The sequence below is a fragment of the Labrus mixtus genome, chromosome 6 (assembly GCF_963584025.1).
Source record: "Labrus mixtus chromosome 6, fLabMix1.1, whole genome shotgun sequence".
Lineage (NCBI taxonomy): Eukaryota > Metazoa > Chordata > Actinopteri > Labriformes > Labridae > Labrus > Labrus mixtus.
Genome location: NC_083617.1, coordinates 18,099,328 through 18,387,685, shown reverse-complemented (window position 1 = coordinate 18,387,685; position 288,358 = coordinate 18,099,328). Strand labels below are relative to the sequence as shown.

At 38.9% G+C, this 288,358-nt stretch overlaps 13 protein-coding genes and 1 long non-coding RNA gene across 28 annotated transcripts in view; 10 read left to right on the top strand and 4 right to left on the bottom strand.

Annotated features, from left to right (window-relative positions):
• The window catches only part of LOC132975648 (pro-neuregulin-3, membrane-bound isoform), a 355,425-nt gene extending 333,496 nt beyond the window's left edge, over positions 1 to 21,929 (top strand). Inside the window, exons 6-9 of the mRNA XM_061040354.1 lie at positions 1,377 to 1,503; positions 10,705 to 10,817; positions 13,962 to 14,147; positions 19,974 to 21,929. Of these exons, the coding sequence (XP_060896337.1) occupies positions 1,377 to 1,503; positions 10,705 to 10,817; positions 13,962 to 14,147; positions 19,974 to 20,637 (1,090 nt within the window). The 3' untranslated portion in view covers positions 20,638 to 21,929. The remainder of the gene's footprint in view (positions 1 to 1,376; positions 1,504 to 10,704; positions 10,818 to 13,961; positions 14,148 to 19,973) is intronic.
• Positions 21,930 to 36,060: 14,131 nt separating this feature from the next.
• On the top strand, positions 36,061 to 36,467 carry LOC132976039 (uncharacterized). The gene is made up of 2 exons (XR_009673362.1): positions 36,061 to 36,186; positions 36,217 to 36,467. It is a non-coding gene; the product is annotated as an uncharacterized LOC132976039 (long non-coding RNA).
• A 46,814-nt stretch (positions 36,468 to 83,281) lies between these two features.
• Positions 83,282 to 87,569, bottom strand: LOC132975647 (carbonyl reductase [NADPH] 1-like). The gene is made up of 7 exons (XM_061040353.1): positions 87,557 to 87,569; positions 86,598 to 86,721; positions 85,814 to 85,983; positions 84,818 to 84,925; positions 83,929 to 84,137; positions 83,643 to 83,696; positions 83,282 to 83,541 (listed from the first exon to the last, which is right to left on the bottom strand). The coding sequence occupies exons 2-7, from the start codon at positions 86,708 to 86,710 to the stop codon at positions 83,368 to 83,370; spliced, it is 828 nt and encodes a 275-aa protein (XP_060896336.1). The 5' UTR covers positions 86,711 to 86,721; positions 87,557 to 87,569; the 3' UTR covers positions 83,282 to 83,367.
• A 1,313-nt stretch (positions 87,570 to 88,882) lies between these two features.
• On the bottom strand, positions 88,883 to 94,671 carry LOC132975646 (carbonyl reductase [NADPH] 1-like). Its single transcript, XM_061040352.1, has 7 exons — positions 94,566 to 94,671; positions 93,664 to 93,778; positions 92,811 to 92,980; positions 90,449 to 90,556; positions 89,907 to 90,115; positions 89,674 to 89,727; positions 88,883 to 89,558 (listed from the first exon to the last, which is right to left on the bottom strand). Exons 2-7 carry the CDS (start codon positions 93,774 to 93,776, stop codon positions 89,385 to 89,387), a joined length of 828 nt encoding a protein of 275 aa, XP_060896335.1. The 5' UTR covers positions 93,777 to 93,778; positions 94,566 to 94,671; the 3' UTR covers positions 88,883 to 89,384.
• An 821-nt stretch (positions 94,672 to 95,492) lies between these two features.
• On the top strand, positions 95,493 to 99,873 carry setd4 (SET domain containing 4). Of its 3 annotated transcripts, XM_061040348.1 has the most exons (12): positions 95,493 to 95,582; positions 95,685 to 95,780; positions 96,068 to 96,105; positions 96,526 to 96,614; positions 96,884 to 97,120; positions 97,319 to 97,378; positions 97,618 to 97,747; positions 97,891 to 98,065; positions 98,401 to 98,479; positions 98,718 to 98,798; positions 98,897 to 99,020; positions 99,125 to 99,873. In XM_061040348.1, exons 1-12 carry the CDS (start codon positions 95,507 to 95,509, stop codon positions 99,293 to 99,295), a joined length of 1,356 nt encoding a protein of 451 aa, XP_060896331.1. In that variant the 5' UTR covers positions 95,493 to 95,506; the 3' UTR covers positions 99,296 to 99,873. The 3 variants fall into 3 exon arrangements, with proteins under 3 accessions (XP_060896331.1, XP_060896330.1, XP_060896329.1); XM_061040347.1 differs by having other exon boundaries at positions 95,495 to 95,780; positions 99,143 to 99,873; XM_061040346.1 differs by having other exon boundaries at positions 95,495 to 95,780.
• A 1,108-nt stretch (positions 99,874 to 100,981) lies between these two features.
• cryzl1 (crystallin, zeta (quinone reductase)-like 1) lies at positions 100,982 to 106,548 on the bottom strand. Of its 2 annotated transcripts, XM_061040350.1 has the most exons (13): positions 106,323 to 106,548; positions 105,690 to 105,767; positions 105,177 to 105,249; positions 105,029 to 105,073; positions 104,420 to 104,488; positions 103,428 to 103,561; positions 103,191 to 103,302; positions 102,901 to 102,921; positions 102,288 to 102,386; positions 102,018 to 102,130; positions 101,776 to 101,881; positions 101,639 to 101,684; positions 100,982 to 101,356 (listed from the first exon to the last, which is right to left on the bottom strand). In XM_061040350.1, the coding sequence occupies exons 1-13, from the start codon at positions 106,386 to 106,388 to the stop codon at positions 101,260 to 101,262; spliced, it is 1,059 nt and encodes a 352-aa protein (XP_060896333.1). In that variant the 5' UTR covers positions 106,389 to 106,548; the 3' UTR covers positions 100,982 to 101,259. The 2 variants fall into 2 exon arrangements, with proteins under 2 accessions (XP_060896333.1, XP_060896334.1); XM_061040351.1 differs by lacking the exon at positions 102,901 to 102,921.
• Positions 106,549 to 108,085: 1,537 nt separating this feature from the next.
• itsn1 (intersectin 1 (SH3 domain protein)) lies at positions 108,086 to 162,302 on the top strand. Of its 2 annotated transcripts, XM_061040344.1 has the most exons (46): positions 108,086 to 108,250; positions 119,389 to 119,447; positions 121,946 to 122,038; positions 122,641 to 122,704; positions 122,839 to 122,999; positions 123,498 to 123,683; positions 123,994 to 124,072; positions 124,735 to 124,835; positions 124,957 to 125,020; positions 125,126 to 125,263; positions 126,278 to 126,372; positions 126,551 to 126,690; positions 126,932 to 127,054; positions 127,330 to 127,479; positions 127,722 to 127,862; positions 128,022 to 128,109; positions 128,635 to 128,774; positions 134,618 to 134,754; positions 134,900 to 135,177; positions 136,641 to 136,798; positions 137,176 to 137,190; positions 138,469 to 138,713; positions 139,003 to 139,177; positions 139,366 to 139,452; positions 139,578 to 139,726; positions 140,125 to 140,204; positions 140,292 to 140,464; positions 140,556 to 140,601; positions 140,728 to 140,849; positions 141,089 to 141,212; positions 141,726 to 141,920; positions 150,790 to 150,911; positions 151,980 to 152,086; positions 153,555 to 153,656; positions 153,749 to 153,830; positions 154,002 to 154,100; positions 154,234 to 154,317; positions 154,399 to 154,482; positions 155,417 to 155,548; positions 155,928 to 156,008; positions 156,236 to 156,357; positions 157,344 to 157,426; positions 157,527 to 157,610; positions 158,001 to 158,065; positions 158,617 to 158,725; positions 158,837 to 162,302. In XM_061040344.1, the coding sequence occupies exons 2-46, from the start codon at positions 119,420 to 119,422 to the stop codon at positions 158,983 to 158,985; spliced, it is 5,280 nt and encodes a 1,759-aa protein (XP_060896327.1). In that variant the 5' UTR covers positions 108,086 to 108,250; positions 119,389 to 119,419; the 3' UTR covers positions 158,986 to 162,302. The 2 variants fall into 2 exon arrangements, with proteins under 2 accessions (XP_060896327.1, XP_060896328.1); XM_061040345.1 differs by lacking the exon at positions 137,176 to 137,190.
• A 3,415-nt stretch (positions 162,303 to 165,717) lies between these two features.
• Positions 165,718 to 173,378, top strand: LOC132975641 (uncharacterized). Its single transcript, XM_061040343.1, has 8 exons — positions 165,718 to 166,149; positions 167,047 to 167,146; positions 167,386 to 167,481; positions 167,837 to 170,128; positions 170,637 to 170,804; positions 172,244 to 172,304; positions 172,491 to 172,615; positions 173,115 to 173,378. The coding sequence occupies exons 1-8, from the start codon at positions 166,105 to 166,107 to the stop codon at positions 173,138 to 173,140; spliced, it is 2,913 nt and encodes a 970-aa protein (XP_060896326.1). The 5' UTR covers positions 165,718 to 166,104; the 3' UTR covers positions 173,141 to 173,378.
• A 1,000-nt stretch (positions 173,379 to 174,378) lies between these two features.
• On the top strand, positions 174,379 to 197,372 carry pdxkb (pyridoxal (pyridoxine, vitamin B6) kinase b). The gene is made up of 11 exons (XM_061040342.1): positions 174,379 to 174,534; positions 181,646 to 181,700; positions 186,518 to 186,622; positions 186,809 to 186,892; positions 189,991 to 190,025; positions 190,463 to 190,548; positions 191,450 to 191,495; positions 191,888 to 191,999; positions 192,103 to 192,239; positions 192,822 to 192,888; positions 193,500 to 197,372. Exons 1-11 carry the CDS (start codon positions 174,454 to 174,456, stop codon positions 193,613 to 193,615), a joined length of 924 nt encoding a protein of 307 aa, XP_060896325.1. The 5' UTR covers positions 174,379 to 174,453; the 3' UTR covers positions 193,616 to 197,372.
• A 2,488-nt stretch (positions 197,373 to 199,860) lies between these two features.
• On the top strand, positions 199,861 to 211,967 carry plekha3 (pleckstrin homology domain containing, family A (phosphoinositide binding specific) member 3). Its single transcript, XM_061040341.1, has 8 exons — positions 199,861 to 200,192; positions 201,582 to 201,698; positions 201,785 to 201,934; positions 202,860 to 202,981; positions 203,288 to 203,392; positions 205,204 to 205,247; positions 206,075 to 206,169; positions 207,274 to 211,967. The coding sequence occupies exons 1-8, from the start codon at positions 200,153 to 200,155 to the stop codon at positions 207,387 to 207,389; spliced, it is 789 nt and encodes a 262-aa protein (XP_060896324.1). The 5' UTR covers positions 199,861 to 200,152; the 3' UTR covers positions 207,390 to 211,967.
• Positions 211,968 to 213,179: 1,212 nt separating this feature from the next.
• Positions 213,180 to 216,057, top strand: LOC132975638 (myb-like protein Q). The gene is made up of 2 exons (XM_061040340.1): positions 213,180 to 213,307; positions 214,545 to 216,057. Exons 1-2 carry the CDS (start codon positions 213,233 to 213,235, stop codon positions 215,430 to 215,432), a joined length of 963 nt encoding a protein of 320 aa, XP_060896323.1. The 5' UTR covers positions 213,180 to 213,232; the 3' UTR covers positions 215,433 to 216,057.
• A 5,350-nt stretch (positions 216,058 to 221,407) lies between these two features.
• Positions 221,408 to 232,054, top strand: ppp1r1c (protein phosphatase 1, regulatory (inhibitor) subunit 1C). Its single transcript, XM_061040335.1, has 6 exons — positions 221,408 to 221,570; positions 223,280 to 223,337; positions 225,421 to 225,458; positions 225,873 to 225,927; positions 229,744 to 229,944; positions 231,728 to 232,054. Exons 1-6 carry the CDS (start codon positions 221,490 to 221,492, stop codon positions 231,781 to 231,783), a joined length of 489 nt encoding a protein of 162 aa, XP_060896318.1. The 5' UTR covers positions 221,408 to 221,489; the 3' UTR covers positions 231,784 to 232,054.
• Positions 232,055 to 236,063: 4,009 nt separating this feature from the next.
• On the bottom strand, positions 236,064 to 267,779 carry nckap1 (NCK-associated protein 1). 9 transcript variants are annotated; one of them, XM_061040327.1, is made up of 32 exons: positions 267,509 to 267,779; positions 261,296 to 261,313; positions 254,851 to 254,961; positions 252,011 to 252,103; positions 251,845 to 251,901; positions 251,590 to 251,732; positions 250,746 to 250,836; positions 250,074 to 250,211; positions 249,845 to 249,893; positions 249,584 to 249,740; positions 248,748 to 248,804; positions 248,207 to 248,303; positions 247,315 to 247,421; positions 247,072 to 247,204; positions 246,514 to 246,595; positions 246,232 to 246,287; positions 245,965 to 246,110; positions 245,494 to 245,626; positions 245,236 to 245,379; positions 244,956 to 245,095; positions 244,331 to 244,462; positions 243,429 to 243,647; positions 243,027 to 243,157; positions 242,764 to 242,861; positions 242,132 to 242,225; positions 241,873 to 241,955; positions 241,205 to 241,285; positions 241,011 to 241,104; positions 240,388 to 240,504; positions 239,297 to 239,406; positions 238,634 to 238,723; positions 236,064 to 238,367 (listed from the first exon to the last, which is right to left on the bottom strand). In XM_061040327.1, exons 1-32 carry the CDS (start codon positions 267,614 to 267,616, stop codon positions 238,251 to 238,253), a joined length of 3,426 nt encoding a protein of 1,141 aa, XP_060896310.1. In that variant the 5' UTR covers positions 267,617 to 267,779; the 3' UTR covers positions 236,064 to 238,250. The 9 variants fall into 9 exon arrangements, with proteins under 9 accessions (XP_060896310.1, XP_060896309.1, XP_060896311.1 ...); XM_061040326.1 differs by having other exon boundaries at positions 246,232 to 246,290; positions 267,509 to 267,778; XM_061040328.1 differs by having other exon boundaries at positions 246,232 to 246,290; positions 252,011 to 252,097; positions 267,509 to 267,776.
• On the top strand, positions 266,941 to 282,805 carry LOC132975637 (dual specificity protein phosphatase 19-like). 3 transcript variants are annotated; one of them, XM_061040338.1, is made up of 5 exons: positions 266,941 to 267,068; positions 269,880 to 270,129; positions 274,774 to 274,820; positions 278,186 to 278,338; positions 282,547 to 282,805. In XM_061040338.1, the coding sequence occupies exons 2-5, from the start codon at positions 269,904 to 269,906 to the stop codon at positions 282,727 to 282,729; spliced, it is 609 nt and encodes a 202-aa protein (XP_060896321.1). In that variant the 5' UTR covers positions 266,941 to 267,068; positions 269,880 to 269,903; the 3' UTR covers positions 282,730 to 282,805. The 3 variants fall into 3 exon arrangements, with proteins under 3 accessions (XP_060896321.1, XP_060896322.1, XP_060896320.1); XM_061040339.1 differs by lacking the exon at positions 266,941 to 267,068 and adding an exon at positions 269,286 to 269,362; XM_061040337.1 differs by lacking the exon at positions 266,941 to 267,068 and adding an exon at positions 269,301 to 269,483.
• Positions 282,806 to 288,358: the final 5,553 nt, after the last annotated feature.

Below are 288,358 nucleotides of genomic sequence, written 5' to 3'. Positions count from 1 at the left end.
TTTTTTACTCTACTAGCTGTTACTTCCTGAGTTTATGGGAACTGTCTGGATCAATAAGAGGATCAATAAGAGAGCCAACTAGTCAAGAGACTTGTGACCTTAAGAAGTATTTAGGTCTAGACGTGTATATTTTAAGTCCAAGGGCGGCTCCATACCATCATGTTTGTATATATTTAAAGTTCAAGTTTGTAGATAAAGAGAATAGGACTTCTTCAAACAAACACATTACCAAATTGTTGTACAGGCCATTTTGGTCAGTGGGCCTACAACTAAAAGTATAATGATCCAGGTTTCAATTAAGACTACTTCCTGAGTGCTTTCCTTAAGATATAGCTCTAGCTGTGTTTAGATGTACTGTCAAGGTTAGATGATAAAGTATAAAAAGTGCCAACGTCTGCCTGTTACAATAGTCTAGGCTAGACTTATGATTATGACCAGACTGGGGTTCCTTTGAAGCCAACAGCTTCTGATGATTCATTCAAACCTATAACATGGTCTTTTACTTACCTAATACTAAAGGTGCCATTAAATAACCAAGCAGGTTTTGTCCTTTACATAACCAAACTGCAACTGTGACATAACATGGACCCTATGTTTTATATAACTACATGTATAAAACTCATGAATCATTAATGTTTCTCAGAAAACGTAACTTGTAGTCTAACTAGAGATTGCTGATTTATTATTGATGACCTGATGGCTTTATTACGAGTCTAACCTGGCAGTGTGTAATGATATTTGTCAACTTTATGAAAGAGAGTCCATGGCTATTGACGCAAGAGTGGTATACCAACATTTTCAAGTTCTAAAGGATAGGGCCCTAGCCAAGATTCTGTGTGTGGTGATGTATAACTTTGTACATTGGACTTTCTTTAATCCTTTAGTTTTAGGTTGAGACCACACTAAGAAGTAAAACTTTGATATTGCATATTCCCTCTCTGTCACAAAGTCACAGCAACTGTCCCACGACTCCTTTCTTTTAAATTAAATTCAGCATATTTATAGATTGGTTGCAGCTGGGACTTAGTGGGAGTGTTGATTGCAGCGAAAATTGAAACACTGAGGACAAAAAAACATTTTTAATTACATGTAATACAATAGATCAAGATTTGAGGCTAACTACAGATAGCTGTGGCCTTTTAAGTTAAAGCAATATAGGAGCGTAAAAGACTTTTGGTGTACTTTTGCCAACAAATGCTTATCCCACATATTTGTGTGCAGTTTAAAAATCAAACGCCAGTGGCTCATTAATGATAGACGATTAAAAATGTTTTTTTGGGATGAAAACATGCAGAACTACACAGCATTCACAGTAATTTTGCTGTCATGTCAAAGTTATCTTGCATTACTCTTTTTCTTTCTCTCTTTCTCTATAGGAGGCGCAGAGAAAAGCTCCAGGCCCACTTGAAGGAGAGTCGCACTTTGAAAAATTACTCCGCTAATTCCCATAATGCCTTGGATGGCAAGATGAGGGCCCCTAACAGCAACCTGCAAATGCATGAGGTAATTACAGTTTTTCTTTCCTTTGCCCATCTCGACCTTCTTTACAAGTGCTGCTGTCTGCTTTTGAATGACAACTATCCATGTGCACTCCATTCAGATGGAAAACTGTACTCTTCTCTGTACTTCAGAGTGCTTCCATTTCATTCCTTTAAGACTGATTTAATTATTCTGACTCTCCTTAAATAAGACTTTTACTACAGAAAATGGGCGGAACATTTTTGCAGTGTCTGTACAAAATGTTTTGGTTTTATGCTTTTTGGCCAGGAAAAAAAAATTATAACTCATAGAAGACTTAGATGAGTGAAAGTTGAGTGACACAAAACTTGAGCTGTTTTAGAAGAAAATCTAATAAAAAGAGGGCAAATTGTTAACATATTATAACATTCAATACATGTCTCTTTTACTGCCAGTTGCAGTGATTTAAAGTATTTTGTTTAATGTGTTAAATGTTCAACCATTGAGAATTGGTTAGCAATAGTGTGAAGATAATGACACATCAGCTCTGCAGTACAGAACGAATAGCCCAAAGTGTTAGCATGTCTCATAGAATTCATCACTCTCCTGCAGTTTTTAGCTGCATATGAATCAGTGTGTATCCCCACCTCCACCTGGCCACTTGCATCACACTCACAGGTCTTTGAGCGAGCAATCGTTCAGTGGTTTGGGAGCACAGTGCAGGCTAGCAATGTCATTCATCATCCTCTCTGCACTCTGTGTCATCGCATCTCTCCCAGATGTGCGTCTTGGACTTGCTGGCATGGAAAAACATTACCGTAATTTGAATGTCAGTCAAAATCACATCTTCCATCGCCTTAGGGGAGTGTCTATGTGTGTAATCTGTGCATTGCTGGGAACAAATTGGCTTTAACCATTTTACATGTTTATTATGTAAGTTACCTATCTAATCTGCACAGGTTTGACACAAAGCTTTATTGGATGATTTGTGTGTTTCCTCTAAGGACATGATTTGAATGTACAATGAGGCCAAGCACATGTGCTGTTCTACTGTGGGGAGTTCACTCCATATAAACCCATTTTTAAACACAAGATGGATAAATCACTGAGTGGGAGAAGTAAAGAAATCCATATGTAGGATTCAGATTGCATGAAGGATAGACAGATCAATGCCAAGCTAACTATAGATAGACTGACATCACATACAGACATACAAGTGGTTTTCATCCTGTCATCTTGCTCCTAACAGCAGGGTAAATAACAACATTTTTTTTCATTGAGGTGACAAATAATTTGTAAGCTCTATAACCACTTTAAATATTCTACAATCCTTTGGATGGTATCCAAGCTTAAGAGTTTTATGTTAAAACTTTCTGAACACCTCTTTGAAGTTATTTCTCTCCGAGTATAGAATTATGAGCCAGGCTTGTCACTTCATGCTTAAGTATGAGCAGCAAGGTGACAATTTATTGTATACAATTATTCCATGCCCTTTTTGAAACAACAGGTTAAAGAAATAAAATGTCTTAACAGAGCAGATTCTGTCATCTCAAGTCTTGGGTTAATAAGAGAAAACTCTCCTGTGGTTCTACAGATTCAGTTTCCAAAGGGTTAAGGTCTAGCTTTGAGATAAAGTTAACTAGGTTTGCTCATTCAAATTACCCAAAAACTGATGCTTTGCAAAAGCCATGATAAACCTGCTACAGCCCTCCAACCACCAACCACAAGTCGATTGCCAATGCATGCTGTAGCAGATGGGACTTATTAAAGATTAAACCTAACTGTGACCATAAATAGATATTTACAAGTCAAAACTATTTAGGTCAGGAAGAATAACAATTTTATTTTACTCAAAAATTTGAGGTATTTGCACGATTTTAAGCAATCAGAAGAAAATGTATGAATTACATTTGTAGATACAGACAGTTAACCAATAAACAATTAGTAAATTGTGCGCCCATTCAAATAAATCAATTCTATTTTTAAGCCTGACAATTGACTCTTAATAGAACTTCAATTTACTAAATACACTAAATCAAAGATGCACTCAGATGTGTCACATCTAGACACATCTACATTTTGCACTCAAATCTTCACATTTCAGCTCTTCAGCTAGGTACATCATTGTTTCTTTTTCTTTCACATTTTTTTAAATCATTTTTTTACTTTCCTTATTTGGAGGTCAATCAAAAGGAAATGTTCAAACTCACTGCTCTGTAAACTCCATTTTCTGGAGTCAGCCAGGAACTTCGTTCAAACTTTAAATGGGTCACTGCACTTTATCATTTCACTTCAGCCTTCATATATCTCTTCTTTGATATGTTCTGAGGTTAGGCTCCAACCAGAGGTTTTGAGACATATGGTGGGTAAAGTTAAACATTCTGAACAAATAATCTAGGAAATGTTCATGCAGCTCTTTATTAAATCCAAACATTAAATATAATCTATAGCCCTCTGATGTATGACCTTTAAATTGATTTTAAAATTTACATTTATAGATTAAAGCTAAACAGCTTTTTCCCTATTGCTCTCCTCTTATTTAAACATGAGTTCACAAAACTCCAGATCATTTATGGTTTCCCATTTCTAACTTTAATGTTTTCTACCAAACAGTTGAAGAAGTGTTTAAACTAAAGGAATAACTAACTTCACATATGTCTCATTAAATGTCTCTTCAGGTCTAGCTCTGTTAGCATCACAGCAGAGTAGCTGGGTGGTTAGCACTGCTGGGGGTTAGCACTGCTGGTTCACAAGTAAGAAGGCTTAACCACCATTACAGCATACTGACAGACTTCTGACTCTTAACAGCGTGTTGAGCAAATACTCATCTGTTTGATGAGTCATTGTTTGTAGAATTTCCGAAGAGAGGCAAACAGATCTTTCTCATCCAGGAGTTCAGGCTAATACGAATTAGCGCTGTGCCATGTTAACACTACAAAAAGGAAAACGTTAGATAAAAATAAAACAACAGCTTTTTTGGTGTAGAATCTGCTTGTGTGGCAAGTTGTTTGACTAATATGTTAGGCAAATGGCTAACAAGCTAGCAAATAATTCACACATTTAACAAGACTTTTGGTTGCAATTAGGCCTACTATCACAATAGCAGTAAGAGCTAGCTTACTCTCAGCCTCCTAGCTTGTAAGCTTTGACTTCACACAACTCTGTGTCATAGACATATTTTTTTAACAGACATATTTGTATTTGACTGCCATTTGATTCTTCAAAACAAGATTTTGCATATGTGGCTCAATACCAAAAAGATTTAGCTAATCCGCATTAGCATTCTTCATTCACAAATTTAGAAAAATTTAAACATGTCACCACTTATCTAAGGGAAGTAACTGAGCAAAAGCTGTGTTTTTAATGCACAGTTTCAATTTAAATTTTAAATGCTGTGCCTTTTTGTATTGTATTAAGATTTAACTTTCCTTGTTGTATAGGTAAAGGTGCACTATGGAGTTGTGGTAGAGAAATGTGAAAGTTGGAGAAATGTACAGATTCTGTGGTAAATGTTCATGACTCTATACACAAACTGTCCTCAGAGGAAAATTTGGTCCCTGAATCACTGATAAAATGCTGCACGAGATGTTTTGGTTGGAGGCCCGCAACAGTGCAACCATAACTCTCATGGTAGCTTTTTAGCTCCAAACATTGTTCCTGGGACCTATTTTTTTCCTTTGAATCAAGTTTGTGTTTTCAGTTCAGAAAATATAGCAGAGAATTGTTTCACTTCTCCAACTTTCAAATTTCATTACCAAATCTACTTAGTGCACCTTTAATGATGTTTATGACAGTTGTGTGGAAGTCATATAGCACATTTGATAATCTCTTCTGCCAAGTACAGGAAAATGAATAGAATGTGATAATGTACAATTTTATGAACTACAATAAAATCACATTATACTGAAACAAAATCAAAAGCAGTCCTTGGCTCTATTTTGCTAAATCTTCAATAAGCTCTGGCCTGCGACCTCATGATTATTGTTACAGAATGTATTGTTGAGAAATAGGCTGACCTTCAGTGTATAAAGCTTGCTTTTTAATGTTGTTATATTTATTTAATTTTAAGAAGAGCCTTTGAGGAACATGGCATGCAAATGAGCTGTACTTGTTTATTTTTCGCCTCCACACTCTACATTGATTTCTGTCTTGAGGCAATCGATTATCAAAATATCTGAACACAGAGTGACAAACACAGGGTTAGTGGTTCTGAGCATGTACTCACACTACAGATTTTATTCTAAATTATTTTCAGTATTAAGTATATTTCTGTTGACTTTGCCATAACTGAGTCCCAATTTTCCTTTTTATATAACTTTGAAGGTGACTCTAGGAAGCATTTAAGCAAATGTAGAAGTCCAAAAGTACCTCAAATAATCAGGCAGGACAGAAGCACCCAGCAGGTTGTTCAAATTAGCACTTCTGATTAGTACCACAGGGTCCTTTGTTGGAAGTGTTTGATTAAACAGAGAATAAAAGAGCAGTTCTGACTGAGCCGACCTTTCTCAATCAATCAGCTTCACCACCCTGTCATGTATTCCTCAGGTTTTTACACAGAGTCTGTCTATCATTGGCACATCGTTTTTCACAGCTCTGTCTCTGTCACAGAGGATCCTGAGCCTGCTCTACCAGGCTTAGAGGCCTGAGACTATCGTGTGTGTGTGTGTGTTCGTGTAGCTGATTGTGTGTGTTTATAATGCTGTAAAGCTGTTATTTATGTCAGTATCTCTGCACAAATCATAAAAAGAATTTCCTGGTTCCCTCCGGTTAGTCTGTCAGGGTTAAAAATGCTCAACACCAGAGGTCTTTGGTATAAGCTAGTCCCCTCTCTCAGAGATTAAAACACCCATTACAGCACACACACACACACATACCCATTAATTCACGCCATTACATGATCCCTTTGTACCCCGATTGTCCAAACTCGGTGTGAACTCCCTGTCAAAGCAATGATTACTTTTGCCTTTTATATCTGTGTGCATCCATGGATCTAGAGAGCAGAGTTTCTTTGCCTGCAGCTGTGCGAGAAAACATTACATCTGTATTGATGACCTCCATAAACAGTAGATATTGCTGTGTGACACATGCACACAGTTTCAGTTTTTGTCCTTGAGCACTCTCTCTAAAGCCTAATTCTATTTTCGCTGAACAACACAGCGGCAGCACAAACAGATTAAAGGCGCTTCTCCCACTTTTTAATGGTTCATAACAGATAAATTAGTTAGTCTTTGAAAGCAAAGCCATTGCACTTTGAGAATCTGTCAGTTTAGGTTAAGAGGGGCAATTACTCTGTCATCCATTTTTACTTAGGTTAATTAACAGCATATGCAAACATTAACAGATTCCTCTCTTTTTGAATAGCTGTCCATTGTTCCACTGTTAAAAACTTCACTTTTAGCTTCATCACGGGCTTTGAAAGGAACAAGTCTTCACTTGAAGCATCTCTTATCAATTAGCCGCTTGTATAAGTGCAGCAGAGGGGAATGCAGACTGAGACGTTCTTTTTTTATTTGCACTCATATCCACGCTCTTCTTTTTGTCTTTTTACTGCAGCAACACTTGAATTTCCCCACTGGGGATCATAAAGGATTATCTTATCTTATTTTATTTAGTGGTAGTAAGGGAAAATTTTGCCTAGTAATGTGTTTAAAATGTGAAACTACCTCAGCATTTTGGAAGTGTTACAACTAATAAAGCTCTAAATAATTGCCTAATTAATGTCTAATCAGTGCTTAAAAGACCCCAATAGCAAAACAATAACCACAGAAATCATGAAATAAATCTTAAAATTTTTTTTTAAATAATATTATAACCACAGCGATTTAAGGAAATGCTCTTTGAAAGAAAAAATGTGTAACAAACATTCCGGCGCCTCAATAGGTGCACACTGTATTGTCATAAAAGTACCTTCAGTGATAATCTGTATTATTCCTCATAGTCTTGATGATGATTTAGCAATCTGCTCCATTTAAATATCTTGTATCTCACCAAGGTTAAAAGTTCAATCAAACTGTAAAAGATTAAACATCCATCCGTTATCCATGCCGCTTTTCCCGTTCGGGGTTGTGGGGTCTGGAGCCAATCCCAGCTGTCATTTGGCGGAGGCAGGGAACACACATGCTTGTCAATCACAGGGCTGTCTTTGTACTGTGCGAGGAAGCCGGTAGACCCAGAGAGAACCCAGGCATGCACAGGGAGAAGATGCAAACTATACACAGGAAGGCTTCTGTCCGACAGGAACTCGATGCAGGGTTAGGGTTAGGGTTAACCAACCCGATGGGGATTTGAACCAGGAATGTTCTTGCTGTGAGGCAACGGCTCTAACAACCGTGCAGCCCAATTTTAAACATGTCAAAGACTTTAAGTTTAAAGTGAAGCAGAGGAGCTCATAACAAAACTGTTTTCGTATCATCTATGTTCTTATTTCAGTGGGGATGGTCGTCCACATACATTTCAAGTTATAACAGAGAATATGTCGGGGTTTTATAAGCTCAAATCAGCCTTCAAACGTCTGAATGGTCACATAACTGTGGCAGCATGTGTGACTCTAATGAGGCTGGTGTCCTGCAGAGGGCCCTCAAAAAGGGATTGCGTCAGTGACAGCCTTGTTAGTCAGAGATCTAACTCAGAATTTCAAATCAAGAAAAACACCACAAAAAAAGTTATTTCTTCGAAAAAAGACATTTTAGAGAAACAGGTCCCTCTTACCTTGTGTTTCAAAAGTGTCTAGACGATAGCGAGACAATGCTGAGGAGAGAAAACTGTAACAGTCTGGTAGACGTTAACTACAGACAGGTTTGCGTAACAGATAAAAAAAAAAATCAAACCAGCATCAGCCGCTTTACATCTTTGCAGCTTTCAGAGTTTAAAGCCTGCAAGTCTTTGTTGTGTTGTCCTGTGTTCTTCTGCAGATCTTTGCTGCTGTGTAAGTGAGTGAGTCTGCCTCGTCATCTGTATTGTGAAGTGCCGAACAAAGAAATGTTTAGTTTTGTTGTGCATTAGTCTCTGTGGAGATGTTGACGTACATGAAGATAGTTAAAAAGGGTGGTGGGGGAGGGGGTGGACCTGGGACATACACTGACACTGATAGTGCTGATGTAGATCTCCTTTTTATGATTACATGAGGAGGAGAGGGGGAAGAAGAAAGAAAATCAAAAGAGACTGATATCAAAAGAGAGAAATGTAAAAAGTGTCATTAGAAAAAGAACATGTTTAAGACTAAATAAGGGAGGATAAGGACTTTGTTTCTAGAGGGAGTGACTTTGTTTCAAAGTACAGCAGTGGGACAAAATACCATAAACGCCATCCAAAGTGAAAAAAATAATATCACAAGTTAAAAGGAAGCATTAAATTCTTCCTCTCTGAATGTTTAAATTCTCACTTTAATCTGAATATTTCTTAATGTTCCACAATAAAAAGAAACACTGAGAGCTAAATTACACCGATTTACATATTAACCAGCCAGCTGTGTTGAATCCAGGCATTCAGATGCCTAATTAATGATTCATTTCATGGTGTGTTTGCATTACTTCATGTATATGGGACGCAGACAATAGGAAATGGAACAAGAAGCTAGTTTGATGTGCAAATGATGTGATTGTGACTTTGCATGGCAACAAAGGTTGCAATCAGAGAGTCAATTTATAAATGTTGTCAATAATTTAAGACCTTGAAATATGTATTTTCCTCGGTTTTTGTAGGCAACTGTTTGTGTTAACCAATGATTTTCCATTTTAAAAAATCACGATGATGTTCGTCTCTGATCTACATTTGGTTCGGGACTCAACTTTCACCAATGAAAACCAGCCTTTATGGGATTTGCACTTGGACTAATGCAGCCATTATCTTTGTTCTGCAAGGGCAAGCAAAATGCACTCAAGACAAAGAAACAGATCCAAACCATTGGGTTGTGTTTCATTCATAAGAAGCAACGTATGTATCCATACAATCCCAATAATAGTGGATGCTTTGCTAAATTGAGTAGATAATCAGATGGCTCATACATATGAAAAAGTGCAATTTGTTGAAGCAGTCTTTTACAAAGAGTTACCATCACTCCAAGGGGAAGTATATATAGTACTTTAAAACCAGAGCCCTATTTGTTTGAGGCCATTCTCATTATCTGTAAGAGTTAGAAGGCTTTATTTTAATTTTTTTTCCAGGAATTGCTTCTGCCAGGTGCTCGAAAGCAGCTGTAACCTACTCCTCTTGGGAAGTGTTTCCCCTCAGAGTATCTATGTTTGATTTTAAAAAGGCTTCGTTTTGCTACTGAAATATTGATTTGAAGATTTTTAAGTGTCAGGCATAATTATACCAATTCAACTCTCCAGCTCCAGGTTATTACCATTTTCTTCCTGCAACAAGTTACTTCACCTCATTTGATTTCAGAGGTATACTTTAAAAACATTGATTTTGTTCTCCAACGAGATCTCTGCTAGAATCTATTCCACAATGATATCAGACACTTGTAGTACCTCAGAGCCTCGTCAGTGGAAGAATGTTTTTTGAGCAGGTGGAGCGGAGAATGTTGCTGCCATTGGTTCTCTATGTGGCTGCAGGCTAAAGCAGTCTTATGAAACAATTCTGAAACCATTTTAAATACATTTTGAAACCAATTCAAAACTTTTGTGTTCCTTTTCGTCGATAAGGTCACAAAATGTGTAAAAAATAAAATAAAAAATCCAGTACAAAAAAAAAGTGAATTTCCCTTTTTAAGACGTTTGTCTCATACCTCTTCAACATCATAAACCCAGGCATGGTGCATTAATCCTCTCAGGTCTCTATCTTTTGCCCAGCTATAGCTATTCAGCCATTGTTAACATGTCTGGACTTCAGTGAAGCTGCATGCCTTCGTTGTTGTGAGATGTTTAGTCTGAAATTGTAATGTGCTTTATTTGATCAAACTGTCAGCAGCCTCCTTTTGTTCTTCTGACAGTGCATTAAAACTCAATCCCAGAAAAGGAGATCTTTTAAGGAGGGAACAATAAATGTAAGCTTACTCCACTTAGAGTGTAGAGCCAGTTCCAGTATTCAAGGAAGCAGGAACCCTTCATTTCCCATGAATAGGAGTGTGAGAAAGAGCTGGAGGAGGTTTATGGACTAGATCTAAGAAAACTCAATATGTCTTTAGTTTAAGAAGGAAACAAACTTTGATTCTTCTTCTGTAGAAATCTCTCTGAAGGGACTCCTCTTTACATGTGAGGTGCGACTAAACTTGTGATGGTTTTGTTTTTCTTGTTTCTGCAGTACTCCAAACGGCCGCCCCAGTCTCGCCCGGGGAATGTTTGTGAGTCCAGCTTTCCACACTGCAACATCTCCACTACGCTGTCCAACAGCTCCCGCATAGCAAAACATCACAGGTATGATAGTTATTTGCGCGCGCGCACACACACACACACATATCAGTGTATAATGTAAGTTTGTCAGTAGAGACGCAGCTGTCCCCTCAGTCGCTGCAGGAAATAGCATTAATGCAAATTACAGCAACAATAGGAAACTTCAGTGTCCTTTCCTCTAATCAGCAAGGACGCAGTGAAGAGAGTAATTAAATTATCCCCATTACAGTGCATCCAAAGCTAATTGCTGATTCACGGAAGAATGATAGTAATTATAATTAAAGCTATAACATGTTAATAAGTATATCTATAACAGTCATGAACACAGAAGATGCGACACAGATAAAAAAATGGGGGGCAATGTGCAGAGATTTATGAGCCAGGGCAAAAGTGAAAATCCCAGAAAGCTTTCTCTCACACTGCTCAGCGGTGTGTGCGTTGGCATGTTCATCATCAAGAATACACTCCAACACACTCTTGAGTGCCGACTTCTGACAGAATTCACGTCTTTGTCAGAGCTGGATTTTCTTTTACAAGACACACAAATACATTTGAAGAGAATGGAGCTCCTACAGATCAAGTTTTTAGCATTTTCTATACATATTGAAAGTCAAAAACATTAAATTCTGCCCCTGTTTTTCTGTTTAAGGTATGTGTAATGTATTATGAGAAGAAATACATTATTTTAGAGAAAATAACATTATTCCAAGTTTCATGGCTGGAGGGGAACATAAATAAAAGGCACACAAAACCTCCTTTTTTGACTGTGCTCTTTGTCACCATTCTTCAGTTGCAGGTATTCACCCCTGAGGGCTCAGTGTACCCATGGTTTCCTACCTCTAAACCACTAAGAAACTCCACCAGGGCAGCTGGGGGTTAATCACCTTTTTTCAAGGGGATCCAGGCTCTAGTTGAGAGAGAGATTTTCCCCGACAAGCCAGAAATTCAATCAGACAACCATCAAACCACAAAGTCTCCTTCTCTTTTTGCAGAACTCTTGCAATACTTTCTTCATTTCTATCCAGTTCCTACTCCATCGGCTAAGATGATCACAAGGATACTTATCCAGCAGTCTGTTGAACTTACCACAAATGACATTCTTAGGGGGCGATCAGAGTTTATGCGGTTGCAATCACCTTAGCTTAGGCAGCGACTTGGACTCTATATTCAGGGTAGTGTGTTGGGATTCCACAGTCAAGAATGTCCCGGGAGAAATCTCCAAAGGCTATGTCTGTATTTGCAGAATTTTCTGATTTAAATGCCCTTATTATAAAACACAATTAAGTGCTTGACTGACTGCCATTCTATTCATTTTGTTTTGAGTTATTTTATGAACAGTTATGCATTCCAACCACAGTAATACAGCCGAGCTGACGCAAAAGAACTACATCTGAGCCTTTTTACTGTTGCATGGGGAACTTCCATTTACTTTAATTTTGACTATCCAGCCTTTTCTAAGCTCCATTAGGAAAACGAAACATACTCACAAGGGAGGGGTGTAGAGAACCAGTGCTACATTTGGCCCAGTTCCTGAATAGTCCGTACCAAAATATTTTCCAAACACTTAATTTTTATGTTCCTAAATAATATAATTGACAAGATCCGTCAAGCAGTGGTACTCCAAAATTCACGTTAATTTTTTGGGCTATTTGCACGTTGGAGACCCTTATCAATAACCATCATCAATAAGACTATCGATTGGTAACAAGCAGTACAAGTATCAATATTGGTATCAATAAAATCCTAATAGAACTTATCCCTGATGAAAGGGCTGTAGGTTAACGATTGCCTTCTTAAGACTTGTAACTGTCCTCCATAGATTCTGGGATTATTGGCTTGCATTGGCTTTAATTTAATCTGCTGATAAAGTCAAGTTAAGTCAAATTTATTTAAAGAGCACTTCAGCATTTCAGCAACAAGGCAATTCAAAGTGTTTCACATTCAAAGTGTTTCACACAAGACATCAATAGCATCAAAACAAAGAGAAAAAGAAACATAAAAAAACATTTTTTTAAAATCACTAAAGAAACCATTGACAACCACAGAATAGATTAATTATGAAAATGTTATATACAATTAAAATAGAAAAATACACAAGAAATACAAAAGTATGACATTCAGCCAAAAAAGACACATAAATACAAAATATATAAATAACTTCAAATGTGCAATGGTGATGTTATCTGCTCTCAGTGCCTTTCAATGTTATATTGCTCTGAAGTGCCCGATAAATGCATTGGGTCCAAATTTCCAATCCAAAATAGAGCGATAAAAATCTGTCCAAACCATATGTGTATAAATAAGTTCTAAAAGAGGGAGACCAATCCAGAAATGGCTGGAGAACAAAAAGACCTGTGAGTGATTAGAACTGATCCAAGTTTAGGTGACCTGGACAAACAACAATAAACAGTGTTGACTGCAAAATTCACAACTTATAAACAAGCACAGTAAAATATTAATAACACATCTACTCTGTACTCGCATCCCAAAAACACATCTTATGAGATGATGACGGAGAACTCTGTAAATTCTTCAATAGTGTAGACAGTAAATGATAACTTCATTAAATACTAACACTTTTTAATGACAGTATGAACCTGAATACAACTGAAATTGAGATGTTAAGACACAAGAGTTGATAAGCCTCATTCATATGGATTTTAATGAGACATTTGTATGTTTTATAACTTTTGGGCAAATAATGGCAGACTTCACAAAAACAACTAATTAAGCCACAAAATATAAATAGGGACTCAGAATAATGTATGCCCAGACAATTTCCTACAAATGATTTCAGAGAAGGATTTAAATGCTTTGACTCCACGTTTCAACAATGTGCCATGGTGTGCATGGAAAAGCCATCATACAGGGTTTAAGAAAATTGCATGCAAAAAAAGCCAATAATATGCAACACAAAAGAAGAAAAACTTTTTCAAAATGAACTGCAACTTTTCCTCAAGTTCTAATAACATGTTTATGATTCCACTTGACTTGGCATGAGAACCTTACTAACACGCTTAATTAAAAATCTGGCCCTCGCCTAACTCAAGTCTTGTTTTGAATAAAGGTCTAAAACCAGCCAAATATGTAATAGTCCAATGTTGAAAACTATATCAGAAAAATATGTTTTACAATAACCCTTGAATCTTGTTTTCTTTTTTTTCTCAGAAGCGGTTCCTTGTCTCACATCTCAGATCAGAGAACCAGGACAAGCCATTGGTCTGCTCCAAGGAGGACCCCACCCATTCCCAGGGGAAGGCTAAATGCAATTGGAGGATCCAAGTATTTGGGCCCTGCCTACCAACATCTTCAGGAAGTAGATGCAACTGAAAGGGAGGCTGAGGCACAGAGAGGGTGAGTAGACAAGACTGTATGCTTCGATAGATATACCTAGTGAAGCAGACCATAGGAACTCAGTGTTACAGACTCTTGCTATGCAGAAAGGCTGTTGTCGGTGAAATCCCTGCACTAAGATAAGACTATTTTTAAGGTTCTATCCTTACTTTCTCCTTCCTCTCTGTCTCTGCTTTGCTTCTATGCTGTTTCCTCCATATGCTGACACATTTCAATGAAAGCCACTAACTGAAAAGTACAGGCCTGCCACGGACAAAGCAATGGATTTCATTTCAAGGGTGGATATTTCAAAGCCAACTCTGGGATTTTCTTCTTTTTTTTTTTAAAGACTGCATTCATTTTTAAAATCTTTTTTACTCCCCCCATCCCTTTGTTTTTCCAATCTGCTGAGCAAAGATAAAAACAAGGTCACGTTATGTTGTGGTCTGCAGTACAATGGCATGAGTTCAAAGAAAATGCTTTGCCTGGTGCTTGTGCTTTTAAGGACATGATGCAGGATGCACATCCAGATTCTTTAAACCCATCTCCCCCCTCTCTGACGTCTTGTCATGCCTGACTAAATTCTCAGGGCTTTTTTTTTTTTTTTTTAAAGTGATGGCTTAGCAGGTAGAATAACAATTAAATCCTGCCATTCAAATGTAACACAGTAGGGCATATTTTTATAGGAGTTAGGGGACATGCAAATGATCCGTTCAAATGATTAGCAAGAAATGCATTAAGTGTGAAAGGTGCTGTGCTTTGACCTATTTTTGGCCGGTCATGAGTCAGTGCTTTACCCACCTGGACTTGTATGCCTGTCTTTGGGCATTCATTTCCCAGCAGTCCCAGCTCAGGATAAAGCTCTACATGACCTAAATGCATACTAATAGAAAGCAGAACAGGAGATAGACATAGCTGGGCAAGAACAGACTCCCACATACTGTTAGCAAACGCCAACAATAAATATAATGTAAACTGTAATTCATGGATTTATACTGTGATGTTTAAGCACAATATCACTATTGAAAAACACTTGGGCCGCTTAAGAATACCTTTTGTCAGCAAAAATGCTCTTTCCATCTACCCTAGTGTCACTCAAGTAACCAGTTGGTAAACCCAGGTCTCCTTGGGTCTGACCAAGTTTCCTTGTTTTCACTTAAATGTTTTCTGGCCAGCTCAAGTGCCCTCCGAAAGCAATATTACCTGCTGGTTAGCCCAAGTGGCCTTTTGATTGGTGTGTTTTTTGTTGACCCACTCATCTTCTGATCTCCCATGATCAACCATAGTGGCCTTCTCGTGCTTCCCCAAGTGCCAGCTGCTCTGCTCGAGTATATTTGGTCTGCCCAAAGGCCCTTGGTTTCACCAAACTGTTTTCCTGGTCACCAGATCTTCTGCTTCGTTCAAATCCTCTTTAGTTGGGCTGAATATCCGCCGGCTGGGACAACTGTCTCCTGCTAAGCACAGGCATCCTCTTGTTGGTCAAATTTGTTGTTGGCCAATCATTCTCTGGTGTCCTATCATTAACCACCTATGATGGTGCTGTTGCTCTAAAACCCTTTTCACACATACGGAAATCTCCTGAAAAACTCAGGAGATTTGGCTACCCGGAGGTTCTTTAGGCTATGTGTGAACGCAAACAGCCGCATTTTTCGCGCAGACTTTACCCGGAGTTTATCCGGCCAGACCCCTAGTATTTTATCCGCAGAATATCAGAGTGAGCTGATGTCTGAACGCAGCCGAATACACTCCGGAGATTTCAATCCCCCGCCCCCCCTCGCCCTCTGACAGGGAAAGTCCCCCGCTGTGAGGAGCATATGTGAACGGCTAGTTCAGGAGAATCTCCGGAGAAGTCCTCCTGTAAATATCTAGATATTATCCGGAGTGCATATGTGAAAACGGCTTAAGTGTACTCTAGTCAGCTGGAGCTACCTGTGGTTGACCCAAATAAGACACTGGTTCCACCGGTGAGACCATATGTGATATGGTCACTACAAGCAAAACATCAGTGCATACTACTGTGCAGAATGAAAAGTAATTAACACACACACCTCTACACAGATGCTGCATTAAAACCAGACAAGGTTTACAAGAGAATTACAGAGGAGCAGGCTGTGCTTCAAGGCAAGAGGTCATGCTCACATGCTTTTCAGACATTGTCACTCAACCAATCGATTACACATAAACATTCATAAGTCAAACACTCACTCACGTTCTTTCCCTGTGTAAGACGACTTCCTACCTTTCCCATAGTATGGTAATCTTTACCATGGAGAAATTTGACCAAGACTGCATAGAGACTGAGGAAGAGATGCTGGGACGGAGTCAAAAGTACAGAGACAACCAGTATGAATCCATTCTGACACAGACAGAAGGAATAAACATATAGGAGAAAAAAAGCAGCAGCAAGGGAGTAACAGGATGAGACGGAGGAGTGTGCAGATAGCATATGACAGTTAGAAAATGCAAGAAAGGTTGCCCATTCTACTCCATGCCTGTTAGTGAAGCCTAGCGTTATCTCAACAAAATGGCTGACAGGGAGACAGAATGTCTTGTGTTGTTACTACTACTTTAAGATAAAGCTGTCTCCAAAATGGCTGACTGAGACGCTGCTTGCAATTTTTGGTTTTTCATCCACTGTTGCAAGTTCTTCCCTCTCTCCCTCCCAAGGTTTTCTCGGGATAAAGTACAAACAAAGCCTTCAGTTGTATGCTCAGCCTTAAAATAGACTCACAGCTTCAGTATATTTCTGCGTGTAGGTGTATAAACCTGCAGGTATGACCATATGTTGCTCTTCTCCAAGTATTACTCTTCCAGTGTTACAAGGTCACTGCATCACATGACAAGGAGTTTTTATCGCACATATCGTATACATTAAGAAATTATCTGTGGGGAATTAATGAAAATGGCTGTTAATACTTGTACATGTAATGAGCTCCCATAAAGTTGAAAGCCCAGTCACTTATCTTACCTCGCTTGCACACAATCTCTCCGTAATACCCCTCTAGCTGCTCCCCTGCTCCAGGGTCCATATTTGAACTCTGCTTCATAGATTTTTGCAATGTGATTGTGTTTCACCACATCAAAAGAGAGATTTGTGTGTGAATGTTATCTTGGGAATTAGCACCCTCGCATCATCCTCTCTTATCGCCGGCGGGATCCTCTCTGCAGGGCCCGCTAAATCTCTACTGTGGTTTTTTCACTGAGGGTTTTCATGTCGCGAAGAAATACTGCAGCAATAAAAGGACGTTGTGATTTCCTTTGAGTCTGAAAGAAAGCACCCTCTCCTCCCAACACTATTTTTTTGCCAAACTTGATGGAGAGTGTAAATGTGTGTGATGAGGTATTACAAGGGTGGGAGTCCATGTTGCATTTCAACAGGGCAAAAAAAGCTTGCCTCTGCAGAGGCTTACAACCTAAATGAGGCTCCTCTCTAGATTGCAACTAGATTTAGACACTGATAACACTGAAGAGCATGGTGAGTCTTGGAAAGAGAGAGAGAGATTATGTCTGGGCTCTGAGCAGTTAGGTCAAGGCCCAGACACAGAACAGAAAATGTGTTTCAAGTTGCTAAGCTAGACCAAAAAGTGGAGGACAGAACCAACATTTCGTTGTGCCATAAATACTTGCCACTGGTGCAAATGTCAGGAATTACAGTAAAAATCCACAATCCAGACCCTGAACAATAGTTGTGATCCAAGAAGAGTTGATTTTTCGAGACATAAATAGTCTAAAAGAGGCATTAAGTACATTCAGAGGAGCTGAAGTAAACAGGTTTATGTCGTCTTACGAATTAAGCATTTTATTAAATTACATTGTAACTAGAATCTAGTTACAATGAGCTTTAAGAACTTTTTGGGAAACCAGATGTCCATCATGTATATCTAAGCCCAGTAGCGTATGAGTTTTAACTATTAAAGACAATTCTGGGTGTGACAGTCAAATATAAGGATATTGAGAAATCACTGGATGATTATCCTTGCAAAGGCCAGCTACTGATCCTGCAATAACAAATAATTAAAAATATATTTTCTAAAATGTATATATGTATATGTATATATATATGTACTGTCTGTTTGTGACTGTTTTAGTAATGTTTAAGTTTAATTTAAAAAATAATAATAATAATAATTGCTATTTCAACATACATACCATTTATTTATTGTATTTAATCATTTTTAAAGCGGTCTTAAATCAGAGGCTCGCTTAATTATAAACAGAATTTACTTCTGGGGATGATGGAATTAGCCAGTGGACATTTTGCTTCATGGTCCACATGCCCCTAAAATCAGTTGGCGACTGGTGTCTAGCCTCAGCATTATATTTATCAGCCTTGGAATTTTTTAACCAGCCAAGCCTGTGACCCCTCAAGGCTGTTGGCTGAGATGAACGAGTTTACCAACTTGGTCAAATGAATAAAAGTCATCTTCTCATTTCCAACAAGCAGCAGTACTGTGCCTTCCTATCACTGGCCTGATATAAGTGGCTGGCTTCAGATCGGACATACCCTTCTTCAACTTCCCTGGCTTAAATTATGTTCTTCCACTTTCCCTGCAATGTACAGCTTTCTCAAACCTTACCGTTACATACCAGGCGTATTGTAAATAGAAACAGCAGTTATTTGAAAATCTTTGGCATTGGACAGGATTTTGCAAATTCAAGCGGTTGCTATTATTTTCTTTGGGTTGTATGCATGTAACAAGTTTCTTAATGAGGTTTTTAAAATATGTGTATAACAATGATTTCAGACAGGGAGTGTACAGCTGGGAGAACAGTACAGCAGGGTGCAGAAGAACACGATCAGTCACAGCGGTGCATCTTTGCATGCAGAATAATTAAATCCAAAGTCCAACTAAACTGAAAGTGACTTATACAATAAAGAATTTTACCCTCAGAAATTCTTAATATGTCAGTTCCAGCTGCTTAAAACTGATATTGAGGTATGCTCACACCATGGGTTTCACTAATGATCTGTGTAAGGCTACAAATCTGATTTGTCTGATTTATCTGATTACTGTCCTGCTGCAGGGAAAGCCCTTGACAATCTGATTTCTCACTGTAACTATGTAACAGGTTGACAGGTTATTTAAGAGGCAACCAAAAAAAGTGAGCATACTAATGACATCTGCTGCTAAGGTAGACTAACACAAAAAGACATCTTAACTTTGGACTATAGAGGAAGAACTGAAGAAAAAGATAAAGACAAAGATAAAAAAAATATGGTGAAAATTTAAGAAAAAATATAGCAGATATAACTTGAATCTGTGTGGTTATACAATCTCTGAGCAACAGTGACTCAAAGGGGATTTTCAAACTCAGCAAATGGTCTTGACCTGAAAGTGGAAGTACTAAAAAGGAAGGAATCAATAGAAATTACTGCATGTGATTATCTCAACTGTCCTTGACCGGAGCTGAATGCCTTTAAGTTTAAAGCAAAACTTCCTATTTTCAACATTCTTTAAGTCATTAAATCAATAATAAAACATGAACTTTCTGTTACCTTGGTGCTTGTATAAAGCAGCTACGGTTTTTGGAGTTTTTTTTTTTTGTGTGTGCATGCAGACTTAGATATACAGGGATTAAAGAAAATGTCAGAACCTTCTTCCTCTCTCAGCATCCAGTTAGCCTGTGAGATGGCAAAGGGCGGAGAGCCGTCCCTCTGTGGATTCTGCCGGAGTTTCAGTGTGGGAGATAGAAAAGGCGATTGAGTTGAATTCACTCTCAAAGTGACTCAGGGACTTTTTTTCCATAGGCGAAGGAAGTTTCTCTCCACTTGAATAAACTTTGCTTCCTTTTTTCCCTTTTTCTTCATCTCTCCTCGCCTCAACCCCTGTTTCCCATCTCCACTAGGTTGCAAATACAGGGAGAGATCCAACGTGACGACCCTAGACGAGATTCGTTCCTCTGTATGCAAGCTCCAGTTTCTTTAGAGACAACTTCGCCATCGACCTGGAGCGGCCGCCTCGAGTGCGCTCCATCCAAACACAGCGATTTGAATACCACAATGCGCAGCCTGCGCAGACCTGGGCGCCGTCACAGTAACTCCCCACCTCCTCCGTTTCGTTCATGCTCTATCCCCATCATCCCCTCGGTCCAGTGTCACCATGACAACGAGGTTTCTTGTATGCAAACCACCACAGACACAACAATGATGTCAGTCAACCACGGAGCCATGCCCTCCAAGGATGAGCGAAGAGAAAAGGTAGCACATGCTACATTGTCTTCATCTTCCTGCTCGTCTGCCATTGGCCAGCAGCATGATGAAGTTGCCCTGCTGCTAGAGGAGGCGCAGGAGCAGCTCAGGGCATTGGCATTGGCTCACAGGAAGCAGGAAGAAGGCGGGGTTGTCAATGGCGGTACGTCGACAACCGCACTGGTGGAGGCCAGAGAAACTGTTTGCTTCCTGAATGTTAACGGAGGAAGTGCCGGGGCGCTGAGCTGTAACGGACTTACGCAGACCCAGTTACTCTGCCCCAGCCTATCACACAGAGACCTCGGCCAAAGCAGCCAATGAGAGGACGCGATTAAGGACGTTCACTTGCGGTTTGATGGTGTTTGACAGACTCTGGTGTTCTGGATCTGTGGGGCAGAAATGGAAGTGCCGAATTCAAAAAAATAATGTAACATCAAGGAATTTCTGAATATGTGCTGATATTATGCATACTGTGTGGATACAAACAAAAAAACTCTTCTTGAGTGGTCGCCTTTACACCAACTGACAGTATGGAAAAAGAAAAAAGTATTTACATGCATTTATTTACAAAGCAAGACGAACACTTCTACTTAGGCAAAAAGAAACCAAATAGTCTGTCAAATCCATGGTGTTTTTAATTGTAAAAAGTATATATAAATATATATAAATATATATGGATATAAATATATGGAATTCAAAAAGTGACCAAGTACAAAGTTGAAGAACACAGGAATGATGTTACTGTTTTTCTTTCTCTCTTTTTTTCCTCCCTGTTTTTTTATTAACTCACATTTTTTTAAGTTCTTGCTCAATTCTAATACAAAGTTGTTTTTTTTCCATGAAAGTCCTTCCGCACGTCCACAAGGCGGGACTTGGTCTTCTGTGAACCTGCACAGAATCCAAAATGGCCAACCAGGAAGGAGCCACTCTTGTTTCTCCCCTCACGCCTTTTGAAGAACTGTCGACGCAGCCAAGAATTACAGCACACCCTTCTGGATGAGGTTTTACAACACAAAAACAAACAAAAAAACATTCTCCGGCTCTGTGTGGGCTTGTTTTTGTGTGTGTGTGTGTGTGCTGAAGTTTTGCAAAAGAGACAGAAGAGAGGGAGAAGAAAACAGGAAATGACTTCTTCTTCTTCAGTAGGTCAAATCTGGGAGAGCTGGTTGTAAAAGACAGCCCAGATGTGGACTCCCCTTTGGCCAGTGATTGAAATCTAGATTATTTTTGTTTTTGTTACAAATGATATTTTTCACACACATATGCACACACACACTCACTTGTGCATTATTCTTTCTTTGCTCGTACAGTGGGATGAATGGACAGAAGGACACATAAGGAAGGAAAGAGGGCTAAGGGTTACCACGGGAGCTAATCGGATATTTTTTTAGTTTCTTTTGTTATTTCCATATTTTGGTTATTATGAACAATGCTGCTTTCTGGGGCTGATGGGAGGGACATGGTCTGGGTGTTGATACAAGAAATAAATGTCTCTGTGTTGTATCCTATGAATTGGAAGCTTTTGAATCTCTGTATGAAGTTACAGCCAAATGTTTCTGGTGACAAGTAAAAAAAAAATGGTTACAATTCTGGTAAAGATCTTTTCTAAATAACACTTGTTTTGGTTTACTTCTTAAAAGCACTCCTTGCAAACATCAGTCTGGTGTTCACAGAAAGCTCGTTTGAACCTTTTCCAACATGAGCTGGTCTAAAGTGGTCCCACTTTTGGCCATTCTGCCACCAAAAGAGAAAGTCATTATGGATGACTTTTAATCAGAAAGCTCACACTCACTACCTTATCTAATACCCCAGCTTGGTCCAAGGCCCTCCACAACAAAATATGACAATCTACTCGAGCATCAGTTTTGCATGTTTGGTCTGAAACTTTTTGACATTTAAGATCTTTTCATTTAATTTCTTCCAAACCAAAGTGGACTTTATCACTTCTTATATTGCATCACTGGACTTAAACAACACATAAAAACAAAATAATAAGTTCAAGGAATGACACTATAAGCAAATGTAAACGGCATTATATTTTGAAGCATAGGGCCAATGACCAAGCTTCTGACAGGTAAGAGGGGGTTTACATAAATGGTTTAATTTCAGTGCCACATATCTATTAATAGATCGTTATACACTGCAAATTAAATTTTATAAAACCACATGATTCCATTCATGTGTCTTTGGTTTTCAGCAGAAGAATCTTACTTCTAGACAAGCAGTTTTATGAGAAGAGCGAGTGTCTCTACAGAGGTTTGTTAAATGTCTCACTTAAGAATGAAAATGACAAGCATGAAGCTTACTTTGCTAAAGGCAATTTGGTTTATGTTGGCTCTTTTAAAGATGGGCGCCAATGGGAAGAAAGAATGACAGAGACAATTTTTCAGGCAGATGCGTGCATTATGTGAACGTGTATGCGTTGGTATCCTGGCAACTAAATTGGAACTTCACAAAAATATTTCATGAAAGAACATTTTATCTGGAAAAGAAGCTTACTTAATAGAGAAACTTTGAACTTTCTAAAACAAGCTGAAGAGGCAGCAATTCTCCGTAAGAGAACGTTTTGATCTCTATCAGAATCATTAAAAGGGGTTAGGAGCTTGGTTTCAAATGATTACTCTTTGAAAACACAAAAAGAATATTTCATGTTTTTGAGATTAAGTAACATTAACGCTCAAAGCAGCCTTCTTTACTGCTTAAAAACTGCTGTCAGCCAAAGTGTAACTCTCTTTTCTTCCAAATGTGGTCCTCTCTTGTGTGATCAACTCTTTTGGATCGAGAAAGGGTCTGATTCAGTCCTGACATTCTGGATAAGTTCACTCATAAGAATTCAAACCCTGTCACCAAGTCTCACACAAAGGCAGAACCTTGGGAACAGTCATGCATTCAGCTTGGCCATCTTTTTTTTATATATATAACAATGCCTGAATGGCAAGGCCAAATCTTACAAGCACAAATAAAACATCCCAGAGCTTTCATTTCATTCTTTTCAATCTTTGTTCAATTGATCAAAAACATAATATTCCACACTCACGTTAATGAAAGCCTCAAAAGGCTCCTTTTATATCAAATTTTTGAAGCTCAAATGTGAGTTTTTCTGATGACCCTGAAATCCGTGATGTCCTCAGTAGAACAAACACTGGGGGCTTATGCAGGTTGATGTGTTTCTTTGCACAAATACAGTGCAAAAAAATGTGAATCTGTTTGTTTGACCAACTGTAATCAGTGTATGAGCTTTTTAACAGATAAAAGTGTGCAAGCGTTGTCTGGATCTGTTCATTATCTAATACAAGCCACGCAACGAGAACGGTCATCGACTGCATGTTTTCACAACATTTACAAATCGCTCTCGAGCCTCACGCAGCAGGAAGAAAAACACATGTCATGGCCAGACGCTAAACAGGCGTTTTCCTTTTTTTAATTGGCAGTCCTGTGAGAGTTATTACTGCACCTTGACAAAACTGCAATTACATTTTGACATGCAGGTACTCCAGCACAATGTACGCCTGAGCTTCGTCAATTATACAACAGAGGGGAGAAAAAAAACTCATTTAATGCGGCATCTCTGCTTTCCACTCTGAACATCTTTACATGTGCCAGTAATTGAACATCCCTCACTGCATAACTCCTCATCCTGCTGCTTTAACATTATCAGAAGGAGCACAGGAGAGGAAATGAGGGTGTGCTTTCGATTAGGGAAACCTCATTGCTTCTCTTTTTATTAGTCATGGATTTAGAGGGCATATCGGCTTTTCTTCGTTATTGTCCAAATTTTATTTAAACTTGAGTGCAAGTCAGTTAATAATTTCATCATTCTGACATGAATTGAGAATTTATCAGTGCCTATTTTAAAGCATTAATACACACTTGAATTTCAGAATGAATCTTACATTCTAATTCAGGTGACACTGTTTCACCTGAATGTCTTAAGAAGAGCAGGAAACTTTTTATTTTGTGCTTTCATTGTAATCTAGTGATGCATAATCCACAGCTAAATTGTATAATAATAATTTTTTTTTCCAGTAAAACAATTTTGCAAGTGTGTGTTTCATTATTTGGAAAAGAAAAGCTCTAAGTAAAAAATGAAAGTTTAGATTTTAATATTTAAACAAAATTAAGTATTTGTATTTTCAATTTTCCCCTTTGTCCATAGGTCATAATTACAGCAAAATGTGGTAGTGATTCTTTTCTTTCAGCAGGTGGAGTAAATTAAAACAAAAGGTAGGTATGTGGGACAAAATCTGGGATAAAATCCTGCTTATCTATTTAAAAAAATGGGAATCCTGTTCATTATCAGTGCGAAAATTCACAGCAATGAGATGTTATTTTCTAAAGTTACCAAGTTTCATTTTTGCACATGTATATTTTGTGTGTGTGTGTGTGTGTGTGTGTGTGTGTGTGTGTGTGTGTGTGTGTGTGTGTGTGTGTGTGTGTGTGTGTGTGTGTGTGTGTGTGTGTGCAGTGAACTGAGTGTTTGTGCATGTGTGTGTGTGTAGGAACCGATGTCCGACTTCCTACTCTCACTCCCGCTCTTCTCCAAACCAACGCACAGATTTAAGTCCTGCACTGCACTTTACCGCTCCAGCTGCAGTCAGTCAGATGGCAAACAGTGTCTCAGTGAAGACCATCACTTCAGTGACTGCATGTCAGTGTGTGTGTGTGTGTGTGTGTGTGTGTGTGTGTGTGTGTGTGTGTGTGTGTGTGTGTGTGTGTGTGTGTGTGCATGTGAGAGAGAGAGAGAAACTGATGGCAGGGAATAGAGGTGAGCCCGTTCCGGCCAGAGAGATAAGAGCTACAGCTTGATCCTCCAAAAGCTCTGAACTGCCAGGCTGGACTTCCCAATCAGACCTCATCTGAACTCTACGCCAGTTCAGTGTGTCCTTTACACTGTCATGCACACATGCGAGTGTGTCGACATTTCTTTTTGTGGCGCGGACACCCCTGCGGCTCAATCAGCCGGCCATCTAGATAACAAATACACAAATAAAAAAGTGATGATGCTTTGCATTGAAAAGGTGAAATGAACTGGATCTGCTCTGAGAAAGAGAGGGAGGCAGAGGCAGAAAGATGGCAGCACTGCAGACATTTCAGACTCCTTTTTTAAAAGCAGGAGTGAGAAAGAACAGCTAATCCTTGGTAGAGAAATCAGGCTTTGGGATGTGCTATTCTTGCACCAAATTGTGTTCCCCTGATTTTGTCTTCCAGAGAAAAAGATAGTCTAATAATAGTTTTCCTTCCTGAAATAAATTCCAATACCTATGTGGATACTGGGTAACCCTCTCAATATTGTGATTTTAAAATATTCATAATATACCAAACTGTTTTTATTTGTGAATCACACGCTGATTTAACTTGAAAATACTTGACATGTCCATTGCCTTTTGCATCTGATCCGTGCATTTAATGGTAAATTGGCCCATACTTGATACCTCATTATAGGCAATATTAAAGTCTTGTACGGATACCAATACTGTTAGTACCTGTAGGTATCAGTAGCTACAGTTCATGTTCTTTTATACATTTTTCATCAGGCCAAACTGGCAATGCAAACTTTTCTTTTGTGTGCAATTTTCCATAGTAAATTAAATGAACATTTCTCAAAAGGTAAGGAGTGATTGCAGTGGACATGTTGTTGCAGTGCATTAATACAACAACATCAAAACAATGTCAGGAAAAAAGGAAAACAAGAATTCAAATTCCAGGTCCAACACACAGGCACAGACTGTCTAGATTAACCTGTCAGTCAAGGTGGACTAGCCTCTATTTTCCTTTAATTTGCCAGCTAAAGTTGCTGGTTTCAGGCTCAGCCAGGAGCAATTTCGTGTGCATCTGCACAGTTACTAATCTTCACACGGTTTCAGGAATACAGCGGCCCATAATGAGTGGTTGCAGGGCAGAGGAAACACACTCGCATAATGCTTCAATGAGAGCACGTCTGTGGCGCTGTAATTATAATATCTAAGTGCAGAGTGAGGCAACATGTGTCAAGTGGGTTAGTGTATTCAGTTACAGTATGCAAGAGCTTATTTCCCCTTCAGGCAGCCAATGGATTATCATCATGTCCATTCCTTTTTTTCTGCATGACCCAAATGCATTTATTTTTTTCTGACATCTAAAAAAATGTTGTTAAACACTCAAAATTCTGAAACATTTTTGAATAGTGATAATTCACACTAAAAAATAAGATTGCATCCCCTCTGGCAGTGATTCTGTTTATCGTAGTGAGGAGGGAAAGTTTCTCAGGCTGACGCTGGAGCTGCAAAATCCCTTTAAGATCCACTTTCATGTTAATCAGAAACCCAGTGTGTTGGTGAAATTGCTGGAAGCTCATATCAAAAGAAAAACACCTATGAAGTTGTTCCTGAACAGCAGCAGAAAGTGTGATAGTCAAAAATTAAGCACAGCGAAAATCATTATTACTACCTATGCTCAGGGGCGTGTCTGGACTTTTTTGATTGGGCGAGTGGTCAGCCGACTAAAACCTGCAGGAGTTAGAAAATCATTCCCGATTTGGGATTCAGGTAGCATCACACATACAGTATAAGAAGAATCTTAAGAGATATTCTTCTCCACAATCTCAAGTATGCACACACTAAACAATGTGAAAATCATGGCACATTGCATACTACAGGATTTTTCTAAGTTTATCGACCTCACATGACCTCATGTAAACAATGGAGCTGGCAGTTCAACTTGTGATTATAAGGCTTTGTGTAAACAGGAAAAACCTTTTTTTTTTTTTAAGGTTTTGATGAAGAAATTTCTGGAGAGACGTGAACAACATGGGTTGTCTATTCTTCAGCAATAGCTGGCGGTAAGATTGTAACGCATGCATACATTTGTCCGGCGCACCTGCGTGGGTTGACTCCTGCCGCCGCAGTTGGCGCTACTGTCCACTTATTACTGCCCTCCCTTGTCTCTTGTGGTTATTGTAGTCACACACGACTTCCGCAAGACCCTTTCATGACGTCATCATCAAGATTTTAAATTCTAAATATCAAACATGTTTGTTGTTTGAATTAAATCTGTGGCGTCCCCGACGATCTCTGAGCAGATCGGGGCGATAGGATTGGATGGTTATACCACTCTCACTACAAAATAATCTGGAAAGATAATCGGTTCCGAGCAGCCTCTAGTCGGGAACGACCCGACGATTGTCAGGAAGGTCAGAGCCAGGCTTAATGCAGGGCTGACATTTATTTATACTATTTGATCCAACTAATCATAATTAACTACTAATATAAAGGTGTCATGCAGATCTTTTATTGCTTTAAATAAAATGCTTTAATTTGTAACACAACAGAGTGTCAAGATTTGAAGTTGCTTCACTCTTAAATGATTCAGACAGAAGATGTGACGATTTAACGTGCTAACAAAAGGAAACATGCTTCATTGAAGTTCATAGAAATCTATTAGCGGCATATTGCAACATCACCCAAAATAGTTGACTGGAACATAAATCATGCCTCTGACATTGCAAATAGCCTTTCTTAGTTTAGGTTTTCATGTTGGTACAAGGGGTGGCAAATCAGATCTTGCAGACTCGCCCTTGTGTATGCTATATTCTTCATTCAGTTTCGGCCATCTTTCAGTCAGTTTATTTTTTTAGACTTGTCGCTGGGAAAAAAGATCTTCTGTCTCTATTTTGTCATAAACCTTTTTTTTTTCAAAACTGTATCCCCATATATATATTTAACTTATCAACACTAACTGATAACCTTTTCTATTCTCACTCTCATAGCATCACATAGAGCAACTCAGTGATAGGCCTCACACTTATAAAACATTTTGTCTTTGCCATCAAAGCTAGGTGACCTCATTCAAAGGACAACAAAAGTCTGGGTATGAAGAGGATCGTAAAGGTGGTCGGATCGGCCCTCTCTTTGAGCTCAAGATTTTGGAAAAAGTGTGTCACTTTGTGAGCCAAGCTCTAATATAGAAAAGCTACTGTACTGTGTGGAGTCAGAAACAAGTACGGATAAAAAAAGGAATGATTTGATGTGTAATTCAACCTTCACCCCTGCCTTTCAGGTGTTTCTTTGAAACTGATGGAAAACGGTTTTGACTTCACAGGAATCAATTAAAAGTTTCCCTTGTTTATGCAAAACTAAATAAAAGCAGGATAATGTTCCTGAGGTCAGCACACTCTAAAACACTGCGTTTCTTTAACAGTATTTATTGACTGAATTAATCAGGTCTATTTACATATAAAGTGAGATTCAGATCGCATTTTCTTAGAAGGCAGAGGGTTTCAAAGTGCTTACCAAGGTTGTGCTGAACCAAGATAAACGTGTTTCTTCAGTTAAATAAGAAAAAGTTAGAATTTGCTACTTTCAGTTTAATCTTTCTTATTTTCATAACTTGAAGGCATCAATTAAAACAGGATCAGATGCCTGTGCTGGTGTTCTAATGATGCTGTGTTTTTGCATCAAAAATAATAAATGGAGGTAAGCTAAATGTTTTATCAGGAGAATTACTTTATTAATGTACCTCAATTTCTTCATTCATATTTCCCTGGATGACACAACCCCTCAGCTATATGGTCGATTCATTTATTCTCCTGCTTCCCTCAATTATCCTTTAAATGTATTATCTAAGAGGCAACTGTCTTTTGGGCCACAACATCCAAATAGCCCTAAAGGTTCCTTTGTCTTAAGCAAATGAGAGCAAATTACTGCAATCACAACCCTTTTTCACTGTAGCTGCAGCAGTGGCCTGCCTACACCTACAGACATGTGATGACATCCATGTGCAAACCTCACAGCGGCTTAAAGACTTTAAACTGGTGTTAACATACTGTAGACAGTGAGGTGACTCCTGGTTGGCTTGGAATCCTTAAAATTGTCCCACTGTTACGGTAAAACTAGTGTTGTAGTACTCGAGACAGGTCTTGGTCTAAAGACCGGTCTCAAGACCACTTTTTGAAGGTCCTGGTCTCGTCTCGGAATCAAAAGCATTTTTACTCAGTCTTGTCTCGGTCTCAGACTGGGTGGACTCTGGATTTTAAATCACGACCCGTCAAGACCAACACCGATAGGCTGTTTCTCATGTCATTACTGAGATTAGAAGGACAACCCCTCTTTATTAAGATTAAGATTTACTTTATTGATTTCAGTTTTTACACTCTGTTAGTCATGAACACACACATAGGCTGAAATATACACACACACATGCAGAAACAGGATCCTATGGACATGCACTAATGGAGAGATGTCAGAGTGACGGAACGGCCCACAGCGGGCGCTCCTGAGCTGATGGTGGGGAGGGGGTTCAGTGCCTTGCTCAGGAGCACCTCGGCAGTGCTCAGGAGGTGATCTGGTACCTCTCCAGCTACCAGACCAACTTCCACATTTGGTCTGCACCGGGGCTTGAGCCGGCGACCCTCCGGTTCCCAACCCAAGTCCCTACAGATTGAGCTACTGCCGCCCTTTGAATAAAGGGCGTTTGTTTAAATAAAACAACACATAACTCCAATTCATTTCATTCAAGTGCCACCTTTCCAGTGTTGGTCACTTGGTCTTGTCTCGGTCTCTGAGCACTCTTGTCTTGGGTATGTCTTGGTCTCCGTCAGTGTGGTCTTGACTACAACACTAGGTAAAACACACACAGGGAGAGCCACTTAACCGGCTAGCAACAAGCTAACTAGCTAACAAGGGAGCTCGTGATGCCACTGTGACTTCTCAGCTGTCCTGAATTAGTCTCTTTCAACTCTATACAAGAGCCCATATCGTGCTGACTGTTGTTTGGACTACTCAGTATCTTTATGGAAAGACTGGACAAAGCCCACAACTCCAAATAAAACTGTTGTAATCAGCAATGTACTGTGAATGTACAGTAACAGCTGCAAGTAACCATTGGACATTGTTTTCCTGCTAGGTATCATTTTTAAAACAGCTTCGCTTGCCATAATATAATATTCAACAACAAAAGAGACAGATCTTCATGTTGTGGGTTAATTCCATCATTTGTCTTGTTGTAGGACTTATTAAGTGTTGTAACTTATATTGGATAATCTGATGTTCATCAACAATACTTTTCTTACATTTGCAGATAAATCCTGACTGAAATGCTATCCAACTGATATATGTGTAATGTAATAAGCTCAAATGCCAGAAACAGCTTAAAATATGCAACGAAAGTTTTAAAAAATGCATAATTCTGGTAACACACTTTACTTGAGCAAACAGAACAGACTAGATGACAACTGAAAATTTCCTGCAGCACTTCAAACACGTTTCACTTGAAGGAACAGACTTCAAGAATGAATCAAACTCAAAAAGTCATGAAAAAGTCCAAAACTGATGCAACTAACAGCAAATGAAAAAAACTATGCGTTTCACAAAGCCGAAGCAAATGCATTTTACATCAAACGTGCTGCAAATGCATAAATGCATAGATAGACACATAAGATAATCGCTGCAAATTCAGTCGTGAGTGAAGTGTTCCATGCCTTTAGGCCTGTTAAGTGCAACAGGTTGGGGGGGAAAGCAGCAGTGTATTTAGAAATGATTAGATCATGTAACAATAGACACGGCCTGAGCAGAATGTCACTGACAGACAATGCCCACTGATGATTGTGAAAATTCACAACCTTATAACATGCAAAAAGCTCACACAACTCCTGTTGAGAAATGGTCTCTGGTGGACAGATTGATGGCTAATATAATCGCTGTGTAGCTTCCATTAGCTACAGATGCTAACCCATTTGCAGAATGTATGATGTTAATACTTGTGTTTGGGCTTTTAGCATCATTGTTCTTGATTTGAGCATATTTCTGTCATTGTATCTGCTTAGGACTTTTGCATTGTCTGCATCGAGTATGCAGCTTATTTATTCTAATAGAAATTGTTTAAAGCTACATTTATACTTGAATACTGAATATATTTCCAGAGTTATTTAAATTGTGAATGACAATGGACAAGTTTATGGCACACAAAACATTGTGGTACAATGCTATGCTAATTTACTTCCAAGGAGTACTTAACAGTAGCAAACAAGAAAACTTTGTTCAGTTTTGTTTACAACACTATGAGTGTGGTCCGCCAAGGGACACCCAAAAAAAAGTACAGTTCACAGCATGATGGAGTTCCTAAAGTAGCAGAAAGTGACCTCACAGAAAGGTGTGATGTGAACCTTTTGGGAACGCTGTCTTTGGTAACAAATCACTGTTCAGGACATTAAGTTTAAACCCTGCTCTATGGTGTAAAATGGCGCCTTGAGACTAAAAAGTATTAAAGGCAAGGAGGAGAAAAATGTCTCCGCTTTAAGGAGGGCAGCCCCTGTGCACTGCAGTGCTCCAGAACCAGACTTAAATGTTGTGCTTATTAATAATAAAACATAAACCACTGACAGGAAACAACTTGTGAAAAATAAGAACTTTTAAGATTCTGTAGGTCTGCAATTGCTGTGGGGCAAATTCCAATCCTTTTCATATTCTTGTTTTAGAGAGAATTCAGAACAACATGTTCAAAAATAAGACAAACCCGACGCCGTGTGACAATTAAAGATTGATGACATATTTTGACCATCTGTTCTGGCTGATCTGTTTTGGGGAGTTTAATTGGAAAAACATCCAGAGGGCATGACAAGGTTTTCATTGGAGATACAGTTTTTCTTTCAGAGGAGAAGAAACTTCCACACAGCGCAACTAAAGTTTTTCTCACTTAGCTTTTTTCTCATGATTTTAAATTCAAAGGGTTTTTTTTATGTTTGTAGACATGCAGAAAAATGTAGAAAGTGACAGAATTTAGATTTATACACTGATAAGAGCTGAAGAGCTGCAGTAATGCTTAGACTAGTCAATCTAACAAAAGCATTGAAACACCTGATTGAAGCCAATTAAAGCCAAGTCTGCTTTAAATGTTTAAAGTTCAGTATACTAACTCAATCATTACAGACATGACATGTCATTGCACAATAAAGACCTGAAACTTGTTGACAAATTGAAACTTCTTCATGACACATTTGTATTTGAATGTTGTTCTTTAAATTCACAATACGCTGCTGTTCAGTTTCTGCAACTCACTTTCTTTTTTCAAATACCACTAGAAAAACGTATCTTAGTTAATGTCTCCTCTCCCTGCCCTGATATTTTTTTATTACGATTACTCATACACCTTGGAAAAATGAGGGGGGAAAGTGCAGATGGGAAATTCCATTTCTTCTTAACCAGCTTTGTACTGAGGACAGTTAAACCCTTGAATTGTACTGTTCTATTCTGTTCCCAGTTGTGAGCTTTTGTTGAGGTTTTATCCCAAATTCTTGAAAAATTACAACTTTCAATGGATGCGCAAAACTGAAAATTCAAGCAGGGATACACAATTACTTTTTAAAAGCATGTTTTTGTTATAGTTGTTGAAATTTGCCCTACATCCCAACAGCAATAAATAAATGAAGGGCTTTTTTGAAAACAGCACAAATGAAAGAAATCCTGTATATTTGGCAGGTCTATAATTATTTCACTGATTTTTCCAGAACTGGATATACTTTTTGGGTGACCTAACTACATACCTTCCTGTGTGTTCTTCAACAAGCTGAAGCAAGCTGGCTGCACAAATATGCCACACACACACAAAAACAGTTTACCCAGAAGTCAAATTAGTCAGATTTGGGTTTATTTATTTCAATCAGGAGAGACTTAATTGAGAATGAACAATTATTTATTTAACAATAAATGTGCAACAATTTAGATTTGAATGTGCAAAGTCTTTGGGGGATTAGACTCCATCGTGACAACTTCATGTACTCGGAAGGGTAATGAGGCCGACAGCAGGATAGGATACCCCCCTATGGAGTCTAGACACTGGTGGTGGTGAAGAGGAATGGAGGCTATGATGAGCCTGGATCTGGACTCTGCTGAGCTGGAATGGAGGTGACTGGGCGGTGGTGGGTTGCAGCGGTTGCCCTGAAATGACAGAATGACTGTGGAAGAGAGAGAACTGTTTTAGCACTTTGCCGCAGCAGGATGATTGGTTGAGAGGTTGTACCCGAATCTGGTTGGTTAATTATTAAAGAATAAACGCCCATTATGAGCTGATCACCAGAGCAGGTAGACAGAGGAAGTAGTTTAGGTTGAAGTGAAAGGAAGGAAGAAGGATTTGTGAAAGAATACCAGTCTTCCTGTCTGAACTTACACTGCGCTCCATGTCTGGGTAGCATTTACATTAGGCCTATATCCTATCAGTACACTGCCTTTAAATGGGGGTGGGGTTTGTTAATTTACAGTAGATCTTATAAACTTCCAGTTGGGACTCTGTCATGCTTCACTCCTGACTTGTTTGTTTGTTTTTTCTGGCCTGTTTTTTCTTGTCCTCGGTGTTTCATTTCTTGTTTTACTTCCTCCCTTTGTCCACTTTGATTTCCCCCATTCATTTCACCTGTGTCTTTGATTAGCTCCTGTGTATGTAGTTTGTTTGTACCTTCCCTTTTGTTGTCAGTTCATACATCTGCCTACCCTATAGGTGGTTGGACTTTGTACCTTTGAAAAAATAAGCCTTTGGTTTTTAACTTTTACCTTGGTTTCAGTCATTATGCCTGAAAGACTCAGAAATTATCCAATGTGGTTATTGAACTCAAACTCTTACAATTATTATATGCCTAATAATGGTATTATCCTGATACCCTAGTAACGTTTGTCTATATTAATCTGAGCCAAGCATACTATATTCATATAGAAATATGAATATAATTTTTCTCTATATTTATACTTTATTAACACCATAAGAGACTTGACTTGGATTTGCCACCAGAGACTTGAGACTTAACTTGGACATGCATTAAGTGCTAAAAATCTGTTCATGTCTGTAGACATTTCCTCTTACTCACCTGTTTATAAGCTATCTTTGTGTGTCTTTAGAGTCAAAATATATATATCTTTAAAAATGCTTCTTAAATTAATTGCCTACCCTTCAACTGCACCCATAGAAGCCTCAGGCTCTGGAGGCAGAGACCATGTTAGTAGTATGGGATTAGGAATGCAGATTTCATGGCTCCAAGTCCACATTCGAGAATCTGAAAAGGTCTTGTCTGTACTATGGATTCATGCCTGCAGTATGAAATTTGTTTAGCAGTTGTAGTGACGCACTGATGACCTCCCCGCTGACATAATTGTGCTGTCAATTTCTCAATGAAGGTCTATTTAAAGGCTGATGACATTTAATGACATTTACAGTGTATTATTGAGATCATTCCCATGCAGTCAAATCACAACTGAGTTAAAGCATAATAGAAATGAAGAATAAAAGATGAGGTTATCTTGTGCTTTAGAGATCACTTTTTTTTCTATTTGGAATTAAAGGCTTAATATGTCATTTTTCACACTTAAATGTAATAAATCAAGTATATCCTCTCCTATATCCTTTCCTAGTCGAAGCTTCACTTTGTTAACATCGCCGAGACGGTCGGCCGGCTCATCCCCTCGCAAATAAAAGTTGTTTAATTGATGGACTAGAGAAAAGAAGAATAACATACTGTACTCACTGCTTCATTTAATGTCACGGAAGCATTTCTAGATCACGGTCATTTCGGGTAAAATGTACATGCAGTGTGAAGATATGAGCATAATAAAGATCGCTAGCATTAGCATGCTAACACAACAATGCAGCGCAATGGTTTTGGTTTCATGCTGGTGCTCAAGGGCGACATCATATTAAGCCTTTAATCAAAGTAGTTAAACCATGTAGAAGAGATGTTTTACGAACTTTTAAGAAATGTAGATATAAGGAGGATTTTTGGAATGTAAATCTAAAGTGTATTTATATTGCATTGTATTTGCAAACGTGTACAACAACAAGTAACAGGGAGGGGCCTGAAAATACACATTTGGGGCGGCTCATCTCTCTCAACCGGAAGGTCGGGGGTTTGATCCCCAGCTCCTGCAACAACATGTCCGATGTGTCCTTGACACTTAACCCCGAATTGCTCCCACTGCTTCATTGGCAGCATATGCCTGTGTATGAATGGGATTAGCTAATTATGATGGACACTATCCATAGTAGCCTCTGCCATCAGTGTGTGAATGGGCGTGAGGGGGTAGGTGGGACCTACGGTGTAAAAGCGCTTTGAGTAGTCAGAACAGAAAAGCACTCAAACAAGCTCAAGGTTTGACTGCAAAACCTGCACTTTGTAATAAGGCTGCTATTGTCATTAATATATGCACACACAAAAATAGATTGATGTGTGTTGGCATCAATCTTAACACTCCACCTGCATGGTGCTAATTGGTGTCTATTGACTCACAGGCTCTGTTAGATCAAATGATCCACAGATATAATGCTGTGTGTGGAGAGGTAAATGAACAACCTGCAAACAAGTACATTTTTTATTGTGCATGTAGCTGACGTACAGTGGGTTGGTGTGGACTAGGGGGTGCACTCCTCCACTCATAGGTGTAGATTTCGGGGGGGACGCAGGGGATGTGTCCTCCCCAATATTTAGAAAAGGTAGATTTGTCCCCCTCAAAAAAAAAAAAAAAATGTTTTAAAGGTCGAAAAAAGAGGTAATGAAAAACAATTCGGGGGGCTCAAAACATTTATATATCCTTCTGACCTGTAAATACATTTCCCAATCATTTCAGACACCCCTATAGTCGACCATACCATCTTAACCTTGCCGCACAGTCACATGCGCGTGCACAGGCACGTTGCTATCGCTCACGCTTGGTCAATGGATCAGGTCCGGTCAGCTTAGGAGTCGTGGTCTTTATACAGTCTATGGTCGCGGGTGCAGACAGTGACAAGACAAAGCAAGAGCAACAGGTTGGTGTTTGCATTAGTGTCCCATTAACTGTATAGAGGTGACACCACAAAGTATACGAGTTAATGCCCGACGAGGTGTCCAATTATCAGTAATGAATGGACGACGTGGAGGTAAGAACTGTCCGACGCGCAGTCGGACAGAGAGCTTCTGAACACAGAGAGCTTCTGAACCAGCATAACTAAATAACATCGTTTAAGTTATCACTCATTTAACTTTTAACCATGATTTAGGCTGTTGATTAAGAGTTAAGTGTTAAACAACACAGAACAGAAGTCCCTAAAGTCCGCTGTCATTGTGATGTTTGGCAGTGTTACGTTATTGCTTTATTCATTGTGTAATTGTTCTGTCCTCTGCCTGCCAACATTTTAATAAAAACAGCAGACTATAAATCAACATGCCTTGATGATATTATTCTTTATATAGCCTGCCTATCAATTGATTTTAAGTGCAATAAACACGGGCAATATCCGACCGCATTTTTTCCAAATAGTGAGTGAAGGATTAGTCAGCCATAACAACGGCTTTAATGTAGTTTTACATTTTGGATACTAAGGCTACAAGGTGTCATTCTCTAATAGATTTGATTTGAGATGTACATGATTTCTAAAAAAACATCCCAAAACACCTGTAATGTTTTGAATGTGCGGAAAGTTATGAACACAATACAGTTGAATAATTAATAGTAATTCAAAAATAATTATAATTTCCTATACATAGTAAAGAAATTTCCGCCATAAATTAATTCAGAATAAGCACAAATTGTTGCATAAAAAAATCACCAGAATGCCGGAAATGAAGTGTTTGACGCTCAAAATTCTCTGGGGGGGGGGGAAATAAAATAACACATTCATGTTCAATGAATGTATCAATAAAAAAAGCTTTGTGTTCATACATGCAGGACACAGAAGTCCTACGCTCCAGCTGTAATCAGCTGACAGCCAGCTGATTGAATAATTTCTTCTAATCACACACGCACACACACACACACCAATCACAGCTCGTTCTCACATCAAGGCTGTCCATTTAAACACATCTCTGCTACACACACACTGCTGCTTCTGGCAAAGCTTTGCCTCCACCACCCAAGCCGCCTCCTTTCTGCCTCAAGCCTTTGGTTCCCCCTCGGGGGGTTTAACACTGAACTCCCTGGAAAGCTGTGGCATGCTGCTCAGCTCACCCAGGGAGCATCTATCGAGCAGAGCTTTCAACCCCAAGCTAAACTGTATTTCCATTTTTGCAATAAAATGGTTAAGAGTGTTCCTGACTGAACTTCACAATATACAGAGCATAAAGCATGTACCCCTGAACTTCTCTTAACATAACCCTAACCCTTATATGGATTGTAAATCAAAAACTAAAAGTAAAATGTTTCAGAACTTTGATCTTTATTTGCTCCTAAAACCAACATAAAAATGGTTATTTCCTTGAGGGACTGACTTTCTCCCACCGAGTTCATCATATTGTGCTGAGAAGAGTGCTCGTTTTCATTTTACAGACATACAGCTGGAAAAATACAATCCCTCCAGACCTATCACTGCAATGTACTGTTGTTTTCAGTTTCAAATTATAATTTAGATTTCCAACCTTTTACAACAAACCTGACAGTCCAATAACATCAGTGATTCACTACATGCTCAATAGATCTCTAACATAAATACAGGCAAAAAAAATACCAATTCCCAAGTGCTAAGAACTTTAAAACTGCCCTACTAAGATGTCATTGTGAGTGCGTTTTCTTTTACACTAGAAATTAACATGTTTACAGTTAAAAAATTATGTTATGAAGGATAAGCATTACTCACAAAATGGTGTGTCGCTGACCTGACTGACTTGCAGGTACAGTGTGGCAGTTTGTCAGCAGGCTTAAAACCTGCCTCAGCTCCTGCTCTTAGCCTGTCGTTAGGCTGACTGAAAGTTAGGGTTAGACAACAGTTTGAACATAGCGTCTGCCATCAACAGGCTTCTAAAGCCCCCTGCAGTAACAGATGGGTGATGTCACTAAGGCTTCGCCCATTAATATTTACAGTCTATGTCTGTACCCTTCAGTCGTGTGCTTTTATATTCTCTATTTTCTTCACACAGTGTTCAAACGAATTTGAAGCTGCCATGAATATTTTTTGCAACCTTTTATTCTAATTGTTCTAAAATTATGACAATTGTTTTTTTTTATATGGTACTAGAAAAAAGACACAAGACGGGTTAAACTCTATTTTTTATTTTCATTTTAGATGGTTATAATATAAATGGTTCGTAAAGCACTTTATAGGAAATTGGTAATGTTTATATTCATGTAAAAACATGCACAAGCACCTAAATAATACAAGCTCATACATTAAATGATTGGATAAAGATTATACAGGATCCCTGTGCTTGGGGTTATTATGGTTTAAACTCTGGAGTTCACTGCTGCACAGCCACCACAGAGCAAACCAGCTGGAGTGACTCATTTATTAGCAGTTTTCCTCTCATGGGGCGGACTAACTGCAAGCCCGATGCAGAGCTGTGGTCCATCACTTCTGCCTGTCTGAGCTAACTGCAGCCTCTTGGCTCACTTAAAATAAATGCCACTAATGTGGCAGCAATGCACCACGGAGGAAAGAGTTGTAAGAACATGGGAGCGCTGATTGAAATTAGCTTCAGGCTCTGCTGCAGGAACAAACACTATCTGCATAAAAGCTTGAGCTTTGTTTTATTGCCAAGCTCTTGTGGTTTAAAAACAGTTTGTAATGTGTGCATGAACTGCATTTCAACCCATCAGCTGACCTCAATCACCAATAAAAGAGATGGTCCATACTAAATGAACGATGGTTGATGCAATTAGCATTAAAAAACAGTCATTAACCTTTAACAGTGTGATTGTTTCGATATTAGATTATAGATGTGTGTAACAGAATGAGTTTATGATGGTACAGTGAAGGGGTAGATTACATTTATTCTTCCATTCTTAATGAATTCTATTTACCTCATGATTGTATTTTAATGTTCTGCATTGCCCACTTGAAGATACTTCTTTAATTGAAATGCTGCCTAAGATAAATTTAGCAATGCCATGAAGGAATGCTTTCCAATCTGTCATAAAAACCTGTCAATACATGGACAAGATTTGACCTCAAGCTGACCTCCTTCATTCAATACCAGGTGTCAGTATCTGTTGTCTAACCATCGCACGTCTGTGCAGCAAAGTCTCCCCCTAAGGCTGGGGATTTTGTGTTCCAAAGATGCAAATCATCACCAGTGTGTTCTTGTGAAGTGTGTGTGATCACAGAAGCATCCTTTTAGCACCATAAAAGAACGACCAGTGATGGAGGTAGACTTTGTCTGGGTTAGGAAGGTGCACTGGAATACAACACAAAGACTACAGGGGGAGATAAAGTTATACTACCTGTAAAACTTTAAACTACCTCAAATCAATAATATGATTGATAAAAAAAAATTGCAAATGGCGATGTCTGCTTGGGGCGGTTGTGACTGGTGTGTGTATTGCCAAAAAAAAAAGATTAAAAAAGGAACGGAAGACTCCAGCACTGTTTCTAGTTTGTAACTGGGTGGGAAACCTTAAAGCTCCAAATCAGCCCACTGGATCCTCCTTCACACAAGGAAGGGTCTGCGCCTTCGTTCTTTTCATGTGTCAGCAGCTATTTGCCTTTGACAACACATTATACATCAACCTCACTGAGTTAAAGGGGCAGAGTTTGGTAGGGAGTCCCTAGCCGAGTCCAACTGGATGGATCGTCCAACGCATTTGTTTGATTCCATCTTAGTTGCCCATTACACAAGCCCACTCTGATATAAAATGTTAAACCTAGACTTGTTTTTAGCTTGATGGTGTTTTTCTTGTGGCAGGAGACAGTAAATTACATTTGCTAGCTTTTCTGACTCTGTTTCTATATTATCATGAACTGATTCCCTTAGCTAGTCAGAGTGATTTCTCTCACCAAGAAATTATGTAAATATTCCAAAAGGGCCAAAATATAAAAGGCCGTTTTTTCAGTCCAGCTAAAAGACAAATGCTTGATATGTGACACGCCTAAATTAGTTGAATGTTGTTACATCATAATTAAAATATATGGTATATATGTTTTATACTCTAAAATATACACTCATACTCACACTCTCAAGTTAGAAACTTAGTAAGTATTATAAGTTATAAAGATAATGTAAAAACTGCATCAAAGTGGCCACAACAAGCTAGGAGAAACATATTTAATATCTCATAGACGTGCACTCTAAATTGTACAATAAACAACATACATGACTCATGAATATTAGCTCTTATGTGTAAGTGGCATTCATTTTTCCACACAAAACAGAGCATAAAGAAGCCATTACTGTCAATAAGACAGAAAGTATAACTCTACTTAGCTATTTTAATCTTTCTACTGTTTGGAATTTCAAATGCTTTACTCCCCCCACCGTTCTTCCCCCGCGCCCAAAAAACCTATTTGAAGTTGCAAGTTGCAAAGAAGCGATTCATTTTAGTCATTAAATCAAATGCGCATTATCTCGCGGCGCCCAAACAGCCATTAATCATCCGACATAATCTGGACAGGTAATCTCCTCTCCCCCATCGAACTTGCCTGTGAAAGAGATAAATAAATATATTTACAGCGCCCGTTCGGGACAAAGAAGGCATCCTTGCAAAATGATGTCATTAGCACTGAACGATAGCTCCCACTACTGCTGTTTGCTGTTGAAAAAACAAGTCTGCGCATTCAATAAGCCGTACCTCAAGATCAAAATCAATAATAATATTCTTGGGCAAGTGAGTCTAATGGTTGGAGAATACCATCACCTATCAAACGCCTTCAGGCAGACGCTGCTCCTGTGTGCGACCGCTGAGAAAATCTCTTCATCACCCTTCCTTTGGGTTTTCTCTGCCACATACTTCCTGAAGCAAACACACAGCAGAGGCAAGCAAGTTCAACAATTCAGTCCAAATACCACTTGTAAAAGGAGATAGAATTCATGGTTAGGAATGAATCCATGTGACTGACTCTTTGTAGTTTCCGAGGCGATTGAAATAATCCTTGATGAAGACGCGTTAGACTCAAGCTCAATGAGAGTTATGTCGAGAAGGAAGACTTTCACGTGGATTTTTAGCTTTCTCTGTATCTTTCTCTCTCTTGGCGCCGGCTAATGAATGCTGTGAAGACCAGACGTTTCAGCACAGTATTTTAGAAAAGTGACACAAAGAAGATACCACTGCTTATTTAAAGCTGCACAAGAACACTTTGCAGCTTGGCAGCTTGGCATCGTCTCGAAAACATGAACTTTAGAACCCGGGAAGAAGTTTAACATGATGTCTGCAAACTGAATGCAGCCTGATGCATGTTTAAATCAGCCACCATCGTGTTCGTTTCACCTTTGTTTACATGTCAGTGTGGTAATCTTTATATGGAACAACATGTAATTAGAGTGTAAGAAGTACTCCGCTGTTTATCTACACTTTGAAACTGAGGTGTTCCAATGACTTCTTAGAAAACACGGATCTATCATTAGCATCCATTTATTAGCTGTTTGATAGCTGTTTCATGTTATCTGTTAACGTTGTATTTCTTACTTTTCTTACCATCAAAAGAAACCAGAAAATGGAAAAGTTGAGTCAGTCATGTGAAATAAAAGCAGCTAGGGTACACCGCCTGACATAAGACAGTATTTCCATCATGACTCCTCACTCTTGGCTTGGATTTACGTTCACTTTATTATACTCTTATTCATTGAACCTAAAATAAACCAATACAGAGGCTACAGTCCTCGTCGCACTGATTGCAGGTTTGGCTCCCTATCCTGATGCTGTTTGTTGCGTCCCCCGTTCTCTTCCTCAACATTTCCTTTCCACCTATAGCTGTCTTTTCCAATAAAAGACAAAAAGCGAAAAAAAAAAAACCTGCTGACAATTTCAATATTGCAGACACAGACTCAGCGACAAAGAAATATAATCATAGTGAGGCTAAAGGCCGGGCAGATAAAGTTCCAAAATGAGGGCGGACGTTAGCTTAGCTTTCATCTATGGACGGGGAGTTGGCCTGCTTTCTGTTGGAAAGGCAGGTGCCAAACACTGGCAGTTAGCTTGTGAAGATCTGCTTTTCCATTACAACAAATGTAATATTCTCAAGTAGCTTGCAGTGTTGTAAACGTACACACTAACCCTGCAGTGGGCGTGTTCTTCTGGTAGCCCTGGAGGAGGGGCCCAGTTTGAATGTAATGTTTATAAGCTGCAACGAGCAGTGCTACGGACTCCACCTTTAAAGACCTCTTACTGCTAAGAGAAGCTTATGGATAGTTTTTTTTAATGAAGGTCTCAATCTCAAAAATATTTTTTAACGTAGCATGGCAATATAGGCTGAGAGAAAATAATTTAATGTTAAAGTATTTGAAGCTATAGTGAAAACACTGAACAGTCAGGGTTCTTAAAAGTGAAAAGACTTTAGTACAGTAGAGTCAAGTTGAAATTGAACTAGTCCCCAGATATACATGAACCATAACTAACTGCATGCTTTCACACACACAGTTCAAACACCCACTAAGTTTATTCTATCTCACTATCAGAGCTGCAGCTTCTCTCGGAGCCCTACTTTTCCATTTTAACACCCAGAGGAGACTCATGCTACCCTCAAATCATGGAGGCTAGAGGCAAGCGTCTGCTGGGCTTAAAGCCTGGAGCTGAACATTCCCCCTTCTCCTACTTCTTTTTCTCCTCTTTGTCACTGCCTTCACGCTCAGCGTGACGTCCTATGCCAGAGAAATCTGCTCTCTACCTTTACCACAATATGTACTGTCTTGTCAGATCCTTGCTCCACCAAGGAGAACAAAAAAGAAGTAGGAGTGATCCAGATTCAATTTTTGCGCCACATCTGCTAAGGTTCTTCAAGAAAACAACCCAATTTAAAACATAACCTTCTATGTTTGTATGGTTTCATGTTTGCCTGAGAAGTGCTTGTACAAAATAACACAATGAATACCATTTTTCTTTTCTTTCTTTTGTGCCTTTAATGGAGAGACTGGATAGTGGACAGAGTTGGAAATCAGGGAGAGAGATTGGGGAATGACTTGCAGGAATGGAGCCGGGTGGGATTTGAACCTGGGCCGCCCACTTGGAGGACTACATGGAGCGTGTGCACTAACCACTGCACCACCAGCGCCCCTGAATGCCATTTTCTAATACCGTTTTTTTCGATTTGTTGATGCCATTTTAAAGTACCAATCCAATACCAGTTCAAAACTTGAAAAAAAAATAATACAGAAACTCATTTATGTACTTCTATTATGTCGCCACAGTACAGTCTGCTGTGTGGGCCTCTATTTTGGAGCAGCCAAAATGAAATGATTGTGATAACTCCTTTTTCCTTAATCTAATCTTGGTTGTAATCTTCCTCATCATCTCTCCCATCTTCCCCCTTTCCTTGGCAATTCTTGTGTCAGTTTAACACACTTTTCTAAATGTCAGAGTGGATTCTCTGCATAAATTGGAGTAAAAATGCATTTTAAAAAAAACTGCAGGCCAGATGGATTTATTGTTGAGCAGCATGAAATGAAGTTAATCCTTGTGCTTTTTCTTTAATAAATCACAGCACTGGGAATAAGGAAAGAGGGTGTTGTACAGATTATTAAATCCCTTGAGGCATTTTTTAATTATTATTATTATTATTATTATTTGTAAAATAGCTGTAATGAAATTGAATGAATAACTTATTCAGAATATTAATAGAGTCTGTGTTACCTTATCATCTGGGTGACACTGATTCACCTAAATACTGACAGAAAATGAAAAAATTTAATTTAACTAATTTCAAAAACCCATCTGCTTGATTTTAAAGCCCTAAAAGTTATTCTTATTTTTGCATAAAAGGGTGGCTAGGATGACTAACAGTTGGATGAGCTGTAACTGTTGACCATGACCTTGTCTGTCAATGGATTGACCAAAAGTCAGTTAAAACCATCATTTCCAATATGAGGACCTCCATCATCTCGCTTCATAGCACCTCTTCAGATCTCAAAGGGTGAAGTCACTCACTCACTTTGATAAAATTAGAAAATGTACAAGAAATGAGCCAGAGCATGCTAGCAGAAGCCCCGTTAGTGTTCCCCCCACATAGATGATACTCGGGGATATATTTGCCCTGGTATATTGACAAAGTTTTGCCGGCCATTACTTCTTCTTGTTTTCAATTCATATATAAATGCCATGCCAGAGAGAGAGACTTCACTCCACATTGTGCATGATGCGTCACCTGTTGTGATTACGGAATATGAGTGAAACATTTTTAAAACGTGGGTAATGTTATTTGAGCGTCTTGACGCACACTAAATAAGTTAGAGAATAATGCAGAATTTACATAAAAACCTTACCTTATTAATAGGGTTCCTTTTGGCTTTTGTAAGGTTATTTAATATGCTGCCATGAGCATTAGTTATGTTCACAAGTTGCAAACTGTTTCGCCCTTGAGGACCCTCTACACTAACAAGGACTTTGTGTTTTTAAAGAGGAATCCAATTAAAAGAAGCATGATGATGATAAAAGAACAAAAGTTTGAACTGAAAGGTCCGACGAAAAAGAAAGTTGAGAAATAAGAGGATAAGAATGTGCACCCAAGTAAAACCTGAAGTTAAACGGAGCTCGAATCGCTTTTAACAGCAGTCTGTCTGACTTGTTTACCGATCTGTCGGCAGGAACTTGTCAGGATTGATGGATTTTTACAATTACCAAATCCATCAGAGTGGAGTTCCAACTAAGAATCTCCCTTTAACTCAGTTTGTTTCTATTTGATACAAGCTTTATAATAAACCAATGCATCAAAAGTAGCTTTAGAGCTCAGATGGTCCGACTGTCACAGACTCCTCATTCATTCCTAATGCTTTTAGCCCTCACAAAGCTGCATCCTGATTTATTGTGATTTGTTTGTTTTTTGGTTTTGGGCGAGTTAGTGAGAGAGTGATTTAGGAAGGCTTTATTTTTTTCTCTGCAGCCTCATAAATTAAATCTGTGCTCCATTTTATCCCTTTTGTTTTGTTTGGAATATTAAATTCAAGGTTCAAGATTTTAAGTCTTTCTATCTGTTTCTGACTTTTATGGCTGTAGCTTTGACATCGCCTTTGTTGTGTATTCTCTTTCGCGGCTCCACACGAAGCCGCCGCTCTCCCAAAGCGCCCTGACAGTGACATTGTCAGGGATCTCCAGGGATATCAGCGGATTAGCATCATGACCTCTCGTGTGTCTTTGATTCCTCCTTTTCCTCTACTTGCCTTTCCTTCCTCCTCAAAGCCCCATCGCTCTCTTTTCCTGTGTTCTCCCTTCCCCTCTCATCGACCTCTCCTCATCTCCACAGCCTCCATTTCCCTTCCCCTGTGTTCCTCTCATTCCCTCGCATCCTTTCTTCACTTCTCTGGTAAAAATTCCCTCTCAAGCCTCATATAAAAGCTTATAAAATCACATACAGCTTTATTTCTCAGAAAATCCAAAACATGGTTTCCAATCCTGAAACTGCAACAGGGAGGGTTTGAAAATGAAAATAAAAGCTCAGGTTAATAGCAGAGAGGAGTGTTGGGAAATCCTAAATCACTGCAAGAAACTTGAGGTTGATGGGGCAAAGGGGGGAACAAAAATCAATGTTATTACAAGACTATTTGAAGAGATGCAATTTGCACCAAGAGGCAAAACATGACATTTTGATAAAAAACCCTCAATGTTCAGCCAAGCCGTGTACTGTAGTTAGATTCTGTTCAAAAATAAAAAATGAGAAACTTAGCCACAGGCCGAGTTCTGAAAGTTTAAATGAAATAAACTATTAAACCAAGTCAATATCACTTCCAGACCTGTTTCTTTAATAATCATTGAATTATTCTTCCTTTGCCATATTAATCAGAATCTGTTGTTTTTTTACTGTTATACTTTTTCTCTCTCTTTTATTCACATGCAACAAAACACTGACTTTTCTCATGTGGAAACGTGGGTTTGTTTGTTCATATCCATTAACCACAGGCATGGCCAGTGTAAGCCTGGCGTAGTGATAAATAAAACATGCCTATTGAAGAAAACCCTGCAAAATCCTGTAGTGACCAATATGGTGGCACAATGCAAGTGGTGAAGTACAGTGACAGTCATAATCGGTCTCTCAAAGACCTTATATCGTGAAAATGTACAAAAGTAATAATAATGAAATAAAATGTTTTAAGCTCACTGTAATTTTGTAGGCTCCCGGTAAGGGGAAGGATTTCCCACTATATTTTTATGAACATCATCGAAGTGAAGTTCTAGTGAGGACTTTGCCTTATATGTGTTGTTAGTGTTGGATAAGAGTCCCAAGAGCCCAGAACTTACAATTTATCTTAATATCTTCGGGGTTTTTTTGCCTGTTTTTGCTGTCAGGTGATGTAAACATCATTTTGAAGAGATGAAAAATTAAACAGCCTGTGCTGCAGCTCCACAGAGTGTTCAATGGTGGCTGCTGCTTTCCTAAGCTCTTTTTGCCCTGCAGGCCTCTGGGCTACTCAGTCACACTACTTGTGACTGAAAATGATGTATTTTTGGATTAAATTCAAAAAAACGCTAAAAATTAAAGGTGACAAAAAAATCATGATTGTTTGAAACTGTGTGAATCATTAAGATCACAAGATAACTTACAGTTAAAAACCTTTTTTTCAAGGGATTATCATATTGTACCTGAAATCTTTCGGCCCATCAAGATACATTTATTTTTTGGTGTTCACATTACCAAATCCTTTTCTAGAGGCAATATTAACTGATTTCTATTATCATTTTTAGCCTAAAATAGTCGGGAAGTTCAGTGTTCCTTATTTACCTGACTATTTTCCAAGCAGTCCTATAGCTCTCAACATTTAGACAAACTGGCAGTGATCTCACACATAGTCCTTTGGATCAGCTCAGAGGAAGTGTAGTGTGCTTGCGTGATGGCTCTGCGCTGGCAGGATTTTGTTTTTCTATCCGCCTTTGCATATTTTTCCTCTTGCCGAATCATTTAGAAGCCCAAACAGAGGCAGGAGGCAGTGGAAGAGGCAGAGACGTCAGTGACAGCTCTGCGACGTGAAAAAAAAGCTCCTGTGGCGTAAACATGCTGGAGAGCCGCTCTGTCAACATGCTGGACGGGTGACAGGAAACTTCTACTCTAAAGAAGATGACTCTTACTAGCCAGGGGGCCTCAGCAGACAGGGTAGTAAAGACTAGTGAGACCCTCTGAGTCAGCAGTGTGACATCACGACGACATCACAGCGTGATGACAGGGCTCATGAAACGACTCCTCATGAGACACACACCAACAGCTGAACTATCAACAGGATTAATGGACCAGATTTTTTACTTTCAAGCAATTTTAATATGGACATATTCAACTGATTAGATTAAAAAAGTCGACATGCCTGGAAATTGGTCTTGTAGCTGGAGAGGTGCCAGTTCACTTCCTGAGCACTGCCGAGGTGCCCTTGAGCAAGGTACCGGACCCCATCCCCTCCACACACACATACTCCCCCACCAGCTCAGGAGCGCTCGCTATGGGCAGCCCCCTCCCTTTGACATCTCTCCATTTCCACTCTGACATCATTCCATATTCATAGGATCCTGTTTGTGCATGTGTGTGTGTGTGTGTATTTCAGCCTGTGTGTGTGTAGCATGTCTCAATAACTGAGTGTAAAATTGAATTCATATAAGAAGTATACCTTCTTATTCATCTTCTTCTTCTTCTACCTGTGCAGTACAGGGTGAACACCCGCCTCTCCCCGCGATCCCAAATGGGAAAAAGCGGTATAGATAATGGATGGAACCAAACATCCTTGAACCAAACTACAACAACCATTTCTACTTTAATTCGGGGACATATATTTTCTCCACACCACAAAGTCAAACAGAGTTCCTGGTTCTTTCACTTTCTTCTTCTTTCAGATTCACCAGCCAGTCAAATACTGAATACAAAACTATAAAACTATAACTATAAACTATAAAACGGTATATACATTTTTTGATGAGTGTGAAATTGTGCCTTAAGATACATATTGAGCTTACTTCAAGTATGAAATAAGATCTCGTGCTTTCTGGCACAACTGCTTCAACAAGTAAAGTAAAAGGCTTGAAGAGGTCAAAGTGCTCCAGCAACACTCGTAGTTTGTAGATCAACTTAATTTACATTATGAACTTTATTAGAATGAAGTTACTAAAGTTGATCTGCAAAACTGCAAGTGTTGCTGGAGCTTTTTGACCTCTTCAAGCATCTGGTTTGAAGAAGCATGCTGTCAATTTGCGTCACAATTTCACAGTTAGAACGGGCTTTAAATACAAAAGGTAACATGTGCAGAAACAAATGTTTTCATTTAAAAATCTGCAAAAAGTACATAAAGTCCAAGCTGGACATAAAAAGAAATGTGTTTTTTTCATTCTGCTGTAAAGACTTGACACAGTATAGCTTGTTTTTGACCAAAGCCTGTTGGCGTTTAACCTTTAATGAAATGATGTAAGACAGAACCAACGTGTTTGAAGATGCCATGCCATTTCTCCTTTAAATTCAGTCGAGGTATTTGCGTCATCTCTCAACCTGCCAATCAGCAAATCGATGCTCGCATGCCTTTATTCACTGGACTACATTTATTGCATTGATCCCTCAAATTCAGTTTTCACACACTTGGGAAAAAGACTAATAATTAAGACAAAAACATTTTTAGAGTGGAACAAAGCTCTGATCCGAAAACTAGGAAGGTCTTGTCAGCTAGGCGGGTGAATCGAAACTTGCTTTGAGTAGATATTGATAGTGGGTCGTTGTCAGGCGTTGTTTGGACTGAGGACTTAAGTTTCATTCTCTGAGCATCAACAGAAGAGGCAGTTGACGCGTGTCACACCCTCTGTTGATTGCAAGCTGAAAATCTGGAGCGGGATTGGAACTGTCAATCTGCTGTGAATAATACTGAATTCATCCAAGCACGTGCAAAAATGTCAGACATTCAGGCACTTGCCCTTACTGAAACCTGGATCCGCCCAGAAAATACAGTCACACCAGCTGCTCTTTCTGTTGACACAGTGTTCTCACACACACCCCGCTCTGTTGGACGTGGAGGTGGTACAGGTATCCTCATTTCTAATACCTGGAAATTCAATAAACTCTTCCCACTGAGCAACAACTCCTCATTTGAATATCACACAATCTTGGTTACTGCTCTTATTAAAATGTACATTGCTATCATTTACCGCCCACCAGGGTGTAATCTCAATGATTTGATGCACCCCCCTGCATCTATCAGACCACTTCTTTATTCAATTCACAATCTCCTTGCTGGAACTCCCTCAGGCACAGCCACAAATGGTGTCATACCACCAAAACATGCGATCGCTCAAGCCAGCTCAGCTGTCTAATGAGGTAATGGCTGCCATGCCTGTCCAAAAGGTCTTTACCGCACTCTCTACAGACGAGGCTACAGACACACTCTGCTCCACACTAGCCTCATCTCTGAACAAGCTCTGCCCTCTGGTGTCCAAACCCGCTCGCAAAACCCATCCTAGCCCATGGCTCACGGAAGTCATAAGAGAGCAAAGAGCAGGGCTGAGATCAGCAGAGAGAAAATGGCAAAAATCCAAACAGTCCGCTGACCTCAATAAGCAAAGACTTGTCCCATTCTCCTCCAGCCTGAAAACGGCCAAGACAACATATTATCAAAACAAGATATGCAATGCCACAGATACAAGAAAAATGTTTTCTGCTTTTAACTCACTGCTTCAACCACCTCCTCCGCCACCCTCCGATCTGTTCACACCAGACATGTTTGCCTCGTATTTTACTGAAAAAGTTGCAGCCATCAGTAACCAGTTTTCTGAGCCTGACCAACTCAGTCCAAAGGCACCAACCAAAAGTGCCTCACTCGACTCATTCTCCTCTCTGACTGAGGATGAAGTCGCTAAGCTTGTGCTAAACTCTCGGCCCACCACCTGTCCTCTGGACCCAATACCATCAAGCCTCCTACAGACCATTTCCTCTCTGCTTAATGCTGCACTTAAGCATATCATCAACTCCTCTCTGTCAACGGGTGTGTTCCCCACCGCATTCAAGCAAGCTCGGGTCACCCCTCTGCTCAAAAAACCCACACTAAACCCAGCCCAGGTTGAAAACTACAGACCGGTTTCTCTTCTGCCCTTTCTGTCAAAAATACTTGAGCGCACAGTCTTTAAGCAAGTCTCTGAGTTCCTGTCCAGAAACAATCTGTTTGACCCAAATCAGTCAGGCTTTAAGCGGGGCCACTCTACTGAAACTGCACTACTATTAGTAGCGGGTCAGTCCTCAGTTCTATTACTGCTAGACCTGTCTGCTGCCTTTGACACAGTCAACCATCAAATCCTCCTATCCACGCTCTCTGAACTTGGCATCTCAGGATCTGCCCTCTGCTGGTTCGTGTCCTACCTCTCTGGGCGATCCTTTAGAGTGTCTTGGAAGGGAGAAGTGTCCAAAGTGCACAACTTATCCACAGGGGTACCTCAAGGGTCAGTGCATGGTCCCCTTCTCTTCTCCATATGCACAAACTCACTTGGTTCAATAATCCGCTCTCATGGCTTCTCATACCACTGCTATGCTGACAATACCCAGCTCTTCCTGTCATTCCCACCAGACGATGTTACAGTCTCTGCAAGAATCTCATCATGCCTTGCTGATATCTCTAAATGGATGAATGAACGACACCTTCAACTCAACCTTTCAAAGATTGAGCTCCTTGTCATCCCAGCCAGTCCCTCTATGCAACCACAGATCAATATCCAGCTTGGAACAACCAAACTCATGCCCACAAAGTCTGCCCGGAACCTGGGTGTCATGATTGATGACCAGCTAACTTTTAAGGTTCAAGTAGCCTTGATTGCCCGGTCATGTCGATTTGCCCTATACAACATCAGGAAGATCAGACCTTACCTGTCAGAACATGCTACACAGCTCCTGGTACAGGCTCTTGTGATATCACGCATCGACTATTGCAACTCTCTACTGGCAGGTCTTCCTACATGCACTAGCAAACCTCTGCAAATGATACAAAATGCAGCAACACGACTCACCTTAAACCTACCTATAAGAGCACATGTCACTCCGCTGTTCATCTCCTTACACTGGCTCCCAGTTACTGCTCGCATCAAATTTAAAACTCTCCTGCTCGCTTACAAAACAGCGACTAAAACGGCTCCTCCTTACTTTAACTCTCTCATCCAGGTCTACACTCCCTCCCGCCCGCTACGCTCTGCCAATGAAAGGCGGCTGATCCAACCTTCACAGCAGGTTCTCTGACTAGACTCTTCTCCTCTGTTGCCCCCCGGTGGTGGAATGAACTTCCAAACTCCATTCGATCTGCAGAGTCCCTCTGCATCTTTAAGAAAAAGCTAAAGACCCAGCTCTTTCATGAATACCTACTAACTTAATGATGATGGTCTCGATATTATTGATGATGATGATGGTTGTGACGATTGTTTTTGTTTGATAACGATGACTTATAAGATGGTTTCTATACTGATTAGAGCTCTCAAGAACTGCCGTCAATGTTGTGCTTTGCCTCTGTGCAATGCCTGTCAGCACCTGTGTGTCCAATCGGACTCAAAGCTGATCGTTTGCTCTTACTGACATTGTTCCCTTTTTTCTAGATCCTTGCTTGTGTTGTACTTACTCTCTGATGTACGTCGCTTTGGATAAAAGCGTCTGCTAAGTGAATTGTAGAATTGTAGTAGAATTGTAGAATTGTAGAACAAAGGCCTTTATTGGCCTGAATAACAACAGTGCACTGAAAAGCTTATTTAGAAATTAACAATTGTAAATATAAAATTATGCAAAAATAGACATGAGCTCAAATTGAATAAACCTAGATATATCTGCACATATCGGAGAGAAAATTAGCCAATGCCGATAGTCACTGCTAATATCAGCCGATATTATCAGCCAGCCGATTAATCGGTCAGTCTCTAGAAATCTGTAGATTACATATGATGCATACGTCTGTAATATGTCTGCAACATAATATTCTTTTGATTTTGCAACAGTCCCTGTAAATACAAAACACTTTACAATAAATAAACATATATTTGATCCTCAATACAATACACATTTTAAGTTGTTAATGTCTGTATGACGATATTAAATATCTATCTTAGTTGGAGCAGTGTTTGTAGGCACTTGCACGGAACTCACAGGTTGCTTCATCCATGACAACCGGACACAATAGGCGTTGCACGTGATCCGAAAGTCGGCATCGGTGCAGACTCGCTGGTGGAGGGTTTTATAACCCACTACCACTCCCCACTAATTGGTTTGGGATGGACTTAATATGGCGGACCCTCCGCGAGGACGCGCATAGGGAAAGTGTGTAGTGGCTGGTTTGAAAAAGACCCTGACTGAGCATGGTCACACCCATATAGTCAACTCAATGTATCCCACAATGCATTTTGAAAAGTAGTGTACGAGCGATGGTCACTGTCCGAACAATATATACCATCATGCATTGCGGTTCAAAAGTTTTTTACGAGTGGAGAATATGCGTTTGACTCAGCTGCTCTTAGACGGACATAAGGAGCGACCAACATGAACACAGAAACACAATAAAGTTCATATTTAGAGAGTTTTTACTGAAATTTTTGTTCAGTTTTAATAAATAGTAAAAAATCGTCAACGTTAGTAACGATAGTTTTTTCTAATAATTATGACAGATGAGAGACCAGAGTCGTGAGCATAAATAAATTAGTTTTGGTCCGAACATATGTTTCATTATCTTTCAAATTCTATATTTTAAATGTATTTATTCTTTGTAAATATTTCATGAAAATACACTCAGTATAATACAAGTTGTCACTGAAATTATGCCGTTATTTACTGTTATTATTGACCCCCGGCCGTTAGTAAGCTGCACGTTTCAGTTGCACAACAAGAATGACGTCACTGTCAGCGGCCGGCGAGTGAGCGAGTAGTGTCCGAAATGTTTTTTAATTTTGCTGAATGAGTGCATTATATAGTCCACTGCATTAAACTCACTATATAGTGAGTAGGGAACGAGTGATTTCGGACACAGCCATAGTTTTATGACATCCAGAAGCAGCATGGGATCATGAAAGTTCTCTGAATTGATGTATTCAATACATCATACATACATACATTTGTATCCTGTCTTTACGTCTGTTGTCTGTAAATACTCCCCTTCACTCCAGCAAATTGCAGTCAAAGTGCTTTACTGTGATGGCATTACAGAAAGTATAGAAAATAAGAAACAGCTGAGTGCAATAGAGATGTTTTTTTCTGTCCCCCAAGGTACAGCAGTTAGCTCCAGCAGACAGCACATTTAACATTACAGTTCATAAGAGCGCACACAAAGGTCTTGGAAATGATGGAGCGTCAAGCAATCAATATTTTAAAGCAATAAACATTTTCACTTTTCAGAAAAGCTCCTCCATAGAAGTTCAGCAGCCGTAAATCTTCCACTCAAGCTGCCTTGGGGATCAACTGTCAGAGCCGGCTCTTTTCTGCAGTTTTCTATATTGATGGTTGTCAACAGGTGAAATTGCATTTTGAGAATTATTATGGTTACACAACACATAAGAGAGGAGGAGGCTTTTACAGCATTTCAGGCCATGATTACCTTGACACCCAGCTTTGAATAAAGCCATAGCTAAAGGAGGAAACATTCATTCTTGTGGACTGAACTACAGCAAAAGATGCCAAATCTTTCTTTACACACATGACTTTTAATCCCTGGAGAGTCAGGGAGCAAAATAACATTTGAACCGCATTGCTCATGCCGTCTCATCCCAGAAGTCTCCTTTCTGCACTTTGTGTCATCTTCAAGTTCTCATCATGAACAGAGAACACTACAGATAACATTTTGTCTATTCAATATGCAATATGATGCTGAAAACCACATGCTCCAAATGGTGCTTCTATGCTTAAATAACACCCTTTTAAAGATTAGCAGTAAGGACATGAATGATTTGAGTGAACACAGTATGATGTAGGAGTAATCATGAATTAACAATATCCATGTAAAACCTATAGAGATCATTTTATCTGAAGTTAAGAGGAAGGACATTCCTTTCTTTTTTCAGCTGTTTGTTTTTCATTTTTGTTCCTCAGGATTAAAATAACTCCCTTCTTTTTTTTTGGACTTGACCAATCTCCTCTCATTTCAGTAGCTTCCTGCTGTCTCTTTTATCAACGGCTCAAGGTTTCCATCTGCTTTTCATCTCTCACCTCAGCAATTTCCTGACGTTTCCATCAGCAACAATGACGGCAGGTTACTTATTCTGTTATTCTGAGCTCTCTTCAGTAACCACGCACGGTTGCCGTTCCCAGCATCGGGATTCAAATTTTTCAAGTTAGTCAACCGTTCTCTCTAGAAGTTTTTGGACCTCTTGGGTTCTGGAGAACTATGGTGACCGCGGCTGATTTGTTCTCCAGAAAAAAGTATCAAATCATTTCTTGACACTCCAAAGAAGTGGATAATCTTGTCACATCTCAACCAACTCCAACAGCAGCTCTTAGACATCAGAGAAAATGTTTTGTGTGTGATCCAGCAGGAATTGGTAAAAGACATAATTAAATTAGAACTATATGTGCACAATAGCCATTAGAAAGAGATGGAGCTAATTACTCTCCCTAAACAAGAGACAAGTGAGAGTAGGATAGAAGAAGGGTAGGAGCTGTTTAACCCCCAATTTCCACATAGTCCGTGCGCGCCGCAGTCCGCCAAGGTTCTGCTCTGTCAGCCATTAGTACACACATCACAGGAGAACTAAGATCACACGAGAATAAAGAGAACAACGTGAGAAAAGCATATTACTTTGTCTTTCTGAGAATAGTTTGTTGTTCATTCAGTGCCTGTTTTGACATGGCACTGACATGACTAAAGTGATGGAAAATACGATATTGAGTCTGTATACTGTGTTTTATTTTGAAATTGACCGTTCACTCTGTGTCTTTCCTTGCCTGACTTCCTGTCTGGGTTGTCATATTCTGTCCAGCTTGGCGGATGCCTGCGGCGTCGTCGAAGATAGACTTGCAGTGTATTTGAAACAGAGCAGATCGTAGTGGCGCTGGTGGCACACTCCAGAGATGGAGCGCGGCACTCGCTGTGGAAACATAATATTGACTAGAGTGGCAGGGAACGGTAGCGTAGTGGCAGGGAACGGTAGCGTAGTGGCAGGGAACGGTAGCGTAGTGTCCGGCGCTGATGGGATATGTGGAAATTTGGGGTTAGTTTTGATATATGTAGACATTAGTATGAAATTGGTTCTAAAAGTAAGAAAACTAAAAAAAAGTAGAAAGGAGGAAACTCAAACTACACCTTTGTTTTCATTTTTCTAAAATGAATCTTTTTTATTTTAACAAGCCTTTTTTAAAACTTTACATTATGTATTTAAATGTAAATCTCCTTTGACTTAAAAAAGAATGGATAATTTATTCAATTATTATATCATTCTTTCTTTATCATCGTCATTTTATTATCAGAGAATCCTCTAGTTCAGACAATAAACATTGTTGTTTTATTTTTGAATTGATTTAAACTTTATTTAACTTTAAAGTTAGTTGTTGAAAGCTTACAGACATTTATACATCTACTTGGCTCCTTCAAAATAAAAATCTATGGTTCTAAATCATATCATGCTTGAGACATATTCTACCGACGTAGACATTTCTGATTTCTGAGTCCGGTTCCAAAGACATTTTATACAACGCTTAAGCATCTCTGACACAGCCAAATCTATTAATGTCTTTCTAATCTATTTTGAAAAATGTATTTATCACACCCCCATGTAGGAAGAAATAGTAAAAACTGAGCAGGTGCTCTTCTTGTAATTTACAGTACAAGCACAAAGGGAAACAGCACACTCTCAGTCACAACAGTGACATTTCCTCTGCTGAGTTGGACTGCTTTATGTCAGAGGCGGAAGAGTTAAAACAGCACGAGAGAGTGAATGAGCTGGAGAAATTGAAGTTTGTGTTGTCCCCAAAAGGCCCAAAAGCTCATAAGTCGGTCCAGCGTGTCAGGAGGTTTCTCTGCTTCTACTGCCGGCACAACTGTTGATGTTGACAAATGGTTTTGATATCTCAGCCCCCTAAAATCTATTATGGGGACAGAAAAAATCCTCAGTTAGAGTCTCCAAAAGTGAGTTTACAACATCCCTACAGCTACAGGGACTCCAGCATACTAGAGAGGTTATCGGCAACTCCACTTTCTTTGTGACAACATTGAGTATTTTTTATGTAATACTGAAAAATACTTCAATGAAAACACATTTTAACCTCAACCCTGAATAATGGTCCTGTCATTACTTTTTTTCCCCCCTTTATTAACAATAGGTAACATTCACAATGTATAGTATCTATATAAAAAAAGACAATGTTATAGAAATAATGTACATGAAATAATGTAGAGCTGAAAAATATATATAAAGTCCATTGGATTTAAGAAAGGAAAAAGTGTAGGAAAAAAAAGTTTAGGCTAGGTCAGGGGGTTCAAAGTCTATGTAAAAAGCATTAGCATTCAAACTCTACCAAGCTAACATTTCTTAGAAATGTCTAGAAATGTCTGCCTCTCCGTTTGATACAGAAAACACTTTAAAAAAAGAAGGACATGTTAGCATCTGGCCACATTCTAGCTTACTGTGATTAGCCATTGAGTAGCTGAATGCTACCACTAGCTTTGGCCCAAAATATGATGTCATAACTTGAAATATGGCCAGATGTACCTCCAGATTTTAACACTATTCTGTCTTTTAAGTTGTGAGAGTATCTGAAAATTAAAAAATGAGAACGGTTTTTCCATCACCTCAGTTTATACAACCTACTAAAGCTGAAGGTACACAACGTTATTTCAGCCACTCTGAATTACACAGGTTGTGAAAATGTTCCTCCATACCTTTTCACCTGCCCCCACCTTCCCCACACTTACTGCAGCCAGCAGAGTGATTAGGCTGAGTGAGGCCAGAGTCTGAGGTAAAAATTGCTGTTTATGGCAGCTTGCTGTGAGGCTGTGTTTTCTGTCAGTTTATTAAGTCTGGTTGCTGTATTAATTTACCCGGGACTGTTGTTTTTGCTCTTCTGTGCATTTTTGGTTAATAAATCCACCACTTTATTTTTACAATTTCCACCACCTGAGTAATTCTTCTACAAGAACATCTTTTCACTGAACACCAGTGCCGAACGGCCACACTTTAATCCCATTTTTAATGTAGACTTACAACCAGTAATGCTACACAGGTGTATAAAGTGTCAAGAAACTTGTATTTTTTAAAATACAAATGAAGGGGAAGACAAAACCAACATCCTCATCTCTTATCTTTCCATGGATATTTCCTTAAATGCAGTTGTCTGACCCCTCACTGGCAGGATTTTAGCTTATCCTACTTCGATTTTGCTCTCCATTTCAATTTACTTTACATAAAAACTGCACTTAGTTTGAATTCTTTATGCTTTATAGACTCCCCCTTATCAATCTATGTGCTGCATACAATTTTCATGTTTTATTTGTGTTGAGTTTGTTTGTTCCTTGTTATTTTGTCATTTGTATCCACACGTTTCTGTTTCCTTATGTTTGATTGCCCTCTGTATTTAGTCTCTGTGTTTCTTCCTTTCTGTATCAGTTTATGCATCTTACCTCCCTGTGATTTGATATCCTCGTGGCTCTTGTTTTACCCCCGTTGGATTTAAGTTTAACTTTTGATGGACTAACTTGAACCAAGAAAAAGTAAGAATTAGTTTTTTGCCTTTACCTTTATTGTTTAAGATTATTTTGTTTAGTCTGTGCTTGTGTCCAGTACGATGTTAATCCTAAATTGTGACAATAATAATAATAATTGTCTTACTATGGACCCTAACCAGTCTTGCATGTTCTTGCTCCACTTTTTGCATTTTGCATCCACTTTTCGCCGGATCTATATTTTCCTTTAGTTTTGAAAAGTTTTAAATGTCTGTGCGCTTTCATATGCTGTCGTTAATGCTTACTTTCTGATCATGTGTGCTGCATGTTAGGGGATTCATATGAAAAAGACAATATTTTCCATATTAGGTCAGTTTGGGTCCCTGTATTTGCACGCCTCCGCTCTGTGGGTCTATCTGTCCAATACCTGAGTAGATCTGAGCAGAGTACCTGAACAGCTCGAAACACACGAGGTGTCAAAGGCATCACTCCAGAAAAAGTTGTTCTTTGAAGCAGACACAGAGGGTCAGCTGTGGAGTAAAAAATAAATGACAGGACAGCCTTTGGCACGGGTGTTAAACGACACATGTCTGCCTAATAATTGGTGGAGCATCCTGCTGCTGCCCGACTGCTGTTGGAGAGCCCTCTCTCTCTCTCTCTCCTTCTCTCTCTCTCAATCTGGTCAGATCCACCACATAATTTGTTCAAATTAGTTCAAATTTTAAATTGAATTGACTCATTGGGTCTGGGTATGACTTCCACAGGTACATTCTTTCTTGACTTTGTAGAAGAAGAAAATCTTTACATGAAAGCAATAATGACTTCTGAGAATTGTCCTGTTTTTGTTCTGCTGCTAACCTAACCTAAACAACCAATAGAAACCATTAGTCGTTATTACGGCAAATGACCTGAGAGGTTTTGCTCATCAATTGCCGAGAAAGGCCCATTCCCTCTTAAAACCTGTCCCGTAATAAGGTGTGTTTTAATTTTTTAAAGTGAAACCATAAAAAAGAGGAGATTACTTTGTGTATGCATTGGTCCAATCACTGTAAAATTACTGAAACAAAGATTGATTACACCAGCCAATGCTTCTAATTGAAAGGGGTTTACATTTTTAAGTTTTTGTTGGACCACAGATATTGACCACAGGATCAAAGGTGTACTTTTTTTTTTGTGGCCTCTTCACTGAAACAATTTTGACTTTAATTCTATGTAGTGTTGCTTTATTCTCACACATGCATTACAATGTACTATGTTTGCTATTTTTGTTTTAAACTATACAACTATATTTGAAGAGCAAACACAGAGGATACATCACAATACTCCAGACGAAATATTGAGTTAAGAGACAGAAGGAAAAGTATCAGAGAAAGTGGTAGAGTAGGAAAGAGAGGAACAAAAGTGAAAGAACCCTGACTAAAGCCGTTTTCACAGATACAATTTTTGGAAATATCTAGAGGACGACTGCTCCTGCTATTCTCCTGACCTGGCTGTTCACATATGCTTCTCACAGCGGGAGACTATCCATGTCAGACGGGAGGGGTGGCAGAGGGTCCCCCAAGGTAAGCCTTCGATGCTACGGGCTGTTCGGTGGAAACACAATGTCAACAAAAGAGCGAATAACATCATACTGACTAACAGATGACGTAACGCAGCCGTATAATTCCATGCACAGAGTTGGTAGCGGTTGAAGGCAGCTAGTCATTCCACTGACTTCAGTCATGGTATATAAACGTCACTCCACCCTCCCATTGGCTCTTGGTGAATTCTCTGGAGAATATCCTGCTGCGTTCTCACATCGGCTTACTCTGACTTGCTGTGGAAAAAATACTAGCGGTCTGGCAGGAGAAACTCTAGGTGAAGTCAGAGTGAAAAATGTGGCTGTTTGCATTCACATAACAACTCCCTCTGGAAATATCAGAAGTTCTTCAGGACTTTTCTGCAAGTGTGAAAGCCCTAAAAGTTTCTCATAAAGATGTTAAACTGGTGTCACTTTTGTGCATTGCCCCGCTTGCTCAAACAGGCAACGCTGATCAGAAATATGGAAAAAAATGTGAACCTCTTTATGTACATGGTTTGTCGCACATAAAATACACTGAAGTGCCTTTGTGGCTCAGTGGCAGAGTTAGTTGTCGCTCAATCGTTCGATCCCCAGTTTCTGCAGCCACATGTTGACATGTCCTCTGGTGAGACACTGAACCCTGAATTGCTCCAGAATGGCAGAGCCAGCAATGTTTGCGTGCCTATATATGAGTTTAGTTAATACTGATGGGCATTTTCGTAGCAGCCCCCACTTCATATTATTGTTTAAAGTATAAGATTTTCACCAGAAGAATGAATAAATTCCTTCTCTATTTATCCTTACAAGCCGAACAGATTAGCATTTATTGTTTCTATAATGTACTGAAAACTTGTAAGCCTACTGGTGTTATGTTTCCTGTTTCTACAGCTTGCGCACACACACAGACACATGACCTTTTCTTCTCTAACAAGTTGAACAGCATAGAGTAACAAATCAAAGGGAGTCTTTCAAAGTTTAGCATATTGACAGCTTCCCAGCAGGTAGAAAATTCCACTCAATAAACCATCTCAGTCCAGAACAGAAATCCATTTGGCTCAGGCTTCAACAACCTTTCAATCCATCAGCCAAAGGCAGCAACAAAAACACAGGCTGAAGGAATCATGCCAAGGAGGCATGAAAATACAACTTACATCCGACAGAACTTAAAGGCAATAATAAAAAAAAATGTTTTTGGGTATGTAGAGAATTTACTGGAGGTTACCACAGCAAAATGTTCGTTTCAGACTGTGCTGTAAGCAGCTGAGAACCACATTAAAGTTGAAGAATTGAAGTTGAGGAAGGAGGAAGTTAGGGGACTTAAGAACAGGGTCCAGTTCAGTCAGGACAGGTTTGTGTGAAACCATGTGTGTTCAAGATTTAATCAAATTAGGAACGGGACACAATATCATGACATCAACTGTTGAATGAATAAACATGTACCATTAAATGCCCAACGGAGACTTTAAAATAAAAAATTGCAATGCATTTACCAAGTCTGGTCTGGAGGTCTGACCATCAGATCTGATATAAAAAATGTTTTTTAAAAAACAAGCCAGAAAAAACTGACTTTTTCATCTGTATATTTTTTGGAACTGTGGCAATTCCAATGCTAAATATGTTGGTGCTGGACTAAATTAATGAATTGTGGTCAGCTAGTTTAAAGACGCCCCTATCCTTGTAGTCTGTTGGTTTCCCGAAGACCCTGGAACCAAGTTAAATAAGGTTAAATATTTAAACAACATGTCTTATTTGTGACAAATTCATAATTTGAATAACATAATTAGCATTCTGTTTTCAATACAAATCATTTGTATTTGTGTGTTTCTAAACCTAACCAAACTGCATCCATTTCAAACTCTAGCAACATCTTCCTCGTGTTTTTAAGGCACACTTAATTATGGTCCTCTCCAGGGATTGTATTTCTATTTTGTTGTTAAGGTATAAAATTACATTATATGGTAAATCTGCATTCATGTTTTAATAGAAAATAAGGACTATGAGTCATACATATACAAACATATAAAAGCATACAATTTATAAATTAAAGGTCACATGATAAACGTGTAATAATAATACGTCCTTATTGCCACCTACAGCCTTTGATGAAACAAACACAAATTCTTCACCGATATAAAAATATCCCATGAAAGTGCTGAAATAGACAAAACAAAACACCTTTCCACATATGAACAGTCCTTAAAATAAACACTTCCTCTGCTGGGTGTGTGTCCCGAAAGGAGAGCACTCCGGTTTCCAGGATCGTAGGGGGGTCATGGGGGTACAAAGGTGACAGAGAGGAGGACACCTGCTCCAGGACCATATGGGACGGCCGATTGTGATGAGATGGGATGTGACAGTCCGTATGCGCTCCCTGGAGATCCACCTGAGCTCAGGTCAAGCTATAGCTGCGGAGACATCTGTGGGTAGGAGGAAAGACCTCAGAGTCACATTACGCAACACAGTCGTATTTTCACATATTCAGGTGTGGACCGAAACCAATGCATTCTGAGCCGAGATTAAAGACAATTCACTGATATTTCTGAAGGATACATGAATGGTCCCTTAACTATGAAAGTCAAACTTTAAGTGGGACAAGAACATTATATTTTTATTTTTAAAAAACAATCTTATTATTTCACACAACCAACAAAAAAATATTTCCTGTCCTTCAAAATGACCCAAAACAAGCTTTTATCAAATTAAAAGCTGATCTTCAAACACACAGCTTTGAAATAAAAAAAAAGGAATGTATAAATCCCAAGGCCAAAGCAAAGGCAGACAAATAAGAGAAGAGGACCACACAGCATCCATTACACAGTGGATAAAATCAAGCCTTTTGCATTTCAGAACTGCTAAAATGTTTTTTATGAGCTCTATTTGACTTTAACCCAGGCATGAACTGTTCCTTACTTCTCTATTTCACAGTTTGAAGGTTAAATCTAGGGTAGGCATTATGTTTAGAATATTTTAGATTTTTGTTATACATCCCAACAGTATTCAGTAAACAAAATGTTGTGACAAAAAGTATTCATAGCTGCTGCAGGCCTTTAATAAGCCAGTTCAAATATTTAATTTGTGCTAAATGAAATAACCAGAGGTCAACCTGCCTGTCTTAGCCATGCACACTCATTGTGCATCAGCATCTTCTAAGCTAGTTAGCTTGCTAAAGGTAGGTCAAACAAAAGAGTAAAACAAAAGTAGTTTGGTGTGGTTAGCGATGACAGTGATGGGCTGCTCTCATCTTCCCAATACAGTCTCTTTAATTCAACTACACAGTGGTGAAGAGGAAGCGCATGTTCTTTCTTTTTGGTAAGAGGCTTTACCGGTTGGCACATTGGAAAAGTTAGCCTACTCATGATGGTTTCTCTAGAAATCTCAGCTTGTTTTTCTATAGCTACCCCTGCTACCAGGATGTTTCCTGGAGTGAAATTATAGTCATTGGTGGGTGGTGATAACTGGCAGTCAGGTAAAGAGGGTTGTTGTTTCTGTTGGTGCCCTACACTCAAGCCATACAAGACCATACAGAAGAAACTCATCTTTACTTTCAAATGTAAACATGTACAGACATTTGCTTTCTCACAACTATTTCCTTTGAACAGGCATGTTCTCCTCACCTTTTTAGTTCTCATTTCCTCTCCAGGCAAATATGCCACAGATGTGAAAATACAGTTGCATGACTATCACTGTAGCATTTTATGTATTTTTAGGATCAACTCTGTTGCTTCGCCGTCCTTGACTGTCTTTACCAATCATTTAATATTAGTAAATGAATATAGAACTGCAAACACACAATTACATCACAGGGGGCCACTTAAAGGCTCCTATTGTCTTAAGTTCCATCTCAGCTGCAACTGAGAAAATGATTGAAATATATAATGATTCCCAGCATGTTAACTCAGCTTATGTCTCTGAGCAGCACACATTTCACATCCACGCAGTTCAAACTGCATGGATGTTAAGAGATGACTGACCCTGCTGTCTAGTAGAATTGCACTTAACCTCACTTGTCCTCAAGCTCAGGATGACTCTCATGCCACTGAAAGATACACACATGAACCTCCAGACGTGCAGCTGTAAGTGCTTGTTCATGTGGCATTACAAGAGCGAGGATGTTAGACTATGAAGGTAGATATGTTGCAAAATGTGAGAGTTTGTAGAATGAGATGTGAGAGCTTGAAGGAAAAAAAGTGAACTTTGTAAAAATCATAATTTACTCAGATTTTTTTTTATTACTGATGCCTATTATCCTTTACAACAACTCTGTGGTTACAACTTCTCGAATCTGCCGCTACAACTGCACAAACTACTTTTCTCGCGTGAATCTGCGCTGCTTGAGTTTTGCAACACATTTTGCGAGACGTCTGTAGCAAAACAAATTTGTACTTGTAGAAATGCCTCCCTCACCCCCCCGCTCTCCTGTGTGTGTGTGTGGGGAGGGGGGATTGACCAATCAGAAGGGAGGAATTGCAGGTACCGGGGTGAAGATGGTTTCATATTTGACAGTCGCCTGTGTTTGCTTCGATTACCTTCACTAGGTCCGAGTCAAAGCCTCGATTTCTCACAGTTTGGGGATATGTTGGAGAGCAGATTAAGGCAGACGTTTCACAGTTTTGATAAACTTCAAATAACCAAAAATGACGATGCAGCTGGGAGCGCAAAGAACTGAATGTCTGTCGAACGCGCCGGTGACTATAGGCGGAGTTAGGGACCGTCGTAAAAGTGCAATACGGCTCATTTCAATATTCAATAACTTCTTTGTTTTTCAACATAGACATCTCAATCCACTGCTATTATAGAAGGTGACAGCCCTTAACATTTCAGACCAATGAATACAAAATAAAAATAAATAAAAATAAAAATAACTCTGCAAAGCATCATTATCAATGACATATTGCCTTAAATAAGCACATTTCAAGGTTATAATCTCAATAGATTTCAAATTTTTGATTTTATTGACATCAAATCACCTCTCATGTGTCCTGGACATCCTCTCACAACTTTCACAGCTCTTAGTTAGTATAGGAGGCCTTTAAAAAAAAGCCTTAATACCATTATCAAGGGCCTGTCGCTTTAAATATGCAATTTTCAAGGTTGGAATGGAAAATTAAAATGCACCATCAATGTTAAATTAATGTGTACTGGTTCCTTTTGTTCTACAAGTACAAATTTGTTTTGCTACAGACGTCTCGCAAAATGTGTTGCAAAACTCAAGCAGCGCAGATTCACGCGAGAAAAGTAGTTTGTGCAGTTGTAGCGGCAGATTCGAGAAGTTGTAACCACAGAGTTGTGGTTGTAAAGGATAATAGGCACCAGTAATAAAAAAAAAAATCTGAGTAAATTATGATTTTTACATACAAGTTCACTTTTTTTTCCTTCAAGTTCTCACATCACATTCTACAAGCTCTCACATCACATTCTACAAGCTCTCACGTCACATTCTACAAGCTCTCACATCACATTCTACAACCTCTCACATTTTGCAACATATCTACCTTCATATTAGACAGGTCCGTGCTTCATATGAGACAAAGAGAACCGTTACCCCACACACTGCATCTCAGATCATTAGTCGTCACTTTTGTCTGTTTCATATTCACTTAGAGTCTGTGGAAGTGAAGCATGAAGACCGTGGGAAGACTATCAGCGCCCAGGGATTTTTCCTGTTTTTTTAAGTTCAGTGTTTGTGTGGGCCTGTGGGTGTGTGATGGCAGAACTGAAAAGGATCAGACTGATCGTGACTTTCAATAACCGAGCCCTGAATTGCTGCGTGATGCCTGTATCTCCCTGCGCTTATGTAACTGATTAAATAATTGCAGGGTTGTGTTTTTTTTTTGTTCATTTGTTATCAAATGCGTGGGTGAAGGAAAATGCTTGTCATTTAGACCTACATGCTCTCCCAAAGCACCTTTAGAATAAATAAACCGACAGCTTTTTACAAGCTCAAGCTGCTATAACACAGATGTTTTTAAAAATAGAGACGTTAACTGTTATCAACAACAAAATGGTATCGTAGTGATCCTTTCAAAAGGGACAATCTGACAATATGTGGCTCTTCAGTTGCTACATTTTCCATTATGTTCCTGGAAACAATGCTACTGCGAGCTTAAAGCATTACATAGAGCTGGGGGGGGGCTGCAGTGGTGGTGATTTTCATCACTATTTCCCTTCACATTTATGTTTGGAAATGTGTGATAATTATAGTCTAAATTTTTATATCAATAACACTTACTGTTCACTTAAAAAAATTCATGGCAAAATCAGATAACATCCAAACATAGGGGTGAATTCATGCAGGACAAAAGGAACAAAATGAAATTAGACTCTGAATTATTACAACTCAAAAAGTCTCTGGATCGAAGTAAACAGTGCTTAACTTGCAATCATGTATTTAACAAGATCAGGAAGAAGAATCTAAAAGGGAGCAGAAAGTATTGAAAACCACAAAACAGCAGAGATCAAAAAACCTAAAGACGACTCAAATGGGAATAATGCTGGAACACTTGACACAAGAAACAAAGAAGAAAAGAAGAAAGGGAAGACAGACTAAATAGCGGAGGGGCAGACGAAATGAGACCCAGCTGAAAACAATCAGGGTGGGCATGAGGACAGGAAGTGAGTATCTGACACAAGAGGAGGGGTAAGTAAATAAAAAAGGAAATGAAACACTGAAGATGAAACCATAACCTGAAACGTAGAGTTGGTTCTGACTTATTTTGAATAGTTTGCTCTTGAATTGCTCCCATGATGTAGTACATGAGGAACCATTTCCTCATCACCAACCAAAATTGGAAGGAATTGCACATATCAACTACTACCTTTTTCTTTTCTGTGTTTTTTTTTTTTGGCACTTCCTGAGGACAAAGTATGTTGTATGAAATCAAATTCAGAGCATCATGATCAGGATCAAGTTGTTTCTCTGAAAAAATATGACAGAGGTTATCAGATTGCCTGTTCCAGGGTAGCAAATTCAAATCCTGATCATTCTTTTTCAAATCAAACCTTTTGAACAACTGGGCCCTGGTTGCTGGTGGCTGGTGCACTTTGTGCCATAAAGCAGATTAGATTTGGGCATAAAATACCATAGTTGAATGAAATTTTAACACAGAAGATGACATTTTTCTTTGACAAATATATGTTTTATTAAATATTTACTTCATTATAAAAAGTTTAAGCAAAAAACTGACATATTGAACCTTTTTGTGTGTTTATAACCAGTAAAACCAGAATAAAATAATACTGGGGGGTTTATTACTCAAACATCAGACTGCTTATAGACTACTTTAAAATTGACCAAAAATGTCCAGGTTTGGTTTAAAGTGCTTTTACTTGTGTTTAGAAAATTGTTTGGACATTCACACACACACTGCAGTGAGCTACCCCAAGGGATGCTGGTCTGATCATTTGGAGCAATGTGGAGTTCAGTGTCTTGTCCAAAGACACTTCAACAAGTGAACATTTACATGCCAACCCACTGATTAGACAAATAATTGCCAACCCACTGATCAGAAGACAACTCCCTCTTCACCCCTGAGCCCTCTTGACCCCAAATGAAATGAAATGTAGGAGCCAAAACACACTCCGTTGATATCTCCTTGCTTTCTTTTTTTGGTTTAATAAATGTTTGTCCAAAACTCTATAAATGTAGATTGAACTAAGATAATTTTGTCACTTTTATATGCTTTATACACGTATCTATGCTTGGTCAAAATCAACTTTGGTGCTTATGTTGGATGTATGTTAATGGGACATGCCGCAGTATTTACTCTGTTCATTGATTTCATCCTGCACCTGCATGAATTGACACAATGGCACTTCACTAACTTAAGCCTTTTGCTCCTCTTGGGTGCATAGGCCGCTGACGAATATCCTCCATTTCACTCTGTTTGTGGCTTTTCGCTCAAGCTCTCCCCAGTTGAGTCCACTCTCTGACATTTCTGCCTCTAAACTTCTTCTCCAGCTGTTCCTGGGGCGACCTCTTTTCCTTTTCCCCTGGGGGTTCCATTTCAGGGCTTGTCGGGTGATGTTTGTGGCAGGTTTTCTGAGGGTGTGGCCAATCCAACTCCACTTTCTCTTTCGGATTTGTAAGTCTATGGGGTCTTGGCTTGTTCTTTTCCACAGGTCCACATTGTTGACTTTGTCTTTCCACCAGATGTTTAATATCCTTCTGAGGCAGGTGTTGATGAATGTTTGCAGCCTGTGTGTTGTGTGTTTTGTTGTTCTCCATGTTTCGGATCCATACAGCATCACTTGTTTAACGTTGGAGTTGAAGATGCGTATCTTAGTGTTTGTGGAGATGTTTTTTGAGCTCCAGATCTTTCTGAGCATGTGAAACACCACTCTAGCCTTGTTGATTCTGCTTCTAATGTCGGCCTCTGTCCCTCCAGTGGTGTCCACAACACTGCCTAGGTAGGTGAAAGCTTCTACCTCCTCTAGGGCAGTGCTGTTCAAGAAGATGGGGTTTCTGGTTTTGGAGTGGATCTTCATCACTTGAGTTTTTGTTATATTGGGAGTGAGACCAAGTTTTATTGCAGTTTCTGAAAGTCTGTCTGTGTTCTCTTGCATTTGTGTCTGTGTGTGGGAAAGGAGAACTATATCATCTGCAAATTCAAGATCATCCAGCTGCTCCCACATTGTCCACTGAATTCCATTTCTCTTCCCCTCAGTTGTTTCCCTCATGACCCAGTCAATAGCAAGAAGGAAGAGGAATGGTGACAGAAGACATCCCTGTTTAACGCCTGTCTTGACTTCAAAGCTCCGGGAAAGCTGGCCTGCATGCATGACTTTACCCAAGGTGACCTCATAAGATTTCTTGAGGAGGTTTATGATCTTTGTGGGGATTCCATAGTGTTCCATTAATTGCCACAGTGTTGTCCGGTCTAAGCTGTTAAAAGCTTTTTCAAAATCAATGAAGTTCATGTGCAGGGATGTGTTCCATTCAATAGACTGTTCAATGATGATGCGTAGTGTTGCTATGTGGTCTGTCCATGAACGATCTTTCCTGAATCCTGCTTGCTGGTCCCGGAGCCTCTTCCACAGCTTCCTGGAGACGGTTGAGAATGACCCGATTAAAGACCTTACTGGGCACTGAAAGTAGGGTAATCCCTCGGTAGTTGTTACACTTCCTTAGGTCACCCTTCCACAATGGCAGCCTGGGATCAATTTGCAGCATTGTGAAGTATGTTTGATTTATTGTTAATGTTTTTTTTTAAACAAAAGTTTAAAGCTGCGACCAAAAACAGCCAAGTAATTAAAAAATGTAATTCTCAATTGTGTTTTTTTGTTTTTCTTTTTGCGACGGCCGACAATCTTCAGTCTGTTTGGGTGTCTGTTTCGCCGTTTCTAAACGTTGATCAGGATTACATTTAGATATGGCTGGCATTAAACTGAGACATTTTGTAATGAGGGTGAACTGGGTCAGCAGCCGAGGGGATTCATGTAATCAGTGAGGGCCCAAACATGTACAGGAAGACGGACATTCGAGTGAATACAGGTATGAATACAGATAAGTGGTTATTGATCCTGGTCATCAGGATTCAGAGCCCTGCTGGTTTTCATCCAGTGATCTTGGGATCTCGGGATTCATTAGCATGGCACGTCTGGAAGCGGAAAAAGGGCTAGAATGATAACGTGAGCAGGAATGACCAGATTTTCAATATGTGAGGGGGATTCTAATAATTAATGAGCAAACACTTTTGTGCCTCATGGGTAAACGTCAGTGTCTCCCTGCATTTGGAAAGGCACTGAAGGTTTCTGATGTTGTGGGAATGCTTCAGCGACTAAAACACTCTATCCACCATCGATGTATTTACTGTTGAGTGTTGGGTTTGTGTTCTGTGCGCTCAGGGGCACAAGGACAGAAAATAAGTTATATAATCCGGTCAAAGCCTGGTCTATTCAACAATAAAGACTGAAATGTTCCATGTAGATAGCAATGCACCAGCCTGCAGCTGCATCTGGCTCTTGAAGGGAGTGAGAGCTGACACGGTTGATGGTTTGATTCATGTTACACCCAAAACTCACCTATGCATGATCAAGGGACGAATGGTGTATTCATGTGGTGTCGGACACATCGGGCGTTTGGTGGGGTTTGTTTCTGCTGTATAAGTCCAATAATTAAATCGCGAAACAGACTGGGGATTATTTTATTCAGCCGAGGTCAGACAACAACAAGAGAAGACAAATTGTTGACATATTGCTGACAAAGTATTCATCTTCATAGTGTTGCTTATATTCTGCTAGAAAGTACAGCCTACGAATTCCTTTCCTTTTGGGTACATCTCTAGAAAGATAACATTACCTTCACTTGGAAATGTCAGACATATACATTTCTTCAGCAAACGTTTGTTTCTTCTCAGGTTCACAACATACACTTGGCTCCCATCCAAATATAGATCAGCTTCTATGAGATGTCTTACACATATATGGTTACAGCTTCACAGACCTAAAAGAAGAATTACTCTTAGATGGTAGACAGATTGAAATGGTACTTTCACAAAGTTACCAAGATGAATGAATTCATGAAACTTCGTACGAACATCGGGGAAACTGGGGAAAAAATTAGGTGCCCAAATTGCAGACTTGACATCATATTCGTCATCAGATGGAGGGCAAAAGATGTTTTGTAAATTATACTTTTTATGAATTCACGTATTGCATTTCAACTCTTTGCTCAAATATAACTCATAACAGAGTCATTCACACATCTTCGTTGCATCCACTTTGTGTCACATGCTTCAGACGATGCATTTTTCATCATCAAAAATAGGTAAGATTTCCTCACATTTCGATAAGAGATCCAAAATAAAAAAGACTGCGTATGTTATTTATTTATTTATTCATATCTTATATATCGTACATTTTCTACCATGTAGAACTTTCAGAAAGTTTTCCGACAGCTTGTACAGTACATATATATGAATAAATCCTTTTTGAAAGCCTGAACTCGCTCACCGAGCTTCAGGCCTCCAGGTGAGACGATGTCTGTGTGCTGGCTAATGGGAGCATCACATAAAAAGCAGCTCTACACATCTCATCTTTCTGCATGACAGACACTCACTCATCTTCTCCATCTATTACTTGGCTCTTCAGAGTGGAAATAACAGCCAAAATATATAGTAGACGTGTGTGAAACGAGCCATTTTCTTCATCATGCTGAAAATGTAACACTGTGTGTCTAATATAATTCAGCTGTATTTAGCTCTCAAGTCTCCAAAGTGCTGCATTAGATACAAAGAGCAGAAATCTATAAGTAACAACAACTGAGGAAACAGCATTCAGATATTGTTGATGTCAATGATATAGATATGATTTATTTTTTGGGATGGGGGGGTCTTTTTCTGCCTATATTGAACAGTATAGGACAATCGTAGAGTCAGACATTAGGGACAGTGATAATGGGGAACAACAGCTCTTCTAGTTGGAGTGCGCCATATCGAGCCAAACTAATGCAGATGGGCTCTTTTTCCTTTATTTAAATGAATAGTGTTTTTGCTCTCTGGGCAACAACATGCTGGAATGGAGCCACAGGTTGGACTTGAACCCGGGCCACCCTCTTCATGGACTACAGTCTCTGCACATGGGGGCATGCGCCCAGTAGATTTTATTTTGTGTTTCTTATTTACAGCCTCCATGTTTAGTAAGTGATGGGCTTGTTTTTTTTTATTATTCAAATGGGAAAATGTTTTGCTCAGTACAATTTGCAGACATTAAGGGTTTTAGTTATTTTTTCTTTAAAAAGAAAAACACTGCAGCCAAAATCTTGTAATTTCCCATCTACACCTCATGGCTTTACTAACTGATGAACACACATGTTATTTAAGACTTATACCTGTTCTCAATTATCAGCTCAATAAGCAGTAAGAGTTTAGATGCTGGGGAGATTCACTTTATGGTCTTATCATTAAGAGTTCTACACAGAAGGAGATCTTTACACTTCATGCCACATTCAACCTTTCACACATTATTGGAGTACCATGCAAGGCCATTTAGCTGACAATTCATTCATTGCAGGCTATAGCTTTAGGAACAATGTGGGTTATCTTGCCCAAGAATTCATTAGAATGAAGACAGGAGAGTCTGGGATCACACAACATACCTTCTAATTGGAGGGCACCATACCTTACCTCTGTGCCAAACTAATACAGATAGACTCTTTCCCCTTTATTTAAATGAACAGGGTTTTTGCTCTTGCAGTCCTTTTGATTCTCTAGGATTTAAAAGGTGTTGGTGGAGCAAGGCTAGCTTCCAGTGTTTAGACCACAGAGAACTCTTCATATGAATTATTATTGTCAGTCTGCTCTACTGTCCCTTTCTCTAAAGCTCTCTTAAGTTCTTTCTTGTATTTTTACTTGCAAACAAAAAAAGTTTCGCTAAACTTTCTAATATTTCAAATGTGCCTCCACACACACACACACACACACACACACACACACACACACACACACACACACACATACAGAGGGTCAATGCAGGACAAATCACAGCGGGCGCACTGAGCTTAGATATCTTCAGCTAAAACATCTGAAACATAATATCATGCAACACACGCTGATGCTATTTGAGTATGCATCCTGACAGAATGAGATGTCAGCTACATGTAGCGTTGCAGAGACACGCTCCACCGTCAGCAGCTCAGCACAGTCCCTCTCAAACCGTAGGATATTCCCCGGGACGACTGTCTGAGCTCTGCCACAGCGATTCTTCTAACAAAGCCAAATGATCAGTGTCCAGTGAAGCGTAAAAGGTCCCCCACTATGTCAGAGTTAATTTAGCCACATCAGAGGAATACCAGCTCTTTAAGGGGACAAACAACTGTCTAATCCGCAGTTGTCAACAGCAAATATTCTTTCATGAAACAATCCAAACTAATCACTGTGTTGTTGACATGATGACCTCAGCAAGCCACCATTCCTTATCGCTTGAGAAATGTCTTCAAACGTCTAATTACATTCTGGTCATATTTTTTTTAACTGAAAGCACATGTATTTTTTCATGCAACCACAGCAGCAAACATCAGGGGTGGGAACAAAAAGTCTGTACATTACAGTGCATGTGCTCAAAATGTTGCATTAGAGATTGTTTAATCCGTAATCACCCTTTTATCTCACATTAATATTTTACCCTCACATTCTCAAGATCCCCCCTCAAATGTTGCCACAGGCAGAAGACGAGGCCAAGGGCTTATTTCCCTAACAGATCGTTTTAATTTAGACATTTTTAATACGTGGCGATCATGCATGCATAGTCATGCATGCAAAAAATCTCTTCCAATATTTATTCAGTCAGGTCCATTGTTGTTTTCATTGAGTGAAAGGTTTGCTCTGGCTTATTTATCACACCCTGTATTTTGATGTAATCTATAAAATGACTATTACTGTAAGTAACTACTTATATTTTAAAATGTTATGTTTATAAAAATGCTTCAGGATAAAGTTCTTATATAAAACATATATTTTTAAGAGCCAAATAAGTATCACTAAGTAAAAAAGCATAAAGTAATAAAAACTGTATGTATTCATGGTTATTTAGATCTTGGCATCAGTACATTTAACCAGCTGTCTGTGAGATATCTGGAGGCGTTCCCTCTCATCATCATTATCATCTTCTCACAACACTCTTTTTCTAAGTCTGATTTTTTTTTTCCCAGCCTTCCGACTGTGAACATATGGATATAGACATGAACACAACACAGTCACACCAGATCATCATCATCGTATCATTTGGACAAACACAAGCACACCTACACATAAACATCATTATCGGATGACAGCAGTAAACCCACACAGAGTCAAACGCGCGCATCATCACCTGTCAGATAATTAGACACACACACACACACACACATACACACACACACACACACACACACAACACACACACTCAAACAGTTTCTGTTAAATAACTAGCTGCGTGTGAGGTCGTTTTTTCCACTAATTAGTGTTTTTATACCTGCATTTTTTTGTCATTTTTAGTCCTATCATTTCACATCTTCTTCCTCGTCTCTCCCTGTTCTTCTTCTCTGCTTTTATCAAAGTCCCCTTCCTGGATGAAGGAGCAAACCAAAAAAGGAAACAAATCTTTGTTTCTGTTACTGCTGATCATTTGTTATTTATTTTGACACATTATTAATCTTCTGTCAAACTCATCCTTGAATATATTTTTTATTTATTTTATCTCTGTTAGATTTTGCTTCCAAGTGTCTCATCACTTTTTAAACATAAGCTCCTTTTTGAAAGAATATCTCCCAAAAGTGTTGTGTGATAATCTCTTAAAGTCACAGTCAAGACAGGGTTCGGATGTAAACCCTCACAATCATGGGTTACAGCCCTCCTCTCACAGTTCGATAGGAATCGTGACATTACCTTTAGTGCCCTGATGATTAGTCAATTTCTTGTCAAGTCAACTAAAAAAAGTTGTTTTAGTGACTCATTATTTGGTTGTATGTTCTCAGCAGGAGTCTCCCTTCAAAATCTATCAGAGGAACCAGAAATAGGCTCAACATCACCAGATGAGTATCTATTGCCCTGAAGTAGGTGTAAAAAAACAGAAGAAAATCTGTCAGGGTGATAATGATTGAATTATGTGTGCAATTGTATGTGTAAAAATAACATTTGCATATGTATAAAATAAAAATGTGCTACATCAAACAATAGCTTCTGAACCTGTGAACTCTCATATGTTCTGAAATGGTTGGTTACATTGATTGTATATGAATATGGACGTCAGGCCTCTATTGGATACTCATGTAAGTACAAATTGAAGCCAAAATACCCCCAGTTACATGTGCTGACGCCTTAAATGATCCCTCAGGTCGATGGGGTGAGCAGAACAGAGCCGAACAGATTATCCGAACAGATGATTGTATCAGTTTGAAGCTTACACACCAATGTTTCCCTTTGCAGCTTCTCATCTACGGCTGCTAATCCAGCGAAGTGGCCAAAACGTTATTACATAACAAAGAAGGTTTGAAAAAGATGATCACATGGTCATAAATCAGCCTGTACTAACGAACCATCAAGTAAGAATCCAGGTGTGGGAGAAATCAACACCCATTGTGATTTTACATTTTGTCTAATGTCCCATCTGTTAACACAGAGGATGTAGGGTTTATGACGTGTACTGCATCCAGTCAGTAAAACATTTTGGGTTCACTTCACAAAGCCCTGTAATTGACTGGCACACAGTCCAGGGTGTACCCCGCCTCTCGCCCAATGACCGCTGGGATCGGCTTCAGCCCCCCGCGACCCCGAACAGGAAGAGTGGTAAAGAAAATGGATGGATGAACCAAAACACACCCAGTCATATAAACACAGTTCATTCTTTATTTATTTTTTTGATATACTTTATTAACCAATTCAGCACTCATTTTGCAAAAATGAATTAAAACAATGTAAATTAAGTATTACTATTGAAGTTCTATACTTTGTCACAGGAAGATTTTCTTTAAATGATGTTACCTTTATTGCTATGTTGTATGTAGAGTCAGAGTGTTCAGATATGTAAGATGTGTAACTCCTTCCTTTGCCACTGTGTGGTGCTATTCTCGTATAACCTCCATCATGTTCAAACGACGTGTGTTCTACAAACCTCCTGCTGTGTGTTTTACACTGCAGTGTGTCCCCTGCTGATGTTGTAATTTTTTTTTCTCTACATTCCTGGACTCAAAAGATGCTTAGCTCTGTCTGAACTCAGCACCGTGTCCTTTTCATTACAAAGCAGGAGAAGACGGAGCCGGGCCTGTAAGGACAGGTCTCTGGAGTGGACACACAGCCTTCCTGTAGAGCTGACAGATCGTTTTGGCTCAACCATCCCACTGTGTTGCAGCTACTCACTTTGATGTTATGTTTATGTCCCTGCAAGAGAGCAGAAAAAAGGGGAAAAAAACTCAGTGTGTGTGCACATTTGTCAGAAAGGAGTGGGAACTAAAGTGGCACAAAGGAAAGATTTTAACTTTGTTGTCCTGCATTTTATGGGCAACAATTTCTTATCTGACATATAAGCATGACATTTAATCAGTAACCCTTAGCCTCAGCCTAACATGAGCTAAATTCAAACAGGAGGCAGCAACCTGGAGAGCTAAGAATGGGTACCGACCCGAAATAACTCCTAATTTTCTGTAGACATTGCATTCCCATAAAGTTATTCAAGAACACACATCAGCAGTTTCTTCTTGTGCGCACAGTCACTCGCAGCATAATGTGTTTCCATTTTATTCATCAAAATTTGACTTCGACTGGCGGAGTGGAGGAGGCAGGATGATCATGCGGAGACTCCAGATGCAACAGGGAGATGCATCCAAACACTGTGAGCGGGAGTCTCTCATTTACTGCCATGCACTGCTTTACTGACATCTAGTGGTGACCAGTAGAAACTGCATGCATAAAATCAGTGACTTAACATCCATATGCTCTAAGTCAGAGCTTCCCAAAGTGGAGCCCGTGGTGGTGGGGGGGGCAAAGTTATTACAGGGGGGACCCAGCGAGGCTAAATGAAAACAATGCAAACAGTATTGCACAATCAGCAAAGCATGGTATGTTTTGTGAGAGGACTTCCAGGTATACAAGGCTGAATTCCACGAAATGTCACAACAGCTAAAACAAAGACAAGAACATATGACGAGTCATGTCTTGTCCTCACCTGTACAACAGGGAGTAATGAAGAGAGCCACACTCCTTTTCTGCAGTTGCCTCAGTCAACACAAAATACAGATCAAAGCTGGACATTGAAAATGATGTAAGAGAGTCAGTTTCACAGCTGCACCATGAGAAGATCTGTAGCACCAAACAAGCCCTCATTGTCACTGAAATGATTGCAGGACGGGAAGTTAAAATCTTTAAGAAGATTTGTATCAATTTATTTATATTATGAGGGAGTTGTTAATCTCCGGGTAGTCAGGTTTAAAATAAATATATGACTGTTGTTACATCTTAAAAATGTGTGCTGTTTCATGCAGTATTACAGTATTAAGTCGCTTGTTAGTTTGTTGTCACACTGCAGTTTTCTGTACTTTTTGCAGACAATGTTTGAGATATATTCTATATATATTCAAATTGTGTGACTGACAGTGTGATTAGTGTATAACATGTTACCAAAAGGGAGGCCAAGCAGAAAACGTTTTGGAACCAAGACAAACAAGTATCATAAGTTAAAGTGAGGATATCGTTGTGGAAACAGTGCAGCATTGCGCAAATTCATTCAGCAACACAGTAATGTTGCCACCAGAACTATAGACTAAGCTACAGTAATTCCAGCTAACTCACAGTTTCTTTTTTGTATAATCACATTTTATATGGGATATTCTTACAGAATAGGACAGAGTTTGAATTAACCCAAGAAAAAACAAAAACCTTTTGTTGTATCTTAAATGGAACAGTGTCTCTGTAGTTGCTGTATGCATAGAGTGTTTCCTGTGGTTGTCTGTGTTTTTGTGGTGTTGTGTGTATTTATGGGTTTTTTTCTGCACATTAACTGCCATCCAGTGGCAATAAAGTTTAATTGGATATTAAAAAGTACCCTTTATATTGCATCTTTAAAATGATATATTTTGTAGCTCTATTTGATGTGATGTCTGTAAGCCAATCACAGTGTCCCACATCATCTAAAATGGACTAGACTAGAGCCATGCACCATTTCACAGCAAGCATGTCTGGCTGTGAGGCAGGAAGAAGAATAAAGCCCGTTTCAATCTACTGATCACAAGGACATGTGTTTTGTCGACAGTGTTTTTATAGTTTAACAGAGGTTGTTTCTACATATGCCAACATATCATGTGAACGATTGTTCAGGTTGATCTAATTTGATTTTCTATCATGCAATTGTCTATAATGCAACTTTTTGATAACATACTCAAATGTTTATCTTATCAACATGTTACTTTTTCATCTTAAAAAGTAGTCTCAAAGTGGATCTAATAGTGCAGTGACTTCCAGCAGGAAGAGCAGCATCAATCCTTTTTCCATATAGCGTCAGGGTCGCCTGTTTTCAGCACTATGTAACTCTGGCAGTGGGCTGCAGTTCTCTCGTGGGAATTGCGTACGGCTTTACAGCACCTGTTCACACACGCCTTCAGCTAAAAAGAAGCCAGTTAGCCCGTCTCAGTACTGCTGATACAACGGCTGGTGCTAAGAGACGGCAGAGGATTTTGAAAAGGCGTCCGCTTTTTAAAAAGGCGTCATCCTTTTTCCATAGGTGTGAACACGGCCTAATGTTGCTTTATGACTCTACGCACATACAGTTTACTGGAGATACTTCTCATTTTTTCAATCAACATGTTGGTTTAACTACCTCAAAAAGCTATGCAGTATGATTTAAAAGCACCACTGTATTCATTCATAGGAAAGAAGTGATAATATGTAAGTTGTAATAAGTACAGTCTATAGAATGAACTTAAAGTTTTTGTTGTTGTCGAAAGATCTCGTCATTTTACTTGAAGCTGATTTCTTGTGCTCACATTCTTCATCCATATGTGTGGACAGAGCATTTAGAGGAGATACAAACAGTTGGAAAAAACTTCTGAAATGGTCTGGCCAAAACAAAACTGATCCAGTCCCTGTTTCAATTTACTCTCTTCAGCTGCACATGGATGATCAATTCAACTATTTACAAGTGAGAAAGCCCTCTTTGAGCCCTCTGATGATGTAGTGGGCTTGTTAATGTAAAACTGTAGGAAAAAGTTAATTTTTCTGTCAATTATGAGTTTAGCATTTTTTCCTCATACTCCCCTTTCCATTCTCCCCAGATATTGGTATTGATCAAAAGTATCATCAACTCAACCGGCAGGTTCACCGTGGTCAAAAATCATAATAACTGCCCCTTTGAGATGTCAAAACAACGGTCCTACTTCATTTTTGTGGAAATGTAATCAATGTTTCTGCAAAGTGCAAGCTGAATAAAGGTAAACACACATACAAACACACAACACTCAGGTTTTATTAGAACAAATTGTCAGCTTTAGTTTTGCTTTGGCTAAATTTATCTCTAAAGACTTGGTTGAGCTCAGGGCAGATGGAAAGTTTTCAAGTTTTAAAGGGGTATGTCAAAGATGGGAATGAAGAAATAACTTCATACATTCATTCAAAAACATAAACTTATTGCCTTTTTTTATGGAATCCAACCCTCAAACAACATTTCCCCGTTTGACATCAAGGTGGCATAAAGCACCACATTTCTGAATGAATTTTGAATCGAGGTGGGATAAGCTTTTCCAAAATCCCCACACTGTGAAGAACAAAAGTATCAATAAGAAGAAAAATGCAGAAAACGTTAAGAAGCTTAAGTGTTCATGTTTGTCATAAGATTCTTTTGGTGTTTGGGATTAGTGTCCATGAATGTGTCCCCACATGCTGCAGGAGAACTGATCAATAGAAGACAACAACAGGCTGAGAAAGGCTTGTTAGAGAAGTCAGTGCAGTTACTGGATGAAATATGTAGTCATGACAATACTGTGCCTGAAATGAGGTGCCACTTTCAGTCCACAGCATGCTTTTTTAAACTCTTCTTTAACTCTTTTTCTGCTGGAAGTCATGTCAGACTTATAATCATACAGTGTTCGGTATGCACTTAGAATTTAGACTTTTTGTCAGAATTCATCATAGTGAGTTTGATTTTTTATCTGAATCCTCTCGCAGGCTGAACTTCCAGCAGAGGAGTGTTGTACAAAGACATTGAAACATGGAAACGTAATGTGAAATGTTTGATTGAGACTAGCTGGAACAGAGAGAGGGCGGCTGTGGCTCAGTTTGTGGACTTGACAGAAATGGACTTGAGCTTGTTTAGGGCTTTTCTGGACTTCTGACTACTTAAAGCTCTTTTACACTGCATGCCACCCCTATACACATTCACACACTGATGGCAGAGATTGCTATGTGAAGTGACCATCAGAAGTAACTAATCCCATTCATAGAGATTTACGCGCCAAGGAAGAAGCAACGGGAGCAACTTGGGGTTAAGTGTCATCGGACATGTTGCTGCAGGAGCTGGGGATCGAACACCCGACCTTCTGGTTGAGAGACGACCGACTCTACCACTGAGCCACAGCTGCAAATACAAATGTAACTTAACTTCCAGTACGCATCTAAAGCTTGTAACTCTTCAAATTGTGTATTTTCTCTTTCCTTTTAATACAACTCAACACTGCTTGCATGAAACCTTCCTTTTATTGTATTAAAAATTTATTGACTGCCTTTTACCTTCGGCTTTGTTGTTAACTCTTTTTCATGTTTGTATTTTTATTTGTTATTTGGGTCTTTTTTAACCTACTTTTTTTTATTTGTTTAATGATTTTTTTCTAAGTGTGCATTTTTCTTTAATCTTTTGCCATGTTTTAATATTATTATTATATTTTTCTTCCCTCTCATTTGAACTCAGTAACCATGACGTTTTTGGTTTTATAATTGGCAAACTAATTTTACGTCACACAAATGATCACATGTCTTGTTTCCACCTTAAAGGAAGAATGTGCAACTTTTTGATGCAGTAAATGCCCTTGAGCACCAATATGAAACCAAAACAAACACGCTGTCCCCCGCCTTTGCACAAAGGAGTTATAAATATTGGAACGCCTAATAATTAAGCGCTAGGCGCAAGCGGCGGACAAAAAATGCTTATGTGACATCCAAGTAAGCAGTGAGTACAGTATGTTATTCTTCTTTTCTCTAGTCCCTCACTTAGCACAGCTTTAATACACAAGGGTTGTATTAGGCCAGCTGGCTCAGTCTTGACTCAGAGAGATATTTACATAGGATGTACTGGATGTTGCACATTTTTCCTATAAATTAATCAGTATCAGTCAGAAAAGCTATCAAGCTCTATAATGTCTTGTGTGTGAGCAGTGTTTGTGTTGATCGATGTGATTATTTCATTACTTGTTGCTTTTCCGCTGGGAGAGAATGACCCACTGAAAGATCAATAAAGTCATTATAATCATCACGCATCATTTACAACCAGTGATAACCATGGCCTCTACTGTTATCAAATCATGTTTATGACAGGGTTTCCCGTGCCAAACAGCAGGGATCAGAGGATTATCATACCTCCCTCTGTCTGTGGTCATCTCTGTGTCTCTCGTGCTGCGGATTAGTTTTATCTACGAGGTAATCAGGGATTTACTCTCGTCTGGCAGGACTACAACTCCCATCGAAGCACACAGGATGTATCAACAGCACAGTTTACTGTGGTAATGACCAGTGGCGATTCTAGAGTCAGTTGGGGTGCAAGGCAAAAATCAGCTGGGGGATCCTCCAACAAACTCTCAGCAGGGCAATGAGAGTGAAAAATGTCAGATGGGGCCATCCTAGGGAGGTTTCCTATTGTCATTGCAAAATGTGCACACTATGGGTCGCTGCTTTAGTTTAAATTTTGTCAGCCCTCTGGGGCCCCCTACTGGTCTGGGGCCCGAGCAGTTTGCTGCCTTGCCTGTTGACAAGCAGCGCCTCTGGTATTGACTCATAGATTTAAAAGAGACAAAGAGGGAAGCATGAGAGATAAAGCAGGAAAAAAACAGAAACATTTTGGTACAACTAATTCTCTTATCAGTCTGGAAACAATCAGAGACGACCTGAATGAGTTTCTCTGCTCTGACCCTCCATGATCTGTTTCATTGACTGACGCATTTTACAACACGTCAACAAAAAACAGTTTAAGCCTATTACTGTAGACGAGAAAAAAGTAAATATGATTGTCTCCCTTTCTGCTCTGATCGTTTAAGCTTTTTAAAATAATAATACAAATGTAGAAAAGGCTGTAACTGCAACTGAGGACATGAAGGTTATATACTTAACAATATTTATGGGAATTTGTCAGGCTGCAGAAAAAGATGACACATGTAAACACATTGAATATTGGATGGTATATTTTTAATTCTATTTAGTTATTCAAAACTTAACATTTTTGCAAATAATACAAAATGCATTCAAATGAATGAAGCTTTAAAACAACATGTAAACCCTATTCTAACTCTATTTTTTTTTTTAAAAGAAAAAACGGAACATTCTTTGATGGAGGGCGTTTCAATATTGCCCAGGTTCACAAAGTTCTGAGACAATGCTGCCGTGATTAAAGGAACAAAGTCAGTGGAAATGAGTGTAGTATGACTTCAATTTGAAACTAACAGGAAAAGAAAAACTATAATATGTACAAAATGTAATCACTTTTCTGAATGAATTGTTCATTTCTGTTCTCATCATTACATTTCTCATGTTAAAGATATTATCTCTCTGTCTTTCTTGTGAACCAGAACATTGCACCAAATTCAAAAACATGAAATCTTAATTGGCGATAAAGCAGTTTCTGAGTCTGACACAAATAACATCACTGTGAAATGCTTACAGATTATTTTTTTAAACTTACCACGTCTTATTGTGACTTGCTTCAGGTTGTGTTTTAATATTATATGCAGATTTCTTTGTCCTCAAAGCGAATTTTTGATTGGCTTAGCTGATTGATTTTTTAAACCCCTCCCTGTTCAATCAATCTAATCAACCAATCAAAACCGTCCCCTGCTGACTTGAACGTCACAAAAATAGACAACAGCACTTTCTTTGACTTGTTTTTATTACTATGAAAATGAATTATCTGGAAAATGAACAATAAATTCCAGCATTTCAATGTTACGTGCCATAGTGTTGTGGGTTTGTGTTTGTGTTTTCTCTCCTGTGTGCTCCCCAGGTGTAGCTTCTCAGCCTCAGCGTGCCAAGCCACATCTGCTGACTGCTGGGGATTTTTTTTTTACCAGAATCCCACTGTGACATCACAAGTTGAGCAAATTTGAAAAAGAGCATTTTCATCTGTGTTGTAAGACTTATGCAGACCACAAACAAAGGTCTGGATGGGTTTATTTCCCATTTAGTGGGTCGGTAGACACTCAGGTTACCCAAATATATGTTCAAAAACACTGTCAAAGTGGATTTTTCATCATATGTCCCCTTTAAAATCATTGCTATGCTGAAAACATTTGTTAAAAAAATATAAAATGTACCAAGAGATGAAAAGCAACTGCAATATTTCAGTGATCATTCAGTGTCTCCTTAAATAGAAAAAAAGGCAGCAGTGTGATTTAACAGTCAGTGCAGCTATAAAAAAACCTCTCTAAACCACACATGTTCATAAATAATGTAATAAACACTGATGTCACACGTGCAGTTTTAATACGTCTTCACTGACAGTGTCATTTATTGTTGGCTGTGTCATTATATATGTCACCATAAATGTGTCTATAACTAAAAATGGATAGGTTCATGCTACATTGTTTGATGTTGTGCTGCAAATCAAAGAAACCCTACATTTATCCTGACCTTTATATCTGTGTTACACTCACAGAAACTGAACACATCAGATCATCCCCAGAACACTTAAACATCACATCGTACACGCTCCCATTTCAGAACCAGTGTGTTATGCAGTCTTGTGTAATGCTCACTACATCTCACTAAATCCGCCTGTATCTCATGACAAGACACTTCACATTACAGTGAGAATATAACTTACAACTAAATAAGGATTAGAACATTCGACTTATTTATTTCACTCATAAACAAACATAGTTTTTCTTCAACAAAACGAATTTTTCCTTAAAAAACCTGCTTTCAGACCTTAAACAAGCATGACTGTGATTTAAAAGCTTTGAACCTTTTCTAACTTGAAACGACTGTGAATGTGTTTATCCTATAGAAGCAGAAAACTACTCAACTGTGTGTTTGTTCTTATCGAATAATCTCCTTTTCAATAAACATTTTGTCATTTTGATTTCAAATTGTCTTCATGTTCAGACAAGAAAGCAAATGTCAAACAGTTGAAACGCATTCGTATGCCCCATGATTTCACACGATAACAAGTTTTCTTTTTTACATGAAACAATTGTAAAACAGTTAAAACTACAGGAAAGTTAAAAATGGGAGTTTCATAAGAAAAAAAATATTGGGCAGCACTCATACAGATCTTTGCATAATTAGTGTTGCCTAGAAGACACAAACAAACAAAGAAGTTATCATTTAAAAAAAACTGATTGGTGGATTGTGAGATTTATTTATTTATTATTTTGTTAATAGTAGACATGTTCTTAATAGTAACACAAAGGAAGGTCCATGTGACCCTCTCACCATGTCTGAACTGTTTTATCAGAAACAAACTTTCCATGAGGCTCTGTGGCTCCAGGAGGCAGCAGTGCCAGGTAGACTGGAGTTTCAGCGCCCTCCTCTGGTGACTTTGGGGCTTTTGGACCTGCCATGTCAGTGCCCACCAAGCCTGGACAGCAGGCGTTCAGCAGGATCTATTAGACATGATGATACGTTTAAAAAAACATGTGTTAGCGGAGCATTTTTGGCTGGAACAAAATCAGAAAACCTCTCATTTTAATATTTCAGTCGTTACCCCGTCTTTTGGTCTCTCCTTGGACAGACGACGAGCCAGAATCATGGACAGGACCTGAAGACAGAAACACAGACCTGCATAAGTCCCATACTTTATTTCTCTAAGGAAGAAGCTATGAGACAGGAATTATCAGAATTGTTTTCAACCTTTAATCCCTCATTTTGATGGCTACAGGACAAAGATCTCACCACTCTCTGCTTTTTTCATTTTTTTCATTTTCAAGACCTACAAACTTTTTTTTAATCATCGCTAATTCAAACTCTGTAGATGACTTAATGGGTCATACCGTCAGTCCAGTTTTGGACACTCCATAGGCCGTGTCAGGCCAGCCTCCTTGCTTGTGTTGGCCAGTCTGGGCTTCCTTAATAAATCTCTGCATCAGTCCTGACAGTTCCTCCTCAGTGATGTCCTCGCTGCGGAAACGCTGCTGCAGAGCCGAGCTGCACTGGTTCAGAGCACGGACACTGACAAAGCTGGAGACATTCACCACGCGACCTAAAAAACACACACACACACACACACACACACACACACACACACACACACACACACACACACACACACACACAGATACATATGCTGTTAGAAGTTTGTAAAGTAGTTACAAACAAGTGCGTATCTCATGTCAAACTTTTCAGTCATGATTTGAACATTTCCCCACAAACTGAATGTGAGTTGGATGTTTGGTTAGTTTTTTTTATCATACAAAAATATCAAACAGCCCGCACATCTGAAAAACTTTAGTACTGTGCTGAACAAAAAACATCCAAATAGCATATAGAAAAAAATGTCCACACACCAAAAGCTGCTCCAATTAAATGAAATGTAATGGGAAAATTTCCACCTGTAACATTTCAGGCCCTCACCATTCATCAGACATTGTTTTTTTTTTTTTTAGAAGACTACACATATCAAAAATGATATGAAATGCCAACTTTACTGAAATCAACAACTATTAAAAATATGAAAATGACAATCACCAATTTGGCTAATGATTGACCAAAAAGTTGACTTTTTTAATTAATTTATCTGCATAGATTTTCTGAATCAAGCAAACTCTCAAAAATGAAACTGTGTAGAAAACCACTGTCGTAGTCTGCCAAACTTTCAGCCTGCAATTTAGATTGTGCACCGAGCTGTTCATAAAGATATTCGGTCAAGTCCTCAGTCCGTACCTCCATCTTTTATGATTGGCAGGAAGTGAGTCAACATGTTTCTGGTGGCAAAGTAGTTTGTCTTGAGGGTCTCCTCAGCCTGGACTCCAAATGGAGCCGTGTCTGCCACTGAAGAGAGCAAATCAGATAGAAAGAGAGATAACAACATTTCATGATAGGCTACATGCATTGTCATCTTAAGCTTCTCATCTCATCTCATTGTGCGAGCCAGTCATTAAGTCCTGTGGTGGGTTTAAATCCATGTCAAAAGTTAGGCATCTGATATACAATTGTCTGCACTTATTGAGTAAACAAATGATGATGTATGTTTCAACGCTTCTGTATATTAAACGTGCACTATGGAGTTTTGGTAGAGAAATGTGAAAGTTGGAGAAATGTACAGATTCTGTGGTATATGTTCATAACTCTATACACAAACAAAGCATTGTTCAGTACTTAAGATAACACACAGACACTGTTTAAACCCTTGTTCAGTCGTCATTCTTTCCCAAACAATAGTGACTGAAGGTCAGAATATTTTCATGACTCAGAAGAGTCACTTACTTCAACTGTTAAACTGCATTTGTATCAGTGTCATCATTTAAAATGTGTTCATTATTAACTGGATAGAAACCCCCTGAGTCCTTAGTAAAAAAGAACATTTTGATGAACATATTCTTACTGTTTAAGAAATGGTTTAAGAACTGGTTGGCCCAGTGGTTAGGTTGTGCACCTGATAAAGAGAGGCTATAGTCCTCGAGTGGCTTTTTGATTGCAACCATCCACCTCTACAATTTTCTTTCACAGTCCTTTTCACTTCATAGAAAACATAAAACTAAAACATTTAAATAGAAAATTATAAGCTACTAGAAAAATCAAACACAAATTATACTACTGTATGATTTTTTTTTTGACAATAATGATACAGGAACGATGCTGCTTGTAAAGCGGCACTTAAATGTTTTGTGTGACATCAGTAGTTTAACATATACAGTAAATAAATGATTGTGATCTTACCTTTGAATGCTATCCCAGCATTATTAATAAGGATGTCAACCCCTCCATACTTGTCTGTAAAGTAAGATGCAGCAGTCTTGATGCCTTGAAGGTCGTTGATGTCCAGCTGATAAAAGTTGGCCTTTATTCCCTCTGAGGCCAGAGACTCCAATGCCGCCCGACCACGACAGCTGCAGGAACAGAAGAAAAGTTCAACCTTTATCTAGTCCATAAAAGTGAATTGTTTCAAGAAAAATATCTTTCAAAATGCTCATTACAGTTTTTTCTGTACTGAAAGCTAGAATCAAATTCTTGTGTTTATAAAGGTGGAACCACAAAGTTTAGCTTATTAACATATTGTCAAATTAGTTGTGTAATTGTCTTTATCACTGCAGCCCTAAAATAATCTAAATTTATGAACCCAAAACAGCTTTGGTTATTATGAGATTATTTTAAAAAATGATTGTGTTTTCTTACTACATAATACATTGTAGAGAAATTACTTTCTATGACCATAACTTGTTGGGTTTTTTTCATTCATATATGAAGCCTTATTTTCATTGACATGAATGATTGTCTAACACACTTTCTGGTTGAAAAGTTGCATGTTAAATATGTTTGGAGATTATAAAAAACAGTGTTTGAAAAATGAGATTCAATACAATAGTCAAGTCATATTAATTCACTGAGAAAAGATGGACAGAAAGAAGATCCTTATGGGAGACATTCAGGTCAATATAATAAAAGATCAAAGTCAAAGCCTTGTGCAAAAACCTGGTCCAGTCATTTCAGGTGTGCTACCTACACATCTCTGGCCGTGAGGTAAACGTCTCCTTGAAACTGCTTTCTGAGGGCTTTGACGATGGCAAGGCCTATGCCTTTGTTACTGCCTGTTACCACGGCAACCTTTGTAGGCATGTCTGTCAACCCAGAGAAGCATTAGACACATTACAAACATAATACAATAATAAGTGAAAACTCTAATGAAGGTAAACCTGAAAATAAACCCTCAGCTTTATCCTGAGAATAAAATGTCTTTGCTATGAGTCAAGTAGGCTATACTTTCACCTCTGTAGGAGGATGTTTTTCTTTTTTAAAACACACACGATTTGCAGAGTCATGGTGACAATTTCAAAAAAGATGCCAAGGTTTATCCTATAGCTCATCTATAGAGTGGAATAACAAGCCAAACAAGCTTGACTCAAGAAAAACAGACACTTTAACACTGGTATCAGACACTGAAAGTGTTAGACTCATGTCCAACTTTTAGCAATGTCAAAGTGAAAAGAAAGCTTTAAGTTGTTTAATTATTGCAAATATTCCCCTTTCCAACTTAGAGGAATCAAATGAAAAGGCCCCTTTTGAGATACAAAAGAGATACAAGAGTACAGTCATTTTAAAAGAATACATTTAAAAATGTATCCCTGATTTAAATGTTTTGGGCTATTTGTCAATGTAAACTTGTTTTATAAGAAATTATTCAGTAACACTAGACTAGGATTTTGTGCTGCCACGCTGACAATATAAACCCAATAATTTAAAACATAAAAACATTAAGAGTTTAAGAGACTGTTTCATTATACATTTTAGATAAAGAGAGGAAGTTTTCCCTGGTTTCATGTATATTTTTTAACATCATTGACTGGCTAAAATGTGTATGATTAAGTTGACCAATCCAACAAAAATGATAAACTTCTAACAATCTAATTCTAACTATAACAGCTTTCAAATATACATCTAAGAGGTGAAATGGAGGCTTCTTACTTTAATCTGATTCCGATGCGTTGGGTGGACCTGTGGTGTTGAAGCTGCAGAGAGGAGTGAATCGCTGCACCTACATCGACAAGGTAGGGCAGGGCAAATGTATTTATTTAGAGCTCTCTTCAAACATAGAGCAACCAGGGGCGATGTCAGGATTTCTGGGCCCAATGAGAAGATCCAACTGGGCCCCTCCACCACATGTGATACTGCTATCACCTCTTTATTACCCAAATGACCACTTTTAAAAGCTTTCAAATAAGGTTGTCAAAGTTTTTGATACCACATATTTTGAAAGAATGTAGTCTTTTTTATTTTAATTATCAATATTATCCAAAGTAACAAATCTTTAGGAAGCTACATCCTGTTATCAACCCAATCCCTGGGTTCCATAACCATCCCTTTCAGACATGGAAGTTGGCACCACCTCACCTTACACCTGCATGATGAAAATGTATTAAACTTGCTGTCTCAATGCAGTATTTGGGGAGTTTTGTGCGCACTGTGACCAGAAACATAATGTCCACAATTCCACAACCGTCACAGTCAGCTTATGAAGTGGTCATATTCTCAGAACATCACTATAAACAATATATGCCTCAGCCTTAAGACCAAATAAACAAGATTAAAGTGAATTTACATATTGAAATAAACAAAGGTTTCTTGCAGATGGCAGGATCCAACTCTTACTTTTTGTAAGTGTCAAAGGGAATGCACCAAGGTACAGTTCTGGGACCAATTTTATTTTCCATTATATCTATAACCTGTGTGAAAATCTGTCTAATGACATGTATCAGTTTTATGTTTATGACATGATCATCTACCGTTGCAGCTGACACGATTTGCAGAGTCATGGTGACAATTTCGAAAGAACTGCCAAGGTTTATCCTATAGCTTATCTATAGAGTGGAATAACAAGCCAAACAAGCATGACTCAAGAAAAACACAGTTCAGTACTCAAGTAGTGGTTTCCCTTGCAGTTAGACAAGCTGCTTGATCATTCTCTGCATTACACGTTGTCGTTGTTCTCTTGACAGACCGACATGAACCGCGTCGGAGAGTTAAGTATTAGTACAACAGAGATCTGTGTTGTACTCTGGAAACTGAAAACAGCTGATCACTCATTGAATCTACAGTACATCATAGCATGACATGCCTTTCTCTTTGTGAAAAAGTGTAATACGAAGTGTATTTTCCACCAGGTGTCACTACATGTTACTGGATCTCTATTTTACTGAAGTCTTTCATAGTACAGGCATAAAGAATGCATGTGGTGGCAATCTGTTGTCATCATTTTTAATACATTCCTTTAAAACAAAAAAATCTTAAAACTTTGATTTGTAATTCCTTTATTGTTTTTGTTATGAAAGAAAAGTCATACCGTAAATGTTTTGACAGAAAAGCATACTGTTTTCCAATGATTTCATAACATTAGGTTTCTACCGGCTAAGACAAGTTTTCCTTATAGCATGTATAAAAAACGTCTACATATAAAGGTTAGGTAACATCGGAGAAGTTTTTAATTTTTTTTTTTTTTTTTAATCATAGCGATACGCCAGACTCAAGCAGCAATCTGCTTAATTATTCTTATCCCATAATGCATAACACATAATAGGGATCCCTGGAATTCTCTGAGTAATAATGTTTGCCATGTCCACCACATGTGTAAGCTAATTTAAATGGCAGCCATGTGAATTAGTTTTTCCAGATTCTGTTATGCTTGTTTGATTTTTTGTAAAATGTGGACAAAACTGTTCTCTATGCAAGTTTTTGGCATTTAGGTGTTTTTGTAGATATGCTCACACTTAATCAAACTCTCTATTTCTTTGGTCTTCTACCACGTCTGAACTGTTTTATCAGAAACAAACTTTCCGTGAGGCTCTGTGGCTCCAGGAGGCAGCAGTGCCAGGTAGACCGGCGTTTCAGCGCCCTCCTCTGGTGACTTTGGGGCTTTTGGACCTGCCATGTCTGTTCGCACCCAGCCTGGACAGCAGGCGTTCAGCAAGATCTGTAAAAAGAATGAAAAATGCCCGCCCCCAAAAAAAATGGAAGTTAGCAGGAAGTCTTTCATCTGAAGAAAAAACCATATCATCAACTCATCCTTTTAATATTACAGTCATTACCCCGTCATTTGGTCTCTCCTTGGACAGGCGACGAGCCAGAATAATGGACAGGGCCTGAAGACAAAAAAATAGATGTGCATATGTGTTAACGATGCATCCATAAGAAAAAATGAAAGAGGCATTCCAATTATAGTTTCTAAAACTCACTAGATTCTCTCTGCTTTTTTTTTTTTACAATTTGACACCTGCAGACTTGTTCTTTATCTCCCCTGATTAAAACTAAGGATGCATACCGTCAGTCCAGTTTTGGACACTCCATAGGCCGTGTCAGGCCAGCCGCCCTGCTTGTGTTCTCCCTTCTTGGCCCCATCTATAAATGTTTGCATCAGTCCTGACAGTTCCTCCTCAGTGATGTCCTCGCTGCGGAAACGCTCTTGCAGAGCCGAGCTGCACTGGTTCAGAGCACGGACACTGACAAAGCTGGAGACATTCACCACGCGACCTGAAAAACATGCACATGAAAACTGAATCTAGTAACCACACCAAACATGCTAAACATAAGTGTCACATGTTGGAAATGTCAACATGTTCATTTATTATATGATATAGAGATCATAATGTGCCAACTTTACAGAGATCAGAATCCAATTAAACATGCCATTTAAAATATTACCAATTCAAATCAAGTAGTCATTAAAAAAAGATTGAATTTTTTTTTCTAAATCAAGATCAAAACGAACCCTTAAAATTGTAGTCTGATACATTTCTTAAACTGTAAATTACATTGTGTGCTGAGGTGTTCATTTTGATATTTGATCAAGTCCTCAGTCCTTACCTCCAGCTTTCACGATCGGCAGGAAGTGAGTCAACATGTCTCTGGTGGCAAAGTAGTTTGTCTTGAGAGTCACCTCGGCCTGGACTGCAAATGGAGCCGTGTCTGCCACTGAAGAGAGAGTACGTCTCAATGAGCAAATCAGTACAGTAGGAATAAGGGATGGTACTTAAAAAGCACCGCTGTTTTTTAAAAAGGTTTACATGCTCATATTTGTCACATGTAAGTAACTCAGCATACAGACTGATTACTTTCTTTAAAGAGCATAATCCTAAATGCAACAAGTCAGGTTCACCTTTCAGTGTTTGGAATGTACGTTTGCTTAAGCATGTGTGGCTGCAGTTGAGAAACTTGGACTATTATGGGCACTAATGGAAGTTATTTGCGTCATTTTTGTGTGTAATGAACTTTTTATTGTTCTAAATGAGCATATACAGTACAGACCAAAAGTTTGGACACACCTTCTCATTCAATGAGTGTCCTTTCTTTTCATGACTATTGACTTTGTAGATTCACACTGAAGGCATCAAAACTATGAATTAACACATGTGGAAATATATACTTAACAAAAAAGTGTAAAACAACTGAAAATACGCCTTATATTCTAGTTTCTTCAAAGTAGCCACCTTTTGCTCTGATTACTGCTTTGCACACACTCTGCATTCTCTTGATGAGCTTCAAGAGGTAGTCACCTGAAATGGTTTTCACTTCACAGGTGTGCCCTGTCAGGTTCAATAAGTGGGATTTCTTGCCTTATAAATGGGGTTGGGACCATCAGTTGTGTTGTGCAGAAGTCAGGTGGATACACAGCTGATAGTCCCACTGAATAGACTGTTAGAATTTGTATTATGGCAAGAAAAAAGCAGCTAAGTAAAGAAAAACGAGTGGCCATCATTACTTTAAGAAATGAAGGTCAGTCAGTCCGAAAAATTGGGGAAACTTTGAAAGTGTCCCCAAGTGCAGTCGCAAAAACCATCAAACGCTACAAAGAAACTGGCTCACATGAGGACCGCCCCAGGAAAGGAAGACCAAGAGTCACCTCTGCTGCGGAGGATAAGTTCATCCGAGTCACCAGCCTCAGAAATCGCAGGTTAACAGCAGCTCAGATTAGAGACCAGGTCAATGCCACACAGAGTTCTAGCAGCAGACACATCTCATCATCTGTTAAGAGGAGACTGTGTGAATCAGGCCTTCATGGTAGAATAGCTGCTAGGAAACCACTGCTAAGGACAGGCAACAAGCAGAAGAGACTTGTTTGGGCTAAAGAACACAAGGAATGGACATTAGACCAGTGGAAATCTGTGCTTTGGTCTGATGAGTCCAAATTTGAGATCTTTGGTTCCAACCACCGTGTCTTTGTGCGACGCAGAAAAGGTGAACGGATGGACTCTACATGCCTGGTTCCCACCGTGAAGCATGGAGGAGGAGGTGTGATGGTTTGGGGGTGCTTTGCTGGTGACACTGTTGGGGATTTATTCAAAATTGAAGGCATACTGATCCAGCATGGCTACCACAGCATCTTGCAGCGGCATGCTATTCCATCCGGTTTGCGTTTAGTTGGACCATCATTTATTTTTCAACAGGACAATGACCCCAAACACACCTCCAGGCTGTGTAAGGGCTATTTGACCAAGAAGGAGAGTGATGGGGTGCTGCGCCAGATGACCTGGCCTCCACAGTCACCGGACCTGAACCCAATCGAGATGGTTTGGGGTGAGCTGGACCGCAGAGTGAAGGCAAAAGGGCCAACAAGTGCTAAGCATCTCTGGGAACTCCTTCAAGACTGTTGGAAGACCATTTCAGGTGACTACCTCTTGAAGCTCATCAAGAGAATGCCAAGAGTGTGCAAAGCAGTAATCAAAGCAAAAGGTGGCTACTTTGAAGAACCTAGAATATAAGACATATTTTCAGTTGTTTCACACTTTTTTGTTAAGTATATAATTCCACATGTGTTAATTCATAGTTTTGATGCCTTCAGTGTGAATCTACAATTTTCATAGTCATGAAAATAAAGAAAACTCTTTGAATGAGAAGGTGTGTCCAAACTTTTGGTCTGTACTGTATATATATATATATATATATATATACTGTATATCATTGATCCATTCATAAAAAAACACAGACATCATGTACTTGTAGATTCAAGCTGGTAAAAAAAAGCTTAAATGTCAAAGTACAGGTAGTTCTCTACCAGATTACTTGTTGCAAACATTTTATAATATACTGTTCTATAAGATAAAATAATTCAATGAAAATGTATACACTAAATAAAAATCTGATTTTGGAGCAAAAAAATACTTGATTGTTATTTTAGCAACCATTGTGCAAAACTGAAACGATAGACTAAAGTTCTTCTTCTGCGTACCTTTGAATGCTATCCCAGCATTGTTGACGAGGACGTCCACTCCTCCATACTTGTCTTTAAAGTAAGTAGCAGCAGCCTTGATGCTGTTCAGGTCGTCGATGTCCAGCTGGTGAAAGTTTGCCTTCAGTCCCTTTGAGGCCAGAGACTCCACTGCCGCCTGACCACGGCCGCTGCAGGAACAGAAAAAAAGTTCAACTTCATTTGAACTTTCACTTGTCATGATTCAAATTAGGAACACATCCCTTCAACCACTGGGCTAAAGAGTATTTATTTGATTTAGAAGTGTTCAGTAACTGCTTCCTCAATAATCCCAGGAACTGTGCACTGTACAGCTATAATTTTAATGAATCACCTTTTAGTGTATAGCGCCATTCCTTAATAGATGTTATCTCAAGACACTTTGCAAAACGAGCAGGTCGAGACCATACTCTTAAATATCATATTATTTACAAAGACCCAACATGAATCCACAATGAGCAAAGAGCTGCGCAACATTTAGCAAAGTACCAGAGGCAAAGGGAAAGTCCTTTTAACAGGCAGAAACCTCGAGTAGATCCAGACTCCAATTGAACTACAATCTGCTGTGACTTTTACTGCGATAAGATTCTTTTAAAAACATTGTCAGGAGATCCCATGATTAAACCATAATCCACCATTAAGATTCAATGCTAGGTGGGTTGTTTTCTACAAGCCCTCCCGGGGTTTCTTTTGTCCCACCGGTGCACTTTTTGTACACAAAAGTCTGTTACTTGTCAGAAATATTTTGGTCAGAGTGTGAAATGATCTTGTAATCAAGGCCTTACGCATCAACCTGGTCCAGGTATTTCTAGGTGTTTCCAGGTGAGATACTTACGCGTCTCTGGCGGTGAGATAAACCTCTCCTTTAAACTGCAGACAGAGAGCATCAACGATAGCGAGGCCGATGCCCTTGTTACTGCCCGTAACCAAGACAACCTTTGTAGACATGTCTGTCAAACCACAGAGAGACATCAAACACATTACAAACTCATGAACATTACCAAAATGTAAAGCCCTTATGACAAACATAATTCACACACAGCTGTCACTCTTAAGAAAACATAAATATATATATATATATATATATATATATAATAAATATTTATCTTTATCTTTTTACAATTGACTGAATCTAAAGCGCTTTCAGGCCTGTTGGAGGAGATTTTTTTTTTTTTAAACTGCTGAGTCATGGTGAGGTTTTCTAAGTCAGACCTGCCTGGCAGGCTTTTCTTATAGGCTACGTTATCTACAAATATACTTGACCTGGAATAACAGACCAAACATAAGCATTGCTCATAAAAAACAATACTTTTCAACTGACATAAAACATTTCAAGTTAAAAAATATAAAATAAACTGACAAAAGAGAAATTAATATTAAAGTGTGCAGTCGGTTAATAGTAACCTTTAGCCTCATAATTGTTACGACCTCTAACCCTGATTCAAACTTCTATGTAAACCTTTTTTTTAATCATAGTTTATACAGTATGACTTTTGCAACTATGGTTTAAAGTTAACTGCATATGGCCCATAATTCAGTAAGTTAGAATATCACGAGTGGTACCTTTCCTCTGGATTCATATCATTGTTTCATAACTTGCATTGTATTGCATAACCCTAAACGTGCATATTTTTACATAGCAGACAAAGCCCATTCACCTCCAGATCTATAAACGCCTAATTCTATGTTAGCGAGATGCTATCTTTGAAACTACAAGTTGAAATGGAGGATTCTTACTTTTGGCTGATTCCGTAGAGCTGAGTGAACCTTTGCTGTGTTGAGGCTGCAGCGAGGAGTGAATCGTTGAAGAAGGAAACTGGGAGGGAAAAAAGGGAGAAGAAGGCTGGTGGTGTGCTGCGCAGCGTCAATGCGCATACCCGGAAAAACAATGTGACCACGTGGGTTTTGAGAAGAAGCAAGGAAGCGAGGTGCAAGATCAAAATGAGTCTCAAATGTGAATAATATTATGAAGGTAATATATTTGGTGTTTACGGCGTGTATCTACCTATCCGTACCTAAAGTGTATCGATATATTTATTTTTTGTTACGTTTTTTTTTTAGTGTGTTAGGGCAGACAGTGTTATGATTGTTACACTCTGAACTACTACACATGACCTACACACTAGTTACACACTGTTAGTTTGATTAAATGGACATGAGATGGTCTCCAATTGGCTGTGATTATATTGATTGTTTTGCCTTACCTTGACAGATGTTTCTATTTAACTCTAACATAAATCATAAAAATGGGTTGGGCTTATAGTATCGTAACACCTGCCATTATAATGCAGCATAACTGTCCTAGACAATTCACTCTTCAAAATAATAATACAGTCATTTTCCAATTGAGTCAATCTTTTCTATAAGATGTCCAAATTAAAACTGATCTCCAACTTATTTGAAGATATAGCTTATTGTGGGGTTGTTGTTTTATTAGGCTGTGCTTTTGTACAAGCTAGTGATATTTCTAGTTGTGTTGACGGTGATGATTATTAAGCACCTTCTGGAAATAATTGAAATGCTGCCGCCTCAAAAAGTTCGAGTTCTAAGTGGCAAGTTTGTCAGCTGGAGATTCTGTGTGTTTTAGCATCACATAGCTAGACTTCTTTTTGTCATTTTAAGTGGTGTGTGTATGATCTCTATGTCTTTGTTCATATCAAGGGGTCACAGGTGGGGTCATGACGGGTGGCGACCATCGAGCTGGACGAGCTGCGAGGAAGAGGAGGCGGAAACAAGAAAGCATCGTCCAGTCAGGTATCAATTCATCTTGTGTTTTATTGTTGCTGTATGGGCACAAACTTGTCTCTCTTCTGTTCTGTCCCATCACTAGTCTTGTTTCTCATTCTGTCTCTTCAGTGTCTCTGTGTCACCAGCCGCAGTATGTGAGGCTCATGAAGTTTCTTCACGAACGTGGATTCACATCAACGCTACTGCAGCCAGCACACTTCACTGGTACGACTCAATTTACTAAAACTCAGGACGCACTTCATATCACTAAAACAGTGTGTAGAATGTTTTCTGTGTGGCAGCATCTGAAAGTCTAGACATCTACTTGTATACTTTTGTTTTCAGTGGGAGATTTGGACATTCAGTTTTCTTTACATTAAACAAAAAAAAAAGTTGTATTGTCCCCTGATTGACAGATACAGCAGCAATTGTATGGAAAAAGAACCAAATCATCAACTGAAGTACAGATTTTAAAGTTTGTTTGTGTGTGTGTGTGTTTGCACGTAATCCAGACACCGGCAGAGGACTGCAATCTCTCAAGACTATAAAGGTAAGTGTTGGACTGTGTAGCACCTTCTGTAACAGTTTGTAAAGCTAGTAATCACTTCAGTGTGAGTCATACAAAATCAAGTCTACAAGCACTTTTTTTTAGGTGTGCATTTGCGCATATTTGCATCTGCAGTCTCAGAACCCATAGGCTATTGTCTGACGACGTATGTAAATAGAGATTATGGCATCTATAATCTTGCAGGATTACTAAAAAGCTTTAGGCACAATCATTTACTTACGACTTGAAATACAAAACAAATCATGTGATTAAAAATCACTCACTTTAAGTCAGTGAAGATGTATATTAAGCCCTTTGGTGCTTTTTTGAAGTCTTTAATTGTCTATCAGTAATTTCATTTCATTTTTTTTTTTTTTAAATGTGTTGTATTTTTCTCTTTGTCTCTCTGTTTTCCTCCGACAGCCTGGTGAGCTGCTCATTTCTCTGCCAGAGTCCTGTCTTCTCACAAGCTCAACTGTACTAGACAGCTACCTGGGAGAGAGCATCAAGAGGTAAACAGACACAAACACATTCACTGAAGAGTGAGGAGATAAAAACATATATAACAGTATAAATGTTTTTAATTGCTGAATGTGGACTTTAAAAAGTGTCAGATTAAATGAATCCCCTTACAGGCACCTTACAATAACTGCTGCTTTTTTGTTGAGTTGCAGTTAGTTTTTTTTCCATGACCAACTGCATTAAAGCAACCTGCAGTTAATTTAATAACATTGCGGACATGCATACAGACCAAAGTTGTCATTATGTTTTTTCTTCACAGGTGGAAGCCCCGCCTCTCCCCGCTGCTGGTGCTCTGTGTCTTCCTGGTGTGTGAGCGGCATCGAGGGGAGGCCTCCGACTGGTCCCCCTACATCGAAGTGCTCCCCGCCGCTTACACCTGCCCCGCCTACTTCACTGACGATGTCATGGCTGTTCTGCCTGAGAGCGTCAGGAGACGGGCTTCAGAGCAGCGGGAGGCAGTGAGAGAAATCCACGCCTTACATATAGACTTTTTTGAGTAAGTATGGACACGGAATCAAGATGCTTGGGTTATATGTAAGGCTGTGTTCAGACTAGTTCACGCACAGATTTTATAGAATTTATTTTCAAAATTCCAGATTTTGTGACACAGAGAATAATGAGATTAATTTATGTATTTCTTGAATACATGGATATAATAAACGAACTCAAGATAAGTCATTTACTCCTCATTCAGATCCCTGCAGCCAATCCTGAGTCAGCCCGTTAAGGAGGTGCTGACATATGAAGCATTGAGGTACTCAAACGAGCACACCTACAGACTCCCACATGTAAATGTGTTATATCAGCATTTTCATCATTTTGATAGGTGTCCAGTCATTTTACAGTTAAATATTCAAATTATTATAAAAAGGAAATTATACACTAGGAATTGAACTTTGTATTAAAAAATACAGGAAATTAGATTTCAAGTAAATATATTAAAACTTCCTCTGTCAGTTTTTTTTAACCTGTTCTTCTCCTCTCTTTCTTCAGGTGGGCGTGGTGCAGTGTCAACACACGCTCCGTTTTCATGTCCCACCCATCAAACCCGCTCCTCTCTGGACACGATGTTTATGCTTTAGCTCCTTTTCTGGACCTGCTGAACCACCGCCCCGATGTGCAGGTACCCTCAACACATTATTCAACATTTATCTAAATGTTAAAGCACAAAGTAGACACAGGAACTGATTCCATGTGCCCGATTGAACAGTTAGAAAACTGAGTTAAAAAAAAAAAAACCTTTTTAGAAATGTTTTTTATGTGCAGGTTCAAGCCAGTTTCAACGAGGCGACGCGTTGCTATGAAATCAGGAGCGTCTCTGGGACACATCAGTACAAGCAGGCCTTCATTAACTATGGTTCCCATGACAACCAGCGCCTGATGCTGGAGTACGGATTTGTCGCCTCGGATAACCCCCACAGTGTGGTCTATGTGGATACAGGTGAACTTTGGCAAGAAACGGGAAAATATGTTTGGCCTGTGAAGCAGCACAGAATAACATTTATATATTAAAGTAGTTGTACCTCTCTTGATACAGATTGGGCTGTTCAAAAAGTTTAAGTGCTGAATTAAAATTTAATTTAGCATTCAAACAAAAGCTGTTGGAAACATTAGCTTAAATCCATTTGATTTATTTCAGTAAATTTGAAAAACAAATGTTTGCAATATTTTTTTAAACGCTCCCATTAATGTCAAATGCAAAAAAATAGCAAACCTTAAGATGAATCTTGTTACAGTGTGATTTGGAGTTACTTTAGTGTCTTTGTTTTCCCTCAGATCTCCTCTGTGAGGTTTTAAAAGGCGACAGGAGTTTGGATCAGAAGATCAGATTCCTCAGAGAAAACAATTTCCTTCAGTAAGACTCAACGTTTGTTTATAGTCAATTTTCCTTTCATGTTTTATAAGATTTGTCTTTAACACTGGTTGTTGCTGTACTTGATAATATTATAACTATAGTGTTAAAGAGGCACAACAAGGGGTTTTACAGGAGTCTTTATGTCCTCATAGCAACATCCAGTTAAATATCTGATTTGTGTTCATGTATAAAAGTAAATGAAGTAATTGTTTTCCTTGTTTTTCTTTCTCCCTGTCAGTAATCTCACTGTGTCCTGTGAAGGGCCCAGTTGGAGACTGATGACAGCTCTCAGACTCTTGTCCCTACCTCAAACACTTTAGTAAGGCTACACAAGTACACATGCAAACACACTACCTGCTTCTCCTACTTTGAAGTCTTCCTGTGTGTCTTGAATAAAGCATGTGTTTGCTTCCGTAGTAACCAGTGGAGGGCAGTGTTGCTCGGTCAGGCGGTATGTGAAGACAGAGAGCAGTGGAGCATCCAGACAGCTATAACTCTCTGTCACAGACTGCTACAGGACACACACAAGGCTGTGGACAAGGTGTGTGTACCTGCGCACACACGCGCACACACACACACACACACTTTTCCAGTGATGCAGCACATGGCCTGATTTCCGTTCTTTATTTCCCTGTGTGTGTTCAGATCTCCTTCCTCCTCCAGCAGTGTGACCAGTCAACCAGGGAGCAGCTGGACGTGGTCCAGGCTCTGCGACAGGAGGAAAGATGCATCCTGGGAAGCTGTCTCGAGGCACTCAAAGGCACGCAAAGACAACCAGACAGGCTGTCACCGTGCCAACCTGATGTTGACATTTGATCGGCGGTTTGGCCTACCAGTTGCCAGAAGGAGCAAGGTTATTGGCTGAACTTGTGATGCTGGACGGTCTCCGTGTGTCTGCTCTGCTTGTAGACCAGTATGGCAAAAAAAGACAGCAGGTTTGCATGATGGAAGATTACAGATTCTATCCAGTATGAAGTACTGCCCTGTTATCATGGCCATCAGAACCATAGACTGTAAAACAGACAGTCAGGTGCACCCTTAGTGGAGCTAAGTGAAGGTCAAAGACACGGTGCTCTGAAATGACTGTAAACAAACTCTTTTTTTGAACCATTCTGGATTCATGTAAGAATGTAAAAAAGAAGAGTAGAGAGGAATCAACACAAAACAATAGATACAGATCTGTTAGTGTGGACTGACACATCAGCCGTGTTGATTCTTTTTCAGACTAAAAGCTAGTTTGTGCTGGAACTGACTGACACACTGCGGTTCAGAAAAAATGAACATTACATTAAAATATTCTTAAACGACAAGGTCTATTAAATATCATCTTTAATATATGACATAATTAATGTCAGCACCACTAATTTCCCACCTGATTAAAGATCCAAAACACACACCTGCCCTTTGTTGATTCAGTTTCTTTATTGAACATTAGAAAGGGTTAATGGACTAGTAAACTTCTTTTTAAAGTTTGGTCTCCACTCATTTTCATTTCATAATTTCTTCTTTTCAATTAATTATTTGTCTTCTCTGTTGATAACGCTCTACAGATAACTCTAACCTTTCTGTGTGCTTTACATTAGTATTTTAGACATTTATTGTTCATCACAATGTAATAACTATAAAACTCTACTTTGTCTTACCTCTCATGTTGAGAGATGCTTTTAAACATTCTAGTTATTAAAAAGGACAATAACAACCTTTAAGGAAAGTTACAGTGTCATTTTTGGTTATCACAATTTAGAATGAGACATTAGACATCCATCAAGGTGTTGAATGATTACCACAGCAAACGTTGCTGTTTTTGCTAATATTACGATGGGAATAATGTCAGAGGTGCTGCTTGTCAACAGGTAAGGCAGGCAACTGCTTGGGCCCCCCCAAGGCTGAAAAAACTTAAAACCGCAACACTACTGTCTCGTTGCCCTGCTTAGCATCTCATTTATTACTCCTTCATTACAATTAAACCACTGAAGGAAATTAAGGAGGAATTATCTGTCTGGGAGTGAACAAATAAAAAGAGGAAGAGCATCCAAACACTGGCAGACATAATGGTGGTTGGAGGGTCCCCCAATTTAGTTTATGCCAAAGGCCCAAACAGACTCTAGAATGGCCACTGGGTGATGTTATAAAAATGTGTTTTTATTGACACAAAGGAGGCCTTGATACGGGTTGTAGACTTGGTGTATGAAACACAACAGAAGGCAAAAGGACTTCAGATGAAAAGTAGCCTTTCACTTAACTCAGTGCAGTTCCTGTTGATGTTTAGTCTGTATGGTCCCTGTGAGTGGAGGATTATAACCAGGAGATCACTGCTTGTATCCTTATGTGTGCTTTGTTACTCAGCTTGTTTAATGTCCATGTTTTTACAACCTGGTGATAAAAAAAGCTATCTGACAAAAAAGAAGAGTGTCTTTGTCCTGTCACAGTTTTCCCAAGTTAGGGCTATCATTTCAAACCTGTGTCAGTATCTGGTCAACATTTCCTCATATGAAGGAAACGTTTCTTTTTTTTACAGTTTTAACAAAGATTTGCATACATGAAACATGAAGTGAAGCCGGTCAAATAAGACTAAGACTCTGATCATTACTGTTAACGCAGATGTGTATTTGTCAGTGTTAACCCATGAAGGTTTCAGGTTGATGATGGTGTCGGTCTGAGCTCCATGTGATACATGCTGAAAAGTTTTCAGGTCTCTTTAAATGATCGATGAGTAGAAACATTGACATTTTGTGTTCGCTACTTTGTCTATATATATCTTGGGTTTTTTTTTTTTTTGGTCAGAGTTGGACAACAGCCTTTTTCTTCTGCTGACGCTGAACGGTCTCCATGGCAACTGTGGCTTCATAGAGAGGAACCGCCTCCTCAGGCTGAGGTCTGGAGGGAAAGATCATTGAAACCAAAAAGATAGATTCTGTCAATGTTCTTACATGACACTGTGCACATGGTGTTACAAAACCGTGCGCTGTAACTCTGTTTATAAGAAATACTGAATTCAAATGTATGTTTCGCAAGTTACATGTCCTCTATTCATCCATTACTTTTACTATAAATATTCTTGTGACCATCAATGAATAAACAAAAAATCCTTCCCACTTCAGATTGAAGTTCACCGACATCTAAAGTCCTACTGAGTGTTATTTGATGTGCGTGTGTTACCTGAGTACTCCAGTTGACATCTTCTCCACTATGTCCTTCAGAATATCTGACACGAGGCTGTTAAGGAGGAAATATGTGTGTATCTGTGTGTTATCGTGTGCATATGTTTAACATGACACACTGCGAGTACAGGATACGGAGGTATCTCCCTTGCTGAGCTGATGACATCGTCCAGACTTCAGAGTTGAGGAAAGTCACAGAGGCCGATTTTAAGTGCAGCAGTCTGCAATCTGGCGGATCCAACTGGAAAGAGAAGAGCAAAAGAGAAACCAAACTGGTGACGAAGCTTCCAATGAAGACAGACAGACTGAGCAGCTTCTTATTCACATTATTTTATTCAGACTGCATGATGCCACTTCTATTTCTGACACTGACTCACCTGCAGGTCTTTGTGGGACGTGACCCAGTGACCCCCGACTCCCAGCACACTGATGATGTCATGCTTGTGTGGGAGGAGCTTCATCTCCTCCGAAGACTCCTCTTGGAGACGCACTACAGACACACATTCACATGTTAAGATGACAGCTTCACCTAGCAGTAGTAGTTATTGTATCTTCACTTCAATTCATATTCCTTCCAGTCTTAAAAGTTCAGAATTTTTAATAGTATAAATAAGCTAAAAAAATCAGACACAGATTTAAGTATTTACCTCCTGAATCTATGATTATATCCACTCCCAGTCCTCCCGTCTCCTCCAAAACCACTGACAGCAGGTCTGATGAGTCCTTATACACTGGAATCACTTTAGCTGAACACACAAAGACACAGCAACATGTTCAAAACAAGCCAATCAGGTTTATAATAAACAACACGAACTGACAAATCTGCTAAACAAATACCAGCCTCAACACCTATTTAAAGCCACACTTAAATCTGCTTCACTCGAGAAGCTCCTTGATGTGTGAGCCGTTGCATTCTCAATTTCTGTCCACATGGTGGCAGCAGATGTCAGCTCCAAGTGTTTTCACCACATCTTAGAAAACATGCTTAGAAAAGGGTTTTTTTTAATCTTAGGTTAATAACTTAATAAATACTCTGGGACTAGACGTGTAAAATAATATTAGCCAAACATTTTAAATGTATCTGTGGTGTTTTTTTGTACATTAGAATCATCCTGGCTGCTGAGGGACAAAAGAAACAAAAAACCATAAACGTGTAATTCATAGAGAATGATCCAACAGCTAAGTACTGCAGGGATTAGTAAACCAGAAGAGGAGCAAGCATGCAAGTCATTTAGAAAGATAGAAAGGAAAGAATCTCACCGACCAAAGGGTCCTGAACACCTGAGGGAAAACATGGAAGGAAGACAGAAAGGAAAAACAGGAGAAGAAGACAGGAAAAACAAGAGGCAAAGAAGTGAAAGAGAGCAAAACAGCATGAAATGATTGGAGCTTAATTGCTGTGATTTGGTAGAAAAGGAATTCTGAAACATTTGACAGACACTCCATGAAAACTAGGCTTGAAACTTTATAATACAGTCGCTGTGAGGAATGTAAAAAAAGCCTGTGAAAGCAGAGGCTGCAGACATCTCAGCTTTACGCGCGGAACATACCTACGCTTGGCCGAAGCTGCTCCAGGAATGTGTGTGTTTGTGGTGTGTGTGATGTTGTCAGAACCTTCACTCCGTGGTAAGAAGCCAGCTGGACGCACATGAGGCCAAAGGACTTAAGAGGGGAGAGGAGGCGGGAACATTACACGTGTAAAAACGCAGCCGAAACACTATTCTGTACGTCTTTATTAGGTACTTATAAAAGTAGAAAATTAAAGAAATATTATGGTTTGTACATACACTGGCTCCATCCATGACCAGGAGTGTGTGTCCGGCTGCCATGTGAGCATGCGTGTGTAGAGCAGTGTAAGCGCAGAGGCCGTCACGCAGCCCTCCCGCTACACACACCGAGCTGAGCTTCTCTGGTTTCTGGACTGCAGAACAGAAACAAAAAAATACACAAATAAAATTCCCCTGGGTGTTTATTGGATGTGTTTGCAAAGGTTTAATGAGAGAGCTCATTGAAACTAAATAAACACTAAACACCAAAAATAAATAATGGCATTTGCAGAGAAGATTTGTCAAGTTTTCCTTGGGCGCAACCCACATACTCAGCTCTGCTGCTTATCCCACAAATACATATTCCTTACAAATGTGGCACCATTTAAAAAGGGAAATAAACAGACTTTCCAACGGAATAAGATTTATTGTCAAGAAGCATTGTTACAACAAAGAAATAATCTACCAAAGACAAATGTCCTTACTTTATGTGCGACGTTTAGATTCAGAGTAATATGACAAAAAATCTATTTCAAGGGGTGAACTCTCCTTTGCTTCATTTTTTTAACCTCCACCTATAAAGACACCATAGTCACGTCATGTTCTCTCTTTTCTTTTTGCAAGGGTTCCAAAATAAGTCAGACATAAACTGCAGGGGAAAGATGAGGGCACTTAAGGTGCTGTTATGCTATTCTGCTCCTTCCAAACTGCCAGCATCACTCTATATTTTCAGGTTTTGAAGTATATCAGTTGAAGAAAGGTAGAGGGAAAAAAAACAGTCAGTTCAGCGACCTGCTGCGTCTGCTGGCATTTAGGGCAGAGTGGAGAGCAGTTTGATCAATGAGATGTGACCTGGACTGCCTTTTCTGTGGGCTGACTTGTCAGATAGACACAGTGCAGTAGGATTATGTCAAATCAAAGGAATCAAGACAGAAGTGGGAAAATTGATTCACCAGAAAACCATAATACATGCAGGCTGACTGAGATACGTGTGTGTGTGTACAGTAAGTTACCTAATAAGTGTTCATCGATGTCAATGGTATCACAGAGTCCAGAGCAGGGAGAGTCAAGAGGCAGAATCCCTGAAAAGGAGACGGTTGCTATGAGACAGTCCTCTGAAGATACACAGTGCAACATGTGTTATGAGTAATGGCAACATAGAGAATATAAATACGAGTGTTGTTACACATAAAAACCTTGTTGTAACAGCTCGTATGGGTTCTATTTGATTGTGTACAGAGGTTTTTTTGCCACTAAAAAGTGTTGAATAATGTGATATATTTGTCTTTATTTTACCTTATGGGGATCACAATACCTAAATGTTTTCTTGGTGCTGCTAGACAACATGTAGAGACAATTTAAAGCAGAAACCTTTTTGTGTATGTGAGCATTAGGAGACTGAAGATAACGAAGGGGAACACTTCATTGAATAGGGGACATTTGGCTTGAATGTGATCGATGCATATAATTATTACCATCCAATGTCACTACATTGTGTCACTGGTGATGGTAGTGTTGGGTTTTTTTTTTTTCTTTCTTTTTATGCTTTCCACAACCGTTCTGAGACAACAACAAAAAATAGCACTTGATTCAATACATCAAGTAAAAGAACAAAAACCTACCTATGACCTCATCATCAGTCTGGAAGAAAGAGACCTTGTCGCCCACTAAGCAGAAGAACAGTTAGGACTTGTGTTAAAAGAAAGAATCTGGCTCTCAATCCGATTTAATATGATTCAGTGTTTAACCACTGAAAACTGTGTTTGTGACCTTGCAGAACGACCCCAGCTATCTCTCTGCCAACAGGAATGAAATCTCTGAGCATCCCCATGTCACCAAGAAGCTGCAGCGTAAGAGAGAAGAGACGTCAGTGAACACTGCAGTCACACAAGGAGGTGATGTAATGGTACTTTATAATGTTATCATAATTATATCTATGTCATCACATAATAATACTATTTAGGAAATAAGTATAGAATTAAATTATGGACATTTTTTCTGCCATTGTAAACTTTCTGATTAGCTTGTATTTAAATTGTTATTATTGGTTTGATGGCATTTAATACCCTTTGTGTGAGCGTCTATTCTACATCATCATCTGTGCTTTGTTTCTTGATATTATAGTTACATAATAATAAAGTGTTATATATTCAATTATTCAGAGGGTACTCCTATTGGATCCTGTACATGACTTGCTAGATTGACAGGTTAATCATTTTCTATTTCCCTGAACTGCAGCTTACTGTCCGACTATCTGACCATCATTAACTTCAGTTTCAGTACCTTGAGATCCAGAGGGCTGAGTCCACATGCTTTTACCTGAACTCGCACCTGGTGGCTGCCTAAGGCCTCCGGAAGCTTCTAGAAATAAACAATTCAAAAACACCGTGAGAACAAAAATCAACATTTTTTTTTAAAACGTTATTAAAAAATGAATAATCCAGAGACATACTCATAAAGCTCAAAACATTCTTTTAAATCTTTTTGATGGTAAAAACGCTTGAGGTTTGACATCTCAAGATTGTATTTCCCAAATACTTAAATGGTGCAACACATTTTTTCTGGATGCCTTCTTTTTTTTTTTAATCTCTTCTTAGAAAAATCCTTCTGGCAGTAACAACCCAATGAAACCATATAAGAGAATACAGGTGTTCTTTTGGAAAGCCATAAAACATCTTTTTGTATGTGTAAGAGGCTTTGAGAATTAAAGGAAGTGTCTGAAGCTGTATGAAGATGCTGGACAATGTTCTTCTCTGTTCCGTACAGTGATGTCTGCAGATGGAGCAACTGTACAGAACAGTCTGCCTTTACCTATTTCAATCTGATGCCGTGAAAACTACTGACAGACTACAGTCAGGTAGAATAGTATCCACCTTTACCTGCAGAAAGACCCCAAAACACAAACAACACACTCACCGTGTCCTGAATCACGAACTCGGGCTCAGCATCACTCACACTAGCTCGGCAGTACAAACCTTTCATTCTGATATAGATTTACTTCATGTACAGAGATGTATCTGAAATATCACAGAATGCTGAGCTTAGACTTCACAGTTATTCAATTCATTCGTCCAGTATTTGTTTCTAGAGCTACTACTAGCTTAAGTCAGCTGATCTTCTTCTTCTTCGCTGTTTTGAAATGTAGCTTGTGTTATTTAAGTTGTTACAACACCGCCCCCTATTGGATGTTTTTAATTAACATCTCTTATAGTCCTTTATTTATTTTTTATTTGTATTTTAATACATAAGCATATTAGACATATAACAGAGACAAATATTATATATAATTGAATCACGATTTAATCATTGCATGGGACAGACATCAACTAAACAACGGTACATTGCAGAGGAGGGAGGCAGAGATAACTTTAAAAACAAGGCACAGAAGTTAGATTTAAATAAATACTAACACTTTGTCCATATGAACATACAGACATATACATATTCTACATTATTACATATATCAATATATACACATGCACAATATATATACAGTATATTTTGTACACATGTAGGCTACAGATAAAAGTTACCATCAAAGTGTCACAGTCACTCAAGTTGGGACTTCCTGCAAAGCCACAAAGTTTGAGTATAGAAGCATTGTCTTCATAGCTTTAGAGTTCTCTGAGGATTTAATGGAGTCCATGTAGTTACTGAGTTCTATCATGAACACTGAAAAGAGCGGCTTTTAGTAATTTTCTGTTTACTTTTGTGGATATGAAATTTTGCCAGTCAAAAGAAAAGATTAATTAAAAAGAATGTCTCTTTGTCCTGTGTCCTTAAATTGGAAAAAAAACAAAAACAACATCTTCAAAGAAAGAGGAAAAGACATTGATCAGATATATGTGGAGGAAGTTTAACAAATGAGACCAACACGTTTCTGAAAAAGAACATTTCCAAAAAAAGATTTCAAAGAGTTTCAGTTGAGTTATGCAGATTTATTGATTTATTATATCTCTAGTAATAAAAGTAAGCCTCAGCAGTCAGTGTTCGTCGTAGCTTGTTGTCAAGTTGGTGTACCTTTCATAAGCCTTCTAAAGACAAAGTAACCCTTCATAAACAAACTAAAACGAAGAACTTGTATGTATAGCTTACTGACAGTCACACTTAAACTGTAACAATTCCAAAATTGAAATAAAAGAAACATTTTAAAACATATCTCTAATTCTCACAAACAACCCTACATCAGCGTATCTTTGTTTGCCATCCTGGGAGCAACACCACTGTCAAAATAGTGATGAGGGTTATAAACTTCAAAGAGTTCCTTCATGCTTATGCAGTCTTACAGATGTTTTTACTATTTTGAAAGCATTTCGTTATTATAATTGCAACATTGAATTTTCTGTTTTCATTTTTAACATGACCTTTTTTTTTCCAAAATATAATATATTACTGGCATAATTGTAGTTGCTGCTTCTCCAAACAAAGTCTGATAGACTGGCACGTCAGTCATGTTAATATCTAAGTTCATTTTGAATACATTTTCAAATGTTTTTTTTTCTCTAATAAACAACAGACGGTGGGAGCGCATCTAATCCTTTTAACTCACAGCGTCCCTGTCATCCCTGCAAACTCACGGCTGGTGCAGTCTCGCGAGGTTGTGAAGATGTTATGTGAAAAAAAATGCATTGACATCTCGCGATAGCTCGGTAACGTTACCCCATTTTCCAGCTGTCCCTCAGTCGGTCGGGATTTCGGAACCACGGGAGAATCGCCGGAAAGGGCTTTGGTGATAAAAAAAAAAAAAAAAGCACCCTTTGGGAGTATACACCATACTGAATGCGGTTATAAACACACAACGAGCTACCTTGTCCCGTATTTCACGATGGAAACTGAACTATGAGGTAAGAGCAGAGTGTAGTATGTGTGGTGTGAAAGAATGTCCCTGAGCGGGCTGACGAGCTGACGTTAGCTTCTCATTGGTTAGCCTGCCTGCTAGCTGCTTTGATTATATACATTAACGCGGCTTGTTGCTCATTCTGAACCGATGAAGCTGGCTTGCGTCTGCCTCTTAGTCTCATCTAAGCCTGCCTGGGATGTGGCCTGTACACCAAGACCAGGGCGGCGTGTTACTGGGTGAGGATGAAATCCAGCGGCTGGTATCAGCTAGCCAGTATGCTAATGTTAAATCACTGCATCTGCCCTGCCTGCCTGTGACCTGACGGTAACAGTGTCTGCTGACGCCTGTGGTTAACCTTGCCTGGCTGGTGTCCGGGTCGGTAGAGAAGAAGAAGATGATGAATCTACAAGGTTGATGAAAGTGCTGTAGGGCAGAGAGCGATTTTGGAGGTGGAGGTTGTTCCCATTAAGACAAGCGTTTGCTGACATTAATCCTGATGTTAGTCACAGCTGCTAACACCTTGCTAAACTGTCCAGCCAAAACAAACCTCACAGTATCACCTGCTCGAAACCTTACAGTGTTGAGCAACTCATAGGCAAGTGCATTGAAATACTGCAGGAAGTGATGCTGAATTGACAAACAGACTTTTCCTGTTGCTGTTATCGCCCTGTCCAGAGAAGAGGGCACACTTGGCTTGTGTTAAAGGATGTGTAACTTTATTATTTTGAATGGTCAAACCTGCCAAGCTCTATCAGTGAGGACTAGTTCCCATGGTAACATAGATGCTGACAGAGTTGGTAATCGATGTCTAGCGGGTTTAAGTGTAAACAGCAATACGTTTTGTCTACCATGTTCGTTAAAATCCCAATAATTATTCAAGTAAGCACACATGTTTATCTATTCCTTAAAAGCTCCATGAACTTGATTCTTAAGTTCTTTGTAATGAGACCCTCGCCTTGATGTTACACCCACATAGAGCTGAGTCTGGAAATCTGCTGGGTTGCTTAAAAAGCTCAGTGGTTTCAAACCTTTTTTCCTTGCCCACCCTTACTTGTATCTAAGATAAGCCGAGCCCTCCCAGCACCCACAGGAGTGATGAACCATAGCTTTTAGAAATTAACATAATTAGTTTCCATTAATAAAATCCTATAAGAATAAGCAGACACACTTGTTCTTACCAAATAAGTTCTGTTTACATTTCCTATTAATGTTTTCACATCATTTTATTTAATATGTGCAAATCTAATTTTGATAACCGGAGCCCTTGAGGTCTCAGGTGCCCCCCCCCCCACCTCCCCTGGGAACCGGTGATTTAGATGAGAGCTGCAGCAATTAATTTATGAATTTGTCAGTTATTGGTTGGATTCATTAATTTAATCAGTCAGTAGATAGTTGTTTAATTAAGCAAGAATTTCAGTTGTTTTATGATAGGAGAAGTCGTAAATATTTATTGTTATTCTATGTTTAGTAAAAGTTTCAGTTGAATGTCTTTGAGTTTGTGGGCTGTGGTTCAGACAAGAAAAGACACTTGCAAACGTGTACCCCGTATTAAAACTGTAAACATGCAATTGCTGCAGCTTTAATCAATGCATTTTGTCAGACCAGTTACTGTAACCTTAGGCAAAAACTGAAGTCTTTCTGAAATCCTGTATCACTGAGATTTTAATTGTCGGGTTTCTTTATAGCTCACAGTCCACCTGGAAATATTCAAAACATTTTAATTTCTTGAAGATTATTTGATTTTAGACTTTTTGAAATGTTTGAAGCCTGATGTTTCTCTGCTTTTTGGCTCAGTCTTCTGCAAAACAATATGGACAAGCATGCACATTTTATATCAATAAGAATAAAGTGTACTTGTTGGCTCAGTACTTTAGAAATAGTTTGGTTCAAGGACTAAATAGGCTCTATTTTTTTCCTGAAAACCCAACTTCAGGAATACAAAGTATTACAAAAGGTTTAATAAGTTAAAAACAGAGTGAATGATGTCTTCAGAGCATACTTTTGGCATTTTTGAGAATACAACAAAGTGATCACTATATACTCTAGTTATTTAAAGCCCTTAAAGGTGGACGTAAAGCAGGGATCCAGTAGGATGTAAAGGTGTATCGTTATCGAGAGGCAGTTATAAATCGATAGACATAGGGTACAATTTAAATCTCTGACATGAAAAATTAATTGCAATTCCCTTTTTAACATCACAGTATGTTCTATGCCCTTGACTCCTCTTTTTTGAGGTTACATTTGAAGCTGATTAGTGTCACAGAATTGACACAAGCGGAAGATGAAGATAATGCAGTGGATGACGCACCGCCAATAATTCCCACACACGATACCTGGGCAGCCTGCCACAGTATACTTTCTGAGCATTTTGCCTTTTTTTTTTCTTTTCTTGTTTTTGCTACAATATATGTGGTCTCTCTTTCCCTCTTACTCTCTCTCTCTCTTTTTCCTTGAATATGTGTAGAGTAGTATCTCCACAAGAGACACCGAAAGACAACATAAGTCCAGGAGCTTGTGCCTCTCCAGGGGGTGCCAATACATTGAACAGTTTAACTGTTCAAAAAATCGTTATTTTTGTTTTATTTTAATAGCTTATAGTGGAAATACCTATTACACCCTTTCAACTTTAAAATATGTTTGTCATCAAAACAGGAAATAAAGTAACTAGGTGTGAAGTGGACAAAAATGAAAGCATGGCAAATATCAGTTTTATGAGACAATGTATTCTCCAAAGCTTTAATATGACCTGTTTTACTTACACCCTTATAAACATAGATTCAGATTTCAAGCACCACCAACTGACATGGCAAATTGATGTTTTGCAACAAAAAATATTTGTTATATTATTAAGCTGCTCTTTGCCTGTTTGTTCTGTCACCATGGCAACCTGAGAGTTCTGCAGAATTTGTAGTCATTTCGAACCTGAAGTATCTGAAAGTTATTGGGAGAAACTTCACTGAACCTGAGCAGTGTGTACCAAGCAAGAGGTTTTCTATTACAAAATGACAGAGAAGAACTACTCCACTGTGCCTTCAGGCCAAGACCTCCAAGTCTTCAGAGGCAGCCAGCTTTCCTCCAAGTGTTCGGACTACATTGTTGAAGACTTAGTTGGAAATGGAGCCTTTGCCAAAATTGCAAAATGTGTCAAGTCCGCCACTAAAGAGATGGTGGCTCTGAGGGTAGTGAAGATAGAATCAATTTCTGAGGCAAAAAAAGAGGACGAAATCCTGCTTAAACTAAGGTACTTCAATCCCGATAAATGGAATTTTGTCAAGTCACTGCTCATTCATCTACAAAAGACATCTGTGCCAAGAATTTGAACTGCTGGACATGAGTCTCAGGGAGTTTGTTCAAATGAGACCAACCCGCTCCTTTAACCTGAAAGAGATCAAGACCATCTTATACCAGCTGGCAACAACTTTGGAAGTACTGAAGAGATTACAGGTTGCTCATAGTGATCTCAAACTTGAAAATATAATGCTGGTGGACCATATTAGGCAGCCTTTAAGGGTCAAAGTAATAGACTTTGGCTCTGCCTGTGAAGCCTCAAATACAGAACATGGTGCACATATTCAGACCAGGTGGTACAGGGCTGCTGAGATCATTTTAGGGTTGCCCTGTAGTGTAGTGATAGACATGTGGTCCCTCGGCTGCATATCAGCTGAGCTTTTCCGAGGACATCCACTTTACCCTGGATCCTGTGAATATCAGATGCTCCAGTTCATGATTCAAACTCAAGGTCAGCTGCCAGAGTACTTTCTCAGTGCTGGTCTCAAAACAAGTCAGTTTTACTGGATGACTTGGACAAATATGTGGAACTTCAAGAAACCACATGAGTATGGAGCTATTCCATTTCCATATAACAACTGCATGATTGGCTCCCTGGATGATCTGAAAGAAAAAAACAGATGCCGTGGTTGATAAGGCTGATCTGGAAAACTTTGTGGAACTGGTCAAGCAGATGCTGCACTTAGATTCCACTAAGAGAATAACTCCTAGCCAGGTGCGGGAGCATCCTTTCATGACACAGAGACATCTGAAGGATTTTTGTTGTCCTCAAAGTTCAAGCTTTGGTAAGGGAGACTCTGGGCCTGGGAGTGGCCACTTGATGCAACAGTCTCTTTCAGATGTCCAGTTATCCCCCGGATCCAGCTTTAGAGCTCCAAGTCCACAAGAGCCAATGTTAATCTCTAAGGGAGATGAATCCAACCCAGTCCACACCCAGCCTCTAGAAACAAGAAAGAGAGTCCATGACAACATTTTGCAGAAACACCATATTAGCCCTGACAGTAGCTCCCCTCTAAGGAGAAAAAAGATATGTACTAAGAGGCTTTCTGTGGAAATTTCAGAGGGCAGCGAAGATACCCTCTCCAGAAAGACAGATTAGGAGGGTCTCCCAAGATACGGAGGAAAAAGCAATATCTAAGCATATCTGAAGAGGTCCTTTCTAGTGGGACCCATGTCAGGCCACAGAAGAGAAAGATGGCCTCAATGTCACAGTGACAACAGAACCACAGACGGCACACTGAGAGGGAAGAAGAGGAAGGACAGCAGGGAGGAAAAAACCTTCACCAAGATCTGGATCATTGGATCTAGTTACATTCAGCAAGGGGAGGAAAAGGCGAATGCAAAGTTTGGGGAGAATTTTGGACTCCATGCTGAAGTTAAGTGGTTTGGCAAAGGAAGCATTCACTGGAGTGGTGTCCTTCCATGGTTTTATGAAGAGAAAGTCTCCCAGACATTCTGGTCATCCATGCCGGTGGCAATGATCTGGGACAGATATCCGCCAAGAAACTTGCATGCATAATGAAGAAGGACCTGATGAAGCTCCATGCAGAGTTTCCTTTAATAACAATTGCATATTCCTGCATCAATGAGCGGCAAGTGTGGGGACATGAGAGTCAATGGAAGATCAATAAGCACAGAAAATAAATTAACAACTGCTTGAGGAGGGCTGTGACCAAAATTGGCGGTGAATTCATTGAACATTCCCTCCTAAGATGCCATGACAAGAATATATTTCTTGCTGATGGAGAGCACTTCACAGAAGAAGGGAATGAAATATTTGTGACCAGCATCTGCAGTTCCCTCAAGAAGATCCTTCAGAAGTGCAGAATGTAAATGATGATGTTTGTTTGTCTGTGTCAGCTCAGACAAAATAAATAAATAAAATTGAATGAAGGTATATTTCAGTGGTTTCAATGTCATCTTAAAGGATTACAGGTTATTTAACTTCTGTATGGGCACCATATATATATATATTTTTAAAAATAGCTTTTAGTTGGTAAAACAGTTGTCAGAAGTGTTTCCTCAATTAGACATTACAGCACAATGAGACACGGTGATATAAAATGCAGAGAAACATGTTTTTCGTTTTTTACTTAACATTACCAATATAATTCAATCAAACAGCCACTGACAGAAATTGGAAACAGTATTGTTGGATAAAATCATTCAGAATGAAAGCAAACTCCTGTAATTCAAGGTGCAACATAAGTTGCAATGAATGAACAAGAAAAATCAAGATACATCAAATGAGAGGAAATAACAACAATACATCACCTGAACTAAAGTGAATGTAATGCCCATGTGCTTGTTTTTGCCTCAATAGACCAAAAGTAAAAATCACAGAAGTACAAATGAAAATGAAGCATTCTTTCTATACCATTCAATTAATCATCAGCAGCTTTATTTTACATTGCAGTGCTGTATATGTTCCAGATATGAGCTTGGTTTGCTAGCAGTTAGTGCTTGAATTAGCTAGCTTGGCAAGCATTTTGTTACAGAGGGATGATGTGAATTTGGAGGAGGAGCTTGATGAAGAGACTGCAGTAGTGCGTGTGTGCGTGCAAGCGGTTGTCCGTGCGTGCTGGTTGAGTGGGTGTGCGTCCTGTCAGCTCTCAGGCCTCACCCTTTGACATCAGTGTGATAAGAATGTGTTTCGATCGTGAGAGTGAGAAGCAGAGCTTAGGGTCAGTGTCATAGGGTGTGTTGGGAGCCGGTGTCTCTTTAGTGTGACAAAAAAGCAGGAGACTGAAAATGTATAAGTGTCTTTGTGGCAGAAAGTGTGTGTTGTGTGGGTGTGTTTAAGAGTGAGAATGCTGATGAGAAGAGACTGCCGTTATTACTACTGTAGTAATCATTGTTAAACCATCCAACAAACCTGCAGCCAAGTAAGTGGTCTTAAAACAAGGCTGAAATCAAATGATCAGTTAGACATTTTAAACAAAGGAAGGAGGATCAGGGTATTGAGGACTGAGCTATCAGTGCATTTCAAGATCCATTGGTGTCTGTACTGTAATATAACATGGCTAATATTGCAATGTCGATACTTGCAGAGAGGGAACAGTAGAAGTGGCTAAAGTATTTTTTTTTCCTTCACAATGATAAAATATAGACTTACTTAGACACTTACTCTTGAGAGGAAAACTATAAATGAAAAGATTAAAATTAGTGCTGGACCAATATGCAATTTTTGGGGTGGATACAGATATGAATATTAGGGAGATAAAAAAAACAGATCCCGATATGTCAGCTGATATCTTTCTTAGATCTTTGATCTTTAGAGATAGATAGACCGATTTAGATATACATTTATCGTGTTGATTCCACAAATGCAGTTATCATACACTTCAAAGAAAAGATATATAATGAAGGTGCATCACTCAACTGGACAGTAACTGCGCATGTACGTGCGTCACAGCTTGACACTGCTATGTAATATCAGAGATAAAATTACCCAATACTGATAGTCACTTGATATGCTAATATCGGTCGATATTATTGGCATCGTGATGTACTTCTGCATTCTTTTAACCCCTCTTTTGCACTTAGATCTTATCAAACAGGGCACTGGTTAACATCCAGTTGTTTGAAGTGGCAATAAAGTGAATCCAGACACAGCGCAGTGGTCCAAAATTGAGAAAGGGGAGGGTACTATGTGTCAGAGGGGTCAGCATTAAAACAAGGGGTGAGGGAGGACGACAGAAGAGACTCTGAACCCTAATCTGTAACATGTTCTGAAGCTGCTGTTCGAGTGTGTTTGTGTGTGAGGGGCTTAAACTGGCATCTGCCACCAGCCTAGATAGCAGACCAGCACTCCAGATACATCCCAGTGCTCCAATTATACCGACTAATCCCACACACAAAAATACATGTGCACAGTGAGGTGAACAGTAAACTGATGACAAAGGAAATATCACGATGGCAACAACAAATCAATTCAAACTCAGCTTGTTCCAGCTTCTGTCAGTTACAATACATATTTTTGTAAACTGCAGTAAATGACCCGTCTGAGACCGTAGTCCCAATGTGTGTTCAAAAAGAAAACTCTTAAAAGTTAAAAGAAAAACTTCAGACCGTCAAAATTGGAGATGTGTATATAAATAGTAGTTGAACAAACATAACCAGTAATAAAAATTCACTCAATTATCAAATGTAAAACAGGGAGGGAGTGACTTGAATATTCTGCTGGTAATACCAGGTGATATTATTATTTTCCTTTCATTTGGTTGGTTGGAGGTATTTTAGTAAAATGTCTGGTAAACAAATGGCACTTTGATTCACAAGCAGCTAATTTGCTGGACGAAGCTTTTGGCAATGTGACATGATCTCACTAGACTTGGCAGACTAGGCAACATGACAAGTAGAAGTCTTTTTCTGCTTTATATAATCTTCACCTGAGGATAAGACTGTACTCTCTGCTTAATTTTCATACTTGATATTCATGTTGCTGAAGACTACAAGAAGCAATCTAAAGAAAAAGATCAGCCCTGAATGGCTTTAAGGTCTGCATTAGATTGAGACTTGTGTCAATGCACTAAGATTTGTTCAATACTTTTCTATTTGTTTCCTCCCTTAATCAAGCTCAGCGACTCTACAAATTCCTAAATCAGCCTACACGAGTCTCAACTTTGAGACGCATTTTATCATACTTCATAAGTGCTGACTGTCCAACCAACTACTTTATTGGTGTTTCATTCTATGTGTCAGTCATTTTTAACCATATTGATATTACTAAAACGGGGGAAGATTCAGTTTGTTAACACCTGGTTCTAAAACCATCAAAGAAAGTGGTTGTTCATATGCTAGCAACAACTCGCTGAAGAGCATTTTGAATTACTGGATCTGCTTGGCTATGAGAGCAGCTGACCTCTTCAGATAAATCTGCCACCAAGAAAGTTATTTTTCTTATCCGAACAGACGGATCTGAAGTAACAAAAAGACTGTTTGAGACTTGGTTGTAGAGTAAGCAGCCTGCCATAATGTTGCTCCTGCTCCACTGCATGTAAACATACTGAGTGATGTATCCAGGCCAGGGAACAAACTGGGTCCTCTCCATTGATACTGTGGACTTTTAGGGGACAGCTCTTGTCATATTTCTGTAGTCTGGTCAGATCATATTATCAGTAAACTGTACTTTAACTGTACAGAGGGATAATGTCAGAACAGTCATGTTGGTGTGTCCATGCCTCTGTCTTTGTTATCTATGAAAATAAGAGAAACAAGGGAACATGCTTCTTTGTGTTACTTGATGGAACGACAAACTTGAGTTTACAGTAGAGGTCCCGCAGTTTAACAGCGGAAAACCAGGTGAAACATTTACTGTAGTTTTTGAACTGCTTCAGTGTTTTCTCAGTGGCAGCCGTGAAAGTGTGTGTCTCTGTGTGTGTGTGTTTGTGCTGGGTGGGCTTTGTTCATCTGACCTAGTTAAGCTGGTTACTTTGTCCTCCCGCTCTGATGATAATGAGACACACACACACACACACACACACACACACACACACACACACACAAAGACGAAACTACAACACCCGTCCATAGGCCAAGGACAAATTCCTAATGAATTAATAGTCTAAGTGAAAACATTCCCTGCAATATCTGTGTACTTGTTTTATGTCTTATTTGTGTTTATTGAGGATTTGAGCACTTTTGACTTAATTAAGTCTTTCTTCATCATATTGTGTTGGTGCCTAAAGTCTCAGAAGTGAACTTGTTCCTCAAATTAAACCTACACCGCGTAGCAAGAAACCACAAACCACGTGATTCCGGTTGACTGACCCATGCTAGCGTTTTTTCTTATCCCCTTTTAGAGAAGCAGAATTTTGTTTACATCACACTGAGAGGAAAGAGACATCAACCGGCACATGCACTCACACATTCTCACTAAGTCCTCGTCTGTTGCAGTGTGTGTCAGATTATTATTATCATCTGCTGGCCACAGCGATACAGCGGAGAGAGGCCGGTCTGGATCTGATTAACATACCTCCACTAGGAGGACAGCACACATATATGGATGCGTTTTTGAGAGTGTGTTGATTACAATTTATAAGTCTGAATTAAGAAACTTGGAAAAATTATGTTTGAGCTTCTAAAGACCCTCGTATCCCTTATCACCATTATGTTCTGAATCACAACAAGAGTTAAAAGTTTTAAAAGGTCTGCCCCATCAGGACCTCAAGAGTGTCTTTTTTAAATCATCGCAGCCATATTGCCGAGTTAAACACACAGTATGTAAATTCAGGAGTCAGGGGGTTCGCAATCAAAACAATAGCAAACGATGATGTCGAGAATGGGGTTGAATCATGGGAGTGATTCTCTCTGTTACTCTGCCCCCACCCCACTGAAAATGAACTCCAAGTTGACTGTAGTCGAGATGAACCGACAATGTGTCCAAGTATAAATGACATGACGTTTTTATCACAGCAGGCAGCACATACAGCAACAGCACTGCAGCTTTGAGATACAGTTCCCACTACCTTATATAGTCATCTTTGTGAAACATTTGAGGTAATGAAAGTACTCAACAGAAAAACAAATTCGTACATTTTTAACTATTTTGGATCTACATATTGTATATTTAAAGCAACACTAATAGAATTTTTTTAAATGGATTTATTGTTTTCTCCATCGAGCTATTTCTGCCAACAAACATTGCATGTTTTTAGACAAATCCATCATCTTAGTTTCCAATTTGTTTAGCCTGAAAAAAATCCAGAATTTACAGAGATGCCAGTGGAGCCTTTTTTTTTGTTGACACAGAGGGAAAAAAACTGGTCTACAATGTGGTCAGCTCCCAAGTGAGAATGTTTGTAAATGTGAAGCAGAGCGGGGTTGAAAACAGGCGAGTATACTCGGGCAGCATGCCCTGCATAAATAAATGTGCTGCCCTGTTGACATCCATGAACATGGCTGACATGACCCAGTCCCCTGTGGACTGGCACCAGTCTGCTGCTGCAGACCGTTACTGACTGCATTAGCATTTAAAAAAAAAAAAAAAACTATGTCCCTTATTAAAAAATCACAGTGCTTGCATTTTTGAGGTGTGAATTTTTTCATTGTGTCAACACAAACAGACACCACATTAGCTTATTGTGCTGGAGAAAAATTAAAAATGTCACATCTTCAGCGTCACAGGACAACCGAGCAAAAAGACTAATTTGTTGTGAACTGTATTATACCTTTTCGCGAGGGATGAACTGATGTATCAGATGAACATCAGTCCATCAGCAAACGATGACACATGCACCGCTGTCAGTGGACGATGTGAATCTATTGTGTTGCAGGCGAGCTCAGCTGATGCAGAGAAGAGGTTCTTCACTGGGCAGAAGAAGTCTCCTTTTGAACTCTGATTTGTTTTGGTAGTTAAACGTAAATGAAAATGTTATTAATGCCGGGTGCTTCCAGCATGTCTGGGAAATATCAGACACATGCAGTTTGAAGGACATTTTCTCATCTCATTTCAAGAGGAGGGACAACTAACAACAATTGGAATACATCCAATCACATAGCTGATTTAAAAAAAAAAGACAACATTCATTGCATCACTTCTTTTGGTAGATTGTGACAACACATTGTTTTCCCTTTCATAAGAATTTACTTCTTGTGAAAGGGAAAACAATGTGTTGTCACCACATGATGCATCTGGTGCATCTGGTGCATCTAGTCGAACATCCGACCTCAGTGACAAAAGCCCCAGCCCCTTGGCTTTAACCCAACAGCATTTTAGTAGCTCACCATTTAAATGTTTCAATATGAAGTAGAGTCACTAAATCATTGATGGGGCTGCTTAATTATTGAGCTGTTGAAATCTTAATGAGGTGAAACATCTTCATCTTTTTTTACTTTATGTGTTTTTCTCAGGTGTTGTGCAGTGAAGAAGACTGAGTGAACCATGGCGCAGTTCCCCACCACATTCACAGGTCAGTATGATGTGTGTGTGTGTGTGTAACTTTACTTGAATGTTGATGTTGAAATAGTCTTCTCAGACTTGATGAATAAGAGTCTTGTGAGAAGGCGGCGCAGGACAACAGACAGGTTCATTTTCTTCAATCAGATCTTTAAGACAAACTCTCTGCACCGTTATTTGCTAGTAATGTGATTAGGTTTATGTGTCCAGACATTAACCGCATATCTACATGTGTTGCTGTGGTAACAATGTAGGCGTCAGTAACTACGTAAGCTTGTGATGCTGGTGTATATCACAGAACGTGAAACCATCATCATCATGGCACACCAAAAGATTCTCCTGTCAAGACGCAGTTCAGATCTCCTTGTCACAAGACAGTCTCTGCACGAGTTCTTCTCAAACGCTCCTATGCCCTACCTCTGTCTAGATTTGACTTTAGATCTTTGTTGACATGTTATGAACTACCCGAAAGAATCTTTAAATTGGATTTGAGCCACCACTCTGGTGAGACACGTGTAGAAAAGTGATTGGAAACACATTTCAAAACACTTCGATGAGGTTCGGATCTGATGGGCATGTAACTTTCTGCTGTCTAGATGTCCTAAAATAACTCTGGATGTAACTAATAACAGATTTAGGTTGGCAGACTAAGGCCTTAAATCCCTACAAGATAATTTATCATCTAACTGTCAACATCTAAAAATGATTCAGTCAAGAAACAGAATGAAGTCATTTGACAATAAGATAAAGTTTCAAAGGTGTCATTCCTCAGAGTTCTTCATGTGAAAAAAAACCAAAAAAAAACAATGAGAGAAGAATCACACGTTTGGATAAATGTGAAATTGCAGCACATATCTGAAAAAAATGTTTGGATGCTATTCGAGAACGCCTGTAGACAGACAAACAGATCTCCTATCAGCAGGGCGACGAGCAGATGGACAAACAGGCACACTCCAGAATGCTTAAAAACCGCATATTGGAAGATCTGCCCGAATGTTAACAGATTTGTAAAAGCTACCGGTGCATGGAATGAACGAGGACCAGCCTATGAATTGTTTATCTGAGAAAGCTGTCTCCCCTCAGCTAGAAAAAGGAGGCAGTTATACGCACATCACGTATGGGCAGGGCCTTGCAAAAACAGCAAACTGAGGAAGAAGATAGGCCATGTACACTTAATCAAATGCAACAAAAAGTTTTAATTCATCACAATGTTTCGAACCAGAAGACTTCTTGGGTTGATCATTTTTTAACAAAGGAGGGGGAACCTCAGCAAGAAACTTTTGAGTTCAAATAACAGGGAAAGTTAAAAACTAGAGGACATCTACTCTTTTATCAAAACATTCACTCTATCAACATAAAGTTTAAGTACAGATGCTGTATCCGCAAAGTTTTTACTAACATGGACGACTCCCTCATCAGCAGCTGTTCTGATGGGATTTCGATGATTTAGAACTTGATACATTAAGACCCGGGTTACATACATTTAGACGACTCTTTAAGTATCTTCTCCAACAAAAGTTAAAGGAAGTAAAGAGAAATAACTTATCTCTCAGCATTTACTGTTCCTGCATTGCAAAATGAGTCAGCATGAGTCACTACATTGCCAGTAAATGGGACAGGAATGAGTTGCAATCAAAGGGAAGCCTCTCTGTTGGGATCCTAACTGACACTGATGTGGGATTTTGTTAAACTGGTCCAGAAAAATACAACAAATTGAAGGCTGGGGCCGAAGCAGACTGTTTAGTCTCTACCTGTTTTATGAGTTTTATGACCTCCTTATACCCAATACTCAAGATGATGATCTAGATGACAATGATTGTGAGTGTTGTTTATGAGTAGAGCCACTGACAGACCTATAAAGCTGACCGGATAAGTGTGATTCTGGCTCTGGTTTTGTGGGATCCCTTTATTGTCAACCTCAGAGTCCTTTGAAACGTTACAGAAAGAATAACTGTTTGACATTAGAAAACCTCAAAATCATCTTTCAGCTTAGGGTGACAATTTGGCCAACACTGATAAGAATAATTTCAGACTTAAAAAGTTGAGCTAGGCCACATTCAAAGAGTATCCTCCTGCTCTGTATTCATAACTGGACTCTCCTCCTCCATGTCTGCCCAAATATCAGTTGGTTGTTACGGAAAGAAACGACACAGAATCTGCGACATAGATGGCCTTGAATATCCTCTGCGTTGCAAACAATGCTCTCCTCTAGTTTCTACCGCCCATGATTCAACACTCTTCCAGACTCTACCTCTAGCAACCTCTTTTCAATTTGCTCATTAGTCTTATCAGTTGACAGTCTTTCTTAGAAGTCACTTAGTAGGAATCTTTGAACAGGAACTAAAAGTCATGACTAACACATTCTTGTAATGCCTCCCCTCTCACTTCCACTGTCTTTGTCCAGCTTTGTCTTGGCCCTCTGGTTTGGTTAGTAACCTCTAACTCTGATTGTGTGTGTGTGTGTTGTGTGTGCGCTTGTGTGTGCGTGTGACTATTTCTCTTGTGGGTTAGGTCCAGATGTTTTTCTGATCTCTGTGGATGAGAGAGCCAAACATGATCAGCAGTTTCACAGCCTCTCTCCCACTGCCGGGGGTTACATCACAGGTAATAACCTCTCTCTCTCTCTCTCTCTCTCTCGCTCTCTCTCTCTCTCTCATATCCACACAGCACATACTCTCACATTCTAGGGGTAAGGTTAGATGAGGACATGAACAATGGCAGTATCAAGTAAGGTGCTCAGTTGTTGGAAGTGCGGTACAGGAAACAAAAAAATTGATTTGTTTGATAAAAATCATCTGGAGTTGACCCAAAATGGATAAAAAGTACAGTTTGATGAAAGATCACATGCATCCCACAGATTAGTTTTTAAAACATAAAGAAAACTATCTAGTGATCATTGGAAAAAGATTGTGGAAAATATCCTCTGTTGAATTTTGTCCTTAAATTTTAAAATGAGTAATCGGTAGTTGAAAGTTATCAGGTTTGTTTTTGCAGATTCATCTTTTATCTGTTGTTACTTGACAAATGATTGTTGTTGTATTTCTTTTGTACAATTTAGAATGTTGTAAGTACTCCTGGGGAGTGAAAAACATGAAAACGTTTTGTTCATGTCCTGAGAATAATATGTCATTTTAACAAGGTTTTGCTTCTCTATTTGGTCTTACATGGCCTCCTTATTTGGATATTATTTCTATTTCTCTATCAAGGCGATCAAGCCAGGAACTTCTTCCTTCAATCAGGATTGCCCCCTCCCATCCTGGCCCAAATCTGGTGAGTCGCAGACCGTTCCATTCATTTCCTGTTTTAAAATTCGCATGATAAAGGAGCGGCACACTGTTCAGTATGTAAGTCTGTTTAAACCTTTTCATATTATTTTTAAACCTTTTTCTCTGGACTCATTTAAGGGCTCTGGCTGATATGAACAGTGATGGCCGTATGGACATCCATGAGTTCTCCATCGCCATGAAACTCATCAAACTGAAACTCCAAGGTCACCCTCTTCCCCCTGCACTTCCGCCCAGTATGAAACAACCCCCACTGCCTTTACCCCCTCCATCTGGCTTTGGTAAGACACAGGCAGAGAAACACAAAATGCTGCGTGTTTTATAACATGTTTATTTAACACGGCACACAGTTGAATGTCATAACAGATGTAATCTTTAGTTACCTGTAAGCATGATGTCTGTATTTGCTTGAGGTTTCTTTAATTCTTTCTGGCCCTAAAGACGGGGATTTTAGAAACTGTGTTTTGTTCAAACACTTCAGGAGAATCCTTTTCCTAAGGTCAATTCGGTCAACGTTTGCTCAAACTCGTTCAATCTCTTAAACCTCCAAAGCTTATCAAAACAAGGCCAAATGTAAACACATAACAGAGTCATTAAGTTCCTCTCCCTCAACAGCCCTGTGGCTCTCCTGTCCCATGGACTAGTTTGAATGTGAAGTTTAAATTGTGCATTACAGAAATATTGATGGTAACCTTGTGCAGTATCGCTGTGTGTGGGGGAAAAAAAGAATACCTTGAATTAAAAAAAAAAGTCTGTACTGTTTATCTGTCTGTCTGCAGGCATGCCCCCCATGGCTTCAATCACAGCGCCTCTTTCAGGCGTGCCTCCGCTCCCTCTCCCTCCGCTCCCTGTAGGGGTGTCTCCCCCGCTCGTCTCGTCCGCCCCGCCTCCCCTCCCCCAACCCATCGCCAATGGAGCTCCTCCCACAGGCATGATGCAGCCCATCTCAGGCTTCTCCCACACAGGTAATATACCGTGACTGCACAGGAGAGGAAGGCAGTGTGTTGAAATGTTTGCATTGTGTCTGAACCTCTTGTGGCTGTACCAAGTTCTTGTTTACACATGATTAAACATTAATAGTTAGATTGTAGACGGTCCACAGCGGAATTATCTCTGTATGCATTGCTGTACTTAGCTGGGTCAACTGTAATGACACACCATAAAATAATTACATGATATGGCATAAATAAAATTATTTACAAAATGTTCATACTTCTTGCAGTTAGTCTAAGAAGCCATATCATTTACCATCATTTCCTCTTGTTTTTCCCGCAGCTCCCTCTGTCAACAAGTCGTCTTCATTTAATCGTTCAAGTACCAAGCTGCAGAAGGGGTCATCCTTTGAAGCTGCCAGGTAGGCCACATAACCAGAAATGGTAGCTGCAATTGTACTTGTATTTAAAAATGCTCACATCTCATACATGGATGCTCTTTACCTTACAGATTTAAAAAATAAAATTGACAGAAGACCTAAGCAGACATGCATCCACACATTTAATTTCCTCAGTTAACAAGCACTTTTGGTTGTTTTCTTGGGATCCTTATTTATTTAACTCCTATCCACAGAGTTGCAAAAGCACAAAACAAACATAGAATAGGCTTAACTTCTGCTAACTGAAGTGTTAGCAATGACAGCATGCTGTGTGGTGGTCTGGCCTTGAACAGTAACCAGCCTATTGTTTAGCATTCTATGAAATGATCCGGTTATCAGGATAAACAAACTTTAGTATTCTAATGGATAAACCAGCTTTTTTATCCCCGGATAACAAGAAAATAAGTCGCAGTCTCGAGTAAACAACCTTTAATCACTCGTTATCACAGGACAATGGAGTAAATAAAATGTGTATGTACATGTCTGCTTAGAGCTTCTGTCCATTTATAAAGATTTAAAGCTACGTTTAAACCACTCAGAGAGTTTGTGAGCATTTTGAATGTGCATCTTACATTAAATGTGCTTATATGTCCTTGTGATATTTTTTCATTTTAAACTGCCTTTTATTTCCTCACTTGTCTCAGTGTTCTGCCGCCCCCGGATTGGGCCGTTCCTCAGTCCTCCAGGCTGAAGTACAGACAGCTTTTTAACTCCCATGACAAAATGATGAGCGGCCATCTCACCGGTACTCTCAGAGACACACAAACATGACACTATGTTGGCTAACATTTCTGTCACATGTGCCAGAGCATTAACACACGTGTTGATCAATCTGCCTCTACATTTGATACATGTCTGTGCCACAGGTCCGCAGGCTCGCACTATCCTGATGCAGTCCAGTCTTCCGCAGGGCCAGCTGGCCACGATATGGTCAGTGTTTAGAAATGTAACCACGGGGCTTCATTCAAAATCAAGTGGAGTACCTACCTTACTTCCCATAAATATATAAACGATTCCATCTTTGTCTCTCTTCAGGAGTCTATCCGATATCGACCAGGATGGAAAGCTAACAGCCGAGGAGTTCATCTTAGCAATGCACCTCATAGATATGGCTATGTCAGGGTTACCGCTTCCCCCTGTGTTACCTCCAGATTACCTCCCACCTACTTTCAGGTACATATTGTGACTTAACACTCATTTTAAAAAATCTATGTATTTAATCAAAAAGTGACTAACACTGTTTTAAACTGACTGAGTGAAAGCTATATGATTGTTTTGTGCACAGTTCAGCATTAGTTACATAAATAATTTTGTATATTTCTTATACAACAGTAGAGTTCCAATTGCACTTTTTATTGTAAGCTGTCAGTGTTGTGCCTGAACACGTTAAATGAGAACATTCATTGAAAATGCTCATCTTTTTGGTAAATAGTGAATAGATCGACTCATTTTAAAACCCTGCCGGGCTGCCCCCCTAATATAATGGTAGGGGAAACACTGGAGTTAGTTACCAAGAGGTACCGTCCACTGTGCGCTGGAGTCGGATTGTAGCATCTGGTAATGCGTCCGACAGGGCTACAGTTTGCTTTTCAAAATAAAATCTGTGATGAGACCCCTCACATTTTCACACAATTCTTTTTTTTCTGAGATTGTCTAAAGTCTTATGGTAAATGTAGTCACTTGCAAAGCTGTTTAGTTTTTTCTTAAGGTACTAAGCTTTATTTAAAAAAAAAAAAGGAGTCATAAATAATGTAGGCTGTAGGATCGCTTTGTTAGTTCAACACACAATCAGCTGCAAGCAGCTGTACATTAACATTTTTAAAACGAAGCCAAGAGAAGCTTCAGTTTTGATATGACCAAGACACCTCAACCGGTGCATTTACGAGAGCGCGTGCACGCGAGCAGTATTTTATCACATCAGCTTCATAGAGAGAAGGTCCACTGTGCACATCTGCGCGTCTGCACTCTATCGTGCACGCTCTCTCTCTCGCTGTCATTGTCTCTTGCACTCAACAAATTTTATGAATAAATTAAAAACTAAATAAAAACAGGTGGGACTCGGAAATATACTTCGGCGGCCATAAATTTACTTGGGCGGCCCGCCCATGTAAAGTCAGTGTGTGGGATATACTGGTATTGATAATGTGTATGTTTTTAAAGGTGTTGTTATGTGTTTCTGTCTTGAAGGCGGGTGCGGAGTGACAGTGTTCAGTCTGACCAGAAGAGCGTGCAGGAGGAGGTAGAGGAGGAGGCTGAGAGCAGCCAGGATAAGAAGCTACCAGGTGATTTGTCCTGCCTCAAGAATAACTTGGATACATTTTCTTATTATTTATTTTGTTGGAGTGCTTAAGCCCAACCAGAAACATGGTTACACTTTTTTTAATCCCATAATAAATCTTGAGGATTGTTAAATCATGGCCATGAGACTTTGTTCTTATAAGTCTTTTTGTATCACCACAGTGACATTTGAGGATAAGAAAAGGGAGAACTTTGAACGGGGAAACCTGGAGTTGGAGAAGAGACGGCAGGCTCTGCAGGAGCAACAGAGAAAAGAGCAGGAGAGGCTGGCTGCACTGGAGAGAGAGGAGCAGGAGAGAAAGGTAGACCACTGACTATATACGCCACAGCGTGTGCATTTAAATTGACATTGTTCATGGATTATTGCCTTTACATAAATTTCTTAACATATTTGCATTTATTATAGCCAAAGTGCTTTATGGCAAGAGCCCATTTCTTTCTTTCATTTCTTTATTCACATTTTTTAAAAGAGGGGAGAAAATCAAAATGCATTTGGATGTCCCATAACAAATGCCCGCTCATGTCTGCATGCTTCTGTTTCAGGAGCGTGAGCGTCTGGAGCAGGAGAGGAGACGACAACATGAACTCGAAAAACAGCTGGAGAAGCAGAGAGAGCTGGAGAGGCAGCGAGAAGAAGAGAGGCGTAAAGAGATAGAGAGGAGAGAGGTATGGAGGAGAAAATATGATAACCAGGAATCGTTTATTAATCAAACAGTTACTGCTGCGGACTGATCACATCCTCTGCACACACAAAGAAGCCTTTCACTGCGCATCAGCAGTCCTCCTTATCTTTGAACTCTTACAGTAGAGAGCCAGTTTGAAATGTTTGATGAAATGTGTCATGCATGAACAGCATATGCCTGGTGTTATATCCACTTTGAACATTAAAGTAGCTTTATGCTATGTGTGTGTGTGTGTGTGTATGTGTTTTGTCCATCCAGGCAGCTAAGCGTGAATTAGAGCGCCAGCGTCAGCTCGAGTGGGAGCGTCAACGTCGCCAGGAGCTGCTGACTCAAAGAAACCGAGAGCAGGAGAGCATAGTGCTGCTCAAAGCCAGAAAGAAGACCCTGGAGTTTGAACTGGAGGCTCTGGTAATCAAACATACAGAGAAAAGAGAATTTAGTGTTAATCGCAGTAATAGCAGATTTGTTTAAGAATTAAATAGAGACACAAGCTCATGACATTCAACCAAGCCACTGCACTGAAAACACTGAAAGTTGAAGCAAACGCCTGATTGCTTTCACACATAGAACAGAACAGCTTTCAACTTGATTGCTTTCTACTTCTTTTGTGGTAGCTTATTCCTTTCCATAATTTCTCTCCCTATGTCTAGAATGATAAGAAGAGCCAGTTAGAGGGCAAGCTGAAGGACGTTAGGTTTCGTCTGTCAGCTCAGCGGAGGGAGGTGGAGCAGACCAATCAGAGCAGAGAAACCCGCATCGCTGAAATCACTCTCCTGCAGCAGCAGTTACAGGTACACAAATCACACATATACCATCAGCACTTATTACAACTTTCTTTCCCTGTGGTGTGATTTTTGAGGATTGAGGATGAGGATTTTATGAAACTTTCATCAAGTGAAAAAGTCATTTCTGATCTGTTTCTCTGAGTGTGACTTCATGTCTGTCTGCAGGACTCCCAGCAGTGGTTGGGGAGGTTGATCCCTGATAAACAGAGTCTGAACGATCAGCTCAAACAGGTTCAACAGAACAGCCTGCAACGTGAGTTCAACATAAACTGTACTTCATCACTATATGCATGTTTCTACCATCATTGGATGTATAGATTAGTTGACTTGTTTAATGCTTTAGGAATATTTTGTACACTCAAACAGTCTAATATGTCAAATAGTCAATGCTAATCTGTCAACCCGGACTTCTTGTGATCAATCCCCAGAAACAGGTTTTGTACATTTATCAACATTTAACAGAGACGTTTAATTAGAATTATGTGAATTTATGGATTAACCTAATGAGTAGCCTTGTACTAAGCAGGATAATGAACAGTAAGGTCATTATCACTGGAATAAACCTCGACAGGGTGTGGTGTTGAGGTCTTGTCTCAACAGGAGTAATCCCTTACATATGTTTAACTCTTGATCCCACAGCTATTGATTGTAATGTAGAAAGGGGCGTTCTAATCAGCTTTTTATTTAATTGAGTATCTATTCCCTTAGTTGTTAGTAAATTAATTTAGCAGGACACATGTACTTACGCTCTCTATTCTTTGTGCGTGTGTGTGTTTAGGTGATAGTCTGTCGTCCCTGCAGAAGGCTGTGGAGCAGAAGGAGACCAGCAGACAGCAGCTCAGAGAACAGTTAGACGCTGTGGAGAGAGAAACGAGGGCCAAACTGCTGGAGATAGACGCTTTCAACACCCAGCTGAAGGTAAACAGTTCCCCAACATGTTATCACAGGTCACGAGCGAAAGTCCGGTCTTAACTTTTTAAAATATAAAAAAAAAAATACGAACAACGTTACCTGAAGAACTAAATAGTTCACTGATTTAGGCCTCCTGTCCACCAAGAGTTTTTTTTTCGCACAGAAAATCTCTGGCTGTGCACTCAGGAACGATTGCATGAAGCGTCTGTGCGTCTGTCCTTGTCTCTATGACAACCATCTGCTGACAACGGCTGCTGTATGACTGACGCAGCTCCGTTACTTTCTATTGTGAGTTTTTTATTTTAGATCGTTTATTTCCCGATACGGAGCAAAGAGGATGTGGTTACAAGACACTATCCATAGGCGGCAAAACTACCGGGAAGATTTTCAACTTGAGCAGAGCACGGAGCAGCCGAACAGAAAATGCAGAGCGCAACGCTGGGCACTGCGCTTTTTCTCCAGGCGGCTGCTTCCTGCTGCAAACGCTCTCTCCTCATTGAAAACAATTTTAAAAAGACTCTGGAGCTTAGAAAAAAAAACCCTAGGTGGACACGAGGTCTTGCGTAGCACAGCTGTTTGCTGTGCACCATTTATTGTTAGAAACTAGCGATTCATATAAACAGAGAACCTAAAGTGTTAGGATAATAATAAGCAGAATGAAATAAAACTTCACAAACATTTGAAGTGAAACTGAACCTCACGAAGCACTACTGCAGGTGCAGTTATTGTTTTCATGAAAAGTGTTGTAAATGGTTTCAACTCAGTCTCGCTAAATGAATGAGCCGTTCTGTTATGTTTAATGTTTTCACTGTTTACACCTTACATCTACTGAACCTTGACTTAGAAAGGTGAACAAAAAAATCCATTAGAACACTGCACTGATTTTTTTTATTTTATTAACGTGGCATAACAATAAATTAATGGCATGGTCTAACCACTCTGATGATACTTATTTGCTCTTGTGTTTGATACGTTGCTGCAGTGCTTCAGTGTATCAAATAAATATATTTAAAAGCCAATGAACTCATTAACCAGCTGGCTAACCCACTAATTATTAATGGGGTATTAGTCCAGTATCAAATCATTGGGTTGTCTTATTGACTGTAGCTTGACATCCTGTCCTGTTCTGTCCTTCATAACCTCGTCCTCACACTTGTTTATTGTAGTCTCAGCATTCTTGTCTACACTGAAGGGTTTAAATGTTCATGTTTATATCTGACCTTTGCATCTGTGTTTGTATTAATGTTGCTGTGTTGTCGATCACTGTGTTTTGGAGAGAGCTAGCTGTGCACAGGAACACTGAGTGGGTTTCCCAGACAGCTGCTTCATGTTGCTTTTACAACGCAGCTTTCTGTACGACTGAGAGAGGAAGATGGAGGGAAGGGTTACGGCACAGACGTCTTCCTAGGCCACCTCATGATCTTTTTTTTTCTCTTATTTTCACATAGTATCAGCAGAACACTTGAGTCAGGTCAAAGAGAGGAGAATAAGCAAAACCAGGAGGAGAGGAGAGAATGAGAGAGAAGAGGGAGGAAGGGAGGAAAACAGAGACAACACAGACCACAATAAATTGATTTTCTAATGGCTAATCTAATGAAGTTGGCTCTCAGTCTTTTTCAGTGCAGTCAAGATAACACAATTATTTGAGGAAGTTATGCAAAGCCACCAACACAGCCAGCCGTGTTTGGATACCACTTTTCTCATGTCTCAGTGGGTGTCAATTGTAGCTCAAAAGAGGCACATACCACTGAGATGCGAACAATATTTGACAACACTGCCCTCCGCTTTCCTTTCTACACCACCTCCCCACCCTAAAATCTGCTCGCGTCCCACTGCTGTACCTCCTCCGTCCTCTCACTGGAGCGCTCCTTCTGCCGTTATCCTGAATCCAACCGCTGTCCTCCTTCTGTGTTTCCTTTTGCTGCTTCTTCACCCTGTATTTCTTACCTTCATTTTCTTTTCTTATTCTTTGTTAAATCTACTTAATAAACCGTTCCTTCTATATTTTCTACTCCTTCATTTATCTCCCACACTGGCCTTTTGCTCCCTTGCCCATGCCAGTCTCTGTGTGAGTTCTATGCCAACCACTGTGCCAGGATAGAAGCCCTGCGACGCCAGCTTCAGGAGGAACAGAGGGGGAGACAGGTAGAGCACACTGCCACTACTGGACTGGGGTGGTACTGCAGCTGGGATATACTGTGTGATATCAAATAATTTCAGATAAACACACTACCTGGCAGACCTGGAGCAAAGAGCAAGTATTTTGCATTGTTTATGGACCAGCACTGTCCTACTCACTGTCCTACACAGCAGACTGTAAAGGAGAGGGCTAGAAGTAAAACATGGAGCATCCTCTTTATCAGAATACTAACCTGCAAGTGTGGTAGTTATTACAGAAAGGCTTTAACACATGCAAACCAGACCTTACAGCTCCTGGTTTGATGCCCCCGCCAGGCAGCTAGATGCACTGCAGACAGTTGAAGCTTGACTGCAATAGTATATAGATGCAAGTCTGATTACTGAGCACCACTCACATACTCACATACTGATTCTGGTGTGATGTTTTTTTTTAGTGATGCATGAAGTTCTCAGTAATCCAGAGCAAATAAATGTATTGTTGGCAAACCATTTAACATCTTAGTATGTGTAAGTCATTAAAAACAGGAAGTAAGGAAAAAAGAAAATACAAATGAGAAATAGATGGAAATATATATACTTCCAGAGTTACATGTTATTGGATCATTTTAACATATTGTATCAAACCTATGAATATAATGGAAGCAAGAAACAGAGTCAATGTAGACACATTGTGTCAGCCTTACTACAAACCTAAAATTAAAGCCCGACCAATAATGATAATATAGATCAATAAGGGCCACTGACTTTTTTATTTTATACAGAAAATGTGCAAAAAAACAGCTTCTTTACTTAAATACTATTCGAGTATCCCAGCCAAGCATTGATCTGTATTAGATTTGTTTGACATTATTTAATATCTTTTTGTGATTTGATTAAGGAAGCAGATGACCTTTACGGTAATTAATTAATTAATTATTATGGTAATCCTCTCGCCAAGGTTTTTTTTGATTCCATCTTGAGAGAAAAATACTGTATTAGCCAACATTCTGGTAAACTATGGATTGGCATCACAATTAAAAATCCCATATTGGTCAGGCTCTACTAAAACTGTGCTTAATACCTTAAAACAACCTTTAAATATTATCCTCTTTTTTTAGTGCTGATACTCTACGCCAGCTAAAGATTCTGTCAAGGCTTATTGAATTCTTTCTTTCACAAATAAGTTGATAACTGGGCTGCTGTCAACTCACAACTGTTATTGTTACAGTGGTAACTGTGGCAGTTATACATTAATCATCACAGTGAGTCATGCATGCCTCTCCTTGCATGAGTCAAGGTATAATTATTCCTTGTGTCAAGGATTATGTTTATTAGAGCACTTAGAAAGCTTTTAAAAATAAATTAGGATATGAAATGCAAATTAAATGTTTACACAAGAGGAAGTTTTAGATTTTATATTGACGTGAAAGCAGAGTTCAAAGAACAATAAAATAACCCATCATAGTTTCAAATGTAATTTATAAAGTGAATCAAAAAATCTTTCAGATATTTTTGTTAAATCCACAACCAAGAGGACTAATTGCCCAGTGTCTCTATGTTAGAGAGCTTGGAATAGCCTGAATTTTAAAGCCTGTAAGTAAAACATTCAATGTCTGTGAGTGTGTGTCCGTGTCTCCAGAATGGTTGATCATCTGTGTGTATGTATATACTGTATGTATATGTGTGTTTCAGTGCCAGGAGCAGGGACAGCTACAGGAGTGTGTGTCAGCCGTCAGGGTGTGTCTGGCTCGGCTAGACTACATTATACAGGTCTACACACCACTCCAGCCTCCCCTTCCCCTCCCCACTGCCCCCCCCCCCCCCTCTAGTTCTACCTGTTTTATCTTCTTTTAATCCTCTGTACCTTCTTTCTTTTACTTTCCGAGTGACTCAAAAATCTTCTCTCCACCTCTTTCTCGATTCACCTTCTCCTCTTTCCCTCTTCTCGTCCCTCAGTCAAGCTGGTGTTAGCTCACTACTTAGCCAGCTGGGTAACTATGCTCCCATAGTTCATGCTGTATCTAGCTGTTATGCTATGTCGTGCTAGACAGTCGTGCTAGTCTAGCAGGTGTACTTTATGCTATTGCAATGCTAGGCTACTTTACTAAATGACTGTACTGTACTGTAGTGTAATGCTACTTCCTGTATGCTACCAGAAGATGTTTCAGCCAGACAAATAGAAGCTTGTAGACATTTATCAGGCTATGTGAGCGTGGAAGTGCTCCTGATATGTGGGCGGATATGTGTGTGTGTTGTGTGTAGTCTGTGTGTGAAGGAGTGTACGCCTGGCCTGCTGTGTTGTCTCTTGTCCTCCACTTCCTGTTTCAGGTAATTTGGAGTTCACTCTCACCAGAGTTGTACTTTTTTTCTCCTCCGTCAGCTCTCCTCTCTGATTGGTTTGCTTGTTTCTGAAGGTTTCTTCGAGTTGGTTGTTTGGCTGAAACACGACAGCTGCCTTGTGTTGTTATAGTAACAGAGTGTGTTCTAATGGCACAGCTGGTTGTCATGACTACACAGAACTGTCACCACTGCATCCCCAAAGCGCCCCCTTTTCATCCCTTCCTTTTGTTTTTTGGTTCATATCTAACCCCTCCCACAAACATATGTGCCTGGTGCAAGCTCCGCCCCATAGTCACAGCTGAAGTCTTCTATCTTAGTCACTGTCAACATCCTCCAATGACAAAGCCCCATCGACTTCCCTTCCCCCCCACCCCAAATATAAAAGACAGCTTCATTCACGTTATCTTCTAAACATGACAGGAACAGTTTACAGTACCTGATTCCCAGGACACATGATAGTTTAGATTAATTCAGTTTTTTTGATATTGCGTTTAAATTTAAATATCTTTTTGCTTTGAGCATTACCCAAAAAGGCAAGATCACCTCTGATATGTTCTCACAGGCTTTGAAAGTGTTTCGTTGAGCAAACACCGGTCCACTGAATGATCGTACGTCTATTTGTCGATGGAAGTTACTCTATCAGAAATCCACAATCACAGCACTGTTGAGACAGAAAAGCACAAGTAGCACCAAACACAAGAAGAGGAAAAGGTGAGAAGACTTGAGAAGTTCCTGAAAACAGCGATAGAAAGGTGTTACATATGTGATCACTTATCAACCTTAGGCCATCTGTTGAGTCAGGATTGTAAGAATCCGCCGGAAGCAAGACATGAGTGTGCAAAAACAACAAAACCCAGCATATGGAAACATTTACTGTAAGGCTCATTTTGAGACATTTACTGTAAGGAGTAGTAAGGAGAAGTAGGAGACAGAGGTCATTTCACTAACGAACACAATAAAACTCTTTATTGAGTAAATAATAAAAATGAACTGTTTTCTGTCCGACCTTTCAAACTGATCAGCGCACCTCAGGACAGATTTGTAATGATGTCATGTTCTATCTGTTAAAGAGCATCAACTAAGAGTGCCACTATTTCCCCCGTCAAAAGCATCAAGCTTCTCATTAGCCCCATAAGAATTTAAATCCATTTGTTGCTATGGTTATTGGCAGGTGTGTCTCCTCACCTCTTTGTCAAGGCTGAAGGGGCGGAGCTTGCCTTCATCACCTGACTAATACATATCGCTGCTACTGCTACTGCTGCTGCTGTTGTTGTTGTTGTTGCTGTTACTGTTGTTGCTGTTTGATGTCCATGGCAACCCATAGCAACCAGCCCTTTGATCCCACTTCCTCCTCACCGCTGTTCCTTCCTGTATCCCATGATGCTTCGCAGGAGCTGAGGGAAATCCACAGCCGGCAGCAGCGACAGAAGCAGAAGGATCTGGAAGGAGACACGCTCACACTGACACACACACACTCTCAAATGCACACCCCGATCGAGAGGAAGTCTGCTGAATTGCAGGAGAGCAGGTACAAATGAAACAGACTTCAGGATTGAAGAGGTCTTCGATTATTTCCAAGCAATTATGTCCAAAAGTTTGAATTTGTTGTACTTAACTATGAAAAGTTTTGTATGTAGACCATCTCCTCTGTCTCTCTTCCCCTCATACGACAGATTGTCATCAGAGGAGAGCGTGGCCTGGAGGGATGAAGCAGCAGGCTCTGCCCCCAGAGCTCCTAGCCCCCCCTCCATCTCTGCACCCCATGCCTGGCTGAACCGAGTGACTCAGGAAGAAGAGGAGAGGAAGAGGAGAGGGCTGGACGAGGAGGAAGAGGGTGTGAAGGGAGAGGGACCACTAGAAGAGAGTGACGATGAGGGGAGAGGAAAGATGGACATGCAGGAGAAACTTACCAAGATGTTCAGCCAGCCGGCCGACCCCTGGGCTTCAACAGGTGTGTGTTGGCTGTTTAGAGTGTGAATCTCACCTGAAGGAGAGAGCAAGTATCAAAATGCGATTGAGCAAGTGTGTGGTGGTAACCCATGTTTAATGCAACCAGCTGCTAGTATTGCATAGAAATGAATGAACCTAATCAGTCATCTTCTATTGAAACAATAATAATAATAATAACAATAATAATAACAATAATAATAATGCATTTTATTTATGGGTGCCTTTCACATCACTCAAGGTCAACTTACAGACACAGGTTAAAAACAAGAACACAATCAACTACATAAAAAACAAAAACAGCAATAATAAGAATGGACTGGTCAGACAGAATAGGCAAATCTTACAAGGTGTGTTTTGAGCTTTGATCTGAAGGTGGAATGAGAGAGTTAATGTCACGGATGGTTTGTGGGAGAGAGTTCCAGAGACGGGGGCAGCACGGCTAAAAGCTCGAGACCTCATTGATGATAGGCGGGCAGGAGGTGTGGTGAGGACCAAGTCTTCAACTAATGATTTTCAATAATGTAAAGACTCATTGAGCATTATGACAAATACAATCAGAAGTTCCATGTTATTCAAACACTGGGAACAGTTCATTTTGGACACTTAAAAATAAAACTAAACAAGGATTAAAAAAAGTCATTTAATGAATAAAATAGTTGGCAGTGTTTAACTTTAAATAATCAACTACTGTTAAAACTTGAAAGAACACATTTATAGCCTCATACATGGTTTGAAGAGTAAAGCTCACAGCTTGTGAATGACAAACTCCACCTCTCTTTGTCACTAAAACACTAATAAACGTCATTTGGATGCAGTTCAATATCGACACTGCCTCAACATGGTCACATCACAAGAACAATTAACTAAAGAAAATTTCCTTCTGGAACAGTTTGATTTGCAAATATGAAGGCTGTTTTACATCCCTGTGCCGTGCATCTCGTTTACAGCATTATATGGATGGCGAGTGGATTCGCTGCTTTTATATGTGTTATATTTGTTGTAGTTTTGTTGTTTTTTGTAAATGTTGTGCACAGTACCTGGTTCTTTTATTGATGTCACCCGTGTCAAGATCCAAACACTGAAGGTCTAATAAAAACTCCCAATGGCCAGTGTTTGGTTGGACCAATTTATCAATGTGTAATTTTCTTTCATCAAAGTTATTCTATTGAAATATCGATTCAACAAAATGAATCAGCCAGACGCCATTTTTAGATTTCCGAGCTACCATCCATCAAAGGCACGCTTAAGTTTTCTAACTCTCTCAACCAAGATTTGTCCTAATGGCTGCACCAAAATGCTCCAAAACATTGGAGATTTTCCTCTATTTTTGTTCCCATTACATTAAAGAAAATGTCAATCTGAAGTGGAAGACCAAACTTCAGAGAAGGATTGAAGTTAAGCCTGAGGTGAACATGAGGACTGAATCTGTGTTAATAATGTTTAAAATGTCACGTGTCCTTTCAGTGGAGAGGGCTCCAGTACCCAGTCTGTTTGACCAGAAGGCACCAGTCAGTAGCTTCGATCAGCAGCAGTCGGTGAAGGTGGTCTACTACCGAGCCGTGTATCCGTTTGATGCTCGCAGCCATGATGAGATCAGTATCGCCCCCGGAGATGTTATCATGGTAAGTTTGTCTGCGCTCACATATTAAGATCACATGACTTTTCTATCCACCTTACATGTTACAACATAATGGGAACATTGGATAATCATGGTACAAATTTAGATCACATGCGAGTTTGAAGTTTTCACCATGAAAACAAAACTTGAACTTCACCCACAGTCAGCGACTGTTATTGGGACACAACGGCTTAGATAGATATGAAACAAATACTTATTGCCTCTGTTCTACTTTAAGTGTGTTTGTATAAAGCCACCTGTGTGTATATGTGTGACTGTTTCTCTTGGTCTCTGCCCTCTCTGCAGTATTTCTGTGTGTGTGTATGAGTGTGTGCAGTGTGTATTAACCGTTTCCTTTCTCCTCTGCTGTGCAATCTGAAGGTGAAGGGGGAATGGGTAAGTTCTTGCCCCCGCCCAGTGTTGTGCCTCCACCAATCTCAATCCAGCACCCATTTGAACTCTTGCTGTCATTGGTTCATCTCATGTAATCTCCGTCTTCATTCATTCACCTGTGGATGAATGCTTTGGCTTAGTAATCGTCGTCACATCTGCTCACTTTGTTTTTGCTTGTTTTGTTTTTACACTTACCGTTTAAACGTTTTGGATTTGTTTAACTGTGACCATAATGCTGAGCAATGTGACACACACTGAATAATTAAGGTTACTTCACCTCAGCCTATAGCCACATTTAGTAAGTTTAAGTTTATGCCGAGCGTCTACAGTAGTCCAGAGTTTACCCTCCACTCCCCTAAAATGAAGCCTTAAAACCAGTCTGGCCCCATATGAGTTTTCTGGAGTCGTCTACTACTGTATTGGTTCTATAACAGGAACCTGATGAAGAAATCAAGAATCATGAAAAACTACATGAACTCCAAATTAATATTGTACTTTTTGTAGCAACTGTTGCTTTAAATTCTGTATTTTTGTATTTCAACTTCAGCTCTATTTTATATGAATGGTAAGGTGATATAAGTTAACATCGTGGATGGAGATTTATTTTTGAAACTTTGCTTTCATTGCTGATTTGTACTGAGAATTATTTTTTAATGAAAATGTATGAAGTTGACATAGTGTAAAAACGAATTTCCCCTCGCGGGATCAATAAAGTATGAATTATTTATTTATTTATTTATTTAGCCTTTGGGTTTCTCTTCAGCAAATACATTAAGTATATTTTCATCATCAGTATATCTGCAAAAAAAACTCCAAATGAATAAATATATGTTTTTTTAAGACATTACATCCCATAACCCAGTCAATACCCACCTCAGCAGCCCTTTTAACAAATTGACTATGCCAATCATTTAAAGAAAAAAAGCTATTTTGTGGATCCAATTTTCTTAATCAAAGGGTTCAGCAGTAGGACAAAGAAGAATTATTGATTTAGATGAATAATCAGAGAGGTCTTTATCCATTTCATTGTTCATCAGTCACAATAAGTCGATAACTACTTCATAATCGACTATTTTGTGAATTCTACCTCCAGGATTTCAACTCCCAACAGCTGCTGCTGTTGTAACTTTGTTATTGTTTACACCACTGCTCTGCTCTGCCATAAGCCTGCACAGAAACACACACTCGTATCTCTGCCAATCGGAGCCTTGTGTTTGTGTGTTTTCTGTATTGTTTGTGTTTTCATGCCTTAACTGTATCTTCATTTTGCTGCTCCTACAGGTGGATGAATCTCAAACAGGTGAACCTGGTTGGCTGGGAGGAGAGCTCAGGGGCCGAACTGGTTGGTTTCCTGCCAATTATGCTGAACGGATACCCGACAGTGAAGCACCGATCAGCCTACGTGCAGCCGCTTCAGCCACACCCACCTCAACACAGCAACCAATGACCACGCCTCCCCCAGCCCCCGGACAAACGTCCTCTTCAGCGTCCTCCGCCAACAGTAACTGGGCCGATTTTAGCACCACGTGAGTCCTGCTCATCTGGCTTTATTGGTGCATGAAAGTACTGAATATTACAAAATTGATGCTAGTTTATTTAAATTGATTAAAATAAAGTTTTTTAAGATTTAAATAATCATTTGCAAAATAACCGAAACAAGATATACATCCATGCTGTGTTTGCTGTTCAGCGATTTTTTTAGAACCTGAGCTTCAATGTCAACATTTGAATCTTTTTTTTTTAATACTAAATATTTTCAAGCACATCACATCAGTATCACTAATATTGCCATCTTTCTGTATTGTTTATTTCCAGTTGGCCCTCCAATACAGCCAGTCAGTCAGAGAGTGAGGGGTGGGACGCATGGCCAACCTCTACGGCCAGTCAGAATCCATCGCTCAGCGTACCCTCAGCGCAGCTACGACAACGCTCTGCCTTTACACCTGCTACCATGACAACAGGCTCCTCTCCTTCTCCTGTGCTCGGACAGGTACAGACTAGATAAAAATGTGATCGATATTAAATCCAGAACTATTTATAAAAATGTGGAAAATGTTTTCCTAAACTAGAACCTGAGGTTGACTTTCTGTAGAAAATAAAAAATGATCATGGCTTACAGTTACTGCTCTGTTTCTATGTAGACATCTGATCTTATTGGTGCTACTCTGTGTTTGTCAGGGGGAGAAGGTGGAGGGTCTTCAGGCTCAGGCTTTGTATCCCTGGAGAGCGAAGAAAGACAACCACCTCAACTTCAACAAAAATGAGGTGATCAGAATTCTGTCATAGATGGACATATTTTTGACTATTGACTTTTCTCTCCGTCTCAATTCATCTGCATCTCTTTATTTTACTGAATAGAACTGACAGTTGTATTGTTTTTTTACATGCAGATAATAACCGTATTGGAGCAGCAGGACATGTGGTGGTTAGGTGAACTGCAGACCGGACAGAGAGGCTGGTTCCCCAAAAGTTACGTCAAGCTCATCTCTGCCACCATAACAGCCCCCGCTGTCGTCGCAGCACGCAGCAAAAACACCAGGTAGGTTACAAAGCTACATGAGGACTCATAAAGTATGTAAATCTTATTTGTTTATGGTTAGGTCAATGACATTTAAAATTGTGCTGCACTAGTTTGCGATAAGAGAGAACTGTTATTAGTTTCCTTCCTGCTCTGTGAGCTTTTAGGGTCTGACATCATTGAATCCTGTCAGTCAGAGTGCAGCTGTAGACCCTAAAAGAGGACCTTCTCATTAAAAAAACAGGGGTTATTAGATTGATTTATCTTTCTTGTTGTTTTGCTCCGGATCAGCTTATCCAACAGCTCCAGCAAGCAAAAAAAGAAATCAATATAAACGCCTTGATTTGTTGATTTTGGAGCTTCATAAATATGTAACCGTTTACAGTTTAAGAGTTTTTTGTCTGCTTTGTCTCTCCTAGTGAATCAGGATCATCAGAGAGCCCACCCAATGGGAAACGCCCTTCCCCTTCCCCAACCAAACCCTCTGAATCTGGAGAAGGTAACACACTCAGACATGTAGCTGCATATTATCTGCAAAGGTTGAGAGGTTAACTGTCATTGACTACGTCCCAATGCATCTGCACAGAGTACTTGGCCATGTACACCTATGAGAGCAGCGAACAAGGTGACCTCAGTTTCCAGCAAGGAGAAGTCGTCATGGTGACCAGGAAAGAAGGGGATTGGTGGACGGGCATGGTCGGGGGAAAGACAGGAGTCTTCCCTTCTAATTATGTCAAACCACGAGACTCGGCCTCGGAGGTGAGATGAGGATAGACAGTGGGTGTGACTAAAGTTTTTAGAGGGAAATATTTGTTTTGTTTGTTAATTTAAATGTTGTCTCTGTTTTTAGTCTTTGGGACCAGCAGGGAAGACAGGCAGTCTGGGAAAGAAGCCAGGTGAGCTTTCATTTTCTATAAATGGCTTCTGTAGCCTTCTCTCCACTTTGTGTTTTTTTTTTTAAAAACACAGATTAAAAAGACTAACTCACTAATAAATCCTCTTCCTCTCGGTCTCTCCATCAGAAATTGCTCAGGTGATCGCCCCTTACAGTGCCACAGGAGCCGAGCAGCTGACGTTAGCTCCAGGACAGCTCATCCTCATAAGAAAGAAGAACCCAGGGGGCTGGTGGGAGGGGGAGCTCCAGGTAAACGAGAAAGTTCATGCAAAGAAAGGTTTTTCTTGCTGACGTTTCTTAGAATAAAATCTGTTAAAGGCATTTAACAGAATGTCTGATAAGTTTGATTTGGCTTCCATATCGTTTGTTTAATCTACTTTAATACGTAGTCAATTATGTTAAGAATAAGGCTTTTTTAAATAATGTTAAAAAATACACACTCTGGGGTTGCATATTTTTGACTAACAGTATGATGTGTTCTGGTTCAGGCCCGGGGGAAAAAGCGGCAGATAGGCTGGTTCCCTGCAAACTATGTGAAGCTGCTCAGTCCAAGCACCAGCAAGACGACACCCACAGAGCCCACCCCTCCAAAACTGGCTCCTGCCAGCACAGGTAGACTCACACACGTGCTGAGAAAAGTCTCCAAATACAAATAAAGCTTTATTTCTCGTAGGAAAACAAATACAAACGGCATTTATTAGAGTAGTAAGAAGAGCCTACTTTAACTATAGAAAGTACTAAACCTTTGTTTCCCAACTTCCTCTGTTTGAAAAATATACTAGTTCACGTTTTCTTACTCTTTATTCTGTTTGGTTAACATTACTGTATTTAATTGTCAGTGCAAACTCGTAACTTTCCACATCTGTGTTTAAGTGATGGGACCCTGTCACTTCTCAACAAGCCTTTTATTGTCATCTGTCGGAATGTAGCTGCTGCTCATTCTCTACAAAATACTGATTGGCTCAGGCATTAACACACTCTCAGCTTGCTGTAATTGTCCACCTGTTGTACTTTGTCTATACGATGTATTCAAAGTGATACATTTACATCAGATGACAGAACCCTTTACCTGATATAATGACGTCCTGTCCTTTGTGTCCTTTGTGTCCGTCTGTGGTTGTGAAGCTGTGTGTCAGGTGATCGGCATGTACGACTACATCGCCCAGAACGACGACGAGCTGGCCTTTCAGAAGGGTCAGGTGATCACAGTGCTCAGCAAAGACGACTGTGATTGGTGGAAAGGAGAGCTCAACGGAAGGGAGGGTCTGTTTCCGAGCAATTACGTCAAACTCACCACAGATACCGACCCGAGCACGCAGTGTGAGTACTCACAAACACATACACACACACACACACCAGACTCACGTGAATCACAGAACACATGTGTAACCTGCTCAAATTAACAAATTAACAAGTACAAAGTGATGTAACACTCACACACACACTTACACACAGAACACTCTCTTTCCCTCACACACACACACAGACACACGCACACACCCCAGAGCAAGGTGTGGAGATGCTGTCCCTCTCTCAGTGTTTGACCCTGGATTGGTTTGACCTTGATGTTTCACCTTGACACTCCTTTGGGCCTCTTTGATAACCTCCCAGTCATGCAAGACCTCTGGGTGGTGCTTGTGTGTGTCTGTATGGCGTGTTCGTTCATGCATGTGTGTGTCTTTTTTGCGCACATTAGTGTAAATGTGTTTCCTTCTCTTTCCTGCATGTTTCCCTTCAGCATGATCCACCATAGACTCAGAGTTTATAGAGCTGAGCATGAGACACCAACCGTACACCTAGACACAACTCACTGCTTTAATGAGTAACAGCCTGAATGTGTCTCTGTACAAAAACAACAATCATTTAAAAACACTCATGAGGATAATATCAAACGATGTTTAAGGAACATTTTGATAAAATTATGTTAGAGTTCTTGTTGTACATGAACAAAGAGAGGGATTTTCTATAACCATAAATAAAGGACAAATAATCTAATAATACAAAAATATATATATAGAAGTTTGGATAATCAACAGTAATAGTATCATCAATAATGCAGTATACAATTAGAATATTAGTAGATATTATAAAAATAAAACATTTAATTTCACTTTTGTTTTGGAAAGAAATGCATATATATGTAGGCATCAACTTCACTATTTCTATTTCTATAAGAAACACATGTCAAACATTTAAACATAAGGCATTTAGATCAAAATGTCTTCAAGACAATAACATGAATTTCAATCAGCTGTGTCCAAACATGTAAATAAATAATGTAAATAATGTAGGTAAGGCACATTTCATACAGTTATATCTAATGCAAAGCTCTCTACAGTTACAAAACAAAATGAAAAAAAATCAATGATTTATAATAAAAAACACACCAGAGTAAAAGATTAAAACAATCATTTACTTTCATTCAAATAGAAAAATGCATTACTTATATTTAGATATTGATTAAGTCTAATTAAATCAAATCAATGAAAAGTTACAGGACACGTTTCTTTCTTCTTCTGAAGTCGAGGGACACGTGATTTCATAGAATAACCTAAGTATGAATGTATAGCCAAGAATCTGAAGATACATGAAGCATATGATATGGGATTATGATACCCCTATTGGCATTCTATTTAAATTCTTCAAGCAAGACGATATATACTGTGATTATTTTGAATATAAATTCAGAATCACCATTAGAATTAACTTTATGTCACCACTAAGAGACAATTTTAACTTGTAGCAACGCTGTCATTTTCTAAAGAACAAACCAACATGCTTCAAATCTGAGTCATAAAATCACTTTTATGGAGCTTTAGCAAAAGAATTAACAGAAGCATTGATTTAAAAAGTCCTTAAATAGAAACATTTAATTAGGAGATTGATAGAGCTAGATGGGTTTCTAAATTTGATGCATAATCACAAAAATGTGTTACTCTATCTGCACGACTCTTTAGAATCAGCAATTGCTTACTCTACTATTGGATATTTAAAAGAATATGCTTGTATCTATTAAACACAGTAACATTTAGAAAACAGAAGAAGAAGAAAAAAACCTTAGTCAAACCTCACCCTGTCAACATTTACACTCAGCGCTTAAATGGGCATTAGTATTAAACAGAGCAAGAAAGGAACAGCAGACACAATGGACTGGGTAGATGATTAGGCATATTCAGACTTTATTTTATTTTGAAATAAGTAATTAGATTAAATCATTTATATTTATAATTTTCTGGAATATAGCAGTCATGACATATAGCTCATGACGGTATTGATAATATTTTGCATATAAGAAGAAACTTCAACACATAATGTGTTTGCATTAAAAAAAACATTTGCCGTTATACATTTGTGATACAACAGAGCGCTGGTAATAATTTAACAATAATAAAATATCCTGTTCAGTATGTTCCCGGGTAACATTTCTTTAAAAATATTTTTAGGGAGGCTTTTTAAGAAAAATAATAATTGTTTAATAAAAAAACACAAATTTGAAACTTATTGTAATACTGCAAGGACTTAAGAAAATCACATCTAGTTATAGTTTATATACTCTTCTAAAATAATGTCTGCATTCTTACAATGTTGTTGTTTGTAAGCAGACATGATAACTGTCAGCTCCACTGCCTGCTGTCGTGTTGCCCGCTCTACATCCTCTATTTCTATGCTAGATTAGACCACACCTCCACACTCTCTGTCTTGCTGCACGCTCCACCCACCTAGCACCCGATTGGTTGTTGTTGTTGTTGTTTTGTTTAGTTGTTTTTGTTGATGTTGTTGTTGTCGTCCTCTCTCTAGGATCATATCATTACCCAGAACCCCCCTCTCCTCAAAGCCCTCAAAGAGACCCACTAGGCCACTCAACCAATGGGACAGCAGCAAGAGGTCACATGACCCTGGAAATGGCGACTCTCCACCAATAGAAGCCAGAGACAGAGAGACAGACAAAAAAAGACAGACAGACTGTAACGTTTAAACGCCCAGTGGTGGCGAGAATCTGTCTTTGCATGGCTCTGACTCTCCGAACAGCACTGTTCAACAGGAGGGAGATCAATAGTCAGGACTCCTCTTTTCTCCTTTTCTTCTCCTCCTTCTTTTTCTTCTTCTCTTTTTTTTGTCAGTCGAAAAGGCATTTAGATAAGGACGAAATGAAGCAGGGAGGAGGTTGAAGAAGAGCAAAAGAGGAGATGAGACTATTGAGATCCTTTCTCCCAGATTGTACTGATGAACATGTTTTAACAGGATCACAGTGAAACAAACACACACTAACAAGTACACACACACACACACACACACACACACACACACACACACACACACACACAGCCCTATCACAGCGTGGTAAAGTGGATAGTGGGTCATTTTGTGGCTTTATGGGAGATTGTGTCATTAGAATCAGTAGCTCTGCTTATCCCTGCTGCTTACTGTTTTAATTCTAGTTTTTATTTTTTTAACTTGTCTCCCATTGGTTCAGCAGCTTCATTCACCTGTCAGTCAAAAGTGCTGGCTCCACCCCCCCCTCCCCTTCACTAACCCACTCCCCTCCCACAGCTTCACAGAAAGACCCACTATCTGCTGGAGGACAAGTCTCAATGTTAAAGTCTCCTCTCTTCACCTCTCCTCTCCTTAATGCCAAAGACCCCCCCTCCCTTTTTTCTTCTCCTCTTCTCCTCCCCTTTCAAATGGAGACAAAGTAAAAGAGAGGAGAGGAGGCGTCATTGAGATGCGTCTCATAGCAGTTCAGCGCTAAGTTTCAACCCAGGAAGCCGCTCACTTTTACGTTAGTTTCTCCACCTCTCCTGTCTTTCTTTATCAGAGAAGGCAATTAGGAGGCATAGAAGTGAGCGAGCAGTGGGAGTTGGGACTCAGCCTGTAGCTCAGGGCTGAAATTAGAAAGCCATGCTATGTGTGCTTAGCTTACTAGCTAACCAAATTACACACACACACACAAACACACACACATACTTCAACATGGTACAGAGAGTTTAGAGTATGCAAATTACCTTAAACAGTGTGAACACACTGACACAAACACACACATATACATATATATACCGTATGTATATCTCACAATCAGACACATTAATAGTGTTTTTACTGGTAGTAGTTTAACATTATGAATATGTGTAACTTTAAATAATCTGTTTTATGTTCTGTCATTGTATTTTTGTTTTTGTTTACATGTTTATTTGTTTGTCTGTTGCTATGATTATGAGATGCTGTCACACTGTAAAGGGCTAAAACAAGGATGAAGGATGATGACATGACACAGACAGTTTGGTACTAAATATGTAGGAGGGACATGATGGTTACATCTCTAAATCATTCAAGTTTACAAAGTAGTTCCACATTTTCTGTTACAAAAGTTCTTTGTAAGAGTGAAACAGGAAAAACAACACAATGATAAAATACCATTAAAGTATGAACAGGAGCTAGGGATTGATTAGCTTAGCATAACACAAGAAGCTCTTGTTAGAAATGGCTAACCCAAACAAATGAGTTAAAGGCCAGCACATAACCCAGTTAAACGACATCCTGTACATTGTTCATTTCCGTTTGTGTAGGGATTGTTATCTTGTCGCTTCTTGTCAAGTTTCCATGCAAAATTAAGCTAATCTACTTCTTGCTGTAGCTCAATAGTTATCAGAGCAAAAATAATTATAGAGTATGGAATTTCTCCTCTTACAAATAGTAAAAAATATAAAACACAAGAACATTTCCCAAGATGACATACTCTCCTTGAAATGCTCAACTGTTTTAAGTTGTTGCTCAATCTTCCAACTAAGTGATCATTTTAAATCAATTTTAGATTTACCTCCTAATTCCAGTTAAATTTCAGAATAAAACACCAATATTTTAAAGTATTTTTTATCTTTATCTCCACACTGTATCACATCTTTTTAAAAGTGGTTTTAGTTTGCTATACAAATGTTGCTTCTCTCACTGTAGAGCTACTGTTTTAACAAACAAACAATCATTTCACTCATTTTAAGAAACCATACCCAGGACCCTGCTGGGTTTGTAGCCGCATCTATCAAGTTAAACATATCACAAACTCAAGTTTCAACATAAAAGGACCACATCTTGCTCAGTCCATCAAATCACTTATTTGTCATGTCAAATAACTGCTGAAGACAAACTGAAGACAAAATGGCTAGCAGCCAAACATGAACATGGAGAAACACAAATCGTCTCTTAATTAAAATACTGAACTCAACCAGTTCCTGTTGTGATGTACAACCCTGGTGCATCTTTTTAACTTACGATATATTCACTCGGGGAAACATTTTCTTCTACTACGTCATACTCAGGGTGTGAAGCTCAAGCACTGTTGTACACTTTTGTTATAGTCTACTTCTGCGTTCAAGGGCCATCAATTAAACTTATTTCAAGTTAAAAAATCATTTTGCTAACTCATTAGATACCATTAAATAACAGCTAACTTTAGCATTCAAACTCTTTATAGCTACCATCATTTTTAATTAGTATCATGATCATTATCATACGTTCCTTTTTTTGAAATATTTTTATCAAGCTAACTTTAGCTAGTGTGACTTGTCTGTCATTAGCTAGTCAGTTATCAAATAAGTTGTGTTACTCTAACATTCATCCACTACGTATGTTACGTCACTTTGTATAGTATGCTATCGGAAAAGCATAAACTCCTAGCTAACAGTAATTAAAGTTAGCTAACAGTAATTTGAAATCGCTAACATTAATCTAGCGAGGAATTGGCTCTTGGCTTACAGTAGCTGTTATTGGTGTAGGTGTAAATTCCTAGCCTACGGCGACGTAAGCTAGCTACCAATTATATAACCAAAAATCGGTTGAAATCTATTTTAGCTGTATTTGTCAGTTTCTCGTGAGTTAACAAAAATGTTTTAACTTGAATTATAACCAAATTCAGATTTCACTGCCTGTCTTTACAGATCCCAATGAATGGAAAAGTGGTGAAATAATAATACTGTCAGGTTCCTACATTGATGGTCTTTGCAAACCTTGAACACAACATTAGGCTACAGCATTTAGGCAGCGTGTTATCTACCCTAGCTAAGCATGATGTCAGAGGAAAATGGCCGCGGTGTGAATATGGTTAACTTTCAACAAAAGCCCCCTTGGTGCCTTCAAATGGGGTCGTGTTTACTGTGTTCATGAGAAGAGACCATATGAACACCTTCCTCTTATGGTATTCACAACATTGTAAGTTCAGCTTTTCTGAAAGTTTCGAGTTCATGAGTTGTGACGTGTTTTATGCCGTTTTCAGAAATGGCGGAGCCCATAGACTTAAGCCACCCAACAAAGTTTGCTTAACTTTAGCCATGAACGGGACCAAAAGGAGCTAGGGCGAGTGTTCATCTAGACTGCACCTTATCGTCTTGTCACTTGTTCCTTCACGTGGCGTTTAAACACATAGAAATAATGTGATGTTAGCATTTCCATATAGACAGCCAGGAGGACAAGAAGTGATATTTTGGCGTCCAATTTGCCGTTGCCTAGCAACAGTGTTCCCATACGGTTAAACTTCAACGGCAAGCCTTTCCTGTACACGTCTTCACGACATGACTGTACGAGTCCCATTTGAAGGCCACACCCCAGTCTATTTGTTCTCATAGCAACAGACTAGGAATATAGTGGTTGCCATATCAGATGTATACTTTTGTTTTTGTTTTGTTTATCCAGATGACAGTATTGTGATTTTAATGATTACCCTCAGAAACACAAAAGATGATTAAAAATGAATATTGAAACTACAAAACTTTTTATACAACAAGCAATAGAGCTGTTCCTCTTATCATTATTATTATAATAATGATTAACCTGCGTGGATCCCATTGGCTCCTCAAGATTGTCAGTATTGGAAGTGTAAGTCTCTGATTGGTTGATTAGTTAAAAACCATCGGTTCTCAAACTGAGGCTAGAGGCCTTTAATTTGGGTCACTGGAGCGGCTGTTCAGGCTCCCCACAGGACAGAAACTTAAACAGAATGTAACGTTTATTAATAGTTTGTTAACCGATGGTTGAGACTTTTCACCGTCAGATGAAGTATTTTAGGGTAGAACGAAGACCAACATAGACCAGAGCCATGCTTCCAACCAGCTGGATCAATATTCCACTACCTAATAACGCCTGTTACCAAGTATTAACCCACTCATCTGCAGTTTTCTTTTTAGCCCTCTTACAAAAGCTTTAATCATTTGGGGACTCAAACGGCTTTATATGAAGAAAAGCTAGAAACGTTTTATTTCTTTTAAGGTTTTTTATGATAACACACACACACACACACACACACACACACACACCTTTGTCATCAGCAATGAAGCGTGGCTCTTCTCTAGCCTGGTTTGTTAAAGAAGAAAAAAGAATCTCTGTATGATCCTTTGTTAATCTAATCAATGATGGTTGGTGCTTTATATGGATATAAATTGCAACTCTAATGAATGGACGAATGGATTAACAGCCAGGCCAAATGTAACCGGACTGCACTTGGTGTCATGCATGCGTGAACGAATGAATTTGTGAGTGAGTGAATTTTATGGACATGAATGGTCAGATGGAAACACAAAGGAATGGAAAGGATACTTGAATGAATGAATGAAATGTACAGAATGTTAGCATAGTGTTGGTAGTAAAAGTGTCCTGAGGTTTTTATTGGTGGAGATTAAACACTCTGAGACAGACTGCTGTCGACTGGCCTCATTACTCTCTCATACACACACACTACTCAAGTCAACTCAGATTAATTTTTTTATAGCACCTTTCATACATAGACGTTCTTCGCAAAAGAAGCGAAATTGAAAGAAAGAGATCAAAACAAAAAGCTATTAAGACCTTTAATGTATTTGGTATCCTAAGGAAGCTTCCTATTGAGCAGGTATTTTTAAATGAGACAACATTTGTTTTTTATTCTGTACAAAAATATATATTTAAGAAAATCTTCTGTCTAAGTTGCATTCATTTCACTTCATTAAACACTAGATCAAATCGTCTTATGGGTTAAAATAAAAATATATTTGGCATACAATTCTTAGCTTTGTGCTGTGTGCTAACAGCGTCTTTGGATAAAAGCGTCAGCTTAGTGAATTGTAGAATTGATAACATTTTGGAGCAGCTTGTATTGTGACCAACAGAGGGCTCTGTGTTACAGTCGTGAATGATCTTGAAAACTTTACTTGGACCCACACACATTCTTTGCACGGAAATATCCTCCCTCTTTGATCTCAATTTTAGACAAATAGCTGCAAAAACAAGGTGTAATATTTATTTTTGTTGATTATATACTGCTCAAGTTTATTACTTAGTTAAAAAACTTAAAGCTACTTTTAAACAGTGAAACAAATGACTACTTCTAATGTGAGTGGGATGGTTTGCATTGACAAAACCCCTGAAAAACCCATTAACTGCAGCAGTTGTCAGCTAATAGATACTGTAGCTCAAGTTTGTAAATTCAGTTCTGCAGCAGAGGCAAACTACATCTGTTTACTTTAGATGGTGAGAAAACTCAAGTGGAATTGTCATTTTTAAAGCCTTGTGCATTTTGGTCGTTAAGACCCGAAGAAAGGCAGAGTGGGGTTTTCTGGCACAACTTCACCGACTGTCAAGGTGCATGAAGAGTGAAAGGCTTGAAGAGATCAGAAAGCTCCAGCAACATTTGTAGTATGAAGATTAAGACCCCAAATTAATAAAGTGGGTCCATTTTTAAAAAAATACCAGAATTCCCTGTTAACTAATCACCATGAAAACAAATTTAAAGCCTCTCTTAAAAAAGTATGTTCCTACTGTTGCTCTCAGCGTTTAACCATTTAAGGATAAGAGACAATTATCACAAATAATAATGTGAGAATCAGAAAACTGAATCTTTCTGATTATAAATGTGAAGTGCAGGTGCATGCCACAATCCAGAAACTGACTTTTATTTGCAGTGAAGCAGAAACCATTGAAGGAAGCTTCCTCATTTAGGTACACATAAAAAAGGACCACTGTCAAAAATAAAAAATGGACAAACTTAGACTCACACACTCCTCCTCCAACTTTAGTCCCACTGCCTGTTTGTTGATCTCAGGTATGTATTTGGTTGTCATTATATTAATAAAGGTATTGAAGTTTCCTTTTCATACTCCTTCCATGTGTCAGGATGTTGGATTGACAGCCATTTGTATCTGTGTGTGTGTGTGATGTTTGTATATATCAGGGTGTGCTGACCTTCACCTGCTGGACATGCTGAGTCCCATGGAGAGGAAGAGGCAGGGTTACATCCACGAGCTGATCGTCACTGAGGAGAACTACGTCAATGACCTACAGCTCGTCACAGAGGTAAACCCAGATAAGATGCATGTCATGTTCACCTGTTGATTTAGAATTCAAGAAGTACGGCTGACCTTTGCCACACAACACAACGCTGTCATTTTGAAAAGTTTAACTGTCACAGGCTGTTGTTTCTGAAGTGTTTCTTTTATTAAAAGGGTAAACTTCGTAGTAACTTCGGGTAAACAAATCCGTAGCTTTATTATAAAACAAAGTGGTAATCTTTTTGATTGCCAAACCTCACAGATTGAAGCTTTACTTCTTCACAGAGGCAAGAAATCAATTCTTGGTCAGGGTTAATGCGAAACTCCACCTTGCTGGTAGCATGTCCTCAGATTACTTGAGGCGGATGTGAAAGACTGATCTGAACCTAACAATGGATGAAGCAACGTGGGCCTCAAATATGGAGCTCTGCAAAGGGGATCTCCATATGTAATAGAACTAGAGAAACTCAGTTTAGAATACTACATCGCTTACAGATTACCCCCCAGCTAAGACACAGGATGACTCCAAGTCTGTCAGAAATGTGCTCAAAATGTATTGTGGAGGTGGGAAGCTATAGACACTGTATGTGGTCATGTACCCACATTGAAGATTACTGGGGTAAAATTGCTGGTAAACTAAATTTGATTTTTAATGTTCAATTTCATATTGAGCCTCAAACCTTTTTAAGTTATCAACAACTGTTAAGTGAAGCTTTTTTTTGCCAAAGATAACCATTGACCCATAAGATTTGTTTTGACTAGATTGTGTGACTAAATGGAAGTTAAAGTTAATTGTTTAAACTTGAGAAAAAGAGAAAATATGTGTGTAAGAAACGCTCTGTCGCAAACGTCCATCAGCATTCATAGTTATTGCCGTTGTCTGTGGCCACCAAAGACCTCCAGGCCTTTTTCAAAAGGAGGTCTCCAACAGGCTGTTATGTACTGACTCCTGACAGCTTGAGGCGAAAGGCGGCGAAAATGTGCTTTTGGTCTATATAAACCTTAAGACACCACTCTCTCATAATGATACGGTGTTATCTGTGTCTGTCAAATTCAAAGTAAATGTTCAGTGTATGTGTTTGTGTGTGTTTAGATCTTCCACAAACCTCTGCTGGAGTGTGAGCTGCTGACGGAGAAGGAAGTGGCCATGATCTTTGTCAACTGGAAGGAGCTCATCATGTGCAACATCAAACTGCTCAAGTAAAGACAAACTAATGTCTATGGTTACTGTTTACTGGTTAACCTGTGAAAACATGAATGAAGTCATTGAACTTTTTTTTAATGACCCCTTCAAATGAAAGTTACGTAAATGTAACTACGGTTCTATGAATCCTGGATGACCGCCAGAGCTTCTGGTCACTGAAATCGTCGTGTCTCGCGAGAAGATTCTGCAGGAACAGATCCTCTGATGACACCGGAAGATATAGACGTGTCTGGGTCATCAGGGGTCACACGTTACTTTGCTGATATTTTTCAAAGTATGCGCGATATGGTGTCATTCAGTGTTTAAAGCACCACCTCTGGCGGTCAGGAAGGATGAAATAGAAGTCATTTTAATGTTCAAACAAATGTTTTTTTTTAACAGAACAATAGAGCGGAACAGTCCTACAAGCAAGAATACGTTTTACAATGTACTCTCATTTCAAAGCTGCTCTGATTTCATCAAGAAAATATTTTTCTGATGACATTTGTTGACCCACATTGTCTGTAAATACTGTAAAACTTCAATCAATAGCTCTGGCTTTTCATTTTACTAAGGTGTTTGAAATAACCCTGTTTTTATTTGGGACAGGCGTCGATATGAGACAGGCCTTTAATTATTTTCAAACAAACACCAAAGACTATGAAATTGTAAGTTTACAACAGAAAGTATATTTTACTGTGCACAAAACTAGAATATCATAAACACATTGAGTTATAAATCAAACTAACAACATGTTGAAGTTCATCTTTATTTTTGGTGTCTTGCTGCTTTTTCTCCTTATTTTGAATCCATTTATTATTCAACACTAAACGTAGAGAGGCCTCTTATTAAGACCTGCCTTTATCTGTCAAAACATTCATCAACAGCAGGCTAGTAAAATGGACTGGGCCTTAAATTGGGACCGGCTTTTATTTGAAGTTTTACGGTATTCCAAAAGAGGGACACCAAATGAACGTTTGACGCTTCATAAACATGTTTTAAAAACAAAGAGAATGAATTCAGAAGTGCCAAAACTGCAGTTCACTGCAATGGCCACTAGAGGCTGGCTCCAAACGTGAGTCAGTCCCCCAACAGACCCCTGTTAGAAATCCTGACTTTGCAAAGGAATTTTAAAAAATGACAACATAGGAAGACAGTTGGTAGTTAGAATAGTAGCTACTCATAGACACTGAGTCAAACACTGGTGGTTCAAATGACATGACTTTTGCATCTGATTTGTATTGCAAACCTAAAGATGAGTCATACACATTGTAAAACTATATTTGAGTTTCAAAGATAACACTAGCCTGAAGCAAAGTTCAGCTGAGTCCATGAGGTTTAGTCCTTACATTTCAAATAAATAAAATAGGTGTGTTTAAACTGTTTAATATCCACACATGACGACTTTGACCGATAGTGATCCAGCAGGCCATCCTTCTCATCACGACCCCCCCCCCCCCCCTCTCTCTCTCTCCCCCCCTGCAGGGCTCTGAGGGTGAGGAAGAAGATGTCAGGTGATCGGATGCCAGTGAAGATGATTGGTGACATCCTGACCAACCAGCTGCCTCACATGCAGCCATACATCAGGTGCCGTGTGTCGTCTTTTGGTCTGAAACACGATCAGGCAGGAAAGTTTCATGTTATTGTTTTCTAATACTGAGATTGCTGTCTGTGCTCAGATTCTGTTCGTGTCAGCTGAACGGAGCGACGCTGATTCAACAGAAAACTGACGATAACCCTGAGATCAAAGACTTCCTGAAGGTATGAAAGACACACTCTAAACACACACTTTATGTAGGACTTTGAAGCATTGTACTCTGAGGGTAAGGCAGGGTTGACGACTAGTCCAGTGTGTTGTGGATCTCCAGTCACTTTTGCAGAATTTCAAATGTTTGAAAATGATTTTACTGAAGCCTCGTCTCTCTCAATCAGAGGTTGGCCATGGATCCCAGGTGTAAGGGGATGCCTCTGTCTAGCTTCCTGCTCAAACCCATGCAGAGGGTCACACGCTACCCGCTTATCATCAAGAACGTACGTACCACATGCATACACATCTTCCCCTCTCACATTCAGACGCATGAATTAAGACAGATGCACTCTGGATTTTTGTACATTCTTATTTTTCTGTTTTGGTTTTTTTTTTTGGTTTTTTTTTTCATTTTAGATCTTAGAAAACACTCCAGAGTCCCATCCAGATCACAGTCACCTAAAGGCTGCTCTGGAGAAAGCCGAGGAGCTGTGCTCACAGGTGAACACGCGCTAACACACACGTTGCACTCACAAAATGCAAACACAGCCGACTGGAAACCAACAGCATGTGTGTTCTTAGGTGAATGAGGGCGTCAGGGAGAAGGAGAACTCCGATCGTCTGGAGTGGATTCAGGCTCATGTCCAGTGTGAAGGCCTGTCTGAGGTAACTGCAACACACACAAGAATACACACATGTAAACACATATGGACACACTTAACTACACTTATTTTTGTATCATCTGTGGTACAACGCTTCACAAGGCTAACACACACTTATGCTCACAAACACAGGACAAATGAGCTCCGTAGACATTATCTGTATTGTGTACAACACACTGGATACTGATGATTTAAAAAAAAAAGTTTATCCAGTTTATATAGTTAGAAAAAAACCTACAAGAAATACCTGATGATTTAAAAAATTACAATCTGTCCATCACCCCCCTTTCTCTCTCTCTGGTGACAGCTATGGTGATCAGTGGAAATTGCGCTATAAAAAAATATACTCAAGAGAAAGTGATTTAACAGACAGTTGTTTAAAGCAGTGGTTCTCAACTGGTGGGTTGGGACCCAAAAGTGGGTCGCAGAGCCGTTTTCAGTGGGTCGCAAAGGTGGGCCTGAAAAACAAAATGTTGTCAAAAAGTCAGAGACGTCCTTTCTAAACCTGTTTTTTGTTGACCCGCCTCTTTGTTCTGTCACATGTTTTCTACCATCTTAGGTCTAAACTGCACCGCTTCTCATGAAATACATTTGATTAGTAAAAAGAAAATGAAGACTCGGGTTTCAATTTGTCTTTGGAAGGAGTTGGTGGTGGGACCACAGTTTGCTGCCACGCCTTTATCTGATCTTATCTGACAACCAGCTGATCTCTGAGTTATTTGGTACATGGTCTAAATACCCAGTATGATAGAGCACCAGCCGTAATATAACAAGATCAGAAAGAAGTACTTTTTGAATCATTTATTTATTTATTGTACAGACAAAATAATCCGTTCCAATGTCAATTTCTACTAGACATTTTCACCGTTGCCTTAGAGCATGAACTTTTTGTTTTGCCCATGGAGACAAATAATCCTCCTTCCCTCTCTGTCCTTCAGCAACTGGTGTTTAACTCGGTCACAAACTGTCTGGGTCCAAGGAAGTTTCTTCACAGTGGGAAGTTGTTTAAAGCAAAGAGCAGCAAGGAGCTGTACGGCTTCCTGTTCAATGACTTCCTGCTGCTGACACAGGTGAGCCTGGAGGACCTCTGTCTGACTGACACGGCTACACACATTCACATCTGTTCTTTCCTCCTCTTTTTAGATACTCCATGCTGCTGCTTTCAAATAGCATTTCACTGCTTTAATGGAGACTTTTTTTTACATGAAGATTTTAAAAGATGGAAATACTTAATCGTTATCTCTAATTTTCATTATTTCTTTTACTTTATTCTATCTTAAAATAAATGTTTTTGAGCACTTTAACAGGTAAATGAATCATTCTGAGATATCGTTAGTATGTACTTTTTCTTAAAGTGGAGACCAAAACACTTCTTCAACCTCTCGTAAATGTTTGTGTTTCCTCTGAACAATCTCAGGTTCACTCTCTGTTTCTAAACTTTACTCACAGGTGACCAAACCTCTGGGCTTCTCAGGCTCGGACAAAGTATTCTCCTCGAAAACACACCTGCAGTACCGCATGTACAAAACGGTGAGACAACACTGATCCATGTCTTTTGTCGTACCTTTACAAGAAGTTGTTGTAAACTGTCTTTCATGAGATAAAAAATAAAATGTCTGATGTGTTCAAAAGTCTATAACATCTGAAAGCTGTCTGTCGATATCTGCTCTGTATTCACAGTTAAGTGTAAGTTCATTTTGAACAGATGTTCCTCTTTTAAATGAATCATAGTCACTGGCCTTTCTTGTCTGTTTCAGCCCATTTTCCTGAATGAAGTGTTAGTAAAGCTGCCAACAGACCCGTCAGGAGACGAACCTCTGTTCCACATCTCTCACATAGACAGAGTTTACACACTCCGAGCTGAGAGCATCAACGAAAGGTAATAAATATCTAGATATGTACAGTACAGAAGTGTTTGTGTGTAGGGGGGGGGGGGGGGGGGGGGCTGTGTATTCAGATATTTAAGTAGATGAAACTACTAATGCCCCACCGTGAAAATACTCCACTAAAATTGAGGTTGTGCATAGTAAATAGTTTAGCTTAAGAAATAGGAGAATTGGGTTGCTGGTTCATTTACGTGGTTAGAGGTTAGATGCTATAGTTCTCGTAGGCTTGAATCCGACCACGGCCCTTTGCTGCATGTCATCCCCCACTCTCTCATCCCAACACTTCCAGTATATCTTTAGCTGTCCTATTAATTAAAGGTCAAACAAAGTATTTTACTGTGAAAAGTCATTTTAGCAAAATTTTAAATATTTGTGTCTGAGATGCTTAGAATGGAGATGCATTAAATGATCATGTTTTTTTGTAAAAACACAACTTCTCTTTTTAAAATGGAGTGAAATAGTATTTTATAGCAGCATGAAATGAAAATTCAATTAAATTGTCATAAAAACGGGGTAAGAATAGATGTAAATGTTTGTAGCCGTGTCAGCAGCAGAAAGTCATTGAACAGGAAGCCGTACAGCTCCTTGCTGCTCTTTGCTTTGAACGACTTCCCACTGTGAGGAAACATCCTCGGACCCAGACAGTTTGTGACCGACAAGAAAGACCCAGGACACCTCTATGGAGGGCTATAGCCTCTGTACATGGGGCACTAACCACTAGGCTACTGGGAACCTAAACTGCTCAAATCCAACCATCCAATGAAGGGATAAACCCCCCCGTGACTTGAGTCTGAGCTGATCAAGTTATTTAAGTTGAATTTCCCACTTGTGGTATTTGTGTAAAAGCAATACGTATATACTCAGACTTGTATTCTTAGACTCAGTAAATCATTCTTTATGACACTGATTTTAAGGACTATTACTTTTTGCTACTTTTGTGGAATATTGGCTTTCTTCTTATTTGTGTAATTTCACGCAGGACGGCGTGGGTTCAGAAAATCAAGGCCGCTTCAGAACTCTTTATTGAAACAGAGAAGAAGAAGAGAGAGAAGGCATATCTAGGTATCTGGACTTTTCTTTCCTACATCCTAAATGTTAAACATAAATAATGATTCTAATATCTGTGTACCCAATAACATGAATGTATTCCTCTTCGTCTCAGTGCGATCTCAGAGGGCGACAGGTATCGGCAGACTGATGGTAAACATCGTGGAGGGGATTGAACTCAAACCCTGTCGCTCTCACGGTATGTACACACTCCTGACACTAGAGTTTATAACAGAGAGAAGTAAATTATGTGAAGTCACTTTACTTTAGAAACTCAGGATTTGTGTTATTCTTTCATTATAAAGAACATTTCCTCATGTCATGACTGCTTTGGTATTAAGGAGAATAACAAAGTAAACATAGAAAAAGAGAAATCTGATTGTGTCACAAAAACAAGTTGTCAAATCCTTATGTTGTCAATTTGGTTTACTCAGTTTAAAGTTGATTCATTTGAAAGTAGCACCACTTTTAATCGTCTAACTAGTCCAGTGTAAGAAGAAGAGTCGGAGTCATCATCTGTTTATTCTCATTTAGAGAACAGAGATGATGTAATATGTGTAAATAAACTCCTGTTTGTCTGTATTTTCAGGGAAAAGTAACCCATACTGTGAGGTAACCATGGGTTCACAGTGCCATATCACAAAAACATTACAGGTATGGCTTGGATGACCACATTCGTGTTTGTTATTTTGCATTTTAACATTCTTCATGAGCGATAAGGAGTCGAGTAGAGAAAAAATATCCCTGGAGAAAAAACTGTTGAGTTGCTTCACCCACGCAGTAGATTTAGTGTCACGAGCAAACATGTGTTGTGATTTGGCTCTATAGAAATAACATGATTTGACCTGACCTGTGAAAATGAAAGGGCATTATTGGCAATAAAATGAAACCATTTAATCAACATTTGAGGGGGTGTAAAAAACAACTCTGTGATGGCCAAGTTAATTCAATTACGAATAAATTGTTATTATTATTGTCATTATTATTGTTTATTAAAGTTTATATTGATGTAAATCTATTCCTGGTTTTAGGTGAGCATGAGTTTGTTAGCTGATAATGTTTTCATATTAAGTAGGCATAGAGATCTACTGTAATAAATATTAACATTGATTTTTACAAAGAGAAACGTGAAGGCTAAAACATATAAGTTCAATATGTTCAATATAGTTATTTAACCCTTTTCCCTCTCTCTTTTCTCTGTGTAGGACACTTTGAATCCCAAGTGGAACTCCAACTGTCAGTTTTTTATAAAGGACCTGGAGCAGGACGTCCTCTGTGTCACTGTGTTTGAACGAGACCAGTTTTCACCTGATGGTCGGTAACACATCACCTGTTCTTGAACTGACTTGAAAAAGTTCTTTATGTTACATTTTCATTACACACACTCTCTCTGTATTTCCTGTCCCCACCCCCTTCCCCCCTCAGACTTCCTGGGCAGGACAGAGATCAGGCTGGCTGAAATAAAGAAGGACCAGGGATCTAAAGGACCAATCACAAAGAGGTTACTGCTCCACGAGGTTCCCACGGGGGAGATCGTGGTCAGGTTGGACCTGCAGCTGTTTGAAGAACCATAAAAACTGGACGGGAGCTTACTGGACGTTTTAAAAAAAAAAAAAAAAAAAAAAAGGACCTTAAAGATAGAATTAGGACTCGTCAGATGGGCTGGACTGGACTGGACTGGTCTGGTCTTTTCTTAGTCTGGGCTAGTTAGGGCTGTTCATTCATTAGGTTAGGTTAGTGATGCTGAATTTTGGCCCTCCCTAAATTCAGGATGCGTCAGTTGATCTCCTGCCCTCAGCAGAACATGGAAACAATTTGTGATCGATATGATGTTCATCAATGCATCCAGTCTGTCTCCTTTAGCTGTCTTATAAGCAGAGTCATTGGAGTGCTATTAAATTCACAAGCTAGTCAGTATTTTAAATGTATTGCTGTCACAGTGCAGACAGTAGGGGGCAGTGTGAGAAATCTTAAAAAGTTGTTTTACACCACATATCTTCACAGGAAACAAGGAGTTTATAATATCATTTTCAATGACATATCAGATTCAAACCATGACTACACTCTGCTGCCTGCAGGTTCTGATCAATCAAATGTCCAGGCTAAAATCTTCTTACACATATGTTTTCATATTATTATTATAATTTTTCAGAAATGTAGCAGTCTCTTCTTCTCTGTTCTATGATGGAAGATGCAAACGACGAGAACACTCTTTAACAATCATTTCTTACACCTGCCTCCCCTGTGCTAACAGGTTAGCTAGCTCATTATCAATGATCTTTCAATGCCAGGGAATAAAAATCCATGAAGTCACGTTTCCAATCCAGTCCAGTCCAGTCGACGACCCCTCCGCTTTTAGCCTGGTCCAGATCAGGATTTGAGTCCAGTCTGGTCCAGTCGAATCAACATGAGTCCTCTTAGAGATGGGATCCGGGTCTTTACTGTTTTCTCTTCCCCCGCTTCACCAGACAGACTCAGAGACACTCCAGTGACAATCCTATTCCTCCTTCTTAGCCCCAACAAACCCCAAACCCCCGTGTGTGTGTGTGTGAGAGAGAGAGAGAGAGAGATATTGTGTTAATGAGAGCGTGTATGTGATGTAAGCGAGGGCGAGACAGACGTCTGCTGTGAATGTCTGTATGTTTACGTATGTGTCAAGGTGGACAGGTTAATTAACGGTACCTTTGAGTGTACATTTCCTTTCATGTTTACGTCAAGTCTTACCAAACTCTCTGTCAGAGTCTTAAGGTGGAGTGTTCAGGTACTGTGCACGTACAGGGGGCTTTTGATTTTTTGCTCTTTCTGACCTTTACTGCACACTTGTCACATTAACGCTGAAAAAATTGTACAGGGTCAAAGAGCTAAGGATGCTAGTAAGCTGAAGATAGAAAGTTTTTACTTCTATATATGACAAGTGCCCAGTGGAGATAAATTACAGACAAGTCAAGATGAGCCTTTCAGATGTATCAATAAAAGTAATGCTGATAATAATAATAATGCTAGGGAACAGGCGTGACAGCTAATTTGAATAAGGTACTGTATGGAGGAATGTCTTCATTTGCATAACTTTAATTTTGGATGTTGGATGCACATGGGGGTTGTAGTTTTAGGTCATTTTTGCCACACATTTAACCTCCGTTGCTATGTTGCTGCTGTGCGGCTGTATCACAGTGGAAGTCTCTATGCAGGGAAGACAACCCTGAATGAATCAAAGGGGGCCCCGAGCTGGATAGAGGCCCTCTCACATGCTAGGTACGACATTCATGTATTGAATAGCAAAATACTTTTAGTACATTTCCACACTCTAACTCTGAGGAAGCTCAGTGTTGAAAGCACTTTTTTTTTTTAAAAAAAACACTGTCGCTGGCATTTAGAGCCGAGCAAGACGTGACTCAACACGATTTGATGGCGGCCATTTTGAATAGTAATGTCAGGAAACTTGATTAGACATATCAAGGGAACATTTTAAAGAACAACACTGGTCATTTTAATGTGTGAGTTAAATTTTAGAAATGGCAAATTCATGAAAAAGTTTCATTTCAATTCAGTGGTTTTCACAAAGCCCAGACACTTAGCTAACATTACTCAAACAGAAGTACAAAGTGTACTCTTTTTTTTTATTCAATTAGTTCCTGTTAGTAGGATATGGATCAAATCACAACATGCTCACTAATGTGTTTTTAATAGATTTCAAACGGTAGACGATGAGGAATGAGATCAGACTTTAAATACACAGGAAACTCTAGTTAGTTGGATAGATTTGTTGTGTTGTTGTTTTAGACTTTTGGTTGACAATGAGGAAATATACATATGACAGGTTTAATCCTTAGAAGCTAATTTTTGCTTCAAAAAATTATAAAACTTCAAATGCACTAAACAGGTTCCATATTTTCTAGACATTTTGAGAACAAAAGTTTAAATGACTGATAAAAGTTAGCAAGTAATTGGCTCGCGTGTTAGCCATAGCCTACGTCTAAGTCTAGCCTTAGTCTTGACTGTGGCAGCTTAAAGGTACTTAAAGGTAAATACTTCATATTTCTGAACTTTGATGTGATCCAAAAACGTAAAGTTTTAGGGATCCAAAGGCTTTTGAATTTGTTCGGAAATGAGGTAGGCTATTTAAAAGATTAGCTCTAATAGCTGCCACTTACTTCCTGTGCCTTCACGTTGAGGTTTTGCTAAAGTTCAAGCATCTTTTTCCATTCTTTGTTGTACTGCTTTGTCTTTTTAATTTGTCATTTAATTTGTGAGCATATCATTATTGTGAGTTCTTCTGAATTTCCAAAGTCAGGGGTTTCTTGACGGCAGTATTAATCATCTTTCCAAACCTTACTATTCAAAATGGCCTCTGCATTAGTCCGTTGGACACATAACTATGCCAGTTCGTAAAACAGAGTAATAGATATGTAAGTTAGTTAGTTAGCAATTTGCCAAGTTAGTGAAAATAAGGGAATTTCATTTAACGCCAATGGTACCACCACAGAGACAACCAATAGTTACCTTAGTGACCAGCCACTGTCCAATTAGACGTCAGCAAGGCTCAGCCAGGTGCAGCAGCTTGACTGTGGAGGAAGGTGTGAACGAATGTTTCTGTCTCCCCAGACTGAAGCCGATGATGATGATGATAATAATGAATGATAATGATGAATTTGTCTTAGATCCCTATACTGTTCTCTGGCCCCCTCCCCCCTCCACGCTGTACTGAAACTAACCTAATCCAGTTTGAACCTGTTCTTACTGTTCCAGGTTGTGTATAATACTACTGCTATCTGAGAGTTAATATATGAGCGCTACGGGGGCGATAGAGACAGCCTGCTGTTAATTATCACTGTAGAAGATGATGTACGTTGTTGTCTTTCAATGTTCAGAATAAACTTCCGTTGGACCAAGACTGAAGCTGATGTCGGTTTCTTTGGCTAATAGAAAGTGTTAAGCATAACAGAATCCTAGATAATCAAGTTTGCTAGCGTGTATGCTACAATGCTAAACCAAGTTTAGCAGATTAGCAAACACCAGTTTCATTTCTTGGGGCCAGAAGGGACCCTGTTTGGACAACAGGGTGAATACTGAAGGGGTGAAGTTCGAGACTCAAATTAGCTACAGTTGCACCGAGAGGGCAGCTAATGGCACCGAAAATGTCCTTCAAGCAACCACTCCTGCATACATTTTAAAATAAATCTAAATAAATTACCAATCAGGTTTAACAAGAATTCACAGAAAGACTGAAACCATGCTGCTGAAAAATGTGGCAAATTCATACTGGGGTCCATGAGTTAAGACCATGGACTGTAAATAATAAAGACCCCCATCTGGAGCAAGCCACTAGTGGTCATTTGAGGACCTGCAGTTTTTTGCACTTATTTATTTTCAGCCCTGATGGTCAAGCTAGCACATGCCAAGAAGGATCTCAGCTGTTCGCAGTGGAAGTCAAGCTATTTTGACAGCAAAGGTTTAACTTAACAAGTTTTAAGAGTTAATAGACATTAAGAGCTTAAAACTCTAAACTGGAACGTTTTTAACCAATTAGAATTTTTATGATCTTATAAGATGGGGAATGAAAAGTTACTTCAATAAATCTTTTATAAAAAATCGTCAATTCTTTTAAATGTTTGTGATGTCCTTTTTTTCAACTTTATTTAGGGTTATTAAATAACAAATGTTATCATTGTTGAACATACATCATACTTCCAAGCAGCATACTAGAAAGTATTCACCACAAATGAACCAAACTAATGCAAAAAAACAACAACATTAAAATCTAATTTGGAAAGATGAAGATTTAAAATGGTACTATATCCAAAGTTCCTCCAATTGACCTGCAAATTCCCTGTATCACTCTGTCTACCATGCCCAGATTCTGAAATATATTTCATAATTGTGAATCATACCATCCCAACACAATCAAAAATGATTAAATAGATGTGTATTAAACTCCTCTTGATCAACACAGACAATTTTTCACTTTAAACGTCTTGAAATTCTTACAGACTACCAGATATAAGAAGGAAAACAAATATCTGCCACACTTATGAGATAAACAGACATGGAATAAAAATATTTTTGAGGAAGCCACATTGTTTTGCAGTAGTCTACTTATATGCATCTTAGAAGTTTTTTTTAATGATGTGATGCAGAACTACATGAATAAGCTTGGTCTCCTTCAGTTACATATCTCTTTTGATTCTGACAAAGACATGAGCAACCAGGGTCACATTTCATACACATGGTTACCAGGTATGTGACCCATGGAGCACACATGGCTGAAAAGAGGCTTCTTGAGTCTAAACTGAGCCACAGCAGCTTGTGTTAAGAGTGTTAACTGAGAACCACTGCAGTCTGAATCGTCTCTTATAAAACAGCTCTCCCACCCTTTCCAGTCACATTATAAGCAGTCCTTCCTCTGTATGATATCCACAGCCTTAAGTCTGAAGAAAGAAGTGTAACTTCAGCTGCGTGTTGTGTTTACGCTTGCTTTGAAAGGGGGCGTGGTCTTTAATCTAACCACGTTTGGTCAAGAGATAGATTTTAAGCAGGAAAACGCCGGACCTTACCTTCAAAATAAAGGCTTCCTGAGTTGGTGTGTTTTCAGTGGACTACGGAGCCACTGAAGTCCCAAAAAGTTGAAAAAGGTAACTTATGCGCACAACATAATAACTTGTTGTAATCAGTTTACATAATATCTTGTGCACACAAATAAGCCTACGTCTTTTTTTTTTATACTTTTGGGGACTTCAGGGGATCTGTAAGAATGAGCAAAATATTTGAAAGATTTTGTTTGTTTGTTTTTTTTTGTTTTGTTTTTTTGTGTTAAAAACAAATACAAAATATGGCAACATTAACATGTTACCTTCTGTACAGAATTGCCAAGGGAAACAGCTGCCATGTCAATAATTAACAGTACATCATTTCATATAATAGAAATGAAATGACAATGTCTTAAAGTGCAATTAATGAGGTCTGAACTGAATATAAGAGAAAAGAAAGAAATAAAATAAGAAATACACGAAGGCAAGTCATTTGTCAGTTTTCTAATTCATTGGGAAAGTTTCTCAAAATATCATATACTGTTTGTGCTATTTTTGCTTTTACCAATTTTAATGACTTAATATACAATTTAAATTCATTCAAAGTTGGGGAATGACTTTATCTAATCTAATCTATAAATCTATTTTTGTGCATAAAAATTGTGGCTAGACACAGAATCACATTAAGGCAGAGTTCATCATTTGTGTTGTTCAAGATTATACCAAAGGTAACATCATCTCTGGAGATAGAGGACGGGACTGATGAGACTTCCTTTGCAATCCATTTGTGGATCTCAACCCAGAACACACGAGTCACACTGTCATCCATCAAGTCAACCACGGACCAAATACATCTCCTAAACCAACCTTCAAAAAATAAAGATTAGTTTCTGAACAGTATATATCTATTATCAGAGTACAGTGAATTTATTTTTAAGGTCCCATTAAGACAATCAAAATCAATAACTTTGAGGCCTCCATCCTTTATTTCTTTCACCATATTACTTTTCTACATATGTGGTCTGTTTCTCCAAATGAAATTCATATTGATGTGGTGAATTGATTTGATGAATTTGTTTGGGATGGCAATAGAATAAGTTGGGTAAATACATCTGGATAAGCTTTCCATCTTCGTTAGATAAATTCGACCTAGAAAAAAAAGATTTGAAAGTCTGTAAGGGATCTTTTCTGGCTTTCATCAGGTGGGTCAAATGTGAGTAGGGTTGGTTTGTAGTTGTGCTAAGGAGGCCCTATGTAGTTTAAGAAATTACAAGCTATTTTTAAAAATGAGAAAAGTTGACATTTTTTAATAATAGTTTTGAATTGCTAATAGCAAAAGTTATATGACAATCCTAGAGTTTTTTGATAACATATTAACATTTTAATGAAAGAAAAGTTAAAGGTTTTTGGTTGACATTTAAATAAAATGTTAGCCTAATTTTTTTTCTTTTGGTTATTTATTGTTTACAGTTATAACACTGTTACATTTTGCCACTACACGACACAAATTGAATATTTTGTGTCAGTTGTCTAATTTATAGTACAGTTAAGCTATAAGTAAAGGAAAACATAATATTAATTACTTTTTCTGTTCATAATTACCAAACTCGTCAGTTATTTATTTCAAAGTTGCTTTGAAAACTGTGAATAATCCATAGACTATAAATATTAAGGAGTAAAGCAACATTAATTTGTCGTCATCTTTGGGGCTTTTAGTTTGGTAGTCCAGAACGGAAACGCACTCTTCTTCTGTGGTTTTGTGTGGTAGCATTCAGAGGCTTTAACTGGGGTGCTTTATGTAACTAATGCTTTAAATACGTATGGGACAGCTCTTTTAAATGCATTAGTTTGTACTACAGCTAAAAAGAATCATGTTGTTTTATATCGCTGCAGGTGGACAGAGGAAGAGGGTTTATTTGGTCTCCGTGTTTAGATAAGCTAAGTAGTTATATTGCATTTGTGCATTATTGTCGTCTTATTAAATATTCCTCTATATGTGCAAAGTGATAAACAAGGGAGCAACACTGCCATAGTGAAGGAGACAGAGATTCGGGACATTCAGTACTTTCCCTCAGTGACCCCACATTCCTCCTAACATTACCAAAGAGACAGTAGAGCTAGCCCACAGTTTCTTTCTGACAGATATATACTTTTTTTTTATTCATAATAATGGCTGCTGCTTTGTTCAGAAGAGGAACGGGATTATGTGTAAGAGTAAGTACATTTCTTGTTTGTCTATGTCAAGTCACGCATGATCAGTTTGCTCCCCAGTTTTTGACAAGTTATCAAAAAAATCCACACTACACTACAATACATTAAGTTTTGTAAAGCAGTAGGCCTTCTTACTCTACTTGTTGTAGACTAAACTACAATGTAGCAAATAAACTGCAACAGTGACGTCATACTGATTTATGACCTGTGGGTTGAATATAAAGTATAAAGTAAAGTAAATGAACTAATATTGATTGCATGTTCTTTTCTTTAATTTGTATCAGGTGTTTCTACACATTCAACATTCAATTCAAGAATTGACCTTCAGTGTTAGAAATATAGCACTATATTGATTTGGCCCTATTCAAATGGAGGGATTTGACCTATTGTTGTTGCTATATATCCCTATATAAAAAATAAAAAAAACAGCCCTTTTATTGGGTGCTTGAGCCACCCGATTTAATGATAGTTTTTCCCCCTAAACACTTTTCCTCCTGTAATCCATAAATGTGCCCCATTTGAAACCGTACTCTCAAGGGCAACCTGCTGGATCCTGTGCAATGATAACACTCAACCGGTCCTTATGCATTCATGATTTATTTACTAAAAGTAATTCCATCGATATAATTTTTGTTTCATTCAGTACGGTTACAATTGATGCTTCTATTCTATCATGTTGTGCCTACTGACTTCAAATTGACCCCATACATTTACACATACCCAAATTGCACCACAGGGTCAGTAAACCCCGTGATGTGACGATGCTTTATTGACCCTCAGTGGGTCAATTTTTAACCCTGTGTTTACACTTGTTGAAAAAAATGTACAAAATAGCATGGTTATGTTCAAGTTTGCAATCTGCATCGCAAAATGTAATGGCATGTTTCTTTGTGCGTCCAGTGTATTCACAGGGAGTTGTTCAGACTTGTGTGGAGGCCGCAGACTGCCCAGTTCAGCTCCAAAGCATCAGACAGAAAAGAACCACGCAGAACACACATCAGTAAGACAAACACATTTCACTGTCTGATTTTCACTCTCATTTCTTCTCATAATCGCCCTATTAACGCAGTATCCTGTAAATATATTGTTGCCCTTATTTAGAGCTGTAATTAGAGGTGAGAAAGGACATTCTTCAATGTTAGATAAAATATTAAGATTTCACTCAAGAACCCAAGAATCTCCAGACAGGTCTCTGCTAATGTCATATTTTCCCCCGTTTGTTTTTTCTTTTACTGACAGAGAAAGCCAAGAACCAGCCAGCGCTGGATGTTGCTAAGCTCCTGGAGCAGCTTTACTCAACGCGCAGGCCAGGAACAACTTCCTCTGCGATTAAAGGTCAGCAACACATTCAGGATGTCAGAATAAAGCCGTAGTCCCACACAAAAAGATTTCCATCGTGTCAACACTGCAGGTGTCAGTAATCTGCAGCCGCGATGAAAGAGCTGGTTTTAAAATGTTTACAGAAATCAGGATCAAAGCATAATCAAAAGGGTTTCAATCAATATTTACCAGCCCATTTGTCACCTAACCAAATTCAAAGGTACATCTACATTTATCATGTTAAGTTTTTCTGGTGTTAAAATAGATAAAATAAGTTTCTACTAGTTAAGTTAACTGAGTGTTAATTCAGTAAATGTCTCAACCACTAAGTTGCTCTCTTCCTCCTCTTGTCCTTTTCTTCCTCCTACAGTTCAACCTGCCAAAGCCTCTTCCAGCCCACTCTCATCTTTGTCAGCAGCTCCTGTGGGAACCCTAAACGTTCCTGTTGTTAAAGATCCAATAGGAGCTGAAGTAGAAGCTCCAGATAAAGAAGCACAGACCAAAAACACAGTCTCAGGAGTGGATGATGTTTCCAACACTGCCAAAGAAATACCCTCAGAAGGAACTGTAACAGCACCGCCAGTAGAAGCCAGCTATATTCCTGCTGAAACACTAGAAACTAGAGCTGCTGTTGTTAAAGGTCCAGTTGACCAACAAGTACAAACCAACAGCACAGACTCAGGTCCTTTAAACCTCTTGCACAATGCTGCAGGAGAACCCTTAATAGAGACAGTGATAGAAGAACCATCCGTAGAGACCAGTAGCTCCACTCTGGAAACACTAGAACATAGAGCTGCTGTTGAAGGTCCAGTAGAAACTCTAATAGAGACTGTAGCAGATGCAGCCCATCAAGGAGTACAAACCAACATCGAAGAATCGGGTGCTTTAAACCTCTCACACATCGCTGCACAAGTACCCTTTATGGAAACAGCATTAGAAGCATCAGAAGAGACAAGCACCCATCCTCTGGAAACAGCAGAAAGTAGAGCTGCAGGTGTGGACCTTACATTAGAGCCGAAAGTAAACGCAACAGTAGATTCTCCTCCTCAGTCAGTACCAGCCAATAATGCAGACTTAGGGCCCGATAACCTCTCACACACATCTGTAGAAGAACCCTTACTAGAAATGGTAGAACCATGTGAAGAGGCCAGTGTCTCTCCTCTGGAAACACTAAAGAATATATCTAGTGTTGCTGTGGGTTCAGTAGAAGCTACAATCGTAAGCATTGAAGAAACGGCTGATAAGGTTGTTCAAACCAACAGCACAGACTTAGGAGTGGCTGATGCCTCATCTACTGCCAAGGAAGAACCTTTAATAGAGACTACAACAGAACCCGTAGTAGAGGCAAGAACATATGTAGAAGCTGCTGTTTCAGAAAGTACAGTAGAGCCTACAATAGTTGCTGATGTGAACCTCTCACACACCGCCTTCATTCGAAACACACCAGAATCTGAATCCCCGCATTTAAAAGAGGAAGTAGAATCATCTTCAGGAAATGTCCCTGAGGAGAGAGTGAACCGGTCCGAACAAATGACGTTAGAGTCTGTCACACTCCATGGAGTTCAGGTTCAGGTAGAGTCTTTAGAAACTGAAGAGCTCCTGCAAGTGAATGTGTTTCTCAGTGGAAAAGTGGAAGAAAAGCTACAGGAGTTGTTAGTTCAGACTGGGATTGGAGCTGAAAGCAGAGCTGCTGCTGAAAGTCAGAACTCAGCTGAAGATGAGGGCGAAAGTTTACGTCAAGCTCTCTCGAAATGGGACTCCCTGTCTGAAGATCTGCAAGAGCTGGAAGGAGAAAGTGGAATGTTAGTGAATGAACTGCTGTGTCATGTTCCTGCAGGGATTTCTAAAACTCCTGATTCGGCCTCTGATCCTCCCGCAGGGTCAAACCGAGAGTCTTCGCCAACGTATGAGAAGGACGCTGAAGAAGAGGCCATGACGCTGGAATCAATAACTCTAGCGAACGTGAAAGCTGAAGTTAGAGGTCTCGAAACTGAAGTTCTCTTACAAGCCAGGAATGAACTCGAGAAAGAAGCTGAGGTACTTGCAAAAGCGGAGAAGATGGAAGTACTGACCAGGGAAGAGGAGGATTCTGTTTTTGAAAGCTTAACAGACGCTGAGCTTTTATCACTTGATTCAATCTGTGAAGCTACAGATGCAATAGAAGCTGAGGCAGCCGTTATTTTAGAGGTCATGTTCGGTTCTGAGCAAGGACTGAGGCAGCCACCGGAAAATGTACAGGTTGACCAGAAATTGGGACAAAAGGATGAAGGGATCGGTCAGGGCGAGGGAAAAGAGTCTGGAGAGCGGGACGTGAGAGTCTTGGAGGCCATGACTCTTGAGTCTGTGACTTTGGCCGAAATGGAGGCATCTCTGGGAAATCTGGAGAGCGAGTTTCTAAGTGAAACCACAAATTATCTGGAGAAAGAAGCTGAGGTTTTTGCTTTGGAGAAGGGAGTGCAGGTAGGGGATGAGGTGACATCTGAAGAGGAGACAACGGCCCTGAACATCGAGTCTTTGTCTCTACTTGAAGATGAAGTTCTGTCTGAAGCGCTACAGGTTGACGCACTGATGGAGGAGTTGCTCTTTTCCGTTCCTGGGCCGATAAAAGATGCAACCCAAAGTCCGATTGATCAGGAGGCTGTAAGAGAACATGAATTGGATGGTAAGTTTGGGAATGCTGATTAAAAGAGATGGTTTGTAAGCAATAAAGACTGTAAGCATATGTGACTTAGGCCAAAAGAAGCACACTTCACAAGTTGTTGTTAGCATTTTTTGTCCATAAACAAACAAAAATATAAAAAAATGTTTTACTTGATTACGTGCATAAGTTACATCTTCTCTGAGCTGTATCAGGTCATGGCTTTTTTCACAATATTCTTCAAGAAATTGTGAATCGCTGTCCACAATAATCCTGGTTTTTACATTTCTCTTTGTTATAAAAAGCTTGAAACAAACAACTTTCTCAAACAAACAGAGAACGCCGAGCTTGCTGTTCTCTTTTGTTTCCAGTCCTTAAATGACACTTTCTTCCTCCTAGCTCTACACGTGAATGTATTTTGTCATTGTTTTATTACTTTGTTTTGTTCGTTGAATAGTGGATGCTTTAGAAATGGGAATCAGCTCTGTCCTGCAGACCTTCATCTTTCATTCTTCTTTGTTTGATGCAGCAGCAACAGTTGCCACTGGGTCAGTCAACATTGACACAGCGACTGCAGTGGGAGATGATTTTTCAGCATCTCCCGCCCCCAGGGATGTCCTGCAGGGAGAGGAGGTGGAGGTGGACGAGGGAGCGCAAAATGAATCTTTGGAGAATGTTGATGATGCAGGGACACACTCAGGTAAAGACGGACACAGTCATGGGTCATGTCTGACAGTTTAACAGAACATGAATGGCGGCCAATTCCAACACTTAGTGTGTTAGGAATTAGTGTGATGTTAAGGTGACACTGTGTACTATTTGTTAAAGGCTAACTAATAATGTTTGCTCTTGTTATAGTGGTCATATTCTTCTTTTTTTTCAGGATTATTTTTTGGCCTTTGGCTTTATAAGATAGGACAGCTGAAGAGAGACTGATATATTGGGTTGCATGCTTTGAGTCTATAGCAAGTGGTTTTAACATTAAAGGCAAACGTCAAAAGTCAAAACCAAGCGGCAACCTGGTGTTGAAAAATGAAGCCAATGCAGAATTACAAAAAAACTGCAGTTCCTCGAGTGTCCACTTGAAGCTACCGCCAAAAGACCTAGAAGTCCCTTACACAAAACATTTTAAAATGTCTGTTCAGACAGAAGAAATGATCATGTTTACAGCCTATACAAACTTTTAATCTTATGGTTAATGTCTTTACATGCAAACGTTTAATAGACTCGGTCTTTGAAATATGGATAGGCTTCCAAAAAAGCCCTTCAGAAACCAATGGGTGTTTTCACTCAGGTTTCCTCCATGTTTATTAGGCTACTGTATGGTCCAAACTGAATTCTCATTAGTAAACATTTTAATAAAAGATATATTCTTCCAATCCACAGCTGTCAATTTAGAAAATATGTACAACATTATTCTTAATATCCAGATATAATTTGGGATTTTTAAAATGTCATTATGGATATCTGGAAAGATTTTCAGTTTTGGATATCCAATATCAAAATGTATATCCAGTGTTGATCTTAAATGTTAAAACGACCTGTCATTGGTACCGATCAGCCAGTGTGTTGAGGACTTTGCTTCTGTAGATGGAGGCACCTACTCTACCATCTGAGCTAGACCAGTGCCCTGTAGGGGGCCAACCATGTCTAAAAGTGTTCAGAATGGCTACACTTTAAGGTGAGGCCAAACACTCCATCCCACTGCATCATCACAATGCCTCCTTGCTGTCTCTTTTGAAGCACTGTGTGGTTTTGTCGTATCAACATGACAATATTTCCTATGTGAGTGATGGCAAACACTCAAACACAGTCTCTCCTTGAAGTTCTCAGTGACTTCTTTGACAAATAAAGGTTGGATTGTTGTACAGACGTGTTATTGTTTAAGCATACTTGGGGCTTTATTCAAATGTTTTGTTACCTCACTTAACTTTTCACTAAACATACTTTCCTGAGTATGACTATAGATGTCCTCCAACCTTTACCAAACTATAGTTCTTTGACATGAATTATTTAGACATATATAATATTTAAAGGATTGTCATTACATGTTATTTCTAAACTTAGTCAGGAGTTTGTCAGAATTGTCTTATATCAACATTGTCTGGGGATGTGTGTTTTTTGCGTGTGTTTTTTCAGATTTAGATCCAGTACAGAGACTCTTCCTGGAGAAGATCAGAGAGTATAGCAACATGCACAGGTACTGTAGATAGAAACACAAAAGATGTTGTGTGTTATTCCCAATATAAACCCTTGTTCAAAACGGTTGAGGAAACTGTCACTGCTACAATATTAATTAGAGAAAAACACTGTATATCTGACTAAATTATAACTACCTATTTTTTTAATTCTCTGTGTTCTATCTCCCCTTGTCTTCTTCTCTAAGGTTGAATGGAGGGCCGTTGGAGGCAAATCCAGATTATGAAAAAAACCTGTCAGAGGAGACTGCAAAGCTCCAGAGACTGTTTGGAGGAGGAGACCTGAGCAGCTTCCCTGAGTTCACCTTCACTGGTGAGAGATAGAATTATTGTGATTTTAAACACAAAATTATCCAAAACTTTCAACTGACCAAATAACTAGTATTTATTCATAAGGTAATGAATTGAGTCTGACCATTTAAAATGCAAAAAACTGCCTCAGTCTCAAGTCTTTAATAAAGAATTCTGACTGTCTCCACAGAGCTCATCATGTCTGAACATTTGGGATTGTTAAAATCTCCATTGTAACATAATCTGGTTGTTTATGCTTTCAGCATTTAGGCCTACTAGTTTTTCTCTAAAGATGCGAGAAAAAAAACGTCATCCCTATGACTCAGTGCTTCAATAACATTGAATGTGTGATAATCCAATTACTTTGGGAGATTATAATTATATTTTTAACTCTGGAACACGATGTTTCATCTCTACAGATGCTAAATAGAAATTCCTCCCTGAACTCATTAGATTATGTGAACAGCGACCAAATTAATTGAATATATTCTCATATATTGTTTTTGCTGTTTTCTTTTTAGATCCCAAAATGGACCAGGACTCCTAATGATTTGTGATGCCTACCTCCTACCCGAAGCCCTTTCGTAACCTCTTCTCCTTGTGTCTTTCCTCTCTGAAGTCCACCTCCATTTTACCACAATGAGGAGCAGAAAGAAGAGGCATTGGACGTTTGTTTGGTTGGTTGATCCAACATGAAAATAAGGGAAATGTATTCTTGGCTGGCTGGTTATACTGTGCAATAATAAGAGAAACAAATTTATTTCATTAAAGCAGCGCTTTCAAATGAGTCTTGTCTTTTGTGATTATCTGGATGTGTGTAATGAAATTTAAAGCACAACATTAAGCAGTGATGGTTTGCTTGAACAGCAGGTGGAGCTGTCATTTCAACATCTTTCCATTTGTCTCCATTTAACTCTGTCAACCCTTCTCTGATTCTTTGGCTTGGACTCTCCCTCTTTCTGTTATTTTACCTCCCTTTGCAGACATTATAAGGCTATATCCACACGAGCTCTCTGATTGAACTGCTGGCTGTGTCGTGTGGCAACAGAAGCAGTCTATGCCAAGTCAAATCCCCTCTCAGTCACGACTCTGTGATTCAGATGGTGTGAGTCACAACCACAGACACACATACAGAAGGGAATTAAAAAGTCAAGCACAGCACCCAAACTGCATCCTAATGATTGGGTGAATCTAGCCTAGGTATTTTAGGTTTGTATTGTAGGCCACTTTAACATGGAATTGACACAGCTGAATAAATAATCCATTAATGTTATTTGGAGTTATTGAATAGGAAAGATCACAATGGAAGATAGATGCCATTTACACCTATTCAATTCCAGCTGTTTTGATCAGATCAAGATGCGCTAAATGGCCCTTTGGTGACGTCATTTAGTTTAGGCGGTCACTCAGATTGCCTGCGTAGAATACCGGCGTGCGCGTGTACGCAAGTGTGCATATTTTTTGTCCTTCATTGTTAGTGTAGCTGCACGCGATCCCTCGGCTGTCTGGGTCAGCTCTTGACAGTTTTTTTTTGGTTCAGACCTTGAGGACAACACCGACATCTTTTACGGTCGAGTCCCGCTGCTCACTGTGTGTTGGACCTGCACGCGCTCTCTCTCTCTCTCTCTCTCGCTCTCTCTCTTCACTTTCATCGCACGTTCGCATCATCCTCCAACCACAACACGCGCTCACAGCACACCGCCATCCCGACACACAGCTGCTTAAGCGAGCTAGCAAAACCCTCGGCTACCTACTGATTGGTCATTCTGTTTTAATTTTCCCGTGTTGTTATGTGTGGCCGTGATTAGCCTTTGAAGTACCGGATTATCTGCACCCTTCCTCGGCTGACCGGGAGCCGCCATGGAATGTCGTGTTCTGTCCATACAGAGCCACGTCGTCCGGGGATACGTGGGCAACAAGAGCGCCTCTTTCCCATTACAGGTAAATACAACTCCTGTGCACCCATTGTCGGACAACGACCGTCGCGACACCCGGACACGACCCCTGTCTGTCACGCTTGGTTTCTCTTTGAATATCTGACTGAAATTTTTTACACCAACAACGTGCAAGCAGATGTTAATGACGCTGAAACGACACATGATGAATATTCCGTTCAAAGTTTACAAGGAATATTTGCAAAGGGACATAGGTCATCCGCCTCACCCGTCGCTGAAGAGTTAATGTTTGTCCCTTGTGTATTTTTTTCCTCGATATTTTTGGCTGAAGTGTCAAATCAATAGATCATTGAGATGCTGAACATGGTGTGAAAAGATAAAAAAAATAACAGCAGGTGTCGACTGAATCTGATTCATTTACTCCTCTTCCAGAAATATTCATAATTTTATGGGTGTTTTCTTTACATGAATTCATTGTGTATTTGACTTTTCTTTTCATAAATGTTTTCCATGAAAGTTAAAAAATCTGATGGGGAGATTTTTTTTTGACACGGCACCTGGTGATTCTAAGGGTGTTGTTTAATGGATCAAGATGTTTCTTCTGTTAAATCTTCTTCTGCTTCTTTCATGTTTTATGTTTGCTACATGAACTAGTTGACAAATGCCTTTCTATAAAACATCCGTGATGCTGCTCATGACCTGTTGGCTCAGCAGATGTTGCAGAGTTACGTCGGATAAGGGACCTCCAGGTGTATCAAATGACCCCTTGTTGCATGAGTGAGAAGAAAACAAGCTTCTCATGCACAGGTTAATGTGCATCCTTAGTCTAGCCACTCAGTGAGAGTGAAAGCCACAGCTCCCGGTGTGTTGCGAAAGCTTCCTAATGATAATCTCAGGGGTCAGAGGGAAATGTTTACCTTGTGCTCAGACTGTTAACTAGTCACCAGCACCTCTGAGTGGGTGCTTCAGGTAGCCATCTACGCTGACAGCTGTTCCACAGGCCGCTGTACTGACCGTGACGTGCATGGGGACATTTAGATAGACACACAACCAGTCTCCTGCAGTGATAACCCTCGAGTCATTACTACAGGGGGGGGGGGGGGGGGACAGGTAATCTATACAGCTATTTGCTGCCTTGAGTATTCTGATAAACTTGCAAACATTTAAGGAGAAATGTGTCACCGTTTTCCTTTTTTTTTTTACTGCAAACACATGTAAGTCCATGACTCGTGACTGCCTCTGCAGATTATACATCTCGTTGGATATAATTGGTTACAAAAGCTTGAAGCACACACAACACTTTCAGTTTTCTGTAGAGTCAAATGTAATCCACAGGAGTTGATGTTGTGGTAAGAGCATTGTATTACTGCTTTTGAAAACTAAAGTTATTCTTAAACAAACGTTAATCGGGTTTATTGCAATTTTGCAGAATCATTATCAACTGTGAAATGTGTTCATCTTGTTTTTTAAGTGTAAGGAATCCTTCAGTATCTAAACATTAGGAGTTTTTTAATTTTTTTTTTTAAATGAGCTGCTTACCTGAGAGGTCTCCTCCTCTGACCTGGAAAGTTAGAAGTGTTGGAAACACAAAATATTGTGAGCCAACATGACATAGGTATTACATACCCGGATGATTATACAATTGAAGTTAGATTTACTGGTGTTAATCTGCCAATCCCAGTGTCATTTAACTGACTGAAAACCAAAGGTGTTCACCACAGTATCCAGCAGAGGCGGATGACTGTTTCCTTTTTGGTTTTCTTTGGAAATGCATTATATAATAATCAAGAACGGTATCTCTTTGTCAATCTGTTATTTGAATTCAACCACTTATCAACAGGTCCTAAAAGAGAACGTTAAAAGGCATCGGTCAATTAACCAAAACGACGCAGTGGCACTTAAAGATGAAGAACAGTCGAGAAGAGCCTACAAGTGGATCCACGTGTGTCTTCTTCTTTAGCCTAATAATGAGAACAAGTGGCTATGTGTTGACTCATTAATTACATTAGCTGTAGCAACATTAAGAGTCATAATGCCCTTCCCTTAAGGCAGAGTTTATAGAGTGCTTACTACAGGGCAGAACTAGCAGAACAAGGAACCCCAAAAACATGAAACGGGTTCAAAACAAGCCATTGATTCAATATTATGTGAAAGGACACAGAGGTTATAAGCTCCTCCTGGCAATGACAGTGATAGTCATTTCCTTTTATCTCCCCTAATGTTGACTGTATAGGATCAAAACAGCGATTGCTATTGGGTTCATAATGATGACGCTGGTGATTTCCTATACTTTCATATTTTCCACCAGCAGTGTGGCACACAGTAGTGTTGCTGAGGCTAAAACGGGCCTACAGTGTACGTCCCGTCATTCTGAAAGACAGTCACTTGTTGTGAGAAGTGCAGAGTCTATTTTTAGCCTGCCGGGCCCCGGGATGTATTTTGCGGTTATCCTAATGGCTGCTGGGCTTTGATGCATGTCACCAGTATTCAGTGCGGCCATTAATGTTCAACTTTTACGGCTGATTAAGGCCTGCTACCAGACTTGTGTTCAAACGGTGTTTACAATGCAGATTGAACTAGACAATGAAAGCTTAAGCAAAGCAGGTCATAGTTCAGTTCACTGCTACAGAACCAATGCATGAACATTTTTAAAGACAGTCAGTTGTATCTTATATGTCTTGACCAGTCTGTAAAGCAATTTGTAATTTAATGCAGTTCTAGTGTGGTTTATTTTTTGCTGATCCTTGGTTGAAATAACATGCGTTAATTCTTCATGATGACAGTTCTTCATATAAATTGAGACAGCACATGAGCAGACACTTTGGGGGGCTTTGACAATTTCCCCTTAGACACTAGAGCTTCAACTAACAGCTAGTTTGAGAGTCAACTAGTCACCATTAATTGACTATTCAGAAAATGTTTTGCACTATTACTTAATGGCATTTATTAGCTTACAGGGTGAGCTCTTTCAAACTTAAAATATACAGTTCAAAATCTTTTTGTTTAATGTAAAGCCTAGTTACTATAGTAATAGAGCAAGAGTTTGCTCCACTGCTTAGTGGTAGGAGTGGAGGAAGACAAAGACGTTTTTAACGTGAGGGACTGAAAAATGACTGCTCTGTACCCTTGGACCGATAAGTTGGATGTAAATGGGTTTGTGTCTTCTGACTACTCTTTTACACTACGTGTCACAATCACACTGATGGCAGAGGCTGTTACGCAAGTTAATAGATTTATTTTTGGGCTTTTTGTGCCTTTATTGTAGAGATAGGATAGTGGATAGAGTCGGAAATCAGGGAAAGAAGTCATTTAAGGACAACTTTCCGATAAAACAGGACAGCTGTCATTAAAAGTAACACATGAACACCAAGATTCCTTCAAGTGCTTATGAAGGTAGATATGTTGCAAAATGTGAGAGCTTGTAGAATGAGATGTGAGCTTGTAGAATGAGATGTGAGCTTGTCGAATGAGATGTGAACTTGTAGAATGTGATGTGAGAGCTTGTAGAATGTGATGTGAGAGCTTGTAGAATGTGATGTGAGAGCTTGAAAAAGTGAACTTGTATGTAAAAATCACAATTTACTCAGATTTTTTTTTAATAACTTGTGCCTATTATCTTTTACAACCACAACTCTCAAATTGCAACTCCTCAAATCTTCACAAACTACTTTTTTCGTGTGAATCTGCGCTGCTTGAGTTTTGCAACATATTTTGCGAGACGTCTGTAGCAAAACAAATTTGTACTTGTAGAAATGCCCCCCTCCCCCCCGCTCTCCCGTGTGTGGGGAGGGGGGATTGACCAATCAGAAGGGAGGAATTGCAGGTACCGGGGTGAAGATGGTTTCATATTTGACAGTCGCCTGTGTTCGCGTCAATTACCGTCAATAGCTCCAAGTCAAAGCCTCGATTTCTCACAGTTTGGGGATATGTTGGAGAGCAGATTAAGGCAGACGTTTCACAGTTTTGATAAACTTCAAATAACCAAAAATGATGATGCAGCTGGGAGCGCAAAGAACTGTATGTCTGTCCAACGCGCCGGTGACTATAGGCGGAGTTAGGGACCGTCGTAAAAGTGCAATACAGAACAGAACAATACTTAACGGAAAAATTGACAGTGTCTCTGGGAACATCTTAGAAGCTTACAACCAAATGACAAATACTAGTTTAGTGAGGCAACATGCCAAATCTGCACAAAAAAGATGGCTTTGACCTGGGGAAACATTGCTATATGGTGTTTGACAGCCTGCAGAGCTTGCTATCTTTCAGTTGTATTAGCACAACTGCCACTCCCAGCGCCAAGTCACAAAAACTTCTTCAGCTGTGATGGCTCACTCTGGTGCCATTCAACAGATAAAAGTTGCTGAAGACCGGGCAAATTCAGCCATTAACGTGAACAGGCATTAATGCCTTACACAAGCATTTACTTGATATATGAGCTGCTTCGATGACTGATGGCTTGTAGATTTGCAAGTCCAGCAAGATGTTCTTTTTTAAAGTCTGCCTTCGCCTGTCGATCTAACGTATTACGAATCAAAAGATCTTTAATGTTTAAATGATTGTGACCAAACACCATCCTTATAAGCTGATGAAGGAAAAAAAAACACAAGCGTCCCAGACATTTGTTATTAACATGCAAATAAACTGACTGAACAGGGCTACCCCAAAGCTGAGGGACTCTGGCAGCTTAGTCATGATGCAGTAAACACAGTGTTTGTGTTGACCCAGATGGAATCAGCCTGTACTACTGTCTGTGACACATGCTAATTAAAGGAGCTCGTCATTTCTCAGTTGTGAAAGGGCTTCCTCGTTTGGGAATTTACTAAAAGTCTTCCCCTAATAAAGAAAGTGTTGACTCGCTATAATGTCTTTAATTTCCTCTCCTCAGTCTCTGACGGTGCTCTCCATTCAGCAGCATTGTAAACAGCCTATCCGTGTCACTGACTTCAGGCTTATGAATAGAGTGAGAAAAGGATGTGACCCAAATACCATATTCTCATGTACATCAGTGGGCCGTAAATACTCGATTTGACATCAACAGTGGATTTGAATCCTGCTCAGCCAAAGGAACATGTTGTCACAGACAGGTTGATCCTGAACTGTCTCGAAAATCAGTCGCACACATTTTAAGCCAAGACTCTGGAACAGCTTTAAGAAACCAATCTCTTTGTATACATTCGATATGTTATAGACTTGTTTTCAACCTAAACTTCAAAAACACGTCTCTATCTTATGACAGTGAACTGCATGTCAGTTCAAGGACCTGAAGAATTTGTGACACGCTCTTTGCCAAATGATCCACTCATTTAATTTTAGACATTTTTTATCATAATTAATCAGCCATCTTGAAGGTTGTTAGTGACAAGTACTCAAAGTATCAAAATCCATCTAACGCAGGAGCACTGGATTCAATCATTCCTTTACAATAGTTGATATCATGTTGTGTTCATTTTGGAGACGTTGATTGTGCCTTTGCTTTCTTAAATTCATTTAGCATTAGCTCGACCTCACTTACATTAAAGTACAGTGTCGCACAATGACACTTCAATGAGCTCAAAGGCCTTTCAAATGAACTGCAACGGCTACCTTTTGACATAAAAGGGGTTTTTTATGTTACACTTGATTGATCCCCAAGGGGAAATTCAGGTTTCCACCTTGTTATTGAGAGAAGACATCCCACACACAGGCCTGAAATACACCCTTAAAAAAAACAGGATTGAATAGTCTATGCATGTTGGGGGGGGGGGGGGTCCTGAGCAGTTGGAAAGGAACTCGCCCCTTTTCAGTAACCACTGCAATTTCTATACATTGACCGATTGGTCTCTTGATGACCAAGATGTCTTTGCATCCTATTTCTTCCATTGGGGTTTCTTGCAGATTGCAGCTATATGAGCAAAGCTCTCTGATGATGATACTGATTTTCAACATGCATAGACTATTCACTTCAAGCCAAAATGAAAACAATTGTAATTTGCGACCTCCCTTCAGCAGAGATAAATTAGGACTTCCCTTTGGATATAAATAGAAAATAACTATTGGAAAGAATTTGGACATTAACACTTTTTTATGTCCACCAATATTGTTCAGACAGATTTCTTCTCACTGGTTTGTCTTTGAAAGTGTATTCAGTAGAAATGGTGTCATGTTCTGCATTCCTGACACCACTGAGAGCTCAGCATGTTCCCCCGAATGCCTCATGCTGATGATACGAATACAGTATTTCAGGAAACATATGCTGCACTTGAGAAAGATTTCATCACTTAGACAGCACTAGCTGGAGCGCTGACGAGTATTTCCAAGGTCAAAGCTAATATCTACACTGCCTCTCCCCTTTGAAGGCAGATTGTTGTATCTCAGTGTTACAGTCAATTGAATAGAACAAAGAACCCATTCACTCTGCCTGCGTCTTTCTTCAGCCCAATTAAATAAAGTCATTCAGATAACGACCGAGTGCGCACGTGGATGGTCACATGTCTCCTCCCCTGGTAATTACTAAACATATAAGACCTTGATAGAAGTTGGTTGATGTGGTTTTACTCGATCAGTGTAGGTTTTAGATGAAAACTGACAGGATGGTGTTTTTATATCTGCTCACAGGTCACAGTCAGAGTTAGATTAAGTCATGTAGAGTGTTGTTTCTTTTCTGTTTATCACTTTCTATCATATTTGACAAACTTGTTACATAAAAGCACACTTCCATGTACATGTGGTAAAACTTCAGGCTTGGTTACTGGTTAATACAGATGTTTTTAAAAAAAAAAATTAAGATTCATTTTTTGTGCCTTTATTTGAGAGATAGGACAGTGGATAGAGTCAGAAATGGGGGAGAGAGGAGTGGGGAATGACATGCAGGAAAGGAACCATAGGTCAGATTTGAACCTGGACCGCCTGCTTGGAGGACTACAGCTTCCGTATGGGGCGAGCGCACTAACCACTGCGTCACCAGTGCCCCAATACAGATGTTTTTGAAGGTTAAAAACAGCTGGGGATTTTTTTTTTAACCTTTTTGGCTGCTGGAAAACAACACAAATCAAGAGTCACAGTTTTATACACTTAGAGGTTATATTGTTGAGCTTTTCTTGGAACCACACTTTGCAGGAGTATGATTGTATTTGTTAATCTCGCTAACACATGTCTTCCCCTCTGTCTTCTGTGTCCAGGTCTTAGGGTTTGAGGTGGACTCCATCAACTCCGTCCAGTTCTCTAACCACACAGGTAAGACAGACAGCTGCGAGCTGTGAGCATATGTGTTTGAGATTTAGTTTGTGTGTGTGGGAGTGTGATGAGTCAGACAGTGCTTCTAGTGTTGTGATGAGGTGTTCGTGAGTGTAAGAGAGACTATTGTTGTCGACAGCTGGGTGTGCCAATTTTTATAGGGTGGTCACTGACTTCACGTTCTGACACCAGAGCCACAAACACAGTAGCCATAGGGGGAAAACTCCATTCACAATTTTTGATACTGCATTTTTATCTTGGCATTCATAGCTTTAAGAACAAATAGGGTCATCTATACTAGTGATGCATGTGTATGAGGACTTCAAGATATGAGAAGAATATGCAATGTGTGATTACATATAGTTCAATTTTGTGATGATGATTTGAAGTGTGATAAATAAAGAACTATAAAAGTGTTTTATAGCTATAACTCACTTTCTACACAGTTCTTCATGTTTTTTAAGATGATAGTTTTGGCTTTTTGCCTTCAATTATAACTGATAGGACACCTTTAGAGAGGCAGGAAAGGTGGGGAGAGAGAGTGGGGGATGACATGCAGCAAACTGTGATAGGACTGAGAGTCGAAACTGCGACCAATGCAATGAGGAGGACTGTAGTCTCTGTTCACTGGGTGCCTCCTCTACCACTGACCTAAGCGCCCGAATTCTTCATGTATTTGCCACAGAATTTATTTATTTTCAGCTATGACATCTGTGATGATTTTTTTTAAATGATTAAAGACAAACTTACAGATGCTATAACTCGTATTAAATATTTAACTTTTCTCCTGCAATATCAACAACAAAAGTCAAAAAGCATTTAAAGGATAAAGATTAATAATTTTTCCGAAAGTCGTACTTGCTCTAACAATAAGCTGTTTTGTAAAAGGAATTAGTGCATGACACATATTGTGCCCACAATTTGTCATAGAAGTTGTGTCAGTGTCAGGATGGTGTTGGAGCTTCTTGTCATTCCCAGACACTGTGCCTCTTCTCGGCCTTTTAAACGTTCTCAGGCGGCTCATGGTATTCATGCAAACTGAACTTCAGGAATGACTCAGCAGAGTGCTGTGAAAACAAACACATCGGCCCATCGTTGCTTCACTATAAGAAATATCTCGACTCAGAAATCCCCACAGTGTCAGTACGTGATGAAGTTTAGATTAAGTTCTGGTTGAAGCTGGTTAGTGATCCTGTTTCTTATATGACTAAAATATTTCCTATCCTGTTTTATATTTTCATGGCTGATAGAGAAGCTGTAGTTCCCTGTTACTAAACTAAATCAGGTGATGTGCAGAATTTGAATGTACAGCTCTGTTTTTTAGACATTACAGTCTTTCGCCGACATGCCGACACGACAGCACAAACACTTGAAGGAATCTTGGTGTTCATGAGTTACTTTTAATGACAGATGTTCTTTTCTATCGGAAAGGTATCCTTAAATGACTTCTTTCCCTGATTTCTGACTCTATCCACTATCCCTACAATAAAGACACAAAAAGACCAAACATAAATCTTTTTTTTTTTTTGCTTGACCTTGGGGGGACAGGGGGGGGGCGTTATAATGTATGGGGGAAACACTGCATTATATAGAATCTTAAAGTAGAGCTGCAGGATTAGTGACCTATAGGTGAGGTAATAACAGGAAAAACATCATCTGTTGTAAAAACAATAACTAGTTCAAGTAATAATTTATTTTAGAAAATGCAGTTACCGGTCTTGTAAATATGAAGACACCCTTATTTTCTGTAACATTTTTTACAATAAACAGAATAAGTTTGGGATTGACAAATCACAATATTTTAAGACTTCAATTTGGACTTTGGCAAACTTTATATTATGATCTTGATACTGATATTTTAGGGCCCAAATGATACAGAATTAATCCAGAAACATGTCTGTGTGTGTGTAATTGTTGATGTGTTCAAAGTGTTGAGTGCTAATGTTGCATTAATAATACATTAATTGTTTATTTATTTAAAGGTTTAATTTTGGGCTTTTTATGCCTTTATTTAGAGACAGGACAGTGGATAGAGTCAGAAATCAGGGAGAGAGTGGGGAAACTGGAGCCACAGGTCGGATTCGAACCCGGTTCGCCCGCTTGGAGGACTATAGTCTTGATACATGTGGTGCATGCACTAACTACTAGGCTACCGGCGACCCTAGTTTGTTTTTTTACAGACTGTTTCAAAGCCCATTATTTCTGTCATGTCATTGTTGTCTGGATGGATGATGTTGATGTGTCAGACTGAGGTTAAAACTGATTGTCGTTGTTCTTTAGGATAAGTGTTGTGTGGGCGAGCGTGGGACTCGTCTGTTAGCGGCATCAGATGCTCTGTGTTTGGGAGGCAGAAAAGTTTCACTGATGCTTTTTTTCCTATTTTATTTATTTATTTTATTTGTTGTATTTTTGTACAATGTTGATAATAACTTAAAACACCTTTTAAAACAGATATTTACAAAGTGCAAAGACGAAGCAAAAGCAGGAACTCAGGAATACAACAAGTCTAAACAGAGAGCAGTGTACAAAATTCACACAAAAGGCATTTACAAAATGTAAAAACAAAAGATTAAAAAAAAAACCATGCTTATGGAGAAAGAAAACAAAGTGGAAAATTGTTTTCAAAATATGTTATAGGGACACTTTGTTTTGTAACCAGGAGAACTGTCATCAGGGTGCTTTGATTAATGTTGAGATGAAGAAATACAGTCCAGAGGGGCAGGTTTGATCAGGACACCCAGTGGTTTGAAAAATCACCACAAATATTAAGATTTTAACTTTTGACACTGGGATCTCAAGGTAAACAGTAAACAAGGAATAATGTGTTCTTGTTTGTTTGTTTTTATTTTTTCCATGCCAGATGGCGTTGGATTGTGATCCTTCAAAAGCTGCATTGCCACCTCCAGAGTCCCATTTACATTAAAAAGGATATGTATTTTTGAGTAAGGCCTAGACATGATTAGTGTGACCTTCAGTTCATTTTAAGAACCATTAGGCATCACTTAGACTAGAATAAGCATGACTATTCTTATGGTATGTTTTAAAGCTCACTGTTATATTTGCCCTATGACATACGTAGTAGACAGTGATCCACGTCAGACAATATAAGGGATACGACGTATCCTCACATATTTCTCCAAAATTAAATGTTTGTTTAATCAGATCTCTTAGAAAATGACATTTTCAGTTTCTTGGAGGCGAGAATGTAATTTGGTGTGAGGTATTGAGGAAGACATTTGCATCCGAGAGAAAGAGAGGGCAGCTGGGGAGAGGGATGGAGAAGGTGAATAGAGAGGAAGAGAGACAGGACATTTTTGAATGAGAGCGACAGGCAGCAGATGATTGAGAGAACGAGGGAGGCAGAGAGAGAGAAGGGACGCAGCAGGCGCTGTGAATTGCGACAGCAGCAAATGATGACGACAAGAGCCGCTCTAATCTGTAGGCCTGCCTTCATTCTCTCACACACACACACACAAACACAGAGCTCTGACTGCTCATCTCTCTTTCTTAGCCCCTTTGGCTTTCTCCCGGCTTGTTGCTTAGCAACCAGAACCCCCACCACGTGACATGGCTGTGACTCACCTGGTATTGCGACATCATCAGCCTGCAGCAAACATGACATACGCAGACACACGTGCACCAATGCCTTACATTTAAATTCTCATCACATCCATATCGGAACACAAAGTACTATGATATACTTGAGAAATATGCACACCCAGATGTACAAAAATACACACATACACAAACAACACACCTCCATTCATGATGTAGGTGATTGTTAATAGCATGGCCTGTGTCCTCGTTCTCCCCCAGACCTCCCTCTGTTCCTGAATGACCAGACACTGTGGCTACCTGCTGCTAGAAGACCTGCTGCACTGTGTGTGTGTGTGTGTGTGTGTGTGTGTGTGTGTGTGTGTGTGTGTGTGTGTGTGTGTGTGTGTGTGTGTGTGTGTGTGTGTGTGTGTGTGTGTGTGTGTGTGTGTGTGTGTGTGTGTGTGTGTGTGTGTGTGTGTGTGTGTGTGTGTGTGTGTGAGTGCGTGCTTGTGTGTGTGTGTGTGTGTGTGTGTGTGTGTGTGTGTGTTTGTGTGCTTGTGTGTGAGTGACTTCAGGTTCACACAGCATGTACTCTTTGGTTGGACACACAATCTGAAATATTTCCTTTTGTACCGGTACTTAGTTTATTGAAGTTTACAGGAGTCAGTTACGGGCAAAAGGTCACCTCAAATAAGACAATGTTTTTGAGTCGTGCAGCAGAGAAGAACGAGTCTGTAACTTTACCCAATAGTGCTGCACACTGAAAACAATTGCATTTTTTAACATATTTCAGTCAGTCAGACAACTCACTTTTGCATTTGTTTTAAACATTAAATGCATCACATAGTTTGTGTTTGGTGTCTAGGCTTCAACCTCATCACTCCTCACAGTTTTAATTAACATGCAGAAACTATACTAGCAAATCATTTGATTCGGCTGAGAAAAACCACATTTCTTATCTTTCACATTTGATATTGTCACTTAGCACATCCCTCAGATAAACGATCATGCTTACATTACTGCACTGTCTGTCTGTTATTCAATGCACACATTGAGAAAGTGTCCAAACCTGCTCAGGTAAACCAACTTTTAGAAGTTTGATGGTTTCATTTTGTGTCTGAACTCCTGGAGCTGTAATATGAATATACATTATAATGGCTGAGTGTGTATATGCAGTGTGTGTGTTTGTCTTTTTGTGTTCATGTGAATCAGGAATGGATAAAGCATTGCTAAATATAATAGTCAGCAGTTTGTGTAACTCCTTTGTCTCCTCTCTGCAGGTTATTCTCATTGGAAAGGCCAGGTGTTGACAGCAGACGAGCTCCATGTTCTTTATGAAGGAATCAAACTGAACAACGTACATCAGTATGACTATGTTTTAACAGGTGACCATCTCAAACTCTGCTCCTACTTTTTACTGATTCTAGATTATGTTAGGGGGATTCAGATTTTAAATTCAGAATGATCAAAATAATACAAAAATATATAAAACCGAAAGAGTAAGATTACTGATAAAGTTTTGAAAATATAAAATATGTTTGGTGATTTGAGTGTGTGCGTGTTGTGTTCAGGGTATACCAGAGACACATCCTTCTTGGAGATGGTCGTGGACATTGTTCAGGAGCTGAAGAGAGCAAACCCCAACCTGGTGTATGGTAAGTAACCTCTCGGTTTTATCAAGAGTTGCACTGATGGCACTACTCCAATGTCTGTGAATTAGTTTTTTCACCTGTGCTAATGGGCTCTTCACGTCCACACTGCTGACACGTTAGCTTGCGTGTGTGTCGCTGTGCATATGGCATGGAAGCGGCATGTGTGGGTTAATTTGAGAGGGGCACAGAATCTTATGTATTTGAGAGGGCCGGTGGGTCATGGATTACTGTCCTAGTAAACTGAAACTCAGATACCTGACACCAGCTGGTTGACTGGTGCATTTCTAGTTTTCTTTAATATCATCTGTCATCCTGCATTGTGACTTCTGTGGTGTGCAGTAAACTTTAATTGCCCTTAAATTACCACTACTAGTGAGTACTACTACTTAAATGACTCAGTTTGGTCCTCTCAAATCTTCATCCTAACACTGTGACTGGAAAGCGAGCTCTTCAGCACTCTGTTCCACATAAATGGAACAGTCTGCAGAATCTATTCAATTAAACAAGCGAATCCCTTCAAATCAATTTAAATCTCTTTTGCCTGACATAGAGCAGTGTGAATGCATGTTTTCTTTCAATAGATGCTGTCCCTTATGCTGATTTATTTGTCCAGATTGTATTATTTTGCTGTTGTTACTCTAGGTTTTGTGTACCTGTGTTTTGTATATGTATCACATCTAAGCATCAACCTCCGGTGTTGAAAAATGAAGCCAATGTAGAAGTGCAAAAAACTGCAGTTCCTGAAGTGTCCACATGAGGCTGGCTTCAAAAGACCCGGAAGTCCCATACACACCCATATTAAAATATCGAGTCAGCAGAAATAAACATGCTTACAGCCTAGTCCAAAAAAACCAAACAGTTTTGTTTTGATAAGATAATTTATTTTTTGTACTGGTGTAGCATTTTTTTTTTATAACTTGCATGTTTTGATTTTATTTAGGATAAGAGTTATGCATAAAAAGGAGTGACATATCTGACTGCAAGGGGCCCCGGTCTAGTGGCTTGTCAGGAGGCTTATGGCCAGTCTCAGCTCCAGCTCTTTGCCTGTCCTTAGGTTGACTGAAAGTTTGACAGAGTCAGCAATTCCAATATGGCAACTGCCAGGGATAGGCTTCCAAAATAGCCCTTCAGAAACCAATTGGTGACGTCATGCGTCTATGTTCATATTCAGTCGATGATCATAACCAGGGTTATCTCTCAGCTGAAGCATGAAAACAGCTGCCTGCTGCTGTTGACAAGATTTTGATATAGATAGAGATTTTGATAAGTTAAAAAACTGCACAGCTGCAGTCAGAAGACAATGTTTTATTAGTTTGTCTCTAATGTGAGTCTTTAATGTTACATAAAGTCACCCATTGTTAGCATATAACTATGTTTAATTAGAGCTTAACTACAAATAAAACCAACTTCACACTCACCAGGTCAATGATAAATAAATAAAATGTATGGGCAGAGATCTGGATCAAATAGATTTGAATCAGTTTAGTTTATAATCCATTTAACAGTAATCACTTTATGTAAAGAGGGTTCAGTGTCAGGATAACTCTATCCCTGTTTCCTTCCAATCAGGGGATTTTATCTCATGTTGCACAACTCACTTTCACTTAAGTCAAGACTGCTGCAGCTCAGCCTGCAGAAACCGTGTTAGTAGATATAGTTAAGACGTGTGTACGATGTGTACTTATTTAACAAATAACCTTCTGTTGTGAACAGAGAAGGCTTTGTTACCGAATACTTTTCTGAGTGTGTTTCAATGTCTTTTATGTCGGATAAAATTAAGGTAATCATGTTTGGATGAAAGAATATGATTCACCTTTCCAGTGTACCCTTAATCAGTTTTAACATTGATAGTGGAGAGGTCAACATGGCAGTGTTAATAGAGAGATGAAACTAAGTATGAGACGCTGTCACTGTGAACATGCCTGGGGACGAGATGAAGTCCTGAGACTAACAGCATCAGTAAAGACCTTAATGATATGAACTGTGTTCATATTTAACATACAGGTCAACAGGCTTAATGAGCTTAAAAAGATTCCACAGCTCTTTGTAGAGGAACATTGTACAGACACACTCATGCCTTTGAGAAGATCATTCTAGATGTTTTAAAAATTCAAATGTTAAGTATTGTTTTCATATTGGTACTTCAGCTCAGGTATTATTTTCACTAGTATCTCATATTCATTTTAAATGAACTGCTTACAAAGAACATTGAAGCTATTCAGCTCATAGTTTAGATTTACAACTCTACTGTTAGTGTTCTCTGACCACCACTGATCCCGTCTGAGAGACCAGCAGGGAGCTGCTAAACCTCCTCAGAATCCTGCTTTGTGTATATGTGCAGTTAAACTAAATAGAGATAATGCTGTTCCCTATTTGTTCAACTGTGAATCAGCAACTGTTTGCTACCATGATTATCATAATAATTTCATGTACTTGCATTTTTTGCTACTGAAATTAGAAATTGAAATAAAATGCAATTGGTTGGTAACTTATTCTGAACTTTTCTGTATTGTGATGTATTTACAGCCTGTAAGGGCGCACCCACACTAGGCAATCCGTACCGTGCTCAACCACGCTTCACCCCTAAAGTCCAGTTCGTTTGACCAATGTGAGTGCTCTTATCTTTGCTCAAGCACGGAACACTTTCTTGGACCTGTCATGCTTGGAAGAGGTGTACAGTTCATGCATGAGCACAAGCACAGACACACAACGTTGACAGCCTTCATTATGGTTCTGACTGTATCTGACTTAAATGACTCAAAACAAGCCACAAAGTCAGTAAAGTAGCTGTCATGTTCTCTGTGTTGTTCTCAAATGTGCGGACGCGGACTCGACCACGCGTCTCTTTTATTTTATATTCGAGTCTACTGGTGTTGTAAACTAAGCATAACTTCATAATAACGTGAAGCCTTTCATGTGGTGTATTACGACCAGATGTACAAAAGGCTCAGGGCCGGTTAGTCCTGGAGCAGTGTGAGTGCCGGCCAGCGGGGGAAAGGGCAGGAGGGGCAATCGTGCTTAAGCACGGTACAACTGTCAGTGTTGTAACATAAATCCCTGAAGTCTGACCCTGAATGTGTTTTTTTTTTTTGTCATTTCAGTATGTGACCCTGTCCTCGGGGATCATGGATCTATGGTGAGATCATTTGCAATGTGACAGTTTTATGCTCTGTGTCCTGTCTGTGCACATAACTGTGTCTGTTGTTTTTATATTGTATTCAAACACTCTAAATCTTTGTGCCTTTAACGAGTGTGTGCGTGAGGCTTTAGTATCCATCCCTGTTTTGTTTTAGTGTGTTAGTGCACTGCTCTGACAGGGATACTTTCTCACTGACGGATGGATTATAGTGATCTGACTGGACTCTGTCTACACACTGACTCAGTGTGTGTGCACATTTCCGGGGATTAAGATCATATTCTGTCAGTTAGCGCACATCATTTGTAACCATGACAACATAAAACAGGGAAAAGGTTCAAATGAAATGAGATAATGAGTTTATGTTTGTGTAGTCCTTGTCATTGAGCCATATTCGTTGGGTTAAGTTGTTCTAACTTGTGTGTGTCGTTCCACAGTACGTTCCTCAGAATCTTTATCCCGTCTATAAGAACAAGGTGGTTCCTGTTGCTGACATTATTACTCCTAACCAGTTTGAGGCAGAGTGAGTACTAGTGTTTTTTCTTTTTTCATATTTGCACATTTGTGTTGCTATTACCCTTCAGAAAATCTAGTCCGACATTTCTGTGATTATAAATGTACTGAGACAATACATAGTTTGTAACTGTGAGAGTAGCAGAGCATCGTTTTTATGTAATGCCACTCAGGCCGTTATCTAACACCTTCATTCCATGCTTTTAGATACTTTTGGAAAGAATCATTTTAAAATCTGTCAGCTCCCCTGTTTTCTTTCCAGTTTTAACACAATAAATATATTTTCACATAACTTTTCTAGTGTGGAACATGTGTCATACATATTAGAGATATTAGAGATTAACAGTTGAGGTAGATTTCTGTAACACTTGGCCACACGACCAACATGTGTTTGTGTTGATGGACCTACAAGTGTGTGCAGCAGGGTGAAAGAGCTTGATTTCAATGTCTCTGGTCTGAGTTCTTATGATGCCAGCGTCTATTGTTTAGTTTAAATTGTTTTTTAATTATCCTCTTGGAAAAAACGTCCAGACTAAGAAGTCTTGTAGACATTTTTTGCTTGAATGGACTAAATGTCCCAATTAGGAAAAAATAGCAACATTTGACATCAGTGAAAAAGAGAACTGTCAGCTCATCCTCTCTTCTGCTACACTGTCAAGGTACTCCACCTAGTGGTGACTCTATGTAACTGCAACAAGAGATTTAAAGTTGTATTTATCTGTTAAGACTAGTTGATGTCGTTGCTCTTGTATATTACACTGATTAGCATGAGATGAATAAGTTGTGTAAATATTTCAGTATGAGCTTTTATATGGTTAGTGATTTGACTCCTTAAGGGGAGAATCTTTTTGCCGTTTAATGAGCTGATTTTTAGTGTTGTAATGACGCTGATTTGTTTGCTTGTGTTTTAGATTATTGACGGGGAAAAACATCAGCACAGAGAAAGATGCTGTAGAGGTAATAAATCTACGCAATCCTTCTGTCCTTTCTTGAATAATTTATTTTTTCACAGAATAAATTGCATTAGCTTTAGAGACTGCAACATGACATAAAAGTTTGAGCTGCAGTGTTAAGACAGTTAAAGGTGTGCAGGGTTTTGAGATTCCGAGGTCTTTCCTCCTCTCTGAGTGTAAACCGAATATCTTTCAGGTCTTGACAAGACATTTTGAAATGTTTGGCATCCACCTTTTGCCACGTCTTCATAGATTTTATAGAACTTACATCTAATTAATTAATCATGAAAATATCTGACAGATATGTGCCCAATTGATTTAGACATCTCACATAGACTACCTGCAGAGTCAGTACATGTATAAGTACAAGTATCTCACTCACTGACTTGTCTGCAGGTTATGGACCTTCTCCATGCTATGGGCCCAGACACAGTGGTCATCACCTCCTCTGATTTGCCCTCCAGACTCGGAGACCGCTTCCTTGTGTCGCTGGGCAGCCAGCGCCATGGTAGGCGCCATGCATGTGACTTGATGTGATGAATATTTGTAAGACTAGACAAGCAAAATGAACCTCTCAACATGTTTTTTTTTTCCCTTTATGTGTTGTTTAGTTCGCCCTGATGGCAGCAGGGCGACGCAGAGAGTTCGAATAGAAGTGCCCAAAGTGGACGCCGTCTTTGTAGGAACTGGAGATTTATTTGCTGCTATGCTGCTAGCGTGGACACACCACTACCCTAATGACCTTAAGGTAAAGACACACCAGTGTTTGGCTTCAGAGGTTCTCATTTTGCATGCCAATAGAAGAGATCAAACATAACAGATAGGCCCATATAGCTAACATTCTGCATTTTCTTATAGTTATTATGATTTCTCCTCAAACCATTGACAGACTCAGGAGAGCAAGAGAGAGACTTTTATCAGCTATTGCTGCCTCTAATACCAATATAATGAGGATAATAAAACACTTAACTCTCAGTAATTGATTTAAGATCATGGGCAGCAGCCTTGCAAAACCTCAAAATGGACTTCTTTTCTGCACAGTTGGAGTTTTATTATCTACTTTATAACCTAAAGCAGAGCACACCTGCTAAAACACAAGGCACTCCAGGCAGCACACAAAACATTTACTGCTAACTGGAAAAAAGATGCATCAAACTTTTCTTTTGATTTGATTTATGCATTAAGACCCTCAACTTCACAGTGTTTTCCTCTGAGGGTTCAGAAGTCTCATGAGGAAGAACACGAACTCTACTGCTGTGATTTAACCACAAGGCAAGGTGCACTGGCATGTGGAGGTAACTGCTTTGTTTTCACTCGCTCTACTCTTCAGATGGCCTGTGAGAAGACGTTTTCAGTGATGCACCATGTCATCCAGAGGACCATTTCATATGCCCACGGTAAGAACAGTAGGCCTGGGATCGAAGTTTAAAGTTCCTGTGGGGATTTTTTATCTGATCATGAAACAGACTGAAGTTGATACAGATGCCTCCTGATGAGCTAAAAAGTCAAACAATCCCTTCATCGACAAGTTTTATTGTTTCTTTATAGTTACTCATTCATTCCTGTAACCACTGCCACAGGGTCGCTGACAGACGCTGCTAAAACAGCGTGCAGTTTTAGTTCTTTGAACAATTTTACTGTCAAAAGGTAACAGGGTGTTTTTCATCAAAAACACTACTTTCACATGTTCACGACAAAATCATCAACACTGCTTTGTCCCCTGTGGGTGCCAAACTCAATACAACCCAAAAGTTCTACACAGGAGCTTAAAAGCTCAGAAATAAAATACACCAACAAGATCAAAAGGAGAGTCATATTCACATTTATGATGAAATTGAATCCTCTGGAGGTTATTTCTAGAATAGATAACACAATTAGAAAAAGTACTTTTTTTGATCATAGTTGAAGTTGTCCTGCATAACAAACTGCGGGTTGTGTTCAAACTATTTAACACTAAGCCAATCATTTATGTCTCATTAAAATGTATTGTCTTCTTTCTTGATCTCAGAGTTGGCAGGTCCTGGTCGGAGGCCCAGTCCGCCCCAGCTGGAGCTGAGGATGGTTCAAAGTAAAGCGGACATAGAAGACCCTGCTATAGTTACGGAGGCCACTGTCATATCCTAACATAACGGACCCATAAGACTCATACTAACCCATAAATCTCTCAAATCCTGTATCTCGGTAAATCTGTCATCACTGTAAAACCTTGACTGTCATCACCAAACTTCAGCACTTCATCATCCAGACTCCTTAAACTCCTTTAGTATTGTAACCCCTCTTAAGTCCCGTCCCCGTTAACCCTTTACCCCTTTAAGCCGTCAGTGTCCTGATCCTGTAAACTGAACCTTTACCTGCAACTCCTCCAAAACCAGAGTCATGGATAGACAGAATGTTTGGTCAGGTTGGACTGTGGCTGTGCTGTTGTTGCAACTTCTCTCACAAGAAATATGAAATCTGTAGAGTTTAAATGCTCTGATTCCACTTAACTCCACTTTTATATAACACATAACAAGCTTCAAATAGGTTTTTTGAAAATGGAAAAATACAAGGGTGCACAAGTCAGTTTGCATCTGCCCGCCCTACTTCCTTTTACAGGATTGTCTTGTATGGAAATATTAGAAAAACGTGTAGAATTCATTGTCTGCTGTACTTTCAGAAGAAAGTAAAATACACTACAAGGTTGGTTGTAGGATTTGTTCCCCCCTGAGATTTGGATTTGTCACAGTTCACTGACTGTCGTCACCAGAGCCCTTAAATCTAAACTCTAACTGATTGGGACTGTTTCCTTGTTGCGTTGAGAAAAAAAAACACAACGACATATTTTAATATTTATCCAAAAGTGATCCAACATCTAAGGCGAAATGATTTCAGCTGATGTTGGTTATCTTACAATTTCTACCATAAATTATTCAACTTAAACTTGCCCTCATTGCTCTATTAATACCATTCAATTCAACCCTTGAAAGAGTCTTAATGTTATCGATGGCCCTCCACACTAGTTTCCAACTCGCACCATTGTTGCACTTTGAATTGCTGCTACTGCACGAATGCAACACTGTCTATCTATGGCTCTGCCCAACACTTTTCCACCCCCCTCCTCGTCTTACAGCAGTAGTGTAATGGTGACCAAGTCTAACCCCCCAGACCCCTTCAAAATATAACAAAGGAGAAAAAAAACGCACAATGTATAGTTGATGTATAGATGTTGTACTATAACTGTATTGGACCATCTGTATGATATCTTCTATCTGATCTGTCTATTGGACCATTGTGTTGATGCTACTGTACTATAGACCACACACACTACAATATCACCCAAACCAGAAACATCAGGGCTGGTTCTGGCACTCCTCAGGCTCTCCAGTGGCTCCAACCTGTTTCACTTGTTAGCATTAAGTCAATGTCTGATAGTGTGTGGTTGGACATAGTCTATCTCATCATCAAAAAAAGAAAAAAGCAGCTAACAGAGCTGTACACGGTAGATGTGATTGACCAATCAGAAAAACGGTTACCTGTGTGTCAGAACCAGCCCACATCATTACGGTTCCTGGTCCAGCTCTGGCCCAGAACCCTATATCTGAGGGGTGTGCCACTGAACTCCTGGAGGCCTCGAGAAGTTGTTAAAGGAGACCCTGATCAAAACCACAGAAAAGATCCCCCCCATCCCCGTCTTTAAAAGTTTCTCATAGGAAATGTCTTTCTGATTCACTTCACACCAAACTGTAGCTAAAACGGCTTTGAATTTTAGTATGAAGCCACAGTTTATTATTTATAATAATTATTATTTAAGTATCCGTTTATGTGTCTGTTATTTCTCTAACCAGTAATACTTTTGTAAATTATGCAAATCAATAATTCCCAGAGCCAAAGAAAAGTGTTCCCCCCCAATTTCCCAAAGACACGGTAAAACACTATAAAGTAAAAAATGTAAACATTTGAGAAGCTGGAACAAGCAAATATGTATTATTTCTTAGCAATTTAAATGTTTCAACAAAAGATCTATTATCAAAATGTTAAAGTTTCTGTAGCTAAAAGACGCATTTACTAGCTACTCAACTAGTTAACATACCTGGCTACAATGATGCAGTCATGTTGTGTAATCCGATGTTTCTGCTCTGGTTTTATAGCCATTTTTTTTTGTAATTGATTAAATGTATTTAGTTTCTTCCACAGTAGAGTATGATTTAAGTAGGAGTACAGGACATGTGATGGTGGTGATGAGCCAGTTCCAAACCTATGATGTTGTGATACCTGGTTTGTGCCTTAGCCCACAGAGCTACCAGGGCACCACAGGAAATGAGAGATTTCAATTTACATCAGGATCTTTGTCCCCCCCTCCTCATGCTTCCTAAGTTTGAATGTTTTTAATAGTTTACCTAAAGGAAACAGCTATGATGTCAAATCACGAAAAAGACACCATCGAGAAAGTAAAAACCAAATCATCTGAGGCTTTAAAAAAAGAACATCTAAATCCAGACCATGTCAGTGTCGCACCTGAGCTGGATGTACGTTTCTGGGCAGGCCAGTGTAATTCTGTTCTGTTGTTGTTTCTCTATGGACTGTACTGTGATACTGCCTTAGGAACCTCACACTTCAACACCACATTACTGCTCACTGAGGGAGAGAAGGGGTGGAAGGAAACATGGGGATGTCTGAAACGTGTGGGTACTTTTTCACAGCAAAGTATAGTCTTCTGCAGTGGGCCGGAAAGAAGGAAGAAATAAGATTGCATATGCGCAACTTTTCTGATTACAGCTATAGAGATATTTGTATATTTTAATTGATGGGATTTGAGTATTCTTTAAATTAACTAACCATTTTTTTTATTAAAAAAAATTATATTGCCCTCAAAAATGTTGTTTTTTGGAATTTTCTGACAAACTACTTCTGAGATCAAATTTACTTTCACTTTGTTACCAACCCGTTTTATAGAGTAGAGCATCTTAAAATAATATGGATACACCTTCTGGACTTTAAGGGGGGGGGGGGTTGGGTAGGGGAGGGGAAATGCCATCTCATTTTTAAAATTGAAAAAGTTGCTAATGTTTTTTTGTATTGTTTCACTGTAGCTCTGATTGTCATATCAACAACATACTGCTGTGTCTGTGCGCTTGGCCAACCAGCTTTAAGCTCTATGATCAACATGTGCACTTTCCAATCCTCTGCTTCCTGCCAACAAAACCAGTCCGCTGTGTTATTGGGTCAAAATGTGTCTGTAGGTGCCTGTGCGTTGTGTTTGAGAGAGTGTATGTACATGTATATAGATGTCCTTTATGGTCACAGGGTTCTGTGTGTGTGTGTGTGTGTGTGTGTGTGTGTGTGTGTGTGCGCGCATGTGAGAGGAGGAGGGTACAAGAAAAGACAGGAATAGTGCACATGAGGAGAGGAGGGGAGGTATGTTGAAGAGGACAATCATTCTGTGATGTAACGCAGTGTTGGATGAATCCATTTACCCCTGTCTGCTTAAAAAAAAAAAAAAGAAAGAAAGAAGGGGGGGGACTCAACCTTAGACATGTTTCCTTGATGCCTCACATCTCCTCTTTCTCTTCCTCCCCATCTGGCCATTCACATAAAAAAAAAGCCTCCAGTGCTGTTTGTTGGGTCTGTAGCGATAGTGTTTAAACCTTAGCTTTGCTGTGTGTGTGTGTGTGTGTGTGTGTGTGTGTGTGTGTGTGTGTGTGTGTGTGTGTGTGTGTGTGTGTGTGTGTGTGTGTGTGTGTGTGTGTGTTTTTGTGTGTTAGGTGGTTAAACTTGTACCCTGGCTTACCCCCAACAGCTCCGCTAGTTTGTCACTACTATCCCTGCTTTCCATGGCCTCTCATCTTCACCTACTTGCTGTCTTTTGCAGAACAACTAAACCTCCCTGTTAAAAAAAAAACAAACCTGTTCACCTACTCGCTCACCTTGCCTAAGTAACTTCTCATTTGTCTTAACCGCTTTCGCCGTCTTGTTTAATAACAACGCTTCTTATATTCCTTCTGCTAAACATCTAGCTTGAGCTGCACGCGCTCTTTGTCGACAACATTTCTGCACAACATTTGAGATTCAGAAATGTCTCGGCTTGTGACTCATGTCTTAAAAGGGTTACTGGGAAACAGCTGTTTCCAAACTTAAACAAAATGAATCAACTGTGGAAAAAAATAAGCCACATTAAATCTCAAGTTTTAGTTAAACTTGGAGACAAAGTTCAGGTTGACACTTTCTAAATGAAGCTTATCTGTTGCTGGTTTCTCCAGAGTTGCTTAACCCAGATTTGAAGAGTTTTCTTTTTTTAATTTAGAAACACAAAGAATATTAACACTTGTGGCAACACAGTCAACGGTGCATTTCTCTTCCTCTAATGTTATTCTACATGTTTTAATGTACAGTGTATGTTCAGATCACTAAATTGGTAAGATACTTGTCAAATTTTAGAAAGCTAATGTTACTGCAGTCCTGCACATTAAGCTAGCTAACTGTATGAAACAGGTACACATTGTTACTGTGTTTTGCATCATGTCGGTCCTACCACTACTTATTATGAGGAGATTCAGTCTTAAAATGCGACGAAGCTGTTTAAACCTGCTGCTGGTTACTGATGAACTACTAAACTCTGCTGCCGAGAAATCAGCATTAAAAGAAAACAACTAGAAAAAGAGAGGGTGTATATTTGTGTGAGAATTCAGAAGAATCACAGTTGATAGTGACGGTGCTGCCTGAACGTATCTTGGTCATGGACCTAATATCACTTTGTTAGTTTTGTCTCATTCAACAAATACTGTAAGGATCTTCACCTCTGTCTGTAACTTAGCTGGACTAGAGGGACCTCACATGTGCTTGCTGCTCTCCATTCTCCTCGCTTCCCTCCCTTCATGTTCCCCCCCCCCCTTTCTGTACCTGTCATGATAAGATCCCCACCCTCCCCTCATCTCCTGCCCGTTTTTTTTTTTGGTTACAAAATGGCTGCCACTCAAAACTGCGATGGCCCAACCATCTGTGTCCAACAGTGGTCCCCTCCTCTCCTCCTAATGGACAGCTTCATCTCCTCCATCTTGTTTTTTTTTTATGTTCTTGGTGGCCAAAAACAAATCAAGGAAATGTAATAATCATTGTTTGGTAACTGTTTTTAGTGCTATGTTTTTGGAGCGTTACGAGTATTTTCTAACATGTTACAATAAAAGATTGTAGTGTACAAATTCACATTTATAATATATATATATATAGATATATATGAGAAATGTATGTTCTAATGCAATAAAGAGAGATTAAGAATTATGGCAGCTGGATATATGTGGTTATTGTAAGTCATAATTGGATTTTTTTTTTTTAGTTATTTGTAAAAATCTTTTCTCCTTTTCATTTTGCCTTGTCCAGGTAACTAAACTATGAATCAAGAATGATTCCCCTGTCTCTGTAAGACGTGTCCTCTATAAAACACAAGTTTAACTTCATAAGAAAAATGATGACTCAGCATTTGTCCATAAAATCTCTCATAACATTTAGAATCACAAGTTTTCATGAAGTCTTATGTTTCTTAAGATTTGAATGAAAGTAAAAGTGCAAACATCACTCTCAGAGTACCAATGTGAAAGTACTCTTTATGTAGAATAGTTAATTTAAGAAAACGTGTGTATTGTATTTTAATTATTGAGACAAATAACTGAGAATGTTAATAAATTGTGTTGTGAATTTCCTCCTGTGGATGATCAAGTCTTAACTAATCTTTAGCTTTATGTTCACTTTTGAAGGAGATATTAATCTATCAAATCTAATAGAGTTCATAGTTACCGCTGGTTCAAATTACAGTTAAAAGTGGATAATCATATCACACTAAATGATAGAGGATTTGAGATATTTAAACTACAGTACAGTACTTCATAATGGTAATCCTAAAATGCTTTCATGGGCTAGGCTATATTTATCAAGGTAAAGTGTCACAGAGGCAGAGTAAAAGGCCTTACCTTTGATTTTTTTAAAGGAGCTGTGTTACCTAAAAATTAAATATGCATTCCTTCACCTTCATCTAAGGTTTTAGGCCTAAATCTTTCAAAGTTGTAAAGACACCACCATGATCTCAGAGAAACACGACATCGTGGTAACAGCATTAAAAAACCATTTCGGATGTTCTTGGCATTTACAAAGATTGACTTTACTCACCTCGTTGTCATGGAGACAAATGCCTCACTCACTAGGTACTCAATCTGCTAATGATTATTATTTTTTAAATGAAACATTTTTTTTCATTTTCGTTTATAATACACGAACACACACAATCTCCGACCTGCACCTTTATATGACAGCAGTATGAGTAATATTTACAGTCTATGGTAGGTGTGTTTATAGTCTCCTTGAGAATTGGTCCCAGCGGTGTTCCGTAGCAAAGCTTCTGTTTTGTTGACATTTTTTTTTTTTTCCATCAGCTGACTGCCACAAGTAAGCTGACCGGTTTATGGACAACTCAGCACACACAAACCCTCATCATGGCATTATTCTACCAACACTGCCTTCTAGCTCTCACAAACAACAAACAGTTCACACATTTTTAGAGACACATCTCAATGAGGGTTATTTTATAACCGAGCGTCACTCGAGAGACAGCTAAGCTCACGTAACGTCGGCTAGCTTCAGTTAGCCTGCCGTGCTAACTACAAGCTAACAAGCTAAACAAGCCGATGAGAAACCATGGAGGGGATTCTTTACAAATGGACGAATTACATGACAGGTGAGTCGTCTGTCTACCAGCTAAACCTTAATATTATTACAAGAATGCGACATAACATGCCAGCTGTCGTTTGTTGTACTTGAAATGTTATTTTATTTATTTTAGCAACACGATATCTCTCACAACTCTTATTCTTGTCAGTCTTATCGTCATCAAACAGGCAGAGCATCCCTCACACATGTTTATTAATATAGTTTAACATGCACTTTGCTGATTCTATGTGCTGTTTGCAGGGAACTTGACAGTAACACACTTTAGAGGCACATTATAATCGAGGAAAGAAACCCACAGGAACAGGGTTTATAGTTGTATTTGACCTTAATGATCGCAGCATAGCATGTCTATAAATAATAATGGTAGAGGACAAACTACACACTGTTTATGGCTGCTGTGACTTCCACCATAACCTGCTCTATGTCAGCTGTGAATGAGATGAGAGTCATGTAAAATCACACTTTTTATTGCACAAGGAAGTACTGTTAGGAAGTATCCATTTGACCATAAGGCTTAAACAGCTGTGGAGAATATTGCATCATTTAATTGGGGAGATATAGCAGCAGAATTTGAATACCAAAGTAGAAGAAACAAACATCAAAGATCCATGAAAGCATAAAGACATACTGCAAAAAAGGTTTATATGGGAGGTGAATTAAAATATAGCAAAATCTCCAAGTTTTGATACTTTTGCATGAAAATGTTTTTGTGGTTTTAACGCAGTGCCACCTGAAGGTCTGAAGATCACAGCAATCCAATATTTTCTGCTTTGTCCCTCGCATACAGAAATGTCTTCAGATTATCTGAATCTTGTAATGATATGATGTTCTGAAGGCGATGGAAAAACCCTTGATTCCCTTTTTTTTTCTCTTAAATTGTCTCGCTATTTTCCAGTGCGATTGTTCACAGAGTGGTGAACCCCTCTCCATCCTTACTTCAGACAGACTCAGCCTCTCAGGGTCCTCTTTTTGTACCCAATCATGGTACTAACCTTAGTCATTGTGAGATGTCGCATTAGATGTTTATAAGCATTTCACTGCTTTTCAAGTCTTTTGTTGCCACTGGCTAAACCTTTTTGAAAAGTCTTGTTCGGATCAAATTCAAAGCATAGAGTTCATCCTAAAACAATGACAATGTTTGTCTTTCTGCTATTCAATCCATTAAACATGGGGCTTAAATGTTTGCAAGTCATCACATTCTGATGTTATTTAAATTTTGCACGATGTCCAAACTTTATTGAATTCAGACTCTACATTGGGACTTGGAAAGAGATGATGAGCATCTCTCAATTCCTCCTTTAAATTTGACTGAAAATCTGTTCCCCCTCATTTTGAAACCTCCACCCAAAGACAGGTGTGTGTCACTTCAGTTCTGAGTTTGTCTTTGGCCCTGTAGGTTGGCAGCCACGCTGGTTCGTCTTAGAGAATGGGGTCATCTCGTACTATGACTGCGAGGATGATGTTGGCAAAGGAAGCAAAGGATCAATCAAGATGTCTGTGTGTGACATTAAAGGTAAGACTGCTGTTTTAAACACCTGTGTGTTGTGTCTAGTTATAATTCTAAACATCTCGATTAAACACTAATATTTTATCTTTCAGTTCATCCATCAGATCCAACCCGTCTGGAGTTGATAATCCCCGGCGAACAGCACTTCTATGTCCGAGCTGTGAACGCTGCAGAGAGACAGAGGTGGCTGGTGGCTTTAGGCTCGTCCAAAGCTGGAACACTGGAGAGCCACAAACACAAAGGTACACAGAGTTTTATGTAAATCTGTAGTGTGCTCCTTTTTCTAAAGCTCTGTCTGTGTGAATATTATTGACAAAAAAAAAACACACCAGTATTTGTGAGGGAAAGAAATCAGTTTAGCTCAAACTGCTTATGACTGATAAATGTAATCACCTGTGTCGTACTCTGCACAGTGTGTTCAGGTAGTGTTTGGTTCATTAGCTGCCATTACATTGCTTAGAGGTTAATAAAGAGCGGTTTTCAAATAATTAACACCGATGTTGGAAGATTGCCCAGAGATGACTCCAACAGCTAATCAATTGATAAATAAATGAAGTCAGATCATTTAGTGTAATATTAACAAGTACAAATAAAGATAATAATTTTTATTTTGAAAATGTCTGCCAGAAACAGGGAAACACTTGGACCTTGATTATTAATTAATCCTAGTTGTTTTCAAACACATTATTCTGTGTTGCTGATATTAACATTGTATTTATGAAGAGAATGTCGCAGAGCTGTTACTACTGAAAGAGGAGCAGCATCTGTTGCTGATTTGCTGAAGATTTCTGACTAGATTTGATTTATTTTGAGCTTTTTGAAAGAGGAAAGTTGTTTTTCTGACGGCAAAGTAAAGCGCTGAAAAATTTACAAATACAGTGTACACTAAGATGGTCATTGGTCTTTAGGTCGTTTTTTTTCTCAGTAGCTTTTACTACATGGTTAAACTGACCCCGTCTGTTGGCGATGTGTAGCATATTAGCTTCCATGCTGATACACTCACTATTGACAAGTACCTCGTACAACCCCACTTTAAAGAATCTAAACTACCCCCTGTTAAATATGTCAACTGTGTGTGTGTGTGTGTGTGTGTGTGTGTGTGTGTGTGTGTGTGTCTGTGTCTGTGTCTGTGTGTCTGTGTGTGTGTGTGTCTGTGTGTTTCACCAGGTCCAGACTGTCTAAAGACAAAGATGTCTGAACTTCGTCTGTACTGTGACCTCCTGGTCCAGCAGGTCCAAACCATTCAATCACAACATACAACAGATACAGAGGCCCCGCCCACCTCGGAGGTATCGCTCTCTTTTTCCACAGACATTATATCACTTTCTTCTTTATTTTCTCAAAGTTAGACAGATTACTCTGAGGTTTTGAATGTTTGTTACAGTTCGATCATTACTCAGCAGTTTAAGTAATGGCTTGTTTTGAGTTGTTTCTTTTCTCGTGCTTTCACCTTTAACTTAAGTAATCAGGCTAACAAACAGACAAACAAACAGCACTGACAACATCACCTCTGTGTGTTTGTGAGGACGATGGTAACCCTGAAGTATGAGTAGTACAGTAACACTGACAGGCATTCATATTCTACATCTCTTCAGGCATCTCTCCTCAGTGCAACCTGTGCAACTTTCATCAGGACTCTGGAGGAGTGTATGACACTGGCTAACCAGAGTTTGACCCCTGAACTCCGACCTCCTGAAAGGGTAATTACATTTCCTCTAGTACATTCAATAATCGGTCCAGTCTTCAGAAAGGGGTTTGTTGATGCAGGAGAATATAAATATCCAAGAACATTTCCTTTTTATTTTTTTAAATCAGTCAAGTGAAGGAAAATTAATTTCACATTCAATTATTCAGTCACATATGACAAAGATTTGCTGGAATTAGATTCTGAATTGTGAGGATCTGCTGCTTTTCTTTTGCCGTTTATTAAAACTTATGAAGACTGTTTTTGTTTTAAACTGTTAGGAACATATTTCCTGACTGGGACAATTACATCAATCAATTACATCTAATTTAATATAATCTAATGGAACAGAAGTATACCCAACCTTCTTAAGTGATTAAGTGATGAACACATGAAAAGCTCAGAAACTGTAATCAGTCAAACAAGATACATCCATTTGCATTAAGCTTTGTATCATTAGAAACCTGGTAGTATTTTTGAATGGTCGTGCATCGCGCCCTCATTTTCCCCTGAGATGGGAAATCTTTGTATTTTTAAGTCTGAAAAGGAGCTTCCAGTGATGCAAAAATTGCCATTTCGCGTCATTGGAAGCTGTTGCGGTTAGCGGGGTGAAATTACAACGCTAGTTCATCATCACCTCTGCAGCAACCATCTCGCGGCTATATTGCTATATTGCTGGCCGCTGCCAGCAGCTGTCGGCGGTGGTGAGGACGAGGAGCCCGGGCCGGCTCGAGCTGGGGCGGACTGGTAGTGTAGGTACTCTCACTGTCTGCCAGAAAATTTCCAAGATACCAATTCCTTCTGGAAGAAATCTCAGAATCAGTTGAGGAAACGGCCTTATGTGTTGTAGTAAATATGTCTGTAAACCTGCCCTTAGTGGGAGTGGCCTGCAGTGCTGTGCATTCTGGGATTTGGCCTTTCATCCACATGAGCCAAAAAGACACATTCTGCCTTTTCTCGGCCAAGAAGGCACCAACTTCAAAATGTATTTCACATTTCTACTACATAAATGACCCAATGTCAATACAGATTCATGTTTCAACGGGTGAAGTATCCCTTTAAGCATGTTGTTGGAACTTAAATTTTGATGCTAATTCCTTTGTTGGAGTTTCAGTGTGGCAACAGCAAAAGACTGTGACTACTGAATATGTGAGGTTCACACTACACTCATCATGTTTGTTAGTAAGTTCATGGAGCACCTCAAACTCCATGTTTCCCCCTTTGTTCATGTTGGTGTCTGCACACAGTTATTTTTGCACAGTGTAAAAATAAATCTCCATAGATCTAAAAATATCCCAAATTATTCAATCACAGCAATCACAAAGCTCTTATTCGGTTTTAGCTACAATTGCATTTTATGGTTATTACTTTGTATCAGTCGTCTGGTACATTATGTTACCCTCTGCTTAACATCAATCACCTGATGCCTGCAGCCATCAGGAGATGGAGAACAAGAAAACAATCCCAAGAATGCCAATAGGAAATCAAATTACACAGATGTGCAACGTAAAATGATTGTAGGAAATAAATGAGCTGTCAGTTAATTGGTAATGAGGGGAAATAACATTTGACTGTCGCTGTATAGTGGCAGACACAACTTTATTCAGAGGAAACAAAAGTTAAGGAGTCATCATGTAAACCTGAGTGAACATCTTTCTGCTTGTAGCTTTAGTCTTTTGCTTTCTTTTAATTCAAAATGCAGATATTGTTAAAGTGAAAATGTGGCCAAAAAAACTGACTTAGTGTGGGAGCTATTGGACCTGGACGTGATACATTAATACATCGTGTTGCACTCACACATCTTTTTCTTTCTGTCGATGGGCACAGATGAAGAGGTCAATCAGTCACCCTGGAACGTACAGCTTTGACAGGTGAGCATACGTGTGAGTCATTCCATGGCGTTTCTAATCCTATGTACAACAATCTGAGTTGCCTTTGTGTTTGTAATGTGCTGTATAGATGAATTGCCTCTCTGCCTCGTTACCAGGTCCTGCCACTGTTAAGTAGTTGTAATGTCTGTATTTGTGTAGCAAACACGCAGCCTGAAGTGCTTCACAAAACAGCAGAAGAAACAGAGTGAAGTAGCCAACAAAAATATATTCAAGCTTAAAAACAACATGCATTAAAAAACGAAATAATGTATGTGTTTAATTTGTAGTAGACTGTTTAAACATTCTGTTAAAACAGATTTATTTACAATAAGTCAAATACAAACAATCTGCTAACCCAATTAAAGCAGAATAAAGTTTAAGATTTTCAGTGACAAATTGCATTACTGAAGTAATATTAATTAATAACACCAGGAGGCAGCATTGAAGCCTCTCTATTATTTCATATCTAACTGAATATTTTCTATATTGAAGCAGAAGGCAGATCTGATGAGATCAGAGAGTCAAAATTATTTTTTTAAAACAGTGCATGTGTATTTTATAAGAAATATATAGAATATATAGAGATTATTTTTGTCTGATGCAGAGACTTACACATTTGTAATTGTGTACAATGTCTTTAAACACAGTAAGATGTCAGAGTGAAATAAAGATTGTTTAAATAAATAAAATAAAGAAAGTGTCATGAATGTATTTTTAAAAAGTAACAGTTTACCTTTGTGTGGCATGAATCTTAGAAGAAGCAGGCAAAACACTTATAGGAACAAATGTGCTGAAGTTTCCTTTTTTTTTAAATAATCTCCCCACAGGTCAGGTGTGCTGAAGGAGTACTTGAGTGGAGGTCAGAGGTCAACTCAGCGCAGGAACCGGACGTGCTCCGACAGCTCTGTTTATGATTCTGAACGTAAGACAAGTTGCCTGTTTTCTGATCATGAACAAAAGAAAGACCATTATAGTGATATAACACTTTCATGTCTGTTTCCACTCAGTACGTACCACATTATTTAAAAAATATCATAGCTAGTAATGTCTATTATGAAAGTGCTTTCTGCTATTCACACAGAGGTGACTACTGTATGTGAATTTAATTTCAGAACCTTTCTTAGTCAAATAATGATTTCTCATTACTGATTATTTGATGCTTTGATTTTATTTTATTTTAAACAACTAAACAACTATCTCCATGATACCTCAAAATAAGTAATGTAAGACTTCCTGTCAAACTTTGAATGAAATATACAACCTTTTTTTGTTTTTTTACCAATGTTTTGAGAGTTTTATTGGCTTTCATGATTTCATCTCGGACAAATGGTCGCTTTAAATGATACATTCACATTTTGGGAAAAACCCTCCCTTACTTTTTCAAGCATATTTGTATGTATTATTTACTTAATTAAAGATATATATATCACGGTAATAAGTGAGTTTTGGAGGTGCTGCTAGTCGTATAAAAAATAGAAACATTTTTAGTCAGTAGTTGAAGAAATGTAAGTACATTTACCCAATAATTGTACTGACTGTAAGTCAATTATAAGTGCCTAATTATCTCTATTTCATGATTCTTCAATCCCACTTCCCAAAATACATCTGTAATGTGTTATAGATGAATCTTCCAAACATTATGTAAAGTTAAAGTGCAGTTCATCACAACTTCATCGGAATCATGAAATGAGCATTCACAATAAAGACATCTCAAAATGTATAGCAATCAAGAACAAAGATTATTCTGGATTATATGGATTCTCCTTGTACGTGTATGATGCATCCTGAATAACAAAAACTCACCTGTTAAAGTGTGTGTCTCTGTGTGTGTGTGTGTGTGTGTGTGTGTGTGTGTGTGTGTGTGTGTGTGTGTGTGTGTGTGTGTGTGTGTGTGTGTGTGTGTGTGTGTGTGTGTGTGTGTGTGTGTGTGTGTGTGTGTGTGTGTGTGTGTGTGTGTGTGTGTGTGTGTGTGTGTGTGTGTGTGTGTGTGCGTGCGCGTGTGTGTGCGTGCGTGTGTGCGTATCAGGTGTACTTCCTGGTCTCAATGGGGACTCGTCCTCCATTCCTGAAGAGAGAGGAGGAGGAGGCAGTGTGAGTCCAAAGACCACGCCCACTGACACAGACACTGACCTTTCAATCTGAAGACCCGTTGTCCATCCAGACCTACTGAACTCTGTGAATACAGAACATCAAAGGATCAATATCAGTGGCAGTGCCTGCATCCAGTTGAGATATTGACAATGTCTTCATTCAACCGAGGATGAGTTCACCTCCTCTTGGATCGTCCATTCTTGTCCTTTTTATCTGAAGTCAGCCGATTGCCAAACATGAGCACTTTGGAGTCATGTGTGTTTTTTTGTTTTTCTTTAGTCTGAAGACACTGGAGAGATGGATATGACTGCAGTAAAGAAAGATCTGTGAGTGTTAAGTTTATCATACTTTAACCCCACTGAGGAGACAGTGCCAATGTCATCCTCTCATAAGTCAACAGGTAGTAACATTCACACTGTGGACACACACCTGGAGACAATGTCTGCCAAATGAGGACTGTGATTGTAGAAGGCAGCTCTGTGGATATGAATATGACTTACTGTGAATCCTCTGGACAGTTTAGATGCAAGAGTTGGTTGTTCACTGTTTTCTGAAAATGCTGAGAAAGTTTTAATCGTGGAGGTTTTTGTGGCCAACACTGATGAAGTTAAAAACGCTTCAAGTTATAAAACAAAAAAGTATCTTCCCATGCAGTATTTTTAAGCCTTTTCCAATCGGTCAGCATCTTATTTTGTTGTTGAAATGTCCGAGCATCTTTCACACTCTTCTTCCAGGCTTCCATAATAATGCTTACCTGCTGAAAGCAAGGGTTAAAAAAAACATCTTTGTCCCTCTTCCGGCCTGTCGGCTTCTAGTATTTGGCGGTGTCAGCAGCGAGGAAGAAAAAATTATAGTGTAGCCCAGGATGACTCTGGAATCAAATTGCATATTTGCTGGTACAGAGTAAGAAATACTTTATTTATCCCCAGGCCGGGGGGGGCGGGGGCATTTCTGTGAATAAGACATAATGGAAAATAAGAAAAAAAAAAAGGAGCAGGAGCAACTGTAGCAGGCTGCGTGCACAGTCGGCAAATGAGCACATGAGGCCAGTTATCTCACACACACTCACACACACACACACACACACACACACACAGAGAGAGAGAGAGCTAAGGCGCTTGGGTTTTGAGATGCCAAAGTTTGCACAAATGTAATGATCTACATGAAATGTGCCGTCAGCCGTGGGTCCAGCAAAGTTTCTTCCCAACAGTCGCTTCTGGTCATGCTTAAAACAGTGAATTCAACTCTCACTCACTCACTTGGACATAAACAGTGTTTTGGTGTTTAAAAACTGGAGACAGAAAAGAAGAACTTGTGTTCGGCCTGCAGCTCTTTGCTTGAAGAGTCACTCACCTGCTCCTCGTGTTTGTTTTCTGCCGGCTTGTTTATGTTTTTTTGCACTTCAAAGACGAGACTCAGTTACAGTGGATTTGAGTCTCTAAGGCCTTGTTCAGACTGCCAATCCAAATGTTTTCTTATTTTTCCTAAGAAGATTTTATCTAGACTGGGGGGGGGGGGGGGGGGGGGTGGTTATGTGAAATGGGATTTGTGTGTAGAATAGATGTAAACCACATTTGAAAGTGGTTTGAAATGTTACTGTTATCTGATTTCCACAGATACTTCTCACTAGTAACACGTAACACTCCAGGCGCTCAAATTGGATATATTTGAGTCTTTCGGCTTACTCGCATCATGGAAAACAAATCAAAGATGCCAAACAAGAACAAACCATTCCCAGGCTGCATTCGAGTGGCTGTGCAGAAAGACGTAGAATCCATACTGTGGTTACTATATCGTGTTAATGTTATTCTGCAAAAACGACACCTGCATGGTCACCAAAAAGTTCAAAAAGTCTGACTTGAAGATCTGGTTTTGAGAAATCAGATGTGCCTGCACTCTGAACAAAGCCCGAGGTACAGAGATGTGTGAATGTGTGAGTCACTGCCTTGAAAATGTTTGTTATCTCTCAAACCTTTTGGTGACGAGCTCCTGCCAAACATTAAGTTTAAAGAAACAAGTACGGTGGCCCTGAGGGTTCAACACACACAGCAAACACAAATAGACACAACGCAAACAAAAGTTGAGTAACACATCCACAAATATATTTAAATATGCTGCATTGTGTTGTCTATTTGATGTGCACGTCTCCTTTATTTGATGACATTGTTTGCGCGTGCTCTCTGTGGTTGCAGTGTGTGGAGGTCTCAGGGCCACGATGTGTTGGGTGCTTAAATGAACGAGGATTAAAGTGGAACAGTGAGTTTAGATGAGGCCTTTGTCACATGTGGAGGTGTATAAATATGTTGTATTTTTGTGTCGCTAAGTGTTTGAGTGTGCTTTTTCTCTGCCAAGGCAAACCACTAAGCATTTTAGCGATATTTCTTTTAGCTGTCTCTGCTAACTGAATTAGCGTCTCAGATTCAAAAGATAGTTGGGAATAATTATTCATGGTTTTGTAATTAGACAAGTCATTGTTCTAGTAACAAATGGGAACCTAGAGGAGGCAGGCAATGAGGCCTTTTTGTGATTTTTATCATCATTTATGATAACAGCAAGAAAGCAAGCTAAGGTTAGCCAGTTAGCTTGGCTCTGCCTCCGCTGTGTAGATGTGGCATTAGTTGTTTCTTAAGGTTAGCTGATAACATCATTTTTAAACGGTAAGCTACAACATTTACAGGTCAGCGAGGGGATGGGTAAGGTACCGTAACTAGCCATTCCTGAGCTAAGCAAGCTACCTGTCTTAAGCTAACAATGTCACAAGAAAGTCTCCTCATTTCACAAAATGACCCTAATATTCCCCCCTTTGTAGTCCATCACATCCGAGCTTGGCCAGAACAGCTTCACTGGATTTTCGAGCCTTGGGTTGAAGAGTGTGTGTGTGGTGGCTGCCTGCCCATTGTTGACATGACTGGATTGATTCCACTTCTTAGCTAACAAAAGCTAGTGTTGCGCAGTGTTTGTTGCGTACCTTTGTGACACGCTCTGCTGTTTGAGCGTGTGCCAAAGACGTCAACGGATACAAAATAAATAACGGCGTCGGCACGTGCGAAAGGATGTCATCTGAACATGACGGAAACAGTCGTACGTGCTGAGAAACACGGAGTACGTGTTGGGGCGTAAGATGAGATCTCACGCGTGACTGCACAAGATGTGGTTAATATGGAGAGTCTGCACCTGTAACACCAACACTTCAAGGTGACACTTTGCATCTTCTTAAAAGTCATCTTTGGAAAAAAAAAAACATGCACATAGTCCATTTATGTCAAACCTTTGAAAACCCTTTATGTAAACCTGAGTGTTACAAGTTGTGGATCATGAACCATTGCTGCTGTATCTTAGCCTTCTCCAAAGTAAACAGATTATTTAAATGTTAAACTTCTCTACACAGGTATTTCAATTAAATAAATCAAATCGCACCAAACCCAAACAGTAGCCTTTTTTTCCCCAGCATCAAGTGTGCAGTTGTGGTTTGTTTTGCACTTTAGAGGGATTTTAAATGTCTCTTCTTTTGTTAATCCTCTGAAGAAGGACGCAGTGACAAAGGTACTGTGGTCAATAACAGTGATCATGGCGATTGTAAAAACGGATGTTAAGGAAATGATATCTGTTTTGAGTCCGTGTTTAATTTTTTCAATGATGTTCCGCGGCAGCCTTACGTGTAACAGTATGTGTTTGTTGAAAACATACTGAGACTGACATTTCTTTTACTTTCTCTGAAAACTGTGATGATGTGTTTCTCCAGAGGCTGCTGGACGACGCCATTAAACTAAGTTTTATCTGTAATCAGACAGTTTTTTTCCCCCCCTCAAGCAGGTCTGCTTCATGATCAACATTATGCCTTGTGTCAAATGTCAAGTGACTTGTGATTTGATGATTTTTTAAAACAGCTTGGCAGCACTCTTATCTGCAGGTTATAGTTTATATTCACGTTGCCTATCCGATTATCATGTTTATAATTTCAAATATGATATGCTTTAAGAAGAAGAAGAAGAAAAACAGACAGTTTCCTGCAGGTAGAATTGGAAAAAAAATGGCATATGCTGCAAAATTAAACCCCCTCAAAAATTGACAAAATACAAATATTTAAATGTCTTAATGTGTTAGACTTCATCATTGTTCATTTTGTAAAATTTTTGCTTTTGATGCAGAGAATTAAAAGATTGAAACCACTCTGAAATTCAGTATCTCAATAAACTATAGATTATCTATGGATTAACAAAACAACATGGAAATTTGTGACTTTTAAAGATGCTGGTAGAAAGACTTAGTGACCCTTTGACAGCCAGCTGTTTACCACTGCTTCCAGTTTGTATGCCAAGCTCTGCTAACCAACGCTGCATCCACATTCATATCAAAGTTTAGACTTGGGTGAGTGGAGTCAATCTGCTGTTTTAAGAAGGTGGACTGTGCTTTATGTCAGGCTATATGAAGGACAAATAACTGCTGATTTATGACTGAATCCTAATTTCTTCAATTTTTCTTTTTCTTTTTTTTTGATTGTGAGCTGCTTCAGTTTTTTGGACAAACCAGCACAGATATTTCATGCCTTAAGTGTCTCTGCACGGAGTAACATGTGTGGTTGCATCCAACTTTTCATTGTCTAGATAAAATAAAGATATTTTAAACCGATGTGATTTTAAGGGTCTTATTTTGTGTGTGTATAAAAGTAATAAAGGGAGTTTTATATAACACATGCACAACCTGTTAATCAAGCATTACCTATAATAAAACAGCTGATTAAAAACAACAGGATTAACAGAAGTAGCAGAGAGTTTTTTCAGTTCGTGAGAGTTTGTGGAGGATGATCCTGCTCTGTGTTTACAGAGGGTGTATGTCTTATCTGTAGTCTGGGTTTCTTTTTCTTCCCGTCTTTGACGATGTTCAAATCAATGTGACCCTCTGTGTACTCTCATAACATAAAAGAGACACGTACGCTCACATGGGTGGGAACACTCATTTACATGAACAAATGCAGATGTGTGTAGGTGCTGGAAGGCAACACAACCTGACAGTCGAGCTGTTTACAGGACCTGAGGACGAGAAAGTGGGAACATGGGTAAGTACAAATCCTCAAGATCTCTACTCAAAGTTCAAATTCTCTTATATTTACGTTAGTATTTCTTTTAATGCATCTTTCTATTTTTACTCCATATTGGACTTTATTCTGGATAATCCAGTTTCTAAATATTTAATGAATTAAACATTTATGTATGCATAACACACAAGGACCCTATGAAATGACTTTTTAATAAGTAAGCAGCATTAACAGCTTCAATCATTAACTCAAAAGTCAGTTTGTGGCCTGACAGAAATGATTAATGGTAGATTTAGTGCTCTTCCTTAAAAGTCACTTTGGGTTATTTTTATGAAAATTCTCACTTTCGCTATAATTTTCCGCGATTGAAACAAACGGTAGAATAACAGAGAAAATAATCAGCAGATCCATAATACAATAAATGTGTCAGAAATGTCTTGTAATGGGTTTGTAAAAAAAAAAAAAAAGCTAAAACAACAAAAGTTCAAACTCACTTTCACAGACAGTCACAGAGAGTACATCTATTCTGCGTTGACTAAACTCACTTTTTGTTTAGACATTAGTTTAAACATTTAGAAACTTTATGTAACCTTTTCCTTTTAACCATTTGGTATTAAAATTCTACAATTCACTTAGCAGACGCCTTTTTTCTTGTGCTTGTAAAGGATATGAATACCATAGTAATTAGATGTTAAAAAGTATAAAGGATTTTATAGAAAGAAAAAGCAAATGACTACCGGTACCTTTAATCTGTTGAATTATTTTTGCTCTTTGTGTTGAAAGAGGGTTTTTTTCTTGCCACTAGGGTTTACCCAAGGATCAGGATGAATGCAGGTGAAGAGGTGTGAAAGCTGGAACAATGAGTGAAGGACTTCAGTCACACTCTGGAGGCTCCTCAGAAGCCCAGAATACTGACAGTGAAAACCAAGCACAGGTAGATGTCTCTACTGTTTATGACACCCATGCTGTTTATCAAAGTTGCAGCTTTTTATTTTGAAGAATATTGGGCAGCCAACAAGTCCTCCTGATTCAGCAACAATATAAATCCGAGGCATTTCTGTCACCTTTCGGTAGTATGACACAGAGATTTCCTGTAACTCAGTCGTCACAGCCCATAATTAACATGATGATATCACTGTTTGATATCACACGATCACTAAAGCTTCTTAAAGCTCTGAGGAGCTTGCTGCAAGTCAATCGGAAACAGGAAACAGTGTCTGGCTGTTCTTCTAGCCTTCCTTGCCTTCGTTGCCTTCCTGGCAACCGGAACCCAAAAAAATGTAACTTCAGCTGGATGGATCTGCTTGGTGGCTTTGCATCATAACTATGTTAGACACTGCGATTGAAGCCAGTTTGTAGCCACCTGCTACAACCTTTTGGCTTCGACATAATCCTAAATCACAATGATGTAGTCATTCTAGTTAAAGCTTCTTTCATTTTTGGATGATTTTGGTGCCCCCTGTTGACAAAGTAGTACCTTCTGTCTTTTAGCTGATCTTTTCCTGTGATGCAAAATTTGTGATTTCTGACAAAAACACTTATAATAGTTCTTCATTTAAAGTGAATAGCATGCAATTGACATCAATCTTTAGCATGGCGTGCTGTAATTCATGTGGTCTGACACTAGAGGGGGGTTAACTGACTTTTACTGTATATAAAAGCAATCAATTCCATAGTCACACACAGTCTTGTTTGCCTCTGTAGGTCATTTAGGCATTCATATTTATTTCAGTCAGTTTCATAACCAGCTAAGAATTCCTCACAGGAGCTTTATAGCAACTGTTCAACAACAAATTGTTCCAATACTTAATAGTTTTAAAGTATAAAAAAAGATAGAAAAAGCTCAACACAGGGATAAGCACCGCCCCCTTAAAGGGGGTTTGCATACCAGCAGACAAATATATATGCTCACATCAGTGGGGTCTGTAACATCTGCTTTGAAAGGCAAAGTAAAAGTATTTTTTGGCTGAATCTGGTTCCAGTGCATTTTGTTGCCTTCAAATTTACTTAAAAATCCTGAGCCAACTTCTGTTTTGGTATATTTAAATCTTTTTTTATTCCCATCCATCTGATAATATCTTCAAACTGAATATATGAAATAACAACAGTGGAATTCAAATCTTAATCTGACTAATTGTTTATTGGCCGTCTTTATCTCCTTGTCTGTCCAGAAAAAACCAGGCCCTGTGATCCTCAGTCTGACTCGCTGTTCTGCCTGCTACAACCACAAGAAAAGATCCAGGCGAGATTCCGATGGTGAGTCGAGCTCATCAGCTGAGGACTCTGGACCAGAGCTGGACTCTGAATCAGACGCAGAGTCCAGCTCTAGCAGCAGCAGCAGCAGCAGCAGCTCTGAGAAGGATTCATCTGAAACAAATGAGGATCCCCCACCTGAGCCGGTGGACACTGCTGACCCTGACCTCGGAGATAAAACAGGCGGTGAGAGACAAAAGGAGGAGGGGGAAACGTCAGAGAGCAAGGAGAATAAAGGAACGACAAAGTTTATGACTCGAAGACCTCCACTTGTCAAATCATACTCCCTGCCTTCCTCCTTCCCCCATCAACTCATCCCCTGGTCCCACTTGCCCCGCCCTCGTACGGTTGTCTCCACCCTCCACCTGCAGGTGTTATCCCAGAAACAGGACGACGACCCGTTCAACATCATGCAACAACACCTTTTTGAGCAAGTGAAAACCGAGGAAAATGGCGGAGAAGGGCGAGAAAGAATCAACAACCCACCATATCCTCTGAGACCTACAATGAACAAGTTACTATGGCGACAGTCGTCACTACAATCATCACAGCAACAGCAGCCGCCATACCCGCACCAACAACCGATGCTTGAGCTGTCGCATCAACACTACCAACCACAACCTCAACACTTTGACCCTCTGTCAGCTCAGGCTCAAATGTTTCCACCTCCTCCACACACACTTCCTGTGTTACACCCCCAACTGTTCCACCCACCCATACACAACCCAATTGCACCTTACACACATCTGCATGCATCTCCTCCACAGCCACACTGGTACAGCATGCAAAATCCTTACACGTACTAGACTTCTATGTAATTAAAAATATGCAGAAAATAGAATATAAAGATTTGAATGTAAGGTAATGAGGGAAACTATTTAGGCATATTTTATTTGCAGTGTGTAAAAAAATTAACTATCTTTCATAAACTCTGAACTAAAGTGATGCAGCACTTATTTGGACTTTTTTTTTTTTATTATTCTAAAAAGAAGTTAAAACTGTTTTGTGTCTGATGAGATTTATTTAATCTCTTGTCCCTGAATGTGTGTTTCCTGTAACAGCAGCTGTTAAAACAAACTGATGTAAGACATTTTCATTCTTCAGATCTCAGCCCTGTCCCTTTACAACATTCAACACTGGGGAAAACATGTTATGCTGTTTAGTGTTTTTATTCTCTTAAAGTTAGGCCAACTATAGCTTTCAATCTGCTCCTGCCATGAGGGTCAGACAAAGTATTTCACTGTTTTACTTCTATGAAGGTTATGAAACAGACTGAAATGTATACTTTTCTCCTTTATGACCTTCAATATCAAACAAGACCATCAAAGATTAAACTGGTTATTGGTTATGTTTTTAGGATATCTGGCACTCCTGCCAATGGGTAGTTGTCAGAACTCAAGGCAATTAATAGTAAGCTACAGAAACACCCTTGTCCTTGCAAAGATTCATTGTCAGTTTCACGTTACATTTAAAACAAAAAAAGGAAAACAATATCTATACATTTGCAGGTCAAGATGAGCAAAGAGATAAATCCTCACGCTTTGTCCACAGAGGGCGCCAAAATCAACAGAAACTGAAAGTTCCTTACAGGAGCTTTAAGTAAAAAACTTTTAACACAATTACTCTGGTATGAGATAAAAGTATCTAATTAATTACCAAGAAAATGTTCAAAGCTAATTCATAAATAGCTGAACTTGCTTATGTTGACACCGATTCTCACTCGAAAGTGGTAGTGAGTAAAGAGCCTATTATCTTTTCTTTTTTTCAACAAGCCCCTGCATTAACAAAGCCATTGTATTAAGCCAACTTTCTTTGTCTCAGAACGTGGAAGTTACTTAGAAGCACTTTCTGACATCAAGGCTACCACTTACAGTGCTGGAAGAACTATTTCAATACTTCACAGAATTCTTTAAGTTAAAAAGTAGCTGTTTCAACATTTTTGTTTCTACATGTTTCCTGGTGTATTACGCTATCTGTGTCAACATGTACTGAATATTTGCCTACCAGACAACCTCCTCAATGTTTGATATATATCCTTTGATGTTTGAATGAATATCCTTGTTCCAGCTGTTTTTTTAAATTGTCACAGTTAACATTCGGAGTGTTTTTGACAGTTAAGGAACAATCAGTTGTCCATGTAAATAAATAATCAGCTTTACTCTACACGAGCTCAATTCTGTTCATTCTCATGGAGGTGGGTGCTTTGGGCCATCAATTTATCAACAAAAAACACAGTTGAAGAACCAGCTGTACCCAAAATCTGACTTCATTTACCGACCAGAGAAAGCCGACCATGGCAGCCGCTGAAATGGAAAATGCAGGTGCTTGTTAGCACGAGACACGAGAGCCGTATTTTGTGTCTCACCGTCACAGAGATGGACGGCTTCCAATCTCATAGAAAAAACTCACAAGAGGCTCTTTGTGTGATGTGTGTGTGGTTTGTTCCACCTTTAAAAGCCGCTAAGTCTCTCCAGATGTCCCCAAAGGGACAAAGTGTTTGTTTCCACTACAACTGCCAACACACACACACACACACACACACACACACACGGATGATGTAATTGGAGGTAAAAGACACAGGTTTTCTTGTTGGGGGTTAAAAATGCAAATGGACCGCAAACACAGAGATACAAAGAGAACTATTAAGAGGGAGACTGAACTTTCTTTTCCCTCTTAGACTCTAATTTCTGTTTTATCATAAAAACTCCAAACAAAAATCTGCTTTCACACGTTTTTAATTCTCATATGCGTTTCCTAAAAACCTGACCATATTTCAATCATCAAAATGTGCTTCCTAATGAATATATTTTGACTGGTTTAAAGGTTTTAATTGGACCTCTATTAGATTATTAATTTGCAGTTAAGCTTTGACTATTTTTAAAACTCCTCACAGTTTTTGTGTTGATATAAACTCTGACATTGGACACTTGATCAATTGAATGGTATTTCTGTGGCCATAATAACTGCAAATGTTTAATAAAGTTGGAACAAATGAACACAAATTTAAATGAATTTTGAATGTAGAGAATTCAAAACTACAACTGCTGCAAATGCAACAGTGAATGTCACTGAAAATAGAATAAGTATACTGTGGTAGATAAACATCAATCTTAAATTGTAAGTCAGTGGACATATGACTGTATTGACAAGCACAAAACATATTACTGGTTTGAAAAAAAAAATGTCAATGCTGAAGTGAAATCAGTTCAAAGCTTTTTTGGAAACTTCAAGTCAAGGTCGCTCCACCAGGCCTGACATCACAATATAAAACTTTAACAATATCTTTAAAATAATATTTAATTGCAATACCAGCCTAATCAAATCACAGGCTAATGACAGGGACAATATGTCCTGAAAATACTACTACATGTAATAAAATGTTTAAAAAAACGTTTCAGCATGATATTGAAATTGATTGATTAAAGAAGAAGAGAGGCCCGCACACTTGCTCAAAGGCCACAAAAAAGTTTGAATTAATCACAATCACAATGTTTTGACTTCTTTAGGTGATCACTTTTGAGTGTAGCATCTGGTCAAAAAGTTGTGATTGTGATGTATGAAAACGTTTTTGTGGCATTTGAGCAAGTGTGTGGGCCTTTCTTCTTCGTCAGTTTTTGTTGCATGGCCCTGCACCTACCTGATGTGCATAGAACTACCTCCTTTTTCTAATTGATTGATTAAACCAAATGACTAAACAATGAATATGCTGATACCAGTTATTATATTTGTACTGTTTTTTTGACGATTATAATAAAGTTGTATAATAAAAACGTTTTTTTTTTTACTTTATGGATATAAAGATTAAATAACAAACAGTTGAGCGTACACATCCACCATTAGTATTTCATGAGTCTGGGGTCCATGTTAAAAGTCACATGGTTTGTTTGTGTGTTTGCTGTTGGATATTCCACATCATTATGTTAAACATTTCCATCATATGACCCTGAGAGGCTCCTAAATGTTATGGTAAACTTTGAAAATGGTTTGGAAAAAGTGTCCATTAAGGATGGGAACATTGTGAACACTGACATCATTTTCCCTTAACTTTCTGGGAATAAAGCTTTCATCAACCTTCAGGGAGTTTACATCCGTTAAAACCGCACACATAAAGCACATTTTATAGATGTATCACAGCATTTAAAGATTCCATACATTCATTACACTCCTTTTTAGCCAGTAAAAAATACAGAAGTGAAGGCTTATGGGGCTTCTGCAATGCTGACAGTGAGGACAAAGCTTTAAAACAGCTTGTTGAAATTTTACAATTGAAGTAATTGAAAAGTTACAAAATGATACAAAATAGTAAAAATTCAAAAGAACATGTGAGTCCATAAGCATTACCTTCCTGGCATAACATGTATTTGTGATTTGTGGATGCTTAAATGGATTTCTAGTCCACAAGAAGAGTAGTTGCCATTACATTTGAAACAGACTTTCAACATTTCCACCAAACAATTTCTGTTGTGTTACTCATAAAAAACCTGTTCCAGCCAGTGCACCATCCCACTCTATGTCTTCGATTTTTGTTCAAATGTGCGACAGGTCCACTGTCATCATTTTTTCTTCAAAATTAGCTGCAATCCTGCGTTCACTGTTTATTCGTCAAAATTTGCGAAAGGTCAAGGGTCAAAATTTGTGCTTTTTGGTTGAAATTTGCGACAGGTCTGCCGTTTTCGAGAAGTCCGTGGTCATTGTTTTTTCGTCAAAGTTTTCGACAGGCCGAGGTCGACATTTTTATCTTTAAAATTTGTGACAGGTCCGCGGCCATGTTTTTTTTTGTCAAACTTTTCAAGAAGTCAGTGGTCATCGTATTTTTCATCAACATTCTTGACAGGTCCACCGTCATCGTGTTTCCGTCAAAATTTCGGAAAGGGTCACGGTCATTACTCTTTAATCTACATTTACGACAGGTCTGCAGTCATCATTTTTTTCACAACATTTCCGACAGGTCAGCGATCCACATTATTTCATTAAAATTTGTGACAGGTCCGCATTCATTGTTTTTTAGTCAAATTTTGCGACAGGCCGAGGTCGACATTTTTATCTTTAAAATTTGTGACAGGTCCGCGGCCATGTTTTTTTTTGTCAAACTTTTCAAGAAGTCAGTGGTCATCGTATTTTTCATCAACATTCTTGACAGGTCCACCGTCATCGTGTTTCCGTCAAAATTTCGGAAAGGGTCACGGTCATTACTCTTTAATCTACATTTACGACAGGTCTGCAGTCATCATTTTTTTCACAACATTTCCGACAGGTCAGCGATCCACATTATTTCATTAAAATTTGTGACAGGTCCGCATTCATTGTTTTTTAGTCAAATTTTGCGACAGATCCATTGTCTACATTTATTTTTAGAAATTTTCGACAGGTCCGGCGGTCGCCCTTTTTTTTTAATTGTGTGTTTCCTTGTGTAAGTTGATGAGGAGAAAGATGTCAACTTTTAAGCTGCTGCAATTTTTACCAAGCCCCAGATAAGATCTGCCCAAAAAAGGATGGATGGAGAGATGTTTTGCATTTCCTCTGTAGACAGCTTTGAAATGTAGGCCAGGCTGCAACCTAAAGGTAATTACAATGTTGACCATATAAGTACTGTGACAGAATTTTTAAAGCGACACATCGGTATGTCATCAAGCCTTAATAAGGTGGAGTAACCTGATTCCACCTCTTGATTTTCTGATTTAAAAATTGTCATTAGAACCAAAAAAACAGATAACGTGGTGCCCAATCACTTGCTCCCTTCCACAACTTTTGACAATTTAAAAACAACAATAACCCTTCTAGCGTGTATAAAATAAACTCAACTTGGTAGAGCCTGTGCTTTTGTGCTTTATAATCAACTTGTTGCCATCTTGAAGTCAATATTTGACAAAATTTACACGTGACCAATGCCATCATGACATTTTTAAATAGCCTCAGCTATACTTGCTGCTCACTGATATTTTGATATTGTTTTCATGCATACATGCTGAACTAAGACAAGGAAAAGTTAACAGATTTATACCTGTTTAACATTGACAAGTTAGCTTTCACCACAATATCTAAAACGGCAGCAGAGACATTTTCATGCTTTCATTCAGGCTTTCTTTTAAAAGGGTCAAGGGATCTAAACGTCCAATGAAGGGTAAAGAAAATGCATTTGACGAAAACTGTTTTAAATGTATATTCTTCTTGTTCTGATTTCATTTTTATATGGATACCATCAACTTAATCGGCATCATATTAATTGTGTATAAGAATTTGCACATTCTGGAGATACATTTTTTTGGTTAAATAATGAAGAAAAATGAATGAAGAAATGTTTTATTGTTTTTACCATGAAGTGGTTGTCCTGTGTTCAGATTCTCTGTCCTTTATGATGTACATAAAAGCGTTGTTTAATGACCTACTTTCAATGAATCAAGTTAGATAGAGTTGGGCATAAAGACATATTTTAAGTATTTTGGAATATAAATTAGTTTCAAATGGTAAAACTGGTTACCAATACTCGCTGCTTACTGTATCTTATTTAGTGTCAGAATCAGATTGAACACGTGTTGGCTCTCTTTTCAGTTGTTCTGGTGTTGAATACGATCACAATATTTAAAGGCACAACTAATGTACACATCTCTGAAGTCATTGCTCTACATCATTCTACATCAGAGCGTATGTTTAGGAAAATGTTGCATTGACTAGGCCACTCTTTTTCCTCTCTCCCAGTGCAAGCCTGTCAATTAGTGATAATGGACCTGATCGGCCAAGAAGACCACTCCCTCCTCTCTGCTCCCTCCCTCTTTGTCAAACACACACACACACACACACACACACACTCTCTCTCTCTCTCTTTCTGTCTGTCCGTCTTTCTTTCTATCTCTCAGTCAGTAATAATGGAGCCCAGCAGTCCGAAGAAGATCCAGTTTGCTGTGCCTCCGCTGCAGGGACAGCTGGACCCACAGGCCGCAGAACATGTGAGTGTGTGTGTGTGTGTATATCTGAGCATGTGTGTGTGTGTGTGTGTCACAGAGTTGGGGTGGACAGTGTGGGTTCATGCATGTGAGGGCTGAATGGGGCTTCTATCTGTGATCTTTTGAGTCTTGACTGGAATTCTCAGTGTGTGGGTGCAGACCAGCAATGTGTGCACAAGTCAGAGCTATGAAAACTGCAGTGTGTGTAAAAGGCTGACTGCGTGTGTATTTATTGGGTTTGTCATATTTGAGCGGCCATCCATGTGACATGTTTGAATGTTTTGTCAAGCTGGTTTGAATTCAAATCTATTTGCAAAGAGTTTTCATTTGTATTTCTGCATGCTTTTGTGATGGTGATGAGCAAAACCCCCCTCTAAAATACTTTATAAGAAAAATACCAATAAAAAACATTCAATCAAGTAACATCATATGAGTTAAATGCAGTCCTTTTACGGACAATCTGTTGCTAATTGCAATATTTTTTTTTGCCGTTATGTTGGGAGTTGTTTCAATTTGGACATTATGGGAAACATATACTTACAGACTGCTCTTTTCTTAAGCATAAGAGTAAGCACAAAGTTCAGAACACCACAGATGAATGACTTCTCAGAGTACCAGAGGTATGATTCTCCTTGAATTGACTCTTGACTGGCTCCTACAGCAGTAAAGAAACAGAAGCTTAAACATTGCTTCGGGGAGTAAAAACAGTCCTCTCTATGTAAGGCGCGCTGCTCACTGCTTTGCTGACGTCTTTATGAACTGTTTAGTCGATGCAAAGCGGAAATTGTTGGTTTCTAAGGAAGCTGGTAATGAGCAGTGACAGATGAGGGCCCCTCTGTGGCTGTTTAGGGAGCCCCTGTCAGCATTTACAGAAGTCAGAGATAAACTCTGGCAGCGGTTTTATGAGATTTCATCTTGTAACCGGGTCCCCCCCCCCTTTAAAATGACGACAAACATTTACATTCTTTCAGTGTGAGAACTGAGAGCCAGGAAGAGTGAACTCAAAGTGTTCTCCTGCAGGACTCATAGAAGTTACTATAGCTGCAGTGTAAACCTGTTTAGTGTTTGCAAGCCATGTTAATCATAAAATATATGAAATAAATGTTAACAAGACTGAGTAAGTGGACTAAAAGTAATGGAGTGTTGGATTTGTAAATGCTTACTACTGTATGTTGTACTTGCAGATTGCAACAATGACGTATTTGGGAAAGTGCTTTATTTTAGTAAGGTAATAAAACTGTAAGTGGATACTTAAAAAATTTAAGAGGCATTTGAAATATAAACAACAAAACTAAAGTTTTTAGACTGCTAGTTAAATGCACTTTGTTTCCACAAACCTACAGGAGTGTGTTTAACTGTGTATTTTTAAATACATTTAATGGGACAATAAGTCAGAGGAGGTGTTTAAAACAGCTTACAGTGAGCTTCACTTTGAAGCTTCATGTTAGGAGAGTTGTCAGCTCAAACATTGGGAGTCAAAGATAGATTTTAGGGGCAAATAACTAGAAATAACACATTTTAAAGAATGGCAATAAAACCTACAATCTGCAACATGCGGGGAGAAAACCGACAGATGGTACATCAAACTGATAACTAGCGTACAGTAACATTTTAATCGTAGGAGAAACATAACAGGTGGAGTTTTAATGGTCTGAGAATAGAGGTGTCCACAGGAGGGAAAATGGAAATGTTTGTGTTTGTGTTTACCTCAGATCCGTCGCAGAAGACCAACTCCTGCCACTCTGCAGATATACAGACAACCTGGCACAGGTGAGTGAGCGAGCGAGAGAGCGAGAGAGAGAGAGAGAGAGAGAGAGAGAGAGAGAAAATAAGAGAGAGAGAGAGAGAGAGAGAGAGAGAGAGATGGAGAGGGCTGAAAAGCAGCAGCTATAATGGAACCTTTATTAGATTTGTGCTGCAGCTTTTGGTAAGTGATCTCACTGTGCAGACTGGACTGATGGATGCTTGTGTGTGTGTGTGTGTGTGTGTGTGTGTGTGTGTGTGTGTGTGCATGTGGGGGGGGGGGGGGGCTCTTTCTTTAAAATCCCTCCACACAGGAACTGGCTGATTGAATAATCGTACTGATCCCATTTTTTTCATGGGTTAGTTGTATAAAGCTCTGCAGGCGCCTGAGGTGTTTTCAAGCAGACATTTTTTCTCTCTCTAAAAGAATTCAGAGAGCAACAATGTAGGTTTTGGAACAGAGCAGGAAGAGCTGGAAACACAAACAAGAACAGAGAAAGACATGACTTTAGTATCTTAAATATTTAGAAAGAAATCAAAGTGTTTATTGGATTCTTTTTATCTTAATTCTGAACAGTCAGTGTGTGGAGAGGAAGCAGCTGGCAGCTGTGAAAACAAGAAATGAATGTGCACCTCTGACCTGGAACAAAGATATTCACAGAGCAGATGTTAGGTCTTCAATTCATTTTTCTTTCAATGTTTTGCAGAAATATTGTATTGACTTTGATTATATGTTATTATATTGTGAGCATGTTTCCTTATTTAAGGGACATTATGTAATGTTGGACTTTACTGAGAGAAACCTCTGGGAATCGTGTTTGGTTTTTGAGATAAATGATATCTATAACTATGGAGCCTCTGGAAGCAAGGGACAACTTTGTTTGGATTCTGGTAAAGCCAACAGTTTCAAGCAGATTCCCTGAAAAATGCACACAGGTGTCAATTTATATAGAAAACAAATGTAGTCCTTAGCAGGTAACGGCCATCTTTTCAACATTGTATCATGGCAGATTACGTTCAGCCTCTTCTGCTCTCCACACTGACTGTTTCCCTTCACACAGGCAAATCCCACTGAATGCTAGTGGAAAATATTATTCAGACTACGAAAACCAGAACACTTCTGACATTTAAAACATTTATACAGAATCTATTAATAAGGATTCAGCCCAGAATGAATCTCTGACACGTGTTCAAGAACAAATCAGTCAGAATAAGATTACACATTCTTCTGGTTCTCAGGAACAAATGACCATTAGTTGGCTGCTGGAGATATTCTTTCCCCTTTCAGTGCTCCGTTGTTTTAACAGTAATTATGCCTTGTTTCAAATAAAGCAATTTGTTTTTAAGGCATTTTCATAGATTTACATCCTCAGTAGGAACTGATCGGGCCAAAGGAGCAACAAATAAAAACAGGAAGTCTTGTGCTTTAAACTGAAAAAGAAGTTACTATGCAGAGCTGTGTCTTTACTGTTCATACATAATGCATAAGCAACAGGAAATACATCCTGAAGAAAACATTATACTTACCAAAATAAGTTCACTTTGGACAAAATAACAAATGTTGTTAATGTACTTGGTGTGTTGAAGTATATTAAATGTACAGTATACTGAAAACACATTCATTTATGTTCTGCTTCAGTAGGAAATCTTGAAATACTGTCTCTGCTCTGAGTGACTGCAGCAGACTGACTGTTTAAGTGTTTTATCTTAACTTTTACCAAAGTGCTTTTAATGCCTAAATCCAAATCTAAGACCAGAGTGTGGATGTAAAACACAGGAGCGGTTCTGCACTTTGTTTTCCTGCCATCATCTGATCATCTTCTATTAAGGTTAATTAAGGTTTGTGTTCACTCTAAAAGTTGTTTGTGAACAAAATCCAGGCAGCAATCACCTTCTTCCCATAACCTCTTCTAGAGAGCTGTTTAACAGTTAGTGAAACTGAATGTCATTCTAGGATACATGGCTGCTTGTGAGGCTTCAAGGAACCCCCGTTACTGCACACAGATTTCAAAACAACAACGTGACAGAAATAGATCAATGTATGAGAGAGCCATTGACATGTCATCTAAAAGATAAAGATGTTGATGCTGCAGCCTCTTATCTTCTGCAGATGTTGGTGATCAAAACAACGCCAGCGGAGAGTCACAGGTTTGTTGAATGTTTTTTTTTTGTGAACAGGGAGGGTGAGGGGATGACCTTTCAATGACAATCTGTTGACAAAATACCAACACTTCATACCTCTGACATATCAGATCCATTTCTCTCAGCAGGGAAACAAAATGTTTATTATAGTATCTATTATCAAAATTCATTCAATTGAAGTAGTTTTAAAAAATATCAAAGTTAAATGATGACAAAATGGAATGACAAAATGTCTATAAATCTCGCACTTTAAACGTTGACGGCATTAATTAAGGAATTCAACAATTTGCTCACTAAATGGTGGCTTGTGTGGAAATTCAGCGTTCCACATTAGAATAAACATTTGGACATTATTTCGATATTTTCAAATCTTCTTTTACAGAAACTCACTCTTGTTGTTTTTCTCCTCTCACTCTTTAGGTCTCAGAAGCCTCCCAGAGGAAGCAGAGCACCTACGCCCCACCCTCCATGAAAGGTAAACACACGAGCATTTTCAGCATCAAAATATGCATCATAAATATACTTTTAATGGGTTTTTGATTTTGCAGATATTCTGTTAGTGGAATGCCTCAAAAGCTGAACAGAAGTTTTCAGTTGAGATGATCTTTTCAAAGATTTCTCTTCATGCTAATGATCTCTAAATCCCTGATTATAAGTAATCCTTTAGACACAAAGAGCTTTTAATGTTGATTTAAAGCGTGACCAGTCATGCAATCAGCATGCTGTTTGTGGTTTTTACCCACAGATGCCCACTGCAGTAATATATCTGGGTTTTTTTTTATGTTTATGTAAATAAATAACATCGTGCTGAAGTAATACAGTCTCCTCATCCTGCATGTACTTTCAGCTCTGTTGTGGTGTAGTGCTGCTTTTGTTGCAGCTGTAAACACACGTCTTCATGGTTTCTTCAGTGTTTGTTTTTGAGCCGACGTTTTGTTTGTTTTGGTTTATTACTTGTTGTCGGTCTTTCTCTGTGTTATCTAAACTTATTTATGTTTTTTCTTCAACTTGTGTTTTTAAGCATCATTATCTTTTCAAGCTCAGATCAGGGTAGTGTCAGCTGACAGGGCGGGGGTTGTGGGTAAGGTGGTAACTTGATGGTTTGGATTAAGGCACATGTTAGCCTCCTGGGATTGTTCTTGTTCTGTTGCCATAATGTGGAAAAAACACATTTTTTTTCACTAGACTTTGTCACCCACAATTCAACTGAAATCTACAATGATTTCTTGCTTAATTTATTTCTCAGATTCTAATTATAAAACAATCTTTGATATTTTTCTCAATTGTATAGAAGTGGCTGGACTGTAGTTCATTACACCTTCAAAATGACATTAACAGTATCATCTCTTTTTAGAGAAAAAGTATTTTTCAGTCAGGACAATTCTTGAAGTTCTTAAGTAGAACTACAAGCTTGTGTTCTCTGATTTGTTTAAGTCAGAAATGGTTTTGAACAGCATTATAATGTTCCAGGGAGTCAGAAGACAGCTTCAACCCAAATGTGTTTATAAATTTAAAGAACTTCTTAAAGCCTTTTCACACATACGGAAATCTCCTGAAAAACTGAGATTTGGCTACCTGGAGGGACTTTAGGCTATGTGTGAACACAAACAGCTGCATTTTTTCACGTGGACTTTACCCGGAGTTTCTCCTACCAGACCCCTAGTATTTTATCAGCAGTCCGAGTGAGCTGATGTCTGAACGCGGCAGCATATACTTTATATTAGCATATATTTCACCTCGAGCCAATGGGACCCGGGTTGACGTTTATATACAGTGACTACCTAAAGTGTCTGCACTCAACCACTACAATCTCTGTGCACGTAATTAAACGTCTGCATTATGTTTTCTGTTCATCAGTATGTTGTTCTCCTCTCTTTTGTGGATGTTGTCATTCCATTGGATTACACATATCATTGATATAAAGGAAAATATTCTCATTATAACGTCGTGTAGCGGACTCTGTTGCTTCGGCCGCTACTTCCGCGTTGTTTATTTACCTCACGTCTTACCTCAGGAAATCCCCCGCCCCCCCCTCCCCTCTGACAGGGAAAGTCCCCCGCTGTGAGGAGCATATGTGAACGGCTAGGTCGGGAGAATCTCCGGAGAAGTCCTCCTGTAAATATCTAGATATTATCCGGAGTGCATATGTGAAAACGGCTTTAGAGAGAAACTTTGTGTATCCATCAACTTCTGATTTATGAATGTAATGTCTTGGCTTGTTGAGTTAAGCAGTATGTGGTGCTAATTTACAGCCAGGTGCCTTAAAACGAATGTAGAAGAATATTTTTTTAAATGGAGTTAAACAGTGAGATAAAATGTAGGAAACATGACCTTTAAGTCTGTTTCATGTATTCATTTGAAGAAGTTACAGTTTCCTCATCGCTGAACATCGATCTGATGTTTTAATCCCGTCAACTTTGACTGAATGTTATGATTAGTCTGTCAGTGTTTGACATGACCGACAACTCCTGAACACAAAAAGTCACCGTTTGGACACCAAATAAAAACATGTTGCCGCCATGTTCATCCCTTTGTAGTGCGTAACTACAAAGGTGTGTTTCACTTCAACAGTCTTCCTGTTTGTACAGTAAATGTTAAAGTTAACACAAGAAGGCTGGAAACCAAAGGTAGATAAGCTATGTGACACAATTTTCCCCTTGAAGTCGATTTTTATTTTTAAGTCATTGTATATTTAGGAACTTTGAGGGTCAAAATATTTAAGATTTTGACTTTTAAATCCCAATGTGACAACTTTTAAAGACAAGTAGTCGTTTTTTATTTTTGTGCATGCAGTGTGTGGATGGTATCTTTTAGTCCAGCTGAAAAGCACAAAATAGCTACTGAAGATTTTTTATTTTTTTGGGGGGCTTTTTGTGCCTTTAATGGAGAGACAGGACAGTGGATAGAGTCGGAAATCAGGGAGAGAGAGAGTGGGGAACGACATACGGGAAAGAAGCCTCAGGTGGGATGTGAACCCGGGCCGCCCGCTTGAGACGACAGCCTCCATACATGGGGCGCCCCACAAAATAGCTTCTGAAACCTTTAAATACAAAATACTACATGAAATATTAAATCCTCACACATCTGGCTCATATGTGCTCCAGAAAATGTACAACAGAGGCACCTCTCATTGACAACACAGTAGAAGTGTGTATGTTTGCTCTAGTATGTGATATACTGTATATATATACATATATATATATATATGTATATATATATATATATATATATATATATATGTAATATAAGTGTTGTACTTTATTGTCTCTAGATTAGTGAATACTGATCTTTTGGGGAACAGGACTCCTTTAATCGGAAACAAAACGTTGTCAGCACAGATTTATCCACAGTATATCCAGGGAGCATCTGCCTGCTTTTATCTCTAAAAGACTTGTTGTCATTTTGTTATCATCGTTTATACTGAATAATTCATAAAAGTGTAACAGAGCCAGAGGAAGCTGTGCTGCTGCAGCCTCTGAGTGGAGCTCCACAGCTCAGAGAGGCTGATGTAACAACACCTTTACATCTTGTAGATATAGGCATATTTGACTTCAAATACATAGAAAGCATAGATATATATTCTAATGAACCTGTGAATAAGATGCATGTCCATGCAGGAGATGAAAGTAATATGAAAAACAACACATAAGTGTTTTTGCAGAGCCAACTACAAGTGACTGCAGCACTGAGTTTGTTCCAGGAAGTGGAGGCAGTAAAAGCTTTTCTTTTATTGATCCTGTCTAAGTGTGTGTGTGTGTGTGTGTGTGTGTGTGTGTGTGTGTGTGTGTGTGTGTGTGGTGTGTTTGTTTGCCAGTTAGCCAACAGTCTCATGAGAAACTGCCTATGCACCATATGACTTTATGAGTAGAAAAAACCCTGTATTATTCACTTATCCCATTAGATTTTTATCTGGATAGGATTTTATTGATGGCTATTTAAATATGGATACAGGTTAATTACACCAATATTATTCCATACTTTTATAAATGCTACCCTCAGTAGTATTTTCATCCAAATAGACATGAAGGAAAAGATAAAAAAAAACAATAAATCTGACGTTAAATTTGTTTAAGGACAATATTAAAGATTTTAGTGAAAGCTACTGTATTGCGCTTTTTCCTTACTTATAATTTAATTTAAATAATTTAATTTAAATAATTTAATTTATCTATTTATTTATTTTTAACTTGATATCATTTCAGTTTTTTTCATTTAGGGCTCTCCCCTCCCTTAGACTTCATGACTGTGGTGAAAAAAAAACTTGCCACTAGAAATGTTCTTCTCTCCTCAGAGCTTCAGCTGGGGGTGGAGCAGCACGTTCTGGGGGCGGGGCTTTGTGAGGCAGAAGGCCAGCTAAGCCCAATCACAGCACAGCTCTATGCCAGCGCTCTGTGGGCCAATTACAATGGGCAAGAGGAAGCCAATGGGAATGAAGCATGTCTGCTGTTAGCCAATCAGGAGAGAGGAGTGGCAGAGAGCAACAGTGAAGGGGGTAAACAATTATTAGTTAGAAAAACATACACTCTTTGGACAACAGCACACTTACAAAGAATAACAAAAAAAGTCAGTGACATAAAAAAAGACAGTGTTCTGTTACTTTAACCATGGACGACAGCTCCTGACCAACACATTGTGCAAACTTGTCATGTTCAGAGTTAGTGAAGTCGTAATGTTGGCCCTGCCTACACCTACCAAAGACACACACTCTTGCTAAATACACTGGCAAAACTACACACAGAATAATAACCTCCTTCAACCACATTTTATTTGCTTGGCAACATCTCCACAAAACTAAGTTACCAAATATAAATATAACTTCTCAATTATATTATAATAATTTAAAATGCCTTGATAAAAATGTAACTAGAGGGGCGCCGGTGGCCAGTTGGTTGGTTTGTACGGAGGCTATTGTTCTGGTAAAGAAAAGAAACAGTAATTAGAAGTAGACACTACATTAAGAGAAAACAACCATTTGAATAAATGAATACGGGCTTTGACAGTTTTCTCAAGTATATTGCAATCTCTTAAATTAGTTGCCTGCTGTTTCCTTGCTGGACTTTAAAGGCTTTATATGTGATTTTTCACACTTAAATATAATATAACTCAAGTATATCCTCTGAAAATAACTGTGAGTCATGACTGTCTACAATGGGTGTAACTCCCGAGTCCCACTGTCTGTGATGTTTTCCGAGTTTTCTGAGTCATATCTTCAGTTTGTTTACATCGCCGGGACGGCCGGCTGACTCATCCCCTCGCGTATAAAAGTTGTTTAATTGAGGGACTAGAGAAAAGAAGAATAACATACTGTACTCACTAACTGCGTTTCTAGATCACGCTCATTTCAGGTAAATTTACATGCAGTGTGAAGATACGAGCATAATAAAGATCGCTAGCATTAGCATGCTAACACAACAATGCACCGCAAATTGTTTTGGTTTCATGCTGGTGCTCAAGGGCGACATCAGCTGGATGAGAAAATCACATATAAAGCCTTTAAACCAGAGCTTCATAAGCCCTTTTTACATTGTGAGTCCAGAATTGCGAGTCCACAATGAAGGTCCGCCATCACTACACCTTTGTACTTTTGCATTGAGTTAGCAGCAGTGTAATATTTGTGTCCCAGTATGTCATTTCACATTGCCATCCTGTTTTTTTTAATTGAAGACAAGGCGTATGTTTAAAGGAACAGTTTAAACAAAGTAATCTGATGAGCAGATATAGGCCTTCTGTGCAACAGCTGATTATCGTTCTAATAATTATAACGATATATATGATATATGATAATATAAAGACCGCTAAAATATTTTTGGGATTACATTCAATCTAATGGATGTATCAAACAAACATCATTTTCACCAAGTGGCCCAGAGCTTTAGTGCATAACGTCATATATGACAAATAACGTAACCTATATAAATACATAGAACTACTGTTAATACTGTAATCATTTTTACCTAACCCACAATCTTTTTCAACTTGATATAATAAATCTAATATAATTATATAACTGTGACAGTGACGTTTCCTGCTGATGCTTGCATCCCACTCTTCACCTACAGTTTTAAAACGGTGTTCATACACTATTTTGGCTTATTTCACACTGACACACACACACTTTCACACTCAGTCTGTTACTAATAACTCTCTCTGTTTTTATTTCCATAATACTCACTACTAACAGCACTAACTACCCTGTCTTCTCCCCTCTGTCTTTTCATGATCTATTTTCTTTCTAACCCCCTTTACCCCCTCCCTTCTCTCTACCTCTTTCTCAGATTTGTCATGTGACAACAAAAAGGAAGCGTCCAGTCCGGACTCCATCTCTCGATAGCCACCTTCGCTCTGTTTCATGTATCTGTCTTTCCATAATCAACTTTCTCTTCTCTTAGTCACTGACATTCATCTGATCCCATTAACATCACGGCTTATTCCTGTGCCTCACATAAACTCTGTGCTTTGATTTGTTTCTCTCTCATGCAGACATACTAAATACACACATAAAGATTTTAGTTAAATGTGCTAAATCTGTCTAAATTTAAATTACTGCAGGTCATGTTGGTGAGGCTTAGCTTGTGAATAAAGATATACTATATTCAAAAATGTACTGGATGTGTGAGTGTATATCTTTCAGGTAATATTTTTAAACACAATAGTTAATCCTTTATTTATCTGCTTTTACAGAAACGTGTATTTTTGGGGGGTTTGCTTTAGATTAATTAAACACATCTGAGATAAAGCATAGCATTGGGACGACCATTTAAACTTCTTTCTTCTTTTAAAAGGACATGCTGTTTTGTCTCTGTGCACCATTTCTTGAGGGAAATATAAATAGCATTTCATGCCGTGCCATACAGCTGTGTGACCCCGTTGTTTGTAGATCAGCGATCCCCTGTCAATGCATTAACAGCTGAGATGTCTCTGTGTCTTTGTGAATGAGTGTTTGTTTTTATCCTATGGGCCTGTAGAGCCTTAAATGTCCACAGATTTCCTGCAAGAAGAAATAAAGGAAAATAAATAATCCTCCAAAATAGCCACAAACACATATTCTTCAAATAAAAGCCCATCCAAATTTGAGGCCCAGTTCCTTTTAGTGTGCATATGATTAGATCATTTGAAAGTGAGTCATTGTATTTGCCTGTTTCCTAGTGTTCTTTAAGGATTTAGGTTGAAATGAAAATGGAAAAAAGGTCACCCTTTTACCATTTTAGTTATGGGCAGTCCTTGTGTACAAGTGTCTCGGGGTAAGGATATAGTTTATTGTTTATTGATTCGTTTGGCTATTTGGATGCTTACATGTCACTGTGAATTAGTAAATTAAAATATATATGATTTTACTTTCTTTTTAGTATCAACTGTCCACTTTCATTCCTTTGCCTGCCATTTTCAGAATCAGAATCATAAATACTTTATTATTCCCGTGGTGGAAATTTGGTTTAAAGTCTGGTTGTTCGTGGGTGATCGTGTGAAGGTGGGGCTAGGGGTCTGCATGACATGAAATATCATACCTTCAAACAACTAAGCAATGATAAAATAAATATCACTATATAAGAAGCAAGTGTTTGCAAGGATTGACCTTATCAAATATTAGATGGATGAAATAAATCACAAATATTTCTTGTCACAATAGAAACATCATAATAGGAATGGAACGAGAATTCAGATTACAAGAAAAATACAACGAGCACCCTGGAAATTTGTTGCATCACTCATAGAGAGGTGAATCATTCATGTGTGTGATTCAAAATGTATATTTTATGTTTCAAAGGATCATGGCGAAGTCGGTTTCCTAGCACATAACATAAAAGATTAAGATAACCTGAAGTTTCAGACGTGTATCACAAATACTACAGATTTCAGAATTGTGTGTTTTTTAATTATCTGATCAAAATGGATGTATTTTATGATTGCATGCAATGTGTATATCACATGACTTGCAGCTTGTAAAGGTTGGATAGCTTTAAAATACCACATTTTGGGGATTGGTGTAATCTATAATAATGTATCATGATTTATTTTTTGATTGTAAAATATGTACTGGTATAAATGATCAACTTCTAGGTCACAGCAGCTTTGAAGTCAATATCAAGGAGAAAATGTATAGGTCTATACTCTGAAATGTAGAGAAGATGCAGAAGTGGCACATAATGACATGATTGAAGTAAAGGACAAGTACTTTAGAATTGTACTTGAAGATATTACTTCAGTGAATGTACCTTACTTCCTCCACTTAATGTCAATTAACAGGTTTAAGGTTGCTTTTCTATTGCTTTGTCATTCCTGAAAAGATTATTTAAGTGTAGGGGTGGAAACCACAACAAGTATTGATTATCTTTTCAATATTGTTGAATTCGAGTCACATTTGTGTTTGTAGGTAAACTAAAAATTGTTGTACCTGAAGAGGACGAGGAGGCAACTAACACTCAGGATGGCTGATCCAGCAGAGGCATCTCAGCGCAGAAGAGGCGGCCATCTTTGATATTCTGTAAAAAAAACAAAAAACAACAGACTCTGGTCTTCGGCTCAAATTGGACATTTTTATGGAGAGACAGATGTTAGTGTTTTGATAGGATAAGAAACTATAACCAGCTGTACTCGTATAGTTAACTGTCATGGAAATAGTCCGGTTTGACAGCGCTAACTCACTTAGCAAATTCAACTACATGAATTAGCAAAAAACTGTCTAAATTGTCTAAACTCACCTGAGTTATTTTCCCTTTATTTTCCCTTTATTAGTTTATAAATAGGTTTGGAGTATGATTTTTTCTTAATCCAAAGAAGCTACCTTACTGCTTTCACAACAGTTAACCTCAAACAGTATTACAGTTAACAGTTTAACTTTTAGAGGAAATATTTGTTTGTGCTGTGACTGTTTTGATTTCGTAATTCACACTGAAAAATTATTTAAAAAAATTAGAAATTCACACATTTATTTGGTGTCCTAACCACAGCTAGCTACATCGATGTATCTAATTTAGCCATAGCTGCGTGTTAGGTCGTTAGCTTACAGCTAAAGTTAAAGTTAGTGTCAGTAACAAAAACATCTTATGTCAAGGGTTGTTTGCTTCTGCAACTTTTCTTCCAGGTGATCAGGATTTGTTGATTATAGAAAACATTACAATAAACTTTAACAAATGGAATACAAAACAACAGTGATTTTATACTACCTTGAGATTTTTAACTCTGTGTTTGAAACAATGTGCAGACATTTTGACCGAAAACGGAAAGACTAATACAATTCATAAAGACTGTACTTATAATGCTTTCATGCCATAGTCTCTACTGTAGGTTATCCTAAAGTCCAAATGTATGATGTGAAAAAGATTGTTTGATTTGTTTTAGTTTTTTCTTATTAAAAAGGTGATTTTTTTTCTCACAGCTTTTAAACAAAGTAAAAAAATTTAAAGGTTGAGAATTTGCATTTGTTTAATCTCTCTCTCACACACACGCACACACACACCATTTTGCAAAAATACAAAAGGTAGATTACAGTTTACAGTTAACCAGAGCAGGTTTGGACTTATCTTCAAATGAACAAGACAAGGTGATATGTATCTTTTTTTTTATTTTTTTTTACTTCATTTGATTATCTTAAATACAGTTTTTAGTCACTGTGACTTACAATTGAATTAATAAAATGTCAGCATGATTTTACTTGTCATAAACAAAAGAATATAAAATCTTTAGTATCCAAGTTATGGGATTCCCCTAATTAAGCATTAATTAATAAGTCAACATTTCATGGATTGTACTTCGAATGTTTCTGTCAACTTCATTTTGGAGCCTGCATCAATAGCATGGGGAGGACTGTCAGGTTGAAAGACAACTGAAACAGTTGATGTAAAAATTGAATCAATATTACAAATACACATGCAAAGATCAGCATTATAAACCCTTTGACACATGTCATTGATTGGACAGATGAATATTCAACCAAAGAAAAAAAAAAGGAAAATGTAAAAGCTTTCTATTTTTCTGGGAATAAATGGGTTAACTGTTCACCCTAAGGGCGGATGATGTATCAGGTTTTTTTTTTTACTTCTTCCCTGCCCCATTTTCCATTTGGACTTCGGTTTCTCTAAACAGAGAGGCATTTACATGAATAAAAATGAATTGCAAAAAAGTCTGCCTGTCTGGTTCCTTGCACTGGTTTAAAATGAATGACATAAAAAGTAGTAAACCACACAGGTTAAACGTGAATTCTTATTAATTTATTTGTTTTTTCTATTTAGATTCACATTAAAACAGATTTAATTGTTTTGCATAAGCAAGAAGTCCCTATATTTTAAAGATATGGAGTTGATTCAGGGATCATTGAAATAGACACTGTTGATAGATTAATATCGGACAAGTAGAACCTGTAATTTTATGGTTTATAATTTCCTTTTAATATTTGCTTTGGAATAGTTCAGTTTACTTTTAAGTGGCAAAACGTGACACTTCAAAGCTTCCTGTTGACAGTCTCTGCGTCACCACCGGTTCAATGAGGGCAAGGCAGCAGCTTTCTGATGGCGTTAATAATTAAAACTGATCTGTTCAAATAAAGCATTAGCACTTACCTTGTTTCCCCGTCACCTCAGCCACGTGCACGAAGCAGTGTTACACACTCACAGCTCAGGTCTGACAAAGCCCTAATGTTTATTTTATTCATGTCATTTAAGTTACACGGTGGAATCAGAGACACAAAAGAATGATGAGAAAGAAAACAGCAACCATTCCACATCAAATGGCAGAATGAGTCCATGGATCTGTCCTCACGTGCTTATAATGCATACTACTACACGGTCATGTCTCATGGTGCAGCGGAGTCCAGATTTGAGTGTTTTCTTGCTATGTATTGTTCATTTGAGTTCAGTTTGCAAATACAGCATCTGTGTCCAAAATTAAGAGTTTGATATAGTATGCAGTATGAGCGATTAGACAAATCCCTGGTGTTAGTCATACATCAGCAGAGGGCTGGCATAAAGGGAGCAATGTATGTCTCATTATGGAGCCCTTTGCCATGCCTTGATAGAGAGAGAAAGAGAGAAAAAAACAGACTGCACTTTGTAAAAGTTGTTAATCTGTCTGTTCTAAAAAAAAAAAAAAAAATCCCTATCAACTGTCGCAATATGTAACCTCACTTGAGAATGTCCCATTGACAGTAGTTAATAAATGCAGTGAAAACATCACCCAGAGTCTATATGTACATTTGTTTTTGTTTTTTGTCTTATTGCAGCTCCAGGTTTCTGTTGACAGGTCTGAGATCAATCAAGATGTGCTAGTTTCTCTGTGAAGGATTCAATTTGAAGGTTAAGTATTTCCATGTTTTAGTCTAACCACTGTGTGTGGATGTTGGATCCTCAACATTTACTCTTAAGTACTTAAGTTACCTTTCAGCAAGGCACTATCCCTCCAGCTGCTTCAGAGGGGCCTGCTGGTAGCCAACAATGTAAGGCTGTAAAAATCAAACACAGAGAAGCAAAAAAATGTGTCCTCTTCTCAGAAGCCAGGGGCTGCAGAAAAATGTATTTTCAAGTGTTGATATAAATCCTATCTTGCACTGGCTTTTTCTGTTTTTAACCACTTGAAAAAAGAAGAGCAGCACCTACTGGAGCTTTACTTTATTAGGAGAGGTTACTTCAAACAGCTCTGAGGAACATGTTTTACTAAAGTATTTATCTTGAAGTTCATTTCCCTCTGTAATAGTTTTGTGTGTAAACCCCTTTCCGTTTAACCGAGCTGCCGCCGAGTCAGGCGGATAGTTGTCCAAACATCCATCGTTAAAGTCAACACTTAAAATGGCATTTCATCCATTAATACCCAATCACTCAACCACTTCCAAGCCCTGATACAATTTTTTTTTTAGTGTCAACACATTTGGCAAATCATCATCATCATCATTGTCATCATCATAAAAATAACAAAACAGAAACATTAAAAACAGACGAGTTCAGTTCACATCAAAGTAGAATACAGATATTATATCTTTACCCACAAAAATCTCGTTACATCTAGCTTGAAAAAAAGAAAGAAAATATCACCATGTTATACAAATGTGTGTTTATGATGAAATATTGAAAGATTAGTGTGTCAATGTTCTTTTATATCTGCTCAGGATGTCTGTCAGTGTTTGTTTTAAGTGTAAACTTACATCAACAAGCAACAAGTCTTTAGTTATCAACACCAGGAATCCTCACCCACCCTCCTTGATTTAAAAAAAAAATGAAAAAAAAAAGGAACCCACATCACATCATTTGCATTCCCAAAATAAGCATCCAAATCCATCACCACATAAAAGTTGTCAGCTGGCCACTAAAACTCTCAAATCTTTATGGAAAAAAAAAAAGACAAAATATTTTAGTGTCAACTATATATATACTATATATTTATATTTTTGTTCTTTAATACCAACCAAACATATGGTATATGATGTGTTGCTATGGTAATGGTCCCTTGCAACATCATGAAAAAGTACAATGATTAAAATAAAAACGCCGATCCCCCAACTTCATCCAGCTTGTGTTTGTTTTTGTCAGATCTTTTGTCATCTTTGTGCACTGAATTGCTAGTGTTCTGTACGTGTTTTGGTGATTGGTTTATTTGTTGTGGACTGTGTATTCTTTGAAACCATACCTTCAGAGTGTCAACATTTGTATGCACATGTTCCACACTGATTCTTTATATTTTTGTAAGAACGTTACGTTGAGGCATTTTAGGCATAAATTAGTGTGTTACGTTTGTAGTCAGTACATGTGTAGTGTGTGTTTGTTGAATCGGTGGTGAACAGTATGGTGGATCTTTGCAGTGTGTAATATGTGTCTATGCATTAGCGCTGATGCTCTGTTTATAGACGGCGTGGTAGGCGTTTCGTAGCAGGACGTAGGGGAAACAGGACTCCAGCAGGTCCATGGTCAGGAAGGGAGACTCCTGCACAATCTGAAACGACACAAACACGGTTTGGTGAGGTTTTTTTCCAATATGAACAAAGAGGAGTATGATAAAAAAAAACAATTGAATATTTCTCTTTAAATGGGGTAACACCTGTAGCCCTTAGTTCAGTGTGAAAATCAGAGCTGATGTATTGTGGGGCCTTATTTATGTTATTTATGAATGTCTGGTTTACGAAGCCTTATGTAGTGTGTAACTGGTTCTGTTGAAAAAATCAATTAAATCACGTCTGCAACATTATCGATCTCTCTCACCATGTCCAGCAGCAGGTAAACAGATTCTCGGTTGCGGGTTGTCATCTTGTCCGTCTCTTGGCCGATCTTCAGAAGGCTGGATGAGGCAAGCTGCACAGACAGACGAAGAGAAACGAGTCAGAGGGATGGTCTTTATTCAGAGGAGAATGGTTTGTCCAAATTGTTATTTTTTTGTTCAAACTTTGAATTTCTAAAATGTCAGAAACAAAAAACGTGAGGCAGTGTCTGCTTCCATCAGCTAGCTTAATGAATTGAAGAAGATGTTGCGTAATTAATGAAATGATGAAAGTACGACTTGTTATTGCTTCCTAAGAAAACAGTATATTAGTGTTTTTTTTATGACAGCCTGGTCTCATCTGATGTGCATCTGAACTTCAAGCATGAACAGTTTTTGTCTGCTGCTTCAAGTTTATTGGTCGATATGCAACAACGTTAGGGGTCCATGCTGGTAGGTTGTTGTTAGGTGCCCTTCCAAACTCTGCCCATTTGAATAAAAGTAGAGCCAAAAAAAATGAATGTGTTTCACACTTCAGGTGCTGTGACATATTTTTCATGTGAAATTGTGAACAAGCAGAGGGTAACATGGGAGCAGTGTGCTGCAGGGTAATGAGGGGAGAAGGATGTTGGTGACAAAATGTGAAAATGTGAAATTGTTCATCTTACAGCCAGGAACTCTTTGAGGCGGTCCTCTATGCTCCCCTTGTGGATGGTGAAGAGAGCAGCAGCGATCTGGTTGATGGCTTTGGCCAGGCAGTGGATGTTGTTGCAGTGGCCTGTAGGGGGCAGAAGACGCACACGGTTAGAGAACATGAAGACATCATCTGTATTTGAAAATCAAGTATCTCAATTGCTGTGGATTACATTTCTTGGAGGTTTTTGTGCAGCCATTAAGCGTGAATGTGAGCTGTATAAAAAGTGTGGAACTGTTAATTACGTGTGTAATTGGAAGTTAACAACAGTTGATGTGGCTGCACTGGAGCCATGTGTTAAGATGTGCCGTCAGAAAGCCAATCGCTCAACATTACGCAGTCTGCATACTAACAATGGTGGAGCCCATTACAACTCATTATCCTTTTCAAATGCCCCTTATTAACAATGGCGCCTTTCATTTCAAGGTTATTAGAAGGCAATGTCTTGATAATTCATCTCTGAGTGACAAATCCTCTTTGATACTTTATCAAAAGCCTTTTCAGCTACAATCATGTGTCTCTGTTAGACTGAATATCAGGTTTATTTTACGGAATTGACCTTAAAGTAGTTAAATGAGGCAACAAATAAAGTTGAACAAGTGACAGTTTAGAAACGGAGCTGAAAAAATGTTTAACCATAGCGCATGTAATGAAGATAATATGACTCTAGTGCACACAAATGAATCAATCAGACGGCATGATGTCGACCTCATTAGCATGCAGAGCTCTTTCATGCCATTAATGCAGAACATTAGGTTTTCTAGACTGTGTGGCGTTTTATTCCAGCACTGCTTTCAGGTTCTAAACTGGCTCAGTGCAACAAGCTTCAAGTCAACAAGTGTGGATATTAATCTGAAAAGACTATTTACACAAAGATTATAACATTTGTTTCACAGACAAGGTGTGGAAAAAAACATTTTTTTGTTTGTTTGTAATTGCTTTTTTGGCATTTCCCCATTTACCCCAACTACTTCATATTTGTAATTTAAAATCTCTGTTTGTTCAAAGTTAACATTTAATAACTGTCAGCCAGGATTTGAACAACACGTCAGCTTCCTGTCTTACCTTCGATGGCGGGGCTGTACTGTGACATCACGTTGCTCGCCAGTGTTGGCAGGGAAACCGCAACAAACACCATCAGCAGACAGGCGATCTTATACTCCTCCTCTGGACTGATGTTTTCTGCACAGGCACAAGATCTCATCAGACAAGGAACATGTGACCCTGCTAAAGTCATCTGTCTTTATAAGTCATGGCATTTTGTCAGTCTCTTAACCTTTCAGTCTCGTGCCAAAAAACTTTTTCAAATACTTCCTTCCATTAGCTCCTCAAGGTCTGTCCTAAGCACAGTCTGAATTAGCGTGACCAGTCGATGGAGTGGAGTCATCAGCTTAGGTAGTGTTTTTATATTGAACTGTATGTTCAGACCACGTTTGTAAGACTGCAGCTGTTTCTGCTCTTTAATTATTTAATTGTGCACTGTGTGCTCTTTTTCTGTCTGTCCTTGCTCTTTGCTGCTGTTACACTGTAAATTACAGGTTCATCTTCTCTTATCTTAAAACTTTTTATTCAGACATTAGACTGATGCGTTAAATTGGATATCTGACAGCAGCACAGAAGGTTATTAGAAGAAGGGACGTGTGGAGGATGGATTAGGTTTGTGTGTTTATGTCTTTTATCTCTCTCACCACTTTTCTGTGAGGACAGAGCGACCACCAGAGCCGGGTCGATCTCGCAGGGTAAACCTGCTGCTGATGACAGCTCGTAGACATTCATGGCCACCTGAAGAGATTCAGGTAAACGGATTAGGGGACAAGACTACACTGAGATTTCCTTAACAGGTTGTTTTTGTTTTTTGTTTGTTTGTGAAAGAATCTTTTACCTTCATGTCCGTCTCTCTGGGAATGTGGTCTTTGAAATCTTCCACGGAACTGACCAAGAAAGGAATGTGACAGGATAACACCTGGAAAGAGCCAGACAAGGAAAGTCTAGTTACAGAGTAATGAAGCATCCATGTTCCAGAAAAGATAGCTCAGAATGAAAGAAAAATTAAGTTTTCTAAGTGTGGATCAATTTAAAAAAACAAACAAAACCCTGTCCGTCTGTTTCGTATGGACAAGACAATTAATGCAAACACATATGACATTTTATCATTACCTTAATTACTTATCTTCAATAGAGTCAAAAACAATGTGAAATGATCAGGATTGGGTTTCATGATTAGTTTGTGTGAGCAAAGAACCTGTTTCTTTAAATAATGTGAGTTTAAAGGGAGGTCGAGCGGCAGTCTGATGTGCTTGTATTCTTGTCTCTGCATATTCACAGCTCATTAAGTCTGTTTAAATGTTTGTTACACTGAGATCCTAAAATAATATCAATGTCTGAACAGATTAGAAACCTTTCAACCTACAGTCAAATGCATAAAACGATCAAATCTTATCGACTTGCAGACTCACAGTTCTAACTATGTTACTTTTCAGTTATTTCAATTTATGTGTGTGTGTGTGTGTGTGTGTGTGTGTGTGTGTGTGTGTATAAAGTGTATCTTACGTCTCTCAGAGCCTCCTGAGCCAGAGAGCGGAAGGACAAGATGACTCCAATGATGGTCATTCTCTTTAACACACTGTCCACAGCTACAAACACGGAAGAACACAAAAACACAAATTAATTAATCTGCAAATGCCCGTCTGAAAAACAACTGTTAAAGTCAGTAAACTGAAGACTGAAGTCACACTTATTAATTGATTATATTCATTCAGCAGTCTAAAGTCAGAAAAGTTCATTTTCAAGTGTGTGAGTGTTTGTTTACATGTGAGTTTCTTGAAGAGGGCAGCCATGTGGTCTGGTTTGTCAAAGCTCGTCCTCATCTGGGTCAACACCTCCATGTTCTCTACCACCAGTTTCTATATGGACACAAACACAAAAGAGTTAGAAGAAAACGTCATGTTTCATCAGATGGATAAAGCTTTTCTTTCCTTTTTTAAGATCTAGTTCCAAAGGCATCTACTGTTCTTATTTTGTGCAGTTATAATGCTTTAGAATTGTACATACTGTAAATTTATCTTATTTATTACAGTCATGTATTTTTAGATTTAAAAAAAAAAAAGATAGAGATAGATAGATAGGACAGTGGATAGAGTAGGACATCTGGGAGACAGAGGTGGGTACAAGAGGCACAACCTAACCGCTGGGCCATCTGGTACCCCACTTACAGTCATACCTTTTCACCCCTTGGAAAATCACTGTCATGTATTGATCATATCAGATCAATACATGACAGTGATTTTGATCAAGGTACTTTCACAGAACGGTACTAATACTTTAATCAATTTGAGCATCTTAAAACCTTCTCCACCACTGCAGGAATGATGTTCCTTTGATAAAGGTAAAAACCTTTTCTTTTTTTTTTATTGAGTTTATACTCGTGAATTATGTTTATACCTTCAGCTCAGCGACCTGGGATGAAATGTGCCACATCAGACTCTCACTGAGGAACTTCATACCATACGGGCCCAAAAGCTCAGACAGTGAGCGCATCTCTGAGAAAACAAACAAACAATAACAAAAATAAATGAAACAGATTCTACAATGAAGAAAATCTGTTGATAACAACAGCAGTAGAGTCAAGGACTGTCCATTGTTTGTCCAATGATCATCTGCCATCGTTAAGTATAAACCGCTAAAGACAAATTCTGTTTTCATACCAGAGATGTCGGAGTATTCCTCAGCATTGAAAGTCAGTTCGTTCTCTGTGGGCAGGTTGACGAAGGCCTTCATGGCAGGGAAGTAAGCAATGTGTCCGTTGCTAACCTGACGGAGCAGCGTTTCTAGGTACCTGGACACACGAACATTTTTCTTTCAAAAAAATTATCTGAAAATGTGGAGCAATGACCTTTAAGAGCAAACACAAGAAAAAGCTATTTCATTCATTTATTTGAGCTGTAACAGTTTTCCCCAAAAAATAAAATAAAAATAAAATATTTATTTCCGTACAGCACAAAAAACAACATTTTAGTGAGAGGTCTTTGGAGATATTTCTGCTTTGGATACTGAACACTCTCAAACTGTAGAGTGCCCCAGTACAGACAGGGATCATGCTTGCATACCAGTTTGTGTACAGACTGGTGATGGTGGGCTCCCCGTGGCTGTCCAGGTGCTGCGTCTGCTGAAGGAGGACGTTGTTGAAGACACGGGTGATGTCTATGGTGACGTAGTTCTCTATGGACTGAAGCACAGTCATGTAGGCCCGGACGCTGGTCAGCAGCTCACTGGGCTTGGCTATCTCCTGTGTAGCCTGGTTGTACATAGTCATCCCCACTATAGACCTGGAGACAGAGACAGAGACAGTCAGCGATGTTAGAAACCATTCAGAGGTGTGGTCAGTTCTACATTTTTGATATTAAAACTCCTTTTTGGATATTCCTCATACACTCTTAATTCCTAATAAGTCACTTTAATTAAATCATCCTCATTATCTGTATTGAAAGGTGTTCATAGCACTGACCATGTAATGATGGCTGTCTGCAATAATGGCTGTTCTGCAAGGCCATGCAATAAACACTCAAAAATGACTAATACACATATATACAGCAAATGTAGAAATATAATGTAAAATTAAAAAAGAAATATTTAAAGATACAAAATGTAGAAAATGTAAACAGTATATAGTGTCAGTGCATAAAGTATCCAGGGTGTGAAAGTGCAATGTGCAGATCGGAATGTGTGGTGTGTGTATCAATGAAGAACTTAATGTCTAAAAAGCAACATCTGGGCTTTTTTTTAAAGAATCATGTTGGGCCTTTTCCCCTATGTTTAGATATCACAGCTGAGAGACGAGTGACAGGTAATGTGGAGAAAGAGAGTGGCGGGGGACTGTAGCCTCTGTTCGCGGAGCGCCTGCTCTACCAAATGATCTAAACCAGCGGCCCATACCATCTCTCAGCCTTTTAATGGAATTAGACAAAATAAATCTTTGACCAACAGTGTTTGATCAGTATCATTTGTTTACTTAGTAAATCGGATCTCCAGGTGCGAGGTGAGGTACTCTCTTGGTGTGAACGTGTGCTCCCACACAGCCAGGTTTGGAACGTAGTTGATGGAGAAGCAGAGTTCAGATAACGCTGTGTGGAGTTTATCTAGACTGGGGAGGAGAAAAACAAACAAAAAAACAAGATTAGACATACTCTATAATAATTAATAAAACTTTTAAAGTGTGTGAAGAAAGTGAGCATTTGAAGCTGAGGAATATGGTAGAGATAAAAAACTAAGTAGAACATAATAATATAAAAAATTTAAGTACATAAATGTGAAGTGACAAGGTAAAAAAAAGAAGGTCAAATTCTTACATAAATACTCGTTGTGACACAGATGGAGAATAGTGATTATTTTATGGTTATGTGTTCACAGAGTGATTCAATAAGATTATCATAACCAACACTGTCAGTGGTCAACATGAGGATAAACAGCTATATGACTGTTATCTTGACTGATGTATAAAAAGACAGATGATTAATGTTAATAATACAAGCAAGGTCTATTATTATTATCTAAAATTAAAATGAAGGAAAGAGAACCAAGTGAGAGGGAGGGAGACTTCCTGTCTTCTGCTGTTTTTCTCGGTTTATTCGACTTACTTGGTGACCAGTAGTCTGTTCTTCCTCATACTCTCCACACCTGGCTTCTCTCTCTCCGGCTCTCCCTTCTTCCCCGTCGCCTTCTTGCTCTTCTTGTTCACGGCCTGGCTGATGGTCTTCGCACAGTGCTTAGGAAGCAGCTGCAGACACAAAAAAGTAGAAGAAGAAGAAGAGAGGCAGAAGTTGGAGAGAGTTAAAGAAATGAGACGGGAGGAAGTAAAGGAACAAACAGAGAAGTCACTCGGTGCGTTTGAGATAGTGTGTGTGTGCGTGCTCCTACCTGGTCGCTGAGTGTACATTGTTCAGTGCAGATGTCAGTGATCAGATTTCTGGCCTGTTTGGCCATCTCATCCAGAAACATGTTGCACAACGACAGGCTGCGATCTCCTATGTGGTGACGCTGGGGAGGGGAAACAGTAAAAACATGCAAAGTCACAAACAAAGAAAAGTTAGTATCAACATATGACTCATTGTAGAACAAAGAACAAGTATTTATGATCCAAATGGAAAGTTTCTGTATCTATGTATGTGTGTTTACCTCCTCAGGACAGAGCTCGTGTGTGCAGGACATGAAGTGTGTGCAGAGTAGAGGGAAGCAGATAGAGTGTCGGCTCTGAGAAGGAAGCTCCAAACACTGCTGGAACATCTTTTCAAACGCACGACTGTAGAAGCTACACACACACACACACACACACACACACACACACACACACACACACACACACACACACACACACACACACACACACACACACACACACACACACACACACACACACACACACACACACACACACACACACACACACACACACACACACACACACACACACACACACACACACACACACACACACACACACACACACACACACAAATACCAAAGTTAGAAGATAAACATATACCTCTGTCATCACAGTACATTTATCTTGAAGTAAATAATTTGGACGTCAACCAAATGATGAAATAACAGTCTACATATGAGCGTCATTTGAAGAATGTGTCTCACCAGAAAATGGACAGATCTGATGTCTCCACCAGCATCTCCACCAGAGAGTCCACCATCTTTGTGTGGAAGATGATGGTGTTCATCATTTTGCCCAGCTCCTTGTGATCAGCGATACCAAGACTGGCTTTAGAGACGCTGGTGTAGGCCTACAGAAGGTAAACACAATCAAGAGATCCTTTATTTTTACACTCCACTCCACAAAATAAATAATGTTCAAAATATTTAGACTGGTTTTGAAACATGTAAGCACTGTATTCGTTTTCACACCTGCAGTCTGAACCAATCCAGTCGCATTCCTCTGAAGTCAAACACCTCTCCATCCTCTACTGTAACACAAAAACAGCAAGGAATCAGTCACAGAACCGTTAAAATGCCCTCACTGAAGAACACAAAAGCTTCTGTTTACTTGTATATATGTACCCAGCCCACATCACAAGTACTGCTCTACTTAGTGTGAGTAAACTCAGTGTAGTTGCCTCCATGTCCTGAAATACTGCTCCTGCTTTCACTCCTCTCAAAGTCCTGACAGTCAAGCAAGTGATGCTTTACCTTGTTTGACACTGAGAGAGGTCATGGTGTTGACAAATGAAGACATGATGATAGATTCGTCCTCTGGACACACAGACAGGTTCTGTCCAATACAAAAAACAAGATAGAAAACTGGTTAGGAATGTACAATGTGGGAACATTTCAACTCTAATGGTTTCCTATACAGCTTTCAAAGGGGAGGCCTAAAATGTTCATCCACATAAAATCTGAATTAAGGGTCAGTATGTATATACAATATGTATAATTATAATGTGGCATAATATCATACTATAGGGTAGGTTATATTATTATATTAAAAAGATACAAATCCTACACTACACAACCAAAACATGCACATACCTAAAGATATAGTTATAGAAAAGGCAGAGTGTTAAATGCAGCGGATAATTAGTCCAGTTTAGTGTCAGAGCGGATCTGTTATACAGTAGGTCAGAAAGGCCTCCTGTATGTTCTATGAAACAGCCGCGGTGGATCTTGTGTATACATTTTTGCGAGTTATGGCGTGTGTACAATGAAGAGCACAGCATGTTCATTGAGTTTGTGTATGTATGTTCTTACCTGCACCAGTTCATTCAGCACCACAGCATCAAATCCTGACAGGTACTGGACGTAGTATCGCTGCATCACAGGACCGTACTTCCTCACATGAGCTCTGAGCTCCTCCATGTAGAAGATCAACTCGGCTATGTGTCTGTATAACACACATACGCACACACATGCACATGATGACAATGAACCGTACAACAGGTACCTGTCTCCACATGTGTGTCTCTGTTCTTCCAGGTGTTTATGTCTTCTTACTTGTCTATGAAGTCATCCGTGCTTTTCTTCTGGATGTTGTCTGCGTGACGAAGCAGCCAGATGATCTCATCACGGGCAAACGACAACGCCATGAACACAAACAACGCCTGGTGGGACCAATGGAGGAAGGAATAAGAGAAGACAGACAAACAAATAAACATATTTCAAAAAACAGCCAACAACAAATATCAAAATGGGAATTACCAAGAGGAGAAGACAGTGACCTCATTGTCATAGTCTCTGAACAACAAATGTTTACAGTCAGTCGGGTTTAGCAAATCTATTCAGAAACATATTTACACATTCATGAGGGTCCCCTTACAGCCAGAGGAAAAAAGGTTACAGACTTCTAGAGCATTATTCATAAGAGGTGCTTTTATCTGAACTCACTGGAATGACTGATTAATAGCTGATATATGATAGTGTGTTCAGGTTATTTATTAAGTGGTGATTATGCTGCTGTATTGAGCCATTCTCTCTTTAAAAAAGCAGCTCAGTGTTATTCAGCCTCACTAAGGAACTAAACACAACTGAGGCTGGTATCATAGGTGAATCTCTGAGGGGGGCATGGAGGTTTGTTGTTTTCATAATCCTCTTTCAGTTGAAATAGAAAAACTGAAGCCATGACTTCTCACAGGTTGCACTTCGGGTGGTGAAGTTTTTTATGGTGTGTAAACAGTAAAGACTCAGGGAAGTGAAGCTGCTGCAGAGGGCTTTTAAATGAACTTCAGAATGAATCTAAACTAAACACCATGACAGCGAGAACATACAGTAACTTTATACAGATTTCAGAGGCAATGCAAGGCACGTTTATAGTATAAAAATCTTCTGAAACTTAGTGCAGGATTAATTAAGATGTGATTTAATTGTTTCCAGTGAAATTCTATTTCACCTTTGGGCCCAGAAGTCCAGGCTGATCAGCCAAAACGGTAGCCAACTCCTTCAGAGCTGATCGAAGAAACTTGCGTCTCTCTCGGTGCATGGAGCCTCTGCAGAGAGAGAGAGAGAGAGAGAGAGAGGAAGTCAGAGCAGAGCATGGAGACACACAGGCATCATGGTTAAATGGTATTTTGACACTTTGAGGACAATCCTGCAGAAGCACAAAAGTAAGTAGATGGCAGTGACAGCAGAAGAATGAGAGAGGAGATGAAAGGGGAAGACAGAATCAGTAAGAGGATAAGAGCTTGGATGAGACAGAGGGGGAACTGAAAGAGGGATAAAGGGAAGAAGAAGGTGATGATTCTGTGTGAGCCTCCCTGAGGGAAAGACTAAAGCCTGTGAGCAGGAATATAAATGAATAAAACAGAAAATGAGGGCAGAGAAATGAATCAGAAAAAGCATATTTTAGCATGCGTTGGGAACAAAAGGAAAGATTGGATGAAGATTTGAGTTTGGATCTGATGACAGGATTAGTAACACGATTATGTACGTACGCATGAGACAGGGCCTGCTCCTTGCACTCTCTGATGTCATTGATACGCTTGTTGTACCTGGAAAACATACGAGGAAAGAGGATGTGACAAAAGAGCAAAAATGTGCCACGCAGTTCTATCTAAGATACGGTTTTCTGATATCTGCAAATATGGTTTCGAGGCTTGTTTATTATGAAAAATGTTAATCACAATTTGCCAGAACCACAAGTGAGAATCAACAACATTATTTGTTTTGATCAACCAAGAGGCAAAAATATAAAACAGATATGCACCAAAAGATGAGAAATGTGGTGCGCTGGAAGCCGTTGGGATTTATCTGGGCCTCATGTAAAAAGGCTATAAGTCCCAGAAGCAGTCAGCCAGGGTTTTTTTTTGTTAATTTAATTGTCTTAATTTTTTGGGATTGGACAAATTCTGTTTTTTCAGAAACTGTAACAAAATGTGTTTTTAAAAAAAAATATATATTAAAAAATGGTTTGTCTGAGGTAGTCTTATGTCTTCTATAAAAATTATGAAATAGATTTAAAAAAAAATGTTTTTGATATACAGTATAATATGATTATTTACCTATTTTTATTAAACTGTACACTATATGTACAGTAGCTCTATGTGACATGACCCTACATATAATCTGTTATTTTACAAGATTTAAATTCTTATCAGAAACTATTTTTGTAGTTGTTGTTTTTTAATAAATATTTGTAGGTTGAATTATTTGAAACCAGTCACCTTGTGTTTATATTTATGTTATAAAAGGGATAAAAACATATAAAGAATAAGTTTGAATAACAATCTCTTTGTCAGCTCATCTGTTTCCCCTCCTATGAAACTTTTACCCTCTGATGTTGACGAACAGGTCCTCTGCAGCCTTGTGGATGTGGAAGACTTCATCTCTGAACAGGCAGAGGCAGGTGGAGCTCTGCAGAGCCAACTTCCACAGAGACAACGCTGCTGCATCGCTGTTGAGCACCGCGTGACACAGGATGAAACCAACTAGACAGAGGAGCAGAGAGGACTTAATGACTATGTTAAATAAACAGAATCAGTGACTTCATAAACACAGAAAATTTGAATCCATGTTTTTCTACAGTACTTACAAACAATCCACTTCTCCATAGCGTCCAGTGAAAGGTATTCACATGGCATCTAAAGACAAACAGGAGCAACAGACTTCAAAACTATTTACTGTTTGGATTTTAAAGTTATTTAATCTAATATGCGTATTAATAAATAGATTTAATAGCCTCAAGCTCCGACTTTGATTAACAAAAATAAGGGCTGTAGCTTTAAATCTATCCATTTGAGTGTAGTCATCTTTATACTAACAGTGTCTGACTGTGCAGGGTTGAGCATGGTGGAGGGAGCAGAGATGAGAGAGAGCAGCTGGGCATTCCTCCACTGGTCAGCGGACAGATTCCTCCTGGGATACACCATCTGAAGACTGATCAAAGCATCTGACAGCGACTGCAGGACAGAGAAGAGAGAGACAGTAATGAAGCAAGGACCGCATGGAGAGAGAGAAAGAAAAAGGATAGAGAGAAGAAAAAGAAAGGAGTAGTAGAGAGGAATATTTGCATAAAAACTCAGCTTTTTTTTATCAGCCTGGGAGATGTTCAAGAATGGGAGAATGACACAGCGGCTACATTTATGTAACTTTTCAGTGTACAGGGTAAACAAACAACTGCAATGGAGCTGTCTAAACTTTAAGGTAAATTTCAGATTTTACTTTATTTTTCCTTTTTTCCATGAGATAGTTTATATTTTAGCTCAAGGTTGAAGTGCAGGACATTGTTATGCTTTGACTGACTTATCTCAAAAGTGGCCGGTAAGGCAACAGTGCCACATTAAATCCATTGAAGTAAACTTAAGGGTTTACAGAATGAGTACAACGAAGATATCAGTGTATACAGAAGGATAAAACAAACAGAAAACAATGTATAAGGGCACAAAGACAAAGAGGTTTCAGCTGAGCACTAAATATGAACAAAGCTCTTTTACCTTTCCATGAGGAACAAACTCCTCCATCATCTTCTTCAGCGGGTTCTCGTAATCCACGATCATCTGGCCCAGCCTGGGGTACTCCCGGTCACTGTGACACAAGCAGTAAATTAGTAACTATAGAGACAATGGGGATTGATGGAGCATCATAATGATAACATAAGATAGTTTTTGGCTGGGTCGGTATGTTTTGATGTGCCTAATGCAGAATACTAGTTCATCTCTGTACTTGGGTGTATCTCAGGGCAGATTTCTGACTGGTGGAGCTTTAAAGTCCTGCTGTATTGTTTCTATTACTAATGTGTGTTTGTTTTTACGTGCTGGTAAACGTATGCGATTTTCAATCCATCTATTTAATGTGCATTTCCAATATGCACACTTAACAACCCATTAATTCACAGCAGCTTCGAGTAAACACATGCATCAAACACACACAGTCTCACAGTAGGTTCAGAATGTAAGGTTTTTATTGTTAAAGGCAACTCTTACTGACACTAACATGTCCAATTAATGGTTATTTCTGTGTAGGTTCTCAGTCATCCAGGTCATGTTAATGGTTATGATGTGCTTGTGATTCAAATGTTACTACTGAAGAGTTCAGCAAAGAGCTTTGATTTGTGCTGGTTTAATCACATCTATGGTTGACCCTTTTTTTTTTGTTTACAATTTTTAATGGTACCAAACTTAAGCATTAAATATTCCCACTGTTTTCCTCTACAAACCAAGTCCTAATAAATTCACAACAGTATTGGATGGGTATTCATTTCCATTTTCTTTCACATATGTTCCCAACAGTTAAAAATGTGCATTACATTAGTAAGATTAGTTTGTATGTTTCATTCACCTGGCTCCATGCGTCATCTCGTGGGCGTAGTTGTACAGTCCTATAATGGCCTTCCTCTCCTCTATACGAGACAGTATCGTCATCAGAGTAGTGTAAGTCACCACCAGGTCCAGGTAGTTCTTGGTCAGGTCAAAGTTCACCGTCTGATAGAAAAATCCACAGTCAGACATTTTCCTAAACACTTAAATAATGTTCTCGAGACCAAGCAGTGCAACCGTTTAATAAAGTGTTAACTCATTTAGGTTCTGCACTTACAATGTCAAAGAAGACCTGGCAAGCGTCTATGGTGTTCAGCAGCTCACACACGTGGTCCTGTAGAGACAAGTTTCAATACAAATGCATTTATTAGAATCCCTCACACAGTAAGCAGTTAGTGTGTGTGTGTGTGTGTGTGTGTGTGCGCGCGCGTGTGTTTTCCCACCTTGAATTCCATGACATCCACAAAAGTGAAGTAGTAAAGAGCCAGGTTCTTCAGAATCTCAGACTTTTCTTTCTGCAGCTGAGCCAACTGTTGCTGCAAACATGGCAGGATGCACACAGTTAAAAAAAAAAAGCTATGATACAAAGTATTGACATCTTATACTCTTTATATTTCTATTTAGTCTGACTCATGCCTAGACATTGTTTGTTAACTCTTCTTTATAAAAGTTCTCTATCCTTGATGAAAGTTGTACATTTCTGAGATTCCCTGATTAACAGCTGAACTACCAAATCATCCCTGAACTGACATTTTCCCTTTTTTAATTTTTCATTCTGAGTAGCAGAAATGCTTCATGCAAATGTTACATTTTTTTAAAACTCATGCTAAGTGCTATTATGAGAGGTGTATCAAATTCACCAGCCCAAAGCTTTCTAACAGATCAAAGGACCAGGCTCTGACTCTCAAGATTTTATAGAACCACATCTTGTGATGTGTTTAAAGGTCCGACCCTTTTCTGAAAATGACCCTCATTTCTATCAGGTTTGTCTATTCATAGGGATTAAACATTTTTTTACTACCTTCATACTGATATAAATGAGATGCTGAATAATTTAGTGATATTGGAGCTTGCAAAAACTCATGCTTTTTCTTCATAAATACAAACAAAGAGAAACACAATTAGATACAAAGATTATTGTAAAAAAATACATTTTGCAATTCAAACTGCAAATGTCTATGAAGTCATTTTTTTACTTTGGTAAAACATTTCCAGGACATCCGGGAAACTCTTACTAACAAAAAGTAAAAAAATGTTTGCCCAAAGTAAAAATGTGGCTTTCAAAGCAAAAGGCGGCATCTAGATAGATATATCAGAAGTTAGAGGAGGAGAAGTGAACAAAGCACAGAAATACAGAAACCTTTTTCTGTATCTGTTGATGTCTGGAAAAGTTAAACTCAGGATGCAATGTAGTAAAACCCAAACTTGAAAAGAAGCTCAGCTGTAAAAGATTGTCACTCTTCAATCTTTTAATAAGCTCTATCTCTAGCAGGTAAAGCGGCTTTATTTTACCTGACAGAAATGAGTGAAGCATTATAATTTATGTATGTAAATTCAACTCAGCACCCAAAGCGGCCTGTTTCTGTTCAAAACAGGGACGACTTGAGATGAACAAGATAAAGTGGGAAAAGTGTGAGAAAAGACGAGTGTACAAAGTGTGATCCTGCTGAACCAAGGAGTTGAAATGATCTTAACTCAACTTAGAGGTTAAAGAAAAGGTTTTATTTCTTAAATCTCTATAGATTTGGAAAGGTAGTTAAGAGGGTATTTCTGCCCGTTTTCTTTTATTTTGAAAAAACAAGATTCATCTTAGCCTAAATGATAACTGTCAAAAAAGCTGACAGATTAAAAGAGGAAATCTACTCCTTAGTGCAGGCAGTCAGCTGCTCAGTCATCAAGCCATTTAACCAACTAGCAGTCAGACAGCTGGTAAACCAGGTAGTAAACCAGCAGTCATTCAGTCATTCGGTGGATGAAGGTTAGAAAAATCAAAAAAAGCTGCCAGTAGAGAAGAGAAGAGCGGAGCAAAGCAAAACACACTCCAAAATCAGCGTCAAAAACAGGTACAAAAAAATTACAGTATTACAAAACTTAAATACATGAAGTTACAAAAACTTACCAAAAAGCACAAGTCCGGAATAAGCCAAGTTTAGCATGCAGAACACAAACGAACACAGAAACAAAGCAGAAAACAACATAAGAGACAATTTCTGCACAAATATACTGAGTAAAGCAGTTAGCTAGACGCACACACATTCACACACAGTCACCTACTCAAGCACACACAAGTGCACACACACGCATTCACACACCAACACACACGCGCATCACCTACACAAGCACACAAACGCGCACGCAGTCACCAACACACACACACATGTACACACACAGAGCTGTTTGCTAAATGACATTTTCACAAAAACACATGGGCAGGCAGCTTTGAGCTAAGCTAACGAGTAAAGCTGAAAGACATTTGATGAGCAATGACTCATAATGAGTTTAGTTCACTCACTTCAAAAACACACACATACACACTTTAGGATTTAATTCAGCTGAAAGGTCGTACCTGAAACCTGAAATGTAAATCTAATATCAGTTCAACAATGACAAACTATCCAGGGAAATCTAGTGGAGAATATCTTTCTATAAACGATGTACACCAAATCAAAAAGTCAACCAAGATGCTTTTTTTTTTTTTTTTTTTCTCAATTCAAAAAGAGGATTCAACTCTAGAGGTTAGCTTATCATGTCACTTAATATTGAGTCATGTTGATTTAAGTGCTTGTGTTTAATTTTGTTCAAGATGAAATGAATATGTGATAAATAAATAAATAACCAGTTAATAGATTGGTTTTCAAGTGGTCTACTTAATTAATCATCTGCTCGGCTTAGTGTGAATGGTTTCTGATTCCTTTCCTCCTCAATGACATCAAATTGAATATGATTGGGTTAAGGACTAAAGGAACATTTAAGGATGACATCTGGAGGTTAAAATACTAAACTTCTATTCCATGGAAAATGATTAGAATTAGACAGAAGTACATGTTATAATAATTCAATGTCCAGCGCCCCTGGGTTGCAGCAGTTATTTCCTTTGTGTTACCCAGGTCTGCTCAGCTTCACATTTTAGTGCAACCAAAAAAGTCTAGTTTAAATATAAATGTTAAAGAAATAATGTTTAAAATAGTATTTGAAATGTGATGCTAATGCATGATAATCAACCATACCAACGAGCAGACACTCCTTTTCTATACAACGCAGACATCCATGCAGATGAACTTACATTATTATTCCGCGTCTCCACAGCAGGGAACTTTCTTACAATAAATTTAACCGCAGACTCCAAGTTCTTATCAACGAGATAGGAGGGCTTAGCCTTGGGATCGCCACATGCCTGGAAAAGGACAAGAGAATTAGAAGTGAGGGGAGCAGAAACACAAGTTAAATGACAATGCTGCTACTGAGACACATCTAACTCTAACATTTTCAATCCTCATGGTCAGACATGTTAGATGTTTGGTCCTCACCAGGGAATGATTTTTTGCCAACAGTGAAAACTGGTTTATCCTAGCCCTGGATACGAGGAGGGGTTCAGGTGAACGAAATACTGAAACTAAGGACAATTTGTGAAGACTGGAGGCTCATGAAAACAAACTTAAAGAAACATTCTGTGGGTGTAGTCTTATTTTTCCACCAAGACAGACATGGCAAAAAGGAGCTCTCAAAATGCTTCACAATCAGTTCTGGGGATTTCCCACTTTGTTGGATTGAATTTGAAAGGTAGTGCTTTTATGTTTGGATAAACCAGGTTCAACTGTTGAACAAAGACTGAGCTACAGCCTGAAGTGATCAGTGGTTCTCATAGGCTCCGCTGCAACAATAAGTCAATTTATCAATTCGTCAATGTAAAAACAAATACAAATAAAAATATTGTAATAGATTGATTATTTCAGGTTTTTTTACAAGTGGATATGTGGATCATCAAAGCCCACGGCAACATAGTGAAATATAGATTTTATATTTAAATACATATACCGGTAGTTGTGATAACGATAAAGATTAAGTCTCATCACTAAAAGATTCATCACTAAAAGACAGTAAATGAATTTTTCGATAAAAGGGAAATATTTGTTTGCTGATATTGAAAAGTGAGAAAAAGTGTAATTGTGTTCCTTCGTTAACAAATATAGAATTTTTTTCCCCCCAAAATTACTTAAAGACATTAATTTCTACTCAAATAGTTCTTTATTCATTGTATAGAATAGATAATTGATTCATTGTTGCAGCTCACTTGGACAACGTTTTCTATATCTTGATCTTCATAATGAACATTTTTTAAAATAACTAATAATTGAGGCTGCCTCATTTGGATCACCTAGAAATGTCCACCTTGGCAGCCATTAAAGTTAAACTTTGCCAACACAGAGCAGTATGAGAACCAGTGGGAGGGTGCTTTGGTAATGAGAGGGTTTCAGCTACAAACAGTCTCTGAGCCATTAGTAGTCTGCATGACAGGCTGAGTGATGGATGGGTGGCATGAAGAAGGGACTGAATGACAGAAATGAGAGAGGGAAAGAGAAATGCAAGTGAGTAGAAAGAAAGTGAAGAGGAAGGGCAGTAGGGAGAGCTGAAATCAAGTGGGTACACAAAAATGTGAGTTAAAATTACAGAAAAAGTATTGTCTGTATTTCCTGCTATTTACACGAGCTGAACATGAGCTTTAATATTTTTTTTTTATATCGACACTCTTATTTTCCTCAGAAGGTGTTCCTGTATCCGCCTGACTGGACAGACTCTGTATGGAAGCAACAGCACTCATGCATTATGGGTAGTGTAGTAGTGAATAGTGAGGAAGATGTAGTCCATGCAGGTGCCATCAACAGAGTGAATGTATATAAAGTTTGCTGGCTGCCAACACAGAGGAGCGATCCTAGAAGAGGTCAGTGTCTTTGACCGTTCTGAGGATTCACCTTCTCGTGGTAAAGGTTTGAGTTTAAAAAGTGGAAGCATAAAAGTTCTCAAAATGAAACCTACAACACAGAACTACACTGTTAATGTAATCACATCTAACAGGCTTGGAACAGCAACACAACCATGAACCTAGATTTCAGTTTGCATGGCGCTGAAACTTTTTCCAGCATCAGCCAGTACAAAATGAAAGCACAAAACGGCAATGCATGCTAGTTTACATGAGCACAGATGTGATCAAACACAGGCTGACGACTCTGTTCATGCCAACTACAGTGGCAGTGGAGAGTTCCACGTCTCTTGTACAAAAAACAGATTTTACAGTTGTCCCCGTAGTCACAATTTGCAATACACTTCACTTCTGACAATACATGTGGTTGTCGGTGTACAGTCTGAAAACTTAACTGCCAAGAAATGAGGAAAAAATGTCTTGTGAAAATTAAGGAATTAATGCTTCATTGACCATATTCATATGGTAGCCATTTTTTCCTAATGTCATGCTCAGGGTGGGAATCTCAAATGCTGTCACACTTTCATACTGCTGTGTTCCAGGAAGCAAGGAAATGGTTCAAAGCTACTATTGCTGTTGGATGGTGCTACATGATACAATTGGAAAGGTGTACTTCCCCGCAAACTATAAAAAAATAACCAGAAAATGTCATTTTAGCTAATGTGGTTGAATGCTAACATTAACTGCTGCCTAACATTAGCCCAATTAGTAATGAAATATGTTGCGTTGTCTATGGCTTATTTTTGTATCAATTGTCTTTACAGTTGTCCTTATAGAAAGTGATAAAAACTAGAACCTGGAATACAGTCAAACATTGTAACAGCATTTCGACCTCCCACCCTGAACACAACATGAGGTGAAAAAAGCTACAGTGTGTATATGGTGTGTGTGTGTATTTCTCTGTGAATTAACAGACTAGCTACAAAGGCAACAAGTTGAATAAATCAATTGAACCTGGTCTACTATTAAAATAATAGGGAGCAAAAACAGGGTACTCGATGAAAAACACAACTAAGTAACAGTTATTATGCTAGCTACTTAGCCATAACCCACTTCAGTTTATCTGTTTAGGCTACATCTGCATGATGACCCAATCAGAAAGCTAATCAAATACACTCTTAAATGCAAAGCGGGAGTTTTAGAACTAAAATGCGGACAGCGGCATTTCAAAAACTCTCCATTTCTGCAGTTAGAAATCTTTTATAGTGGTGGGGATTCTTGCCTAATGTAATAAACACTTTGCATTTTTAAACACAAACTTATCAGTGTGACTTAAGTCTGAATCTTGAGCTGAAGCTACATCATTAACTTAAAACACCAAAAACAGGCATGCCAAGCTCTTGTAGAGCCGAGTCTGAAACACCCCCCTTACTGCAGGTCTCACACACATTAAACACTTGGGACACTGGGGGGGGGGGGGGGGGGGGGGTCTGACACAGAAAAACATACAACATCAACACGATTTCAGCACGATTTGTCATCAATGACACAGACTCGGACTTTTGAGTCTCAGCTTGTTTCCTTGCACCCACCTCTCTCACCCCTGACCAGATTTTCAAACGTCCCCAGTCACCACCGCTTATTGTCAGTGTTATTGTTTGTTTACCTGGCTGCTGGCCCGAGGAAAATCTGTTTAGGTGTCAGAGAGGCAGACTGAATTTTAACTGAATGTTAAATGAGAAACAAGGAATCAAGATGCGACTGTGGAATCCATGCAATTGCAGAAGCACAAGCCTTGATTTACTAACACAATGCTGTTCTGATGACAACACATCTCTAGTCTCACCCTACACAACAAGACTAATGTCTACAACGGCTACTTTGATGTAGTTACCCTTTGACTCACGCCGGGGAACTGCAGAGTGAAAAACACTTCCTGGTTACTTCATAACACAAGTATGTTGGCTGTAACTGTTCAGTCGTTTTCCAATGTATTGGCCCAAACTCACTCTAGTGGCTGACAGTCATTTTTCTGTTGTCGTCCACAGATTCTGTGACAGCTATAATTTGAACATCTTTCGATCAATAATGTCAACTTTTTAAAAATGTATGGTCTTTTTTTATTCATATAAAAAGGTGTTTTGTTCTCTCAATATCGATCATTTTTGGCAAAATAAAATCTAATACATCATTGTCAACATCTCTCTTTGTGGTTGGATTGTTGTCTTTGTATTCTTGTTGTTGTGATGCTGAATTGTATGCTTTAAATCATAGATTACTAAAGCACCTGAAGAAAGAGGAAGAAAATGGTTTTATAATCTGTGATTGTCAAATGCGTGACTGTGAAATGCGACTTTAAATCATTTTGATTCATGATATGCATTTGTCATCTCACAAATGACTCATGAAAGCCTAACCTAATATTGGTTAGCCAGTAAAATTGGCCTATGTAGGCCTATTGGAGATCAACCAATCAGCAGCTTCTTAGCGTGTTTTTTCTTTTACGTGCTAATATAGAAACACTCTGAACATATAATTCGGGAAGTAATACTTGGGTTGATTTACAAATGGTGACACCCAACTCCATAATTCAGAATACTTGAATATCTTTGGGTTGTGGACAAAAAGAAAAAGACATTTTGGGACATCGTCTTGTGTTTGGTTAAGTTTTTCACAAATTTCTGAGATGTAGGGAAAACACAGCTCATAAGGCAATTGAAAAGTGACTGCCAGGTAAAAAATCGACAGCATGATTACACACCTGTACTTTGGATAATGGTAAGCTGTGGTCTATTGTAAGTTTAACAAGCGTTGTTGGGCTGACACATGAAAAACAACATAACTAGGTGTTCAAAATTACAATAGAGACCTAGCTTACTTTATACAGCCACACTATTGAACACCATTCGGCTAGTTCTTTAAATTTCATTTTCAGACGTAAAAAAGAAGTAAATAACTGTCATTCCCATGGCATGGCACTGTCCATTAATTCTTGTGTTGGCTAGTGCATAAGCTGACTGGCTGGGTTCGGGTGGTTTGGGGGCTGATGGTAGGATGGGTGGTAGGGAGGAGAGACGCAGTGAATGAAGGGACAGGTCATGGGAATAAGCTGAGGATCAGTAGTGGTCAGGGGAGAGTGAAGGGACTGTTGCCTGGATACCAGAACAGACCTTAGTCTCGCCTCCACCATCGTTCCTCCACTCCGGGTAGCAATTAAGAGCTGAGCTTCTCAAAAGAGTCCCCACTCTGACCGACATATGGCAGGGGACCCTGTAATGGATATCAGTGGGCCAGGGAAGGCTACATCTGAAAGCTAATTACGGCTGCTAATTACTGGATGAAATATTCCAACACCCCATGGCACCTCTTCAGAGTGATCCTTCAGAGTCCCAGTAAACCATGCAAAAACACACTGCTCTTCTCTGAGATGAATTAGTATTTGTCTTTCATTCCTCACAGTGCGAGCTCTCGTTTTTCTTAAGTAGGGATTAACGACTGCAAAATAAGAGAGCTCCAAAGAATGGATGCTTCATGTGATTAAGAACAGCTGAACTAAAGAACTGAGCTGGCTCACTGCCTTCACTCATCCTGTTGAACTGACAGAAATGTTGTACTTGTTCCTTCTTTAAAAAAATGTAAGGATAAAAGCTGTAAGTACAAAAATAAGGCTTGTTTAGTCTAAATAAAAAGGGTGGATGATTAATATCTAAGCTGAGCAAATGATAAATATTAGGGATGGAGATCATTCTTTTTTATATTGATACCAATTTTGAGACTTGTCAATCTGAGTTGTCATTAATACCACTACCATTTTCAGTAATTTGATGGAAAGACAAAACTACACTGCGTTAAACAGAACTGGGATATTGCTGAGAAAATAAACCATTTCTTTTTAACTCTTCCAGACAACTGTATCGATTGTGCAGCTTTATTGACAACTGTAATTTGAACACATGATGGTTTTGTTTTTACCTTTGCCTAATAGTTATTTAACAGACCAGACCTTGAACATACATAATGTGACCTTTAGTCACCTTGTTTAGTTAGATAACTTGCTTTTAGCCTGCCAATTTCAACATGGGATTTCTTTTTTTTAACTACTGGGACTTTCTACAAAGATGGCTCCCTTACCACTCTGCTGTGAGTGGAGGAGGAGGATGACTCTAACAGGGCAGCAGTTGGAGTTGATGAAACATTTATTCCTCCTATGTCAATTCATTATTGAGGATGTAGATTATTTTACTCTAATTTAAAACTATTTATTTTATGAAGTTCACTTTCTTTAGAAGTGGTGGGGTTTAAATCCGGAGGTGGCCTCCAACATCAAATGGTTCATAAAATCATAAAACTATTTTCCATGTGACAAATTATTAATGACCATGGACCTATGCTACCATGTAAGGGGGGATTTAATCAAGACTTGATCACCTGTTAAAAGAAAGAGGTTTCAAATCTAGTTTTGCTTTGTAGACTTATTAAAAGCAAAACATTTCCTTTATCCAAACAAAGCACAGAAAGATAATGTGCATGTGATGTGTTCTGTATGATGACAAAATGAATCAACACGCTGAATTGCCACTGCAGTTTGGTAAAACTGACAATGAATGCAGCCCAGGCGTACTTTCAGCATTAAATTTAAGCAAGAGTAGGAGTGAGGCACAGAAGGAGAGGACCAACAGATCAGTACAGGTAGCCCGGAGGAGCAGAGGGAGGAGGAGGAGGAGGAGGAGGATGGGAAGGAGGAAGGAGTTGAGGAAGGGTGAAGGGGTGGGTGTGGTTTCATCAGTGGAAGGTGATAAACTTTGCAAACCTTCCAAACTTGTCCTTGCTGCATAGGAGAGGGGGGAAGCATTGGAACGGAGAGAAGAAGAGAAGAAATCAAAACAAAGAGCCCACCCAGACAAACTGCTGGATCACTGGTCTACACACTCGCTCACACAAGCACACATGCATGCATGTCTTAAAACAGGTGTTACATCTCAGATTAGTTAGGAACAGCTATTCTGGCAAATCAATATACATAAAAACAACACATGCTGTGCCAACATGTAATTATATTAACACTTTTCTTTAATGCACACCATCTTCAAAGTAACACAAGGTGTAGTATTCCTCCCTACACAATCATTGAAAATAACATCCATTTGTTATAATGCGGAAAGGCTGACATAATATGGCTGACACTGGCTGTGTCATACAGAACAGTGTGAAGACAAAGTTTGGCTCCTGCAGATTTCATTGGCTGCATTACTTTCTCCACTTTTCTTCTCCATTGCTGTTGCCGGGTTACGGATAATACAGTGCTTCCTGTTCACTGAAGCACAAGGGTTCACTTCTACATTGCAATGGTGATATGACGTGCAATAAATAATTACTGATGTATATGCAAGTTATAAAATTTGACTTCGTAGGTCGCATAGTCGTAACATGAATTTGATATAACTTCCTATTGCACTAGTGCTTTTCTCAACAACATATAATCACATTTTCTCTTTCTCTCATCTCATTTAACGACTTGCTATTGTGTGAGCAAACCATGTAGTTGCCACCAACAGATATAAACAGATCTGAGGATAGCTCTGGGCCCGCTGGGGCTTCATCTTGGTCAAATGGTGTATGCAAGGCCCATGCTTCCAAGGCTCCACATTTTGTGTCAAACTAACATTTTGATGTTTAAAAATGCATTGCTTGCGTACATATTTCTTTTTCATACCATGTGTTTCCCATGCCTGCTCTGATTTTGAGTAGTGACTTCAGAATGGGGATGTTCCTAGGCAACTAATTTTCTTGTCTGTTGAACAGAAATTGAAATTCAGACTAACAGACTATCTAAATGTGAAAACACTGGGACACAGTCAAATAATTTCGCATGATTTATGTAAAATTGCCTGCAGGTAATTTGGTTTGCCGAGTGTGGCTAACATTAGCAATGATAGCACAGTCAGTCTTCGCTCCTCCCTGCAGGTTAACATCCACATGCCTGTGTTGAATGTGGTTACGCATTCTTCCTGTCAATATGCCAGTTTAACCTCACACAGCCTAGATATGTAGAAACAAATACTGCCAAACCATGCTGCTACTAAAAGATGCTATCCATTCGCAGTGCATGTTTACATCCAGGTAGTAGAGTAGGGAGAGCAGGCCCATTAACAGGAGTTACAGACAGTCTATCGCTATGGCCCTGTCCAGTGGTGGTTGGCTGCATTGCAGCTTGAGCATACCATTTGACAGAATTAGAAAGCGATCAGATCTGTATATCAGTGTATATGTTGGCTAAAGAGTGTAGTAGCCAACAAGGGCAAACGCTGTGCAATGCCCAAGTGATTTCCATTAGAAGAAAAGGGCGGTAAGTCAGGAACGATGGAAATTCAAAACAACATGCAAAAGTCCAGAGAAAAGACAACAATGAAAATGCTCTGCAGAAAAGTCCAAACAGATACATTAACTGCAAAGTCAAAAACACAAAAGCACAGAAAACGAAAATAGTGCATAACCAGTCATCACATCAGAAAGAGTTTTAGGTCGCAAATAGGGGGCCGCATGGCTTAGGCAAATGAAGAGCAGCACCGCACAAGAGCTTCCATTGTGATGACTGAGTTTGCAGCTTTTTTCTTTTACAGTTGTTTTCTTGGGCTTGTGAGCTTTTGACTTTGTATGGCTAATGAATTTGCAGTATGTTTGCAGCACATTTCTTTATTACATTTCTTTGGCACTTTTATTTTGTTTTTGAATTTGCATAATCTCTGAATGTGCCTCCTGTTTCTCCAAATGAAAATCGATATATCAATAATAGGTGTGTAAGAACACCAACCACGATCGATACACTAATCTAATGTACAGGATTGTTCATACGCAAACTTTGAATGTGTCTAAGACCTTTTTAGTGAATTGTAAATTAAACAATCATGTTCCGCATCATAAGTTGACTTTCGTTTTGGGAAGTAGAAACAAAGAGGAATATTAACAGATACGGAAACCTACAGCGAGACAATATTAGTAAGTAATCAACCCTTCCGTCTGTAACATTAACAAAAATGCACAACGTCTTAGCAAATTTGTAAAGAAACATACTTAACATACTTATTGATTTATTTCTGCAACAAACCTAATTCTTTAAAAATGAATACTAATCAAATAGTTTTCCACGGGTTTCAGACTAACTGTAGTGTGATGACATATCAGAAATCTGTGTGTTTGCGTATGCATTTATGCATAGTCACACTGCTTGACTGAATACCAAAGAGAAAAGGGAATCCCCGAGCAAACATGTCAGCACACATTCATGAGTCTGCTTCCATCTAAGCATGATATTTGCAGTCGTGCAATGGAGAAGGTGAAAGTCTGCAGGTATTTATCAAAATCATTAATATCATAAATGAGCTGTAAAAATGCCCAAAAAGATGTCCTTCATTAAAAGTCAATGTGTAATTTTTATTCCCATAGTAGGTCATTGTTAATTTTTGAAAGCAGCTGACGTAGTCCTCTGATCCACCGTAGAGGTAAGCCTAGAACCGATCTACACTTTCAGGTGCATTCTGGGCCACAACAATGAAGCCGATATTGTTGTTAGAATAAAGTACAGTAGGTATAAGTAGAAGATGTTGATACCAGATTGAGATCACAAAAACCACTGAATCGTCTTGAAACTATTTAGATTTAAAAATCTAAAAAAAAATCTTTTTTTTTTGAAAAACACACATTGTTAACAACAGGGGACTAGTAGTGACTGAACTGGTCTGGAAAAAGAGGGAGAAAAAAAAAAGGTGATATCCTCCCCAGCAAGTGTCGAAGAAAATGTAACTGCTTAATGTTTTGAATGAGTTACTCTGTTGCATCAACTGACTGCTTATTAACCCAAATGGTTAGCAGGTCTTAACATTTAGGTTGTCAAAACTTTGACGTGAAATTCAAAATTTCTCTAAAAGAGCTTTCAATTTTGATTTTCAAAAATGAAAAGCAGAATTGACTCTCATTCAGACAAAGGGTGCAAGTCTGAAATAAGTCATCTCAGGAGTCAAAATGGCCGAGAAAAAAACAAAACAAGTTTAGTACTTAAAAAATCGTTCTTCTTCTACCATGAAGTCAGGGGTTCAGCAACATTTTGTCCAACTGATAGACCATCAGGTTACAATGCCTGTGTTTACAATCAAAAAATCTTCCAATTTATCTGTAGAAAAAATATCTGTAAGAAGTTTACTGTTTCTAATGAAAAAAAGTGAATTTTGTTCATATATTCTGTGATTAAACCCAGCCTTACAAACTTTAGCTAGTTGGTTTGTTTACAATGCACAGAGCTGACAGTCAACAGGAAAGAGGTACAGTAACAACCCCAACTGTGATGCATTGTCATGAGCTGTATGTCCAAAAAATGCTCCCACAGTCATTTACTGTATGAGCCCTCCCTTATATGCAGACCAGATAGACTGTCTTTTTGCTGCCCATGTTTGTGTTCTACTGACTTTATCAGACATCTTTTACATCATGGTTATTGATGTTAACTTTCTTCTTTATTCATTTATTTATGATTATATCATTTTGTCGATACCACATGGTTTCATTAAAAGCATTTTTCAAGCTTTCCAAGGTAGCCTGTTGAAAGTCGATAACACCAAACGGCATTAAAATGTCCCGGTGTTCATGTTGCTACATCCATCCTGCTACAGAAGATAACTTACTCGGGCTGTACATTTAAATTTGAAAACATATTTGTAACTAAATGCTCACTATAGCTGAGGAGACTAAAGGGGTTAACTGGGTGCAAACAAGGTTCAGAAAGAGAAATACCCTGTAAGTTCTGTGTGCAAGACAAAATATGATGTTAGGGAAGCCACTGGCGAAAAAAGATAAGCTCAGCAAACAAAAACTGCAATGCCACTCAGCAAAGATTAGTTAAGGTGACTGTTAGGGAATCATATAAAAAAACAAAAAAACGATATTAAGGATTTCTGCAGCTAATCATGGTGTGTAATGAGTGAATATGCTGAAAATGGAAAAGAACATCACTGTGATCTTAGATGATAATATTACCATTTGTGAGCATGAATTACTGTCTCCCAAAGGTAGAAACAAGAGACCCAAGTCTGTCACCTGTCTTTTCATTAAGAAACATAACGTTACTCCACTGGTGATAATGAGGAGCATTCTGGGGGAGTTTCAGGAGTTTAAACATTAAATCAGTCTCCAAATTGCTATTGAGCAGAAATCAGTCCAGAATGAGCCCAGTTATTGTATGACAGATTACTGTTCCCGTCCTTTCATTTCTAGCTTTGGGAATCACGTGTTATTGCTGCTGGAAAGTCTTATAATATCTGGCAATTTAAAAAAAATAATAAGAAAAATAAAAACACCATTAGAATAGCATTTCAGGGTTGATGTGTTCAGAGGCCTTATGGTGAGGCAGATGAGTATAGATATGAAGATGATGGGACAGACAGAAAGAAAGAAAAAGAAAGGAAGGAAGGAGGAAAGGAAGGAAGGAAGGAAGGGCGTACTAAGAAGAAATATCAGCAGTAGAATCACTCTGAGTATGCCTGACTGCTCATACTGTATTACAACTTCTACAGAGCATATAAACACAGGCATGCTCACAAAATTTGAGTCTACATATTTCTATACATTGTATGCTGATTACAAATTATCTCACGTCAATAAAGAACAAATGTATTTAGTAAGATTGTGATAGTTAAGGCACAAACATAATCATGCTACTGATGAACTGCTGTACAGAGACAGCCAGCTGTAATGATACAAGGAAACAGTATAGACTTTCATTCTGTACTCCTTAAAACTTAACTTAAAAATGACTGACCTCTTTCTCCCTCTTTTTTTATTCATCATACACTCTGGCACAGAAGCTCGCCCAACACAAACAGACCCACTACTCTCTTCCTCCCACACACAAACCATTGATGTAACACTGGAACAACACGGTTAAGTTATAAAATAGTTGATTTTGTATCAGCGGTCTTAAATAATGTATGCAAAAAAACTAAGAATCACACTCAGAAGGGTGTTTAACACCAGATGCTTCATATCTGTGTCAAAACAATCACTCAATTTAGCCTTCAATTCTGTCATGTATCCCACATGTAGTGAGCAAAACACCTTTAAGACAGAGCTGGGTCATCATTAAATATCCCTTTACTGACATGCTTATTCAAACATTAAATTGAGATTTTAAAATGGTATTAAGCTCATACTTAATTGCTATGTGATAATTTGTGTCTTATCGTCACCTATCGTTGGCACATGATTGTTAATCCAAAGAGGAATCAAACAAAAATGATCCTTTTAATTATTTGTTACTTTCGCTTCACTGTCTCAGGACTGTGGAGCAAACTCAAATCATGTTAGCTTTTCGCAAATGTGTAATAAAATTAGCTAATAACAATATACAACTTAATGTATAAATATAATATATAAATGTGCAGCTGCACGTCTGGGTTTGGTGTTTTTTTGGTGAGCTTCGTGTTTTGGGCATTTGATGGAGACGACGCCCGAGTGCTAACGTTAGCTTAGCAAAGCAGCCGCCGCCATTACCGACAGCCGACATTAGCTAACACTACTAACAGGCCTTTAAGCAGGTAATATCACCTTAGTAGGTTCATACCTTACCTTACTTTTAATTATAGCTTTCTGGGTTGTATATGTTACCATCCTGCTCGCATTAAAAGTATCTAATCCAAGCGAAAATCAAATTACGCCGTAAAGCAACCGAGCCATTTTTACCGCAAGCTAACAAGACAGTTTTTTGGCTAGCCATGCCCAAAGCTTCCAGTGATGCTTCAGGGAAACATTTAGGACAACATAAGAGATTTTAATGAAACTTTACTAATCGTGGTCTCGTATATAAAACATCAGGTGTATATATATATATAGATATATATATAACATTGGCGTTAGGGTTACAGTCAGTGCTAGCTAATCAAGCATTCATCCTGTCTCTCACATAACCATTTGTGGTGCAGATATTATCTACGTAATGAATCTGTTCGTGAGGATATAACTACGTGTGTGTGCGAACCTTTTTGATATTGTAAACACGGGTCAACATCCCGATGCCTCTGTCGTTGAGGATGGTGAGTTTTTCTGCCAGTTTCTGCTGGCTGGGCTGGATCACTCCCCGAGACATCTTCTCTCTCTGTTTGGATCTCCAATTAAATCCAGAAAAAATATATATATATCAAAAATCCCCGCGGCCTCTGTTCCCGGATCAAATATGATATAAAGAGGCTGTGGTTTTTTATGCGTTAATAGATTTCGCCCATGTTCAGATTGTCGGAGACAGCAGCTTCCTGTACTCCACCCCTCCGTCTCCCTCTGCCTGGTTTTTTTCTTTTTTTTCGGTCACAGGGATGATGATGAGGAGTTGTCCTGATTTTTTTTTTTTTTTTTACAACGAGACTGGCTCCCGCTGCGTTCAGGTCTCCCTCGTTAAAAAAAAAACCTTTTGAGGCCGTGGTGCCCTAATTCTAATTGATCACGATTCGATATTCCAGTTTAACGAAATCCAACTTGGGTGTCTAATGACGCCTAATTTTAACCTTAACCATTCTCTTTAGTTCATACTAACTAATATACATACAGAAAGATTTCATATTTAATTTACAACCATTTACGAGCCTGTTTTTGCACATTTACAGTTAATCTTCCATATTTAATCTATAACCATTTACAACTCTGTTTTTGCACATTTACATTCAATCTTCCATATTTAATCTTCCTATTTAAGACTAGTAATGCTTAGTGAAATCCTGGTTGTATAGATTCACATTCTTATTTTTGATATCTTTTAGTACTTATTTACTTTGTAGTTAATATTATATTGTGTTTAGATTGCTAACATTGTGTTTTTTACTCATATTGTGTGTTGGATAACCTGCTGCTGTAACGCCACAATTTCCCAGTTTGGGATCAATAAAGTAATTATATTCTATTGTATTGTATTCTATACCTGCACCTCTTAGACATAATCATCATACCAAGTCACTTTAATCACTTGTCACTTTATCTTGTCATTCTCTGCAAATACTTTCTCAATTCCCCCGAGTTAACTTCATCATTCATTTTGTACTGTATATACCCCCTGTTTTTATTTTTTATTTTTATTTATCTTATCTATTCTGTTTAATGTGTATTTTTGAGCTTTCTTGTCTGTGCTGCTGTAACGGCCGAATTTCCCCTCTGGGGATCAATAAAGTATTATCCTATCCTATCCTATAATACCAAAAATACACTTGAATATATAATGGAGATATATATAATTTTAGTTATGTTAAATGTAATTGTGAACACTATAAAATAGTTGCACTACTGTTGGGCTGCAATGAACAAGTCTTCTTTTTTATTATTATTCTATCACAGTCTGTTGATTTTTTTGAAGATTTATATTCTATTCTAAAAGTAATTAAAAATACCCTGTGAAAAATAGATTTTTTTCAAAATGCATATTTGTCAATTCATCAGTCCAAATCCGAAAATACTATTAATGTTCTTATATAGATTAGGGGAAAGGAGCAGCATATAATTAAATCAAAGAAGCTGTACCAAGCAATGTTTCACTTGCTCAGTGTTTTCAATCAAATTAATTTTGGCTTTACAGTTATTTTACCAGTTAATTCTTACACAATTGCACCATTTAACTTTACCGCATAGCTGGTCATTTTGACAGATATACAGGCGAGTTAATACGTATATCATTATTAGCCACACCCTGTGCAGAGTTTGTAGTGAACTCTATAATTAACTATTTTACTAGGAACACTTGAACGCATCACATTGTTGACGCAGCTTCCGACTCAGCTGTCAGTTCTGTGTCGAGCCGATAGACTGTAAATAATAGCCCCGATGGCAGCTACAGTAGCTGTGTTTCTCACTAGTTAGTAGTCTAGTATCCTGAATACTCTTGAATACTCTAGCAAATCACATTATATCAATGCTTAAAACAGCAATGATCGAACTATTTTCGGGATTTGAGTAGAATAAAGAAATTAAACCGGGTGGGTGAACGAAGCAAAGGAAACCTAAAGGAGCTCTTTGATTCTGTCCACAACCAAACAATAGCCTATCTATAGCTACTATACATCTCAATGTATTTTTTTAAGGCAAGATTTTGTGTTTGCAAATTAGCTGAGAGTAAATGCACAAAATGTGTGTAAAGTAGCCTACAGTAGCCTAATCTGCTGCTAGTGGTCTTAAATTAGAGAACCCACTGTACTTACAAGTGACTGATTCACTGAGAAAAGTGTTTTGCTAGTGTTTTGCTAGGCCCATTAGGTGGGCCTATTGCTGGTTGTTTTGTTCTCATATATTAGTTCTACCACTTGTAATAGATGATCCGGTCAGTTAAACTTCCTTTCCTAAACCTTTCCTAAGTCATCTTTGTTTGGTTTCAGCTCAGTCTTGTGAACCCTGGCATCATGCATTCGCTGGCTCAGGAGATCCAGGGCTTCTCCAAGAACAGTCTGAAGAAACAGTGTACACACGTTACCACGGTGACAGGCAGGAAGCTGCTGGAGAGGAGGAGTGATGGAGGAGAAGGAGGCGAGCAGGTTGAAGTGCTGGAGGAGGGAAGTGGATGTGGATTTGTAGAAGACAAAAGTCTGGACCTTCAAGTTGGCGTCATTAGACCCTTCCTACTCCTGGGTAAAACATTCTACTTTATTCAAGTATTTCTACTAGCTTTATACGACAAGTTTACCATTGTTTACAACATTTTTATTTTTACTCTTGGTCCTCACAGCTGTGTCTGTTGTTGCCTGCTACTTCCTGCATAGCTCTGTTACTTCACCCATACTACTTCAGAGGCTATCACTTCTGATTGATTGATTGATTGAACTCTAATGTCAGACATGGTCTGAAATGTGTCTCGCATCACAGCGGCTCCATTTGCAACTTAAAAATCAAGACAAGATACAAAAATTTGATACACCAAACAAATATTCAAAGGCCTTAAACTTGCTTTGCCCGGGGATTCAGCTCTGCATTCACTTTTAGAATTGACTAGTGAACCAAAGATTGTTTCAGTCTGACCTTGTTAAAACGTGGGATCCTGTATCTGCGGTTTGATGGTAACAGTTCATATTCTGTGTTAAGAGCGTGGTCAGGATCAGAGGCGATGCTGCTAGCCAGCCTTAACTTGTTGTATAGGCTGATTCATTGAGTCTCTGTGGAGGTTTACCCACAATCTTTGAGCAGATGTTTAACTGTTGGAGCAGTTTAGACTTCAAAGTAGTGGACAGACACATATACCATGAGGTGTTACAATACTGTAGGACACTTAGAATCACAGAAGTGAAGAACAAAACTAGAATCTGTCGACTCGCCCCAACAGATCTCAGTCTGTGGAGGAAATCATTTCTTTGTTTTGTCTTTTTACAGATATATTTAATTACTAATTGTTACTCCAACCACTACGACATCTGCTTCTATAGTACTGCCAGCTTCCTAGTAGTAATAATACATCTCTGTTGTCGGGAAAAAGAGGGTTTCAATTAAAATATCTTTGAAAGTTGGAGTTTGTTTAACACAGACAGATGTTATAGACAGATGTTATAATATGTTTATGGTAGCACAGTGTGAAAACCTCACAGGAGCTTACGAGGTTTTAATTGTCTCACAGTAATTATTTAATAATGTCTCGGTCACGTCAGTGTGCGAATCCACAGAGACAGAAGGAGCTTTTTGTTCCTAACGAACAAAATCCATATTAACGAATAAATCAATGTCATTAAGTCTGAATTAGTCTCAGAGAGCACGGTGAAGTACCCTTCAGTCAGAGGACACAGGTTGACACCCTCTCATGTCAGCGTGTATCTGAAGTGTCCTTCTGCCTGACATTGAAGCGTCTCTCAGCTCTGGGGTGCTCTTCACGTCTGTAGCGTGCACTGTGCTGTGACCTCAACTGCAGGGGAGAATCAAAGTGAGAATTTCTCAGCAGGGATCAATAAAATATTACATCTGTCAGACTCAACAGAGGTGACTCTTTTCTATGCACTGATTCGCTGCTAAAAGCAATAAACTGTTCATGTCCCTGTTATGACACCTCACAGGATCAGTTACAGACCAGACAGGTCGGCTGAAAAACACCTCGTCTCCAATAATGAAATACCTCTTTGTTCCTGGGGATTGTTTGATAGCCTCTCTTCAGACGAGGGAGACACTTTTTGATTTGCTTGTGTTTGCTTCTTTTGTCTCAGCCAATCTCAGCCTATCATTTATTTTGAGCTTTCATCTTGTTGCCTCTGATGTTCTTGTCACAGTTGTCACACAATTTTTTTCTTCTAGCTTTGTTTTTCAACTTGCAATTTCTAATATTTAGAACATACTGACATCCTTTGATAAACTCCAAATATTTTTGATCTCGTTATGGGTACGACTGTGACCAGTTCAGATTGCCTTTCAGTTATTGGCCCCCGGAAAAACTAAATTAGACCTGATAGACAAAATGTTGACCTCTTATCACTGATAATAATATGTCACTTCATATTTGTGTACCTATAAACTGTACGTAAAAGAGGGATGAAGCCTCCATATCTGGAAAGATCAGCTAATTGGAGGGCGCCTTCAACGTGCTTTCATTCTACCGGCCAGCAGGGGGCGACTTCACTTATTTTAGGAGAAGAAGTCCAGCTGTACAGAACTCAAAGTGAAAATGACCTGGCTTCTGTCCTTATTCAGCGACTAATTACATTTTCTTAATGAATTTAGACACTTTCATGTCTTCCTCAGTAACTCAGTAGTAGAAGGTTGTTCATTTTGTAAGTTTGAAATAACAAAAAGCAGAGTGTGTTTTAGGGCGTGTATGGACATCTTTGGTAAATACAGCTCACCTGAGTTAGGAATGCACCTTGAGAACCAAGCTAGCGCTAGCTTTAGCTGGAATGCTTGCGTGCATTTAACCCTCCCTCCTTTACAGCTCCATGCTCTCGTACAAAACATGGACACCTCTCTGGCTGTCTCTAGGTTCTAAAACAAAACATGACGGCAGTGTCCAAAACCCAAGGCGCCTAAGCAGCAGTCCACAAACAACTGGATACGCTCAGTCTTCTGATCTTCAGTCTTACCCTTAACACAGCATTAATACGTTTAAAAAACAGGATTTTACATTGTTCTGCTGAAACTATTTAGCGGCCAGGCTAGCTGTTTTCAGTCTTTGTGCTATGCTAAGCTAACCTGCTGATAGCTTCATATTTACTGTAAAAACCTAAGAGCGGTCTCATCGTCCTGATGAAACTCTTAGCAAACAAATAAACACATTTCCAAAGCTCTAGAATTCTTTTACCTTTAACTTTGAGATATGTTTTGACAGGTGTAAATTTAAAGAGGGCAGATAACTAACAGTTTAATTAAACATTTGAAGCCATTGTGCAGATGAAGCTCTTTCATCTCGAAACAGTGCATTTTTAAAGAAGTTTCATCTTTTCTTTTATTGGGTGATGCGCCTGAAAGAAAAGAGTATTTCATCTTTGATCTGACAACCCAAATGATCAGCAGATATTGAGCTACATTTGAAAAGGACAACAGTTGTTACATACAAGAGACTGCAGAGGATAGTTGTCAGGGAAACTTGAACAAAAATGCTGTACAGTTTTATGTCTAAATATAGAATTGAACTGCATTTTTAATAACATTTGCCGCGCACAGTATAAATATGACTGAGATGTGTCCTCTGTAGCTTAGCAGATTGAATTGGTCCCGTGTCACACTTGTATTTAAAAGCGCTCTAGAAATCCTAGCATTCCCGCATCCTTTCACAGATGTGTCAGTTTAAATCTTTTCCTTTTACACTGATGAGGCATACAGGCTGGAGCTGGATTATTTCCAAAGACTCTCTAGCCTTTGGATTTAGATTTACTTCTGAACACCATGAATTTGGCATTATGTGAAAGTGGCTTTGGCTGCTGCAAAGAGTGCAAATATTGCTACTGTGAAGGCCGTGAGCTGCTGCAGAGCGGCCGCTCAAGAAATCTGGAGGAATCCCTTCCAGCATTTTCTGTTTCCATATGTCGTATGTCCCTTTACAGTAATCATCCAGCTTCTGTTCAGACTTCCACTGTATTTGAAAATGTTAACGTGACTCCTCTTTTAACGTATCCTTCAGTGACACTGAGGCACCTTTTCCCCTTCACTATGGTCTTTGACATGCATCCTCTGCTGCATCAGTCATTGCACTTTTTCTGTTCTGAAGTCTTGTCATGAAATTCCTTTTCTCAGTCTTATCATGAACATCATAAACCTCTTTGTCTGCAGCTGTAGATAATATACTGTTTATTCCAGCTGCATTTTAGCCTGGCCTGGTGTTACTGTCATCTTTCTTTCTTTTTTTTTTGCTGTCGCTTTAAGCTGTTTTACTGCTGCTTTCTGCTGACTGATATCTTCCCCCGTTTGGTGCTGCAGCTGTTCAGAAAGTGTTTCTCTGTCTGGATGTTTTCCTACTAAGTGATATAAGTGCTGATATCCTCTAACATTTGCTTCCACTGCTGCTGAATAGACCTTTTTTTTTGTGTGCAAATTTGTATTTATGTGGGGGTGCGACTTCTTTCTTACAGTGTTTGTCCGCTGCTTGATTGTTTGTGTGTGTGAGGAATAAGGAATATTTTTATTAGTTCCAAGTTCACAGTCAACTCTATTTTTCATTTAGCATCTATCTGAGAGAGCATGTGTTACTCTTTACTTTTTGATCTTGCTTATGTGATGTAATCTGTGCTAATGCATGTGCATGGGTGCCATAGGACTTATTTTGATGCCATGGCAACGAAACAGGTTTCAATATCGTTTGGTTTTATAAGTATTACAGTATATCAATGTTTAAATTCTGGTATTTAGAAGACCCTGGTCCATGTTATTGATTAATCGTAAGTTGATCATGTGATTAATTGTTAGTAAAATGTCAGAAAATTATTTTATTATAACATTAGTTTACTTCTTAGTTTGTCCAGTCAACAGCCTACAACCTTCAGATTTTTTAACTTAAAATTAAGTATTTCTGTTTCATGAATGACCTACATGTATCAACATATCAATTATTTAAGTTTTAGCAAATTCATTTTCAAGTTAGTTCAAGTTAGTCACGTTATGCTCTGTCAGCTCATTAGGGAAAAAACATTTTACCAACATCATGCATCACCATCAACACATTCTCAACACTCTGCACAGATGAATGAAGTGTTACATTTTGTTTTTCTCATTAGAAAGGTAATGATAGATGATAAATATGCACGTAAGGAATGAGGAAAAGTCAGTTTTTATTGAAAGCGTTTGTTCATGGATGTGTTTCTGCTTTTCCAGCCTCTCAGGATGCAGCCCAGGACTTTGACACCCTGCAGAGACATAAGGTCAGTACAAGGGGATCAATACAGCGGGCATGCCCTTGTCTTGATAAGATCACATGTGTAGTGGCATGAGATTAGAGGTGGCCATGCAGGTGTGCATTCCTGCGGCTCTGCGACAAGCAGCCAATAGCCAGAGGAGCTTCATGACTCATGCAGTGACAGTTTAGCTCAGTAGAGGGAGTAAATGATTACACTAAGTCTCAGCGCTGCTGCGTCTCCACATCAGAGAAATGTGACTACTGCTCTCTGCAGAGGCTGCTCCCAGGCATGAGCATATTGCTGCCTGTGCAGTCTCAGGATGATGAATTGGAGAGATTACAAGTGCCTTCACTTCCTGTTACTGCGATGAAGCCCTGACCGCCTAATAACCAAACCACGCAGGGTTTCCCAGACAGCTATTAAAGCTCAGGAGGCTTAACTGAGGGCTCAGAGGACAATTTATAAAAGAATCTGTTCTTTCTGTCACAACATTTAATGAACACTTACTGGCATGCAGATTAAAAAAAACAAAAAAAAACAAACAAACGTATTTTGTTGTAGGTGTCGTTTGTCAGGAGATACAATCTTTTAGGTAGAAGACAATTCTAACATTTAGATTACACACCCTGTAGAATCTATTTTTGAGACTCCCCTGTGTCCATATTTTCACATGAAGTGAACGAGTAGCCCTCTGATTTACCTCGATGATTTAGTGATTTTAACATCGCCCAGGGTCCTGTGATGGATTAGGTTTGTCTTTCTCCTCTTTATCAAGCCAATCTGATGTATCTGTACTGACTAACCTTTAGATTTCAGCATTAAAACCAGTTTTGCTCTCCGGCTGCCTAATATTTGCAACGTACCTCTCTGCCTTCAGCTTCTTCATTAAATATATTTGAATGCCTAAAAAAATACGTACACAAGCATTGTCAGAGTCAAATTGTATCAATTATGCTTCATTCAATTTTATTCCAGCAGCTGGATCCAAAATTACATCATCAATCATGATATTTTTTGTGTCACTGACTTAATTGCTACATAACTCGATTGGAGAATGCACCTGTTAAACATGGCTGAGGATGAGCAGGAACATGATGGCTGAAGTATCTGACAGTATCTCGGCTTAAATCCAGATCAGCAGGTTTCTCAAAGCACGAACTAGATACGGTTCACTGTTTGATTTTCAGATTTATCAAAGCATCCTGACACTCTGCTCAAACAACATTTAAGTGATGAACAAACTATAAACAGGATTTCACACACCATAATTACAACCTGTATGTGTATGTAAAAACCCTCTTTACATCTTCTTTGTCAAACATATCTCATGAAAAAGCCGAAAGCAACAAAAAAATTCTCCATATCTCATGACTTTCTGACTCCCTGTCTGTAACTCTCAGCTCAAAGTTCATTGGCTCTTTACTGAATAAATAAATCTTTAAATATTAAATCGAAAAAAACGAAGAAAAAAAAAGACCCGATACTCTTCCAAAAAGCCTGGCACTTTAGATTTAGAAAATGTTTCTCAAACATCACTTAATAATGCATTTGTTTTGACGTCTTTTTTTTTTTGCTGCCGATTAATCAGCTTCGGGTGTTAAAGTGAGTATTTTTCCGCAGCAGGATTTTGTGTGTGAGATTTGGTCAAAATAATTTGGTGTGTGTGTGTCTGTTCATGGTAATGAAGGAATATGTCACCCGGTGTAACAGTGTGACTCACTGATGTGGTTTTAATAGATTCTTGACAACAAAGGAGCCCTATGGCAGCAGCGAACCAGCGGGCCCTGAAAAAGAGGTTCAAATTAAATGTAGATTTTTTTTCTCACTATCAGTGCTCAATAATTACATTACATTCAAATGCAGAGGAAATAAAGTAGGCAGTAACATCACCACGCCCAATTAGTTAAAAAACAGTCTTTGCCACTGCTAGCTAGCTAACAGTCAAGAGCCTCTTTGAGAGCTAGATATGTAGTTGCTGATAATGTATATAGTAGCAAGTTTATGTTATCAAAGACAAGTTTATTTAGCCTGCCTCTGCCATCATTGTGTGAATGGGTAGGTGTGAAATGCTGTGTTAAAAAGCGCTTTGAGTAGTCAGAAGGCTAGAAAAGTCCATTTTCCATTTACCATCCATTTTGGGAAGTGGTCCACAGAAATCTTACTAAAATCAGAAGTGGACTTGAGTTACTTTGGCTTTGACAAAAGGAACAAGATATATGATCAGAGAGTGACGTTTATATACAGTGACTGCCTAAAGTGTCTGCACGCGACCACTACGATCTCCGTGCACGTAATTAAACGGCTGCATTATGTTTTCTGTTTGTCAGTATGTTGTTCCCCACTCTTTTGTGGATGTTGTCATTCAATTGGATTACACATACCATTGATATGAAGGCAAATATTCTCATTATAACATCGTGTAGCGGACTCTGTTTGCTTCGGCCGCTACTTCAGTGTTGTTTATTTGCCTCAGGAAATCCCCCGCCCCCCTTCCCGTCTGACAGGGAAAGTCCCCCACTGTGAGGAGCATATGTGAACGGCTAGGTCGGGAGAATCTCCGGAGAAGTCCTCCTGTAATTATCTAGATATTATCCGGAGTGCATATGTGAAAACAGCTAAGCTGAAACCAAAGCAGTGGCCTAATATATGCAAATTTTGCAACGACAGTAGGAAACCTCCCTAAGGGGGCTCTGTCTGACAGCACTCACTCTTGCTGCCCTGCTAAGTGTCACATGCATTATTTCTGTGAAAACCGAAAAAGTTTGTCTACTTAAGTCAACAATGAAAGATGAAGTGGAGTTATCCGTCTATAGGAGAGAAAAAAGAAACAGGTTGAAAGAGAACGAGGTGTAAGTGTTGGGACACTGGCAGACATGATGGTGATTAACGCTGGTTGGAGGGTCCCCCAATTGATTTTTGTGCCTAGGGCCCCCGACAGACTCTAGAATCGCCACTGTATATTATCAGGCTTTTGATCCACACAAAATCCTTTTTGAGCCAAGGGAAAAAAAAAAGGAATATCCACAGACCTATCCTTTATCTGTTAGAAAAGGATGGTCGATAATAAAAGCAGTCCAGAAGCGGGAAACATCAGAACAATGTAAGCTAAATTTAAGTGAGACAGGACAGATACTACGAAATGAATTGGAACCATCTGTCTTCTCTCGTTGTCTACTCTCTTTCCTCTTCATCTATCTTCCCCCTCCTTTTCAACTCCCACCCGCTCCATCTCTGTGTCCTCTCACTCAGTCACATTCAGGTGGTGTCATGGCCATCAATAAGTCTGACAGAATATCTCTCTTACCGAGGCAAAACATCCTTTTAAACAAGTCAATGCTCAGGGGTCGTTGGCTCAAGGACTTTCGTGTCTCTCTCTCTCGCCCTGTCAGGTGTCTCATGTGCTGAATGTGGCCTACGGAGTTAATAACCTGTTTCCAGATCAGTTTGTTTATAAGACTCTCGAGATCCTGGACCTCCCAGACACCGACATCACGACATATCTTGGGGAATGCAGTTCCTTTATTGATCAAGCACGAGAACAGGTATATGAACTGACAAAACACACACAATAAGCATATTATTTACTTGTACACGTTGCCAGATGACAATGCTGTAGGAGGTATCGAAACCTAAGGGAAGTTGTTATTACAAATATATGCATTCACATGGTCTTAATGTTAAGTTTTACCTTAAATGAAAAAAAAAAAAGAAATACTTTTTGGTGTTGAGTTAGTGTTGGAAGTATGATGAGGGTGGAGCAAAGGGTTGCTGAGAATAGAAGTCAACCCCAAAGTGACACAATATTGCAGTTCCTATTAGAGCTAGGTATCGGCTAATTTTATCGCAGATATGCGACGATATTTGTAGATTTATTCACCCAATCAAATGGCATTTAAGTTGAGTATCTTTGTATTAAACTAGCATTTCTCTTTCTGGCTGTCACCACTAAAGAGTGCTGTGTGGAGAGAACGAGCATTATCACTCTCCAGAGTGGTGATGCACATACATGCACAGTTACTTTGCGGTTGTGTTGGATAACTGTATTTGAGGGATCAATACAATAAATCTTTCTCTATGGATTGAAGATAAGTTAAAGAAAGATATCGGCCAATATATCGGTATCCAATGTTTTTTTCTCTCTAATATCTCTATCGGTATCGGCCCCAAAAATTCCATATCCGTCGGGCCCAAGTTCCTATTGTGGCCACATGAGACAGGCTCTAAGAATGAGTAAGACTCCAGAGAGACCCACACTAACATTCCAATAATCATCTCTCTGCTAAAAACAAAACAGATGGACACATCCATAATGACAATAACAGTGTTGTCTTAGTGGCTATGTCCATTTATTCTATACAGTCAATGGACAAAAAGCTGCCACCAGCAGTCTCCACTGTTCCTGGGGGAACAATAGTTAACTTCATGTAAATGTATGATTCCTTTCATAAGGATAACGTAAGCAGGGATTTCAGAGGTGCTTGCAGGTAGATTTTGTTACCTTAAAGCAGACCATGCTACCTTTTCCCCCTGTTACCAATCATGCCTAGCTAGGTTAGCCAGCTGCTAATGGTAGCTTCATACAGTAGGGGTTTTAGACGTAAATAAAGTACATCACTGTTTCATGAATCACTAATGAAAACTTTGGGCTGAAACACGCTTTTGTTATCTCATTAAAAGTTATATACTTTCACTTAATTATTGATATACTTGAAGGGCTGACGTTTATGTCCTTACAGTGTTAGATTCAGGTCTGCAAGAACGCTTTAAAAAAATGGAAAAGCACAGTTCCCAAATGATGAAATGAATGAAATATAATACATAAATATTATCAGTGAAACGTGTCTTAAATGTTGTTATATAGTTTGTTATAAGATAACAAACTTTTGAAAGCATCAACTTAATTTTACAGGAAGACGATATGGAGAGAATCTTAAGTATTTTGTTTTCTGTTTGAAGGTCAAAATGATTTTACAACAATGCTCAATGTACAAGTAATAATAGAAATAAGATGCATGCTTTAAGACTAAATGTACAACATCCTCTTTCATAGGAGCAAAATGTAATTCTGTGAAATTCAAAATAACCATGAAAAGTACAGGTGCATTTAAATTCTTCTAGAGGAAATGTATTCAGTCATCTTCCACCTCTGATAGATGCAGACACATGCACACAGGACACAAACCACAGTTCCTGGCTTTTTTTCCAGATAAGGAATGAATCAAATCTATTAAAAAATATTTCTGTATCCACTTCTCCCCAGGGGGCTTGTGTAGCCTTAAAAATGCCGTCTTTTATATCTGCCTGCTAATTTAACATGTCGGTGTGCACACAGAGACTCTGCTACCACACTGCGATGCATTTACACACATCAGCCACAGTCAGCTATCTGTAAGTCAGCACAAAGGCGAGGCGGGTGGTCAGAATACCTATTAGAGGAGCATGCTGGGGTCAAAATGTTCTCTGCTTACATTTTCCCTCTGTGACTTCATGGGCTGTATGCAATACTATTCAAAGGATTATTTTGTTGCCAAGTCTTAAATATTCTGTGTGTGTGTGTGTGTGTGTGTGTGTGTGTGTGTGTGTGTGTGTGTGTGTGTGTGTGTGTGTCTGTGTGTGTGTGTGTGTGTGTGTGTGTGTGTGTGTCTGTGTGTGTGTGTGTCTGTGTGTCAGAGATTGACCAGAAACGGAACACGAGTCGATGTGAGCACTGATATGAAAACACTCAACTCAAGCGCAATGAAATAACAGCAAAACAAGAAACTTTGACAAAACCAAATTAAGTCACAATGTTTGCTGTGATGGATTATCTTGCTCTGGCAATTTTCAGTCTGCAAAAGTTTTCCGTTTTTTTCTCCCTTAACGAAAGAAAAACAAGATCTAGTGTGTAGCTACATTTACTGCAGACACCAGTGTAGATAATATAAAGGGGCACAGAAAGCGTTTACATGGATAGAAACATATTAAAGAATGATATTATGCTATAGCCTTCCTGCATGTTTTTTTGTCTGCTTCATGTGATTGTTTCACCCAGAGGGACGACCTGATTGGTTTATAGTTGGAAATGAAATTGCAGATATCAGTGAAAACATGTCAATTACAGCAGCCGTATACGCTTGTGTAGTCAAAGCTAATTTCAGTCTCATGTCCTTTGGTGCATATTGATTGACATGTAAAATAAAGATTGTGCTTGCAGTTTCTTTTCTGCTCCATTTCAGCCAGAAAAAAAAAATACTTTATTCAGTAATGGTAGGCTCCATGTTGAATAAAAGAGACAAATGTGTCAATATGCTGAGCTTCAGAACTGAGCCGTGGGCCTGCACGCATTGTCTAAAGATGTGGCTGGAATTTAAATTCATTCAAAAATTCATTTCCAGCCAGGCACTCTAGGCAGTAAAATAATTACATCAACATTAATATTAATCATGTCGCAAATTTTGACACACACACACATAAACCACAGGCACAGATTTATTCCTTCTCAACTTGTTCTACATGCTCTGTCTAATGCCGCGTTCAGAGATGTTAGAAAGTCAGAAACTAGAAAGTTTAACAAAAAAAAGTGCAGATGATTTATTTCCAGGAGGTTAACTTTCGAATCTATCCGATTTTACTGATTTATTAGATCGTGTTTTACAACTCTGATTGTAAAAACATTGATATAAATGTTTTGTTTTGTGTAAAAATGTTCGTATTTTGCAGTATGTGTCATGTTTAAACTGATAACTTTCTGGTTTGTCATGCCAAATTTGACAGCAGCAAATGTTAGAAAATGTTGCCACTGGGTCCAAACATTTTTGGATGAGAGTTGTCATTACAAATGTAAAAGAAAAACAATAGTCTTAACAGACATCATAGTTGGCCATGTTGATAATTCTGGTTTGACCTGCTAGTGTTTTAAGATAACAGCCCGTGAAACTTCTGCCACATCCCCTTTACATTACAATTAAACCTCATTTTTGAGCACATAAAATACAATTCTTATAAATGCATTAAATACTGACTAAACCTACTGGTAATAGAATATGACTGTAAGTACATTGATTCTCAGGTATTGCATTTAAGCATCAATAACAGTGACTTGTACTTTTCTAGAGTATTTTGAATTGTCTCACATGTTTGGTTTCTGGTCAGATACAAGTTTTCATATTCTTCCTGTTCGTTGAAAACCATGTATCCCAGCATGTTGTTTTTAAATGTTTGTGTGATTAACCGAAGGTTTAACTGTTCCTTTACTATTTGAAACAAATCTCTGAATTTTGAAGATAAAATAAAAACGTCCTTTGTATTAGCTGAAAAATGCATTTCCACAAAGCTGAAAACAAGGCTGTTCCTCTTCCCTCAAAGTGGACTTCTTCTCTATCTCGGGATCTTTGAGAATACGATGCATTGAGGGAGATTAAATTAGGCAACAGTATGTAAAGAAGTTAAAGTAATAGCAGCCTTATATTACATATAATAATAGAGCAATACTATTTATCCTAACACATCATGCTGAATATAATTGTCAAACAGTGAAAATAAAATAATTCAGGATGTTAACACAACGTGTTAAGATAATGTTGACTCAAGTAATGGATCTGATTACAATGGAAGGTAACCATTTATATACTGTATATACATATCATTTCATTTCCTGAATGCTTTTCCCTCTATAAAAGTAGAGGTTGTAATTAAAGAACAGGATTCTTAACTCTGACTCTGTTATGTGTCTTCACCTTCCTGTTTTTCTGTCTCACTTTGTTTCTCACAGGACGGTGTGGTGCTGGTTCACTGTAACGCAGGTGTGTCACGTGCATCCTCCATTGTGATTGGCTATCTGATGTTGAGGGAGGGACTGAAGTTTGATGATGCGTACGGCCAGGTGAAGCTGGCAAGACCGTCGATTCGCCCCAACCCCGGCTTCTACCGGCAACTACAAAACTACGAACCTTAAAGATGAAATTGTTGATCATTTGCTATCACCTTCTAAGTTATTAAAGCAAACCGTTTCCTATGTACGGATTAAACCACTATGGAGCTCAATTTCTTTAAGCTTTGTTTGTGGTCTGTATCACGTGGGAAATATCTGGCTCTTTAGTTGCTGCTGCACCTTAAAGAGATTTTGATGAAAGTTCACCAAAAAAAGGAAAAGGAAGCTGTAGCCTCTCTAACAAACCCCAGATGAGCTGAAAGGTGCTTCAGAGGGGAACTGCACAGTCGTTGATAATCGTTTTTTCCACTCTGTTCACATTACAGCTATCCTTTTTTATCATTAGCAATAAAAAATATTAAAAAGCGTTTCTTTATGAAACCTTTAAGCTGGAAAGGCCTGAAAGACTACAACTCCCACAATTCATTGTCGAGACACAAGATTTACTTAAGTGTGGGAAGAACATTGAAAAAGTGAAGCTGCTCATCAGTGGGAGGAAGAAGTGCCGTCATTAGGAGGTAGTCATATTGTTTATCTTTTATGATTTTGTACAATTAATAAATACTAGTAGGTCTCATTCCTGTACCATTTGAGTCTTAATGCTCTACCCAATAAGTGATTATATATCATTTTTGTCTAAAATACACTTGTTAAGTTGAGGGGTGTGTCTGTTTCTTCTTCCACAGCATTAAAAAAAATACTTTAAAATATGATTTGTCAATTTTGGGGACACTTTTGTTTTGTTCAGTTCTGTATTTTCTAATTGAAGACATACACGTTTTTCTTGGGGTACATCTTGATTTTGACATCTTTTACTATACAAACATATACACTGATCAGTTATAATGATCACACTCTGTGCTATATTGCCTCTATCTATCTAACAACTTAGCAAAGTTGATGAGCTAACCTCGCTCCCTTGAAATAATTAGCTTGTAATCAGCTTGTTAGATAATGAGGGTAAATCCAGTCGGCTCACATGCTAATCATCACACTCCACTGGGACGAGCTCCTGATGCTGCAGACTCACTGCACACAAAGGTTTCATATCCTATCAAGCTTTGATTGCTGTTTAAATAGCTGAAGTTCACAGTCACGGAGCTAAAGTAGACAACACGCTTTACACTTTTATCTGAATAGAATTTAAACAATGAGTCCAAGCTTTGGGTTTTTACACAAAATGCTTAATATAGGTCATACATTGTAAGATGAAGTGTTAAGTGCAATAATGTGAAATGAAATACATGTCCAAAAGACACATTATCCCCATAGTTTAAATTCAGTTATCAGTGATAAGGATTGTGTGCATAGTTTTTTTCAAGTCAGTTTTCTACAGAGCCTCTCTGGTGAGATAGTAATGCGTGGCCATGAGATAATAACTGTAAGTCATCTCAGTACAGAGGCTGTTCATTGTAGCTGAGCTGCTTTAAAAAACGTTTAACAATGGAAAAACCGTGATCTGCTCCTTTTGGATGTATTAACAAGTTACAGAGTGATATAGTTAACGGACTAAACAACTATCACACGTCTTTGCATTGAGACAGCTAACAATAATCATCATGTGGGCATGTATTCTTTGTTTTTATTTTTGTTTTTTTTAAATCAAATGTCCCCAGAGGGGTTCCGTAGTTTTAAAGCTGAACTTTTGAATTAAAGTGTCGGAGCATTTTTTTTGTATGCTAGAGTTTTAATATGCAATCCATGCAATTTGATGTTTCAGTACACCAACAAAAGATGTAGCTGGGAAATGTTGTTAAGTGGCATTGGATCATGGGAGTTGTTGTCTATATTTTTTAAATGGCAAGTCATTGCCAGTAAAATCTATCTGACACTTTAAACTCAACAGTCTGCTCATAAATGTAACTGAAGTTTTCTTTTTCTGCTTGCTTATTGTCCTCTCTTTTTTTATAGTTTATTTAATTGTTTGGTTGGTTTGTGTTTGTCTTTTCATATATTTGTCGTGTACTCTCGACAACATGAACTTTAAGACATGCCCTTAATGATCTCTCCAGATAGATATCAAGGTCCAATTCATTCATTCTGTGACATTCTAATAAAGAAGATTCAAGTAACATCATCTAACGTAAACATTTAGCCGTCTTTACTCCGAGGTTATCATCAATTGTCTCCTCTTGTGTTTTCCTTGAAGACAAAATGAATGAGTTCTGTCAGAAATATTTGCACAACTCCACATAAAAGACATCCAGTTCTATTTGTTTTACTATCACACTTCTAATCAGGGTTTTATTATGTGGGGGGTCAAGCATTGCACACATTTGATCACTTCCTGTTTTCATTTCATTGTGAAGCATGTCATTTCTTCATACAAAGTTTCTAAACAGTATACACTGACACATAGGGGCGTACACTGTTTAGAATTAGCTTGTAGTATGGATTTGGGACACAGCTCTTGTTAACAGCTTAATAAGATAAAGCTGTACTAGCGCTATTTTTAGGCCTGTATTTTGCATCCTGATGTTTGACTTCTTCTACAGACACTTGAGCTGTTTTTTGCTCTAATTGGAGACCTCATTTTCCCCTCTTTTTGAAAATCCAGCTTTTATACTTTATGTCAGTTGCAGGCTGCCATCGCTTGGGGGGAGAGCAGGGGCGGATAGAGGTTGGTTCTGAGCCAAATACTTGGGGGAGGAGGGAAGTTCTGCCAAATTAGTTGAATTCCTGGTAGTCCTATAAAGGTCATAGATTATTTAACGCCCCTTTAAAGCAACAAACTGACTGCAAGGAGCAGGCTTGGTCACTGTTAACTAAATATTTTGGGGCTACAGCTTCACTTTCCCCCCATAAATGTCCAATAAATACATAACTCTGCTCGTTAAAGTGCTCAGTTGAAAAACAGGCAAATCAAATATTGATTCTGTGTCTGACTAATGGCGACAAAACCAATATGCAGTCTGTGGCAGCATTAGGAGTGGAGGGGAGTTTGGCCTTTTCTTTGGTCCTTTTCAATGGTGTATCACTGAAGAGTATCTGCTACGGAGCCAACTGGGTTTCCCCTGACATTTTTGTGACATTTTACCGTCTGGATGAGTCGGCCCACGAATGGCACAAGCTGTCCCATCTGCAGGGTCTCGTGGGGTCCAAGCACCATCTCATTCTGCGCAGGCCTCAGCATGAGAATATTAACAGACAGTAAGAGGTAGGTTACATGCAGGATGTTGAATAATTTGTCCCCCTAAAGCAGTAAAATGTTATCTGGCCTGTTAGCTTTCATTAGATTTGATGAACTGCAGATGTGAACAATGAAGGAATAATGGATGGCCTTTTTGTCTTTCCCTTCTTTTAAAAACATCCCACACATAAATCGAACACACATACAAAAGAAACCCAGTCATAAACCGGACAACATAAACAGTAAGCCATGATAATTACAGCTTCTGTTGCCTTAGCTTGTATTTTTTTACATGAATAGCACAAATGCATATGAGCGTAGCTGCATGTACACCATTTGAATTCAGAAAAGAGCACATGTAAATCATATGTAATGTTTGTGTTGCGAGTGAATTCATTTAAATAGGGTTAATTTAATAGTGAATCATGCTGTTTGTGTTCAACAGTATATTTGTTAATGGATAAACAGAGGTGACAAATTAAAGCACAACTCTAGCATTACATGTTTACCAAACAGCCATGATGCAGATAAAGGATTTATAGACCTAAATGGAAAATGTTTGAAAGAACCTATTATGCCAAAAATAAAAACAGACAAAAGGAACAGGTAGGCCGGGATGGACATACAGTAATACCACGTAACATCCTTTGTCTGTTTTTTCTGCAGAACACAAACGACCTTCTCACAACAGCAGGACAAACAGGTAAAGAGGAGATATTGTCCTCTAGCTGTTTTTTTTTCTTTTGAATAGGTACAACAACGTAAAAATAAACCAGATGGACTAAAAGTCCCTCCGGGAGTTGTTGGGATATTGTGTTCACAAGAAAACTTAATGCCACTGCTTTTGTCAGCACAGAGGAAATAAAACACAATGAATGAATATACTTTCATTCGGGACACGACAGGACTCACTGAATGGTTTAATGAACATGAAAATGTTGTCATGTTATGGCCTTCATGGTCACCAGATTACAAAGAGTGTGGAGCCTCATGCTGAGGAGGACGCACGCTGTTCTTGTGGTTTGTGATGGACAAACTCCTCGCTGAAACAGAGACACTTCAAAAATGTATCCACTCTTTCACACGGAATTCATATTTTAACAAAGTAGTAACACATCATCCTGTTTTTAATCTATCTTCTTCCTTATACAGTAAATGGGCAGATTGTGATATTAACTGCTCCCATTAGCATTTGTTATTTTGCATCTCTGTGTGTGCGTGTGTGTGTGTGTGTGTGTGTGTGTGTGTGATATATATATTATTAAACAAACCAGGCATTCATTTAAAACACAATATTATTACATAAAATAATGATTTCCTTGTTATCGCCCAACCCCCAAAACAGGATTTATAATCCTCCAGCCCCATTATCTCCACACTGCATTGGAAAATCAAACAAAAAAAGTATAATGCACATATAAAACATCTATGATAGAATCCAGGGGAAAAATATAACTCTGGACATCTACATCAACTAAAGCATACATAAGCAGTCTGAACCTCAGAAAGTGCTGAACAGGGGGTAAAAAGTTAGATTTGTATTTGTGTAAAAATTAATCTAGTGCAGCCGGTGGGAGGGTTTTAATCTTATTGCAGTATTGGATCATGGGACCCAAAGCAGAAGGAAATTTATCAGATAAGCCTCTTACTGTGTGCTTTATTTTCTCAAAGCTCAACAACAATATTAGGTCACTAAACCAGAGACACTCTAGGGAGTCTTGACAATTTCCTGTGGAGGAAAAACCGCTTCACAAGCTGACACTGATGCAAATGCAGTAACACAGAGTCATTCAGTGAGAAAGACAAGTCAGGAATTGTTCTTTTTTTTTTTTTTTTTTAAATGAATGAATGAAGTGTAACACAGAAACACCAAGCAGCACCTGCAGCACCTGCAGCGCTTGGCATTCGTACAACATGAATTAACTGTTTCAGGTAAAGGTTTAAGATAGTGGACTATATTCTGTTCGCAGTGGATGGGAAACAAATGATATATGTGTAGTTTCACCGTCTTGCTGTATAGTAGTGGTAAGTTAACGGTTGTATACACAAATGTATTCGGAGCTGTTGCAGTGTTTGTGCAGTGAAGCGTCCCAGGTTGTCCTTCTTGCAAAAGGTCATCAGGTGCATTTTTTTTGGAACTTAACAAGGTCCAGTTGGGATTTGAATATATCAGGAGGCACATGCAAATTACAAAGCATTCTTGTAAATGCTGTTTTACAATCTACAGGGCGTTTCACTGAATCACTTGTTTGGGGGAGGTGTGATCACAGAAAAAAGAAAACATACATATCAACATTGATTGGAAGCACAACATGGACAAGATGTAGCAAAAAAAAAAAAAAGACTGAGTACTTAACAAATCTTTAATATGTTTTGGTTTTCAAGTAAAAGATAACAAGTTAGAATCAGTTTTGATGTGTTTAAATCTACTGTGAGGAACTTTGTGTTTGTGTTGATTTTGGTGCCCCCTGTGGACAACGCAGTGCATTTGATCCCTTTCCTGACCATGCACTGCACATGCCC

Bases quoted from the DNA above. Each gene is read 5' to 3' on its own strand.
- setd4 (XM_061040346.1), top strand. From the start codon at position 95,507: ATGACGGGTGGCGACCATCGAGCTGGACGAGCTGCGAGGAAGAGGAGG. The intron at 97,121-97,318 runs GTAAGTATGGAC...CTCCTCATTCAG, and splicing joins TTACATATAGACTTTTTTGA to ATCCCTGCAGCCAATCCTGA. The intron at 97,748-97,890 runs GTACCCTCAACA...TTTTATGTGCAG, and splicing joins ACCACCGCCCCGATGTGCAG to GTTCAAGCCAGTTTCAACGA.
- LOC132975646 (XM_061040352.1), bottom strand. From the start codon at position 93,776: ATGTCTACAAAGGTTGTCTTGGTTACGGGCAGTAACAAGGGCATCGGC. The intron at 92,981-93,663 runs GTAAGTATCTCA...CTGTTCCTGCAG, and splicing joins TATCTCACCGCCAGAGACGC to CGGCCGTGGTCAGGCGGCAG. The intron at 89,559-89,673 runs GTAATGACTGTA...TTCTTTTTACAG, and splicing joins AGGAGAGACCAAATGACGGG to ATCTTGCTGAACGCCTGCTG.
- pdxkb (XM_061040342.1), top strand. From the start codon at position 174,454: ATGGAATGTCGTGTTCTGTCCATACAGAGCCACGTCGTCCGGGGATAC. The intron at 192,000-192,102 runs GTAGGCGCCATG...TGTGTTGTTTAG, and splicing joins GCTGGGCAGCCAGCGCCATG to TTCGCCCTGATGGCAGCAGG. The intron at 192,240-192,821 runs GTAAAGACACAC...TCTACTCTTCAG, and splicing joins ACTACCCTAATGACCTTAAG to ATGGCCTGTGAGAAGACGTT.
- itsn1 (XM_061040344.1), top strand. From the start codon at position 119,420: ATGGCGCAGTTCCCCACCACATTCACAG. The intron at 140,850-141,088 runs GTAAACGAGAAA...GTTCTGGTTCAG, and splicing joins GGTGGGAGGGGGAGCTCCAG to GCCCGGGGGAAAAAGCGGCA. The intron at 153,657-153,748 runs GTGCCGTGTGTC...GTCTGTGCTCAG, and splicing joins CACATGCAGCCATACATCAG to ATTCTGTTCGTGTCAGCTGA.
- ppp1r1c (XM_061040335.1), top strand. From the start codon at position 221,490: ATGGAGCCCAGCAGTCCGAAGAAGATCCAGTTTGCTGTGCCTCCGCTG. The intron at 225,928-229,743 runs GTAAACACACGA...TTCTCTCCTCAG, and splicing joins CGCCCCACCCTCCATGAAAG to AGCTTCAGCTGGGGGTGGAG. The intron at 229,945-231,727 runs GTAAACAATTAT...CCTCTTTCTCAG, and splicing joins AGAGAGCAACAGTGAAGGGG to ATTTGTCATGTGACAACAAA.
- cryzl1 (XM_061040350.1), bottom strand. From the start codon at position 106,388: ATGAAAGGTTTGTACTGCCGAGCTAGTGTGAGTGATGCTGAGCCCGAG. The intron at 102,922-103,190 runs GTATGTTCCGCG...GTTTTCCCTCAG, and splicing joins GCAGCTTCGGCCAAGCGTAG to GTGTTCAGGACCCTTTGGTC. The intron at 102,131-102,287 runs GTAAATACTTAA...GTGTGTCTGTAG, and splicing joins TATAATCATAGATTCAGGAG to TGCGTCTCCAAGAGGAGTCT.
- LOC132975637 (XM_061040338.1), top strand. From the start codon at position 269,904: ATGCATTCGCTGGCTCAGGAGATCCAGGGCTTCTCCAAGAACAGTCTG. The intron at 274,821-278,185 runs GTCAGTACAAGG...TCGCCCTGTCAG, and splicing joins ACACCCTGCAGAGACATAAG to GTGTCTCATGTGCTGAATGT. The intron at 278,339-282,546 runs GTATATGAACTG...TGTTTCTCACAG, and splicing joins TTGATCAAGCACGAGAACAG to GACGGTGTGGTGCTGGTTCA.
- plekha3 (XM_061040341.1), top strand. From the start codon at position 200,153: ATGGAGGGGATTCTTTACAAATGGACGAATTACATGACAG. The intron at 202,982-203,287 runs GTATCGCTCTCT...ACATCTCTTCAG, and splicing joins AGGCCCCGCCCACCTCGGAG to GCATCTCTCCTCAGTGCAAC. The intron at 205,248-206,074 runs GTGAGCATACGT...ATCTCCCCACAG, and splicing joins GGAACGTACAGCTTTGACAG to GTCAGGTGTGCTGAAGGAGT.
- nckap1 (XM_061040326.1), bottom strand. From the start codon at position 267,616: ATGTCTCGGGGAGTGATCCAGCCCAGCCAGCAGAAACTGGCAGAAAAA. The intron at 246,111-246,231 runs GTGTGAAAACGA...TACCTTCTGTAG, and splicing joins TGGATTGGTTCAGACTGCAG to GCCTACACCAGCGTCTCTAA. The intron at 238,724-239,296 runs GTAAGATGAACA...CTGTCTGTGCAG, and splicing joins GCCTCAAAGAGTTCCTGGCT to CTTGCCTCATCCAGCCTTCT.
- LOC132975647 (XM_061040353.1), bottom strand. From the start codon at position 86,710: ATGCCTACAAAGGTTGCCGTGGTAACAGGCAGTAACAAAGGCATAGGC. The intron at 84,926-85,813 runs GTAAGATCACAA...TGCTCTCTTCAG, and splicing joins TGCTGGGATAGCATTCAAAG to TGGCAGACACGGCTCCATTT. The intron at 83,697-83,928 runs GTATGACCCATT...TTCTGTCTTCAG, and splicing joins TGTCCAAAACTGGACTGACG to GTCCTGTCCATGATTCTGGC.
- LOC132975641 (XM_061040343.1), top strand. From the start codon at position 166,105: ATGGCTGCTGCTTTGTTCAGAAGAGGAACGGGATTATGTGTAAGA. The intron at 170,805-172,243 runs GTAAAGACGGAC...GTGTTTTTTCAG, and splicing joins TGATGCAGGGACACACTCAG to ATTTAGATCCAGTACAGAGA. The intron at 172,616-173,114 runs GTGAGAGATAGA...TTTTCTTTTTAG, and splicing joins CCCTGAGTTCACCTTCACTG to ATCCCAAAATGGACCAGGAC.
- LOC132975638 (XM_061040340.1), top strand. From the start codon at position 213,233: ATGAGTGAAGGACTTCAGTCACACTCTGGAGGCTCCTCAGAAGCCCAG. The intron at 213,308-214,544 runs GTAGATGTCTCT...TTGTCTGTCCAG, and splicing joins ACAGTGAAAACCAAGCACAG to AAAAAACCAGGCCCTGTGAT.